We start from the raw sequence: 287,488 nt of genomic DNA on the forward strand, positions 1-287,488 counted from the left end.
GATAAATAGAACTATAATAAATAACTAAATATAATTATTTATAAATATAAATGCTTAAATAATTTTTCAAGGTAACAGTGAAAGAACTGTCACCAGGCATGATAGACAACATTAGTCTAACAGAACTTTAACACCAATCTTAAATTCTTTTTTCATTTGTCCTTTAAAAAAAATTGTGGTAAAATATACATGACAAAATTTGTCATTGTAACTACTTTTAAGTGTACAGCCCAGTGGCATTAAGTACATTCATGTTGTGCAATCATCACTTCCATCCACCTCCAGAACTTTTTCTTTTTGCAAAACAGAAACTCTGGATGGTTACTTAAACATAAGATCAAAACTATAAAATTACCAGAAGAAAACATAGGGAAAAACCTTCTTGACATTGATCTGAGGTATGATTTTTTGGACATGATAGTGAAGTGCAGGAAACAGAAGCAAAAATAAACAAGTGGGATTGTATCAAACTAAAAAGCTTCTGCATGGCAAAGGAAACAATCAACAGAGTGAAGAGGCAACCTACAGAATGGGAGAAAATATTTGCCATCATATATCTAATAAAGGATAAGTATCCAAAATATATAAGGAACTCCTACAATCCAATAGCAAATACATACATACATATGTAAAAATATACATACCTGAGTAAAAAATGGGAATGGGACCTGAATAGACGTTTCTCAAAAAAATACATGCAGATGGCCAACAGGTACACGAAAAACGGAAATTCAGTCAAAACCACGAAGAGAAATCCTCACACCTGGTAGAATGACTATTATCAATAAGACAAAAGATAACAAATGTTAGCATGGCAAGAAAAGAGAACTCTTGTACACTGTTGATGGGAATGTAAAGTGTTACAGCCACCATGGAAAGCCATAGAGAGGTACCTCAAAAAAATAAAAAATACAACTACTATAGTCCAGCAATGCCCCTATTGGGTATATATCCAAAAGAAATGAAATCAGTACCATGAAGAGATAGCTGTACTTCCATGTTTATTGCAGCATCATTCACAATAGCCAATATATGAAAACAACCTAAATGTCTGTTGATGTGTGAATAGGTAAAGAAAATGTGATACATGTATGTGTATATATATGTGTGTGTGTGTGTGTGTGTGTGTATACATGTAATGGAATTCTTTTCTTTCAGCTTTCTTTTGGTTTCCATTTGCATGGAATATCTTTTTCAATCCCTTCACTTTCAGTCTGTGTATCCTTAAAGTGAGTCTCTTGTAGGCAGCATATAGTTGGGTCTTGTTTTTTAATCCATTTAGCCACACTCTGTCTTTTGATTGGAGAACTTTGCCATTTACATTTAAAGTAATTACTGATAGGTGTGGGCTTATTGCCATTTTGTTAATTGTTTTCTGGATGTTTTGTAATTCTTCTGTTCCTTTTTCTCTTGCTCTCTCCCTTTGTGATTTGAAGATTTTCTGTAGTGGCATACTTAGACTCTTTTTATCTTTTGGGTACGTTCTATAAGTCTTTGCTTTGTGTTTACCATGAAGCTTACATAAAACATCTTATACCAGTTTATTTTAAGTCGATAACAACTTTAGTTTGAACACATTCTAAAGCTTTACGTTTTTACTCTCCTACCCCCACGTTTTATGTTTTTGATATCACAATTTACATCTTGTATCTTGTGTATCCATTAATAAATTATTGTAGTTATAGTTATTTTTATTACTTTTGTCTTTTAGCCTTCATACTAGATCTATAAGTAATTAACATACCACCATTACAGTAGATTCTTCTGAATTTAACTATATATTTACCTTTACAATTGATATTTGTACCTTCATATATTTTCCTGTTATTAATTAACACCCTTTCATATCAGCTTAAAGAAGTGTCTTTAACATTTCCTTTAAGGCCAGTCTAGTGGTGCTACCTCTTTCAGGTGTTGATTGTCTAGTAAACACTTTAACTGTTTCTGAATTCTAAAGGCCAACTTTGCTGGGTAGAATATTCTTGGTGACACTTTTTTTCTTTTAGCACTTTGAATATATTGTTCCACTTTCTTTTGGCCTTGGCTGAAAAATCTGCATATAGTCTTGTGGGGGTTCTCTTATATGTAGCAAGTTGTTTTCCTCTTGCGTTTCTCCTTGTCTTTAACTTTTGATAATTATAATGTGTCTTGGTGTGGGTCTCTTTGAATTCATCTTATGGAACTCTATAGGCTTCCTGGATCTGAATATCTGCTTCATTTCCCAGGTTAGAGAAGTTTTCAACCATTATTTCTCCAAAGAAATTTTCTACCTCTTTCTTTCTCTTTTCTCTTTCTGGAACCCCTGTAAAGTGCATATTGGTCCACTTGATGTTGTACAGTCCTTTTATCAATCTTCACTATGTGTTCATTCTTTTTACTCTTCTGATTGGATAAATTCCACTGCCCTGTCTTCAGGTTTGCTTGTCCTCTTTTAGCTTTATCTAATCTGCTATTGAACCCTTCTATTGAACTTTTCCAGCTCATTTATTGTATTATTCAGGTCTAATTTCTGTTTGGTATTTTCTTATATTCTCTATCCCTTTGTTGAAATTCTTGCTTTGTTCATGCATTGCTTTCCTGCCATTAGTGAGCATCTTTATTATGAGTATTTTAAACTCTTCATAAGGTAAATTACTTAACTCCTTTTCATTAAGGTCTTTTTCTGAGGTTTTATCTTTTTCTTTCATTTGAAACATATTCCTCTATTTTTCATTTTCCTTGACTCTCTGTGATGGTTTCTATGCCTTAGGTAAACAACTGCCTTTCTGAGTCTTGAAAAAGTGGTCTGGTGTAGGAGATGAACCTTATTATCCAACCCTGCCCTATCTCTTGGTTGTCTCTCAAACCTTTGTAATTGTCTAAGCAGGCCTATTTGTTCTTAGTGGCTCTGGTAGTTGAGGGTGTGCCAAGACCTTTCAGTGTCCCAAAGAGGGAGGGATCTCAGCACCTAGATGCAGGCTAATAAGAAGTCAGAACCTCAGCAGCTTCTAAAGTATGCAAATATACCTCTTTCAAGGGAAAACTGGGAAATGGATATTTCTGTCTTCTCTGCACTGAGTCCTAAGAATATAGCCAGTTATAAACTATTTTTTTTTTTGTTTGCTACCATTTCATTAAACCTGTGAACACTAACCTCCTAGTTACTAGAGCCAGGCTATCAAGGGATATGTCCTCCAGGTGGCACCCACAAAAGCCAGGTTACCAGATGTGTACACAAACTATTTTCTTGGAGACAACAGCAACCTGGGTCAGGGTAGAGGGAGAGCATGAAGATGGTGCCCATGGGCATTCCTGATCTCTGGAGAGGTTTGCAGCTCACCTCTAGATGTAGGCTAAATTAGAAGCCTGCCTCTCAGGCTTCAGCTTTTAAGATAAGCAAATAGGCCTCCTTCACAGAAAGACTGGGTGTTTCTGTTTGACAACTCTGTGCTATGCCTTGGGGGATAGCCAGTTAAGAATTGTTTCTCTGTTATAGTCCTGTGAGATCTGTGAATTTAAGCTCCATTGGCTACCAGAGCAGCAGCTATAAAAATCAAGACAGCAGACATGTGGTCAGGCTCTCTTTTGAGAAATACTGGTGACCTGGAGTAAGGCAGAGGGAGAACATAAAGATGGCACCCACCAGCCATTGTAGTCTCTGGAGAGTACTGCAGTTGGCCCCTAGATATATGTTAAATGTGAAACCTGGCCCCCCCAGCTGCAGCTACTAAGATAAATAGGTCTCTTTAGTGAAAAGACTAGGTATGTTTTACTCTTTTGCCTCTGTACTGGGCCCTGGGTGTTAGCCATGGTAAGGCCACATGAGTCCTTTAAGAATGGTCTTTGAGTTAGAGCACCTGGGTGGCTCAGTCAGTTAAGTGTCCAACTTTGACTCAGGTCATGATCTCACATCTCATGGGTTTGAGCCCCACATTGAGCTCTGTGCTGACAGCTCAGAGCCTGGAGCCTGCTTCAAATTCTATGTCTCCCTCTCTCTGCCCCTCCCCCACTCACACTTTCTCCCTCTCAAAAATAAACATTAAAAAAAAAAAAAGAATGGTCTTTGAGTTTGCGATAGCCTTATGGATTTGGTAGATACAAGCCCCATTGGCTTTCAAAGTTAGATGTTTTGGGGGCTAATCTTTCAGACAGAAGTCTTAAAATTCAGGCCACCAAATACAAGGTCCAAACTCTTCTCCTCAGAGAGAAGCCAGAAGTTGTGAGTTTCCTTCTGGTTGTGTGTTGCCATGCCAGGGGTGAGGTTTATGGCAAGATTGTGTCTCAGCCTCTCCTTGTTTCAATGTGGGTTTTTTCTTGTTCGCCCAGTGGGTAGGAGTAGTTCAGCTGGTTTCTGGTGTGGAATATTAATCAGCCTTAAAAAAGAGGGAAATCCTTCCATCTGCAACACCATTGATGAAACTGAAGGACATTATGCTAAATGAAATAAGGCAGACATAGACAAATATTCCATGATCTTACTTATATGTAGGATCTAAAATAGTCAAACTCCTGGAAGCAGAGAATAGAATGGTGGTTGCTAGGGTGAGGAAGAAATGAGGAGATGTTGATCAAAGGGTGTAATGTTTCAGTTATACAAGATGAATAATTTCTGGAAATCTAATGTATAGCAGTATAATTTAGTTGCCAATGTTGTATACTTGAAATTTGCAAAGAGGATAAATCTTACGTGTTCTCACCACAAAAGGAAACAAAAAAATAAAATGGTAATTATATGAGGTTAGTTTGACTGTGGTGATTATTTCACAATATATAGGTATATCAAAACATTAAGCTGTACCCCTTAAATATATACAGTTTTTATTTGTCAGTTATACCCCAATAGAGCTGAAAATAAACCCTACAAACTCTGTATGCATTAAACAATAACCCCTCGTTTCTCCCCTCCCTCCAAGTCCCTGGCAACCACCATTCTATTTTTTCTATCTGTGATTCTGTTTATTCTAAGTACTTGATATGAGTGGTTTTTGTCCACTTTGTCCTATTTGTCCTATTATGTATTTGTCCTATTATGACGGGCTTAGTTTGCTTAGCATAATGACTTCAAGGTTAATCCATTCAAGGCTCATCCATGTTTTAACATATGTCAGAATTTCCTTCCTTTTTAAGACTGAAATATATTCCATTTTATGTGTATACCATGTTTTGTTTATCAATCAATGGTTGTTCTGCTTTTAGGCTATTGTGAATAATGCTTCCCTAAACAGGGGAATATCTATTAGTGTCCCTGCTTTAATTTTTTTTGAGTACATACCCAGAAGTGAGAAATGTTGGATAACACAATAATTCTATTTTTAATTTTTGAGGAACTGCCGTATCATTTTTCACATTGGCTGCACAATTTTACGTTCCCACCACCCCTGTACAAGGGTTCTAATTTCCCCAAATTCTCACCAACTTCTTTTATTTTTTATAATCACCACCCTTGTAGGTGTAAGGTGGTATCTCATTATAGTTTTGATTTGCATTTTCCTAATAAGTAGTTATGATGGATATCTTTTCATGTGCATATTGGCAATTTGTATATATCTTCTTTGGGAAAATGTCTGTTTAAGTCCTTAGGCTTTTAAAAAATCTGGTTGTTCATTTCATTGTTGTTCAGCTTTAGGAGTTATTTGCATATTCTAGATATTAATCTCTTATCAGATATATGATTTGAAAATATTTTCTCCTGTTCTTTGGCTTGCCTTTTTTTACTCTTGATTGATCAGTGTCCTTTGATGCATAAAAGTTTTAAATTTTCATGAAGACCAATTTTGTTGTTGTTGTTGTTGTTGCCTGTATCATTGGTGTCATAGCCAACAAATCATTACCATACCCAATGCCATGAATATTTTCCCCTATTTCCTTCAAAGAGTTTTATAATTGTAGCTCATACCTTTAGATCTTTGATCCATTTTGAGATCATTTTCATATACGGTGTAAGATAAGTATCCAATTTCATTCTTTTGCATGTGATACCCACTTATCCCAATGCCATTTGTTGAAAATCTGTCCTTGTTTTTGGGAAGATGGCGGCGTAGGAGGACGCTGGGCTCACCGCGCGTCCTGCTGATCACTTAGATTCCACCTACACCTGCCTAAATAACCCAGAAAACCGCCAGAGGATTAGCAGAACGGAGTCACCGGACCCAAGTGCAGACGAGAGGCCCACAGAAGAGGGTAGGAAGGGCGGTGAGGCGGTGCGCGCTCCATGGACTGGCGGGAGGGAGCCGGGGCAGAGGGGCGGCTCGTCAGCCAAGCAGAGCCCCCGAGTCCGACTTGCAAAAGCGGAGGGGCCTGACGGACTGTGTTCCGACAGCAAGTGCGACTTAGCGTCTGGGAGGTCATAAGTTAACAGCTCGGCTCCGAAAGCGGGAAGGCTGGAGGACAAAGGGAGGGTGAGCTGCGGAGCCCCCAGACGACAGAGCTCAGTTTGGTGGGGAACAAAGGCGCTCGCCAGCGCCATCTCCCCCGCCCATCCCCCAGCCAAAATCCCAAAGGGAACCGGTTCCGGCCAGGGAAATTGCTCGCTCCGCGCAAACACCCAACTCTGTGCTTCTGCGGAGCCAAACCTCCGGCAGCGGATCTGACTCCCTCCGGCTGCCACAGGGCCCCTCCTGAAGTGGATCACCTAAGGAGAAGCGAGCTAAGCCTGCCCCCCCTGCCGCCGTGCACCTTGCCTTCCCACCCCAGCTAATACGCCAGATCCCCAGCATCACAAGCCTGGCAGTGTGCAAGTAGCCCAGACGGGCCACGCCACCCCACAGTGAATCCCGCCCCTAGGAGAGGGGAAGAGAAGGCACACACCAGTCTGACTGTGGCCCCAGCGATGGGCTGGGGGCAGACATCAGGACTGACTGCGGCCCCGCCCACCAACTCCAGTTATACACCACAGCACAGGGGAAGTGCCCTGCAGGCCCTCACCACTCCAGGGACTATCCAAAATGACCAAGCGGAAGAATTCCCCTCAGAAGAATCTCCAGGAAATAACAACAGCTAATGAGCTGATCAAAAAGGATTTAAATAATATAACAGAAAGTGAATTTAGAATAATAGTCATAAAATTAATCGCTGGGCTGGAAAACAGCATACAGGACAGCAGAGAATCTCTTGCTACAGAGATCAAGGGACTAAGGAACAGTCACGAGGAGCTGAAAAACGCTTTAAAGGAAATGCAAAACAAAATGCAAACCACCACGGCTCGGATGGAAGAGGCAGAGGAGAGAATAGGTGAACTAGAAGATAAAGTTATGGAAAAAGAGGAAGCTGAGAAAAAGAGAGATAAAAAAATCCAGGAGTATGAGGGGAAAATTAGAGAACTAAGTGATACACTAAAAAGAAATAATATACGCATAATTGGTATCCCAGAGGAGGAAGAGAGAGGGAAAGGTGCTGAAGGGGTACTTGAAGAAATAATAGCTGAGAACTTCCCTGAACTGGGGAAGGAAAAAGGCATTGAAATCCAAGAGGCACAGAGAACTCCCTTCAGACGTAACTTGAATCGATCTTCTGCACGCCATATCATAGTGAAACTGGCAAAATACAAGGATAAAGAGAAAATTCTGAAAGCAGCAAGGGGTAAACGTGCCCTCACATATAAAGGGAGACCTATAAGACTCGTGACTGATCTCTCTTTTGAAACTTGGCAGGCCAGAAAGAATTGGCACGAGATTTTCAGGGTGCTAGACAGCAAAAATATGCAGCCGAGAATCCTTTATCCAGCAAGTCTGTCATTTAGAATAGAAGGAGAGATAAAGGTCTTCCCAAACAAACAAAAACTGAAGGAATTTGTCACCACTAAACCAGCCCTACAAGAGATCCTAAGGGGGACCCTGTGAGACAAAGTACCAGAGACATCACTACAAGCATAAAACATACAGACATCACAATGACTCTAAACCCGTATCTTTCTATAATAACACTGAATGTAAACGGATTAAATGCGCCAACCAAAAGACATAGGGTATCAGAATGGATAAAAAAACAAGACCCATCTATTTGCTGTCTACAAGAGACTCATTTTAGACCTGAGGACACCTTTAGATTCAGAGTGAGGGGATGGAGAACTATTTATCATGCTACTGGAAGCCAAAAGAAAGCTGGAGTAGCCATACTTATATCAGACAAACTAGACTTTAAATTAAAAGCTGTAACAAGAGATGAAGAAGGACATTATATAATAGTTACAGGGTCTATCCATCAGGAAGAGCTAACAATTATAAATGTCTATGCACCGAATACCGGAGCCCCCAAGTATATAAAACAATTACTCATAAATAGAAGCAACCTTATTGATAAGAATGTGGTAATTGCAGGGGACTTTAACACCCCACTTACAGAAATGGATAGATCATCTAGACACACGGTCAATAAAGAAACAAAGGCCCTGAATGAGACATTGGATCAGATGGACTTGACAGATATATTTAGAACTCTGCATCCCAAAGCAACAGAATATACTTTCTTCTCGAGTGCACATGGAACATTCTCCAAGATAGATCATATACTGGGTCACAAAACAGCCCTTCATGAGTTTACAAGAATTGAAATTATACCATGCATACTTTCAGACCACAATGCTATGAAGCTTGAAATCAACCACAGGAAAAAGTCTGGAAAACCTCCAAAAGCATGGAGGTTAAAGAACACCCTACTAACGAATGAGTGGGCCAACCAGGCAACTAGAGAAGAAATTAAAAAATATATGGAAACAAACGAAAATGAAAATACAACAATCCAAACGCTCTGGGACGCAGCGAAGGCAGTCCTGAGAGGAAAATACATTGCAATCCAGGCCTATCTCAAGAAACAAGAAAAATCCCAAATACAAAATCTAACAGCACACCTAAAGGAAATAGAAGCAGAACAGCAAAGGCAGCCTAAACCCAGCAGAAGAAGAGAAATAATAAAGATCAGAGCAGAAATAAACAATATAGAATCTAAAAAAACTGTAGAGCAGATCAACGAAACCAAGAGTTGGTTTTTTGAAAAAATAAACAAAATTGACAAACCTCTAGCCAGGCTTCTCAAAAAGAAAAGGGAGATGACCCAAATAGATAAAATCATGAATGAAAATGGAATTATTACAACCAATCCCTCAGAGATACAAACAATTATCAGGGAATACTATGAAAAATTATATGCCAACAAATTGGACAACCTGGAAGAAATGGACATATTCCTGAACACCCACACTCTTCCAAAACTCAATCAGGAGGAAATAGAAAGCTTGAACAGACCCATAACCAGCGAAGAAATTGAATCGGTTATCAAAAATATCCCAACAAATAAGAGTCCAGGACCAGATGGCTTCCCAGGGGAGTTCTACCAGACGTTTAAAGCAGAGATAATACCTATCCTTCTCAAGTTATTCCAAGAAATAGAAAGGGAAGGAAAACTTCCAGACTCCTTCTATGAAGCCAGTATTACTTTGATTCCTAAACCAGACAGAGACCCAGTAAAAAAAGAGAACTACAGGCCAATATCCCTGATGAATATGGATGCAAAAATTCTCAATAAGATACTAGCAAATCGAATTCAACAGCATATAAAAAGAATTATTCACCATGATCAAGTGGGATTCATTCCTGGGATGCAGGGCTGGTTCAACATTCGCAAATCAATCAACGTGATACATCACATTAACAAAAAAAAAGAGAAGAACCATATGATCCTGTCAATCGATGCAGAAAAGGCCTTTGACAAAATCCAGCACCCTTTCTTAATAAAAACCCTTGAGAAAGTCGGCATAGAAGGAACATACTTAAAGATCATAAAAGCCATTTATGAAAAGCCCACAGCTAACATCATCCTCAACGGGGAAAAACTGAGAGCTTTTCCCCTGAGATCAGGAACACGACAGGGATGTCCACTCTCACCGCTGTTGTTTAACATAGTGCTGGAAGTTCTGGCATCAGCAATCAGACAACAAAAGGAAATCAAAGGCATCAAAATTGGCAAAGATGAAGTCAAGCTTTCGCTTTTTGCAGATGACATGATATTATACATGGAAAATCCGATAGACTCCACCAAAAGTCTGCTAGAACTGATACATGAATTCAGCAAAGTTGCAGGATACAAAATCAATGTACAGAAATCAGTTGCATTCTTATACACTGACAATGAAGCCACAGAAAGACAAATAAAGAAACTGATCCCATTCACAATTGCACCAAGAAGCATAAAATACCTAGGAATAAATCTAACCAAAGATGTAAAGGATCTGTATGCTGAAAACTATAGAAAGCTTATGAAGGTAATTGAAGAAGATTTAAAGAAATGGAAAGACATTCCCTGCTCATGGATTGGAAAAATAAATATTGTCAAAATGTCAATACTACCCAAAGCTATCTACACATTCAATGCAATCCCAATCAAAATTGCACCAGCATTCTTCTCGAAACTAGAACAAGCAATCCTAAAATTCATATGGAACCACAAAAGGCCCCGAATAGCCAAAGGAATTTTGAAGAAGAAGACCAAAGCAGGAGGCATCACAATCCCAGACTTTAGCCTCTACTACAAAGCTGTCATCATCAAGACAGCATGGTATTGGCACAAAAACAGACACACAGACCAATGGAATAGAATAGAAACCCCAGAACTAGACCCACAAACGTATGGCCAACTCATCTTTGACAAAGCAGGAAAGAACATCCAATGGAAAAAAGACAGCCTCTTTAACAAATGGTGCTGGGAGAACTGGACAGCAACATGCAGAAGGTTGAAACTAGACCACTTTCTCACACCATTTACAAAAATAAACTCAAAATGGATAAAGGACCTAAATGTGAGACAGGAAACCATCAAAACCTTAGAGGAGAAAGCAGGAAAAGACCTCTCTGACCTCAGCCGTAGCAATCTCTTACTCGACACATCCCCAAAGGCAAGGGAATTAAAAGCAAAAGTGAATTACTGGGACCTTATGAAGATAAAAAGCTTCTGCACAGCAAAGGAAACAACCAACAAAACTAAAAGGCAACCAACGGAATGGGAAAAGATATTTGCAAATGACATATCAGACAAAGGGCTAGTATCTAAAATCTATAAAGAGCTCACCAAACTCCACACCCGAAAAACAAATAACCCAGTGAAGAAATGGGCAGAAAACATGAATAGACACTTCTCTAAAGAAGACATCCAGATGGCCAATAGGCACATGAAAAGATGTTCAGCGTCGCTCCTTATCAGGGAAATACAAATCAAAACCACACTCAGGTATCACCTCACGCCAGTCAGAGTGGCCAAAATGAACAAATCAGGAGACTATAGATGCTGGAGAGGATGTGGAGAAACGGGAACCCTCTTGCACTGTTGGTGGGAATGCAAATTGGTGCAGCCGCTCTGGAAAGCAGTGTGGAGGTTCCTCAGAAAATTAAAAATAGACCTACCCTATGACCCAGTAATAGCACTGCTAGGAATTTACCCAAGGGATACAGGAGTGCTGATGCATAGGGGCACTTGTACCCCAATGTTCATAGCAGCACTCTCAACAATAGCCAAATTATGGAAAGAGCCTAAATGTCCATCAACTGATGAATGGATAAAGAAATTGTGGTTTATATACACAATGGAGTACTACGTGGCAATGAGAAAAAATGAAATATGGCCCTTTGTAGCAACGTGGATGGAACTGGAGAGTGTGATGCTAAGTGAAATAAGCCATACAGAGAAAGACAGATACCATATGGTTTCACTCTTATGTGGATCCTGAGAAACTTAACAGGAACCCATGGGGGAGGGGAAGGAAAAAAAAAAAAAAAAGGACGTTAGAGTGGGAGAGAGCCAAAGCATAAGAGACTGTTAAAAACTGAGAACAAACTGAGGGTTGATGGGGGGTGGGAGGGAGGGGAGGGTGGGTGATGGGTATTGAGGAGGGCACCTTTTGGGATGAGCACTGGGTGTTGTATGGAAACCAATTTGTCAATAAATTTCATACATATAAAAAAAAAAAAAAAGAAAGAAAATCTGTCCTTTTGCCATTGAATGGTCTTGGCCTCCTTGTATAAAATCAGTTAGCCATATATAAATCCATTTATTTCTGTGTTCTACATCCTATCCATTGGTCTATAGGTTTTATGCTAGTACCACACCGTTTTAATTACTATAGCTTTATAAGAAGTTTTGAAATCAGGAGGTGTGTGAGTCCTCAACTTTATTCTTCTTTTTCAAGATTGTTTTGCATTTCCAGGGTCTCTTGAGATTCATATAAATTTTGAGATGTTAAAAAAAATCCATTAGGATCTTGACAGAGATTTCATTGAATCTGTACTTTGGATAATGTCATTTTAACAATATTGTCTTCCAGTCAATATTTATATACATGGGATATCTTTCCATTTATTTATGTCTGCTTTAATTTCTTTCAGCGGTTTTTTAAAAAAAATTTTGTCACGTTAGCTAACATACAGTATATACAGTGTGCTCTTAGTTTTGGGGGTAGATTCCTATGATTAATCACTTATATACAACACCCAGTGCTCATCTCAACAAGTGCCCTCCTCAATGCCCATCACCCATTTCCCTCCTACCCCACCACCCCCATCAACCCTCAGTTTGTTCTCTGTATTTAAGAGTCTCTTATGGTTTGCCTCCCTCTCTGTTTGAAACTATTTTTGTCACCTTCCGTTCCCCCATGGTCTTCCATTAACTTTCTCAAGTTCCACATATGAGTGAAAACATGTGATATCTTTCTCTGACTTATTTCATTTAGTATAGTACCCTCCGGTTCCATTCACGTTGTTCCAAATGGCAGGATTTCATTATTTCTCATTGCCAAGTAGTATTCAATTGTATATATAAACCACATCTTCTTTATCCATTCATCAGTTGATGGACATCTGGGCTCTTTTCATAATTTGACTGTTGTTGAAAGTGCTGCTGTAAACATCGGGGTACATGTGCCCCTATGAATCTGCACTCCTGTATTCTTTGGATAAATTCCTAGTAGTGCTATTGCTGGGTCATAGGGTAGTTGTATTTTTAATTTTTTTTAGGAAATTCCACACTGTGTTCCAGAGCAGCTCCACCCACCAACAGTGCAAGAGGGTTCCCGTTTCTGCACATCCTCATCAACATCTGTTGTTTTCCAAGTTGTTAATTTTAGCCACTCAGACTGGCGTGAGGTGATACCTGAGTGTGGTTTTGATTTGTATTTCCCTGATGATGAGTGATGTTGAGCATCTTTTCATGTGTCTGTTGGCCACCTGGATGTCTTTGGGAAAGTGTCTGTTCATGTCTTCTGCATATGTCTTCACTGGATTATTTGTTTTTTGGGTATTGAGTTTGGTAAGTTCTTTACAGATTTTGGATACTAAACCTTTATCTGATATGTCATTTGTAAATATTGTCTCCCATTCTATCAGTTGCCTTTTAGTTTTGTTGATTGTTTCCTTTGCTGTGCAGAAGCTTTTTATCTTGATGAGGTCCCAATAGTTCATGTTTGCTTTTATTTCCCTTGCTTTTGGAGAAGTGTCAAGTAAGAAATTGCTGTGGCTGACGTCAAAGAAGTTGTTGCCTGTTTTCTCCTCTAGGGTTTTAATGGTTTCCTATCTCACACTTAGGTCTTTCATCCATTCTGAGAGTTTATTTTTTATGTATGGTATAAGAAAGTGGTCCAGTTTCATTCTTCTGCATGTTGCTGTCCAATTGTCCCAGCACCATTTGCTAAAGAGACTTTTTTCCATTGCATACTCTTTCCTGCTTTGTCAGATTAGTTGGCCATACATTTGTGGGTCCAATTCCAGGTTCTCTGTTCTATTCCATTGATCTGAGTGTCTATTTTTGTGCCAGTATCATACTGTCTTGATTCCAGCTTTGTAGTAGAGTCTAAAGTCCAGGATTGTGATGCCTCCTGCTTTGGTTTTCTTTTTCAACATAATTTTGGCTATTCAAGGTCTTTTGTGGTTCCATACAAAATTTAGGATTATTTGTTCTAGCTTTGAGAAGAATGCTGGTGGAATTTTGATAGTGATTGCATTCAGTGTGTAGATTGCTTTGGGTAGTATTGACATTTTAACAATATTTTTTCTTCCAATCCATGAGCATCGTATGTTTTTCCATTTCTTTGTGTCTTCAGTTTCCTTCATAGGTTTTGTATAGTTTTCAGCATACAGATATTTCACATCTTTAGTTAGGTTTATTCCTAGGTATTTTATTGTTCTTGTTGCAATTGTAAATGGGATTGATTTCTTGGTTTCTCTTTCTGTTGCTTCATTATTGCTGTATAGAAATGCGACTGATTTCTGTACATTGATTTTGTATCCTGCGACTTTGCTGAATTCATGTATCAGTTCTCGCAGCTTTTTGGTGGAGACTTTAAATGTAGAGTATCATGTCATCTGTGAAAAGTGAAAGTTTGACTTCTTTGCCAGTTTGGATGCCTTTTATTTCATTTTGGTGTCTGCTGAGGTTAGGACTCCCAACACTATGTTAAACAGTGGTGAGAGTGGACATCCCTGCTGTGTTCCTGATCTCTGGGGGAAAGCTCTCAGTTTTTTCCCATTGAGGATATTAGCTGTGGGCTTTTCATACATATATGGCTTTTATGATTTTGAGGTATGTTCCTTCTATGCTGACTTTCTTGAGGTTTTTTTTATTAAGAAAGGATGCTGTATTTTGTCAAATGCTTTTTCCACATCTATTGACAGTATCATATGGTTCTTATCCTTTCTTCTATTAATGTGATGTATAACATTGATTTGTGAATATTGAACCAGCCCTGTAGCCCAGGAATGAATCCCACTTGATCATGGTGAATAATTCCTTTGATATATTGTTGAATTCGATTTGCTAGTATCTTGTTGAGAATTTTTGCATCAGTGTTCATCAGGAATATTGGCCTGTAATTCTCCTTTTTAGTGGGGTCTCTGTCTGGTTTGGGAATCAAGGTAATGCTGGCTTCATAGAATGAATCTGGGAACTCTCCTTCCATTTCTATTTTTTGGAACAGCTTGAGAAGGATAAGTATTAACTCAGCTTTAATGTCTGGCAAAATTCCCCCAGGAAATCATCTGGCCTAGGACTCTTATTTGTTGCAAGATTTTTGATGACTGATTCAATTTCTTTGCTGGCTGTGGGTATGTTCAAATTTTCTATTTCTTCCTGTTTGAGTTTTGGTAGTGTGTGGGTATCTAGGAATTTGTCCATTTCCTCCAGGTTGTCCAGTTTGTTGGCATATAATGTTTCATAGTATTCTCTGATAATTGTTTGTTTTTCTGTGATGTTGGTTGTGATCTGTCCTTTTTCATTTGTGATTTTATCTATTTGGGTCCTCTTTTCTTTTTGAGAAGTCTGGCTAGGGGTTTATCAATTTTGTTAATTTTTTCAAAAAACACAGCTCTTAGATTCATTGATCTGTTCTACTGGTTTTTTGGATTCTCTATTGTTTATTTCTGCTCTAATCTTTATTATTTATCTTCTGCTGCTGGCTTCATGGTTTCTTTGCTGTTCTGCTTCTAGATCCTTTAGGTGTGCTGTTAGATTTTGTATTTGGGATTTTTCTTGTTTCTTGAGATAGGCCTGGATTGCAATGTATTTTCCTCTTAGGACTGCTTTTGCTGTATCCCAAAAAGTTTGAACTGTCATGTTTTCATTTTCATTTGCTTCCATATATTTTTTAATTTCTTCTTCAGTTGCCTGATTAACCCATTCATTCTGTTTAAAAAATTTTGTTTAATGTTTATTTTTGACGGAGAGAGAGAGAGAGACAGAACATGAGTGAGGGAGGGGCAGAGAGAGAGGGAGACACAGAATCTGAAACAGGCTCCAGGCTCTGAGCTGTCAGCACAGAACCTGATGCGGGGCTCAAACCCATGGACAGCAAGATCATGACCTGAGCCAAAGTCGGGTGCTCAACCAACTAAGCCACCCAGGCACCCCAACCCATTGATTCTTTAGTAGGATGTCCTTTAACCTCCATGCATTTGGAGGCTTTCCAAATTTTTTCTTGTGTTTGATTTCAAGTTTCATAGTGTTGTGATCTGAAAATATACATGGTATTATCTCAATTCTTTTATATTTGTTGAGGGCTGTTTTGTGACCCAGTATGTGATTTATCTTGGAGAATGTTCCATGTGCACTTGAGAAGAATGTATATTCTTCTGCTTTTGGATGAAAAGTTCTGAATATACCTGTCAAGTCCATCTGGTCCAGTGTATCATTCAAGGCCATTGTATCTTTATTGGGTTTTTTTGCCTAGATGATCTGTCCATTGCTATAAGTGGAGTATTAAATTCCCCTATAATTACAGTATTCCTATCAATAAGATTGCTCAATTGATTTATATATTTGGGAACTTTCAAGTTTGGAGCATAAACATTTACAATTGTTAGGTCTTGATGGATAGACCTCATAATTATATTATGCCTTTCTTCGTCTCTTGTTACAACCTTTAGTTTAAATCTAGTTTGATAGAAGTATGGCTACTTCAGCTTTCTTCTGACTTCCAGTAGCATGATAGATGGTTCTCCATCCCCTCACTTCCAATCTGAAGGTGTCCTCAGGTCTAAAATGGGTCCTTATGGACAGAATATAGATGGATCTTGTTTTTTTAATCTATTCTGATACCCTATGTCTTTTTATTAGAGCATTTAGTTCATTTACATTCAGAGTTATTATTGAAAGATATGGACTTAGTGTGATTGTGTTATCTATAGGTTTCATGCTTATGGTGATGTCTCTGTTCCTTTGTAGTCTTTACAGCATTCCACTCACAGAGTCCCCCTTAGGATCTCTTGCAGGGCTGGTTTAGTGGTCATGAATTCCTTCAGTTTTTGTTTGTCTGGGAAAGCCTTTATCTCTCCTTCTATTCTAAATGACAGACTTGCTGGCTAAAGGATTCTTGGCTGCATATTTTTCCTATTCAGCACATTGAATATTTCCTGCCACTCCCTTCTGGCCTGCCAAGTTTCAATGGATAGGTCTGCTACTACCCTTATGTGTCTACCCTTGTAGGTTAAGGCCCATTTGTCCCCAACTGCTTTCAGAATTCTCACTTTATCTTTGTATTTTGCCAGTTTCACTGTGATATGCCATGGATAAGATCTATTCTGATTAAATCTGAAGGGAGTTCTCTGTGCCTCCTGTATTTGGATGTCCATTTCCTTCCCCAGATTAGGGACGTTCTCAGCTATATTTTGTTCAAGTAAACCTTCTGCCCCTTTCTCTGTCTTCTTTTCTGGAACTCCTGTGATATGGATATCATTATGTTTCATTGAATCACTTAGTTCTCTAATTCTTTTCTTATCTTTTTCTTGGCTTCATCATTTTCCATAATTTTATCTTCTATTTCACTTCACCTCCCCACTGCCTCCTCCATCCTTGCTGTGACTGCATCTAGTTTATTTTGCACCTCAGTTACAACATTTCTTAATTCTTCATGACTATTTCTTAGTTCCTTGATCTCTGCAGCAATAGATTCTCTGCTATCTTCTATGCTTTTTTTCAAGCCCAGCTATTAATCTTATGACTATTATTCTAAATGCTTGCTTAGTTATATTGTTTATATCTGTTTTGAGCAATTCTCTAGCTGTCATCTCTTCTTGGAATCCCTTTTGAGGAGAATTCTTCCATTTTTCATATTGGCTAGTTTTCTGCCTCTTATGTGTTTTAATAGCTTGTTATGAGGCCTACACCTGCGAGCATTACTATATCAAAAAGGGATCCTACACTGTCCAAGGCCTGGCCCTTCAGGAGGTGTTTTTGGAGTGTGTTTCATGCTCTTGTTGTTGAGACTCTGGTTGCTTTATCTCCCTAGTAGTAGTGGTTTGGACCTTCTACCAGGTATGCTTTCATTTTTTTGTTGAAGTATCCCTGGAAACAGTTTAAGAAAAGGATGAGGATGGTGGAAGAGGCCTTATCACATACAGAGGAATGACAGGGGCAGGGAAAAGGAAAAGAAAAAAATTGACCAGGCAGAGAAACAGAAACTATATGGCTTGGTCCCAAGAAAGAAAGAGGAAAATAAAGAAGAAAGAGATACAGAAGAGGTGTAAAAAGAATGGATTGAAAACATCTGCTTAAACAAACCAACAACTGGAATAACCAGACAAGAGAAGGGAAGAAATAAGAGGAAGAAATATATATACACACACATACACACACACATAAAATAAGAATTGACCAAGAATCAAATCAGAATGCAAAACTACTGTACCAATATCTACCAGTGTCTTGGTAACTGCTGCCTGCGCTGGTCTGAAGGAGGGGCTGTCTGGTTTCATCAGTGTCCATCTTGCTCTAGTAGATACGCAGTTACCAGGCACGGAGGGGCATGGTTTGGTGTAGGTGGGTACCACCTCCACTGTGGGCCCAATGTCTGTTCCCTGAAACCCCACCTTGTTGGTGATGGGAGAAAAATGGCAACACCCCAGTCTCTCCTCCTCAGACTGGGTGTCCCAAACCACTCTATTCAGGCTATCCTCACAGTGCCTCGAGGGCATGAGTAGGCTGATTCTGTTCCGCTCAGCAGTCTCCTGTGCCTCCCAGGTGTTCAGCTGGGATTCAAACCCCAATGTCTTAAAGGATCCCACTCCATGTGCCCTGGTTCTGGGGAAGAGCTGCTCTGCCCAGCTACTAAGGGCCTCTGGCTCCTCACAGTGCCAAGAGGATGCCAGCTGGCCACTATGTCTTGCTCCACTGGCTCCCGTGCCTCCCTGGTGCTTGGCTGGGATTCGAACCCCAATGACTTAAAGGATCCCACTCCACGTGCCCTAGTTTCAGTGTGCTGTCACTCTGGGGTACTGTCACAAAGGGCCTCTGGGTGGCAGGGGGTGGGGGTGGGCTGCAGGGTCTTTTGTCCTTGGAGTGGCTATTTTCCTTCTCACAGCACTCAAGGGAGAGGTTGCTCTCTCCAACTGCACCTGGGAGCTAGATACTGAGCCTGGGGCTGACTCCCCTCCTCCCCAGGCACTGGAACAGGGTGGAGAAAGCCCCACAGTTAGAAATTGGTTCTTTCTCTGTTTTTTTCCGATCCCAGTTACCTGATTTTTTTCTTGTCCAAATACAATCCTACACTTCCACAGCCTCTCTTTCTCTTCCTTTTGTCTCCACAGAAGGGGATCCCTCCCCTCTGTTCCTACGCTGCCCATTTTATCTCTGCCAGTTTGCAATCACACACCTATGACCCAACCCGTTGTCCGTTGTTATAATGTAAACCACATCTTCTTTATCCATTCATCAGTTGATGGACATTTGGGCTCTTTACATAATTGGGCTATTGTTGATAGTGTTGCTATAAACATTGGGGTGCATATGCCCCTTTGAATCAGCATTTTTTTGCATCCTTTGGATAAATTCCTAGTAGTGCAAATGCTGGGTCATAGGGTAGTTCTATTTTTAATTTTTTGAGGAAACTCCATACTGTTCTCCAGAGTGGCTGTACCAGTTTTCATTCCCACCAACAGAGCAAAAGGGTTCCCCCTTTCTCCACATCCCTGCCAACATTGGTTGTTTTCTGAGTTGTTAATGTTAGCCATTCTGACAGGTGGTGAGGTGGTATCTAATTGTAGTTTTTATTTGTATTTCCCTGATGATGAGTGATGTTAAGCATCTTGTTATGTGTCTGTTTTCTCTCTGGTGTCTTCTCTGGGAAAGTGTCTATTCATGTCTTCTGCCCATTTTCACTTCCCATTTTGTTTTTTTGGGTGTTGAGTTTGGTAAGTTCTTTATAGATTTTGGATACTAACCCTTTATCTAATATGTTATATATCATCTCCCAGTCCATCTGTTGCCTTTTAGTTTTGTTGATTGTTTCCTTTGCTGTGTAGAAGCTTTTTATCTTGATGAGGTACAATAGTTCATTTTTGCTTTTATTTCTCTTGTCTCTAGTAACATGTTTAATACGAAGTTGCTGTGGCATACATGAAAGAGGTTGCTGCCTATTTTCTCAGGCAGGATTTTGATGGTTTCCTGTCTCACATTTAGGTCTTTCATCCATTTTGAACTTAATGTTCTGTATGGTGTGAGAAAGTGGTCCAGTTTCATTCTTTTGAATGTTGCTGTCCAGTTCTCTCAGCACCATTAGCTAAAGAGACTGTCTTTTTTCCATTGGTTACTCTTTCCTGCTCTGTCGATAATAAGTTGGCCATATATTTGTGAGTCCATTTCTGGGTTCTCTATTCCACTGATCTGTGTGTCTGTTTTTGTGCCAATACCATACAGTCTTGATGATTACAGCTTTGTAATACAGCTTAAAATACGGGTGATGCTTCCAGCTTTGGTTTTCTTTTTCAATATTACTTTGACTATTCAGGGTCTTTTGTGGTTCCATACAAATTTTAGGATTGTTTGTTCTAGCTCTGTGAAGAATGCTGGTGGTATATTAATAGGGATTACATTGAATACGTAGATTGCTTGGGGCAGTATCAACATTTTATAACAATATCTGTTTTTCCAATCCATGAGCATGGAATAGTTTTCCATTTCTTGTGTATTCTTCAATCTCTTTCATAAACGTTCTGTAGTTTTCAGCATACAGACCTTTTACATCTTTGGTTAGGTTTATTCCTAGTTATGTTATAGTTTTTGCTGTAATTGTAAATGGGATCAATTCCTTGATATTTCTTTCTGCTGCTTGATTATTAGTGTATAGAAATGTAACTGATTTCTGTACATTGATTTTATCCTGTGACTTTGCTGAATTCATGTATCAGCTCCAGCAGCTTTTTGGTGGAGTCTTTTGGGCTTTCCATGTAGAGTATCATGTCATCTGCGAAGAGTGAAAGTTTGACTTCTGTTTGCCAATTTGGATGCCTTTTATTTTGTTTTGTTATCTGATTGCTGAGGTTAGGACTTCCAACACTATATTGAACAACAGTGGTGACAGTGGACATCCTGTCATGTTCCTGATCTTAGGGGAAAAGCTCTCAGTTTTTCCCCATTGAGGATGATATCACCTGTGGGACATTCATATATGGCTTTTATGATGTTAAAGTATGTTCCTTCTATCCTGACTTTCTTGAGGGTTTTTATCAAGAAAGGATGCTGTATTTTGTCAAATGCTTTTTCTGCATCTGTTGAAAGAATCATATGGTTCCTTTCTTCTGTTAATGAGGTGTAGCACATCGATTGATTTGTGAATACTGAAGGAATCCTGCGTTCCAGGCATCAATCCCATTTGATCATGGTGAATAATTCTTTTAATATACTGTGACTTTGAAGTGCTAGTATCTTGGTGAGAATTTTTGCATCCAGCTTCCTCAGGGGTATTGGCCTGTAATTCTCCTTTTTAGTGGGGTCTTTGTCTGGTTGTGGAATCAAGGTAATGCTGGCTTCATAAAATGAGTTTGGAAACTTTCCTTCCATTTCTATTTTTTGGAACAGTTTGAGAAGAATAGGTATTAACTCTGCTTTAAATGTCTGGTAAATTTCCCCTGGGAAGGCATCTGGCCCAGGACTTTTATTTGTTGGGAGATTTTTGACAACCCATTCAATTTCTTTGCTGGTTAGGGTCTGTTCAAATTTCCTATTTTTTCCCATTTGGGTTTTGAGAGTGTGTGAGGGTATAGGAATTTGCCCGTTTCTTCCAGGTTGTCCAGTTTGGTGGCATATAAGTTTTCATAGTATTCTCTTATAATTATATTTCTGTGGTGTTGGTTGCCATCATTCCTCTTTCATTTGTGACTTTATCTATTTGGGTCCTCTCTCTTTTCTTTTTGAGAAGTCTGGCTAGGGAGTTATCAATTTTGTTTATTCTTTCAAAAACCAGTTCTTAGTTTCATTGATCAGTTCTGCGGGGGGGGGGGGTTGTTGTTGTTTGGATTCCATATCATTTATTTCTCCTCTAATCTTTCTTCTTTCCCTTCTTTGGCTGGCTTTGGGCTTTATTTGCTGCTGCTTTTCTAGCTCCTCCAAGTGTAAGGTTAGGTTGTGTATTTGGGACCTTTCTTGCTTCTTGAAACAGGCCTGAAATGCAATGTATTTTCCTCTTAGGACTGCCTTTGCTGCATCCCAAAGGGTTTGGTCTGTCATGTTTACATTTTCATTTGCTTCCATGTATCTTTTAATTTCTTCTTTAATTTCTCGGTTAACCCATTTATTCTTAAGTGGGATGTGTTCTTTAACCTCCATGTATCTGGGTGCTTTCCAAATTTTTTCTTGTGGTTGATTTCAAGTTTCATAGCATTGTGATCTGAAAATACACATGGTATGATCTCAATCTTTCTGTGCCTTTTGAGGGCTGTTTTGTGACCCAAAATATGATCTATTCTGGAGAATATTCCATGTGCACCTGAGAAGAATGTGTATTCTGCTGCTTTAGGATGGAATGTTCTGAATATATCTGTTAAGTCCCATCTGATCCAGTGTGTCATCAGAGCCATTGTTTCCTTGTTGATTTTCTGCTTAGATGATCTGTCCACTGTTGTAGGTGGAGTATTAAAGTCTCCTACACTAGTGGTATTATTATCAATAAGTTTGCTTATGTTTATGCTTAACTGATGTATGTATTTGGGTGCTTCAAGCTGGGGATATAAATGTTTGCAATTGTTAGGTCTTCTTGATGGATAGACCCCTTCAATTATAATATAATGCCTTTCTTCATCTCTTGTTCAGTCTTTGTTTTGAAACCTAGTTTGTCTAAGTACGACCTCTCTGGCTTTCTTTCCACGTCCATTAGGATGATAGATGGTTCTCCATCCCCTCACTTTTAATCTGCAGGTGTCCTTAAGTCTAAAATGAGTCTCTTGTAGGGGCGCCTGGGTGGCTCAGTCGGTTAAGCGGCCGACTTCGGCTCGGGTCATGATCTCACAGTCCGTGAGTTCAAGCCCCGCGTCAGGCTCTGTGCTGACAGCTCAGAGCCTGGAGCCTGTTTCAGATTCTGTGTCTCCCTCTCTCTGACCCTCCCCCGTTCATGCTCTGTCTCTCTCTGTCTCAAAAATAAACGTTAAAAAAAAAATGAGTCCCTTGTAGGCAGTGTGTGTATATATATATATATGTATATATATACACACACATACATACATACACACACACATATATACATATATATGCTGATATATATGCATATATAGATATATATATCTTGCTTTTTGTCCATTCTGATACCCTATGTCTTTTGATTGGAGCATCGAGTCCATTTACATTCAGAGTGATTATTGAAAGGTATGAATTTAGTGCCATTGTGTTATCTGAAGACTTTGTGTTTCTGGTGATGTTCTCTGGTCCTTTGTAGTCTTTGCTGCTTTCCACTCAGAGAGTTCCCCTTACAGTTTCTTGCAGGGCTGGTTTAGTGGTCAGACTCCTTTAGTTTTTGTTTGTCTTGGAAAGTCATTATCTCTCCTATCCTGAATGACTGTCTTGCTGAACAAAGGATTCTTGGCTCTGTATTGTTCCTATTCAGCACACTGAATATTTCTTGCCACTTCCTTCTGACCTTCCAGGTGTCAGTGGACAGGTCTGCTACTAACCTTATGTGTCTACCCTTGTAGGTTAAGGACCTGTTGTTCCTAGCTACTTTCAGAATTCCCTCTTTATCTCTGTATTTTGCAATTACAAACCTTTTTTATTTATTTATCTTTGTATGTTATGGTGTTGACCTGTTTCTGTTGATTATGAACGTAGTTCTCTGTGCCTCTTGGATTTAGATGCCTGTGTCCTTCCCCAGATTAGGGAAGTTCTCAGCTATACTTTGTTCAAATAAACCTTCTGCTCCTTTTTCTCACTCTTCTTCTTCTGGGACTCTTATGGTATGGATATTGTTTCATTTCATGGAATCACTTAGTTCTCTAATTCTCCCCTCGTGATCTAGTAATTTCCTTTCCCTCTTTTTTTAGCTTCATTATTTTCCATAATTTTATCTTCTATTTCACCTATTCTCTCCTCTGCATCTTCCACCCTAGCTGTCACTGTATCTAGTTTATTTTGTATCTCAGTTATGGCATTTTTTGATTTGTCCTGACTAGTTCTTAGGTCTCTGATCTCTTCAGCAAGGGTTTCTCTCATGTCTTCTATGCTCTTTTCAAGCTGCTATTAGTCTAATGACTGTTGTTCTAAAGTCTTGTTCAGATATGTTTATACCTGTTTTGAGCAATTCTCTGTGATTTCTTCTTGACCTTTCTTTTGAGGAGAATTCCTCTGTCTTGTTATTTTGGCTTATTTCTGTCTTTTGCGTGTTTTAAAAGCTTGTTATGTGTTCTGCACCTAAGAATACTTCTATATGAAAAAGGTGTCATACACTGTCCACTGCCTGGCACTCCAGGAAGTGTTTTTGGTGTATGTTATGTGCACTCTGCTGTTGTGGTTTGGCTGCTCTATCCCATTGGTCAGTCCTCTGCAGAGGTCCTCCTTGCTTGTAGCGGGGGAGTGTTTGCACCTTCAACCATATGTGCTTTGAATTGTTTGTCGAAATAACCTTGGGGGGAGAAAAGGAAAAGGGAGGGGTAAACTTGATCCTATAAAAAGAGAAAAATGGAAGGGGAGAAAAGAAATCCAAACAAAGAATCAAAAAAATATATAAGGCTAAATTCAGAGAAAGAAACAGGAAATTAAAGATGAAAGAGAGAAGGTGGAAAAAGAATAGAGTAAAAATGTCTGATAAAAAATTAATATATATACATATAATAACATTTGACCAAAAACACGTCAGAAACTATGAAACTGATTCCAAAAGAAAAAAAAAGGAGAAGGTAAAAAGAAATAGAAAAGCAAAGAAAAAAAAAACAGTTGTCTGCTGATGCCTGGGACTGGTGGCTGGGCTGGTCTGGAGGAGAGGCCAGCTGCATAGGATCAGTCTTGGCTCCCAGTAAGTAAGCAGTTGCCAGGTACGGAGGGGTGGGGTTTGGTGTAAGTGGGTCCCGCCTCCACTGGGGGCCACTGTGCTGCTCTCTGAAGTCCCACAGTGTTGGTGTTGGGGAGAAAAATGGTAACACTCCACTGTCTCCTCCCCAGACCAGATATCTCAACCCACGCTGTTCAGGCAGCTCTCATAGAATAGTAAGGGTGCTCAGTTTTCCCTGCTCTACAGTTCTCCCACATCTTCTACCCTGGGCTGGGATTCAAAACCTAAAATCTTAAAGGACCCAGCTTGGTGCAGCTCCTTTCCCTCCATTCTGGAGTAGAGCCACCCTGCCCTGCTGATAAAAAGGCCTTTGGCTGCACCTGCAGGCTCTTTTGTCCTTGGGGAGGCAATAAGCCCTCTTCCCAAAGTATTCTGGGAAGGGGACTATTCTCTCCCAGTGCACCTCTGAGATTGCCACACCGCAGTATATACTCCCGGGCCAGCTCCCTCCTCCCCAGGAGCGTGCTTCACAGTTCTGGAGAAAGTCACGCACTTCTGAAACCTCCGAGTTTCAGCTCCTGAGGCTGTTTGCAAAAGAGAAACTGGAACTCTCTGTATTTCTTGTTCCCCAGTCTATGGTCCAGAGAGGTTTTCCTCTTGTGCTGAGTAACAGAATTTTCACAGCTCCTCTCTCCCTCTCTCTCTCTCTCTCTCTCTCCCTTTTGTGTCTCCACAGAAGGGGATCCCTCTCCTCTGTGCCTATGCCATTTTATCTCCCCCAATTCACATCTGCACACCTCATTCCTGCCAATCTGCCTCCCTCTAACTGTGGAGATCCTTCTGGCCCTCCGCAGATTGATTTCCTGGGTGCTCCAAGTAATCTGACCTCAAAAGAGCTGTGTTTGGGGGACGAGGAAAGTCACAGTCCCCCTACTTCTCTACCATCTTCACTCCCTTCCACCAAACCTAGTTTTATGTAATAAGTAAATTGATCTTTCTACTTGGCTTAAAAATGGAGCCCTAGTGACTTAGTTTAAAATGACTCGATGTTGATCATTCTGGATCATATTTTCCTTGGCCTCAATAAACCTTTACAATCTCTAGATTCACATCCTCTTTAATATCCACTGGGTGTCTAAGAGAAATCTCAAATGTATCATTCCCCAAACAGTTGAACTCCTGACCTTCCACCCTCAAAACCTGCTTTACTGCATCTTTCCAGAGAATGGCAATTATATTTGTTTCCTTAAGCCAAATTCTTGAAGTCATCCCTAAATCCTTTCTCTTGCACACGCCACATCCAATCCATTGGCCAATTTTGTTGATTATACTTTTAAAGTATTTTCAGATTCAGTTATTTCTCACCATCTCCACTGCTACCAGCCTGGACCGAGCCTATCATCATCTTGCACTTGGGTCGTTGGAGTAGTTTTCTTTTTTTTAATTTATTTTGAGAGAGACAGAGTGAGCAGGGAAGCGGCAGAGAGAGAGGGGGGCAGAGAATCTGAAGCAGGCTCTGCACTAACAGCAGAGAGCCCTATGTGGGACTTGAACTCACAAACTGCGAGATCATGACCTGAGCCAAAGTCAGACTCTCAACCGACTGAGCCACCCAGGCACCCCAATGGAGTAATCTTAATTGGTCTCTATACTTCTACTCTTGTCCATCTTTCCCCATCTCTACCCCCTTAGTTTGTTTCCAGCACAGCAGGTAGAGTGATCCAGTTAAAACCTAAGATAACGTCACTTCTCATTCCTTGCTCTTATTTTTCAGTGGCTCCCTATTTCACTTGGAATAAAAGCCCTAAGAATGCCCGAGGATGTCCTATATCACTCTGCTGAAGGCACATTGATCGCATTTCTCCTCAAACATCTAAGGTACTCTTGCCTCAGGGCCTTTGTACATGCTATCCATTGCCTGGAATCACTTGCCTCAGGCACGCAAAAGGGCTCACTCTCTTAGCCACTTCAGGTTTGGGCTCAGATAACACTTAGAAAGGTCTACCCTGAAAAATCTTATTTAAAATTGCCAACTCACTCTTACCCTTACTCTGCTCAATCACTTTCCCATAGCATTTTTCACCTCCTGACATGCTGTTACTTAAATAGTCTCTTCCTCCTTCAGTGACAATGTAAGCTCCATGATGGAAGGGATTTTTTTAGTTGTTCATTCACTGATGCATCTTCAACACCTAAAAAAAAGCCCAGTGTATAGACAAAACTCAATAAATATTTTGAATGAAATACTAGAAAGTTTTTAAAAGCAGCTTTATTGTGGAATAGTTAACATATAATAAACTACAGATATTTAAAATGTAATATTTAATAAGCTTTTAGTAATAAATCATTACCACAACCAAGAAAATGAACAAATAAATCACCAATAAAAGTTTTCTCACTGCCTCTTGCCCTTCTCTGAATACCACAACCCCAGGGACCACTGACCTGCTTTCTGTCACTATAGTTGCATTTTAAGAATTGCATATAAACTGAATCAGTAATGCATAGTTTTTGACTAGCTTTTTTCACTCAGCATAATTATTATGAGATTCTCCCATGTTGTTATATCAGTAGTTTATTCCTTTTTATTGCTGAATGGTATTCCATTGTATGGATACACCACAATTTGTCTAGCCATCCGTTGTTAGACATCTGGGTTTCTGGTTTGGGGCTCTTATAAGTATTTACAAATGCTATCAAATATTTGTGCGCATTGTACATATCTTTGTGTGGACATAACACTTTCGTTTCTCTTGAGTAAATGCCTAGAAGTCCAATAGCTAGAGCAATGTTGAGTGTATGTTTAACTTTTTTTTAAAATTTATTTTGAGAGAGTGAGCACAAGTGGTGTAGGGGCAGAGAGAAGTGGGGGGGGGCAGAGGATCCCAAGCAGCCTTCTCCACTGACAGCAGAGAGCCTCATGCGGGGCTTGAACTCATGAACCATGAGATCATGACTTAAACTGAAGTCAGACACTTGTTTAACCAACCGAGCCAGCTAGGCACCCCTGTACGTTTAACTTCTTAAGAAATTGCAAAATTGATTTGCAGAGCAGTTGTACCATTTTATATTCCCACCAGCAGTGTATGAGAGTTCTGCTTTCAGCATCTTTACCAACGTTTGGTTTGGTCACACTTTTTCATCTTAACCATTCTAGTACATGTGGAGTGGAATCTCACTGTGATTTACAGTTGCGTTTCTGTAATGTTTAATAATGTTGAGCATCTTTTCCTGTGCTTACTTGCCATCTGCATCTCTTTGGGGAAGTGTCTGTTCAAGTCTTTTGTCCTTTTTATAGTGAGTTTATTATTAGTTTTGTAACACACTTATATATTTATACATCCTTTATCAGATATATGTGTTATACATAATTTCTTCTAGGTTATGCCTAGTCTTTTCATCCTAATGGTACCAGTCTTCAGAAGGCAGAGGTTTTTAGTTTAGAGTAAATGTACTTATTACATTTTTTCTTTTTCTTTTCTTTTAGTTTATTTATTTATTTATTTAGAGAGAGAGAGAGAGTAAACAGGGTAGGGACAGAGAGAGAGGGGAGAGAGAGAATCCCAAGTAGGCTCCATACTCTCAGTATAGAGCCCCATGTGGGGCTCGAACTCATGAACCTTGAATCATGACCTGACCCAAAACCAATAGACACTTAACTGAGCCACCCAGGTGCCCCTCAGATTTTTTCTTATATAAATCATGGGGTTTAAAAATTTTTTTTTATATTTATTTTTGAGAGAGAGAGAGAAGGAGAGTGCAAGCAGGGGAGAGGCAGAGAGTGGGGGGGGGGTGCAGAGGGAGACACAGAATCCAAAGCAGTCTCCAAGCTCTGAGCTGTCAGCACAGAGCCCAAGGCGGGGCTCGAACCCATCAACCATGAGATCATGACCTGAGCCAAAGTCATGCGCTGAACTGACTGAGCCACCCAGGAGCCCCTATAAATCATGGTTTTGATGTCATTTCTAAGATCTTTGCTTACCTAAGGTAGCAGATTTTCTCCTAAGTGTTTTTCCCCCACGAAGTTTTATAGTTTTGGGTTTTATGTTTAGGTCCATAATCCATTTGAATTAAGTTTTGTATATAGTACAAGGTATAGACTTAAGTTTTGGGGGTTTTTTGGCATAGTTATTCCAGCACCATTTGTTTAAAAGACTATTATTTCTTCACTGAATTGCCTTTGCACCTTTATAAGAAATCAATTCTCTTCGTATGTGTGGGTCTATTTCTGAACTCTTGATTCTGTTCCATGTATCTGATTGACTCTCTTTATGACAAAATCATATTTCCTTGATTACTATAGCTTCATAGTAAGTCTTGAAATCAGGTAGTGTTAATTCTTCTTTGTCCCTTGGGTTAGAAGTATGTTAGGTTTCCAAATGGTATCTTCCAGATATCTTTATGTTACTGATTTCTAACTTAATTCTATATGGTCAGAGAACATACTTTATGTGACTTAAATCCTTTAAAATTTATTGGTGCTATTTTTGTGACCCAGAATATGGTCTGTCTTGGTAAATGTCCATGTGCACTTGAAAAGAATGTGCACTTTGCTATCATTGGGTGGAATGTTCTGTAAATGTCAATGGGATCTAGTTGGTTAGTAGTGTTTTTTATTTTGTTTTGCTTTTTAAGTATATTTGACCCACAATGTTACATTAGTTTCAGGAGTACAACATAGTGATTCAACTTCTCTATACATTGTTATGCTCACCACAAATGTAGCTACCATCTGTCACCATACAAGGCTATTATAATAAAATTGACTATATTCCCATGTTGTACCTTTCATCTCTGTGACTTATCCACTCCGTATCTGGAACCTGTGCCTCCCACTTTCCTTCACCCACCTTGCCAGAGGGAAGAGGTTAGGTGTGAGGGGGGATGGGCACTCATCAGTTTGTTATAATTATGGGTGTTTTTCTGCTTTTTTTCATTTGTGTTTTAGAGTCTACATATTAAATGAAATCATATGGTATTTGTCTTTGACCTATTTCACTTAGCATGTAATACCCTTTAGTTCCATCCATTGTTGCAAATGTCAATTTCTCATTCTGTTTTATGGCTGAATATTCCCCTGTATATATATACTTATGTTGTTTCCATATCATGGCTATTGTAAATAGAGCTGCAATAAACGTAGGAGTGTATAGATCTTTTTGAATTAGTGTTTTAGTTTTGTTTGGTTAAATACCCAATAGTAGAATTAATGGATCGTGTAATATTTCTATTTTTAATTTTTTGAGTAACTTCTGTATTGTTTTCCACAAGAGCTGAACCAGTTTACAAACTGACCAACAGTGCATGAGGGTTCCTTGTTCTCTGTCTCCTCACCAAGATTTGTTACTCTCTTTTTGATTCTAGCCATTCTGATAGGTATAAAGTGATGTCTCATTGTGGTTTTTAAGTTACAGGCCTTTCACCTCCTTGGTTAAGTTTATCTCTAGGTTTTTTTTTTTTTTTTGGTGTGAAATTGTAAATGGAATTGTTTTCTTAATTTCTCTATTTCATTATTAATGTATAGAAACACAGTGAATTTCTGCATATTAATTTTGTGTCCTGCAACTTTACTGAATTCATATATCACTTCTAATAGTTTTTTGATGGAGTCTTCAGAGTTTTCTATGTGTAGTATCATGTCATTTGCAAATAGTTTTTACTTCATATCAGTTTGGATAACTTTCATTTCTTGTCTCATTGCCGTGGGTAGGACTTCCAGTACTATGTTGAATAAAGGTGACAACAATGGGCATTATTGTCTTGTTCCTGGTCTTAGAGGAAAAGCTCTCTGTTTTTCACCATTGACCATGATGTTAGCTCTGGGCTTGTCATATATAGCCTTTATTATGTTAAGCTATGATCCCTCTAAACCCACTTTGTTGAGTGTGTGTCATGAACACGTTTAGTTTTGTGAAATGCTTTTTTGTCTTGACTGAGATGAGCATATGATTTTTATTCTTCATTTTGTTATTGTGATGTATTACATTGATGTGTGGATATTGAGCCGTCTTTGCATCCCTGGAATAAATCCCATTGATTGTGGTGAATGATCCTGTTAATGTATTGTTGAGTGTAGTTTGCTAATACTTTGTAGAGGATTTTTGCATCTATGTTCATCAGGGATATTGGTCTATTGATATTGGATATTGATTTTTGTAGTGTCTTTGTCTGGTTTTGGTGTCAGGATAATGCTGGCCTCAAAGAATGAATCTGGAATCTTTCTTCCCTTTCCTATTTTTTTTTTTTTTGAATAGTTTGAGGAGAATAGTTATTAGCTCTTTAAATGTTTGGTGGAATTCACTGGTGAGTCCATCTGGTCCTAGACTTTTGTTTGTTGGGAGTTTTTTGATTACTGATTCCATTTTGTTACTAGTCAGATTTTTTCTTTTTGATTCGGTTTTGGAAGATTGTGTGTTTCTAGGAATTTATCCATTTCTTCTATGTTGACCAGTATCTTGGCATGTAATTTTTCATAGTAGTAGTTTCTTATAATCCTTTGTATTTCTGCGGTGTCATTTGTTGCTTCCCTTCTTTCATTTCTGATTTTGTTTCGGTTCTCTCTTTCTTGATGAGGCTGGCTAAAGGTTTATCAATTTTGCTTATCTTTTCAAAAAGCCAGTTCTGGTTTCGTTGATTTTTTAAAAGATTTTTAACTATTGTTTATTGACTTTATAATTCAGCTTTTTAAAATTCAAGTATAATTAACATACAGCATTATATTAGTTTCAGATATACAATATCATTGATCTTTTCTATTGGTTTTTAGTCTTTATTTCATTAATTTATACTCTAATCTTTATTATTTCCTTCCTTCTAACTTTGGGCTTTGTTCCTGTTTTTATAGTTCCTTTAAGGTTAGACTGTTTGAGAGTTTTCTTGTTTATTGAGATAAGCCTATATCATTTTAAATTTCCCTTAGAACTGCTTTTGCTGGGTCCCAAAGATTTTGGACCACTGTGTTTTTATAGTTTCATTTGTCTCCGTGTATTTTTTAAAATTTCCTCTTTGACTTCTTCACTGATCCATTCATTGTTTAGTGGCATATTGTTTAGCCTCCATGTATTTGTGTTTCTTCCATTTTTTTCTTATAGTTGATCTTAATTATCTACTGTGTACAGAAAATATGCATGATATAATTTCAGTATTTTTAAATTTATCAAGACTTATTTTGTGGCCTAACACATGATCTGTCCTGGTGAATGTTCCATGTGCACTTGAAAAGAATGTGCATTCTGGTTTGGGATGGAATGTTCTGTATTTATCTATAAAGTCCATCTGGTCTAATGTGTTGTTCAGTGCCACAATTTCCTTGTTAGTTTTCTGTCTGGATTGTCTATCCATTTATGTAAGTAGGGTGTTAAAGTTCTCTATTATTATTCCCTACTGTCAATTTCTCCTTTTATAAATGTTAAAATTTCCTCTATGTATATAGGTGCTCCAGTGTTGGGTGCACGGATATTTACAATTGTTATATCCTCTTGCTGGATTGATCCCTGTATCATTGTGCAATGACCTTTTTTGTGTCTTGTAAGTATTGCTACCCTGGCTTTTTTCCCCTGATATTTGCATGGAATATATTTTTCCATCCCTTCACTTTCAGTCTGTATGTGTCTTTAGGTCTGAAGTGAGTCTCTTATAGGCAACATATACATGGGTCTTGATTTTTTTTATCCATTCCATCACCCTACGCATTTGATTAGTACAATGTACATTTAATCATTGATAGTTGCGTACTTATTGCCATTTTGTTAACTGTTTTATGGGTGCTTTTTGTAGCTCTTCTATGTTCCTTTTTTCTCCCATACTCTTTCTTGTGGCTGATGACTTTAGTGTATCTATTACAGGTTTTGGGTTTGTGGTTACCATGAAGTTCATATATAACATTCTAAGTATATAGCAGTCTGTATTAAGTTGATAGTCACTTAAGTTTGAACACTTTCTAAAGGAATTTTAGTTCCACACTCCACATTTTATGTATCTGTTGTCTCTTTCTGTGAGTCCCCTTAACTAATATTTTAGATATAATTGCTCTACTACCATACTGTTTGCTTTTATTCATGAAATATTTTTTCCTTTCACAGGTTTCTTATAATTATGGACTTTTCTACTTAAAGAAGTACCTTTAACATTTCTTCTAAGGCCAGTGTAGTGGCAATGACTTCTTTAGCTTTTGTTTTTCTGGGAAACTCTTTCTCTATCCTTCAATTCTGAATGATAATCTTGCCAGGTAGAATATTCTCAGGTTGTATGTTTTTTTCCTTTCAGCACTTTGAGTAGATCATGCCACTTCCTTCTGGCCTGCAAAGTTTCTGAAAACGCAGATGGCCTTAGGGAGTTTCCCTTGTACATTACTAGTTGCTTCTCTCTTGCTGCTTTTTAAATTCTTCCTTTAATCTTTGACATTCAAATTACCATGTGTCATGGTGTGGATCTCATTGGGTTCATCTTGTTTTGAACTCTGTGCTTCTTAAACCAGGATGTCTGTTTCCTTCCCTGGGTTGTGGAAGTTTTTAGCTATTTCTTCAAACAAGTTTTCTGGCTCTCTGTCTCTCTTCTCCTTCTGGAACCCTTATAATGCAAATATTTGTTTGATGTTGCCCGAGAGACCTTAACCTATCCTCATTTTTTAAAATTCTTTTTTCCTTTTGCTGTTCAACTCAGGTGCCCTCCATTACCCTGTCTTCCAGATTACTGCTCTGTTTTTCTACAACCTCTAATGTATTTTTCATTTAGGTTATTGTGTTCTTAAACTCTGGTCTTTTATGTTTTCTATCTCATTGATGTTCTAAGTTCATCTATTCTCTCCAGGCTGTTGAACACCTTTATAACCATTACTTTGAACTCTTTATCAGGTAGATTGGTTATTTCATGTAGTTCTTTTTATGAGGTTTTGTCTTGTTCTTTCATTTGCAACATATTCCTCTGTCTCATTTTGCTTGACTTTCTGTGTTTATTTCTATGAATTAGGCAGAACACCTACTTCTCCTAAACTTAAAGGAATGGTCTTGTGAATGGTCATCCCTTGTGTAGACTGTATGTGCCTGGTGACTTTGGCTGGCTAGAGCTGTAGCTGGATATGGGTTGGGAGTCCCAGGGCACTCTGGATGACCAAAGCAGAAGTGGATGCGGGCTGGGGTTGTGTCAGGACTCACCATGCAGTTGGTGCCCTGACAGGACTGAAGCTGAAGTAGATGCAAGTCACTGTGTTCCAGGATGCTCAATGCAGGGGGTACCTTGGTGGGGCAGCTAGAGCTGAGGCAGGCATCAGCCGGGAGGTCCCATAGGGCTCTGTACCAGGAGTACTTCAGCAAGTTGTCTGGAGCCAAACTTGCTTGTCTTCAGAAAGTTGTGTGGAGCTAGTGTGTTCCGGGGTGCTTTCCACCTATGTCACCTTGGCAAGATGGCTGTAGCTGAGGGGACACTGACCAGGACTGTCCGGGTATGCACTACACTGGTGGGAGTGGGGGTGGGGGGTGCTACTTTACAGGCAGGGATGGCTTAGGCTGGTGTGGGGTAGGGACCTGGGGCTGACTGAGGCAGTAGGCCAGCTATGCCCAGACCCTGCTTCCATCCACACCTTGATAAAGGTGGAGGAGGAACATAAACCATGGCGTTTTCCAGGTCCTGTGACCTGGAGAGGGTTCCAGCACCACCCCCCACACACACACTGTTCGGCAGGGTTCTAGGACTGGTTCCTTTATATCTAGTTGCCCTTTGAAACCAAGGCTTTTTTCTGTGCCTCAGGGCAGACAAGTCTGCTCATAGCCCCTCCGTACTACACCACCTGCCCAGCCACTACAGTTCAGTCTCTGCGTGGTTTCTTTGTGGTGAAGAAGCTGTTCAGTCAGCCCTCAGGTCATCTTCAGGAGAAATTGCTCTATAAATAGGTGTCTGTGGAGGAGGGGAGTTCAGCATCTTCCTACATCACCATCTTGGACCAGAACCAGTAGTTTTTCAGGTGTTCTACATCTTACTGATTTTCTGCCCAGTTCTTTTATTGAGAGCGGGGCATCAAAATCTTCAAATATAATTATAGATTTAGTTCTTTTTGCAGTCTTGTCTTTGCTTCATGTGTTTTGAAACACTTAAAAGGTGCATGAACATGTCTTCTTGATGAAATGATCTCTTTAATCATTAGGAAATGAACTTCTTTATCCCTGGTAATATTCTTTGCTCTGAAGCAAAGACATTGTGTGATATTAATAGCAACTTCATCTTTCTTTTCAGTAGTGTTAACAAGGTATTCATTTTTCCAGGCTTTAATTTCAATCTATTTGTATCTAATTTCTTGTAGACAGTGTATAGTTGGGTCTGGGCTTCACTTTTTGGATCGCCACATTCTTGATTTGGTCCCCATAATTCCTCACTACGTTGTTAATATGTTTTTCTTTGTATTGTATCCACTTTAAAAAAAATTTCCTCGAGTAGGAGAGTAAGGTCTGAATTCTCTATTACCAGTTTTTCCATCAGTCAAAAAATTATATCAAGCACCTAGTATGTGACATTTTTCTGGGCACCAGGAATATAGTGACAAGCAAGTTAAAGGTTCCTGGCCTCAAGAAGCTCGCATTCCAGTAGGGAAACATGTTCCTTTCTCTCTATAACTGACTTGAAAGCAATTATTATAAAATATATAATCTTTAAGCAAGTTTTAGTTGCTACTTTTTGAGAGCTTCCTTTGGAGCTTCCATACCCTCACATAATGGACCTTATTTGCCTCAAGCAGAATTGGCAGGCCATATATGTTTGCCGAAAATCTTGGGGGAGGAAATTTAGAAGAATGAGCCTGAGGGAGTAGGGGTGGTTCTAATGTTTAAGAGAGGACTAGGAGTTCACCACATAGCAAACACAGATTGGGAAAGTGACACTAAGGGAATCTGTGTGTATGTCTTTTCTACCCCCTACAACATATTCAGGAACCAGTCCCTGACATAGAAAATGAGTCATGGAAAAGCCCTGGACAGCAGGCACCTTCAAGCCAGCCTGAATCCCCCCAATTCTCAGATATCCAAGTTCCCTCTGTGTCACAGAAGCCCCCAAACAGGAGGCCCTCAAACCACAGTACCCTCCCAAGAAGGATGTGAAGCCACCAGTGACTGCCCAAGGGGAAGGTCAAACCACCACTGTCCCCCAAGGAGATCTAACTATCAATATCCCCTGAGGGAAAAGTCATCCTACCAGTGTCCCCTAAGAACATCAAACCACCGACATTCTTCCCTGGGGGGGGGGGGTCATCAGACAGATCCCCTCCATTGAATCATATTGACCCCCTGCCCTAGAAACCTTGGGAACCACAGTGCCCACTAAAGAGGTCCCCATCCTGAAAATCCCAAGAGATCCCCATTGTTAAATCCTCCTCCCAGGAAGTCTTTCATACAGTGCATTCCTTCTCTAGCATGTTCTCCTCCTCCTATAGGATGTCCTTGGAGAAAATTTTGTCATACATTGCCTTTTCCTTCTTCTTTCTCTCTGTGCCTAAGGGTGGTGATGGTGGGAAGTAGTCAAGAAAGGAGTGCAGAAGGGCCATTGAGGCTCTCAGGGGAACCACTCTGGTCTAGTGCTTTCCATAAAGAATGCATCTCTAGGGGATGGGCAAGGGAAAAACTGTTGTTGTGGTCTTGAAACTGGAGTTACAGGGTTTCTTATCCTAACCCTTCATAGTACTCCCTGCTAAAGGAATGGCTTTGTGCACATCAGTATGAGAATAAAGGCAACCTCTCAGGAACCCAGAAGGTTAATGGCATATTCTTTGGACCCCCTCTGTGATCACTCAGGCTGACAGACTAGGGGATGAGTGCAAAAGTGATGCCATCCTGAGTCAGAGAATGAGAAGTGGTATAGGCAAGGGCGTGAATCAGGGGAAAGATCTCATCCCACACACACACTGTGATCTAGTGTGCAGTGGGATGATGGGCATAATTCTGTGCCTACCCAACGACCCTAGGCCTTGAAGGGGAACTAGGGCATAGAACAAGCATCTGGAGCCCTTGGTGTCTCAGAGCCAAATGTTGAAAGTAGTGAACTGAGTTCGGTGTGGCCGACTTCACTTATTCGCACACCTTCTCTGGGCCTCTGTATCCCCACTGATATGATTGTGTAGAGGCACACCACCACAGCACCTTCCTTCTGGCTCAGATTTATCTGAGGCTGCCTATGGAGCTCTGTAAACACTGGTGGGGCAAAGCTGTCTCAGAAAGCCACATGGTCATCCCAGAAATCAGGGCTATCTGGTTTGGGGCCTCCATTTTCACAACCAGCTCCTCCCACACAGGTAGCTGGGGAGAACAGGAATAGAACTCCCTCTGGAGTGTTTGGCATCTGGATGGAGATGACCCAAGACACTTGTGTGTGTGAGGACAATAAGGATTTGGCCCTACTGAAGTATTAGGGGGGGGCCTTCAGGGCTCATCGTAAACATACCCTCCTCTAGGGCAGTCTCCACTGTCACTTCTCTAGGCACTCTTCCCCGTCATGGCCCAGGAGGATGCCTCACACCCAAATCCTACCTCTCTGTCTAAAACCCCCATTCCCATGCCTCACCATATCACAGCTGAATTTGGTTGTTTCATCCTGGTCACAAAGTAACGTTTTATAGGCACTCTGAGGACACAAGGATTTAACCTTAGGCAGCACAATTCTTGGATTTCTTGATGAACCAAGGAGATGTTTCTGACAGGATGCGAGGGTCACTCTGGCTCCACTGGTCCTAGTTAAGGCCCAGAAGCTGGCCCCTGCACACTTAGGCCCCTACCTCCCAGGCTGATGTCCTAACATTTACCCCTAACCCACCGTGGTCCCAGCCAGCCCCTTTAAGCCCCTTTCAAGCACATCTTGGGCTCAGGCACCCCAAACCCAGACCAGCTTAGCCCTACACACACAGACTGAGGAGATAGTCCTACAGGCCACACCCCACTCTCTCCTCTTCCCCGAGCAAAGACACCAGAGGGCCAAATGATTAAACACATACTTTATACCTTGAGGTGATCAGGGGAGACTAACACAGGGCTCAGCACTCACACTGCAATATAGAAAAGTAGTCTGTCTCCCTCATCCCAGCTGAGAATTCTGGACTTATAGGAATTAAGCCAGTCCCTTGGATTTCAGAATATTCTTGGTTGGTTTGGTTTGGTTGGTCCCAGTATGGAGAACTAAGTTGTCCTCTTGATTCCCTGTCACAGTGGTTGCATGGAAAGTCAAAGGAGGTCGCATGGTAGGACTGGTCTAAGAAAGGCACCCAAGGAGCATAGGGTTTTACAACTGGGAAGGCCACCGCAAGCCAGAGCTAGAACCACCTCTCGGGAGTGGATAGAGGGGAGCTCTTCATCCCAGCAAGGCTGCCTCACTGGAAGAGGATCAGAGGCTAAGTTGGTGTAATAATTAGTGGTGGCCGGCTAGCCCAGCCTCCCTGCCCAGATGGCAGAAGTCCTCTCCCACCTGCAGAGGTAGCTGATGGGCCTGAAACAGGACCACCTCCCCCACTGTTCACTTGCCACTCCTGGAGCCCCGCTGTTTGCTCATGGCTGTGAGCATTTGGCTAATATAGGAAGTCAGGAGGTCATCCATCTTGTAGCCCTGGAAACAGCACAAGAAGATAAACAGAGCAAATAGTGGGACAGGGCCAGCCCATTCAGACCCAGAACACTCCCAGGAAACTGCAAAGGGCAGAGCCCTGAACTAAGGAGAATCCTGTACTGCTCTGGACTCCATCTCCCCAGCCTCACAGCTGAAGGGTTGGACTCATCCAGCCACATGTCTAAGGTTCAAAGTTGTTATGACCCTACATGAAGGCCCTAGCTTGTATGCCCCTTACATCCTGGTGATTCTAAAGGCTTTACCAGTTGAGCCACGCCTTAGAAATTCAGCTCAGTCCAAGAAGCCTCATTGCTAATGGCTCCACTATTGAACTCAGGGGCTAAAGACTCAGTCCCCAGACACTGAAGTCATTCAAACAATAGTTAATAAATGAGGGGTCTGTTCTCAGCCCCAGATTAAGTGCCCTTCCCAGACCTAAACTGAGCCTCAAACTGACTTGACCTTGGCCCAATCTGACCTTTGATCCCAATCTCAGGCCAAGCCATGCACTCCTCACGTTTGTTCTGGGGACAAAGAGGATGGTTGGAGCTTTAGGCAAAGTAGGGGAGCCCTACCAGGCCTAAATAAAAGAGGTCTCACCAGTGATGTCTCACAGAGCAATTTGCTCCCGCGCACCAGGTTCCCAATGGTGATGTGGAAGTAGGTGTTGCCACTGCTCCAGTTGGAGATCTTGGTGAAGGGATGAGTGGTCAAGATGTCCTGGGAAAGCAGAGAAAATTTGAACCTGCACTGTCTGGACCCTCTGGCCTCACTTTCCTCAGCACCAGCCCACACCCACCACAAAGGCCTTGGGCCCTCAGACAGGCAAAGAAGCAAGAAGAGAGAATCTAGCTCTGCTGTGGAGATGCTAGGGGAGGCAGATGCCTTCTCCCTCCGTGTCCACGAGGCTATAGGGTATGTGGGGCTGGAACTGGAAATTTGGGAGGCCTGAAGGAATGGAAACAGGGGTCCTGGATGGGATGGTCCTACTAGGAGGAAATCAAGAAGATGCCAGGAAGCCTCAGGGAGCACCATGTGTGTGGGTAGAAAATAATCACACAGAAGTATGTGAGAAGAATGACCTGAGAGAGAGGAGGAAAACCAGGAAAGTGGGGCACATGAACACAAGAGGAAAGTGGTGGCCATTGGCACCCTTCGCCAGTGGTCCAGTTGTACTCCTCCTGGGTATGTGGTAGGACTGTGCTTCCTGGTTCCCTTGGTGAGGACTACTCTGGCCCATAAATACGAGAATATTTAACCCCGGTACAGTCTGCCATCCTGACCAATGTGTGGAGAGCATTCTGGAAGGAACGAATGGTTGTAAGGTCCAATGACGCCAAAAGGCCAAGTGCTAAAAAGTTCATTGGATTTAGTAGCAAGGTGTTGGCTAGTAACTCTAGGAGAGCAATTTTGATGGAGCAGGTAGGGAAATAGACGAAGCAAACACAGACCACTTCTCAAGATCATCTGCCTTCTTGGCCACATTAAGTGAGGATGGTGGCCAGCAGGGGCTTTGGGGGGTTGGGTCTGGGGGCTCTTGTGAGAGGTGCAGACAGAGAAGCACACCCCCGCTCTTCCCTGTCACTGCTTACCTTGGTTCTGGGATCGATGAGGCTGACCCCATACTTATTGATGGCAATTAAGAGGATCTCAGGGAAGTTTGGCTCCGTAGTTTGCTGGCAAAGAAAGCCGGAAACCATCAGAGAGCTGGGGGAGCCCAGAGCAGGAAAAGCTGTGTGCTAGGAGTAAGTTGCCCTCCCCTGGTCAATGCCAGAGGTGCAGCAGAGCCAGTGGCTCTGCCACAACCTCACGGTTTCCACCTCTGCTGGGCCCTCAGTGCGACCCAGATCCCTTTACGGGTCCCCAAGTGACCCCATCTCCCACCCTCTCCGGCAGCATTTTCATCCCTTCTCTCCTGCTTCTCTAGGAGTCTGGACCATCTCTTCTCTCAGCCCAAATGTCTGCCCTCTTTAAAAACCCTCTTTGAACTCTAACTCCTGCCTCCAGCTTACCTCTCTGCCTCCCTCTCTTCCTTGTACAGCCAGACTTCTCAAAAGGCCTCCCATCCGAGGTACGTAACAAGGCCATCCCCTCCTCTCCAGCCTGACCTACCCCCAGTTCTCATGCGAGCCTGTTTACCATTCTCCTGCCTCCGGTCGTGCCCCTCAGGCCCACCCTCGCCCCCCAGTCAGAGTGGACTTCTGGCCCCATCATCCCTATGCAGAACCTTCCAGGGCTGGCCACCACCTTCAGGAGGAAACCCAACCCCCTCGCCGGCTTGCCAGCCTGCCTCACCACAATCTGCTCATTCTCATACCCTGCGCCCATCCATACTCAGCCACTTGCACTTCCTGTACACCACTGGCTCTTTGCTCATGCTAGGCCCTCTGCCAGGAACACTCTCCCCAGGGTCTTCCTGGAAGTTCAGGTGTGGCCTCCTCCAGGAAGCCGCCTCAGCCTTCTCAGTCACCTTGATAAGGGCTCCCCTTTGTCACAGCACAGATCGTTCTCCATTACTGTGGCTGGTTTACACATCTGCCTCCCCTGCCAGGCTGAGCTGCTGGTTGTCCCTCATGTCCCAGGGCTGAGATACCGAGGTGGTGCAAAGCTGAGGGTGCTTCCGTCCTTTCCTTGCCAGGGCAGGTGGCAGAGGCCATCGCTGTTTCCCACAGTCCTGGGGAGGCGTTTCTGTGCCTTCTCATCCCCACTCCTTAGTCCCTTCCTCCCTTCCTCCTGAGAAGCCACCCATAACGTACCTTCACCTCAAAGAAGGCTGAACCAAAGGTGGGCCACTTGAAGATGAGCTTTAGAAAGGCTAGCTTGGCCTCCTCCTTGGACTTCCCTGCATGCTTGTTGAAGTAGGCAACGATGGACTGTAGGGAGAGGGGGGATCAGAGGCCTTTCCCCTGCCGCTCCTACCTCACCTGCACTGTTAGCGGTCATGGGCCTTGGAGGGCCAGGCATAGGATGGGGGCCCTGGAGGCCAGGAGGGGCCTCCGTCATCCCAGTTAATGGAATCCTTATTTCCCTTCTCTCCCCTCCCCTCCCCTAAGTAAGCAGACCAAAGAGTATCAAGTGAAATCAGGTCACCATGGCAACCAGAATAGGGCAAATTACTACCAAGCAGCTAGGTGAGTCCTTTGCCTGGAGAACCGGATACTAAAGCGAAAGGAAGGGAAAATGAGAGGGTGACCTTATCACACACAAGGGACAACAAGAGATACTTCCCTGGGCTGCTGGCCAGCACCTGCCGCCTGACCTGTGGGGTGCCCAGAGACCCCTAGTCCTGCCGCCGCCTTTATACTCACCCGCTTCCAGTCATCCGGGGAAACCTGCCGGATGAGGTCCTGGGGCACCAGCTCCCGTAGCAGCTTGGGGATACTGGGGAAGTAGGACTTGTCCTCTTCGAATTTGACCCTGTAGATCAGTGCCCCCAGCTGCAGCACCTCCTCCCGTGTGCACTTGTGATAGCCTCGGAGATACTTGGGCAACTCCTGCCGGAGACAGAGCAGGTCTCAGGCGAGGTCTACTGCCTTACCCCACATTGGGCGTACCCTTTCCTCCAGCCTCAGCTGACACTGTGCCCCAAGAGGAGATAGGACGGGGAAATAGCAACCATGCCTGCACAGATCCAGCACTTTACAGTTGGAAAGCAGAGCCATGTATGAATATTATTCTTTCATTTTCCCTCATAACGGTCCAGTGGGGTGAGCAGCCACATTTCAAAGATGAAGAAACTCAGAGTGACCATCTGGTGAACCTGAGACTGTTCCACACCCCTAACCTTCTGAGCCTGTCCTTCCTTGGGAAAAGCCTCTCTGGCTGGCCTCCTCCCATTCAGTTCCTTTGAGACCTGCTAGTTTCATCAGCAGCACCAGCCTCTTCCCCACTTTGAACTTCCAGTAATTGAGGATGAGGAGTGGACCAAAAGCAAAGATGAAGCTTCCAAATGGCCAACACTGCCCACAGCCTTACAACTGTCTTACCCACTCGTTGAAACGTAGGAAAACTGAGGCTGGCCTGAGGACACACTGCAGATTAGAAACCTGAGTCAATTATTTTCCATCCACTTTTTCATCTACTTGCCCACCTATCTATCCATCCACACCCATCCATCTGTCCACCCATATGGTTCTACCTACCCATATCCATTTTTCATTTGTCCATCTGTCCACCCACAAGTTCATTCACCATCCATCCTTCTACCCATTCATTCACTGAGTCACCGCCTGTTTACCCATCCATCAAGCCAACAAATATGCATTGATCATCTGCTATGAGCCAGGCCCTTTAAGCAACAACATCTACTTCCCTACTCGCAAGGAACTTGTAGTCAAGGCAAGAACAGACATCCATCACCCCAAATTGATGTATAATTACAATCTTCGAAGGAATTGTTCTCAGTGCTATGACAGCATATAACTAGTTGACCTAATCTAGTTTTAGGAACAGGGAAGATTTGCCTTATGATGATTGAAATAACATCTAAAAGCTTAGAAGGTGAAGGAAAGAACCTAGGGAAAAGCTTCCCAAGAGAGAAAATGTTACAAAGGCCCCCAGGCATACCTGAGAATTTGAAAAAACGTAGCTGGAGTGAAGTGAACAAAGGGGTGCTGGATACAAGACAAGGCAGCAGAAGTAGCTAGTGGCACCCCCATGCAGGGCCAGAGTCAGGATTTGGCGTTCTACTTTAAGGGAAGCCACTGAGAGGATCCCGAAAGCATGATGACCCCCGTAGGAAGAATGGATTCAAAGGGGACAAAAATGGACAGGGAAGCTCAGGGCAAAGGTTACCAGCTTCATTCAGATGAGAGATGATGGGCTGACCTGAGTTGGTACCGGTGGTAATGGAGACATGTGGATGGATTTTGGAGAGTTTGGGAGTTGAAGTCATCAGGTGAATGATTTGGGATGTGAAAAATGAGGGAGAGGGAGGTGTCAAGGCTGACTTGGGTTTCTGCCTTGGGGGAAATGGTAGCTGATGTTCATGTTGCCATTCACTAAAAGGGCACCATGGGGGAGGGGCAGATCTCACGGGTGAATGAGCCCTGGCAACTCCCAGGCCAGGGTTCTCTCTACCACGGCAGCCACCATCCCTGCCTCCTGCAACCTTCCCAGCATCCTGGTCTGTCTCCCCTACAGAATGATAAACAGGACTGGCCCAGAAAAGATCGCCGAGTCTGCAGTTGTGAACACATGGATTCAAACCCAGATTCTATCCACCCTGTAGCCCTAATTATATCACTTGATCTCTCTGGGTCTCAGTTTCTCCCTCTGTAAAATGGGAACAACATGCCTACTTGTTGGGGTTTGCTGGGAGTGCAGAATGAGTGAAAAGCATCAGACAACAAATAGAGGTTCAACATGGGGGCCTCCCTCCTGGCTTCCCGCAGGCACATGCTTGTGCTAGAAAGTGTTTACACATTCACACAGATGCCCTAGATACACACAGGTGTAGCTGTAGAATCTCTGATTCAGAGGACAGCCCCTCACCAAGGGAAGGTCCTGAATGGGTGGGGATTAAAGTCTCCAAAGAAAGTACAAGGCACTGAGGAAAGAGAAGGGTCTGTCTTTGAGCTACTCCCCAGGATCCCAGCAGGAATCTCTTAGAGGCCTTACTATTTGAGGCCCCCCTCCTGGCAAGAACAGCAGGGTTCTGCTTTCCTGAAATACAGCAAGGCCAGCAGCACATGGAGGCAGCACAGCAGAGAGGGGCAGGCAGCTCACCTGGTAATAGTGGAAGATGGAATCGGCCATCGGGTCCTTCCCGGGCACCGTGGTGGTCCACAGCTTCTTCATGAAGAACACCTGGTAGGTGAGCGAGGGCACGATTCCTGTGGCAGAGGGCAATCAGTCACCCAGAGCGTCCCAGCACAGAGGATCACCCGTGCCCAGCACCAGCCCCGGAGCAGGCCCTAGCTCGGGTCCCACCCAGGTGGACCTCGCGGTGTGGCCCTGTGCCGGCACCTGCTCTGCTCTGGGCCTCAGATGATCTCAGGGCCCAGCCTCACATTACCATCCTTGACAGGCCGTGCTTTCTTTATCCAGTCTGTCAGGTGTCGAACAAAGTCGAAGAAGAAGTCATTCTCGGGGACGCTGATGACCTAGGAACATGGCCGTTCCAATCCATTCATTTTAGTTCCACCAATACTGATTTTTCTGACTTTCCCACCCAATGCCTTCCTTTTGGCCCTTTGTTGCAGCCCGAAGAGGTGTCCCACTCTGCCCTGACTATGCCTGTTGAGTCTCCAGAACAAAGCCTACTTCCCACCCAGAGTGACAGTCATTCCAGTTGTTCAGCAAAGACTAAGCCCTGGTGAGAAGGCCAAGAATGAGGCCCAGTCCCTGCCTTGGACAATCTCCGGTATCTGTGACCTGCTCTTCCCACAGGCTCCAAGCTCCTCTGGGTCGAGGACCTTACTGAGATCACCTGTGGGTCCCAGTGTCTGGCACAGGGACAGTTGTGAAATGAGGAGGCAGACGTGGATGCACAAGGAACTGAGTGAGCACCTGATCTACCTGACATGGTCAAGGAAGCCTTCCCACAGGAAGAGGCTTTAAAGCTGGGCCCTTGACCTTCAAGAACACAGAAGTGAGGAAGAGCAAGGTGGAATGGTGGCAGGGGCCTGTGCTTTGGAGTCAGACCTACTGGGATCTGAGTCCTTGCTGTGTGGCTTTGAATAAGTTACTTAAATTTTCTGAGTCCACGTTTTGTGATCTATTAGGTGGGGATAATCACACCCCCTTCAGGGGTTATTTCAGGGCTAATTGGCCTTGGCAAGGCAGCTGAGGGACCGGTCAAGTCAAATCTGAAAAGTACTTGTGTGTTGTGGCAGGGCGATGAGCCTTGTGTGGTCCAGAATATAAAGTACCACATGGCTCCCAAGAGGTTTGAGGTCATGCTCTGCAATGCCTCAGAGGAGAGACATTTAGGGGAAGCTGCTACAAGTACGGGGACCGTTGCAGGGATATAAGAAGGAGAGGGACACAATCAGATGCCACATGCAAGCACACCTCTCTCTTCCCCTCTTTCCCCTCCCCCCTGCCCCATGAGCTCCTACAGTCCCAGCAAATGTTCCAACAGACAGACCAACAGCAATCCAATAGGAAGCCAATGACCCGTCACCCACCTTGTCTGCAATTTTGACAAAGAGGCTGAATCCTTCTGAGGACTTGAGGAGCAGCCGGGCTGCGATGTTCTGGCAGAAGTCTTTAGCCTTAGTGCTGGACTCCACCTCAAAGGCCTGGGAAGTGAGGGGCAGGCGGCTGTGGCTGGGGCTTCCTGTGCCCCTCTATCTGTGCCTGCAACTAGACTCCCACCCATGCAGGGCACCCTCCATCTGAGGTGTTTCCCCATGGGTCTAGAGCTGGGCACAGCATTTAAGAAAAGGAAAAAGCAGCTCCTGTCTGGATCTTCCCAGATTGTGTCCTCCCCAATCCAAGCACACTCAGTCTCTGCTTCCAGGGTTGTGGGCCTGGCTGTACAAGCATGGGTGACACGAGGCCAAGGGAGCAAAGATAGGCGGGGTGTTTGGGAGGAGAGAGGCTGGAGGAAGAAGAAAGCAAATTCCAGAAGGGGGAGGGAAAAAGAGGGGAAGCAGCCCGGGGTAGGGGTAGGTGCGGGGTGGGGGAGGGACTGCTTCATATAACCTTCCACTGGAGGGACAGGAAAGGATTTGTTAGTTTCTTGTCCTTGTCACTGAAATCCTGTCATGACATTTCTGAGTCTCTAGTCTCTAGACAAGTTCTAAAACTGCTTTTCAAACTAAAAGTTTTGGTGCTGGATTCATTTATCTGAATGAGATGCTGAGATGGGGCAAAGAGTGGAGGTCAGGAGGCTGCCTGACCTAATGGGCATGATGGGAAGGCTAACAGGACCATTGGACCAGGAGACCCACAATCAGGACAAGTGAGGAGGAAGGAAGGGGCCTGCAGGAAAGTGGGCTCAGGGACAATAGGAGAGGCCTGGGCAGCCAGGCCTGTGACCAGCAACAGAGCTGACATCAGGGAGGTGGCACCAGCATAGAGCTCAGCTCAGAAAGAGAGCACTTTTCTCTGAGGCAGAGCCACCTCAGAGAGAGGGAAGAATGATCTTCTCAAGGAAGCTCTTGGAGACAACAGAAGGTCAGATCGGGAACCCAAGGAGTCTGTAGCCTCTCGACTGAGCCCTGACCACTGAGGAGCAAATATGGGGATGGCAGGGGAGAGGCATCAGGGCTGTTCCCTGTGTCCTCGGGGAATCTGGTCCTTCACCAAGAAGCCAGCAGCCCTCACCTCATCGGTGTCATCAGGAAAGTAGACCTTGTGGAAAATCTGGGTGGTTTTGTGCTGGATGGCCTCCACCTCCACCAGGTGTGGGGGGTACTTCCGGGACCCATTTCTGAAAGCCAGGAGAGGGGTGGAGGGGCAGTCAGGAGCCAGTGGGTTCATGGGGCCATGGGGAGCAGGGAACAGAGGGAACTTTGGAGACAGACCCCAGTTCTAATCCCTTGTCCGCCACTCCCTGCCAGGTGACAGTCACTTAATCTCCACGAGCCTCCAACCCCTCAACTGTAGAATGAGAGAACAGCGTCAGCCAAATAGGGCTGTGGAGGGGACCACGGGACGTGAAGGATGCACATGGGCTGTGCAGAGTATGGAGTATGGCCCAGACGTCCCCAACACACTGGAAGGTATGCGCCAGCCCTTCTGAGCAGCCAGACACGATTGCATCCAGAATGGGCACCACGCTGCAGGCTTTGTCCGACTGGCAGCTGTGGTACCCCAGGGACAGGTCCCACGTGTTGTGTGGCCATGCCCTCATCCGCCAGGGACACCCACAAGCCCACTGGGGCTGAGAGCCCATCCCAGCACCTGCCACAGGCTCTTTGCCCACCGCCTCTGCTCTCAGTGGGCCGCCGTACCTCAGGGCTTTCTGGAGCCGCTGCAGGCAGTCGATGGTGAGCGGACAGTGCTTACGGGACTGCAGGAAGCGCTGCACGTGGGGCAGCAGGATGTTGCTGGGTGGGAAGAGGCCCGTGCACAGCCAGAGCAGCTCCCAGCCACGCTCTTCGCTATACCTGCGGGAAGAGGTGGGGTGTCCAGCGGGGGTTCTGCAGGCCACTTGTGGGTCCGAGCATCCTTGGCGCCTCACTGTGGCGGCACGTGTCTGTCTTGACCCCCATGCCTCTCTTCTGGGGACCAACGCAGACCCGCCTCCCTGGTGGCCAGATCCAGTTAGTGCTACACAAAGCGTGGTTGGCCAACCCACACTGGGCCACGCAGTTACCGGCCACATGGAGGTAAGGTGCTCATTCATGCCAGAATGAACATCAGCGATGTCACCAAGCACTCTTGGTTCAGCTGAGATTTTTTTTCTTCTTAGCAAGACTTTCCTATGAAGGAAGCCGTGTGTGATCTGTATTCCGGCAAAAACTCTTTAACTCGTCTGTTCTTTAACTAGCACTGAGTTAGCACAACCCCTGGGCTTCATTGGGCACTCTGAGCTCCCTGGGCCTGACGGGAGAGAAGCACAGAGGGCTTCTAGGAGGAGGTGGCATTTGAGCTAGGTTTTGAAGGCTGACGCAAATTCTGATACGCAAAAAAGGCCATAAATGCTGGCTGTGAGCATGGCATGTATAAAGGTTTGGCAGTGTGAGAAGATTTGAGTATGGTTCGAGGGTGGATTTTGCAAGAGGTGCAGAAGATGACAAACCTGGGGACATAATTGGCGGTCTGGGTGTAAGGGGAGATGGTGGGGCTTCCCTCAGGCTCTGAGACTTAGCATGTCCCTGACTTCCCATTCCTGCCGTGGTCTGACCCAGCAGGAACAAGGTGGCACCCTCTGGGACTCAACACCTTCAGCCCAGAATTTTCAGCCGGAGCTTCCAACTGACAGCCAGTGCAGCCCGAGCCAGGCTGGGGACATTTGCTCATGAGCACAACCTCCAGAATGGAGTCTGGGCTGGGAGGGGTACCCGGAGGAGGTTCGGGCAGTGAGTGGAGCAAATTTAGGAGGAACCGGTTCTGTCAGACTTGGAGAAGGACAGATTCAGAGGGTGCATCCACCTCTTGGTACTTGACCAGACTTCCTTGGACCTTGCGGCAGAGGTAAGACGTGAGGGAGCCTGAATGCGGAAGGACGGCTGCCAGGCAGGGCCAGATGCTGCCTTGGGAGGGAGAGAGCTCCCTGTCACAATGGGTAGAGGACCTTTAAGATTCCCGTCAGCTGTGACTCCCCCCTCACTGGGGGGAGGCCATCCTGCACCCGCCTACCATCCTCTCACCTGATATGGTTGTCGGTCAGCTGCTTCAGGATCTGCACGTATACCTCATCCTTGAGGGCCTCGGCCTTTAGGGCACCCTCAAAGATCTGGTCGGTGAGCTCATTGACAGAGCGCGTCCTCTTAGATGGGTAGTCGCCCATGTACTTGAGCATGGGTGGGGAGCCGTCAAGGAAGGGCTTGTGGCTGATGGGGGGAGCACTGACCCAGGAGGCCACACTCTCTAATGGGGTCTGCCCCCCACCCAACTGTGTGGCCCTGGGCCTCAGGCTACCCACTCAGGAAATGGGCACCCATCCTGCTCTCCATGCCGACTGCCCACCCTTTCCTCAACTCCTCTGGCCACCTCCTCCCCTCACTACCTCAGCCCCCAACACCCCATCCAAAGTCCTCGCACCAACCCAGATGGACTTTACAAATCACAAATCTGACTGTGTCACCCCCCCTGCTTAGTGGGCTTCTCATGGCCTTGGGATACAGTCCAAGCTTCTTAACAGGGCTTGGGAATGCTTTATTAGTCTGCCCACATCTTCAGACTCCCTTCTAGACCTCTGCCCTCCACTTGTGCTAAATCATGTTGTGATTCAGGGCCTTTGGACAAGCTCATTCTGTCTGGAACACTCCCCACCCATGTCCCCTTTGGCTGACTGGGGCCTACTCAGTCTTCAGGTCTCAGCCTAGACATCTCTTCATCCAGGAAAGCCACCTGCCCTCCTCTCCAAGGCTACATCAGTTCACTGTGCTGCCTGGCCCCATCATGGCCCCTTTTAGCTATAAGCACCATGAAGGCCAGGGACTGGGTCTGGTCACAGCTGTGTCTCCATGCCTGGCCTAGCACATGACACAATACTCATCTTGAACCAAATGACAGGGTCAGAGGATACAATGGATGAGGCAGCCCCTCGTGCACTGTAAGGTGCCAGGCATAGATGAAGCCACTCCACCCGAATCCCTCCACCCTGCCCAGGACCCACCTGGGCCCCTCAGAAGGAGGTAGGTATCTGGATGAAAACCCTGGAGGCAGGGGCCTGGTGCTCCCCCCTGCCCTGGGGTCCCCCTCCTTGTGGCCCTTGCCCTGCCCTTCCATGGCACCCACCCCTGCAGGAATGGATATCAATGAAGGCCATGCAGGCCTCCTGTGAGAGCTCCTCGCTGCCCAGGATCTTCTTGAGCAGTGCTTGCTTGAGCGGCTCCCGTGTGTGGCTCCACAGCCGGTCCTTGCCACGGGCCTTGGACACCATGACCCGGCTCAGCGTGTGCTTGGGTGGGGGCCTGACACGGCACAGCCAGCATTGACCCCAGGTTGTGAGACCCACCCCTACCCAACCTGTGCATGGAGGTGGAAGGCCCTGCTCCTCCCTGCTATACTGGGCAACCTGGGATGAGTCAACCAGCCCTCCCTGGACCTTACTTTCTCAGCTAGAAAGCCAGCCCTGCCCACCCCCATGGCCTCCTCCCCATTGCTCCTCTCGGCTTTCTCTGCTCTGGCCTTGGCACGTGCTGCCTGCGGCATTCCTCCACCCAGGCCACCCCCTGCACAGCTCGGCTCAGATGCCACCTCCTCCAGGAAGCCTCTCCTCTGTCACCACCCCCATCACAATGCTGGGCATACAGAATCACAGCTGCCCAGTTTTGTGCCTATCTCCCCACCAGGACTGTGAGTCGGTGAGACAGGCACAGGCATGAGTCGTGAGTGCCCAGGACCCCACCTGGGGTGACCACAGTCATGCTGTCAAATGAAGGAAGGATAAAATGGCACAGCACAAGACGGCACATCTCGACAGACAAAAGCTGCCCTCCTGTTCCCTCCGACCCAGGCCCTGCTCACACACACAGCAGCAGCAGGAGGCAACCCCACCACGCGGACTAGAGTAGCAGAAGCCTGTGGCTCACTGTCCTGGCCCACCTACCCTTTCCCCATCACCTGAAATAGTCGTAGGAAAATTCCTCCAGCGTGTAGGGCTTGGCGCGCACCTCGGGCTCTGCTGTTCGCAGCTGCAAGAGCCGAATGACGTCCTGTCTCTGGTCGGGGGTCATGGTGACCAGGGCCTAGACACCGAGAGACAAGGGTCTGAGGTCAGCTCTTCACCTGGGACCCCTGGAGCCAACATGGTAAAGCCCAGAGCCTTCTGGACTGGGGCTGGGGAAGTCGGTCACCATGGGGTTGACCCTCACCCCATTCTGACCCTGGGACCCCTTTTGTTCTTTGCCATCTCTGAGGTTACTGCTGCCTCCGTCTGCTGCACTCGGGGTCCTTTCCGCAGTCCCCCGAGTCTGAACCAGGTTGGGTCAGTGAGAAGGCCAGATGGAGGAGGGGGATGTGGCGTGAGGACCACCCAGTCAACAGCGCCTGGCTCAGGAGCTGCCTGGAAAGCTGGGCTCTGAGTCTCCAGTGCTGTGATCCAGAACAACCAGGGCCTCCCTTCCCAGCTCGGCCCTCACTGCCTTTTCAGACAGTGCAAGGTGATGCCTCCCTCCCCCACTCTCCTTCCATCCCTCGCCCTGGGCAGTTCCTCGGCCACTCTCCACCCAGCACAGGTTTGACAGCTTCCCCGACTTTAAGTTTGTGGTCCCAGAAGACCCCCAGATCATCTCCACAGAGCCTGGAGACCACTAATCCAGTATAATCCCTCACTCCATTTTACAGATATGGGAAGAAGACAAAGAAAGGCCCAGAGGAGACTCCCCTCCATCTGCCGTCCCCAAGCCACATACCACAATCTCCCGCGGCGGCAAGGTGACAGTGGGCATGACATATACGCAGTCAGTGGGGAAGTCCCCACGCTGCTTGGTCCTCTCATTTATGCCGTTGGCCCAGCCTGAGTTCATGACCTGCTCTCCCGTATCATGGTCCAGGATGATGAGGTCTCCCTTGGCAAAGCTGAGGAAACCTGACTCCTCTCCCGCTGGGAGGCAGGGGTGAGCAGGACCACAGGGGGGCAGAGAGAGAGGCTGGATTGGAACATCTTTATTTAGGTTGATGACCTACAAACTGTTACTCCCTGCCCTGAATAACTGAGGCCCAGGCCCACTCGTGTCTGCTCACTGGTCACCCTGCCTCCAACTTGCCACAACCCTTCACACAGACGTGGCCATTGGAGTGTGCCACTCCCCTGCTCAAAAGCCTTCCATGGCTCCCCATCTCCCTTAGGAGAAAACTCACACTCGTTGACATGCTCACAAGGCTGCTGTGGGCTGGCTTTCCTGACTTTGTCTTCCTCACTTCCTGCCCTGTCTCCCTTACCTCACCCATTCCAGGCAAACCAGTCGACCTGCAGTTCCCAGACATGCCTGTTTTCTCCAGCCTCTGTGCTCGGTTTGTGCTCTCCTCTCTGCCTCAAACACTCTGCCCCACATACCTCCACCCTGAACCCCAGGCTACTTGGGGGCCTCTCCTCCAGGCTCCCATAGTTGCCACACTGTCACAGGGACCGTCACTATCTGTTTTCAGCCCCTCTCCCCACTGAGAGTAGGGCCAGGGTCTGTTTTATTTCTGTCCTTTCCAAGCTCTGCCCGGAGGCTAGGAGGCCTGGGAGTGCTCAGTCAGGGTAGCTGTCACTACTGTTATCATTTGAAGATAGTGGGTATTTGGAGACTGTGGAGAAGGAACCCATGATGTCACCTGGAGAAGGTGACAGGTGATAAGTATGGAAGGGCCAGGAGAGGGAGATTCCCCACAGGGCACAGTTGGAAGGTGCAGAGTTTGGCTTTTGGTCCGGGTGGGACTGAGGGTATCTGGGGAAGGGTTGTCACAGGTGGTCTCAAATGCCCGGCCAAGATCAAGGTGTGGGATCTGCCCGATGCCCCTAACCCCCAGTGCCTGGCAGCCTGTGCCAGGAACCACTCACCAGGGTTGGGGTTGTCCTGCAAGGCCACCACGTACTTAGACCTCTTCCGGAGCCCTTCCAGGAAGGTGACCACAAGGTCACGGATGTCCTCGGCGTTGCTGGAGGTAAAGGTGTACTCATCCCCTTTGATGGTAGCCAGTGTGAAGCTGGGGGCTACCAGTTTTGCTCCCCTGCAGGACCAACACGGAGAACAGGGCCCAGCCGGGGTCAGTCCTGCCCAGCCCGAGTGAGGCGCAGCACAGCCCAGATCAGAGCAGCCCAGCGAGAGCAAGACACGACACTCCCTGAAGGAGACCAAGGCCAGCCCAGTCAGACATGGCCCAGGCGGGGGGAGACATGGCCCAGGCCAGACACAGCCCAGTCTGAGTCAGACCTGGTCCTGCCAACGTCACACACAGTCCAGAGCGAGGCCCGCAAGGGCCCAGCCCAGTGCCCCTTTGATGTCCAATTCCTACTCACCCTTTAGATCTCAGCCTAGCTACCGCTTCTGCCAGGAAGTCCTCCCTGCCCTCCCACAGCCCTCATCACACTTGTCCCTGCTTAAAAACAGCCTGTTCAATGTCTGTCTCCCCTCTCATCTGAAGGAAGCTGCAAAAGGGCAAGGACTGTCTTATCACCTTGCATCCCTGTGCCAGCTCATGCCTGGTCAGAGCTGGACATGCCCAGCTCCAGCCCATATCAGACACAGCGCAGAGACACTCCGATTAAGCCTCGGATCTGGGGAGGGCCTGCTGGGAACACTAGTCTATTCCAGGAAGCCACCCCCAGCCCTGCTCTTGCATGCTCCACACCTTTCAGTTTACAAAGAGTTCTCCCATTGAATTTTGCATTTCCCTCTCACCACTGTTACTAGAGGGAAGTATTAAGATTTTAGGGATGAGGACATGGAGGTGAGTTCCACCCGGGCCCCTGAATCCCAGACCAGACTCTCTTTGTACACAATTGACTGCTCCTGACCGTCCTTCTAAGCCACCCACACCCATCTCAGAACAGCCATTAGTGATGCACCATAAAGACCCCTCTGTCCCTATTAGGAGGAAGGTGCCTGAGAAGCCTGCACGGTGCGGCACAAACTGCTCAGTCACATGCGACCAGGACAGGTCACTGCACATCTCTGCAGCTCCATGACATCCTCGATGAGGGCAGAAACTCCCCTTAAAAGCCTTCATGACCCCAGAAAGCTCCAGGAGCCCCCTCCTTCCCCATCTGCCTGTCCGTGTCTCCATCTGCCCCCTTCTTGCTTCAGACGGTGCTGAATCAGGACACTGGGGCTTGACACATCCCTGCCACTGGTCTCTGCAGCTTTGGACAACTCCCTGCTCTGCACTAAAGTGCAGTGTGGGAGGCGTTGGACTTACCTACTGCTGGACACAGCCATGATCTCGGGGAAGGACAGCTCCAGAAGCACCTGCTCCTGCTCATCCACAAAGTAGACGCCTGTCCAGTTGACCGCCACGATAACGTCATTCTTGGGGAGGTTGGGGCCTGGGACAGAGACCCACACAGTGAGAGGGAGGCTGCCCCACACCCAGCCCAGCCCTTCCAGTCCTCATCACTACCAGGGAGGTAGTAAGGGGGATAGGTGATAAGTATGGAAGGACCAGGAGAGGTAGATTCCCCACAGGGCACAGATGGAACGTGCAGAGTTTGGCTTCCATACTTCTCACTTATCATCCATTTTACTGATGGGGAAACTGAGCCTCAGAGAGGCACAACCTCCCTACAGGCCAAAACTCAAAGCACAGTGGGAGGAGAGTGCTGAATCAGGAAACTTGGTGTGAATCCTATCTCTGCTTCTGGTCTTTGTGCAGTTTTGGACAAGTCCCCATCCTGGAGAGAGGTTATATATGGGTAGGGAGTTAACTGAGCCCCAAGGGTCCCTCCAGCTAGATACTTCGTGATTCTGTGAAGGCCCGCACCAGCACAGGGCCTCGCACAGATGCCTAGTAATTAGGACCTCAGGATGTCTGAGCCAACAGCCTGCCTGGGTTTGGGCCCATGACCTCCGTGCTCAGCTGCAGAGTCAGCCCAGCCCATACTCTGGGCCACCTTCTTCTGTACAGAGTAGGCGTTTTAACTATCTTAATAGTCACTCAGTTGTTTAACCCAGAGTGTTGCTGAGCACTTGGACTGCGGGGAGGCAGGACCCACTCTGTGGATCGATCTGGAAGGACCAAGCAACGCTGCAGGCAGGAGCCTGGCTGGCTGGGGAGTCTGGTTTGGGCTGTTTCCCTCCTTCTGCTGTGGGCTGGAGCCACAGAGGGAGGGAGGGGAGAGGGCCTGGAGAAAGACTGGGAGGCGGGAAGGCTGAGGAGGTACCTGAGAATTTGTAGGCTTCATAAAACCTGGAGAAGAGCAAGGGCCACTTGAAACGGGCATAATTGACCACATCCTCTTTGACCTTCTGGGCATCAGTTCTCCTCTGGGCATAAATCCCCTGGGGGGTGGGGATGGACAGGAGAGAAAAGCCATCAGATAAGCTCTGTCTGGAAAAATCCCATGTTCATGCCCCCAAGCCAGGAACAGCCCTGGAGCTATTGTGTCCTTCTGTGCACCACGGCTCCACCCTAGCCCATCAGCCCACAGCCACCCCCATCACTCCACAAGTCCCACCCGCAGAGAGGTCCCAATTCAGCAGTGACAGAAAAGCCCACAATTCTGCCCAGCATGCATGCAACACCCAGAGTCAAGGGTGAGTGGGAGACATCTGGGGAACAAGGACGTGTGTGGCTAAACAGGGATGTGTGTACTGGACCAGGGAGAGGGAGTGGGGAACGGGCCTGTGAGAGCCAGGTCACATAGAAGTGTAGGCAAGGCAGCCACTGCAAGACTGGGCTGTTGGCAGAAGCTGACAGGTGAACCCGGGAGTTATGAAGACGGGAGCGCAGGGAAGGGTTGGAGAGGCCAGGGGATAATGCAATGCTGCTGGCAAGAAACCAAAGCACTGGCATTTTACTATCTAAAAATATCCCTCGGAGCCCTATTAAGAACTCGGTGGTGTTGGAGCAGAACTGGATGTATCAACTTGAACTCATGGTACGTATCAGCTATAGACACAAACATGGGCAAAGAACCCATGTGCGTGCCAGGCACTGAGAGGACCAGAAGCAGAGCCCTCCCAGGAGCAGAGAGCATTAGGGGATAAGGGGCTTCATGTCTCCAGCCTAATCTCAAAAGGTTCAGAAGAAATGCACGTCCACATGCAAAGAGAAGGGATCATAAAGCAAATGTGGCAACAATGTTACCAACCAGTGAGTCTGGGTGAAGTGGGGGGTATACAGTTCTAGGTTCTTGAACTTGCAGCTTCTCCACAAGTTTGAAATTGTCCCCAAATGTTTTTACCACTCTGACTCTAAAAGCCACGTACATATGTGCACTCTGCAAGAAGACTGGCCCGGGGATCTGGGGACCCACAGGCCAACAGGCTCTGGTCCAAGGGAGAGACACAGCTATAGCTTAGGTGTGGGCTCCAGGGGCAGAGCCCAACTCTGTCTGCTTCACAGCCGCACCCCCAGGGCTCAGTACTGTGCCTGACTGTACTCACCCAAAGCAGAACAAGTTAACGAACAATGGCACCCAACCCAGAACACGCCACATGCCACGTGCATGATGGCAGCGAACACCGAGGAGGCCCGGGGAACGGCAGAGACAGAAGCTGTTTGCAACGTGGAATGGATGGGCTTCAGCAGCTGGCAGGGTGGGAGGGATGAGGGACAGGAAGTTGCCCGGACAGATAGAGGGGTAGAGGGAAAACACGCATCTCTTCTGCAGGGGGGTTGGAGAGGGGGGCTGGCAGGGGAGCCAGGCCTGGATGTAGAGAGGGCGCAGGGCGGGTTCAGGGCGGAGTGGAGGCTTGTGGGCAGCTCGCCAGGGAAGGCAAAGAGTAGAGTGGGAGAAGTGCATGGGGCGCCTGGGGCAGGGAAGAGGCCGTGTGGTGTAGAGGGGTGAGAGACTGCTGGTCTGTGGAGCCCCCAACCCGGCAACTTGTGTGCCAAGATGACTCTGCTCTTCCACAACCACGGCCAGGAGGCAGGGGGGCCCAACCGTCCCCCTCAGCGGCCAGGCCACCCCTCCTCTACTTGGGCAGCAGGCCCCTTAGCTTGGAAGAAAGCTACTTGGGGCTGGTTATGGGCCTGGGGCCTCAAGCAAGGGGGTTGAGGGGGCTCTGTACCTAAAGTTCCCCAGGCAGGAAGTTGGGCCGGAGTTCTTTTCGGCAGAAAGGAGGATACACTTGCTAGAAGCTCTTCCAGCAGGTGCCAACACTCCTGAGCTGCAGCTCTAGCAAGCGGCTGCTGCCGGACCAGGGGACCCCAATATCCATGGACCCATAGTTTCCCTCATGAAGCTGAAGGATCAGATATGATCCATCTCTGCATCCCTGGCACCAGCCTAGAGTAGACAGCCTAAGACACGAGTGAACCGACGTCCATGGTGGAGACAGGCTGCTTGGGAGGCAGGAGGTTGAGGCTGCCATCCTGTCTCCCAGCAGCCCTGTGGGCAGACGCATGTCACCAGAGAGCCCCTCCTCCAAGACCCCGCCCTGTCCTCCTACCTTCTTGTGGGCAGCAATGGCCAGCTGGGCCCACTTCTCAAGTGTCTTCAGGGGTGTGATCTCACGGTCAGGGATGTAGGTGGGCACGAGGTTTAGGAGGCGCTCCAGGATCATCTCGGAGCCATAGTCCACAAAGTACTGCTGGGAGGCCAGCTCGGCCAGGTCATCCTCCTAGGTAGGGAGCGGGAGGAAGGTGCTGTTCACACACCCTCGGGAAGCCCTTCCAGACCACTGAAGCCCTCAGAGCCCTGCCTCCTCTAGCTGTTGACTCTGGCCTTTGGAAAATTCCATTCTCACTGATTCCCCAGAAGTTCTTATCTGCTTGCGGGGAACCATGAGCTCCCCAGGGGCAGGGTCACATCCCTGCCTTCTCCTGGGTCTCCCAGCACCAGCACAGAGGCACACAAGCTGACCCAGAGAGCCAGCCAGCCCATCGGTAATGGGTCAGCCACCACATTCCTAGCCTGGTGAGTGGCTGGAGCTGACAGTCTGCCCTGGAGAACGGGGGACCTGGGCACCGCTGGTTCTGTCAGAGTGAGGGGCAGGTATCACCATTACCATCTCCATCACCATCACGACCCCACCCTGGGATAGTCCAAGTAGTGAACGACAAGTCGGCCATGCTGCAAAGGCTTCAGAAGGCCAGATGATGGGTACTGGCCATTTGCCCCTTCTCTGCCTGGGGTGGTGAACATCAGTCCTGGTGATGTCTGCCTGGGGCTCACCAGGGCTTCAGCAGAGGGGGCAGTAGGAAAAGGCTCTTGGGTGTCTTGAAGGCAGTAGTGTTTTCCAACCAGTTCAAAGCTTCTCAGAATTTGAACAACCGATATAGCTGTACTAATAATGCATTCTGCCTGAATATCAGCTCGCCAACATCGCCATGATCGTCACCACCACCGTTACCGCCATCAACACCACCATCGTCTCCAACAACACCACTATTGTCACCATCACCAACCTAGCACTATCCTGGGCCACCAACCCACCGTCACCAACACCATCATCATCATTGCCACTACCCTCAGCACCATCAACCGCCCTCTTCATTTCTATCCTCTCCATCTTTATTCCTCCATCATAATCACCAACAGAATCACAGGTACCGTGAGAACCATCATCACCATCATCAAAGATAAAATAACGTGACACGAGTCTCTCCACGTCACTCCTGTCCCTAAAAGGAGACTAAGAGAATACGCATTTGCAAACTCTGGTCTAAATGAGCAGATCTCTTACTCCTTCAGCACAGAGTTTTCTAGACTAACTCAGAACAATACAGCAAGTTCTGAAGCACACACTCCATACCGTGCACCATCACCACAGAGTCACGCTATTCTTCAAAGCCTTTGTTCCTACAGGTAGTGTTAATCCAGAAGAAGCCTCAATCAGGCTAACCTCCACATAAGCTAATGGTGGGTACAGACAGTAACATTCGTCCCAAATTTGGAAAACAGAGGGCTGTGAGCTGAGATTCGCGGTCACTCACCTTCTCACACCTGTACTCCCCGAACTTGACCCCTCGCACCACCTGCTGGTAAATGAGGTTGGTGGCCACGTTGTCTTCTGAGGGGTTGTGCCAGGGCGTAAAGACCTCTTTGCGGAAGAAGAGCCTCCAGGGGGCATTGCGTTCCTGGGCACCCTGCTCCTTGGCATACTGCTCACACTGGGAGATGGCATCCATGACATGGTCACTGCCACTGCCCAGGGAGGACACCTGCAGGTGCAGGGACAGAAAGGTGAGCAAGCAAGAAAGGCCTTTCAAAGAGCCATCAGCCGTGCCAGCTGTTCTCATTCGAATGGAAAACCGAGGCTCAGAGAGGGGCAGGGACATGTCCGGGTCACCCAGGAAGCAGACCAGAATGGGATCTCAGGGCCCCGCCATGGGGTCTGAGTCAGCACAGCCACACAAGTGTTCCCATTTCCTAGTGTAAGCCTTGTGTGAAACTCTGATGGATGGTCACTGAAAACAAGGAGGCATCTGTAGGTGAGAAAAGTCTAGGCAAATGTCCCTGGACCTGCCGGGATGGGGCGGGTGGGTGGGGGGCACATCTGCTGCATGTGACGTGTCTGAGTGTGGAGGTGCAATCACCCACCCCCAGGCCCAGCCCAGCAGAGAAGCCTCTAGGCCCAGATGTGCCCAGGGAGGCACATACTCCAGGTGGTCACTAACAGGTGAAAGGAAACTACCATGGAAACCTGAAAAAAAAAAAAATTCTGTTCCCATTTGCAAATGAGAAAATGGAACCTAGCTAAGTGGCTTCGTGCGCACCTCCAGCCTGTCTCTGCCATGCTTCTTCCCTGGCACCAGGGGAGGGTTGAATGGGCCCAGGTATATACAACAGAAGTGAGCTCTGGGTTTCAATCTCCACTGTACCGCCTGATTTTTAGGTGCCCTCCACAGTCCTAATGAGTTGGGCAGAGGCGGAGTCACCACTAGCTGAGAGGAAACCGCACTCTGGAAGGTAAGTAACTGCACGAGATTGCCTAAGCCAGTATATGGCAGCACCGGAACGGGAGCCCAGGTGGCGCCAGGAGGGGGCCCTGCAGGGCGGCCGTACCTTATCAAACAGGGCAATGTAGAGGGAGAACCCAAAGCGGTCCTTGAGCGAGATCTTGTCAGCCAGCGCATTGCAGAGCTCCTTGGCCGTGGTCGCCGAGTCGGTCAGCAGGGTCTTGGTGGTCCCATCCATGAAGGTCACAGGCAACATGATGGGCTTCTTGGACTTAGTGGCCTGAAAATGACCAAAAAGTGTTTGTGAGAATCTTTTCACTTCAAACCAGTTCATGCCCTCTGGGTTCCTGGCTCCCTGCTCCCTAGGGTTTTAGAGCTGCCCCAGAGCCTCAGACCCCAGCATCCCACCAGGACATCGCCTGTGCCTGGTCACAGGGGCCCAGAGGACCCTGCAGTGTTCCCTGCCCTGATGGAACCTTTACAGCCCCTGAGGCTGGGCACTGGGGCTAGGAGGCTGGGCACTGCCACAAACCAGGGGCTTCTGCCCTCACTTCATACAACCATCACAAGACCCTGTGAAATGAGGATCATTATTGCTAGGTTACAGAGGAAGCTATTAAGACACAGAGGGAACCCCCATCTGACCATAAAACCAGCAGATGGGAGTCAATCATCCATTGGGTGCTTTCCTGTCCCAATAGGCCTGGGAATCCCAAACTTGATGGTGGGTGCTTGAAGAACCATAGACTCCTAAAGCGGGGGATGTTTCTGGGGCACTGGAGTGCACTGGGGATACACAAACATGCACACACACACACACACACACACACACACACACTCGCATGCCTGGGTAGGGTGGGGGGCCACACCTGCAGCTCCAACCAGCTGGGCGGCTGTGTCCGGGTCCCATTGACAAAGGTCCTCCTGAGCCGCTCCTCACAGTAGGGAGCATAGCCAGGCGGTCCCCCATGGATGAAGTTCCGCAGGTACTGTAGACAGAGGGCCAGCTGAGGGGCCTCCACTCTGGCCTCACCAGGTCTCCTACTTCCAGCCCTTCTACCCACACTCAGGACCTGCTCAAGACCCGGCCACCCACATCCTCCGGGGCTAAGCCCCACCGCCCTTGGGATCAAGTCCATGTATCTCAGGCTGGCAGCAAGGCCGCCATATTCTGACCCTGTTCAGTCTCAGCCACGCCTCCTGACTCACCCCACACGCCATACCCCCTCTCTTCACCTAGTCTAACTGCTTCTCTTTTTTCCAGGGCCCACCTCCCTGACTCCCCCGCTGGGCCAGCGCTTTCCTCCTCACAGCACTGACCAGCTAGGTCGGTCCTGCTGTCACCTGCTCTGCCTCTGTGTCCCCAGTGCCCAGGGCCTGGCACAGTCAAAAGAGCGGCCTGAGGGGCACCTGGGTGGCTAAGTCTGTTAAGCGTCTGACTTGGGCTCAGGTCATGATCTCACGGTTCGTGAGTTCAAGGCCCTCATTGGACTCGGTGCTGACAGCTCAGAGCCTGGAGCCTGCCTCGGATTCTGTGTCTCCCCCTCTCTCTGCCCCTCCCTCACTTGTGCACGCGCCGTCTCAAAAATAAACAAACAATGAAAAAAAAAAACTTAAAAAAAAGTGGCCTGAAATCAACCAAAGTGCCTTCTCCAAGACCATAAGTGGAGGGTCCAGGAGACGCTGTTGTCAAATTTAGTCTCCTCATAAATAAAACGTGGCTGAAGGGAGAACAGAGGGAAGGGCTGGGAACCCGGGAGGAGGGCCAGGAAGAAGCCAGCGGGAGCCAGAGGCCTGAGAGGACAGGCGAGGCCCAGGCGAGGCCTCATTGCCAAGCCCCGCTGAGCTTCTTCCCCTTGCTCTCACCTCTGATACCCTTCCCACCGCAGGAGGCGCATGCCTCCCTACGCCTCCCTACGCCTCCCTACCTTAACAAACTTCTCCGAGGGAGCAAAGCAGCCCACACAGAGAGACACGAGGATCCAGCCTCGGGCATAGCTGCTCTTGGAGGGGTTGTGAGTGAGTTGCTTGCTGATCTGACAGTAGATCTCATCCCTGGGCGGGGCAGCAAGGAAGGGAGACTGCGTCAGAAATGAGCCCGGCCCCTCCCGGCTACAGGTGAGACACCCGATCTTGTCCCCTCCTGCTTGCCCCAGACCACCCAGGAGGAGGCTGCGTGGGGCCGACTGGGGAAGGCTGAGCCCACGGCTCTGCGGAGCCAGTGAAGAGGGCCTTGCTTTGGAGTCAGGCTCATCAGGCACGAAGCATGTTCCTGACTCTAATCCAGATCCGCAGTCAGGGCCCCATGATCCAGAGCATGGTGCACATCCTGTTCTGGGGCACAGCAGCCACAGCCACCGGTGATCACTTTGGTGAGAAGTCCAGGCTCCCTCCCTTCCTTGTCCCTCACCAGCTGGGTGGCCTGGCCAGAAGAGTTCACCTCTCTGCACCCCTCCCATAGTCATGACAGCAGGTACAATTTCTACTGATGGCAACCAGAAGGGCAGAAACAGCCAACCCATCTGGAGTTTCTCCGGGAGATGGAATGGGCAAGGGATTTGACTTACCCTTGAGATATTTCTGTAATGTTTGAATACAGTATTTAAGCGGCCTTGTATTACTTTTGTAATCAGATCAAAGCAATGAAGGTAGTTTTTTTGTTTTCATTTTAAAGGAAAACTATAATACCTTCTTTACAAGATTTCTGTGAAGAAAAATGAACCAAGGCTTGCTTATAAAGCACCTGGCACAGTAAATAAATGCTAGCTGTTGCCTGCCTGTGCAGGCCCAAGGACAGGACCTCGATGACAAAGTGACCACCAGGGGGCACTGCTGCTCTTCCCTCTCAGAAGGGCGGGACTGGGCAGAGAAGGACGGATAATCCCATTCAGTGGTGCCTGGATCTTCAGAGGCCAGTGTCACTTCAAAATTAATTCTGAGGTTGCTAACTTTTTATCACGACAAATAAGGTCATTTAAAACACCATAACACAATCTTCCCGCTATCTGTATCACCGTTATTTCGTAAAACAAACGTAATATTAATATTCAAAAAGTAGAAAGGGTAAAAATCTCAGAACAAAGAACAGTCCTTTAAATAAATCAGATTTAGATTTAGAAACTTCCTTATTTTTCCCATCTCATCACAGACCAGTAAAAGACTTTCTCACCTACAGCTAGGAGCCAAGGCCAAGAGAAGGCAGGGATTGGCCATGGGCCCTCAGAGACACCACACCCAGGCTTCTGCCTCTTGGCTCAGGGCTCCTGGCACTATGTTCTCTAGGACTGACAACTTTAGGTCTGATGGTGAGATAACTAGGAGGCAGATTCTTACCCTTTCAACACGCCTTGGACAGCTACCCTTCCTTCCTGGAGGCAGGTGGCCCTGGGTCCCTGACTACCTCTGGTGAGGTAGTCCCTGGCCTCCAGTAGCAATGAAAAGATGCCTGACTGGAAGGCAGGAAGTCTGGGAGGCTAGTGATCCCTGGCAAGTCTCTTCCCCTGTCCGGACCTCAGTTTTCCCATTGGTCAAATGGGCTCAACGCCCCACCCAGCCTCATCCTGCCGCCCTCCCAGCCAGCATGCATGAGTTCATGGGGTCGGGTCTTCTAACCGACCATCTGGTACAGATAGAGTCCTCAGAAAGTCCTGTCTTCCCTCCACTGACCTAGCAGACTTGATTCCTTTATTGCTCCTGGTTACTCTTGGATCATCCCATCTCCTCCCCAACACCCCAGGGACCCGAACAAAGACCTTTCCCGGGCCTGGGCGGGGAAGAAGGCACTCACGGGATTCCCAGGCATGCTAACCACGGTAACCCTGCACACAGGCCTGGGTTAGGTGCACCAAAGGTGAGCTGGCAGGAATAGGTTATAAGAATATAAGGAATAGGCAGAAGATGCATCAGGTAATGAGCACAACAGGTGCCTTGCCATTTGCCAAGTGCCTGCTACGTGGGTCCTATCTTACACACTCTCCCGAGTTTGATCTGCCCATAAGCCTATTAGGTAAGTGTGATTATTATTCCCTCTTCACAGATGAAACTGAGGCTCAGGAGATGAAACAACTCTATCAAGGTCACATGACTAGCTAGCAGCGGAGCTAACCCCAGGCCTGTTCGGCTTAATCTGTTACCAAGGTGACAAAGCCACAACTCAGCCACCAAAAGCCTTTCAGGGCCTCCGCACTCCAGAGACTGTGGGATGCCTCCCACTAGCCGCTCCTCAGGCACTGACCGGAGCGCTGGCCGCAGGATGCCATTGCCGATGATGAAGTGCAGCTTCTCCAGGTTGGATGTGGGCCGGTCCTCCAGCATGCTATTGCCCTGCACAGTGGACTCCCCATCATGCAGCCTCTTGGTCACCTGGGCCAGAGGGAGGGGACGAGGCTTGACCCAGGCAGGGTGAAGTGAGGGGCCCTGCCTCATGTCTGAGTCTGCCCACTCCCCTGGAGAGCAGATCCTGAGAATGGCCACATGAGCTGGCTCCCCACCACCGTGAGAGCCCCAGCCCTGTCCTACCCCCGCCCTGTGCAGAGCTGACGGGTCCAGACAGCTGGGCAGCACTGGCCTGGTGCCACACACTGGGGACAAGGTTCCTCTGCAGTCTCCTTAATACCACCCTCCACCCCCTACCCCAGGGAAGCCCTTTCAGCCAGGACAGGGACCTGCTCTTCTGACTCGTAGCGGGACCCCAATCTCTCCACACAACGCTGACAGCCAGAATACACACCCCGGGTTCCAACCGCCCAGTTCTCTGTGAACAGCCCCAAGCCTGGGTTCTTACAGACGTGTTTCTCCTCTCTGGTTCCACACAGCCCACCGTGCCAACCTGCACCCTGCCCAGAGTCCCGGAGCAAGAGCAGGGAGTGGCAGGAAAATGCCCCTGCCGGCGGGAAGGCGCAGGAGATCCTCACGTCTATGGGGCACCCACAGGTATCATCCCATGCCATCCTCTCAGGAACCCAAGAAAAAGCAGGCATTTCCCCCTTTGGGCCTTTCAGATACCCAGCAGCGGAGCCGGGATTCCAATCTGGGGCTACGTGGCTATAGGACTGGATTTGAGCCTCAGGTGGGGAAGAGGACAGTGGCAGCGGCAAAGCAGGCTAGGGAAGCCCTGAGGAGGAGCCTGAGTCTACTGTAGAGGGGCCTGGGCAGGCTTCCTGGAGGAGGTGACTCCCAGGCAGAGAAGGAGGAACTTTAGGCAGAGGGACTGATGTGTGCAAATGTAGGGACACGTGGGAGCCAGTCCCCCTGTGCTGTAAATGCCTGTGTCTGCTGCTCTCCCAGCCTGCACATTCCTGGAGCACAGGGCCAGGGCGGTGCTGCTCAACAAAAGCGAGGTGACTGAGAGTTCAAACAAACCGTTACTGTTAATGCCCATGGGCACGCCCACTCACAGAGAAGTTTGAGGCATCTGAAAGGTCCTTGGGTCAAATGCAACAGGTCCCTGCCCCGGCAGGAAATGTCCTCCCTCTCGCCATCTGCCTCTCACCCTCCCCAGCTCTCCAGTCTCCTCTTCTGGGAAGCCCTCCCTGATCCGGCCCCAGCCTATGCTCCCTGCCCTCTACTTCGCACTCCTGCCTGCCCACTAACCCCAACACGGTCCAGCCCAAGCCCCTGAGAACAGGCCACATCTGCTCCCTTTCCCATTCCCCGTGGTCCCCCCAGCTCAGTCTTGCCCCACCCTGGGCCTCCTAAGGCAGCCCAGGGTCTGGTCTAACCTCCTCTGTCAGTTTGGACTTCTTCTTCAGGGTCAAGTGCACCAGCTTGTGCCTCATGCTGCTCTTCTTCTGCCCCTCCGGTAGCTGGGCCTGCAGGACAAACGGGTCAGGGTCAAGCACCTGGGCCCAAAGTAAGGACAAGAGCAGTTGACAATGGAGCTATGGCTAGCGGGTTGTGCGTCTCCACACTGACGTTTACATCCACACTGCCCCCCACCAGCCAGCTGATGATGGGAAAACGGAGACCCAGAAAAGTGCGGGCGCCTGCCCAGTGCCTCCCAGTGAGTCAGTACTGGTGCTGGCTCTGACTGCAAGGCCGTTGGTTCTGCCGCATGGCCTCATTCAATCACGATCCACGCCTTACAGTTTACAAAACGTTCACACATTTGTTCCCACAAGGGGACAGAGGACAGTGGGGGTCAGGGAGGTGAGGCAGAGGCAAATTTTAAGGGCTCCTTCTGCTGAGAACCCTGAGGATGGGGATGCGGGCGGCCCTCCCTACTGGCCTGGGAGGGACATGGATGAACGGGGGGTTGGGGGTGTGGTAGCTGGGCCTCACCTCCCCCTCGCCCTGCAGGGCCTGCAGCTCCCTCTTGTAGGTCTTCTTGCCCAGGGTCTCGTAAATCTTAGTCATCACAGGGATCTTCTCACTGCCGTCACTCATGGCTGTGTGGTACTTGGGCTCAGGGAGGTCCCCCATGAAGCGCAGGATGGTGATCCAGACCGCCAGGGCCGCCTGGGGCAGAACGTGTCAGGGGGCACAGGCATAGGGTACTGCTGAACCATCAAAATGGCCTGGGGGTCTGGGGAGAGGGCTGGAGAGGGCCACAGGAGGGCTACGGGGCCCGGGGTACCAGGGTGAAGTCAGCCCTAGTCCCACCCCCGGGGACCTGCCATCTGGGCGCCCGCACAGCCCCAGCCCTCACCAGCTGGTCGCCCTCGTCATCGTGGTACAGCAGCGGCTGCCTGAGCGGCCGCCGGGTATAGGTGTGTGTGGTCGTGCCCTGGAAGTAGGTGGCAGCGAACTTGGCGAATTTATACTCAGAGAGGTCCTCCTCATCCTCGTCAGGCAAGGGCAGGGCTGCGTCCAGGTCCTCCTCCACCATCTCCCTGCGCCCGCGCTCCAGGTCCTGAGGAAGCCAGAGAGGTTCCCTGCCACGGACCAGACTCGGGCTGGCCCTGCGGCCTCCCAACCTGTTCCTCCACAGGGTGGAACACTGCCATCCTGTTGCCCAAACAGAGTCTGGCACGTGGCAGGTCCTCAGTACACGGATGAATACAAGTTTGTGAATGAATAAAAGTTGGCCCTGGAGAGGGACAGTGACTGGCCCAAGGCTGCATGGCGAGCTGCTGGCTGGACAGATCAGGGGCTGCATGGGCCATACATCTTACTGCTGCCCTTTGTGCCCAAGGGTCAGGGGGACTTTAAGGCAAACAGGCACAAAAGGACGGAAGGCCTGTCCCCAGCCTGGTACCTCGAAGCCACTAGGTGCTTGGCCCTCCTGGCCTGGCAGGCCGCCTGAAGTCCCCAAGAAGCCAAACATCTTGTCCACCATGTCCGAGTGGTTGATGGGCTCATGGCGGGCTCTCTCCATCTGCTCCAGGAGCTCCTTCTTGCGCCGAGCCTCCTCCTTCTCCTTCAGCTCCCGCTCTGCATCCTCACGGGCCAATTGGGCCAGGCGCTCCTGGGAGTTTGAGAGGATACAGAGGAGACGGCCTCGGGGAGCACGCCCTCCTCAGGGAGCCCCAGAGAGCCCCCGCAGCTGCCAGGCCTCAGTCCCGGCCTCCACCCGGGCCCTCCTGACTGCTGGGAAGGACTGAGCCTCCAGCCTCTCTATCCTCGGCCCCACCCCGCCCAGCCCTCAGAATCCAGTGCAGACAGATGCCCAGCACTGGGCCACAGAGAAGCCTTGAGACAAGTCCAGAGTAATCTTGCCTGCCCGTCAGGGCTTAGCTGGGAACCACCTCTTCCAGGAAACCTGCTCATCCCTCCCCCGCCAGAGGGGACCACACCAACCCGGAAATCCCACGGCTGTTGGGTTGAGGCTCTAGACCAGTGCTGTCCAATAGAAATATAATGCAAGCCCTGAATGGAGTAGCTTTATTCAAAACAGTAAAAAGAAATAGGCGAAATCTATTTTAATAATATATTTTAGGGGTGCCTGGGTGGCTCAGTCGGTTGAGTGTCCAACTCTTGGATTTCAGCTCAGGTCATGGTTCCAGGGTCATGGGATCGAGCCCCACTTCGGGCTCCGTTCTGAGTGTGGAGCCTGCTTAAGATTCTCTTTGTCTCCCTCTGCCCCTCTCCCCCGCTCGTGAGCTCTCTCGCTCTCTTGCAAATAAAAAAACACGTATATATTTTTATTTAACCCAATAGTTCTAAAATATGTCAATACGTAATTAATATTTTAAAAATAGTACTGAAACACTTCACGTTCCTTCTATTTTACTGTCTTCAGAAGCTAGTATATATTTTACACTTAGAGCCCTTTGCCATTTCAAGCACTCAGCAGCTCCATGCGGCTGAGGCTCCCGTACTGGGAGCTCTCGCTCCGGCTCTGGCTTTTTATCCGTGTTATCTCCCAGCTAGAAAAGGTGATGGGCATGGCGCCTCTTACTCTGGAGCCACGGCCCCTTGTCCTCAGGCCTGGCACGGGACCAAGCACCCAGTGCACGGATGAAGGCAGGCTGTGTGGACAGAGGACAAATCGCCAGTGCTGTTGAACCAGCGAATGGACATCTGAGGTCTGGGCCACTCAGCTCACCTGATGCTTGCGTTCGGCCTCCTCCTTGGCCTTCTTGGCGCTCATCTCCTTCCGGAGCTTCTCCTCCTCTGCCAGCCGCATTTTCTCAGCCTCCAGACGCCGCAGGTACTGAGGGAAGGGGCAGGTACTGAGGGAAGGGGCAGCCACGTGGGCACCGTCACAGTGCTTCCCGCCAGCTCTGGCCCGCGCCACCCTGAGTTCTGGGACCGGGAGCGACTCTGCCAAATAGTTTGGCAGACGGGGAAACTGAGGTACCTGGAACTCCCCCAGGTCACACAGCAGGTTGGGGACATCGGTGGCTCCCGAAGCCAAACCAGCTTCACCACAACAGTGACTGGGCCCCGGGCCCTGCCCTTGGCTGGGAGGATGGAAATGAGGGGTCGATCCCAGCTGTGTGCATTCCCCACAGGAGGCATGGTCCCAGGGCCCCTCTGCAGGTGTCGGTGTAGGGGGGACCTGCCTGCCCGGGGTGGAGCAGCACCCCTCAGGGCACACAAGAGCTGTGGACTCACTCGAAAGCCCTCACCTCGGCCCTGAGGCGCCGGTGCAGCCTGCGGGCGATCATGCCCCGGGCGTAGGCCTGCACGGTGAGCACGGCCCAGAGGCGGTGGCGGAAGGCCTTGCGCACCAGGTAGGCGCGGCAGCGGGCCTGGAACCCGATGATGCGCCGGCGGGCCAGGCGGTACTTCTGGTGCAGCTTCTGGGAGCGGTGCAGGGCCTGCAGCCGCAGGAAGCCCAGCCGCATCTGCAAGGACACGGACCGGCTCGGAGCCTGCCGCCCCGACCCCAGGCTGACCCTGGCCACAGGACAGTCGCCGTGCTGGGCTCCGCTCTGACTGGCGTGCCCCAAAGCTCTGTCTTCTCTCGGACTAGGTCTCCCCAGAGTTAAGCTCTGTTTCCTCGCAGACAGAAGTTTTCTAGAAAGAGGACTTGGCTTCCCTTGAGGGCCCCCCCCCCCCCCCCACCACACACAACGAACCCCCGTCCTCAGACCAGGAGCTGGTCTCCTTCCTGTCCTGCCTCCCCGGCCCCAGGTCCGGACTGCAGCCCGGCTGCTCTGCAGAGACCCATGTGACACACCCGCCACCAGCCTCCTCCAAGCTAATGGCCCAGGTGCTCACAACCCATCAAAACATTCCAGAGGAAAAGTGTCAAACTTTGTCGACTAGATGAGAAAAGCTTCAAGAAGCAGACTTGGACTTCGGGCTGGAGGAAGGGTAGGGGCCGGCTAGGGCAGTGGCAGGAGGCCAACCAGGCCCCGGGCAGGGTACGTCCTGCTGCTACGGCAATGGGGCCAGGTACAAAGGCCGCGCGAGGCAAAGAGCAGCCCCCTGGGGAGGCTCACCAGCTCATAGTTCCTCCGGCAGTTGTGGCCCCGCCAGTGCCGCTGGATCAGTGTGGCAGCATTTTTCAACTTCAGGAAGTTAGATCTGGAACAGCATACAGAAGGACGTCAGAGCAGAGAAATAGTGCCCAGAGGCAGCCAGGGTACTGGTAGGGTTTGGAATCAGGAGAGTAAGGCTGAGCCCAGCTCTGTCTCTCCCAGCCACGTGACCTTGGGCAAAGGCATATACCTTCTCTACGCCTCACCTTCCTCGTCCGTAAAATGGACACAAAAACATCCGCTCTTCCTGCCTCCTAAGTTTGTCACATATGCCTATTAAGGTAGGCATTTAGGAGGTATTTACTGAATAAATGAATAATAATAAGTAAATAAGATAAAGACTAAAAGCTTGGATCACTGTGAACATTGTTTATTCCTAACTTCCCCATTTTAGCGATGACGAAAGGGAGGCTCAGTGAGGTTGGGACAAGAGCCCACGTCTTCTGACAGACTCTGAGCAAGCACACTGCTGTCCCTTGCACACGTGAGGCAGCTTCTATAGGACGATAGTCACCTTTGACCTGATGGAGGACAAAGAGACCACACATCACACAGCAGGTGTCTGCCGAAGGCAGAAGTAAGTAACGGAGGGAAGGGTGGGTACGTCAGCGTGTGAGACCGTCAGCGAGCCAGTATCTGGATGTGCATAAGCAAATGAGCAGCTGTGGGAGGGGATGGACAGATGGATGGACAGAACTGATGGAAGAGCAGATGGCGAGAGGGAGGGGGTAACCAGATGAACTGCTAAAGGGGCAGGTTGTGGGTTTTTGTGGAGCCGCAGTCACACTCCAGAGTCAGCCCTGCCCGTGTGTGAAGTGTCACAGCTGTACACATGCCCCTCACATGGAAAACGGGACACAATCTGTAATTTACGAAACCTCAAATTTCCTCTTTGGGAAACTTCATCAGGCACCCGAGACACGGGACTGTCCGCGTGTGTGCCTCGGGTGTCCATGTGTGCTTGTATGGAGGGCAGTGGACCGTGTCACTGGGCGTATGTGGCACAGGTAGGTGGGTGTGAGTCACGTGTCCGTGCATTCATCGGTGTTAGCATGATCGCGTGTGCATGGCATGCATGTGCCACGTGCACGGCGCGTGTGCATGGTGCGCTCGTTCCTGTGTGCGTGTGTTTACTCCTAGTGTTCATTCAGGGGCACAGAGGTAAGCCAAACACACACACATCTGTATGTGAGCCGAGGTGGGCGAGCTGGTCCCGGCACTTACCTGTCTTTGAACCCCCGGATGACTTTCTGCAGGAGGATGACTCTGTCGGTGATGGCCTTGTCCCGTTCCACCTCCAGCAGCATGTCGTGGTGGTCCTGGAGTGCAGAGCTCCTGAGCAGTGCCCTCCCCTTCACAGTCCGGGGCTGAGGCCCTCCCCACACAGGCCCTCCCTCCCTTCCCTCAGAGCTCCCTGCCCTGCTCTGGCCCCATGGGACAGCCTCCCACAGACGCGGCTCTTGGCTGTTTCCTGGAGGCCTGGCGGCAGGGTGGGACAAATGGAGTAGGAGGAGCTTAACCGGACTGGAGGGGTCAGAGAGCCTATCATTCACACACTGGCTTCATCCCTATGGCCATCTCTGCCCAAGCCCCCACTCTTCTACATGTTTATTTATTTTGGGGGATGGGGTGAGAGTGGAGAAGCTGAGAGAGGAGAGAGAATCCTAAGCAGGCCCCACGCTCAGCATGGAGCCCAACACAGAGCTCGATCTCATGACCCCGAGACATCAAAGCTGAAATCAAGAGTCGGACGCTTACCTGACTGAGCCACCCAGGTGCCCCCCACACCCACGTTTCTAAAGGTCTCCGTCACGTGGGCGCCTGACCTGGGCCAGACCACTGCCATTTAACTCCTGGCCTCTGTCACTCCTGCTCTGGCCCTCCCTCAGGGAGGAGCCCTCTTAAAACACAAATCTAATGGTGACCTTAAAATGACACCTCGGTTCCCAGGGTCAAGCCTGGTCTTCCGCCCGGTACTCAGGCCCTCCATAACGCAGGCCCTGCTGACTTCTCTAGGCCTCTCTTCTCCTCACACCCAGGCCCCCAACCCTCCCTCCAGTTAGACAAAACCTCGGACATTCAATACAGATGAATCGTTGTGTCACTCCATGTGTCACCACAGTGCTAAGTGCTGGGATGGGGCTGCAGTGAACAGGCAGACTGGGGCCCTGCCCTGGGGATGCTGAGCCTCATGGGGGAGCCACACCCATCAGATAATCCCAGACCACCTCACTGTGCACAGGGCCTAGCAGGCTGTCTGGAGGAACGAATGAGAAGTAGGTGTCTAGGCTCTCGAAACGGTGGCACATTTCTGAAGAGCCCAGGGAGGTGAGGATGGGACAAGGACGGTCCTCAGAGCTCTCTGGACACCATCGTGTTGCCCGCTTTCCCTCACTTCCCCACACAGGCTAGAAGCCCTGCTCTCCGCTCCAGGTCAGTGCACCACCTGGGCAGCTCACTTCTCCTCTCCCTGAAATGGGTGTAGCAGTCCTACCTCCTAGGGCTGCTGCGAGGACTACACAAGGTCATGGATAAAAATGGATAAACGGCCCCGCCTGGCACAAAGGACGAGCTTTCCGGATGGCAGTAGTGATTCGCACAGGCCGGGAACAGTCGGCAAGGTTTTCTGACGAGGGGAAAAAGGCTCTGGGAGATGAAGGGACTGGCCCACAGCCCCTCAGCCAGGGCGGAAGTAGACCGTCAGACCCCAGATTCTCTCCTGCTGGGGCTGCCTCCTCCCTTCCGTCCTGTAGCTCTCCCGCAACTGCCCGGGCCCCACCCTCCCAGCAGAGGAAGCAGCCCTGCCCATCACCCAGGACAGCCAGAACTCTAGTACAGCGGAAATGGAAATGGGGAAGGCAGCGGGCCGGGAGCTCACACTGTCCCTGCTGCAGCTGTGGAGACACGGCCAATTCCCAGCAAGCTCTACCCCAAGGCCAAGACACCCGCAGCCCAGCTTCCGGCTCCCAGCCCTGCCCCCTCCCAACTGCCCCATCCCGAAGTCCAGCCCCACTGAGCTCCAGGCACTGCTTAGGAAAGGTGGGAACAGGCCCCTAAGAGAGGACAGAGGGGGTGGCATGTGGTCTGTCATGGCCCGGGTGAACCCTGCCTGGCAGGAAATCACAGGAGGGGGCCTAAAGGTACACCCAAGAACCCCACACCCTAAACACATCCCATTTTACAGCTGGGAAAACGAGGCTCAGAAAGGGCCAGTGACTTGCCCAAAGTCCCAGGGCGGGCAGGCAGCCAGCCACAGGGTCCTGACTGAATCCAGGCCTCCCTGGTGAGCCGCCTCTGACCTCACCCCCCAGATCACAGACGGTCTTAAAGTCCGTTTCCCGTCCCCCACAGAGGAGGCCGAATCCCACGTCCCCATCACAGACTGCAGAAGACCACCGAGGCCCAGCACAGACCCACCTGACAGAACTCTACAGAGGCCCCCAGGACCCTGTCCCCGCCGTGATGGGGAATTCACGAGACAGCCAGAGACAGAGGCTATGCTCACCTTCAGGAAGATCTTGGTTTTGCCAATCTGCCAGTCGTCATGGGTGCCCAGCACAGCCTCGGCCATGCGTTGGCATGTCCCCCGAAGGTCGTCCTGGGGGGTGCACAGGGAATGGGCAGCCCCACCAGTGAGTGACAAGGCCACCCGAGTGTCCCTTCCAAGACCAGGAGGCAGGACTCTGCTCCAGGTTTGCACCAGACTTGTTGTGTGACCCTGGCCAGGTCCTGCCTTCTCTGACCCTCAGTTTTCTCCCTAGCTGGGCAGAATGACCACAAAACCCTCTCCCGTGTCTAACGTCCGGGACGCACGTGGCAGTCCTGGTCTCGTCCACTACATCACGTGTGTGAAGTCCATGCCAGTTGAGCCCCCGGAAGCCCTCTACTGGCTGATCCCCAATCTTCCCCACCGTACCTGAGGCGGCCGGGCTGATGTCACGACCAGCACTCTGTGCCAATGAGAAAACCAGTGCCCCTGCCCAGCCCAGAGCTGGGACCCTCCCTCCCGCCTCCTCTGCCCCCCAGCCCTGTACCTGCTTGTAGGCCGGCTTCACTCCGGGCAGCAGCACCCGGTACCGCTCTACAAACTCCACGAAGCTGTAGCGGATGGGGTAGCCGGCCCGGCGGATTCGGATGGTCTCCATCATCCCTGAGTACCGCAGCTGGCGCACACACAGGTGCCGGTCGAACAGCTGCCGGGCACGGAGCCAAGGGCGTCAGCACCGGAGGCTCCTACTCGGAGCTCGGCCCCACTCGGCCTTTTCCCAGCCACACAACAGATGAGGAGCAGCGGTGGGCCGACCCTAGATCTGCAGTTTGAACTCACTTAACAGCACAAAATGAGACCCTCGCGTGGGACGAGTCTCATGCTCTGGGGGCACAGAGGAGAGACAGCTTAACTCCCCTTGGGATATCTCGAGGGGACTTCCCAGAGGAGGCGGTCTTTGCTCTAATCCTGTCAGGAAAAAAGGCACTGGAGGAGGCAGGGTGAACGCATGCAAAGGTGTGGAAGCCTAAAAGTGCAGGACATGCTAGGGAACTTCATGGAAATGGAGGAAACTAATCCATGCCAAGGTTATGGTTGTGCAGGTGCCGGGTGCCTTGCTCAGCCCCAGGGGGTACCCTTCATATAACAGCCATGGTAGGTTTGCAGCTATTCAGACGACTTTCTGGCTGCTGGCAGTAAGGCGCCCTAAGGAAGAGACACTCTTTTCTCATTGTCACAAAATCATGTTTGTGACGGCAGCAGGTTGTAGAGGGACTGAGAGAGCCTCGGAGGCCAGGCTAGGGAGGCAGCAGGGAGTGACCAGGTCAGAGTTGCATTTGAGACCCACTGGCTCTCACTGCAGTCAGGTTGGGGACTGGAACAAGGAGGCAGGAGACCAATGAGAAGGTCCTGCTGCTAAGGTCTGGGTCCAGAGAAGGTTCTGGAAGTATCTGAAAACAGGAGAGTGGGACCCAACTGCCTTGGCAATGCCCTGGCCTCATTCCCCCCAGACCTCCTGCCCTAAAGTGGGAGCTCTCTGTGACCCTCCTGCCCCTTCAGACCCAGTCCTGGGACCCATGGGGGATGGGCCAGCCCACCATGGGAAATGTTTTCAGGCAGGAGGCAGGGCCAGCACATAGCTGGCTGGCTTCCGCCACCTGTTTCCTCTCCCTTTCCTCTCCCTCCAGGCACTTTCCCTGGCCCAGCCCTGGCCTCCCTCCTTCCGTCCCTCCCCAGACCCCTCAGGCCCCAGCTTCCCCCTGGGCCTCTAAGAGCTTTGTGGTAAACAACACCTCCCAGAGCTGTGGAAGGAGAGGGCCTGAGTGAGGGGTGGCCAGGCTCCCAGCTCTGCAGCGTCAAGTCCCTTAGCCTCCCTAAGCCCGCAGTCACACATCCCAGATGTGGAGCCATAACGGTCCCTCCTTCAGGTCCCTCTTTCACAGGCTATTGGGAAGGTTGAATGGGGCCATGGAGAGAATCTGGCCCACACCGGGCACACGGAAGGAGCCCGATGTTATTCAGCAGAGTCAAAAATGAGAACCTTCCCAACCAGTCAGAGGAACCTGGGAAGGCTTCGAGGAGGAAGTGGTGGTTGCCAGGACCAAAGGAGAAGGGGCTTTCAAAGTCAGGGCCACAACAAGAACCGAGGCTGACTCCTAAGGGTCTCCATGCCTATTGCACGAAATCCCCCAGGAGATGAGCCCAGCTTAAAGGCGGTACAGGATTTGAACCTGTGTCAAGCCCGCTGCAGAGTCCAGGCTCTTTCCGGGGGACGTGCTACCTCCAGTAAATTGGAACCTGTTCTGTAAACCCCTCAGGTGCCCTGCCATTCCCCAAAGAAGACAAAGTCTCAGCCCAACCCCTCCAGCTGCCCCAGGATGGTCCCTGGCTGCCCCAACCCGGGGACCAGGGTCACTTACCATGGGCTTCTTGAACTCATTGGGCTTGATGCAGCGCACGAAGAAGGGCTGGCAGGCACCCAGCGTGCGCATCAGCAGCTCCAGCGACCGCTTGAATTGGCTGCTGAGTGTGGGCGAGCGCTTCCTGGTCTCGGCGCCCTGGGGGGGACGGACCACGGTGATGGGAGGGGCTGACCTGTGCCCCCTAGGCCCTCCAGGAAGGGAAGCAGGACGGGAGGTCAGCAGGCTTAGGGCCTGAGGGAGAGCCGCCCTGGCAAACGGTAGCCTGCTTTGGGGTTTTCCTCCTCTGGCTGGTGCTGGATCTTAGACGCACCCCTTGGGACGCCCCTCTGGGACCTGAGCCTGAAAGAACCCTGCCCCGGGAGTGGGGAGCCCTGGGTTCCCACAGGAGTTGCTGGGTGACTCTGGGCAAGGCCCAGCCCCTCTCAGACTCCACTCTGCCTTGCCGGGAATGAATGAGTAGCCTAACTTGGTCACCTCAAGACACTGAGGTCCTCCCTCGAAATGGGTCAGACAGACCACCTCCTAGCTGTGTGATCTTGTGCAGGTCAGTAAACAGCACTGAGCCTGTTTCCTACCCGGGAACAGCGCCATCTAACTAGCGGACGGGGCTGTGACAGGGGTGGGCACGGAGCTTGTCTCGGTCAACAGCAGCCTGGGAACCCATGGGTGTGTCGGGCGCTGCCCTCTCCCCTATGGGATTAGCTGGTCAGCAGCAGGCCCAGATAAGCCTCCTAAGAGGGCACACGGCTGGCCTCCCCCCAGGCGGCCCTGGGGCCCAAAGGCTCTGAGCTCCAGCAGCTGCTATCCGGGTGAGCTACCAGCCCCTGCCCTGTCGGGGTCCCCCTCTCAAAATACTGTGAAATGAAGCGAGGGTGCTGGGGGGGAGGGCCTGGTCAGCAAACAGGAAGCAGAACATCTCAGGCCAACACTGAGAAACCAGACCTAGAAATCAGACTCAGTTCCAAAGTATTTTGATGTTACTATCTTCCTGCCCTTTCATTTGCACGATAATTTATTCGCGAGCTTGATGATTAATGTAAGATCATATATATTCAATGAGACGTAATTTTATCCGATATCCTATAGTACCAACAACCAGGGTAAGACGTGTGAGGTGTGGGGAGGGAGGCAGAGGCGTGTGACACATACGAAACTCAGACCATATGCCCCAGATGGAAATGGAGCTTGCCGAGAAACCACAAACACTGGCTTTTCTGAAATTTGCCACGGTTCCGTTTCATTTCATTTGGAACACATTCTAGGAGTTTTCCAAGGGACGCCGGGGAGTCTGTGTTGAGGTAGGGTGAATGTCAGGTCTGTGACACCCATGACCGTCCCGGGACCTGATCCAGCCGCAGCACCGGATGACCCAGGACTCAGAGGGGGAGATGTCTGGGGTGGGCTTTCCCCAGCCAGCATTAGAGCCCCTGCCCTGAGCGCACACACAGCACACGCACAGACCCGTGCCCACGCCACACCCTCTCTTTGGTTTCTGTCACCACTCTGGAACTATTTCTTTCTTCCCCGTTGGGCTGTGGGCCTGGTGAGCACAGTCAGGTCTGCCTTGTTTTCTGCGGGGGCCGGGGGCCTGCCACAAGCAACAATCAGCAACGCTTCGCTGAACTGGCTCCTGGTGTCCGTGCGCTCCCAGAAATGTCCGCTTTCCCACTGCTCAAGCCAGAAATCTAGGCGCGGTCCCCAACTCCTCTTCTCTCATATCCACTGCGCCAAAAATCTTATTGGCTCTACCTCCAAAATAGGTCCAGAATCTGACCCCTTCTTTCCACTTCCTCTGTCATCAGCGGTCCGGCCACCAGCATGCTTCTCTCAGGTCACCACAACGAGCTCCAAAACCGGTCTCCCTGCCTCTGTCCCCCACACTCCACACCTCCCTCCAACTCCAGTATCAACACAGCAGACGGCTGAAGCTGTTAAAACACAAATCCACTCCTATCCGCCCAACACAAAGTCCTGCAATGGCTCCCGAGCCCCTCACGAGGGCTGACAGTGTCCTTCAGGATCTGGCCCCAGTTACCTCTGGTCTCTCTACCACCCCGCCCCCTCCCTTCTAGCCACCGCAGCCTCCTTGCTCTCCCACGATGCACCAGGCAGGCTGGGGCTTTGCACCTGCCGTTCCTTCTCCCTGCAGTGCTTCTCCTCCAGATGCACAGGGCTGGCTCCTCCACCTCCTTACCAGCTTCCCAGGAGGCCTTTCCTGATCCCCTTATTCAAAATTGCAAAGCCCTACCACTGGCATGTTTCCTTCCTCCATTTGTCTCCATTTTACATATCCCCATCTGACAACCACGTATTATGCTTATTCATCTGCTTATTAGCTATTTGCCCCTTCTGCCAGAATGTAAGTTCTAGGAGGACAGAGGTTTTATTTCTGTTTTATCCGCTAGTCTGCCCCCAGGACGCAGGGCATTGTCTGGATAGAACAGGCACCCCGTTCATGTTTGTGTCTGAATGAAGGCGCATAAATGGGAGCCGAGTGTAGAGTCTACTCCCGCTTCCTGGCTGCCGGGGTTTCTGATTCAGTTCTATCACACTGAGGGGAACGGCGGTCCCTTAGGATATTCATGGTTTCCGAGCTAATCCGCAGACCTTTGGAAATGGGGTCAAGGTGGGAGTGGAGAGTCCACAGCTCAGTGTTAAATGACTCCACAGAGGGGATCCGAGGGGCAGACGCCGGAGCACGACGTGAGCAGGACTGGGGAGACGCAGGCGGGAGAAGCCACCTGCGTAAAGAGTGAATAAGCGTCCTGTGGACTCAGGGCCCGGGGACGTGTGACTGGGGTTAGACATTAATCAGGGTGCACGATGCCCTAGAAGAATCATGGTCCTCAAGGCTCAGCTGGTCCCTCCAGCAGCAAAGGCGGGGATGGGGCTGCCCAAGGCCACTTGGGGAGGCAGACACAGGAGTCAAAGGATGGAAATTGGGGGGTTGGAGACAGGCACAGGACGCATGTTCGGATCACCGGAAGGAGGTGGCGTGGGCTTCTACCCTGAGAAAAGCATAGTCATCGATAAACTGTGACTGGATACTTCACACCCCACCAGACTGATTTCCGGGTCCCTTTTGCAGATCTATCATGTCTCCAGCAATGACAAAACGTATTTTCTTTCTGAGGGGCAATGCTCACAGAGACAGCATTGTGCAGTGACAAAGAGCAAAGGGCTTGAAAAGCTCCCCGTTAAAAATTTTAAAAATAACAATAATAAAGAAATAAAAAAAAAAAAAGCTTCCCGTTAGCTCTTGTGTGTGACTTTGGACAAGTTCCCACACCTCCCCGAGACAGACCTGGGTCATATTCCTGGGTGTCACAAACTGTGTGACCTTGAGCAAACACCTTGGCCTCTCTGGGCCCCGGCTTCTCTACCTGCAATGGGGAGACCATAGCAACTACTGCCAGGGCTGCTGTGGGGAGTGAATGAGTTGGGATGTGTAAGTGGGTAGCTCCCAGCCTGGCCCAGAAAAGACTATACAATCAAGATCAAATTTGTCACTGCTGTGTTCTAACTCTGTGCTCCAAAACTCCCTCAAGAGTGTGCCATTTCCAGAGGCCCCAGGGTCTTTCTCTTGGGCCTCCCCACAGTTCCTCAACAAGTGGGTTCTAGTGCCCAGGTCCAGGGGGAGAAGTCCCAGAACAGGAAAGTTTGTGGAGAGGCTCCCAGATAGATGCTTCCAGGTGCTTTGGAAAGAGAGGAGCGGAGGTAGGAGACGAAGTTCAGTGGTCTTGCAGGACTGCCTACGACCAGGAGGAAAGGCTGGGCCTGGGAGGGGTAGGCTGGGGACCAGCGGAGAGGAGGAGAGAGTGGGAAGAGCCCAGTGCCACAGCTATCCCATCAATCCTGCCACCCTGTGACATGTAGGCCTCGGGGTGGGGATGGCCAAGTGCAGAAAAGCTTCCGGTGCCTAGGGTCCCCGCTCTGGCGGGGGCCCCACACTCGCCCTGTCAGCAGCTGGGCCACAGTGTTGGCTGGGAGGGGAGGGTCCCGGGGCCAACCCACGGGCAGAGGACAGAGGTCACTGTCCAGTCACACCCCCTGCTCCTGATATGCCAGACGCCCTTCTCCACTGCTGTGGCTTTTGGGAACTATTTTGGAACTCTACGAGGCACTCGGCAGTAGGGGGATTCCAGACACGCAGGAAGGAAGAGAGACTCAGCATTAAGACCAAGTGTGGGAGGACATCGGTACTAGGCAGAGAGGAAATTGAGGGTTGAGAAGAGGGGAAAGAGAGGCAAGGGGACTGCAAAGCCATGCTGTCGCTAACAGGTACCCTGCACCCCTGGGACCTCTAAAGCACCTTAGGAGCCACAATCCGAAGCCGGTGGTCAGGACACCCCAGGGATGCTGTTCCAGGGCCTGAGGAGGTCCGGGGTGATGACGTTAGTCCCAGCTCCACAGGATACTGTGACTTGGGGTGCGTCACCCCTCATCTCTGAGCTTCAGTCCCCCGTCTGCATAATGCAGAAAATACCACCTGCCCCTCCTGTCCTGCAGGGCTACTGAGGGATCTGGCCAAGTCGTGGACACAGAAGCACTTGGCAGGGCCCGGGGGAAGAAGCAGACCTGGATACCCCGAAGAGACTCAGGGGGGGACAGAAGACGTGGGAGACCTGGATTCGAGTCCTGGCTCTGCCCCTGGTTCACGGGGCATGCTGGGCAAGCCCTGTCTCTTTTTCTAGGAGTCAGTTTCCTCCTTTAAGAAACTGAGATGGCCACAGTTCACACAACTCAAACAACAAAAAAGCAAAACCACTCCACAAACCACTCCACAAAAAATAAAAACACACTCAAAAAAAAAAAAAAAAAAAGAAAGAAAGAAAGAAAATAAGAAAAAGCCGGCCCTTTCCCCAAAACCTCAGTGCCACGGGGGCCAAGGACACAGCCCAGCCCCAGGGGCTGCTGAGGCCTTGCCCGCCATCCACTGGCCCCAGACAGGGGTCTTTTACCTTCACAGAAGCTGCTGACTGGCGAAGAGTGCCCGATGAATAACCACAGAGAAACTATAACAGGAACCACAGTGCAGGGCGAGAGGGGGCAGGGAGCAAGGAGAACGTGGTGGGTCAGCAAACAGAGCAACATCCACCAAGGAGAAAGGAGGCCCCTCGAGGCAGAGGTCTGGGCCCCTGGGGCCAGGGCAGGGCAGGCGCCTGGACAGGCACCGAGGGGGGCAGCGGCTCTGCCCTCCCTGTGAGTCCCTCTGTGTGCCCTTCAGGAAGCCATGGGACAGGAAGAAAATGTGAAATAAAAAGGCATACCATCCTGCAGGAAACAGCACTCTAGGGACAAAGGAAATGCCGAGGGTGGGAAATTCTGCACCCCTGCATGGGGCCCAGGGCTGGGGCACACAGACCCTTTGTGTTTGTTTCTCTGAATACCCGCATCCATCCTTGTCCTTGAGGCTAGATGTGCTCCCTCCTCCCAGGCTCCCTGTGAGCTGCTGGGCATCCAGTTTGGGGCACCTGCCCAGTAAACCGTGTCCTGATCAGGCTCTGCTCTGTGACCTCTCATGTCATCCTTCTCTGGGCCTTGTGCCCTCCCCTGAGTTGGTATAGCAGGAGGACCAGATAGGAGGATAGTGGAGGCCCCGGGTTTCTCCTGGAACCACAGCAAAGCCCCGTCCCCTCTCTGTGGCCAAAGGTGCACAGGGGAAAAACTTGCACAAGGGTGGGCAGAGGTACAGGCCTAGCTTCCCGGGGAAGGGGTAGGAGGGGCCCTTCCTGCCCAACAGAGACCCCGCCCCTACGTTACCATGGCGACATCGGCCTGGAAGATCTGCTTGATGAACTTGTTTCTGGAGGAGTGGACCAGCTGGATGATGTCTCCATGCAGGGTGTCCCGGTTCTTCTCCAGGAAGCCTGGACAGGGGCAAGAAGCAGTCACACCTTGAGCACTCCAGCAGCCTCTTCCTGACAAGCCTCAGCGCCTCCCCAAATCCTCGCTGTCTGAGCCAGGAAGACCCTCAAACTTCACTGAGTTCAACCACGTCCATTTTCCGGTGGGCCACACCAGAGCCTGGAGAGGGCAGTGGCCTGGCTGACATCACAGAGAAAGTGAGGGGCAGAGCCAGACCTCCCTCTCCCTCACCACACAGCCCCCTCTTCCAGATGTGTTCAAAGAGAAGGGCAGGAGACCTCGGCCCCCAGGTCGGGCAGGGATGCCTTCCCCAGTGAACCACCCACAACGCCAGCCTTAGTCTTTTGAATGAAAGTATCAAAGGCCCTTGTTAATTACAGCGTGTCACCTGGAAGAGAACACGTGCTGATCTAGTTCCAGCTAATAGTACAGGAATTTAAAATACCTGTACTATTTTGCCCAGTGCACTCTGTTTTACCAAGGGTCCTCACAGCACTGATGCTCACAACCCCCCCTGTATTTGTGGGGTGGGCAGGGATTGTCTTCCCCATCCCACAAGGGTGGAAACCAATGCTCAGAGAAGCTGAGCTAGTTATCTAACACCACACAGCAAGCCATGAACAGAGTTAAGACTTGAACGTGGGACTCCTGGCACCAGCCCGGGGAGGCTCCTCTCCACCATACAGATCCCCAAGAGGGCTGCTAGTCCCAGGGACTGAGTTAGGAACTGGTTAATGGCAGGGGTTGGGAGAGGGGGCTTGATAGGGCGGGGTGGAAGATGGAGTGCCCAAGGGCTGGGGATGCCTGCCTGGCGAGGAAGAACACTGCAGAGAAGCAGGACCCTTACCCTGTGGGACTCAGGCCGCCCTGGCTTGCAGACAGCACAGAGACCCAGTGCAGGGAGGCCCGCCTAGTGTCTGGGGAGGGGGGTGTCCCAGGAGGCACTCAGCAGAGGAAGGGTGGGTTTTGGAGTTGGGATGGAATTGCAGGTTCTAATGGAAAGTCTCAGACTCACTCTGGGGCCCCAGGATGGTCCCCTTCCGGACCTCAGCCTCCTCATTTGTCAGAAGGGAATGAGGATACCCATAAGCTCTTGCTTGGCTTCAGATCACCTAATACCACCTGCTTCATAAATGAAATGCCGAATTAAAACAGTACTTTGCGAACCAGGAAACGCTGGCAGAATTGTTTAAAGCAGCTCAAAACTGGTTAGTGACTTTAGGCAAGTCATCTCCCTCTCTGTGCCTCAGTTTTTAAATCCATGAAGTAGATAATTTTAATTTTATATTTAATGTAATTTAATTTATATTTTTATATTTAATTTAATTAAATTAATTTTATATTTAGTTTTATATTTAATTTAGTTTATAATTTATATTTATAAATATAATTATAAATATAATGTATATTTAGTTTAATTAGTTTATAATTTAATTATAGTTATAATTTTATAACTTTGTGCAGAGTCCACTCAATATTCTCATCTGTATTCTCAGCAAAAGCATGAAGTCTGACACATAATAGATCTCAGTGAATATAGGTTGAACTGAACTGAAAAATACAATCCTCAGGGTGCCTGGGTGGCTCAGTCGGTTAAGCATCTGACTCCAGCTCAGGTCACGATCTCATGCTTCATGAGTTCGAACCCCGCATCCGGTTCTGTGCTGACAGCTCAGAGCCTGGAACCTACTTCGGATTCTGTGTCTCCCTCTCTCTCTCTTCCCCTCCCCAGCTTGCTCTCAGTTTGTTTGTGTGTCTGTCTCACTCTCTCAAAAATAAACATTAAAACACACACACACACACACACACACAATCCTCTACTACTCCTAACAACAGACACATTTGTTTTCCCAAATGTCCTTCAGACGTAGCGTTGACCTCCTTTTTAACAGCAGGGTTGGATCTCACAGTCCAATAGTTGAAGGAGGGCTGGGAGCCTTCAGATTCCATCCCTTCAGGCTGGCTCACTGATATACTTATCAGTATACATCAGTATATATGAGGGGTGCCCGGGGGCTGAGTCGGTTGAGCGTCTGACTCTTGCTTGATTTCAGCTCAGGTCATGATCCCAGGATCATGCTATTGAGCCCCACGTCAGGCTCTGTGCTGAGTGTAGAGCCTGCTTGGGATTCTCTCCCTCTCCCTCTGCCCCTCCCCGACTCTCTCATGCTCACTCTCTAAAATAAAAAAATTAAAAAAAAATTTTTAAATAAAAAAACAAGGAAGTATGAAACCAATAGCTCTTTGCTTGCTTGTTTCGATTTTCACTGGCCTGAGACTGCACATGGGACCCTTCGAGACACACACCACAGCCGATGTCCATCCAAGGACGCGGTCCTCTAGACCAGGACGGTAGGGGTGGAGCTGCAAGGGCAATCTGCGATTCCAAGTGGGGTGAACCTGACGTGTTCTGACTCTCTTCTTCACCTCTAGCTTTAAAATGAACCCAACTGCACGTCCCAGCAGCAAGGAGGATGTATCCCCTTCAAAGCTTACACTTAGTCGTGTTGCTGAGAGTTTGGGTGAATAACAGGGCTGGTTCCAGGCCCAGATTTGCACCTAATGGGCCATGTCAGGAAAGACCGTTAACTTTCCCTTCTGAGCCTCAGCTTTCCCATCTGTACAAAGGAGCACTAAGCCCACCCGAAAGAATTGAAAGCAGGGACTCAGAAACTTGTACACCCATGTTGGTGGCAGCACTATTCACGATAGCCAAAAGGTGGCAACAACCCAAATGTGCATCAGGAGATGGATGAATACACACACACACACACACACACACACACACACACACACAGAAATATTATTCAGCCATTAAAAAGGAAGGAAATTCTGACACATGATACAACATGGATGAAACTTAAGAACATGCTGAGAGAAATAAGCCAGACACAAAAGGGTAAATACTGTACGATTTCACTTATAGGAAGTCAGAGTCAGACACATAGATATGATATAGATATGATATAGAAACAGAATAGAGGTAACCGGGGCTGGGGAGAATGGGGAGTTATTGCTTAATCAGCACTTATTTGGGGTGATGAACAGGCTCTGGAAATGGATATGGGTGATGGCTGCACGATATCGTGAATGCACTTAATGCCACTGAATTTTAGCCTTAAAAATTGTTAACATGGTACATTTCATATACTTCACCACAATTGATTAAAATCTCTGTAAGAAAGGAAGAGCACTGGGCCCAGTGTTTCCTAAGGCCCCTTCCCTCTCTGTATTCCCAACCCCGTTCTGGGCAGGAGAAGGGGAGGGTCAGAGAGGGCACAGGAGAGGAGACCCCAGGCCCAGACAGCTCGCTTGTACCTTGGCTCTCATAGTAGACGATGCCTGCAAAGTGGTTGATTCCAAACTGAGTCTCATGGTTGTTCTTGGGGGGGATGTAGTTCGAGTTCAGCTTGTGCTGGGAGTTCAACTTATGCAACATGGTGGTGTCCGTGCCCTGTGGGAACCGAGCGCCGTGGTCAGCCCCCTCCCCCCCACCCCTCCCTCTCCCAGGTCCTTCTGCCTTTGCCGACCCAGGCCTTTGCACCCCCCCTCTCCTGTCTTTCTCAGGAGCTCCCTGTACCCCACACAGGAACTCTCTGGGCCTCCATTTCCCTATCTGTTAAGTGGGTGGATTGGAACTACAGTCCAGTGTAGAAGATCTATTTCCCACAATGAAAGTCATGGGAGCAGTACCTGCCCCCGCCCCGAGACACATTCCATGTGTGGGGCACCTATTCTGTACCAGCTATTAGCTTAAATCATCATTGTTTGGTCCAGGACCCTGTGGACCGTAGGTGATCCCCAGATGTCAGACAAATGCACCTGAATCGGCCTCAGAGGCACCCTGAGAGGCATGTGTCATCAGTCCCATTTCGCAGAGGAGGAAAGTGGAGGCTCAGAGTGTGAGGGGATGTTTTGCACGGGCTCCAACAAGGGCAGGCCCACCTTGGGGAACTTGCTCTCCTCGTCGATGAGGGAGATGATGTTCATGGGCTTGTTGGCGATCATGTCCAGAGCGTCCTGGTTGTCAGTGAACTCGATGTGCAGCCAGTCGATGCTCTCCAGGTCGTACTCCTCCTGCTCCAGCTTGAACACGTGCCGCACAAAGAACTGCTGCAGGTGCTCGTTGGCGAAGTTGATGCAGAGCTGCTCGAAGCTGCAGGGTGCACAGGGCATGGGTGAGGTGCTGGCCTGGCCGGGGCCCCATGTACAGCACACCCTTGGCCACGCGGTGCTCCCATCACGGGCTCTCCAGCCTCTGAGGTGGGCGCCATTGTCAAGACCCGCCCCCCCCCCCATCCCGGAGGTGGAGAAGGGGACACTGAGTCAGAAGAGAGGGCTACCAGGTGGGCACCAAATCCCTGGAAGAGCACCTGGGAGAGGAAGAGCCAAGGCACTGGGTAGGGGCGGGCAGAGAGGGGCGTGAAGAGGGATCCAAAGCCATCAGGGGAGGTGGGAAGTCGGCTGATGAGATTCAGGTTTAAAGGCAGAGATTTGACACCTGTTATGTCCATGTTGTGAAAGAAAACTCCCACAGAGCAGAGCCCCTTGCGGTACCTGTTCACAGCAAAGTTCTCGAACCCAAAGATGTCCAGGAGGCCGATGGACCGGCGAGAGCTCTTCACTTCCTGGGAGGGGGGCTTGTAAATTGCTGCATTGATCTTGTCCACTATCCACACAAAGAGCCGCCCGTAGATGCCCTGTGAGGGGGCTGTGTCAGCCGCTGTGCCCAGCATGCCCTCCCAAGAAGATCCCGGGCCGTCATGGCCTCACTCAGCCCCTTCTGTGCTGTTTGAAACCCCCTAGCCTTTCCTCAAGCTTTTCCCTTTCCTTGCATCACCCTTTCCTGCTAGAACAATTCCTTCTCCTTGTCAAAGCTCTGTCAAGCCTTCCTAACCTCGAAGTTTGGGAAGAAGCCCTCATTTGGGCTCCCATATCTCCACCCATCTCTGTCTCCCTAACAGCACCAAACCTGGTGTGAGGCGGGGGGGGGGGTGGCAATCTGGACTGTGGAAATGGAAAGGACTGGGGGCCCTCTCCACCTGACCCGGTCCATCTTCAGTGTCTTCCTTAGAGAGACCAGAGAGGGTATTCTCTGGGCTGGGAATAGCACAGCAGACCAAGCACCCAAAGAATGTGACCCAGTATGAGGCCCCATGGGGCTGGAGAGCAGAGCAGGCCAGGGGTGGAGGACCTGAGGAGACCAGGGCTGGCAGGGCTCCTGAGGAGCATAACAGCCCCTTGTAGGATGAACAGAGCTCAGGAGAAGGCAGACTCTTGCTTAGGCCCCCCCAGAGAGCCAGTGGGCAGGACGCAAACCCAAGAGCAGGTAGGGGTCCAGGCCCAGATGTCCTTCTAGCTCCTTGGACTAATCCCCTCCTGCCCATATCAACAACCTAACACCCCAAGGGGTGGAGCGAGCCAGTGCCACTCCACAAACGGCCCACCTTGACGAAGGCATCTCGTACATCCAGCGCCTGCTCCCTGCTGAGCGGGGTGGACACCGTCTCCCCGCGGGTGATGAGGGTGCGGCTGGTCAGACAGTTCATCAGGTCTGGGGGGTTCACCTGGCAGGGCAGCATCCAGGCGCTCAGCCAGCCACCCGCAGCCCATCCCTCCCTCCCCCCACACCGGAGAACTCCCCTCCCCCTGTCCAACCAGGCCTTGCTCAAACCATTTCCTCCACTGAGAACACCTTCCCCACAGCCAGATGCCCCCCAAATGTCAAACTCCACCCAAACGCTACCCAGAAGGACTGCTCTCTCCTTGACAGCCTTAGCATGTTACCTGGCCCTCTTAGGACTGGGACAGACCCTGGCTTTATTCATCCCAGTTTTCAAACCCAGGGCAGAGCCTAGTAACCCTTGGCTAAAACACCAACGGGCCGGCTCACCCCAGATCCCCTGCGCCCTACCTCATCCCCAGGAGCAGTGGGGCTAGGGCGGCAAGGCTCCTGGGTGCTGGGCTCCACTCCCCCTCTGAGACCCGTGCCCAGCACAGATCCTACCTACCCACAGTTGGTTCTCCACATTGAACTTCCAGAATTCTCCAAAGCAGACGGCCCCAGCTTCCAGGTTCCCACATCCCCAGCCCCCTGAACCTGAGTCAAAACTGTCCCTCTGAGAGAAACAGAAGCAGCCCTGGGGACAGAAGGCTGGACACTGACCTCAAGCAGGGACGCAGCTGTAGCCAGGGATGGGGAGAAGAGGACCTCACAGGCATCCAGGTTTTCAAACGTGCGGGCTGTCAGCAGCAAGGGGGCGCAGGGTCAGGAGAGGGAGGGCAGGCATGGGGGAAAAGGGCAGGCTAGGAGGGCCAGGCTGTCAGGGGTCCTGCTTTGTCCACAGAGGCCATCAGCACTGCGATCAAGTGCTTCTCTGGGTCAATGTATGTTCTCATCATGAGCTATAGGCACCCTGAGGGCAGGAACTGTGTATGCCCAGCACCTGGCATCATGCCTGGCATCCAAGTAGAGACACTGACAGTCATGCCCATCTCCCCTCGTATTCCTCCACCCTAGATGCCCAGAGTGCTCAGTGGCAGCCCTGGCTCCTATGAAGCAGGGTTTGTACCTGCTGGGACGGAAACTGAGCCACAATCCCCCACAGGTGGGGCTAAGAGCCACAGGTGGCTAGGTGCTGAGCTGCCTTTGGACTCCATGCAGGGGTGGGGTGGAGTGGGGTGGAGTGGGGTGGAGTGGGGTGGGGATGCACCATCCGGGCCCCTCACCCTCATACTGCAGATTGCCCAGGTGCAGGATGGAAGCCAGGAGCTTCGAGATCTCCCAGTTCTCAGTGTCTGTGAACATGAGCACCTTCATTGCTGAGCGGATGTTGGCGTACTCCTGGCTGTCCTCCCGGCCCTCGCAGGTTATGCAGTTACCCTGGTGGGAGGGGTGGGAGAGTGGGGTGCAGGAGGGCATCAGCAAGGCCGTAGGGACCCCCAGAGAGGCAGTACCTGGGATGCAGGGCCCCCTCTGCCAGGCCGAGCCAATCTGGGATGCTGGGCACTGACAGGACTCTGCCTCATGACGTGTGCCCACGAGACACATGTGTGCGCACGTAGCTTCTTATCCAGCTCCAGGAAGTGTCTGGGAAGGCCTGTCACACCTATAGCACACACGCTCCTTTGTTGTCCCACGTTCCTCATTTGCATCCATGCGGCCTGGCCCAGCCCAGCCATGGGTTCTCCCCAGGGCTAAGGAAGCTGGTACCCCCCGAGCCTGTTTGTACACACACAGACCCCCTCCAACCAATGCTGGGTGGCAGCCACGGTCCTGGGGCCCACTTCTCACTGGTGGCCAGCCAGCAGCAAGAGGCTGGCACCAGGCTCTGTGACCAGCGAGGCTGAAGCTGCAACAGCCTGTGCCCTATAGTCTTGGGGGTCCTGGCAGAGATCTCGGTCTTCACATCCTCGAAGGCTGAACTAATAGCACGTGTGTGCAGGCAGGTCTGTGCACGTGTACACGTGGACGTGTGTGTCTATGGGTCCCCGGGTCTAGGAGGTCTATGCATATTTAGGAACATGTAGATCTGTGATGACGATTCATCTAGATGCACGTGCAGCTGGGAAAACGCCCAAGGTCGGGACAGGCCTTATGGCACATACAAGCCCAGAGTTGCCTGGGGCAGTCAGGGGACGAGGGGAAGCCCACAGGGAGGATCCCGCCCGCCAGGCCTGGAGCTGGGGAGCGGCCGAGTGGACTGCCCCCGACCTTGCTGGGACAGGTGTCTCCCTCCCTGGTGCCCTGCCCAAGCCTCACCATAGCCAAGTAGTTATAGTCTGTGGCCTGGCCCAGGCCCAGCTTCTTCTTCTGATCCGCACTCATGCCCTCCAGCATGCAGTAGAACACGTGGTAATTTCTTTCATCAGGAGCCTGAAAATGGGGTACAAGGTGTTGGGGGGCAGGGGCAGGAAGAGGCATCAGAAACCAGACAGTCAAGACTGAGACATGGTTTACTGTTTCAACAAACGACTTCCACAAAAAAAGCCCCTACGGGTAGGTTTCGTGGCAGGAATTCAGCCCCTAAGACAAGCCAGCAGCAGCATAGGGACGGTCCAGACTACACGTACCCCCCACCCCCCGGCCCCTGAGGCCGGGGGTCCTGTGCGGGTCAGCTCTGCCCCGGGCTCGGGCCCACCTGACGACAGACACGTGACTTTTCCAGCAGGTACTGCTCGATCTTGGCACCCTCGATGGCACCTCGCTTGTTGAAGTGGATATCGATGTACTTCCCAAAGCGGCTTGAGTTGTCGTTGCGGATGGTCTTGGCGTTCCCAAATGCTTTGGGGTGGGGAGAGGGTCATGGGCAAGGTCAGCACCCACCCAGCCACCCAGCCCCACTCTGAGAGCCCTGGCCCTACCTTCCAGGATGGGGGTGGCTTCCAGCACCTGCTGCTCGATCCACGAGTGCTGCCCACTGATGGCCGCCAGGAACTGCAGGATCAGCTTTGTGCTCTCTGTCTTCCCTGCCCCAGACTCCCCACTGCAGGGGAGACCCAGAGAGGGGTAGGACCCGTCACAGCCCGCACTGGCCCTCTCCCTACGGGGCTTTGGCCCAAGCCGCTTCCCCCACCCGCGCCTCCCCCTACCCAATCTGTAAAATAGGCTGACAATATGGACCTTTCAGGGATGGGGACAGGCTACAGCAGCTCAGTGCTCTGCCACAGCCAAAGGTACTTTCCTTCCCCTTTATTTAGACACAGACACCCCTCCATCTATACTTGCCATAGAGCATGGCATATGTTGATGCTAGACCAATGCTCTGTCCTATTACCCTTTGCCCAGCAGAGAATAGGAACCTAAAATTTCACCTGACTATAACTTAACAGAACCCAGTAATGAACAAGGTAGGCCTCAAATGCTAACAAGAACTTTGGCAGCATTAATAGAGATATAAAGCCTGAGAAAGGGGAGGTGATTCTCCATGAGGCACTAGCAGGAGCACAAAGTTGGAGCTCCAGTCTGGTGCCGGGCTACCCACCTGATGATACAGCACTGGTCACGGCTGTTGCGTTTCATGTTGAAGTAGCAATTATCGGCAATGGCAAAGATGTGGGGGGGCATCTCCCCAATCTTCTTGTTGGTGTACTGGCGGATGTGCTCTGGTGAGTAGATGGAGAGCAGCTGGTAGGGGTTCACAGCCACTAGAATGGAGCCTGTGTACGTCTGCGGGCAAAAAGGGACGAAGAACTCACCACTTCCCGTGAGGGAGGCTCTGACTCTAGAAAGTTCTCAGGCTCTGCCCTGCTCCATTCCTCTGGAAGGGACAGCCCTGACTTTGGAGTCACAGGACCTGGGGTCAGAATCCAGCGTCTCTAGGAGCTGAGAGTGGGGCTCTCAAACTAACATTGGGTCTAGGTTGGAGTAGGTGCTCAGTGAGATCTGATGAAGGGAGGAACAAGTGGGGAGAAAGGGAGCGTCTCTAAGTCCCCATTTTCCATATCGTTATCTGTAAAATGGGCATAATGTAACTGTTTATAAGGATTAGGAGGTAGTGTACTTTAGAAGTCATAGCACACTGCAGGTATTACTCAAATTACTCAAAAGTATGGTCCCCACTTTTGCCTCCAAGCCCTGTATCCCAAAGGTTTGGAGTAATATTCATAAACCAGACCAGTCTGGAGCAGAGGCTAGGTTGGTCCAGGGGGAGTGGAACCAAATCATAACAGGCTGAAGGGGCTGGGGGATGTGGTTTGGGGGCTGGGTAGGCCCCAGTCTCCATAGCACTGCCCCAGGGCAGAGGGGCCCCTGTGTTCTGGGGGACAGGACACCTCCAGCCATCCTGGCCAGCACAGGTGCAGGGACCCGGTGCACCTCAAACTACTAGGGGACTTTCTCTCCTTGGGCTCCTCTGTCGGTGCACTAACTGGCCACCTGTGTACAAGATTTCCTGCTGTGAGGCTGGGTGCCTGCCACACAGGGGACAACATGGCCCGGGCCTTTAGCCACCAGGCAGAATAAGGTGCCCAGGGATCACTGCTCCCTCCACTTGCCCCTCCCCACCCCAGCTTGAAAAGGTCAGGCTCAGCCTATAATGGGTGATGGATATATTGACATCCGGGCCTAGAGAGACTGAAGAAAGGTGTGACCACCAACGGGAAGTGACAGTCGGGCCCCTGTCGCCTCCCACCAAGGGCTTAGTGCATCACCCCAGAAGCCTCAGCCCAAGGTAGCCATGCAGGGAAAGTGCTGCTGCCAGCACCCCATTTCAGGGGAAATGCCCCAACGAGGGCCAGGATGGCTGTGCAAAGCAGCCCTGGGCTGCGCAGCCCAGACCTGGGTTCCAGTTCTGGCTCTACCTGCCCTGGGTCAGGAGAACTGGTCATTTAGTGCCCTTCTCTGGGCCCTGGAGGATGCTCCCCTGCCATCCAGGCTGTCCCTCCAAGCAGCCCCATGCCAGAAGCAGCAGAGCCTGACCGTGCTGACCACCCCACTGCATGCAAGAGCCCAAGCAGGCAGAGGTAGGGTGGAGTGGGGACGCAGGCTGAGGGACCGGCCAGGCCAAGCACGTACAGACAGCCAGAGCCAGCTCTGTGCCACACTCACCCGCCCTCCACAGTTGGTCTGAGGTTGGAAAGTGGGGAACAGGAGACAAGGGAGCTGGTCAGTGGGGAATGGGGACATAAGGGCATTCTCCACTAAGAACACCCCACACAGCCCAGGGCTGGGCTAACTTCTCAGATCAGAGCCCACGAACCTCCAGCTCCAGGGCGCTCAGACCCATCATCTACAGCTCAGCCCTGCCTGGCTATGGGAGCCAGCTGACCGTCTGTCCCCAGGCGGGGGAGTCAGCCGCAAAGAACATATCTTTGGCAGATCGCTTTGCTTCTCCACACCTCAGTCTGCTCATCTGTAAAGGGGGGATGGTTAACACCTACCTCCCAGGGCTATGGAATGACTGAAGGGCTTACATAACCTTTGACGTGTGCCTGCTTATGGAGTAGCCGTCCTTAAGTGCCTCCTTCCTTTCTTCTTGGTGGTTCCTTAATAACATGGCACCGAGGGGCGCCTGGGTGGCTCAGTTGGTTAAGCGTCCATCTTCGGCTCAGATCGTGATCTCACAGTTCGTGAGTTCAAGCCCCACGTCAGGCTCTGTGCTGACAGCTTGGAGCCTGCTCCAGATTCTGTGTCTCCCTCTCTCTCTGCCCCTGCCTGCTCATGCGTTCTCTCTCGCTCTCTTGCTCTTAAAAACAAACATGTAAAAAATAAAAAAAAATTTTAAATAACCTGACACCAAACCGCCTGCTCTGTGATCGCCATGTGGCAAGAGGCTGGCTCCAAGCAGTCCTTTAAGGACCCTCCACTGAGACACATGGGGAGGCTGACAGAACATCCTGGGAGCTGGGGAGGGAAAGCTAGGGCCTGTAGGAAGCAGCCGATTCCTCTGGCGGGGAAGGGGGTGCGGTGTGGGGAGAGGGGGAGTGAGGGCTGGTCGTGGGAACCAAGCACAGAGGCGTGAAAGGGCATGGCATTTGGAAGGTCTGTCGGAGAAAGGTCATCTTGGCAGCTGTGGGGAGATGAATGGTTGTCCCCGAAGCTGGAGGTAGAGACACCAATGCAGACCTAATGAGCTGGTCAACAGGCGCAGCCAGAGCCAGACAGAGGTGGCCCTGGGAGCATGCTCGGTGACCAAGTGCCGGGCCGGCCAGTGCCAAGAGGATGCACAGATGCACTCCGAGAAGCCTTCCTGCAGCGGGCCTTGGGCCCTCCTCTCCCCTGCATGGCTTCCAGGGCCCTTCCCGCTCCACCCACAGCCCAGAGAGCCCTCTGGAACAGCAGCCCCCAAGCCCCTGCCTCTTGGACATCCCCCCTTCCGTCCACACGCCTGCCCAGACTGGACCCCACCCTCCCCTCCAACCCTGCTCCCTCTCAGCCAGCCCAACTTGGCCAGCAGAGCCCCACCATCCTTCGCCCATGGCGGGACCTGGGAGGCCCCCATTGCCTCCCTCTCCTTCATACAAGCCCAACTCTCTCCATTGGCACAGCCACACCCCTGACGCTGGCCACCACGGGCTCTCAACAGACCACTGCAGGCGTCTCCCATCTGGTTCCCAGCTTCTGTGCTACCCTCACCCCCTACAATCTACCCTCCACTCTGAGCCAGGGCCAGCTTTTTAAAACGTGGCTGTGTCACGCCCCTGCTGACAACCGTCAGGCAATTTCCCACGGCTACAGGACACAAGACGCCAGAGTCCTGGCCCTCACCAACAGCATCCCACAGCCAGGAGGCTCCCTCCATGTTAAACCTTCAGTTAGAAGCACCAACTCCATCCCCCCCGCCCCCCCGCCAGCCCAGCTAAGATGAGATGATCCCCCCCTTCAGGAAGCCAAGCAACCTCCTATGTGCCCGCATGATCTCCATCACTTGGCCCACCTGACTCCTCTGCAATTCTGGTTCAAGGGCTCTGCCCCCTAGCCTCACTGTCCCTTCTACCCAGGCCTGGCACCGCGCATTAACTGGGGCCCAGAGGAAAGAGCAGAGAAGGGATCTGAGGGGACAGCCTGTCAGCAACTCTTAGGCAGCCTTGGTGGTTCATGGGGAAAAAGCACAGAACAGGGTAGAGAAAAATGCTACTATTTGTGCAGAAAAAAAATTTTTTACATGTAATTTTATATCATATTCAATATAGATCATAGATACAGTCTTTGTCTTGGAGGACAGGTAAGAAGTCGGCCGTGGTTTTCTCTGTGGCAAGAGGACAACTTTCCAGTTTACAGCACGTGTGCCCATTTCAGAACAGCTAATAGAAGCAAGGCCACTTCCGTCAGTGAGGACGTCCCCCACCCCCCACACCGCAGAAGGGCAAGAACACCAATCTGCCAGCTGGACCCCTGTTGGGTGCAGGACGTTGCCACTGCACTTGGTTGCTGCCTGTGCGCCTCAGGAGGCCAGCGGGAGGGGTTATACAGCCCTTTCCAGATGGGAAAGCAGCCTCTGGGAAGCAGAGGGACTTCGAGATCAATTCACGAGAAGCAGGGGGCAAGGAGACTCAGGCCCGTTCTGCCCCCGCCGGTCCCCCAAGGCTCTCAGCTCTGCTCCCTGAGCCCCTCTGGCCTCCTCTCTCCCTCCAAGGGTCCGTGGTCAGCAGGGGGTTAATGCCCAGCTGCCCAGCACAGGCTTCCTGCTCGAGCCTCCAGGAAGAAAAACCTGCCTTTGGGGCCATAGGTTGGGAGGGGGAGAGATAACGACTCTTTCCAAGCCAAGGACACAACACACGTGGTCTCTAGGGGCCCCAAGTCCCCAAGCAGAGTTCCGGGAACCTCTCTGGAGCCAGAGACACACTCCAGGAGATGTGACAGGAATGGCTCCGCCTCTGCCAGGAAGCTGTCCGGCCTGGAGCCTCTTAGCCAGCCATGGAGACCAAAACACATCCTGGGCACACGCACCTTCCCAGAGTCACAGAGGCACTCACCCAGAAAGTCTCCCCACCGTGTCAGAGGGAAGTCTGGGACCAGAGAGGAGCAGGGACTCCCCAAAGGCCACCTGCCAAGACTCGGACCCGGGCCGGCCTATTCAGCATCAGGGAGCCCAGAATTCCCACCAGCCATGCCCCTTGCTCCCTGTGGGACCCAGGGGTTGCCAGGTGTCTTCTGGGGGTCCTCTCCCCATTGGGGGTGTCCAGAGCTGATTTTTGGCCCTAGGGTGCTTTCCCTCAGGCTTCTAGGGGTGGGCTAGCTGGAGTGGGCATGCCCAAGGCAGACAGTCAGGGAGAGGGCATCACCCAGCCCAGGGCTGGGAGCAGCTGTGGTAATCTGAGGAAATCCTGGGTACATGGGGCTGTGCCCAGGGTAACCCAAGCCATGAAGTGACCAGGGGTTGCCATGGTTAGGGACAGGTATGGTTTCTGAGTGGGACAATGGCCCGGTTGCTTCTTCAAAGCTCTAGTCCTACCCCATCTACCCAGTCACAGCATCAGAGAGTTGGCAAGTTGAAACCCTGTACTGGGCAATCGTTGAACATGGCTCCCCAGACCCACACACACCCAGAATCTTAGGCCCATGGACCAACTGAGCTGGGGACCCCCCAGGTGCCATATTTTGATTTCCTGAACAAGAAGGCAACTTAGGCACCGTACCTCGAGTCGGTATCCTACCCCCTCTCCCTCACCCAGAGAAGAGACCACCAGAAAGGTACCTGGTGAGAAAAAGTGGTATAGATCTTGGAGCTTTCTGGAGAATCCATAAGCCTTTCGGATTCTTTTCTTTGGTCCCCTTATCAGGCTATTCCAGGACCCAAAGCTGACTTCTCTGCTGGCTCCCAGCTAGTCTATCCCCCCCAAATTTCACAAAGAAGATTTGTTCTTCTCAAACTGGAGTTTTTTTCTTCCCCTCTCCTTTATGAATGTTGTGTTTGCCTTTGTTCTTTGATTCAGCCCACCAACTATCCCTCACATGTGAGGAACCAGTTGGCCTGTAAGAATCACTAAACTGTGTGCAAAATAACCAATGACATGCCTCTGGTTATTCTTAGACATGGTCTGTGGGGTCTCTGGTGGGGACAACTCCCATCTGACCCAGCTTCTCCGTGTGAAGGGGTCCTCGGCCTCCTCCTGACAGGATACTGGGTCAGGACATCAGCTCTGCCAGTGGCCTCCCTGTCCCCACTTAGCTCTGGACCCAAGTGTTAGACTCCACCCAGCCCCAGGAGAGCAGCCAGAGAGAGCCTTAGGACCCTCCTGTGTCCACCTGCCATCGAGGGGGAGGAGCAATGAGGGAACCACCAAGAAGTGGGGCGCAGACACCAGTGGATCCCCATAGGGGATCTCTGGCCTGGGCTCGAGTTCTAGCACCATCCTCCTGTCTGGATGCTGCTGCTCATGTCTGGAGGTGCCTTCTGTGCCCTGCCCCCGCTCTGGGTGAGGGAAAGGGTGAGAGGGGCTTTATCAGTGCTAAAGGGCTCCCTGTAAAAGCCACTTGTGTTTACTCAGGGGACGAATGTCAAGGGCCTCAGCACAGAGGCATAGGGGGGCCTGAAGTGGCAGAGGGTCCAGGGTGGGGAGGGTAGCAGAGGGCCTCCCTGGAGGGTGAGTGGTCACAATTCCAGGGCTTCTGAGAGGATGGATCCCTGACCTTGACACAGCTCCTTGCTGGGATTGCTCAGGGACAACTCCAGGGCTTCCAGCCCTGTCTCCCTGGCTGCTCTTCACATCCTGACAACCTGAGTGACCCTGTGTCACTCACTTACCAGGCGCAGTCCTGCCTCCAGCCTCCTATCCAAGCAGCGCCCCTTCCTGAATGCTGCATCACCTACCTCTGGGAACCCCGCCTTTCTCCCTAAGCTGGGAGCAAAGGCCGCACTCCTACAGGCCTGCTCTGTCTGCACTTTTCAGACGCTTATCACCACGTGTGTCCCCCAAGCATGCCCCCTATAGCAGCCTGCCCGGGGATCTGCCTGAGGGTGAGGGTGAGGGTGAGGGTGGGGGTGGGTGTGGGGGTTGCTCTGTCCCGCTCTCTCCTTTTTGTGACACAGCCCTGGTTTCCCTCACCGGGAGCTGCTGGAGGGAGGCGCTGGGTCAGAGACATGCAGTGACCCCAGCACACAGCTCTGGGCCTGGCTAAACGTCCCGCAGACTTAGTTTCCCAGTCTTAAAGTGGGACTATGGGACTAGCCCAGCAGTTTTCAGAGTGTGGCCCAGAGATCTCTGAACGCTCAGAGAACTTTCAGGAAATCTGTAATCTTTTCCACCTCCGTATCTTTGCAGCCAGCTTTTCCTCATACCCTTCAACCCAGCATCATCGCATCAGGCTGGATGTGAAGCAGATATGAGAATTAGTTGTCTCCTATTAAGCCAGACATTAAAGGCATTTGAAAAAATATATAAAATAATACCACTCTCCTCACTACTTTTGGGGGGTATATATGCAGTTATTTTCCATAAAATGTTTCCTATAATAGATCTTTATGGTTATTTTTTTAATGTATAGATACATTTGTGAAGTTTCTCAGTTTCAAGTTCTAATATGGTAATATCAATAGATAAAGCCTACGTTAATAAATGCTCTGGGAGGGGTGCCTGGGTGGCTCAGTCGGTTAAGCGTCTGACTTCAGCTCAGGTCATGATCTCACACTTCGTAGGTCAAGCCCCGCGCTGGGCTCTGTGCTGACAGCTCAGAGCCTGGAGCCTGCTTCAGATTCTGTGTCTCCCTCTCTCTCTGTCCCTCCCCTGCTTACACTGTCTCTCTCTCTCAAAATAAATAAACATTAAATATAAATAATAAAAATAATGTTCTTGGGAATCCTCAATTTTAAGAGCATAAAAGGTTCCCAGGCCAAAAAGTGTGAGAGCCTATAGAGACAATAGCCTCCGTGGGCCCTTCGTGTTCTGACAGTCTCTGAACCCACCTCTTGGAATCAGCTCAGTCCTGGCCGAGTGAGACTATTTGTCCCTTGGCAAGTTTCAAGGTGAAAGAACATGGAGGATGTGTATGACTGGTTCTTATATCAAGGTTTTTGTGGGGTCAGGATCATGTTCCTTCCTCCATCCCCTTCTGAGGATAGAGACTCTGGGCCCATCCTAATGTTGACCTTGAGGACCAATGGCAGGCCCCGCTCCCACAGCAAACCCAGCGGGACAGCCGTTCCCCATCTCTGGGCAAAGCACAGAAGCGGCTCACCCACCGGCCCAGGCCTCCCAATGGTTCCAAGGCCTAGGGAGACGCATGAACCTGGGGTGTATACCGCTCCCTCCCCCAACCACAGACCACAGAAGCCTAGGCCCCAAAGAAAGGATGGTCAGAACAAATGGCTGGGAACAGAGGAGCCCCTGACTACCTCGGGAGAATGGCCCCTGGCGGGTGGGTGGGGCAGCACTCACGTAGATGAGATGGTCCCGATAGCGGAGGAGCAGGTTGCGCAGGATGCCAGCCTCATTGAGGTCTCCCAGGCGGATCATGTCCTCCACGCCATGGACCGACGTGGGATGCATGGGCTTGATGTGTGTGGCGTTCTGCGGGGAGATCCAGTGTTCCTGTGGGGAGGCACGGTGGCTACCGTCAGGTGGCTCTTCTGGGACCAGGCTGCGCTCTGCTGGGCAAGGGGCCAGGAGGGGCAGGAATCCTGGGTTCCGCGCGACCCTGGTAAAGGCCCTTGTCCTTTCCCGTGGCCAAACACGATCATTATCAGGTTTGTGCTCACGCCCACACTCTATGGACCACTCCTCCCTCCTCCTCTTAGGGAATTCTCTCTACAGACCTAAAAGATGGGCAGTGCAGGGACTTTGGCCCCACTTGGATTCTCACAAAGGGAATTAGAGTCCCCCAGTCTCTTCGCAGGATGGAGTGGAAAGTGTTAGTAGACTGGACTTCAAATTACACCAGAAGAGATTTCAGACAGTGCCAAGAATAAACCAACGGGCATACAGGATAGAGATAAGGGACGGAACCACCTTAGGGTGGTCAGGAACTACCTCTCCGAGGAGGTGACATTTGAGCTGAGATCTGAATGACAAGAAAGGGCCCCCTGAAGATATAGAGAGGGCATTCCAGGCCCAGGGAACAGCAAAAGCAAAGCCTCTGAGGTCGACAAAGGCAGGGCCATAGCAGTGGAGATGGAGAGAAGTAGATCTGTTTGGAATACAGCTCACAGGGCTTATGGATGAAGGTGGAGCAGGGGTGAACTTTCAGTGCGTGGGAGCTGATGGGGAAACTAGGAGAGAGGTTGCCCGTGGCTCTTCCTATGCTCCCCTGTAATATCTTCTCTCGGGCAGGGGGTGACTTCTGGTGGTAAGTCTGGTCAATAGGCACTGGCATTGTCAACAAACCCGCAGATGGCTCCTTCCTTCCCCAAGGTGGTCTCCAGCACCTTCTCCTCACAATCCTAGCATCTCAGGGAGGGGAGGGTCTGACTGTGGCTCTGGAGTGTGGCTGCAGCCTGAATGAGCCCCCACAGCCTCTGGGGGCCCCTCCATGTTCCCAAATGCCAGAACCCTGGGAGCTCCAGGGGTCTGACTTTCGGGAACAGGGGAGAAGGGGAGCCCTCTGCCCACACCCAGCTCAGGCCCTCAAACTTGGTGAGTTAGTGTGGTGCACCCACATGTTCTCTCCTGCCTCCTTCTCTTCTGGGTCCCCCTCTGGGATAACCAACCCCAACAGCTAGTCACTAGCAGGAATCTGGGGCATGGGCCCCTCATCCTGTCCCATCCCCAATCCAACTGGTCACCCTGTCCTACTCATTCAACCCTCTGAAGGGCTGCTGCTGAGTGAGCAGTGCCTTCCTCGCCACCTCGAGCCCCTACTTGATCCAGACGGCCATCTCTTCCCTCGCCCTTGCTGCCCTCCACCTCACACCCAGCTCTCCCCTGCAGTCCTACATCCCCTGGGGGCTTCCTCAAGTACCTGTCTGATCCCATCATTCTGGGGCTCGGAGCCCTTCCCTGCTTCGCCACCCCCTTCAGCATGGCATTCAAGGGCCAGCCTGAGGTGGACACAGGGACATGTGGCCTTTGCTCCAGCACATGCCCCTGCCCGTAGTTCTAAGCAGAGAAGGTTGGTCTCCACTTCCCCAAATGCCTCTGTACGCCTTGCTCATGCGGTTCCCCTTACTTCCCTTCCACCCAGCCTTTGAAGGCCCCACTCACGGTTTTCCCAGTTTCTAAAGCCTCTACTGACGATGCTGCCCAGCCTCACATGCTCCACTGGTTCCATCCCCCTCACCTCCCACCACAGGCCACGTCAGGGCCTCCTCTGGGCTCGCACATTGCCTGGGTCTCCCACTGCGAGGCAGGGGTCACCCTGGGCTGCTGTTGTCTGAATGCAGTTCTGACCTCCCAACGTGCCCAAAGGCTGGGGGCTCATGGAGGCCAGATTCCAGGTCTTCTATATCCTGGGTCCACAGTGCCTCATACGCGGGCCAGACACAAATGATTGTAGCAGGAAATCTGCTAGGACATGACTAAACTCGTGGACTACTGGACCAGTTCTGAATTAGAAGCAGGAATCCTAGTCATGGAGAGACCCTAATAGTCCCTCGTACCCGCCCTCTCACTTCGCCTGGACCAGAGTAGGATGGGGGCCTGCACCATACCCTCAGAGGGATCAGGGACAGGGCCAGCCATATAGCCTACAACTCCAACTGCCCCTGGCATTTCAGGGCACCTCCTGGGCCAGAAGCATTTCCATCCAGGTCAGGCCCTCACACGGCCCTCCCCGAGGCATGAATGGGCCGGATGGTGAGATCGAAGAACCCGCCTGGCTTTCCAGTCCTGAGTGGAACATTCCTCTCTCCCATTTTATCCTATTTCTTGATAAAAGCTGATCCAGTTGGAAAATTCCCTCTGCCTGGTTCCCTGCTCACGGACTTGGTGCTAGGCTCTGATGCAGGCCAGAGGGAAGAGGGTGCCTGGGCAGGCTGTCTGCCTCTCCCATTGACCCCAGCCTCTGGTCCCCATAATCCTTACCCTAACAGTTCAGCCCAGAGGTAAGAGGCGGCTCAGCCACGCATGGACCCTGTAAAACCCTGTGCACGCCACCTGGCTTTCCTGAGCTTCCATGACCTCATCTATGAAACGGAGTTAGAAGAACAGTCCCTTCTTCTTGGGGACACTGGGGGAATTAACTGATACATGAAAGGTCAACCTTTGTTTTACTACCCACCATGTCTAAAAGCGCTGCTGCCTGGTAATGCCCAACCAGGGCTGGGTATTATTACTCTAATACTTTCGGTTTGACAGAGGAGATCTATGTTCTCATTTGTTTCCTCATAAAATCCCACAGCAGAATCACCAGCCCCATTTAATAGTGAGGAGTCACAATCAAGTGACAAAGTGGCTTACCCAGTTAAATGGCAGAACTGAGCCTCTCCCTCCCCCTTTCCTGCACAAAGGGACTCCCAATGAGGTCAGCACCCCTCAGGTCAATGTCCACAGGCACTTATAGCACAGATCAAGTGTAACCAGGGCACAAACTGAGACCTGGCCCTGAAGGAATGCGGAGGGGGGGAAGTGGGGGGAGGAGGGGAAGGAGGGGGGAGGGAGGGGGAGGAGGGAGGGAGGGGGAGGGGGGAGGGAGGGGAGGACGAGGGAGGACGGGGGGAGGACGGGGGGAGGACGAGGGGGGGGACATGGCCAATCACAAGGACTGGGAAACACATCTGGAAAAGAACTGGCTTGGTACTGAGTTTAGAAGGAAGGGGAACCACGTGATCTGTAGAATAAGGAAAGGAGAGGTGTATCTAGCAATGGGAACAGCTTGGGCAAAGGCAGAATGTTAGGATCTCAATGAAGACTGGAACCATAACCATTCATTCATTCATTCATTCATTCATTCAGCAAAGCTTCACAGAGAACTCTCTCTGGACAGATATCTGTGGGGTCTCGGGGGAACCAGATGGATTCGCCTGGTCTCGGCTGTCAAGTAAGGGAGTCTTAGAAGTCAGAGGGGTCAGGTTGGGGGGTAGGAATGAGAGTGGGGAAGCCCTGAAAGAGGGGGCCAGAAGCCCTGGGCCCAGTGCCACTGAGGCAAACCAGACTCTCTGACCTTCTCCCGGCCAGCCATCCCCATCCCTCCACGCCTGCAGCCCCCACTCTCAAGTCTTTAGTGGGAACAGGTGGGAGGGGAGCTCTGGGATCCAGTGACACAGTTACGGGACACCATCTGACATGCAACATGACCCAGGTGAAATGTAAGCCTGCAGGCACGGTCCCTGGGCCCCACCCTCGGGGCTGCAGGAGAGTGCGTGCCCCTGTCTGTGCTGCCAGCTGAACCTGTGCCGCCTTCTCTGGCTGCAACCTCACAGTGGCTTCCTCTAAGGTCCTAGAACCACAGCCACCAGAATGACGGGGCAGGGACTCTGGTTCTAAAGCCCAGGGACAAAAGCATGGTTTCACGGAATCTGAGCCCTAGAGTCGCCATCAAGATATTGGGAGAGGAAACACATACACAAAGGCCAGAGGTCCTGGGTGCTAATCCCAGCACCATCACTTACCAGCTGCTTGACCAGGCCTGGTGGTCCCTCTCTGTCCGGTTTCCCCTTGGGGTAACATGGCTGCCCTCCCTGCCTCTCACAGGTGCTGCGAGGACCCAAAGACGGAGCTTAGGCCAAAGGGCTTTGTGCATCTCACGGCGGGGGGGAGGGTCCCTGAAGACTGCAGGAACAGCAGGGATGCCCCTGCCCCCCCGTGTCCAGGACCTGGCTCCTGGTCCCTGCCCTTGCTCGAGGAGAGCCTTCTGCTCCCTGTCACTGTACCCTCTTTTGCCCTCCGCATTCTAGGAACCCAAGACAGAAACCCGGTTCTGTCTCTATATTCCCAGCACTGGGCACAGCACCAGGCACAACCCAAATTACAGTGGGACTGAACCTCCCTGGATCCCTCATGTCCCTAAGCTGGGACCCTGTTCTCAGTACCATATCCCCACGTCCCCAAGCCACATACACATGTGCTTCCCCCATGGGTCCTCCTCCAGGCTACCGGCCTTCTCCAGGGCAGGGCCCTGACTTCATACTTTCCATCCCTTCCCCCTCCCACTAACTTACCAACTTGCACCTCCTGTGTCCCTTTCTTCAGGGCCACGAGAAGTAAAGGGTTAATGTGTTAGACTGATTCCCAGGGCAGTGCCAAGGCAGACAATGAATTCCTAGGACACCATAATCCAATAGAGCAAGACTATGGGCATTTTAGACTGACTGACTTATTGAGGTGTTCTCTATGTGGGACCCAACTTTTTGAGTCAATAACCCGGCGAGACAGCTATTATTATCCCCATTTTATAGAAGAGGAAGCTGAGGCTCGGAAGGGAAAGAGATTTGATGAAGGTTGCACAACTAATAAGGAAGTGGGCAAGGGGGATTTGAATCCAGGCTGTCTGACTCAAAGCACCCCTGTGGAACTTCAGCCTGGCACCACGTCCGGCCCGCCACCGTGCAGCACCGTGCCCTCCACCACCCATCTCTCATACTGCACAGAACAGACCGAGTGCTTACGGAAAATGAACTGGTAGCCTGGGCAGGGGAGGCAGCCTCTCGCGGAGGCAGTGGGAAAGTTCCATGGAAGAGGGGGTGTCCAAGAGGCAGGAGGAGGGGCATGGTACCGCCTCCGCCCCCTTGAGGTTGCTGCCCGGCCCCTGTCAGCCTGTGTCTTCCCGCAGGGGCAGGGGAGGTAGGGGGCTACTCACATTGCCTTCATCGTCCACCACCTGGATCTGCCCAGAGTCACAGAGCTTCACCACCGCTCCGATGGGCACATCGAACTCCTGCCCAGATCTCAGGTCCATCCAGACATAATCCCCCTGTGGGTGAGAGAGAATCCCAGGCCAGGTGAGCAGGGAGGGGGATCCTGTGCCTCGGCGCTCTACTGCCAGGGGATCCTGTGCCAACCACGGGAGAGGGAAGGAAGGGGAGCTTGCATTGCTGGGAGCCATCCGGTGCCAGGCCCCGGGCTGGGCACTTATGCAATGTCTCAATCTCCTCTGTAACAGCCAAGTCCCATTTCACAGATAGGTAAGCAGAGGCTCAGAGAAGGGAGGAGCCAAGAGCATACAGCTGGGCAGCTTCAAACCCAGGGCTGTCCAGCACCCGGCTCTCCCCAAGGCTCTACAACCCCACACACGTACAGAAAATCTGTCGAGGCTCAGGCAGAAACACCAATTCACCCAAACCACTTCCCTTCTGTCCTAAAGGAGGCATCCCCACAGGACACCCAAACAGTCTCCATCACCTCCAGAGTCAAGTGTCATAGTCACAGGTGTGGGTTTTCTTGCAGTGACACTGCTCTGTGCTGGGCCCTGTGATACGAGTTCTATCACCCTGCCTCCTAGCTTGTGGAGGGAGAACCCTGACCTTGAGCGGGAGGGTGTCACGTTGTGTCCCCCGCTCTCACCACACACCCAGTGAAGGCACACGGAAGCCAAATTTAAAACCCAGAGTCGGACTCAGAGCCATGGCGCTGTTTCTGATTCTGTGTCTCCCTCTCTCTCTGCCCTCGCCCGTTCATGCTCTGTCTCTCTCTGTCCCAAAAATAAATAAACGTTGAAAAAAAAAAAATTTAAAACCCAGAGTCGGAGAAACAACCACTTCAGCGCTGGTGCATTCCACAAACGCGGTATTGAGCACCTACTGAATACAAGGCACTGATTGATCTAAAGACTGGGGATCCAGCAGTGACCACGGAGTCTACCTTCCCGTTGGGAGGAGACAGAGACGACAACTGAGCAAACGCGTTCACACAATCGATCGCTGCAGATGGCGGGAGGGAGGACGCGCGAAGGGGCCAGGCACACGAGGGTGGAGAACGACTGGGGACAATGGCAGTCACAGAGGTGGTCAAGCTCCAGCACCATCAACTCTCACTGGCCTGCAGGTAAAAGTAGATTTATTCTAATCCGAATAAGAGGATTCCAGGAGGGTGAGAGAACACAGACCCTCTGTAACTTACCAAACAGCAGTTAGGAATAGAACGCTGATGAAACAGGACAGTGAACCTCACCTGAGGGGATGGCCCCGTGGAAACCACGTGGGCTGGGAGTTGGGAAGCTAGGCTTGCTCAGCTGGGCCACGGATAAGGCGCTGCCTGACTTGAGCCTCAGTTCCACATGCCTCAGGGGGTGGGCTCAGCGAGTCCCAAGTCCAAACTCACTGACTCCAGACTCCTCCTGTTCGTCCCATTGGAATCAACTATTTCTTGGCCACGGCTGCCGCTTTGGGAGGTTACGCGCGTCCGAGACAGGTTAGCTCCAAACCCCAGCTTCCTCCCAGAAAAGGAGGAAAATTAGACGGGCTCTGGAGAGGAGAATGCACATGTTTCCTGAGCATCTACGGTGTGGGAGTGCGGTGTGTCTGCGGGGCTGCCTGGCTGCTTCCGTGGGCACCCCGTGTACCCCTCCGTCCCACACCCCAAACTGAGCTCCTGACACACCCCTCAGAAGCTCTGAGTTCCAGGCCGAGGACCACCTGCCACACTGGCTCCACACCATCTTCTCCCTGCCCGCTACCCCACCTTTCCACTGAGAGGACATCACCTGTCTGTCCAGACCCAGAGCAAATAACAGCCCTTCCAACCCTCCCTGCCTCCCTCTTCTCCCCTGCCCCCAACCCCGGAAGAGCGCATTCATTGATTCAGCTCTTATTTACAGAGAGCCCAATGTGGGTCGGTCCCTTTCCAGCTGGGGACAGAGCCATAAACAGATGGGAAGCAGCGTGCCTCTAGACAGAGAGGGGAGGATGTGAAGGGAACATGGGCAGGTACAGACTGTACAGGGCATAACCACAGACCGGAATTGGACTTTCTTTTAGGTATGACAAAGAGCCACTGAGGGTTTAAGCCGGAGAATGGCATGATTAATTTACATTTTCAAAACCTCGCTCTGGCTGTTGTGTGGAGAACGGAGGCATCCCTCCAGGCCCCGGGGCCAGCACCACTTGGGGTGACCGCCATCTGTGTGACCCTTTGCCCACTAGCATGCAGCCCCCGAGGGACCGGGCTGGGTCTGTCTCCTCTGTGACTCCCTAGGAGTCAGAGTCTAACACAGAAAAACAGAATTTGTCCTCTCGATGGGAGAGTGTGTGTGTATGTAAGAGAGAGAGCATGTTGACAGAGGGTGTGTGAGAAAGAATGAAGAATGTATAGCATGAGAAAGAAAGAGACCAAGACAGACAGACAGACAGACAGACAGACAGACACTAACCGGCTGGCGGCCAGGCTAGCCAGGACATTGCCCCATGCTAACTCACAATACACCCACTACGGGCCAGGTAGGAAGTGAGATGCTTCCCTATGATTATCCTCACTGACAGCCCTCAGGCAGAAGATTCCATTTCCACTTCATCTCCTCATAGAGGGTCAAGAAGCTTGTCCAAACTCACCCAGCTGTTTTGTAGTAAAACCCGAATGAAGCCCAAGTCTGACAAATTCCGAATCCAGGACTCTTTCTGGACAGCTCTCTGAACCCAGTTTTGTGAGCAAAACAGGAAACACTGACAGGATCCCTGGTCTTGGATGGCTTGTGGGCCAAGGGGCAAGCTAGAGTTTCAGCCGAGGGCAGCTGGGGGTCAGAGTTGCCCCCAAACCCAGCACAGAGCCTGGCACACAGGAGATATGCCCCACTCCGGGAACAGAGGAGAACCGGAAATAAAAGACTTCATGTTGAGTGGGAAATGGGGGCTCAGAGAGGCTGAGCAGAGAGCTCAGGCCTACAGGAAACAGGCAACTAGAACTCTCCCTAACCAAGGACTGTCACAAGGAGGGCAGTGGCTAACTTTTCCTCTGCTCTAGGTCTCAACTGGAGGAAAAGGGAAGAAAATGGCAGCCAACTGGCCTCAGGGAGAATTGTGAGGCCTTGAGAACCTGTCTGAGAGGAGAAGTTCCTGGTCCCAGGAAAAGTTCTTGGGGCATCAGAATGCAGGTGGGTTCAAAGTCTTCATTTTACAGATGAGGAAACTGAGGCCCAAAGCGACAAAGGAACTTGGCCACCAGTCCACTCATCAAATCAGTGGACTGATAAAGACTCTGAGCATCTGCAGAGCAGGCTGAACCAAAAACAAGGTGAGGGAAGGAAGATGGAAAAAAAAGGAGATGGGGGGGGGGGGTACAGGAAGGGGAAGGAGAGGAAAGGGGCACTGGGCCCCAGTCTTACATTCACAAGCCCTTCTTGTCCCCAGATTCCAGGCACTCACGCCTGAACCTTGGTCCCCACTCATACCACTCACTGTGACAGGTGCCCCACTAGAGACTTCACCTTGAACCCACATTCCATTTGGGATGTGCAAAAGCTCCCCGACGCAAGGAGGGGCTGGCTGGGGCCAAGTTCACTCTGGGAGTCAGGGAAGGCATGAGGCGCCGGGGTGGGGGTGGGGTGGGGGGCGTCTGCACACACCCTGGTGCTCTGCCACCCATTGCCCTCACCCGTTTCTGCCAGGCGGGGGGAAACAGAGGCACGGGGCGGGATTCCCAGGGTGCAACCTCCCCCTCCCCGCGCAGGCCTCACCGGCAGGACCGCGTAGGTCTTCAACGCATGGTTAGGCTGCGAACCAGCGCCCACTTGCCCTGCGGCTTGGCGCGCGCCTCGGCGCGGTCGGAGGGGTCGGAGGGGTCGGCGGGTTCGGAGGGCTCCGCGGGGTCGGCAGGGGGCTCCATGGCGCGGTCGGTCTGGCGGCGGCTCCGGCTCCCTAATTCACCTAATCCCGTGCGCACCGCCGCCGGGAACCCTAAACCCGGCCATCTGCTGCGTGCCCATGGCAACGGCGGCTTAGGTGACGCCCGCGGGAACGGGGAGGGGGCGCCCGCACCGCCCTGGCCCTGGCCCGTCTCCTCGGGACCCCCACACCTCATCACTGTGGGGGGATTCGCAGCCGGCTTCACCGAGACCGCAGCGTGTAGCGCCGCAGAACCGAGCTGCGGACCTTAACATCCACCGGGCACCTGGAAACTCAATCTGTAGGGTTTTCTTTGGAAAGGATCGGAAAGGAACGTGGGGACGTTATGGAGTGGAACGCAATAAACTTCATAATTTTTAAGACGGACGGGAAGATGCCTGAGAGATCCTACTAGCTCACTGGCTACCTCTGGAAAGGGAGGGCAGGTAAAACTCTCCTAAGGGTAGGGATGTGGGGCTTAGGGGAGAAAAGCTTCCGAACAGTCTGTCCCTGGTCTTCCTCACCAGCTTGGAGGCCAGCCAGCTGGTAATCTGCAGAAGGCAGAAGAGGCACCTGGGAAGGGTGTCCCCTGGTTCTCCAGGACAGTGGGCGCCAAGCTGGGCTCCTATGTCCTGGCAGCCACATGGGACTGGGCACCTGGCTTGGGTCCATGCTGGGCGGGTGAGCCACCATCCTGTCCGCAGGCACAGGCCCTGGGACTCTGCTCCCACTCCTTCTCCCCTCTTCTTAACTTCTGTTTTCTTCCTCCCCTTTCTCCTCTCTCTTCAAGCCCTACTGTTCCCATATTTGGCCCTTGGCATTATCTAGAATCCTGGAAGCCTAACTGTCCCACAAAAACACGGCAGGGAGAAGGGGGAATGGCAAGGAAGGAGACAGTGATGCCTCACACAGTACTCAGAGCTGCCCCACTGGATCTGGGCTTCCTTCTACCCCAACCCCCTATCCGGGCCTCAGGGACCCACCCCTCTGCCACCCCACACAAAGCTGATGGGCTGCAGCGATTCCCATCTACTTCCTATGCCCTCCCAGGGACCATGCCCTTAGGAGGGATCCTTCCCCCAGTCAAGCACAGAATAAGCACACGTACCCCCGCCCACCACCCACAGGAGTCCATGGGAGAAGGGCCCTTCAGACACAGGACGGTGCCGGGGATAGGTTTCCAGGCATCCTTCCATTTGTCCATTTACCCAGGCTTCACAGGCTCAGACTAAAGCTTAGGGGACACCATCCTCGCAAGTCCAGGCCTGGGAATGGACCAGATCCCGACCCAGATAAGGATAGTGCCACCAGATGAGGGACGGATTAGTCCTGGAGAGACAGGATAGCCTGGCCACTAAGCTGTTGGACTACGGTACCCAGATGGCTTAGGTTCAACCCTGGCTGGGCCCCTCAAGCCGTGTAACCTGGGGCAAGTTCCTCAACCTGTATGTGCCGTTGTTTCCACATCTGTGGATGACAAGATAACAGTACCTCGTGAGTTGCTTGTGAGGATTGAAAAGGTTTATGTGTGTAACTCACTCAGAGTGGTTCCTGTTTAAAAAAAAAAAAAAAAATGGCCACATGAGTGTTGGTTCTTATAACTGAGCAAGTCACGTTAGGGGTGGTACCTGGGCATTATGATTATCTCAGGCAGACATGAGAGGGAAGAGCACATCACAGAGAAGCAGAGGGAAGAAGGAAGAGATGGCAAATCAGTTCTGGTGGATGGAGAGAGGCCCCCCTCAGGGAGACCCAGCAAGTACTCAGAGCCTGGCCCTGCCTGGCCAGAGCCACTGCTCAACCCCATGCACCCAGGCCACCCCTAGCTGAAGCCTGGGATTGGGCCCCTTCCCCGCAGGCAGCCTGCACACAGGTCTGGGAAATAAGTCTGATACCCCTGTGACCCACTCTGGCATCAGCAGATCCTCTCCCAGAACCAGGGCTCACTGCTGTTCCAGCCTCATCTCCTGCTTCCCTGAACCACAGGATAGGGTCTCCCTATCCTCACTTTTTTTAAGTTCCAACATGGGGCTTGAACTCACAACCCTGAGATCGAGACCTGAGATCAAGAGTCGCTTAACTGATGGAGCCATCCAGGCATCCCTCCTCACCTTTGCTTGTGCCGAGCCCTCTGCCAGAAATGCTTCACCTCACGATCCTCTTCCCTTCTGCCACCCAGCCACCCAGGCTCCACAGAGACTCGGGCCACCTGTCCTTAATATCCCCTCTCCACTACCCTCTTTACTGTACTTCCTTAGTGCCTCACACAAACGCATGGTGCTGCCCTCACCCCGCCATACCCCCCATCCAGTCCAGCTCTGGCCAGATGGGGAGACTGATGTTCAGCGGGGGTGGAGGGACTACCCAACAATTGGACAGCAAGGTGGGGACAAAAGCTTCCATTTAGTAACTGTGCCAACTGTCACGAGCAAGTGACGTCAGGGAAATGGCAAAGAAGAAACTCAAGAACTCATCCCTTTACAAAAATACGAAAAAAATGTGGTAAAAATGGTCAGAATCAACAATACTAGAACCCTGGAAAATCATCAGATGTTTATAGTAACCAACCGAACATTTACTAAAGAGAAAGGTGGCTGAAACCCAGCAGGAGAACTTTGTGGGGTTTTAACCTCCCCTCCCCCGCACCTCTCTGTGGCAATCTTGAAGATGGAAGCCTGTATCCCTGGTGCGGGATTCTTAGGGCATGACGGGGCAGAACAGACCCCTTATCTAAGAATTATGGTTCTTCTAACAAGTCTGGGAGCTCCCTAAAGGAATAATGCCAAGGGCTTGCCTTATTTCTCTAGCTTGGAACTCCCCACAGGGTGGAGGAGTAGGTAGGGAGGGTTTTGGTCAAAAACATTCAGAGACCAATCACGAGACCACTGCTATGTGGGGGTGGGGTGGGGTGGGGTGGGGGGAGGGAGAAGCATGGAATAGTCAGTTGGAACAAACAATAGACACTCCAAAAAAGCCTGCAGGAAAGCCAGGGGAATAAGGGTTTTGAAAAGCTCTTGCATACAGTAGGGAATCTAGAACACCTCATGTGGAGGGTTGGAAGAACGTTCAGAAAAGCCAAGAACACCCTAAGCTCTCACTTCAAAACTGACCCTCAAGCTCCATTTAGACAGGAAGTGATCTGCCTAAGGCCTAAGAGTTGAAGGCATGCCCAGCAGCACACGCGCCGCAGCCGCGCGCACACACACACACACACACACACACACACACACACAACACACACAGCCCAGCTGCAGGACTGAAAGTAATTTGTTTTGTTTTGGCTCTAGGAGTTTTCAAACTTCAGTGACCACACACAACAAAGAATACACTCTTCATAAAGATAGTTTTGAAAGGTCATTAAAAACTATAACTCACAAGAAGCAACAAGATACTGAAGACAGAGGGAGAGAGAAGAATCAGACTTCCAGAGTTATCACGTTATGTTTAAAATTTTTTTGGGTGTTTTACTTATTCTTGAGAGAGAGTGACAGACAGAGCACGAGTGGGAGGGGCAGGGCGAGAGAAGGACACAGAATCTGAAGCAGGCTCCAGGCTGAGCTGTCAGCACAGAGCCTGACGTGGGGCTCGAACCCACAAGTCATGAGATCATCACCTGAGCCAAAGTTGGACAACCCAAGCCACCCAGGCGCCCCATCACATTATTTTTTAAATGTCCAGTTTTCAAACAAAGATTTGAGGCATGCAAAGAAACAAGTATGGCCCATTCACAGGTAAAAGCAAACAATAGAAACTTTCCCTGAGAAGCTCAGACATTGGACTTCATAGACAAGGTTTTTATCAACTATCTGAAGTATACTCAGAACAGAGGGAAACCAACATCTCACCAAATACAGCGTATCCATAAAGAGGTCAAAATGATTAAAAGTGACCAAATACACATTAGCAGTTGGAAAAAGGCAATAGCTATAGCAAAATTCCACTAGAGACATTCACAGCAGATTTTGAACAGGCAGAAGGAAGAATCAGTAAACTGAAGATAGGTTCATTAGATTATCCAGTCTGGGGGACAGGAAAAAAAAAAAAGGACTAGGAAAATGAGCAGAACCCGAGAACCTGTGCGACATCAGGTGGCCCAACATGTGCATGATGGGAATCATCATCATACATTTCATGTATGCTAGGAGAGGACAAGAGAAAGAGGCAAAAACAATATGTGAAGAAATAATGGTCAAAAACTTCCCAAACTTGATGAAAGATACAAATTACAGCCAATAGCTCATAAATTCCAAGTAGGATGAACTCAAAAAGAACCACATTGAGTCCCGGCCATAACCATCAGACAACAACAACCACAAATAAAAGGCACCCCGAATTGCCAAGGAAGAGGTAAAATTGTCACAATTTGCAGAACGGCGTGATACCGTATACAGAAACCCCAAGGACTCTACCAAAAAAACTACTAGAACTGAAAAATGAATCCAGTAAGGTCGCAGGGTACAAAATCAATACAGAAATCTGTTGCCTTTCTATACAACAACAATAATGAAGCAGCAACAAGAGAAATAAAGAAAACAATCCCTTTTACAATTGCACCCAGAATATAAAATACCTAAGAATAAACTTAACCAAGGAGGTGAAAGACCTGTACTCTGAAAACTATAAAACGCTGATGAGGGAAGTTAAATACAGTGCAAAGAAATGGAAAAACATTCCATACTCATAGATTTGAAGAACAGATATTGTCATAAAATGTCAGTACTGCCCAAAGCAATCTACACGTTAATGCAATCCCTATTAAAATACCAACAGCATTTTTCACAGAACTAGAACATCCTAAAATTTGTATGGAACCACAAAAGACCCCAATAGCCAAAGCACTTGGGAAAAAGAGAAACAAAAACTGGAGGGATCCCAATTCTACACTTGATCTTAGCCAAAAGGCCGAGAAGCGATGAAGGTATCCCAATTCTAGACTTCAGATTATATTACAAAGCTGTCGTGCCAAAACAGTATGCTACTGGCACAGAAATAGACACATCAATAGAACAGGATAGAAAGCCCAGAAATAAACCCATAATTATATGGTCAATTAATCTTTGACAAGGAAAGAATATGTAATGGGGAAAAGGTGGTCTCTTCAACAAATGGTGTTGGGAAATGGACAGCCACAGGAAAAAGAATGGAATTGGACCACTTTCTTACACCACACACAAAAATCAACTCAAAATGCATTCAGGACCTAAATGTGAGACTAAAACCACAAAAATCCTAGAAGAGATCCCAGGCCATAATTTATTTGACATTGGTCATAGCAACATCTTTCTAGATAGGTCTCCTGAGGCAAGGGAAACAAAAGCAAAAAATCAACTATGGCACATCAAAATAAAAATTTTCTGCACCGCAAAGAAAAAAAAGACCCACATTGAGATGCATTAAAAATCAAATGGTCAAACAGACAAAATAAGAAGACTCGTTGCATACAAAGGATCTTCAATATGGAATAATAGCTGATTTCTCAACAGAAATCATGGAAGCCAGAAGGCAGTGAGATGATATATTTAAAGTACGGAAAGGAAAAACAAATGTAAGAATTCAATATCTGGTAATAACCAACAGAACTAAAAGGCAAGCCTATAGAATGGGAGAAGATATTTGCTAAGGACATATCCAACAAAGAGTTAGGTATCCGAAATATTTAAAGAACTATACAACCTCAACACCCAAAACCCAAATCAAAACCCGATAAAAAAAATGGGCAGAAAAGATGAAGAGACGTTTCTCCAAAGGAGATATCCAGATGGCCAACAGACATGAAAAGATGCTCAACGTCACTCGTCATCAGGGAAATGGCAAATCAAAACCATAATGAGCTATCACCTCACGCCTGTCAGAATGGCTAATATCAAAAACACAAGAAACAAGCGTTGGCGAGGATGTGGAGAAAAAGGAACCCGCATGCACTGTTGGAGGGAATGCAAACTGGTGCAGCCACTGTGGAAGACAGTTTGGAGGTTCCTCAAGTGAAAATAGTACTTCCTATGATCCAGTAGTCACACTACCAGGGATTTCCTCAAAGAATACGAAATACCAATCCTCAGAGAATACAAAAATACCAATTTGAAGGGATACATGCATTCCCTATGTTTACTACAGTATTATTTAAGATAGCCAAACTATGGGAGCATCCCAAGGGTCTATCAATAGAGGAATAAAGATGGGGTGTGTGTATATATACATATATGTGTGTATATATAAATGTACACACAACATAATGGAATATTAGCCACAAAGAAAAGAATGAAATCTTGCCATTCACAGCAAGATGGATGGATCTAAGAGTATACTGCTAAGCAAAATGAAGTCCATCAGAAAAGACAAACACCATATGCTTTCATATGTGGGATTTAAGAAACAAATGAATAAGGGGGGGGAGGGGGGGGGGGCTGGGAAGAAACAAACAAAGAACAGACACTAATTATAGAGAGCAAAGTGATTGTTACCAGAGGGCAGGGAGGGGGGGTAGGGGTAGGGGTGAAAGAGGTGACGGGGATTAAAAGTACACGTATCCTGATGCACACCAAGAAACATATGCAATTGTTGGATCATACGTCATACACCTGAAACTAATATAGCACTGCATGTTAACTACACTGGAATTAAAATTTAAAAAAATTCATTATCTGGCAAAACCATCCTTCGAAACGACAGAGAAACTAAGACATTCTCAAGTATATAAAAGCTGAGGAGCTTGTTGCTAGTAGACCTGCCTACAAGAAATGCTAAAAGGAGTCTTTTCAGGCTAAAACTAATGGGCACTCGACAGTAACTCAAAGCAAAGAAATAGAGAACTCCAATAAAGGTAATTTTACAAAGTATATTTACATAGGCAAATATAAAACCCAGCATGGGGCGCCTGGGTGGATTAGTCAGTTAAGCTCCCAACTTCAGCTCGGTCATGATCTTGCGGTTCCTGGGTTTAAGCCCCTCGTCGGGCTCTGTGCTGACAGCTCAGCATCTGGAGCCTGCCTCAGATTCTGTGTTTCTCTCTCTCTCTGTCCCTCCCCCATTTGCACCTTGTCTCTCTTGCTCTCAAAAATAAATACAGGGGCGCCTGGGTGGCGCAGTCGGTTAAGCGTCCGACTTCAGCCAGGTCACGATCTCGCGGTCCGTGAGTTCGAGCCCCGCGTCAGGCTCTGGGCTGATGGCTCGGAGCCTGGAGCCTGTTTCCGATTCTGTGTCTCCCTCTCTCTCTGCCCCTCCCCCGTTCATGCTCTGTCTCTCTCTATCCCAAAAATAAATAAACGTTGAAAAAAAAAATAAATAAATAAATACAAAAAAAAATTTTTTTTTTAAACGTTTATTTATTTTTGGGACAGAGAGAGACAGAGCATGAATGGGGGAGGGGCAGAGAGAGAGGGAGACACAGAATCGGAAGCAGGCTCCAGGCTCCGAGCCATCAGCCCAGAGCCTGACGCGGGGCTCGAACTCACGGACCGCGAGATCGTGACCTGGCTGAAGTCGGACGCTTAACCGACTGCGGCCACCCAGGCGCCCCCCAAAAAAAATTTTTTTTAAGCAAGCATTATTGTTATTTTGGTTTGTAACTCCTTTTTTCCCTATATGATTTAAAAGACAAATGCATAAAACAATAATTATAAATCTATGTGAATGGGCACACCATGTATAAAGATGTAATTTCTGACAGTAACAGTACAACAGAAAAAAGAAGGGTGACAGAGCTGTACAAAAGCAGCATTTTTATGTACCATTGAAGCTAAGTTGTTATTAACTACCACTAGATTGTTAGAAATTTAACATATTAATCGTATACCCCCAGGGTAACCACTAGAATATATATGTATGGAAATGATAAGGGAATCAAAAGAGTACACTGGGGAAAAAAAATCAAACACAAAAGAAGGCAGTAATAGAGGAATTCGAGGGGTGGGGGAGAGGGGGAGAAAGGGCCTATAGGAAAACATAACAAAATGGCAAAAGTCTTTATATGGAAACAAATTAAACCCTTCAATTAAAAGGCAGAGGTTGGGAGCACCTGGGTGGCTCAGTCAGTTGGGCATCTGAGTTTGGATCAGGTTATGATCTCACGGTTTGTGAGTTCAAGTCCCATGTTGGGCTCTGTGCTGATAGCTCAGAGCCTGGAGCCTACTTCAGAGTCTGTGTCTCCCTCTCTCTCTGCCCCTTCCCTGCTCACACTCAGTCTCTCCCTGTCTCAAAAATAAATAATTTAAAAAAATTAAAAAAAAAAAGGTAGAGGTTGGCAGCATAGGCTAAAAAAAAAAAACAAACCCATGATCCAACTATATGCTATCTACAGAAGACTCACTTTAGATCCAAAAACACAAAGGATTAAAGGTGAAAAGATAGAAAAATATATTCCATGCAAACAGAAACCAAAAAGAGCTGGGGTGGCTAGAGCATCAGACAAAATAGACTTGAAATCATTAGAACACTGTTTGTAAGAGACAAAGCAGGACATTATATTCTAATAAAAGGGTCAATCCAACTGTTATCAATAGCCCACAAATTTATCTTCAAACCTCCCTGTGCTTATGAATCCGGGCAAAGTACATTCAGTCCCTACTCGGGATCCACCAGGGAGCCGGAAATTGTATCATATTGGAAGCATGGCAGCCCTCCCTGAGGTCCTTAAAAGAGTGTCATGTGCACCACACTCTCTGGGTCCTTGCAAGCACCAGATAGATGGCTTTTGCAACCTGGGCCTATCCCCCCACCACCCTCCAGAGACTTCAGTCCCCCATCTGTATGCGAGGGGCTACTGCAACAGCCTCAGCACCTTCCCTGGTGCTGCCCCCCACCCCATCCACCATCAGAGGCAGGGCAAAAGCCTCCCCCTCCCCAGGTTCCCCACCACCCCCACTCCACCCCAGGACTCCTGCTGTTACAGTTCCCCTCAAAGGTGGCCCTTGCCATGTTTCAAGCCACCTCCCACTGCCGTCTGGTAACTGCTCCAGGACAGGGAGCAATTTATCTCTGCATCCTTTGTGCCCAGCCTGGTACAGAGAATGGGCTCAGTGCCACGTGCTGGGTGGGTGTGTGAGAACGCGGCTGGAGGGAGGCAGCTTCTGATATGCAGGAATCTCCAGGCACCCCCACCCCAATCCACACGACGGGTCTGCCCAGACCTCCTCAGGGTCCCTAGGAAAGAGCCTGTGTTCTGCAAATGCCACCCCACAGGGCAGTCTGAACTCTCCTTCCCAAGTCCTGTGCCTGTTCCTTGTATCACACCCATACACCCTGCACAGCAGCCCCCTCTCAGGGTCCTCTCTCCTGCCTGCCACCCTCTCACTTTGGTGGCTCCCTTCCCTGTCCTGACGTGTCCCAGCTTATATCTAAATGGCCCTCTCTGGGCTTCAGTTTCTTCACCTGTGACATGGACAGGACAATCCCTACCCTCATCGCCTTATGCAATAAAAGGAGATCACATATAGAGACTGCCCGGCACGTACTGGGACCAGTGTGGATGCTACTTTTGAAGAATTTTAACCCTCAATAAATAAATGTTTCATGAGTAAAGAAATTTGGATTCTTCTCCCATGTTTATACAGAGGTTTCCTCTACCTGGACCCTATGGGGTCTCAGAACGGCTGGGATGATGGAGGAAAGAGAGGGAGGAACAAATCTCGGTCACCGATCTTTCCCACATGGGGAAAGATCCATCATGTCCTTCAGGTCTCCTCGAGATTTTTGTACCAAATAAAGTGAGAGAGAGAGAGAGAGAGAGAGGAGAGAGAGAGAGAGAGAGAGAGAGAGAGAGAGAAACAGGGAATTCTCATGCACAGGAACACTACCAACATGATCTCATTGGTGTCATCATGGCGGCTAACCATCCCTGAGCGCGCTTCCGTCAGACTAAGCATTGTATATGCACCGGGACATTTCATTCTCAAGCTTTCCTCTGAGGTGGGCACCACTGTCTGCCTAGCTCCTCAGACCAAGTGGAGGGTGTCCTAACAGTCATTCCTTCTTTAGCGTACAGCCTCATCTGAGTGGGCTGGTGCCAGGGCTGAGGGGCTGAGGAGACCGTGGGGAGCAGGACGAGGGCTGCCCCCCACTTCCAGGCTCACCTGGAGGCCTCAGGTAAAGCCGAGGAAAAAGATGGAGTATTGATCAGACTCTACCGTGGGCAGAGCAGGGAAGCCTCCAGAAGGGAGCAGCGGCCACCTGAAGGCCTGAGGAGAAGGCAGCCAGGAAAACGGGAAGCGAGGTGCTCAGGCAGGCAGGACCTGATGGGGGAGAGAGAACCGGGGTCTCTCAGGATGGGAGGGAGAGGCAGGAGGAAGGGAGGAGAGAGGCGGGCTTGAGAGGCAGGTGAAGGAAGCAGCAACGTTGCATTTTATCTTCGCAATAGCCATCCGAGGAAAGAGGGTTTCCCCCACCCCTCGTTTTACAGGTAGAGGAAACGGAGGCTCAGGAAGGCCGAAAACACGCCCCAGGTCTGTCCGCTCATCAAAAGTGAAGCCCAAACGGGAGCCCAGGTGGGTCGGGCTGTGCCCGTGGGCCTGCATAGCTGGCTGGATGCCAGAGCTGGGACCCTTCTCGGAGCAAAAGCAGTAACAGAAATGTACTCTCTGTGTGAGGGGTGGGCAGAGCCGGCATTTACCTGCCGACACCTTCTCCCACAGGGAACGATCAGCCCGCATTCAGAGAGAGCAATGGGGGAGGGGGTGCCGTCAGCCCAAGGCCTGCCTCACAAGCTTCCTAAGGGAGAATCCCCCTGGGAGCTGTGGGTGGCCCAGGCCGCCCCTCTGGGGACTGTAAATGCCCCCGCCCACCCAGCCCTGCCTGCAGTCAAGGCCCTGGCACCAGCAAATGCTCAGAGACAATGACTTTCCTTCTCTTGTTGGCTCTGGCCATGGTGGGCAGGCCTTTGAACAGGCTGTTAAGCCAAGGGGCTCTAGAGGGGGTCTCCTCCAGCCCTGGGATGGAAGACCATCTATTCTTTTTTTTTTTTTTATATATGAAATTTATGGTCAAAGTGGTTTCCATACAACACCCAGTGCTCATCCCAAAAGAATGCCCTCATTCAATACCCATCTCCCACCCTCCCCTCCCTCCCAGCCCCCATCAGCCCTCAGTTTGTTCTCAGTTTTTAAGAGTCTCTTATGCTTTGGCTCTCTCCCGCTCTAACCTTTTTTTTTTTTCCTTCCCCTCCCTCATGGGTTTCTGTTAAGTTTCTCAGGATCCACATAAGAGTGAAAACATATGGTATCTGTCTTTCTCTGTATGGCTTATTTCACTTAGCATAACACTCTCCAGTTCCGTCCACGTTGCTACAAAGGGCCATATTCATTCTTTCTCATTGCCACGTAGTACTCCACTGTGTATATAAACCCACATCTTCTTTATCCATTCATCAGTTGATGGACATTTAGGCGCTTTCCACAATTTGGCTATTGTTGAGAGTGCTGCTATAAACATTGGGGTACAAGTGCCCCTATGCCTCAGCACTCCTGTATCCTTTGGGTAAATTCCTAGCAGTGCTACTGCTGGAAGACCATCTATTCGGATTCTCCCTGCTGGAAACCAGAAACCTGACTCCTCTTACACACGCACACACACACACACACGGCAGCAGGACAAAGCTGCCCGCTGGCCTCTGACGGGCCTGGAGGATGTGGAGCTGCTGGCCAAGCCCCCGAGGCACACACTCCCACCGGCCCTAGGGCTTGGTGCCAGACCGACCTGGCTCAGGGCCCACATTCCTGGCTCTGGAGACCAGGAGCTCATTAGAGCCTCAGGCTGATCACGGGGAAGGGCTGAGGGTCAGGGACCATTGTGGCCCTGGGAAGGAAAGGGGCCTGGAGGACTCAGCCGGGCACAGCACCTCTGTTTCTCTCCATATTACCCCCTGGAGCTCCAGCTCCCACCAGGTCATCCCCCACTCACTGCTCCCCAGTCAGGCTCAAGACCCTTCCTGGTCTGGCTTCACAGACTGACCAACTTCCTATTCCCTGTCCCCAAAGGCTTTCCCACATTTGGGCCTTTGCACATGCCTGGGAACTCGGAGATGTACGTAATAAGTAATCTCTATCCAGTAGGGTGAGTGTAGTGAGAAAGGGAAACCCCAGCAGGACACATCAGAGGGAGCAGTTCTAGACTGGGCCTGCGAGAGTCAGGGAGTTTCACAGGCTGGGTTTTGAAGCATAGATAGGAGTTTCTAAGAGAAAGTATTGGGGAGGGTGCCCTACCATTAACCATATGGATGGGGAGAATATGGGATGGGGGAGGATGAGTCACCCAACAGCGTTCTTCCTGGTGTAGAAAGACGAAGGTTCAATGGGGGTGCCGGGAACACTCACCTGCTGAAGAATCACCATGTCCTTTGTCAGATGCTCTTGCTTCCTGCCTGGCCAGATACAGTTCTGCAGAGGGAGAGACCATGTGAAGTGTCTGAGAAAACCAGCCCTGGCAGCCTTGAGCCTGGCTGGGGTCACCTGGGCTCTTCCCAAAGCCTCAGCTACTCCTCCTCCTGGGGAACACTCCCTCCCTGGCTTCTCTCCCTCTGGCCACAGCCCAGCCTGCGTGACCTGAGCCTCAGCCACCGTCACCAGCTCCACTGCCCAGAGCAGCTGAGCTCTTCTCTTGGTTACAGTCATTCAGAGATTTCTAAAGGGCTCCTAGGAGCCCCCTCCCCTGGACATATGGGCAAAGGGACTCAGAGAGGGACCAAGACTTGCCAAAGTCACACAGCAGGGCAGGGGAAGTTCAGGAATAGGACTTGATTTCCAGCCTCCCAGCTGAGGACTGCCCCAGCAGTTTGGGTGATGGGAGCAGCCTGGCCCGAGGGGAGGGTCACCGGCTAAGTGTCACGTGCTCATGCATGCCCTGCTTTTAGGATGGGGGCTCTAAGCCCCCCAGGCTGGCTTTTAAGACCCAGCACCATGTGGCTCCTGATGTCTTAGTCTTGCCTCTCACTGCTTTCTTCATTCCCTGTCCCTGCACCTAGGCCATCCTCAGCACCCACAACTCCTGAAATACACCAACCCTTTTCATACCTCCTGGCCTTTGCATTCACTGACCCCTCTGCCTGGAATTCCGACTAGTAAATTCCCACCTACACTTCATGGCTCAGTTCAGACAGTACCTCCTCCAGGAAGCCTTCGCTGACCACCCCCAGGCTGCCAAGAGCCCTGATGTTCCTGTCTATCCAGCCCTGACTATATGCATTATGTTATCAGGTCTGGGTCTGTCCCCACCTCTCTCCCCCCAAAGTTGGGGGTTGATCCAGGGCTGGGGGTGGGCTCAGCCACTGCCTCACACAGCACAAGGCCAAGGCCAGGGCCAGGCCCAGGAAGGAACTGTGGGACCAAGCGTGGTGATCCGCGGCAGCCCCAGCCACAGGCCCCGTGTGAGGCCACTCTGGCCCCCAACCTGCCCCCCAGGGCGAGCATCAATTTTTCACAAGGCCCATTCAGACGCGCTGGGGCATTTGATCCTCTGCCCAGGACACTGCCTGACACCTGAGCCCTGACCCCTGCCCCAGAGCTCTGGAACACAGCAGGTGCATGGTCCTTCTGGAGACCTGTACCCAGCCCGGCTGGCAGGGAAGGCAATTCAACAAGGGCCGGCAGGCAGCTGCCATGGGGAGCCGCATCTGTAGAGGCTGCCTAGCCTCGCCCTGGCCTCCTGCACCAGTGTGAGCCTCGGGAGTTGGGAGGGCCAGGGCCTTCAGGGCTCTGGAAGGTGGACGGGTGGCAAGAACATGGAATTTAATGGCCACACCTAAGAAAAAAAAGCTACAGGATCAACTTTTCCTAAAAAGAAGAACTAATCCATGTTTAAGTTGACTGCTTTTTGACTTGACAAGAGGGAAAGCAAAACTGTAGTTATAGTTTATGCCCGTGCCCGACTTTACCTTGTTCCCACAACAACCCTGGGTGGTAGGGCTTCCTATTCCCCTTTCACAGATGGGAAGCTTGAGGCACAGAGGAAGGAAGTCACTTACTCAAAGAGAGAAAAAGAGGGGCACCTGAGTAGCTCAGTTGGTTAAGGGTCCGACTCGTGATTTTGGCTCAGGTCCCGATCTCACGGTTGTGAGATTGAACCCGGCATTGGGCTCACAATGAGCATGGAGCCTGCTTGGGATTCTCTCTCTCCCTCTCTCTGCCCTTCCCCTGCTTGCATACTTGCTTTCACTCTCTCAAATTAAAAAACAAACAAAAAAAAAAGTGAAAGAGAGAAAGAGAGAGAGAAAGAGAGAAAGAGAGAGAGAGAGAGAGAAAGAGAGAGAGAAAGAGAGAAAGAGAGAGAGAGAGAGAAAGAGAGAAAGAGAGAGAGAGAAAGAGAGAGAGAAAGAGAGAGAGAGAAAGAGAGAGAGAAAGAGAGAGAGAAAGAGAGAGAGAAAGAGAGAGAGAAAGAAAGAGAGAAAGGAAGTATTAGAGGCCAAAAGAGACTCTCTCTCTCTTTGCCACTCTGGTAGTTTGCCCTGGTGCCCCGGCCCTGGTCACAGACAATTCACTGGATGCCATGCCCCTTGATTCTTCCTTTCTCCAGGCTACGAGCCTCCATCTGTCCAGGCTCAGGACAGTGTCATTCAGTGGCTACTGTGGCTGGAATCCCAAAGGTGGCAGGAGGCCAGACCAGGAGTGAATGGCTACGGGGGCAGGTGTTCCAGGCTGGCCCAAGCCCGGGATCCCCCTTCTCCCAGTGCCCAGGACAGTGGGTATAGCCCATGCTTACCGGGGTCCCAGCTCCCCACTCTCAGCTGCTCACCGGACCGCACACAGCTGCCACCTGCACGAAGAGCTCAAGAGCTGGGGTCACGAGTCTGGGACAATATGCAGACACACGTCCCCTCTTCCTCTGTCTTGCTCCGAGGCCAGTCACTCCGTGGGTGGGTGGCCGGGGTGGGGGTGTCTCTCTGGATGTGTCAGGTTTTCACCTTGTGACTGTCTTGTCTGCCTCTCAGCCTCTCCCTTCCTTTCCCGGCCAGGACGGCTGTCCAGCGGCACTGCTGCCCTCCCCACGCCCTGCTCCGGAACCTTCCCTCAGGAGGCGGAGTCGGAGAGGCCTCCGAGACCTGGGTGCCGTGACATCAGCGCAGGAGGCAGGCTGTACTGCCCAGTGGGGAGCCGGGGGCCCTGGACTCCCTCTGCTGTGCTGCTGAACCGTGCGAGACTCAGACGAAAGCCACCCAGCCCAGCTTCAGCTGCCTGCTCTTATATGCGGTAACACCACCTGCTCCCAGCACGTGGGCAGAAAACCTCTTAATCCTGACCTGGTCACTGATTTGCTGAGTCTTGGCACCTGCCTGCCCTCCACCAAGCTGTTTTCTTCTCTGTAAATGGCTGTTTGACAGTCTTGAGAGGAAGGGACCTGGCAGGGCAGGGCAGGGCCCCCGGCAGGAGGTCGCAAGCCCCATGTTCTGGCCCTTTCTCCCCAGTCCCCATACACACACAACCCCAGATCCACTTCCCAAGGGCTCCCCTCAGATGCAACCCCTGAAGCTCTTCACTTCAACACTGTCCTCACAGCCTGTTCTGGGGGCGGGCAGGTCTTGTCCATAATCACCCAGGAAACTTTCTTTCAAATGAACTGACTTGGAGAAGTCCTGTCTATTCCAGGAACGCATTGAAGTAAAATAATGTGACTTACAAGTGTGGTCTGGACATGAACAGGAGGAGCACACTAAATGTTAGGAGCAGTGGCAAAGGGTAACATCGACGACTCCTTGCTGAGACCTGGCAGGTGCTTGTCACCATCCTTTGCCTCCTGCCACGTGGCAGCTGCCCCATCAGTGCACGCCTCTCTAGGGGGAACTTCGGCTTCGGCTTCGGCAGAGGGAGGCACTCCTTGAGATCCCCATCCTCTAACTGAGGTGTGTCGGAGGTGTGTCCGCAACTGGGGCGGGAGGCCCGAGTGCGCCACCTGCTGGGCACGGGCACCGCTGCCCTCCAGAGCGCCCCCGTCTGGAGCAGTGAGGGAAGGCAGCACCAGGATTCTGACTCGGTCTTCCTGACCCTTACAAGGTAGCCGGCTGCTAGAGGCTTGGCCAGGGGGCCCCAGCAGGAGCTGCTGCAGGTCGCCGCCCCCACTTCTGGGGGAGCACCTGCCATTGACACTTGCTACCCACCACTCCCCCAGTCAGCTCTCTTGCGGAGCCTCCCAGGCTGTCAGCCTGCAGATGGGAAAACTGAGACCCCCAGAGGAACACTGAGGCAGAATGCAGGCCTGATCTGCGAGGACGGGCCCAGCGTGGTACGGAGTGGAGAGGTCCGCAGTGATCTCCAGTTGACGTAACAGCAACAGTGTATTCAGCACCCACTATCATCTAGTCTGCTAAGCGGGGCTCAGAATTCACAATGTCCTTTGCTCGCAGTCCTGTCGAGAAGCCTACAAATTGGCCTTAATTCATCTCCCCTCACTCCCCACTCCACCCCAGTCATCACTGAGCTCTGTCCACTATTTCTCCCCAGCCCCTAACCCCGACTGGAGCTGCCAGCACCTTCCTCTCAACAGCCTCCCACATCTGCCTGTGCCCCACAAACCCAGGTCCTCTTCCTGTGGCTGTCTCCCTCCCTCCATTTCCCACTTGCATCGGGGCCTCGACCTGCCCTCCGGGGTAGGCTGGAAGCTCCCAGAACTCCCACTGCCTTACCAGTCACTCGCTGGGTGGCATTTGTTAGGACTGGAGTGTTCCCATTGGCCTTCCCCACTAGTTTGTAGACTGCCCAATGGATGGGATTGTGGCTGCTTCCCTGCATCCCCAGTGCCCGGGACAGGGCTTGGGATGAGGCCAGCTGAAGCAATGATGGAATGATCCCAATGACCTCTGCCCACAGATGCACCGGGCAGGCAGTGGGGCCCAGCCTCAGCTGTTAACTCTCAAGTCCTCCCTCACGAGCCTCTTGACCAGAGGGCAGTCACCTACCTAAGCCTGGGAATATTCCCTCCATTGTCCCTCACCCCCAGAGGGACAGACAGATACAAGAAAGTCTTTCTGGGACTGTAGTAATGTTTATTCTGAGAACAGAACAGGTATCCACTCCTGACCCCACGGTAGGCCCTGAGGGGAGTAAAGCCCACATCCGGGTGGTATGGACCAGAGGCCCTGCCCAGATGCAAATGGGGACTCCGTGGGCCCCACGGGCTGAAGGGTGCATCAGGTGAGCAGAGCAATTGCTCTCCCCACCCACCCTCCAGTCCCAGCCCGGAAGAAATCTATCCTCACTCGCCCAGGGATCAGGGAGGGACATTTGCACAGCCAGGAGCCAGCCTGGCCCACTCAGAGGGGCAGGAAGCAAGGACAGGGCTGCCAAACCCGTTTTAGGGGGGAAGAGGCAGTGCCCAATCCTCAGACTGAAGCCCACATAGCCCTGCCAATTGATCCTGGTTTGCCCCCTAGCCCAAGGGGGCATGGCTGAGCAAAGACCCATGTTTCCACCCCAGAAGCCCCAGGCTGGCCCTCACGTCTCCACCCCAACTTGGGAGCCTTCACTTGAAAAAGACACTGGGAAGTGATTACATGAGTGGATATAGTGTGCACGCATACAGAGATACATAAAGGGTACGGTTTTGCCCTTATTCAGCACTTGTTAGCGAGAGTGCTGACGAACAAGAACCATTAGCCCCACTTTGCAGAAGGGAAATCGAGGCACAGGAGGTTTCAGTGACTTGCTCCTGGTCATATGGTCATGTCCCAGCCCCAGGCCCAGGTTCTCGAGGGCAAGTCCCAGCTTTTCGAGAAGGAATCCTCTTGTCCTCCTTGTTCAGTTCCTGGCCCCTCGTGCGGCCCGGGGACCAGGGCACAGGAGGAGAGCTGGCCACAGAGTGAGGAGGCAAAGTCAAGAAGCCAGCACCTCCAGCCAGGACACTGCAGCAAACAGCCAGATCTGGAGCCAAACATTCGGGTGCCCAAAAGGAATTCCCAGCAAGGCCACAGGAATTCTTGTTCTTGAACCACCTGGGCTTTTTCATTTACGGTGCCCAGTCTGGAGCCAGGGAAGGGCACAGAAGGGACCCGAAACAGGTCATGGGGCCAACGCTCACCAAGAACACGGGTGGTGCCGGCTTGCGATACGTCCAAGTAAAAAAATACCCTCTTATTCACCCACCTGCAGGCCTCCTCTGAGAAGATGTGACTTCCCCTCACCCCCTCCCCCAGAAGAATGAAAATAAAATCAGGGGAACCACAGGAATTGGAGTTTAAGATGAAAAAAGGGGTTCAGGCTTTCAGTTTTCCTTTAAAAACCCCTGGTTAAGATTGATTAACACTAAAGAATATAAAACATTGAGGACTAAAGGAACGTTTTGGTCCAGGCAGCAAGAGGAGGGCTGCATTTTGCAGGGAATGTTGGAAGAGGGGCCTCTGGTCAGGTGACGGATTTACCGGTCTCCTGCCAAGCCCAAGAAGTGATCTGAGCCCAGTGGGCCTGAGACTGCCACCCCAGGCCTCCTCCCAGGAAAAGCCCAGGTCTTGCAGCAGAGGGGGGCCTGAAAGCATGTGCCTCCCCTCAGGTCCCCATGCCTGCCACACCCTCCTGGCCGACCAAAGGGGGGTGTCCTCCTGACATGAAGGCAGTGGAGGCAGGAAGATGCCACCATCCCACTAGGGCCCTTCACCCAGAGGCTAGGCGTGAAATCGGAACCTGGGGTGAGGCCGCAGCCGTGTCTGGGTGTCGACCTCTGAGAGGACCCGGGCAGGGGTGAGGCCCCGGGTGGATGCCAGGTCTCCCAGAGCTGCAGGGAGGCCCCAGCTCCAGCGGGCGTCTCATGGGCATCATTTATTCATTTGGCAAATCTCTGTTGAATAAATAAATGAATGGGCAAGTGGGCAGGAGTAGAGAATGAATGACTGTCACTTGCACATTTTCCTAATTCCAGCCTAAGCAGAAACCCGGCAACAGCCAAGAGTCCTTTCAAGGTGGCTAGAAAACCAGGTGTAGGTGACAGAGAAAGCAAAGTCTGGGACACGGGGGCGGGTCCGGGACACAAAGGGCAAGAGTGGGGCCTGGGGATGTGAAAGGTCCTGTGTAAACAAGTGACAGGTTGGCACTCCGTCGGCAGACAGCAGGGCCTTGAGAAAACGTTTTCAACGGATAGAGTCCCTTAGCAGTGGTGACAGCTGGGGTCGGAAGAGCTACTGTAAATCTCAGGCAGGAAGACTCCTCCGTGAGAAGGGAATGCTTCGGGGTCCTTGGGACACTGAGGCCCCGAGAGGGGCAGAGGCCTCCCAAGGTCACACAGCAAGTCAGCGGAAAAGCTGGGAAAAGGCCCCCAGTGTCCTGGCTCCCAGGCTAGTCCCTGGCCTGGCTGGGGACATGCAGATGGCGGTAAAACTGTGGAGGCCAGGCAGAGGGACAGGGGTCAGACGGCCGTAAGGGACGTGCTACTGAAGACACATACAGCAACCGTGCCTGGCAGGTCGCTGGGCTGCCGGCTGCTGCGGTCCTGGAGGTGGAGGGTGTGCAGGGCCTGGAGGTCATCCGGGTCGGCCTTCAGGTGCACCTGGCCCAGGAATTCGTCCTTCAGGACTCGGTGGTTCCAGATCTGGGAGGAGACAAGGTTTGGGCGGGGGGGGGGGGGGGGGGGCATGTTTAAGAGCAGGAGTATAGGTCTGTGGGGGTGCTGGTGGCAGGGCCCTGAACCCCTTTCTTGCAGTGCAAGCCTTGGCTAAGAGGAGCCCTGCATTGCCTCTGCCTGACCGTGAACCCTGGGCAAGGCCGTCCCCTTCCAGAGCCTCAGGCTTCCTCCCATCTGTCAAACTCCCTTCCATATACAGTCTAGTCTGTTACTATTAGTTCTGCCACTGACCTTAGGTGACCTTGGACAAGTGATTTCCCCATGTTTAATACGAGGGTTGGATCAACGGCCCCTAAGGGTCCTTTCAGCCCCAACAGCTATGGGTCTGTGATTTGATCCAGTGGGGCCCAGTGTTAGGAAAACTTGGAAATCCTACAGTGGCTTCCCCAGGGTACCTGGGCATTTGTTTACTGATGGTTTCCACACCCCCCCCCCCAGAGAGGCCCCGGCCTGTGCCGGGAGGACAGAGGACTTCCCACTAATGAGCCCAAAATCAACATCCACGGGCCACCTTGGCCTGAGAAGGGAAGGAAGCCCAAGTCCAGGACCCTGGCTTTCTGGCCCCTTGCTCTGGGGAAACAGCCACCCCCACTATATGCCACCTTGGTGCAACCTCTCCAGGTGGACCCACTTCCAGTGGGATTTAAGGAACAACTCCCAAGCCACGGGGGCAAAGCTGGCAGAGATGACCACTGCCCCCAGCCAGGAGACTAACCCTATTGTGTCTCAAAATCACACCATCTAATACAACTCACCCCACAGGGGGCACTCTGGGGCATGAGGAAGGGCCGGCAAGAGAATTCCCAAGGCTATGCATACCATGTCAGGGACAGAGTGGGAACCAGAATTTAGTGTTCCTGGGTCCCCAAGAAAAGCTCTGCCACCCTGGGCCCAGCCCCCATGAGTGGGAAAACATCAGGCAGGGGGTCCAGGGGAGACCCTCAGGACGGTGGGGCTCACCTGGACTGTGATGGGCTGGCCTGGCTTCTTGCGGTAGAAGATGCCTTTCACGTTGTACTCGGGTGTGGAGGTACCTTTCTGCACCGCCGAGCGGACTTTGTCCCCTTCACACTTAATGATCACATAAGAGTTGGCCCCTAGAGAAATTGAGTGGGCCACGGGGTGATGATGGGGCCTGGGGCAGAACCCAGTGGGACAGAAGTCTGGGAGGTGATTCCCCTTCCCAAAGCAGAGGACGGAGTTCATATATTCAGAAGGGACAGCACAGCCTGACTCCCTTCCTAACTTCTAGAGACAGGAGGGGGCAGACTGGTCATCTCTGGCCTCCATGCTGTTCCCCCTGCCCAGAGCACTTTTCTTCCCTATCCCGCCTTATCGGGCTTCATATCTTAATGCCGCCTCAGCCTGGAGAAAGGCCACCTCCTCCAGGGAGCCTTCTGTAAGCCCTGCCTCCCAGCTGTCTGTCCCTGTGTCGGACTGCCCCACCCCACGGGAAGCTGCCCAAAAGCAGGCAGCAGAGCCCGGTCCTCTCTACGCACCCAGTTTCATTCCAAGGCTGGGTCCCGAGTGGATGTTAGGAAAGGTCTGCTCATTCAGTGAGAGCAAGAGAGCTCGGGAGGCTGGGTGTCTGTTGCTGAGCAGTGGGGAGGGGGCATGGGCCATCTCCTTGGGGAGGTGGGTCCCAGAGCTTTCCCCAGGCGAGCTCACCCGTCGAGGAGTCCTTGAGACCGGTAGCCCCTAGGATGTGCACCTGGGTCACCTGCTGTGGGTAGCCGCACAAGGAGCTCCAGCAGGAGCGGGGAGGCTCATCTAGGCGCAGCTCCCTGGTACAGGGCAGAGGAGGAGAGGGGTGAGGTGGTGGAGGGGGCCAGGGAGATGGAAGGTGAGGGGGTTCGAGAAGAGGGCAGGGGAGGGGAGCAGTATGTAGTCCAGACGTTGCTCATCCTGGGCAAACCACCACGGGCTTCCTGCTGCTCTCTCTCTACTGCAGGGAGCCCCGTCCTCCCGGAGAGAAAAAGCAACTTACTGAGCACCCACTGTGTGCCAAGCCCCCTGCTGGGATGTTACAGGTATTATTTGTGATCTTCCCAAAGCCCTGGGTGATCACGCCCATTTTACAGATTACGAAGCGCGCTGGGCTCAACGGGAGAAGGGATTTGCCCCACAGCTAGACAGAGGTGGAGCCTGGGCCGGCAGGACCCAGGTCCCCAGAGCCCACCACACGTGCTGCCTCCCAGGTCTGCACTGTGTGCAAGGAGCACTGAATCGGGGCTGACTACCAGGGTAGGAGGACAGTGTGGGGGCTCACGGGGCCTGCACCCCAGCAGGGAGGGGATGGCTCTAGCAGTCCGCCTAGGCCAACTCGACCACTGGGGTCGTGACCTTGGAAACCACCCCCACCCCAAACCTCGATCCCCAATTCTGATCTGTAAAATGGAAAGGTCAGGCCCCCGCTTGGGGTCCAGGAAAAGTAAATGAAGAGAGCAAAAGCTTTGTAAACTGTGAAGTGCTATGCACATATGAAATACTGCCCCTTTATGTAGCCGAGAGAGGCTGGGACAGAGGAGCAGGGGAAGGAGGGGAAGGACGTGGGTGCTCACGTCAGCCCAGGGAGGCTGGAGGTCTGGGCTCCACGCCTCGGGCAGACCCTCAACGTCTCTGCAGATTCTGGGTCAGCCTGCTATGGAATCCGGCCCTTCCAGCCCCGGCCCTGAGCCAGCCCCCCACGCACCGGCAGTTGGAGGGCACGTCAGTGAAGACCCGGAGGAGGAACTCGCCAGTGTGGCCTGGTTCGAAGGTGGTGGGGATGATGACATAGCGGCCCTCGGGCTGGTCCGTCCGCAGGAAGACGCTGCGCGAGTTGATGTAGATGGAGCTGGCGGCCCTGTGCTGCAGACCGTGCATGCGGTACTCACGGTTCTCCTCCACCTGTGGGGAGCGGGGAGGCTGGTCCGCACGGAGCCCCTGGTCCCCCCACCTCCGTCGCACATCGCGCCCTCGCTGCCGTGAGAAGAGCGACCTGATCCATTTACACGAAATGCCCAGAAAAGGCAAGTAAAGAGACAGCAGTAGACGAGTGCTTGCCTAAGGCTCGGGGGTGGATGGTGGCAGGGAGCCGGACGGCACTGAGTGGTGCCGGCTAAAGGGTGTGAGCTTCCCTTCTGGGGTGATGAAAACGTTCTAGAATCGACTGGTGACAGCCGCACAACCCTACAAACGTGCTAAAGGTCACTGCACACTTTAAATGAGTGAACTGCATAGTATGTGAGTTACATCTCAGTAAAGCCGTTAGGAGGAGGGGGGCAACGGGCAGCCCCCTGGTAACAGCGGCCGTGTCACTATCTGCCCACAACACAGCACGTGGCCAGGAGATGACATCACCAGCTGCCAGGACATGCCAGACAACTCCTGGAACGAGTGGCATGATAAGCTACAGCCATGTCACTTTAGGTCACGACATGTCAAAGTCACAACACCTCAGCACGCAATGGATGTACCAACCCAAGGACACGAACAAAGTGTCATGATGGGACTGAGCGCCTCAAATGCAGGGGCTCAACTCCGACCACGTGCCCAGCACGTCCACGTGATTTCCCGAGGTTCTCGGTGTCTGGCAGGCCCGTGGCATCCCGCTATGCCAAGTGCCATCACATACCAGGTGTCGCAACACGAGGAGGGCCTCGGGTCCCAGGCCAGGGGGAGCGGCCAGCGGCAAGCCCACCTGGCTCTGCCCAAGATGCTTCCTCCCAGGGCCCAGCAAGGCGTCCACCTCAGGGGGACCCAGAGGCCTGAGGGAGGGAGCAGCGGGGGCCTCCCAGGGCCTGGCCCTGACCACCTTCCCATCCACCAAATAGCCAGTGGGTCTGTGGCAGGAGGAAATCAGGCTGAGGGCTTCCATGGCCACTGACCCCAGGCAGGCTGGGCCTCTGTGGGTGTTCCAAATAGGGCTCACGCCACAGCATGCCCATGGCATCGGCCATGGTGGCCAGAATGGCAGGGATGATGTCAGTGGCCAGAGTATTCTAGAGTGTTCTCCCCCACGCCAAGGTGGCCTAAAATCCAGCTCCCTCGCTCTCCTCACCCAGAGCAGGGGTCCCAGCTGGCCTCACCTTGTAGATGTCAAAGCCAATGGCCAGATTTTCACCCTTGCCATCCCGGCGGGTAGACTGTTTGGGCCGCTGCTGGATGCAGATCAGCACTTCATCTTCTGGCTTCTTGACATCAAAGATGTACTGCAGAGAAGGTCAGGGAAGAGAGACACGGCAGTGAGACCGGGCCGGAGACAGGCTTGCTGGCTCCTGGAAGCTGGCCCAGAGCCGGGCCTCAGTTCCACGTGTGAGTCCAGGTGAGTCACAGCACCTCTCTGGGCCTCAGTCCCTCATCTGTGAGATGGGCCTACGCTGCCTACGCTGCCTGAGGGGCGGGGGGACTCTGTCAGATCACGGATGCTCAGCTCTGAGTCCACACGCAGTCGGTGCCAAATGAAGGTAAACATTTGCCAGGGTCCTAACAAACGAGGCGCAGGGGAGAGGTCCTCCCTGAGGAAGAGCCAATCCGGCCAAGTTCCCCTGGAAGGAGAGCACCGTGTGTGTGGAAACAAGGGGTTCGAGCCTTCAGCTCAGCCTCCCTCTATATGTCCTTGTAATTCTGGACGAGCTTCCTCACCTTTACCATCTGCAGGTTGCCCAGGACCATCCGAACACACCCACCCAACCCCCACTATGCAGACAGGTGCACAGACGCCCACGGGGATCAGGGATATACCCAAGGTCATGCAGGAGCCCATGCAGGGCAGTGGCGACGGCCCCCGTGGCTGCCCAAGGGGCGGAGTAGGGGCCCCGAAAACACTCACTTGCGGGTTCTGAAAGAAGGTGTCCTTGTGATTGATGCAGCCCCCGCTGCGGTTCTTCCGGGGGTCCTCATGCCGCGTCCAGGCGCCACGCAGCCGGGCCTCCTCCCATGTCTTGTGGATGCTCAGGTAAGACGTATTGATCACACGGCACTTGATAATGTCGGTGAAGTATCGGCACACGTCCTCGAAGGTCATCCTGGGTGTGGCAGGGGGCGAGGCTGGGCAGGTCCCCCTGGCTGGCCACCCGCCTACTCACCCTGTGTGCTCTGAAGCACGACCCACACGGGAGTGAGTGTGGAGGTGGCGTCACTTGGCCCCTTCACATCTCTTCTGGCCTCAGTTTCCTGATTTGTAAAATGGGAATGAACCTAACAACAGCTGCCCACCTCACAGAGGTAGCGTGGGAATTAAGTAATGCAGTAAAAGCACGCAGTACAACTCCCGGCAGACGGGAGCCAACAAAGACTAGCTGTGACAATCGGCAACAGTATTAAGCTAGGCTGCTCCCATCTTCCCAGCCCAACCCCAACCCACGTGCCCCCCTAGCTCCCCTCACCTCCCTGGCCTCCCTGAACTCCCTCTTCTCAAACCTAAGCGTACTCTCTTGACTGGGCTGGGTCTCTCTCCTTGCCCACCAAGGGCTCCCCTGACCCTGGGGCCCAGCTTAGGAGGCAGCCACTCCAAGAGGCCTCTCTTCCCCAGCTGCTCTCGGCAGCTCTCGGCAATCAGGCTGCCAGGGTTACCCCTGCCTCGCGTATCCCCATCTGCCGGCATCCTGGCCTACTTGTTGAGGGCCCAGCCTGCGTGCTGGAGCAGCGCAGGGTCCCTGGAGGTTGGTACTGGGGACTACGGGGATGAACGGGCCCATTACTGCCCAACTCATTTCACAGAGAAGCAAACAGGCATGATTTGTCCTAGGCCACAGAGCAAGTTGGTGGTGAGGCATCTGCCTCCCTCCATCTGGTGCTCCCTGCTACAGGAGGCGCCCCCCCCAGCCCTGGACGCCCGCGTGGGGCACGGACACACTCACCAGAACTCCCCGTCATCCTGCACGGTCACCCCCATCTTTTCCCGCTCACTCTTGCTCACTTTCTGCCACTCCTCTGAGCTGGGAGGGAAGAGGGAGGAGTGTAAGAGGAGGGACCCCACCAGGGCCACCCTGGCAAGGGAGAGGAGGCCCGAGGGACAGCCCAGAACCAGGCCTCCATCAGTGTGGGTATAGCTGGGGGCACCCAGGGCCAGGCCCAGCCCGTCTCCAAAAAGCCTGTCTGGTAAGCGTGGGTTGCCACCATGCCAGGGGCTGGAGGTCTGAGAACAAGGCTGCAGGCTGGCGGGGGAAGGACAGGATGACCTTCAAGGAAGGGGGCTCCTTCACCAGGGGCCTGGCTCCGGTCCTCACCTCACCAGGGCCATGAGCCAAACACAGAGCAGTCACCCCCATTCTCACCCCTGGTGGCCTCCCTCCCTGCTTTCTTTCCCAGTCATCGCCAGACTGGGTTCTCTGTCCTCTACAGGAATCAGCTTATCCCTACTTCCAGGTCTCTTCCCTGCAGAATCCACCCCCCACCCACCCCCACACACGTGCCCACTGCAAAGTAAGTCTCCCAAGGTCATCCTCCTCCCATATCCTTCAAGGCCCAGCCTGGGTGTCACCTCGTCTAGGAAACCCACCTTTGTCCTTGCCCAAGCTCTCATACTGGGGCCCACCCACCTGGGGTCTGCCCTGTGCCCGCACCCCCATCCCCGGGCCTCACGTGTCACTCCAGGGCCCGTTCCATTCCCGCTCGCCCCAAGGATTACGCAGGCGGATCATGTCCAGCTTCTCCGACTTGAAGAAGGCCAGCAGGCCGTGGCCCAGGCGCACCTTGCGCACATCAGTGATGGCATATGCATGTCCCTTCACCAGGCCACATGCCAGGCGGGCCTCCATGTCTGCTGCTGTCACTGCCTGCAGGAGGACACAGTTGCCCAGAGAGGCAGGGTCTGGTCAGGCTCCAGCTGGAGGGGCAGGGATGGTGTGTGCCTACACCACCCTCTATAGGACAGGGAAGGAATGGCAGCCCCACACAAAGGGAGGCGGGTGGGCTCCGTGTGCACAAAGCCCCCATGGGGCAGCTAAAGTGGGGTGGCCCAGGAGTGCATTGGCATTAACTGGCACAGGCTCAGTTGTGCAACTGTTAAAACATTAGCTTGAAATCAACATGGTGGGAGCATTTACGCCAAAGAAATCAGCAAACGCTACAAAGCAGGGCTTTTTCTTTTTCCAGAGAGCCAGACTACGGACCCACCACTGGTGCCTGCACTGAGCCCCAGCTCCCCCACCTGAAATAAAAGCAGTCGATGAAATAAGACAATCCTCCTGAGGCACCTGGGCCTGTGCCAGGAGCAGAGTCTCCCTCCCCTCTTCCAGTCGCCTTGTAGCGACCCTGACTAAGGGACCCTCAGATGCACAGACACCTACTGCCCCAATACAAGATGCCCGTAAAAGGGGGATGCTGGTCAAATAGCAAGGTATTTCATAGTGTAGGGGGTCAGGGCAAGGGACCTACAGCTCGTGCTGCCCAGCACCGGGGAGGGGGCTGCACGCTCCAGCTGCTCCCCTCCACCCATGAGGCTGAACGTCCAGATTATGAGCTAGTCTGTGCAGGGGCTCTGCCTGGGACACCCCAGTAAGGGCTGATGATGGGGAGGGCTGCCTCTGTGTTCTCACCTTGATGGAGGCACTGATGAGGCCTCCTCGGCTGTGCACCTTCAACACACGCTCAAAGAGCTGGTTCCTCTTGGCCTCATCGTTGGCAAAGCCACCCTCAGTCAGGTCGATGGGCTCGGAAACGCCACCTGTGAAGTCCACCAGCGCATCCGCCGTGTTGCCTCCATCCAGGGCCTGGTAACAGCCCGCCAGCCTGGGGAGCAATGTGGAAAGAATTCCCCGCTCATGCTCCCCAACCTGTCTAAAACCCTCGCCTTACAGGGGAGATCTGGGGGACTCAGAGAGGTCAAGCAAACTAAGGTCACACAGCAGGTCACGGCAGAGCCAACACTGAAATCCCGGTCTCTGGCTCCCAGGCCAGCGTTTGTCTCCCTGAACCACCCCGTTTTATCACGTAAATTCTCCTTAGCCCTAGCGGTCTGTCTCCAACACTTAACTGTCCAGAAACTGAGCAATTCTTCTCAAAAGTATTAAAAACTCACGTATCTTTTGAAACATCAATTATAAATAATTAACGTTATTTATAACAACGTAAAACTAGAAATCACCTAAATGTCTAACAACAGGGAATTGACTTTAAAAACTAATGCTGCTGTTAGGGACACCTGAGTGGCTCAGGTCATTGGGTGTCCAAAGTCAGCTTGGGTCATGATCTTACGATTCGTGAGTTCAAGCCCTCTCGTGAAGCTCTGTGCTGACAGCTCAGAGCCTGGAGCCTGCTTCGGATTCTGTGTCTCCCTCTCTCTCTGCCCCTCCCCAACTTGTGCGCGCACGCTCTCTCTCTCTCTCTCTCAAAAATAAATAAACATTAAATTTTTAAAAAAAGGTAAAAAAGGGGCGCCTGGGTGGCGCAGTCGGTTAAGCGTCCGACTTCAGCCAGGTCACGATCTCGCGGTCCGTGAGTTCGAGCCCCGCGTCAGGCTCTGGGCTGATGGCTCGGAGCCTAGAGCCTGTTTCCGATTCTGTGTCTCTCTCTCTCTCTCTGCCCCTCCCCTGTTCATGCTGTGTCTCTCTCTGTCCCAAAAATAAATAAAAAACGTTGAAAAAAAATTTAAAAAAAAAAAAAAAAGGTAAAAAAGGGGCGCCTGGGTGGCGCAGTCGATTAAGCGTCTGACTTCGGCTCAGGTCATGATCTCGCGGTCCGTGAGTTCAAGCCCCGCGTCAGGCTCTGTGCTGACAGCTCAGAGCCTGGAGCCTGCTTCGGATTCTGTGTCTCCTTCTCTCTCTGCTCCCCCGCTGCTCACACTCTCACTCTCTCTCTCTCTCTCAAAAATAAATAAACATTAAAAAAAAAAAAACTAATGCTGCTGTGGGTGCCTGGGTGGCTCAGTCAGTTAAGCATCCGACTTCAGCTCAGGTCATGATCTCATGAGTTTGAGCCCAGCATCAGGCTCTCTGCTGTCAGTGCAGAGCCAGTTTCTGTCCCCCCTTTCTCTATGCCTCTCCCCCACTTGTGCAAGCTCTCTCTCTCAAAAATAAAGAAAACATTAAAAAAAAATAAAAACTAATTTTGCCTCTGTGCTCTGGGATATGAGGTAGCCATTGAATGAAGCCTTGTAAAGGAATTCCTACAGCAGGCAAAATACTATTGTTAGCTTGTTACTTTTGAAAAAACAATACAGCTGGATTTCAATGATGTTTCAAATGTATGCAATAATTTATTTAAAAAACATTAAGCATCGGGGTGTGCCTGGCTGGCTCAGGTGGAAGAGCATGTAACTCTTGATCTCGGGGTTGTGAGTTCAAGCCCCGTGTTGGGTGTAGAGATTACTAAAAAAAAAAAAAAAAAAAAAAAATCACAAATAAAAATAAAAAATAAAAAACATTAAGCATCTACTATGTGCAACATCTCAGGTGCTAGGGCCACAACTGTGGCTTCTTCTTTAAATGTTAGGGAAAGGGTTGGGGTCTTAAAGGCAGTGCTGAATGTGGATGTGAGCAGCTGAATGGGACATATAACAAAACAGATTACATAAGTTGAAAATCCAGGCCCACAAAGCAGCAACACAGGCTTTGGACGGTAACCTATAAACAAAAAGAGGCATCAAAGATATTAAAAGTTGCTGGTGGGGGCACCTGCATGGCTCAGTCGATTGAGCATCCAACTCTTGATTTCAGCTCAGGTCATGATCCCAGGGTCGTGGGATTGAGCCCTGTGTCGGGCTCCACGCTGAGCATGGATCCTGCTTAAGATTCTCTCTTTCCCTCTCCCTCTACCCACCTCCCACTGGTTCTCGTTCTCTCTGTCTCATTCATGAATAAATAAATAAATAAATAAATAAATAAATAAATAAATACGAGTTGCTATTGGGAGGGAGCGGGGAGGTGTGGAGAGGATGCAGGGAGCGCAGGGAGGGAGACAGGAGTGGGGGCAGGGGCTTGAGGGGAGGGCAGCCAAGTTTCCTGAAGGGGGAGGAGGCCTGGTTAACTCAGGTGGCCTCAAACAGGGAAAGGGAGCAGAGGGGCCCAAAAGAATATGCAGGAGTATACAGGTGACTTTTATTACCTTCTGCCTGGATTTCCATACCTTCTATATTTTACCACAATAAAAAAAAATTAATAAAACTGCTACCTAAATACGAGCAAGCCTACTAAGTGGCTCTCACGGATTGGGAGAGGGGTCTGCACCTAGGACCATGGAGACTCAGTGACCACCAGGGGGCGGGTTTTCCTTTCTTAGGACTGAAAATGGAATGTGTCAATGTGTTTCCTTGAGGTTTTTTGTTTTTTTTTTAACTTTATTTATTTTGAGAGAGAGAAAGAGACAGAGAAAGTGCATGAGTGGGGAGGAGCAGAGAGAGAGAAGGAAACAGAGAACCCCAAGCAGGCTCCACTCGGTCAGTGCAGAGCCCAACATGGGACTCAATCTCACGAACTGTGAGATCAAGACCTGAGCCGAGATCAAGAATCAACACTCAACTGACTGAGCCACCCAGGCACCCCTTAAGTTTGTTTTTGATGTTGGGAGCTGTTGTTTTCCTTTTTCCTTTACACACACACACACACACACACACACACACACACACAGTCCAAGGAGACCAACCAATGGGCCTGGGAGGAGGAACCAGGGAAGGATTCTCAACAGGGCTGGTAGGCTGGTCTCTGACCCCATTGGCCCTCCTGCTCCAGGCCTGCAGGGGCCTGAGCAGGTCTCTCTGCCCCAAAGCCCTCCAAAGCTCAGCAAACCTCTGCTTGTGCCCTTGCTGGGGACCCAGGGCCTGGCACAGAACAGGAGGAGGGGTCAGTGGAGACAGAATGGATGGACAATCAGTCAGGAAGACGGATGAGTGGACGAAGGGGAGCCCAGCCGGCGGGGAGGGCCCACCCACTACGACCAGCCCTGGCTCTGAGATATCACATCCTCCGCAAGGCTGCCAGGGAGGGCTGGGTGGCTTGCATCTTTGGGGAAAAACCACCGACCTGAATGTGAGCCCTGGCTCTGCCCTCTCAGCTAGAACAAGGAGGAACCATTCCTCCCTTTGTGGGTTGGTTTTTGGGGACTGGACACCAGGTCCCAGACCTTCACCTGCCACAGAGTATGCTCCGCTGGCCGTGCCCTGGGCTCCCCGGCTAGAGCAGCACCCAGGTGGAGCCCACAAGGTGAGCCGCCCCAGCCTGGCCACCTGCCCACCGACCCTACCAGCACCTACTTGGCATAGGCCTTCTCCACCAGGGCGCACCAGAACTCGCTGCGGGAGTTGGAGTGGCAGTAGATGAGCTGGTTGTTGACCGTGGGCAGTCGATCATCAATGACCACGTCCACCCACTCCCCAAAGCGCCAGAAGTGAAAGTGGAAGATGCCCGCGTAGGCACTGGGTTTCTCAGGGTCCCACTCCTGCTCCTTCCAGTCTGGGATGACCTGGATGGGGAGGAGGACAGGACAGGAACGCAATGACGGTCATATCTGGCTTCCTGAGGAATGGGGGTCCATGCCTCGAGGGAGTCAAAATAGAAAGGAATACTGGGTTCAGGTCTCATCTCTGCCACGAACCAGTGTGGGACTTGGGCGAACCCTTCTCCTCTCTGGGCCTCAGCTTCCCTTTTCTACAGTGGTTGGAGGCTGTCACTCTGGGCTTCCCCTTCCCTTCCTCGGGGCTCCCTGTGCACCCTCCAGCACTCAGAAATCTATTACACCAATTCCGGTTCCTATCTGGTGAAGGGTGCCGCCACCGCCCCGTCCAGCACCGGCCAGAAGCAGGCGGCCACATCGGCCTCCTCCCGTTCCCTCTTTCCAGCCAGTGAGGCCACTCGGAGCTCCTACATTCTGCTAAACTCCTTCTCCTCTCTGTCCCCAGCACCACGCTGGCCCAGACCCCATCTCCTCGTCCCAGAACACTATAACCTGTGGCATCAACAACCACCTGTGCCCTCACCCTACACAGCAGCACAGTAATCTTTCTGATCACGTCGCCTTTCTAGGAGGTGACCTCCAAACCCTTAATGTACGCTGCCCCACCCCCAGCTCCAAGGCTGGCTTTTCTAACCCCTTACCCACCCCCACCCCCGTTTTCTCCTGCTCCAGGCTCTTCCTCTGCTCGGAAACTTCGCACCTGCTCTTCCTTCTCTTCTTCACCCAGCTGATCTCACTTGCCCTTTAGGGTCCACCTCCTCTTCCAGGAAGCTCTCCTTGACTCTTCAGACTATAGGCCAGGACCCCTGTCGGTCCATTTCTGGCACTTCTTCTCAGAGACCATTACCACAATTATAATTAAACAACTGTGTGACACTGCGTTCAATTCTGTTACTCTCACTGAAATGTTAGCTCTCTAAAAGCATGGGATGCATCAGGTTTTGTCACTGGTATATGCCCAGCACATACATGGTCCAGGACCTGGCCCAGACATAATACTTAATACACACGTGTTAACCGAGTGAAAAAGTTCATAGGCATTGAGTGGGTCTCTGACAATAGTATTTATGGAACATCTCGGACATGCCAGGTGCCATACCCAGGACTGCCATGGCTTATCCCAGTTTAATCTGCAGGATAACCCTGCAGGATAACCCTGCAGGATAATCATCCATCCCTCCTCTACAGCTAAGAAAACTAAAGCTCAGAGAGGGCAAGTAACTTGGCCAGGGTCACACAGCTAGAAAACACACATTCTCTGGAGTCAGGCAGACTGTTGGAAGCCAGGGTTCAGACCTGTGACCTGTGGACCGCTCTGCACTGGGTCTGTGCTGACACCGAGGACCCGGACACATCAGACATGGTCCCTGCCCTCAGGAGGCTCTTAGTCTGGTGGGAGAGGCAAATGCTGAGGCTGACAGGGGGAGCATGGGGGAGCATGGACAGAAGGAAAAGGTGGGCCCGACCCTGCAGGGCCAGAAGCCGCTTCCCAGCAGGTGTCTTGACAGCTGGCTGTGGGCGTCCCCCAAGCAGACCCGGCACATCTGGGCAGCGGGAGGTGGGCACAGGAGGGAAAGCCTGTCACCCTCAAGCCAGGCTGACTTGCCGGCCCTGCCCAGCCTGGGACCAAGTGGGGCTGAACCCACTGCGACCAGAGGCAGCCCCTTCTGGAAGAAAACCACCCTCAGGCATGGGGGTGGGCACCCAGGCATCCAGGCTGAGGAGCCAGAGATGCCGCAGACGGCCGTAAATCCCAAGGCCCAGACCAGATTCTTCTGCCAAAAACCACTCCCCAACCCCCACGCTCATTAAGAAGGCTTTTGTTTACAAACCTCTTACCATCAACAAGGATGTTGGCGAAGACAAATGGTCCCTTGCGAGACACTGGAGACCAAGAAAATGAAAATGCCAACCACAGTGAGAGGCGCACTGCCATCCACGGAGCCCGGCCCGGTGCCAGGCACACCTTTCTCTCTGTTGCCCCTGACCTTTATCGCTACCTTTTGAGGCAATACTATGGGAAGTTGCTGGCACAATGTTGCCCGTGGGCACTGGTGAGGGAGGCAGGACTCACACTCAGGGTTTCAGGGCCCTCTACAGTGTCTGCAACCCAGAAAAGGCTCTATCCTGGCTGGTCCATTTTCAGTCAATTCTGTGTCCTTTCTGAAACCTCCCAGGCCAGCCTCTGCCCCAGCCCCCCGGCGCCCTCTCCCACTTTGCGCTCAGGACAGAAAGCTGTATCAAAAATGGGGCACCTGCAGGATGGGTTATCATCCCCACTGCACAGACGGAAAGGCTGAGGAACGAGGAGCTGCCCGAGGGCACAGAGGGATAGGGAATCCGAAGCTGAGCTCACTGGCCTGGCCAGTGCACCCTCCTCCACTCCTCCCTGCTCTGAAAGCTCTGGACTGTGTGGGGCCGGGGGAGGGAGGAAGAGGAGCCCTCACAGGGCGCTGGGAGGTACTTCTGGGGATGCAGAGGGATCATTAGCCAAACCCAGGGCTTGGCTCTGGGCCCTCTGGGGCTCGGGAAGCAGCTAATGAGGCTCTAGGGCCTGCAGATCCTGAGTTAGGGATCCCTGTGGGCCTCAATTTCCCCTCCTACGTCATGGCCAGTGGGCCCAGCATGGCCAGCTTCTTACCCCCACAACCCCTCTGCTGCCAGCAGGGTACTGAGTGAGAGGGAGGAGACTGTCCAGGAAGGTGTGCTCTCACGGGCACACAAACCCTTGCACACCACATCCAGTCATCCCAGGAATCGAGGAAGCAAGCAAAACCCTGGGGCCACATCAAAGGATTCAGGAACCAACCTAAAGAGGCTCCCACTGGCCAAAGAGGGGCCAATCTCAGCTTCGGTAAGGATGATTACTGCAATGGATGAAAACACATCAAATATGTTCCAATCTATGAGACCACAGTGATACTTACAAATAATTAGTCACTATTGGAGAACAGCTGGGAAATAGACTCATTTTTTTTTAACAACTGGAAAATTAAGGGCAAGAATCAGGATTTATCCCACTTTTTCTATACAGACTGTACCACAGGGTAACCAACAGAGGAAGGGAGGTGTATATCTGGAGGTGAGTTGCAGCTACGAAATGAGGACGAAATTAGAATATTAGACTCCTACTATTTTACCACCGACAAATAATGGATTTAGCAATGGTCGTTGGTGGCTTCTCCTATCACAAAAAACAGAGACAACTAGATATCTCGGGCCCTGTGAGAGAAGCACACAATGTCTCCTATGAAGCAGTCATGCCAAAAAACTTGGACCTGACCCTTATCGAGCCTCTAGGGGTCAGTCCTTTGCGGGAAATGTATGGCACAGAGAACATGTTAAACACTGCCACAAAAACAAAGGCAGCAAAATCTAGATAGTTGGAAACTCGACAGGCCAGGTGGCTTCAGCAAAGAAATCTCAAGGAAAACAATAAAAGATGAAGGGAAACAAACCATTGGAGTCGCGGACCTTCGTTTGGATCTGATTCCAGCAAAGCATAAAACATATACACGTTTATGGCAGAAATTGGAAACCAAAACACTTACTGGGTATTTGACGCTATGAAGGAAGTATCGTAGAATTATTTGAGTTGTGTTATAGGATTATGGTTACAGAGCTTTGTTTTTTTTTTGTTTGTTTTTGTTTTTGAGGACTCCTGATCATTCAGAGATGCATCCAGAAATATTTACAGATGAAATGGGAAGCTGCCTGGAGGGCGTGGGAGGGAATAAGAGGAAACAAGACCGGCTGCCAGCTGACAATTGTTGAGGCCGAGGGATGGGTACGAGGGAGCACATGAAGACATCTCTCTCCTCCCAAGTGAAATGCCCCATCTCCACGGCCACCAGCTCCTCAGCCTGGCATTCACAGCCCTGGGGCTCCGCTGACTCTCAGGCTCGCCCTGAACACTTGCCTCCCTCGGGCCCCATGGAAATCTACACACACGCTGCTTCAGGCCACCTCGGCTCTGCTCATGTGGCTCCCTCTGCCAGTACTGTCCCAATCCTTGTCCCTCAGGGGCTAGCTCAGCAGCAGCCTGCAGGGGTCTCCAGGCCTGGTGCTCCCGCAGGCTCTTTCCCTGATCCTGGGAAGGGAGCTTCTGGAGGGCAAAGCTGAGCTCCATTCACACCCAGATCTCCCCCACCCACCCAGCACCCCACCCAGCATAGGGCCTGGCCCAGCTCCACAGCCGGCCAAGTCTTTCTGGAAGGAAAGTCTCCAAGTGCCAGCCACAGCAGAGCCCTGACCGGCTGGTGACCTTGTACCCACTACGGACACACTGCCAATCACGGTGCACGGCAAAGACTTAGGTTCCGACTAGGCCACCGCTCTGAGCCTCAGTGTAGGCATCTGCCTACCCTACTCCAGGGCTGATGTGAAAAACAAAATGGGGGCGCCTGGGTGGCTCAGTCAGTTGAGGGTCCGACTTCAGCTCGGGTCATGATCTCACGGTTCATGAGTTCGAGCCCTGCATCGGGCTCTGTGCTGACAGCTCGGAGCCTGGAGCCTGCTTCCGATTCTGTGTCTCCCTCTTCTCTCTGCCCCTCCCCCGCTCACGCTCTGTCTCTCTCAAAAATAAACAAACATTAAAAAAATTAAAAACAAAAAGAAAGAAAAGCAAATCAAAATGGACAGTGGCCTCAGAGGTGCTGCCTTAACCGTGGAGGGCTGTGCACATGTGAGGGGTCATCCCCACTGGGGTATGCGGGACAATCACGTGCACTCACACAACAATCTGCAAACTTTGGGACTGGCACGGACCTCAGGTACCTGGTCAAGCCTCCCAAGAGGAGAAACATCAGCAGCAGCCCCCTGCGCAGATGGGAAAAGAGAGGCTTGAGGGGTCACGGCACTTACTTGGGCTGACCCAGCAGCAAGGAAAGGACTGTGTGGGATTCGTAGGCCCCCTGGCACCACTACAGAATCAGCCCAGAAACCTCAGGCGACGGGTGTGCCACAGCACCCCCTGATGCCCTGGTGCCTGGAGCACTCCAGGCTCAAATCCTCCTGGGACTGAGCCATGAGACACGCAGGTGTGAATGTGCAAGTGCATGACGGTCAGTGTATTTGGGTGCACACAGCATGCATGTGTGTGAGCACCAGTGTGTGTGTGTGTGTGTGTGTGTGTGTGTGTGTGAGAGAGAAAGAGAGAGAGAATGTCAATGTCAGTGTGTGTTTGTGTGTGTGTGTTTGTGTGTGTGTGAGAGAGAGAGAGAGAGAGAGAGAATGTCAATGTCAGTGTGTTTGTGTGTGTGTTTGTGTGTGTGTGTGTGAGAGAGAGAGAAAGAGAGAGAATGTCAATGTCAGTGTGTGTGTGTGTGTGTGTGTGAGAGAGAGAGAGAGAGAGAGAGAGAGAGAGAGAGAATGTCAATGTCAGTGTGTGTTTGTGTGTGTGGGGGGGGGGCGCACAGGGAAGGAGCTTTTCACAGATTTCTGCCTGCGACCCCAGAGGGCTAACTGGGAGCATTTCTGTAAAAGGCCAGCAGGGCTGCAGGCTGTCAGGCTACAGTGGGGCTTCCTGTGTTACCCGAGTCAGGTGAGGGGAGTCCCCAAACCAGAAGGTTCCTGGTTCCTCAGTTCGCAGCTTCTGATTCCAAGAGTCTCAAATTCCCGAGTTTCAGATGCCATGACCGGACGAGGCCAGGAAGTTTGCCCCCCTCCCCCCCACACCCTTGGGAGAGCAGAGCCACATCGTTCGCCAGCCGGAAAGCAGGAGGTGATGCACCTGCAGGGGCCCAGGGTTTCCTGTTCACAGGGCACAGCCAGACGCTCAGCTGCCCTCAGAGACCTTCATGGGACCCCAGCCTTGAGGCAGCACCCCCCCCCCTCGCCCCTGCTGGGCTCCCTGCTACATTGTAAGGGCTAAAGATCCCCTCAGCTGTGCCCATCCTGAGCCTGGTGACAGTGTCGGAGAAGAATCCACACCCTCCTGTCCACTCTCCAACCAGAGCCAGGCCTGGCCCCTGCCCATCCCTCCCCACACTGTCTGCTCCCAGAAGCACTGGGCTGCTGTGTTACATCAGGCAACTCCCTTCACCTCTCTGAACTCTGTGCTCCTCCTCTGTACACAGGTTGTCCTGACACTCCTCTCAGAATAACTGAAAAGTGAGACCATGTGTCTACAGTGACTGGGAGAGTAACAATGAGCAAACGGAGAGAGGGCGTCGTGTACCAGCTCATGAGGGGCTCTGAGTGCTTTACTAACTCATTTAAGCTTCATACGGGCCCTACAAGGAGGCACTGTCATTAACTCCTGCCAACAGACGAGGAAACAGGCTCAGAGAGGCTGCCCAGGGTCACAGGTGGTCAGTGGCAGGCCCCTCACCACTGCACACACTGCCTGGCGGGGGCGGGGGGGTGGCGATGGTCAGGAAACGGCAAGTGTCTTCATTCTGTGTTCTTGTGGGTTCCATGGAAAATGGGTCCTCATTTCCCGTCCACTGCACTCCTCCTGACCCAGTCTTGTCTCTGCCGGGGAGGAGAATAGGGGTGGAAGGACTGGGTTCCGTTGCCCCCACCCCTTCCAGAGGCATCTTTGGGAGTGGATGGAGGCTGTGGCTGGAAGGGCAGGGCTTGGGGAAGAGAAACAAGGTGGCCACAGATGACCCGGGGAGGGCTCCAGGGTGCAGGGTGGGGATGTGAGACCTGGCTGCGGGGAGCATTTCAAAGTGAAGGTCATTCCCCAGCAAAACCCCAAGTGTGGCCCCTGAAGCAGGACCTGACCGTGGTCACTGGGAAGAAGCTGGCCTTGCCAGGGCCTGGGCCCTCAGGAGGGGTGGGGGCACCGTCCCCGCCCCTTCCAGGGGGCCAGAAAGTCTGGTGCACACATGTACCCCTCCTTTGGCCCCTCCATACCTTCTGTGACTTTGGGCAAGTGACCTCATCCTCTGGGCCTCTTTGTCTCTGCCCCAAAACGAGTGAGCTCCAGACAGATGACAAGGGGACAGAGTCCTAATGAAGGGTCAAGTGGGGCACTAAGGTGGTGTCTTATCTGGTCATCAGGGCAGGGGCTGCCCGATGGACTTGTATTAAATGGATGACAGAGGCTCAGTGAAACCCAAGCCTAGGTCTCACCACCCCCCCCACCCCTGCCACTCCCTGTCCCATCCGCCCCCACCCAGCCACCCTACAAGGGAGGGAGATTGTGCGTGGCTTGGTGCATCCCCACCCATCCCCTTTGGGCCCCACCTGCTGAGGACCAGATGCCGCCTCCCTGGGGCCCCAGCATGGCTCTCTCCACGTCCCGTACAGAAGCTGGTCTGGGGCCTCTGGAGAAAAAACTCTCAGGGGTGTTGGTACCTGGTTGGGTGTCGGGAGACATGTCTCCAAACTCCATCCTGATGTCTGACCTTGGCCCAGTCACTTGACTGCTCTAGGCCTCATCTCTGAAAGCCGCAGGGCGGGTATGGGAATGTGGGAGAAGGCCCCAGAGGGGCGCTCAGGGCTATGAAGGGACTGAAGAGGGCTGTCAGAGCTCCTGAAGCGGTGGGGGTGGCTCGCGGTGAGAGACTGCACACCGCGAGGCAGGGGAATAGAGGCTTTATTGGGGACACGCAGCGCATGGGGTGGATACGGTAGGGCAGAGTGGGGGTACAGGTAGTCTGCACCATGAGGGTCCCCAGAGCGGCAAAAAGGCAAAGGGCAGCGCCATCTCCAGGGGTCTGGACTCCCCTGGTTGTCAGCAGAGAAGGCAGGCAGGCATTGCTGGGACTTCAGGCCCCAGAGCTGAAAGTCAGAAACGACCACAGCCAATTCCCACCTAAAGAATCCCAAGGGACGCGTGGGTGGCTCAGTCATGAAGCATCCGATTTCGGCTCAGGTCACGATCTCACGGTTCACGGGCTCTAGCCCTGCGTCGGGCTCTGTGCTGACAGTGCAGAGCCTGCTTGGGATTCTCTCTCTCCCTCTCTCTCTGCCCCTCCCACACTTGTGTACTCTTTCCCTCTCCAAATAAATAAAACTTAAGAAAAAAAAAGAAAAGAATCCCAACTCCAATACCTGCTCCTCTTTGCACATTTCCAGAGTGGGGGCTCGCCCTCCCAGCAGCCCCAGCCACTGGGATGGCTCTCAGCCTCTATCTCTCGGGGTGTCTGTTCACAGGGTCCTGCAGCCCTCGATGGCTCTGCTTCGTGAGGAAAATGGGCCTGTTTCTGACAAGAACAAACCAGGGCTGGCCTGGAGACAGGGTGTTGGGGTCACTTCCTGAGGTGCCAGCCAGGCCTGCCCCTCCCTCAAAGAAGGCTCACTGGGCCTGTGCCTTCCCTGCCCGGGAACCTGGAAGAAACCTGACATCCCAGCAAAGAATCTACTGTCTCCTGCTCCAGAGCTCCCAGCTATCCAGCTTCCCCAGGCAGAGGGAGACCCCTTCACTATACTGTTCCCCACTTCATTGTATGAACCTCACAGGCTCTCAGCTCAGGGGGCCCCCCTCCCCAAGGCCATCTTGGCCAAGCCCCTGCTAAGGGCCACCCGCAAACCAGCTGGGCAACTACATAATAGACCATCTAAAATCAGACTTGCACACAGGGCAGGTACAGACTCGAGAATGTAGCCTTATGAATATAGCGTGCTCTCTCTCAATACATACGCACAAGTACAGATAGAGACATCCCTCTGTAATATGTTATATGTCCTCTCCCTGTCACTTCTCCCTCCTGAAGTCATTCTCCAAAGAGCAAGAGTTGGCAAGCATAGCTGCTAGCCTGCCAGTCACTCCCCACTGCCCAAATCAAGCCCCGCAGCAACCCTGCCTGAAGTCCCGAGGCCCCTGGGGCATCATGGGACCACACCAGGCCCGGGCCAGGAGTAAGTGCCTTCCTGGGTCCTCAGGCTGAGTGTTCACCTCTGGACTTCTGTCGCCAGGAGGGTACCAAATGCCCATGTGTGGATTCCCCAAGGAGGCCGCTCTGTCGTCAGTCTCCCCATCTCCCATCTCCAGAGGAAGCCCGATGGCGGGGAACTTGGATCTCTCTTTCTGTGTGTCTATGTCTGTCTCTCTCGGTCTCTTTGAGTCTCTGTCCGGACAGCGAAGCAGAGAGAAAATAAATGCACTCGGCCCCCTCCATCTGCCCACACAAGGTCAACCAGGCTTCATGGTCTACAGCAGAAGCAGCAGCCACCGGTCCAGCTTCTAGACTACAAGTCCTTTGCGTCTTCCTCCCGTGAGCAGGAGCGCCAGCACCATGGAGAGGAGAGGAGGAAGGACACAGGCTCAGGGGGTCCCGGGCGAGCTGAGTACAGGCCAGCAGCTAGAAGAACGTCCTCAAACACACGCCTCGGGGCAGGGGGCACGGGCAGGGCTGGCACGGGGAGGGGGCAGCAGCGAGCAGCTGCCGTCAGAGCTGGTTAAAGACCACGGAGGCCTTGAGGTTGGCGGGTTCCAGGCCCTCGCTGAAGGCGATGAGGAAGTACATGACCTTGCGGATCTTGGCCAGGTCCGACAGGCGCTCCCCGAACTCCAGGGCATCGGCCTCATTCCAATCCATGGTGTCCGAGTCCTCCTTGTGCCAGAAGATGGCAGCAGGGTCCAGCAGCTGGCGCGTCATGAGGTTGGTGAGGTCGGGCGTCCAGTTCTGGGAGGTACCCGTGATGGTGACCTTGCCCGGCTTGTCCAGCACGACGTCCCAGCGCTCAAACTGCAGCTTCTGCTGCTGGATGAAGTCAAGGCGGTACACGGACTCGGCCGGCCGCAGCAGCTTCTCGCCGTCCTGGCGCTTCTCCCCGCGCTGCTTCAGGCTCTCCACACGCAGCCGCATCTGCCTGGTCAGGTTGTGGTCCAGGACCAGGGGCATGTTGAGCTGCGGTGGCTTGGGCCCGTCCTCCGCCATGCCCAGGTGCTGCTGTTCCTCCGCCGTCTGGGAGCCCGGTGTGCCGGGGCCTCGCTGCCAGGGCGAGAGGCCACCAAAGACGCCCCACCTACCCCTCCGCCCTCCCCCGTCCCCTCCCCTCTTGGCCACTGGCCCTTCCCGGCCCTGCCCAACCCTCAAAATGGGGGTGGGAGTCCCCAAACGCCTCCTCTCTACGCCTCAAAGAGGCCGTAACACAGGCACTGCAGGCAGGCGGGAGGCGGCCGGGCTCCTCGGGGACCAGACTGCTGATGTCACTTGCTGTGGTAACCGCCCCGACTACCTGACTCCCAGGGAAGGGCTGGGAGCGCTCGTTTGTGAAGGAGGGAGGCTGCGTGGGGCAGAAAGAAGGGGCGGGAGGTGGGGAGCAGCCGCTCAGTGTAAGGAGAGAGGCTTTACTGGGGACACCCTGGCAGGAGGGTAGGGGGGAGCAAGGAAGGAGAGGCCTACTGATTTGAGATGTAAAGTCACCCTAGACAAACCCTGTAGCCACTCTGACCCAGAGTCACCCTCACCACTCCACACTCAACCCCCAAGGCCTTCGATCCCATTCCCAGGGTCCCTGAGAACCCTCCCCCCAGCCCCACTACCAGGACTGGCCTGGCCACCACCATCTCTGACCTAAACCCCTGTTCCCAAACTTCAGAGGTCATCAGAATCAGCTGCAGGACTGAAACACGATTGCTGGGCTCCAGACCCAGCGCTTCTGACTTAACTGGGCGGACAAGGCCTAGGAATCTGCACTTCGACCAGCCTCCCGGGTGATGCTGATGCGGCCGGTCCAGGGACGGTGCTTGGAGAATCACTGACCCACGTGATTCCTGCCTGCCGGCCCTGCCTCCACGCTGCACCCCACGGCAGCCCCACGCCCAGGTCTCCTCCCACTAGAATCCCACCACTTATTCCACCTATATCAAGCCTCAGTCTCCCCCGGGAGACTTGAGGCTGAGGAACAATCTGACAAACGTCCCTATCTCCAGTGCCTGAGGTGGAATCGGTTCAGCTATTACGTTCCGGTCAATGGAAGATGTGGAATACGTGAGTGCATCTGGGAGCGGGGTAGGGGAGAGGGGAAGGTGCCATGACATGCCACACGCAGAAAAGAGGACAGAGGCACAGGCCAAAGTGTTAAGAGCTGAAAACAATCTGAAGGGTCTAGTGGACCACAAGCACAGACCACTGCTAGATGGAGGCTAAATCAGCCAGTGGGATCTTGGGCTACATGAACAAGAGTGTCACCAAGGTCACCAAGGGAGACAGAGCATCTGGTCCTGTTAAGATAACACCTCGAGCCCTGAGGTCAGCTCTGGGGGTCGCTGGTGGCAATTCCCCGAGGGTATTCGAGAGAATGCAAGAAGTCAAACTGCCTGACCCTCACAGAACCTTTCTAGCTGCAGGGAGCAACACGGCTGAGGAATTACTGTTAAAGTAAGCCAGCACCCAGAACAGAGCATGCCACACAGGAGGTCCTGGGAAAATGCTTGTTGAATGAATAATGAATAAATAACACTGATAAGAGAACTGATATGTTAGGGGCCAAGGTCGACCAGAGGAAGACATCTGCGTAGATGGGAGAGAACAGAGACATGACTGAAGCCAAAAATGAGGTTTGGGGGCAGGTGTGTGTCAAAGTGCAGGATGAGGGAGATGCCTGGAAGGTGAGGGCGGCTGAGGGTGAAGGCTGATGGGGATACAGACAGGATCTGAGGCTGGGATGGTGAGGGCGGGGTGCCAGCCGCACGGGCAGAGGAATCCCTGGGACACAGCAGTATTCGGGGTGGAAAAGGCTGGGGAATTGGTGGTGCCGAGCCCTCGGTGCCTGGGTGGCAGCTGGGTCGCTGTGGAGCGTAGGGAGCAAATGGCATAAGCCTGGAGAGGTTTACAAGTGGAGGGTGCGGTCTGGAAGCAGCACTGAGGAAAGAGAGGATGCCAGCCCCATCTCTGGACCTGTGGGATGCTGGGGGAGGCGTTCAGTATCTACTGGTGGGGACCCTGGGGAGAGCCTGGTCTCAGCCTGGCCGGGTTACCGACCCACCAGAGGAGGCTGAAGGTGGAAGTCGTCTGGGCCTCAGACACACAGGGCAGGAGGGAGGGGCGGCGAGAGGTGAGGAAGGCCCGAGTGGGAAGGGAGGAGAGGAAGGGGGCAGGAGGCTGCAGGTGGGGCTGGGCCCACTGCCATCCACAGATCTCTGCTCCGCCCCCGGACACCTTGGGAAGACCCACTAAAGCCTCGCATAGGGATGAACGCAGGAGAAAAGCAAGTGACCAAGTTGCATATGTGATTGCAAAACTACATACTGAAAAACAAAACAAACACCCCTTTAACCCCAACTGGAAAAACTGACGAGAAGGAACTACAGTAACCCCTTTAACGCTGGCTGTTTCTGGCTAAAGAAAACCTTAAGCAACGTTGTATTTATTCAAACCTTCTGTCCCCGGTACCTAGAATGGTGCTCGGGGCATAGCTGGTGCTCAGTTAAACTGGGATGAGTGACCTGCCATGAAGCTAAAGGGCATGAAATGCACATGTAACAGGGGCAGGGGTGGGATGGGAACCATTTTAAATAGAACTAAAAAAGAGCCCAAGCCCTGCCACCAGGTGCCTCTCCCAGGCCGAGCCCCAGGACCGGCCACCCCCCAACACTCCCCTCTCAGACATCCAGGCCCTCACTTTCTCTCTGCTCTCTTCCTCTCCTCCGGCCAGAGAGGCTAGGGGCAGGGATCAGGCCTTGGACTGCACCAGACTCTGGGGGAGGTGAGCTCACAAAGGACCTTGGGTCTGGCTTGGGCCAGGTCACGCTTGATAGCAGATGCCCTGTCCCACTGTCACATCCTGATTTCTGGTCCACAAAACCTGGTCACCCGAAAGCCCACTGTCCCACCCTCAGAGAATGTATAGTCAAGGTGAGGAGACCATTATGCCCCTACCAGGGATCCCATAGGAGGCGGAGGCCCACTGCCAAGGGGTGCATCACAGAACAGAGAAACAGGCGGGGCACACAGAGGTGGGGCAGGGAGGAGGATTTAACACGTGTAAATTGCCGTGAAATGCCACAGGTTTCCCCCCCCCCACCAACAGGCTCTTTCTTCCTCCTACAACCCTGGGGACTAGAAAGGTCAGGCTGACACCAAGGCAAGGGGTAGGAACCTGACCTGCCCGATGGCATGTAACGACATGGACCCAAGCCAGAATCACACCCAGGCCTGGCTGGTTTCAAATCCTGTGCCCGCCAGCCCCAGGCTGCACCAAGAACTAGAGGTAAGGGGGTGGCTTCCTGGAGGAGGGGGTACGGGTGTTGAGGGCACGATGCAGCAGCATGTGAGGTTAGGCATCCCCAGAGTGAGGAGGCTGGGGGGAGCAGGGGTGCAGCTCAGGCCGAGCACCCCTGTTCCATGGAGGAAACAGGGTGGGGCAGGGGAGGCCCTGCAGGGTAACGTGCCCTAAAGTGAGGGGTGACAACAAACAGGGCCCTGTCAGCAGGGACAGGAGGGGAGGCAAGGCACAGTAATAAGCTCTCCAGGGCCTCCTGCCTCCTTCTAGGACCCGGGAGCTGTCACCACAACAGCACCCGGAGGCAGAGTGCAATTAGCCAGGAGCACTTTGCTCTGCTCCAGCCCCCTGGGGACTCAAGCTCCTGCAGATCTGCCTCCTGGCCCTTGAAGGCTCGAGACCAGCCAGGCCCGGTGCCCTGACATCCTGCAGGAGGAACCTTCAGCCCAGAGATGAACACAGACCTGCCACAGCATGGATGACAGACCTCCCGCCTGTGGGTCTGGGGCCCCTTCCTCCACTCACTAGATGGGGAGCTGCCCCAGGGCACTGCCTAAGGCCAGGCCCAGGACAGAGCACACAGCAAGCTGAGGCTCCTGCCTACAATGGCTAGAGAGCCCATTCCCCAGGAGGGGACACAGCGGGTCAGGCTCTGGCCCCACGAGACACAGGGTAGGAAAGCGGGCTGTGGGGCTGCTGGCCAGTAGCTGGGTCCAACAAATTGAAGAAGGGCTCTGCTCTCAAAACTTTCTTGAGCATTCTCTGTGCCAGGCTCCTGCTGGGCTCACCGACAAGATGTATTTGGGCCAGCTTTGCCCAGGGGGAGCTCATCTCAAGAAGGGAGACCACAGGTAAACAGGTGATTATAGGGCAGGTGGGAAGTATAGGGCCAGCCCTGAAGGATTCCTGTGTGCCACCTCCAGCCCCAGACGGAGCCCTGACCAAACTAGGGGTGGGCTCAGAGGCAGGAGGACCTTGCTCTGGGCTCAGAGAAGGGGGTTGGAGCCTGGAATCAGGGGGGCAAGGATAGCTCTATACCCAGCGAACAGCACTGAGCCCCAACCCCAGTGAAACGATCCCACATGTGGCTCTCTGAGGCCCTCCCAACGTGGACATCTTACAACTACCCATGTCTACAGGCTTCAGCAGTGGCCTTTGCTGAGGGCCCTACAGCACCTGTGTCCCTACAGACCATCAGGAGCCAGGCTCCAGGAATACCCACCCCAGGGTGGCTTTGAAAGGTCACACTCCCGTCCAGAAGACACGAAAATAGAGCACCTGCGACAGTCCCAGCCTCGGCTAAGGGCACAGCTCCCTCTGATGGCTGAGGGACGCCACAGACAATAAAAACAAACGCACTGCTCCTTGGTCCCTGCTTGCCTGGGAATACCCATTATGTTCTACGAATATTAATTACCATAACACTGGCGATGCAGACACCATTCCCTGAGCACTGCACCCTGAGAACAGTATCTCGTTTTGCCCTAACAAACTCCCTGAGAGGGAGCTACCCTCATATCCTGGTTTTCCGGATGAGTAACCGGAGCTAATAGCGACCACATGGCGAGGTAGGGGCTCCAACCCAAGCCATAAGGCCGTGGTGCCCGGAGCTGGTCAGCCCTGCCGCCATTTCCTCGTAGGAAGAGCAGGAAGGGCAGGGGTGAGCAAGGGGCAACGACCTGTATCTGCTGACACGGGAACCCAGGATGCAGTCCCAGCTGATTACTCTTCAGAGACCAGCACTCCAGCGTCTACTCCAGCAGCCCTGCCTCCCCAAGAAGGGACCGTGCAGTGTGGGGGTAAGGGGCTGCACTGCCGAGTGCTGTCACAAGCGGGCGGAGCGTCACGAGAGAGCCAGTTCTTCCCAGCCTAAACTCTTGGTGCCGCTCGAGAACATCGGTGCTTGGAACCAAGAATCACGAAACAAAATCATCTGAACCACTCCTGCTGACCAAGTGAGGAAACTGAGGCCAAGGTAAGGGCAAGGACTGGCCAAGTCTCGACAGCAGGTACTGGCAGGGGGTCTCCTGAACCCCAATGACTGGTGTCTCCACACCGCACATGATTCAGGTCGCTTCCACATTTCACACGTGAATATTCCACCAAGTGGCTACGGGGACACTGTGGGCCCCCACATGTCAGGTGGGGACACATCCGAAGGCCCCTGGGAGCCACACAGCTTGCCAGCACCTAGGCCTGGGGATCCTCAGCTGGCAGGTGAGGGAAAGGTGATTCTGCTGCTCAGCCAATGCCGGGAGCCCTGGTGTCACCCCGCGCCCCACCCCTGCACAAGTGTTCATAAAGTCACCTCTGCAAGTTCAGGCTGCACCTCCCCTGTCCAAGCGGTGAGGGCCCCACCCCACACCTCACCTTTTGCCACAGTGACTCCCGGGAGGCGAGTGACGAGCAGGCCGCCACAAACCAACAGTTGCCCACTTGGCCCTGGTGCAGGTCGTGGGAGCTGATGCCGTCCACAAAAAGGCGGGGGTCCTCACATATGTCCTGCGGAGAAGCCAAGAGGAGAACTCACTGTCAGCGTGGAGATTCGCCACCTCCCCTGACAGACTGGGGGGCCCCCTGAGCAGCCAGTTGGTTTTCTCCGAATCCAGCTCCCCCCTCACACCAGGTGCGGCCTGGAATGCCCTTCTCCCATCGCCCGACTGAAGAACTCTGCCCTTCTCCCAGAGGTTCAAACTGATCAGATGCTAGGGAAGGTCTTTGGGGGACTGGACCCTGGGCACCCCCTTTCTCCTGCCCTCCATGGTCTTCCCCAACCAGCCAGGGGTCAGTTCCCATCATGCTCCTCATCCTCCAGCATCAGCAGCCTTGCAGCACCCACACCAGTTCACCCTCAGGGCCCCCCCTCACAAAGCGCGTGGGGCCCCAGGGGGGAGACAAACACCCCACAGGTGATGAACGAGTGGCAAAGGCAGGGAAGAGCAGGGAGCTGACCATGCCAGGCCTCACGCGGGCACATCCTCAGGCTACCTCGCTGGATCCTCAACCCACCCCAAGAGTGTGGGGTTGTTACTCTATTCTATGGATAAGCAATGAAGGTTCAGAGAAGGGCAGTGATTTGTCAAGGGCACACAGCAAGCAATACTGAGCAGAGCCGTTGAGCAGACATCCACAGAGCTTCTGGAATGCCTTTCGTGTGTCCAGTGTGAGCCCAACGGGTCAGCGGGGGCAGGGGCTGGGCATGACGGCAGTTTCCTTCCCCTTCCCAGTCCGGGTCTCTGCTTGGGGCATGCGTGTGCCCACCTGTGTCCCGAAGCATCTATACCCCACGGAGCTGGGAGGGAGTGGGAGGTGGTAAACACTGAGACATACCTACCATGTGCCAGGCATCCTGCTGGCACCACGATCAATCCTCACCATGGTCCTGAGAGGTGGGTACTGTGCCCATTGTACAGATGAGGAAACTGAGGCCCAGAGAGGTTGAACAACACGCCCCAGACACACAGCTGGGTCTGCCTCCCTATCAGCTGGTTCAATCACAACCCAGCTACTGAGGTCCTACCGCAAGCAGCCAGTAGAAGTCAGCAGAGTCAGGAAGATGGAAGTCAAATTCCTGTTTCCCATTTACTGGCTGTGCAACTTTGGGCCGGTGGCTCAACCTCTCTCAGCCTCCATTTCCTCACCTGTGCAAAGGAAGCAGATGATTATCCCTGCAGGGCTGTGTAAGGACTCCATGGATTATGGAAGCCGGGCACTCGGCAGGGAAAACGGGGCAAAGGGCTATCGGTCCTCACTAAGGCATCTGGGACTCTGGTTGTCACCTCTGCCTGGGAAAACCTGGGTTTTGGAGGGCCAGATTAAAGGCCAAAACTCCCCCGAGGGTGTGAACAGCTCCAGATAGGACTCCAGGGTGACCCAGAGCCAAGCCACAATTATGGCTTCCCCGTAGTACAGACTGTGGGATGCCACAGGTCTGAGTAATATTGCCCCAGGTCACGGAAACACGGCAAGGCTGTGCTATCAGGAAGCAAGGGCAGCAAGAAGCCTTGCCTCCCTCCCCGCTGCCCTCCTTATCTTATTTCCTAGGCTCTGGCCCACACCCAGCTAGACTGGAGCCAGACGGAGCCATGACTTAGCATCTGCCTCCCTAGAACGGCAGGCAGGGTGGGAGTGGAGGGGCGCCTCATATCCCCAGATCCCAGCCACATCCCCAGCACGGGAGAAGAGACAGCCACCACTTGGCGTCACCAGGGTCTGCAGAGATGACCTCCTAGTACCCCTCCCCTTCAGATCTTCCCGCCAAGGCCCTGGACAGAGACAGGACGGCCCATCCGTTCTCAGAGGAGGATGCTGAGGCCCAGCAGGCAGTGACACCCAAGGTCACCAGGGCCAGGATCTCAAGACCTATGTCTAGCCTTCCACCTTTCTTGGGCTATCGAGTAGGCACAGAGCACAGAACTAGTCAGGGAAATTCCGGGCCAGGGGGAGGGCCCTTGAGGAGGAAGAGCTTGACCCCGTCATGTGCCCACAGCTATGACAGCAGGAACCCAGGCTGCCGGGAGGCGGTTACGCCAACACAGCAGGCATGGAGAGGGTTGGTGGCTAGGGAGGCTCGACTCCAAATTCACCCCAAGATGGGATCCAGCCACAGCGCTGAGATGCACACCTTCTGACACCATGCTCGTCTGGGCTCCCCACCACCTCTCTCCCGTCCACTCGGTCCACACTGAGGTTTGCCTTTGGGCCACCCCACCGGCCTGCGAGCTCCAGGGCAGGGCCCAGGCCTGACTCCGCCCACCCCACGACCAGGGCCGGGGAGCAGGGCTCGGCAGGTTCTGCTGGGGCTGTAGGCAGGATCCCGGCGAGAGAGTGGCACACAGGACTGGACCGGTCAGGCAACTGCTGTGAGCCCCAGGCCAAGCCATCCCCCAGGGCTAGGAGGTGACAGCTCCTCTCCTCCACATATTTCTCTCTGGGGCATGGCCTTCTACGCTTTCTACGGCTTCTACGCCTGCAGTCACCTCTCTTGCCTCTCAGCCTTCAGCCAGTCAGACCGGCTCCACCGGACACAGTTCAGAGCCCAGAACCATCTCCCTCTGGGGCACAATAAGAACCTCAGGTTTACAGGCCCGGTGCACAAACAGGAATGCAGCAAGACAGCGGACCCAGGGCACATTCTGCCTCCCCTTCCATCCTGCTCATCTGTCACCTCCCTCTGGGGATCTGAGATCGCGATAGGAATCGACCACACGGCCGGGGAAAGGCCCGGGAAGGAAGCAGTCCCTCTGTCTGCCTGGGACACAGGAGAAGAGGGCAGGTTCTCAGGAGCACTAGCCTGTGCCCCACCCCCTCTGCAACAGACCTGCCTCTCCATCCCCCATCCCCTGCTTCGCCTCTCTTCCCACAGCAGTCCCCTCCTGCAAGGCCACCCAAGCACACGCACAGAAGGGAATCTTTCCGGAGGGGTGGCGCAGAGGCCCGGACGGCTGGCCCTGGTGAATCTACCTGTTCCATGGCACAGGGGCCTACCATCCAGCACAGCCAAGGAGTGGGGTCTTCACCAAGTGCTTGTGTGATGAACATGAGCCCAGGGCTCGGGGCTGGGGACCACCAGGCCACCTTGGGAGAATTCAGGGAGGTTCTAAAACACACCTGTTTGTGGAACCCTTACTTGTTCTCTTTGGTTCCCTTTGGTCCCTTTGGTTCCACCAAAGGACCTACATGCAAACTTATCTCCAGAGATGGGGAGAGGCTGGATGGGGCAGCAGGTACTCTGTCCCCACAGAGATGAAAAGGGGCCCCTACTAAGCCCTGCGCCTGAGAGAGGAGGCAGCCCTTCATACCTCCACACTCTCGGGATTCCCCCTGAGTCACAGGCCTCGCTGACAGTGTTCCTCTCTTATCTCCCTGGCCAGGACTGTGGGAGGCCAGCAGGCCTTGCCAAACTGGAAGGAACAAAGAAACAACGAACCCAGAGGAGTGAGCCATAAGACAGGTGCCCTGGGTGGGTAATGAGGCGGACAAGGCCTGGCCCCACCCACAAGACAGGGGTCTTTCCAGGCAGGGCGAGCTCTGGGTCCTCAACCCGGGGTTGGCAAGGAGCAGGTGGGTGAGAGAGGGAGCCGGTTTGTCATGTGTCCCCCTTGTGTTGACACCACAGATACCTCAAGTCCTTTCAACCTCCAGCAACCATGATCAGCAAGTTATTCTCCCCATTTACAGATGAGGCAACTAAGGCCAAGGTCATACCTCCCACCACCCTGCCGGGAGGGAGGGCCAAGTCCATCTGAATGAAAAACCAGCCTCCTCATTCCATTTTGGGAGAAAGCAAGAGGGCGGCCAGCAGGGAGGGAGGCTGACTGAGGAGATCCTCAAGAACAGAGAGGCCATGATACTGACCAACCTAAACGAGAGGGGCTGAAGGTGACATGGGAGAAAGAAGGCCTTCCCAGGGGCTGCCCAGAAAGGGCTCTTTGCTCTATTTGTAAACAGTCAGGTCACAGGCCCCAGGAAGTAGGACTCCATGGAAACACGGCCGCCTCAGGACAAAGTTCCATCTCACTGGCCAAGAACCAAGCAGCTGGGAGTTCATGGTCACCCCACTGGGCTAGTCTCGCCCCACCCGCCTGAGGCAAGCCGGGCCTGACTTTCTGCTCCACCGACCGCCCATCCTGACGGTGCGGTGAGGGCCTGCCCGATATTCGAGCCTGCACCACCCAGCAGGCAACGCTCACACACCCACCATCCTGCACACCCCGATCCACACAGTCTGGCCTCCTCATCCAACACCACTCAGCCGTGCCTGGCCTTGAACCGCCTCCCAAACCCAGAACTGATCCCCCACAGCCACCTCCGAGCTGCACTCGGGCATCTCTCAGCCGACACCAACCACCACGGCAGGGGCAGCTCTGCTCCTCCTCTTTCAGTGTCTAGAAAGGACCGGACACCAAGCCCAGTGGGGAAGGCAGTGAAGGAGGGGGCAGCATGGCAGGACTCCCAAACTGGCGGGGAAAGGGGCCCAGAGAGGGCAGGTGACTCCACCAGGATCACACAGCAGGGGGAGGCCGAGCCCAGCCATGTTGGCATTTCCTCCTCTAGCACAGCAAGCCCAGCTTTCCCCAGCCATGCCTCGCCAGCCTCCTTCAGAGGCGCAGATCTAAAATGTCTGGGTGCTGGCCAGAGGGCAGGACAAGGGCAGCAAAGGGGTGGAGTGAGGAAGGCAGAGAGCTCAAGTGTCTCCCCCTCCAACACACACACATACACACACACACCCCCAAGGCCTCACAAAGGCCCTTTGAGGCTGGCCTCCTTCCCCACCCACCAGACAAAGGAGGGAGAGGAAGGCGTGGGGGTAGGGGTTCTGAGAGGCAAGAATCTTGTGGCCAGGAGGCTTCTGGGAGTTCTGAAGAATCAAAGCAGCTCACAGGGCCGAAGTGAAAGGTCTGGTGTCAGGGTGGAGGGCCAGGCGAGGCAGGACTCCTGGGTCCCAGCCTGGCTCTGTTACCGACTCCCTGGGCAATCAGGGCATTGCCTCCCCCTTCTGGCCTCAGTTTCTCCACCTCTCAGGTACCCCAGTCCAAGAAAATACACAGGATTTTTTGAAGTGGAAGGGACTTGAGATCATAGCCTAGGAAAGGGACATGAAAACTAAATTCCATTTTCCCAAGATGTCTAGGAGGCTGGAGGGGAATTTGTAAAATGCAAATCTGACCCTGTCACACCCCACAGAAAGCCTCGCCTTCCAGGGCTCCCACGGCCCCAGAGCGCACCAGCCCCACCGACCCTAGGACCCAGGCTTCCTCGTCCCCTACGTTCCTGCCACGTCCCAAATAAGCCTGAGGGTTTCAAGTCTCCCACCCTTTCCGCACTGTGCTGCCTCACCCTTCAACTGTGAGATGCCTCTTCGGATTCGCGGGCAGCAGGGCACAGCACAGTCCCCTGCACAAACGTCCCTCCCGTGTGACCAACTCAACACCAGCAGCCTCCCAGTCACCCAGGTCCCAGGGGTGCCCACTCTCACACGTAGGAATCGGGGTGAAAGAGGACGAAATCATGTCATGAGGCCAAACACTTCTGCTCAACACGGTCTAGCCTCGGCGGCCAAGGCTGGGGCGGGGGTGGACAGCCAGACAGATGCTGCGGAATTCACCGCTCTCAACAGTGATGGTGCCAGCTGCCTGGACTGGGTGCCAGGTGCGGGGCCAGACTTGTTCATGTGCTATCTCTTCTAATGCTCCCAACAGCCCTGTAAGGTGCTATTGTTTTCCACTACTATTAACTACTTACCATAATAAATACTTTCATTTGCAGCAAATGACTGTTCCAAAACCCTCATGAAAATAATCAGCAAACTGCTTACACTTCACCGTCACTCTACATTTTACTAAAAATAGGTCACATCCACATTCACCTCATTTTTGGCCCAAAACCACCCTGGGAGAAGGGTGGCAGGGCGGAGGGCCCCATTTGCCCTGTGAGGAAGTTGAGGCCCAGAGAGGGGGCGAAATCCCGGCCAGGCAGTGATGGCCACAGGGTCAGGGCCCATGCTCGTGCTCCCTATCCAGGTGAAACCCCGCAGCAGGAGGGTCCTCCACTATCCTCAGCCACCCGGGGCCTCAGGATGACCAGCCACCGCCCTGTCCCCCGCAGGCTGCTCGCCTCAGTTCCGGTTGCGACCAGACACTGACCTTGGGCCGCTTCCACCTGACAGTGGGCCCCGGGGTGCCCTTGTAGTACAGGGAGTCGTCGGTGGCCGGGAAGTTGGGGTCCTCGAAGAGCACCTTCCTGCGCAGACAGGCCCGCTTCAGGGCGGAGTAGTTCTGGTCCTCGTAGGGCTTCACACACGAGAACATGGTGGCGGCTACCCCAGCAGGGGAGGCCGAGACAAGGCAGCAGAGAGCTGAGGTGGGGACGTGGGTGGCTCCGGGGGTACCTGGGAGGACAGGAAGGTGAGGAGATCATCACTTACCGAGGACTGGAGGACCCAAGGCACGCGGAGTCAGGTGACCCTTGTGTGCCCTCCCTGTGGCCCTGTGAAGCGGCCCCCTCATCCCCAGATGACAGGCCAGGAGCCGAGAGGCTCAGAAGCGGGGACAGACACAGCTGCTACTTGCACAACAGGGACAGGAACCAACTGACTCCACATCCTGAATCCTCTCATTTCTGATGCTTAGAGGGGGCGCCAGCCCACAGGCAGGCCAAGGGCGCAAGCACAGTGATGCTGGGGCTGCCTGGCCACACCCACCTGCTCCTTCCTTTGTCACCAGCCTTTCCTAGACCTGCCAGGGCCGAGTCAGGCTCATGGCCGACTCAGCAGCTCCCTGGCTGGTGCCGCACACGCAGGAAAGCAGCAGCACTGCCTCCAAGCTTCTCTCCCCTGGACCCTCCCCGCGTGGTAAAGGCACATTTCTGTCCCCCGTGGAGGGCGCCCCCCTCCAGCCATCCATCCATCGTTTACATTCTCTGTCAGCCCCACCCTCTAGCAAGCACTGCCTTCTGGAATAAACATCTCCTCCTCCTCAATCCTACTGACCTAACCTCCCCTGAGGCCCCCCATCCCTCACTCCTAACCTCCCATCCTCCCAAGCCAGACTCTTGCTGATGACCTCCCAGACCTCACAAAGGCTCACTCCTGAACAGTCTCATCTGGGTCCCCAGGGGCGACGGCACTGCTTCTGGCCCCTCCCCCACCTCTGGCCTCCCTCTTCCCCTGGGGGCTCTGGGGGGCTGCACCAAGCCGTGTTCTGCTCACCATCTCTGCCTGATGACCCCCATCTCCCTGTGTTCAGCCTGGGCCCCTCTTTTAGGCCCCCAACCGGGCCACCCCTATGAGGTCCCGGGGTGCCCACAGCCCTCAATCCCAGACTAAACCCTTCGCCTCCCTCCACACCTCCCCAGGATTCCGGTCCCAGGAAGCAGGACCGTAAGCACCCATTAGACCGGAAGCCCCCAGAGAGCAGGGTCCACTTGGTTTGCTCCTCCTGTGCATGTGGCCCCTACACCGAGCTCGACACAGAAGGAGGCTGTACACATCAGCATCCTCCCTGCAACCCCCCTCAAGCTTGTAGCCACAGGTAACCAAACTGGAAGGCCACTGACCGGAGGGACAGGGCCAGGGAAGCCCTTCAGGAGGGGGCGGGGTGGGGAGGGGCCTGACGCATGCTCAGAGGACCAGGATCTGACAGCCCCTGTATCTCAGACTCCATCTGGGCTGCTGGCAGAGCTCCACCCCCGCCGTCCGGGTCTACGCATCCTGGGGCCTGCCCAGGCAACACTGCAATCCCACTGGGGCACAGGCCCTGACTTCCCAGCCCAGCTGAGGGAAACCGAGGCAAGGTATGCTGGCTTCTGGGGTGAACACAAGTTTGAAAACAAGACTGACGTGGGTGCCAGTCCCAACTGCGCCTCTCACCTGCTGTGTGGCCTTGAACAAGTCTCCCTCTCTGAGTGCCCATTTTCTCAGCTCCACAACGGGAGCGATATTGCTTTAAGAACTGGAAGATGCCATTGTTGAGAAGACGGCTTAGCAGGCCAGAGAGAGGGGGATGAGAAGAGGAGGACACAAGTCACCTCTCGTTGCCAAGAGAGCAGCTCCGTCTCTCCGGCACCTGCCATGTGCAACCCAGCAGGCAAGAGGCAGTATAGGAAAACAGTGCTGGGAAGTCGTTCACCGCGTCCATTTTTCAGGAAAGAAAACTGAGACTCAGGGGAGGGGCCTTGCCCACATTCCATGGCAGAGCCTGGACTTGAACTCACATCTTTTGGTGCCTCCACCTTGGCCTGGTGACCCTGTGGCACAGGAGACAGGGCTGATTCCACACATTCTGGCTACGCCAGGTTCACGGGAAGGGAAAGACGAGGGATGTGACGGGGAAGGGAATAGCAGGAAGGGCAGGAGGTGAGATGGGCGGTGAGTGTGGAACTCGGAGGGGCAGCAGGGAGAGCAAGGAGGGCTCACGGTCCCTGGCCGCCAAGGACACACGGCCACTTCACCTTCTGCCCCACATCCATACGGGGCCTGCTTGCTCTGCTGCTGTGTGACCTCAGGCCAACCACTTAACCTCTCTGGCCCCGCCTCTTCCAGGAAGGCCCAAAACACTTTCAGCCTGGGAGGCCTTAGGGAAAGAGGAGGGGAGCCTGGAGAGCCAGCCCCTGGACTTCTGACACACAGCCACTCAGGGGAGTCATTAGCATCACAGCTTCCAGCAGGGCCTGGTCAGGAAGCAATTAAAGCTGCAAGAATTAGATCAAAGAAGCTGAAAGCAGGATCCCAGAAATCAGCTCTAGCGATTCCAAATTCAGAGCCCAGAGGGCCCAGGGAGAGGGAGCAAGCTGGCTGAGGCGGCACAGCCAGGTTGGCCGGAGAATGAAGATTCTGGTGGCCCTCCAGGCCACATGGTGGTCAACGCTCCCAGGAGGCTCTGCTCCCAGGGAGGCCGGAAACAGGAAAGCCTGGCTGGGCCCAGGCCAGGAGAATGGGGGCCAGGCCTGGCTGAAGGTCCAGCCCTGGCTCATCTCTCCAGCCTCACCCCTGCCAGCAAGGCTGCCCCAGCCTACTTAGGCCAGGCCCTTCAGCCCCATCCTTTCTTTGCACAGCTTGTACCTCATGGCGACTGTCCTCTCACACCTTCGGCATGCCCCAAGAATACCTCCCACTCCACCCATTGAGTCAACACTCCCACGGGGTCATGAAGTCAACATGAACTCTGCCCCCCCTCCCGATAGCTGCAGGCATCACTGCTGAAGGCCGTGGGGAAACCAAGAGTCAGGAAAGCCGGCTTCCAGATCTGGGGGCTCTTCTCGGGGCTCTTCTCTCTGGGCCTGAGTTTGGGGCATGGCACACCCCGCTTCTGAACGTCTTCACACTGTGTGTGAACCCGCACTGACAGGAGAGTCTGAGTTTCCCAGCTGCTTTCAGCAGCCCTCTTCCCTCTGCCCCTGCCAAGCTCACCCCACCCCTACCATTCTCCACGCCACGTTCAGTGCTCCGAACCCCCTGCAGTTCCTGTAGCTGTTTACTCGGAGCCTGTGCACGCACCGTTCCTTCCACATGTGCATACCCGGAGAACCGGTCATCTTTCAAGGCTCAGCCCAAGTGCCTCCCTCCCACCCCCAGCCCATCTCCTCTCCCCCTCCACAGGACGGGAAAGCCTGTGACGGCACCCATTACATCATGCCCCATCTGCGTAGGACTTATCCATCTCCCCGGCCCAGCCTACACCCCTGCAGGGCAGGGCCCGTGTCTGGCTCCTCTCTGTAACCTCAGGGTCCAGCACTGGGGGCAGGTTCAATACATCTGTATTGAGAGAGAGCCAACACGGGGGATGTAGGAATCCCTTCGTGGATGGGAAAAACAGGCTCAAAGCATGGCAGGGACTACCAGAGAGGGTCAGCTTGCCGCATCTGAGCCGCACCAGCTCTCAGGTCCTGAAGGCAGGGCCTGCCCCTTCCCATAGCCCCCCTCCCTCCGACTCCCACTGCAGCACCCTCACCCCTGCTGTCGTGGGCGCTTCACAGCTGCACCCGGACACTCCAGGCAGCCAGCGCTTCTCCAGCTCCCGGCGGAGAGCTGGCTCTAGTTCCCCGATACCCTACGCTGTGCGACCCTGGACAGGCCACAACACGTCTCTGGTCTGCATGGTCCTCATCTGGAAGGAAGTGCTCATGCGCCAGGGTCTCTGGGAGGATCAAAGGAGACACTGCCGCACAGAACTGCATTTTGTATGCTTCGATGCATGTGCTCCTGAGGGATGTCGATGCTGACGTCTGGGATGCACCCACAATGTGTCCACAGCCCTGCCAGGAGGGCGAGAACAATTCAGGCTTCCGCCCCCAAAGCACTTCATGGTCGAGTGTGGCCAGAAGACACAAGGCACGTGGAATATGTCACCTCAGAGATTCCGGCAAGAGCGACGCAAGGAAGCGTTCACAGAGGCCTGGTCCCGGAAGTCGGCTGTTCTTTAGGAAAGGCCATTCCAGGCAGAGGGAACAGCTCAAGCAAAGTCTCAGCGGCAGGCAGTGCGAGGTGATTCAGACCCAGCCGGGCACAGTGGGGGCTGCCGACTGAGCACAGGGTGCTAACCTGGGTCAGAACGAGGGCCTGAGAGCACTCACCAGGGAGCTCAGAGAAACCACTTTTCTGGCAGGTCGGTAGGACTTGAGCTCGAGTCCTGACCGCACCACTTAGCACATCCTTGGACAAGCTGTTAACGCCTCTGAGCTGCTATGTATCAGCCCCACCTCGTCCCAGCTTCTCAGGTGACAGGGAAAGACAGGGAAAGGTGCCCTGGGCACCTCACCCTGGAAATGGTATGTCCCCACTTCCAGGCGGCTGTGGCCCCGGCTGCTGTTGTTCCCTGGGCCTCGAGAGGTGGTGGGCATGGCCCCGCTGTGCACAGGGAGTGAGGGCTCATCTGAGGTCACACTGAGCCAGCTGCGGGAGGAAGCTGACGCCAGTGAGCCTTCCCTCGATGCTACGGCCACCACAGCCAGGGAGGAACCGGAGAGAGAGTCTGGTCCCATTTTATAGATGAGAACATCGAGGAATGTGTCCCAAATCTTCCACCCATTAGCTGAATCCCAAGCTTCCAGACTCCTTATCACACCAGGGCTTTTCAAAGCAGGGCCCCGATTAACATTGTGATCACTTTAGGGGGTACTTTTTTTTTTTTTTTTTTACTTTTTTTTTTTTCAACGTTTATTTATTTTTGGGACAGAGAGAGACAGAGCATGAACGGGGGAGGGGCAGAGAGAGAGGGAGACACAGAATCAGAAACAGGCTCCAGGCTCTGAGCCATCAGCCCAGAGCCCGACGCGGGGCTCGAACTCCCGGACCGCGAGATCGTGACCTGGCTGAAGTCGGACGCTTAACCGACTGCACCACCCAGGCGCCAGGGGGTACTTTGACGTGGCAGTAAAGACGTCAGTAAGATAGCTGTTCCCCATCCCGTTCTCTCTCAAGGACTCTCTCTGAAGGAGAATTCAGTTTGGTCCAGCGTGTCAATCCCTTGTGGCCCCTGCGCACCTATACTTGCCGAAGGAGGATCAGGCCAGGCTCAGAACACCAGCATCTGGCCAAAAGTGAATGGATTTTTCTGCTGTTTTTCCTTTATTTTTAAGTACCAGTTACCTTGTACCTATGGAGAGTAATACTGACTTTCTTTTTTTTTAAGTTTATTTATTTTGAGAGAGTGAGAGAGCATGCACGCGCGCGCGTGCGCGCGCGCACACACACACACACACACACACACACGAGCAAGGAAGGGGCAGAGAGAGAAAGAATCCCAAGCAGGCTCTGCACCCAGCACAGAGCCCAATGTAGGGCTCAATCTCACGACTCTGAGATCATGACCTGGGCTGAAACCAAGAGTCAGACACTTACCTGACTGAGCCACCCAGGTGCCCCATTACTGTCTTTCCATTTACAGCAGACAGTTTCCTTTAAGAAATACTAAGGACAAAGGAAGTTGACTTAAAGAAAACCATGAAGTTCACAGTGGTGTCGGGGAAGCCTCAGCAGTACACGGAGCCCTGGAGGGCAGGGTGCAGCTGAGGAAGGAGCAGGACAGTGGTCCAGAGCCCTGCGGCAGGGGGCAGGTCACCTGACCTCTCTGGGCCTCGGGCCTCTCCTCTAAGAGGTAGGATAATGAAGCCAGCACACAGAGGGCCAAGAACAGCCACGGCCATTTGAAGAAGAGCATGCTAAAGGATTCACACTAGCAGTTAATAAACCCTACCACAGGGGCACAGGGTGGCTCAATCAGTTAAGCGTCCGGCTCTTGGTTTTGGCTCAGGTCATGATCTCACAGTTTGTGGGCTCGAGCCCCACGTTGGTCTCTGTGCTGACAGCTCAGAGCCTGGAGCCTGCTTCGGATTCTGTGTCTCATTCTCTCTCTGCCCCTCCCCTTGTGCTCTGTCTCTCTCAAAAATAAATTAAAATGTAAAACAAATTTTTAAAAAAAAAAAAAAAAAAAGACCCAAAGACCTATCATAAAGCTCTAATAATTTAGACAACGTAGTATTGGCACAGGAGAGACAAACAGACCAATGGAACATAGAAAGCCCAGAAAAAGGCCACAAGTAGGACACCAGGTTTATGACAAAGGTGACATCATGGTGCATTGGGAAAAGGATGGTCTTTTCGATGAGTGGTGCTGGGTCGACTAGTTAGCCATATGGAAAAAGATTCAACTTGACTCGTACTCCCCCATTATACACAAAAAAAAGTTCCACGTAGATTGCAAATCTAACCAAAAGGGAAAACAATAAAGCTTTTGAAGAAAACAGAAGAAAAAGAGCATACGGGAGGAAGCAATCAACAAAATTAAAAGGCAGACTATGGAACGGAGAAGGTATTTCCAAAAGACATATCTGGTAAAAAGTTAGTAACCAAAATCTATAAAGAACCTATCAAATTCAACACCCAAAAAACAAACAACCCAGTTAAGAAATGGGCAGAACACATGAATATTTTTCCAAAGAAGACATCCAGATGGCTAACAGACACATGAAAAGATGTTCAACATCACTCATCATCAGGAAGATACGAATCTAAACTACAATGAGAAATCACCTCACACCTGTCAGAATGGCTAAAATTAACAACTCAGGAAACAACAGATGTTGGTGAGGATGTGGAGAAGGGGAAAGCCTCTTCTACTATTGGTGGGAATGCAAACTGGTGCAGCCACTCTGGAAAACAGCATGGAGGTTCCTCAAAAAGTTAAAAATAGAACAAGCCTATGATTCGGTAATTCCACTAGGTATTTACTCAAAGGATACAAAAACACAGATTCGAAAGGGTACATACACCTCAATGTGTATAGCCGCATTATCAACAATAGCCAAATTATGGAAAGAGCCCAAGTGTCCACCGACTAACGAATGAATAAAAAAGATGTGGTATGTGTATACAATGGAATATTACTCAGCCACCAAAAGGAGTGAAACCTTGCCATTTGCAACGATGTGGATGGAGGTAGAGTGTATTATAGTGTATTACGCTAAGAGTAATAAAGTCAGTTAAAGACAAATACCACATGATTTCACTCAGATGTGGAATTTAAGAAACCAAACAAATGAGCAGATGGGAAGAGGGGGTTAAGAGAGAGGGAGACAAACCATGAGACTCTTTACAACAGAGAACAAACGGAGGCTTGCTGGAAGGGTGTTGGGTGGGGGACAGGCTACATGTATGATGGGTACTAAGGAGGGCACTTGTTGGCATGAGCACTGGGTGTTACACGTAAATGATGAATCACTAAATCCTACTCCTGAAAACAATACTACACTGCACATTAACTAACCAAAATTCAAATTACAATTTGAAGAGAAAAAGAAGAAAGAGATTATGTCCAAATGGCCGATAAAATGAGAAGAAAAAGCCCTCAACTGATAAAATGAGAAGAAAAAGCCCTCAACTTCGCTAGTCATCAAGGAATGCAAATTAAAACCGCGATGAGATACCGCTAACACCCCCACCAGAATGACTACAGGGAAAACCACCACACAGACACACACACACACAACACACACACACACTTCCTAAGCACACAGCTCTTCCACATTGACGGTGGATGAATGGTACAACCACTTTGCAAAACCATCTGACCCTATCTATTAAGCTGAACAAAGGCATCACTCGGCAATTCTACTCGTAAGTATACAATGAAGAGAAACACAAGCACCTATTCACAAAAAGGGCCTGTACAAGAATGTTTATCACAGCAGTGTTTGTTACAGCTGAAATCGGGAAAAAAACCCCAATGTCCATCAACAGAAGAGAGGATAAATACAGCGTTGCAATATAATAGCATCCAGCAGTGAAAATGAACAAATGATTGCTGCGCGCAATTCCAGGGATGGATCTCACAAGCAAAACATTAGGCAAGAGAAGCAACACTGCGATCCCATTTATGTAAAATTGGAAAGCAGGCATAACCCATCTCTGGTGACTACAAGGCAGGATAGTGGCTATCTCTGGGGGAAGTGACTGCAAGGGGCCTGCAGGGACTTCTGCATCTCTGATAATACTGCTTCTCGATCTGGGTGGTGCTGCATGGGTGTGGTCACTGGGCTGTGCACCTGAACTTCATGCGGTTCCACAGGGCAGTAATGCTTTAATAAAAAGCCACTGCAATGGCCCTAGGAAGAAGGGCTGGCTGAATCTAGTGACCCTGATTCTGCCAGGTCTGGACCCCTGGAGGGGTCTGGCACCCAGAGTGGGTGGGACAACCTGGGGTGGAGAGCAGGGAAGGAGCCCCGTGCTGCGTCCTGGCCTGGCCTTGTTACACACAGGCTGTGACCTTCCGCGGGCCTCTGCCTCCATCTTTCAGAACACTGTGGCTTTGACACTGGGAGGGCTCGAACCCAAGAGAGGGTCCCACAAGGTGAGGTTGGTACCCTTGTACCCCAACCAGGCACACACCTCCAAGGTCTCCTCTCTGAGAAGGGGGTGCCAGTCCAGGACCCTAGGAGACACTCCGGGGCAGGTGCTCAGGGAAAGGAGCTGGGTCGACCCAGAGTGGCAGTGTGGGTGGAAGAGGTCACAGGTGAGGCTCACCGGTCCTGGAACATCAGCAAACACTGGGCTCCCTCTGAGGTGACAGAGAAGTGAGGAAGGTGCTGAGCAGGTGAGGGACCTGAGACCCGTCTGGCTGTCACATGGAGAAGGCACTAGCAAAGTTCAGGCCTAGGGGTGCCTGGGTGGCTCAGTCGGTTGAGTGTCTGACTGCAGCTCAGGTTGTGATCTCACAGTCCATGGGTTCGAGTCCCGTGTTGGGCTCTGTGCTGACAGCTCAGAGCCTGGAGCCTGCTTCGGATTCTGTGTCTCCCTCTCTCTGTGTCCCCGCCCCCACTCGCACTCTGTCTCTCTCTCAAAAGTAAATAAACATTAAAAAAAAAAAAAAAGTGCAAGGCTAGAGCAGTAAAATGAGAAGGCAGGCCACAGGACTTGAAACGACAGACTCGTGTGTAAGTGGAGGGAAGGCAATTTCTAGAGCTGCCTGAGAGGGAGACTCAACTTTCCTTGGTGAGCAGCTGGTTGTGGGGGTGAAAGGGAGAACACAGGAAGGCCTGCTGGGGGTTCCCCCTCTGAGCCGTGATTGCCCATACACCACAGTGGGGAGCCCAATCCTGCAGCCTGAGCCCGGCACAGTGGGCTTCACCCAGCGCCAGCCAAAAGAACCAACGATGCCCCACACCCACAGCCCGGCAACCAAAACCTCTCATCCATCCCCCCACCTCCCTTCCTCGACCTCCCACTACATCCCACTCTAGGCAACAGGTGCCGCCCCCCCCCCCGTCACATGGTCAAAGATGGACAGAACAGCTGCGTCTAATTCAAGGACACAGACAATGCCAACGTTCAGATCTTTGCTGACACCCATTCAGCTGGGCCTGAGCTAACAAAGAGGGTCAGATCCTCAAAGATGTCCCAGGGGAGGAGGAGCACAGACAGACAGACAGACAGACACGACATATACCATGAACCAAGCCGGATATTCAGCGGTCAGTGCTCCCAGGAGTAAGGCGTGCTGCAGGTTGGTTACAGGGACAGGAAAAACGGTGGTGTCCCTTCCAGAGGGAACCAGAGCAGGGCTTGAAGGCTGGGCCACACCAGGCATGGGGAGAGCAGGCAGGATGCACTCGAGATGGAGGGAGGCCAGGGTGTGGAGTGGTGAATGGGGAAAGCTGGCAGGACCAGCTCTGCGCGGCTGGGATGCCAGGCTGCTGGGCTCGGGCTCATCCTGAGGGCACAGGGGAGCCAAGGAGGGGCGGAGGGGGTAGACGCTGAGGAAAGAGGCTGAGGCAGTGACCCGGTCGGGGACAGCTGTGGCCTGAGCCGGCACAGAGCAGGCCAGGTGCAAGGGAGAGGCCTGGAAAGGGAGAGCCTCAGCGTTTGGTGACCTCCAGGTCGTCTGTATGGTTTTAGCTTTGTGAGTGTATGCACCCCCTTTTATCCCACAGCGCACCCCCGTTCTCCTCTTGCCCCCCGAGCTACCATTTCACTAACAAGCTGAAGGCATCTGTGTGTATTCTGGCCTCTGGCAGGTACTGGGGACCGAGGAAAGGATGGCAGGGGAGGGGGAGGGAAAGTGCGTAAGGAAGGCGAACTGGGCCACAGGTTCATACTCCAGTTCACGCTCGTTAGGGCTCTGGGCTCCAGCAGCAGGGCCAGGGAGGGGGCTGGGCCCAGTGAGTCACTCCAGCCAACGCCAGGCAGCCTGGCACCGGGGCTGGGAAATCCTGTCTTTCTTCTCCACTCCCTTCCCCTTATCGTTCCTGTGTCCGAACCAGTCTCCACCCAGCCGCGGTGATCTTTTCAAACACAGAAACCCAATGCTTGAAGTACACGGAGGGCCTAAAGGGCAGGGCCAGGCAAGTCTGGGGCACAGGGTCTCTCTCTGGTCCTGGGGCGCTGATGAACCCCCGGCAGTGCACTTGAGGGAAAAGCCAGCTTTGGGGCTGGCTCGCCGTGTGGTCCTGGCTGAGTCCCGAGGCCTCCGGCGCATAGCTGTTCCTCACTGGGCTGCGGGTCCCTCGACAGGGTGCTGAGGAGCCCGGGGACCCCAGCAAGCAGGCACACCTGGGAGAGGAACCTCCAAAAGGGGGGTTCCAGCCTGGGCTCTGCTGGGGTGAGGGCGGGGACAGGAGGAAGCTGGGACAGAGGAAGGAGCCACACTCCTGGAGGCGGGGGCTTCCCTGGGCAGGGGCTGGGCTCCAGGCAGGGCGAGCAGCTGGCTCACTGGTTTGGGCACTGAGAACCCCAGGGCCACTGGTCACCCTAGCTTGGAGCTCCCAGCCCCGCACCACACCCTGCCTGCTGAGAAGGTGCTGAGGGAGGCATAGATGCAGCTGGGAGCCACCCACCAGGGGCTGTTCTCTCTCCTACCTGGGTGGGGGTGATATTTGGAGCCGCAGCTCCCTCCCCACAAGGGAAACAACCTGACAGAACGAGAGTTCATCAGGTCACTGAAGCCACCTCGGCTCCACTGTGCTGCTGTGTGACCCCAGGCAAGCCTCTGCCCTCCCCGGCCTGCAGGTTCTCACTGTTGCATGGGGGGAAAAGGGGACACTTCTCGCTTTTTTTTCAATCTGTGGAGTTTGTCACGAGGACAGCCTCTTTTCCTGCTTCCTGAACCGGCCGTCTGTGCTTCTGGCACCACGTACCTCCAAGGCTCCAGCTGGAAACGTGCTGAGATGGTACCCATTTCTCAGACAGGGAAACTGACACTCGATTCCTAGGTCAAGCTCCTGCACGACCTCAGAAATGAGAGCTGTACTATCTTCATTGCAGATGAGGTCTAGGGCTCACAGAGGGAAAGGATGCATTCCGGACTGAGTCGGGGGCCTGTCTCATGTCAGGGCTACGCTCTGCCTGGCCCTCCATCCCTCCCTCAAACAGAGACAGCGACCCACTCATCAGCCCCTGGGAGCTCCACTCAGTGAGTGCACCCTCCCCAACCTTCCTCCACACCTGCCCGATGCCTGGCCAAGGAAGCGGGCAGGAATCAGGCAGGGCTCCACCTGGGAGGTCCACCTGATTGAGGAGAGACTGTGCCCCCAGTACCAGGCTGAGAGATCTGCTCAAAAAAGGGGCACGGATTCATTCAGACAGGGCATGAAAGGCTCGCGGAGGAGGTGGCATCTAAGCAGGATCTCAGAGTGGGGCGGCTGTGACTTCGAGAGGTGGAAATGGAAGGTTAAGAGGAGGATGGAACATTCTGGGAGGAAGAAACCATTTAGGCAAGGCTGGAATACCAGGAGCGAGGGAGAGGGAGAAGGAAGAAGGCGCTAGCACAGAAACATTGCCACAGCCGGGTAATGATAGTCCTGAAAGCCAGGCTAAGTCCTCGGGAGGGTGCCAGCATCTGAGCTGAGCACCTGGATGGCTCACAGGAAGCTGGGATGGAAAGAAAGCCAGGACGCAGGCAGACAGACCAGACTATAGGAACAGACCCTGAGAAGCAGGGCCTCTTGTGGCACGGCCTTGGCTGTGGGGTTGGTTAAAAGGGAGACCCTGGCCAAAGCAGGGTGTGCAGCATGCAGGGCAGGGGCTCTCTGGCTGGGGCTCTCGCTGGAGGCAGAGGTGGATGACAACCTCACCTCGGAGCAGAGGTGTGCCGGCAACACCCACGGGGTCTGTGCACGGGCTCCGCACCACATCGTGTGCCTGCTAGAAAGCCCAGACCGAGGAGGAATGAGCCTCAGAATGTCCCATCCACACCCTCATCATCCTCAGATGGGGAGATAGTCACTTCTTCGTGCCTCAGAGTTCTTTCGCATCTGTAAAATGAAGGTCTGCTCTACTGGCCCAGCTCCCCCCACACACCTCTGCCCCAGGAGGGACTTAGTCCCACTGGCCTTACTCTACTCATCTGCAAAATGGGGCTCCTACCAGGCCCAGGGTGATGGTGAGGATCGAGTGACCCTCCACAGCCCTGGGTTTGTTGAATAAATGACCACGATGAGATGTGCACCACTCTGAAAGGCCTGACGTACTGTCAGGCGCAGGACAGGGTCTGGTCACTGGGGCAACCCACGGGGACATGCCAGCACACTCCCCTCCTCCAAAAATCCCTGAGCTCTGGCTACCATGGTCTCGGGCTGGGCTCTAGGGCCAGAGGTGCAGCAGCCCGAGGCTCTGCTCACGAAAGTTCCTAGGCTGGGGAAGGAGGAGGAGGGGAGACGGAACATCGAGGATGAGCACAGGGGGGAAGCCAGTGTATGTGGGTACCCGGGAGGGGGATCTCTTCGGAATGGCCTGCCACGACGGTGAAATCGGTCCCAGTGGCAGGCTGAAGAATGCCGCCCCACCCAAATATCAATGTCCTAATCCTTGGAACCTGACGATGTTACTTTATATGGCAAAAGAGATTTTTTTGCAGATGTGATTAAGGATCTCGGACTTGTGGAGATTATCCTGGATTATCCAGCTGGGCCCTAAATGTAATAACAGGTGTCCTTATCCAAGGGAGACAGAAGGAGATGTGACTCCAGAAGAGGACAAAACCACAGGACAAGGAAAGCAGACAGGCTGGGGTCATGAGGTCTGAGGAAGGCCAGCAGCCACTAGAAGCTGGAAGAGACAAGAAACAGATTCTCCCCTGGAGCCTCGAAAAGGAACTGGCCTGACAATACAAGTTTGGTCCCCTACAACTCATTTCAGACTTCTGACCTCCAAAAGCAAGCGTAAGAGAACAAACTGGTGCTGTTTTAAGCCGTTAAGTTTGATTCATTTGTTACCACAGCAAGAGAAAACAAATACCATTCCTGAAGAAGATCGTGGGCAGGCATGGATGTGGCCTCACACCTCTCTGCTCAAGGGAGTGAGTGAATCAGCTAGCGATACTCATCCTGAATTGCTTCAATGTAAAACAAAGTCACTCCAAACTTCTGTGTCTTAGTTACTGGTAACAAGCCGCTCGGGGCCCATCGCACCTGACCAGCATAAATGATACAGCAGCAGGCAGCACGCTGGCGGGTGCAGGCCACCAGGCTCTCTGCCTTTTGTCCCCCAGGATACAAGATCCTGTGGCCACCCCCTGAGCACACCCCATCACTGACGGTTAGCTGAGTACCGATGGATGGGCTTTGCTCCGGCCACTAGCCCCTTCTCCCACAAGACCACGTGTGCCCCACTGTGGCAGAAAACCACAGCACTCACCCCCACCCAGGCCACCACAGCCTCAGCCACTGGCACCCTCAGACCTCTATAGCCCTGCCCCGGGAGAGCTGGGGCCCCCAGAAACACATCTCTGAACAAGTAGAATGGGAAGCAGTAACTCAGGCCAGGACAGCAAGCAAATGCTCACATTCCATTAGCCTCCTGTGTCCAAACCTGAGGGCAGGCTTCCTACAACATTCTGGATTAAAATCCCAAAGGGCCTTAGCCCATTTTGCCTTTAGTGAGCAGGGAAAAGCAGGCCCTGAGGCCAAGGGAAGTGGGCAGCCTGGCCTAACTGAATGCAGTCCCAGGGCGTCACCATCAACCGGGGGAGAAGCCACCAACCGGGGCGGGTCTTGAAGGAGAGGCCTGGGGGACCACTGCCAGCCAAGAACTGTCCTGAGTAGCAAGGCATGAAGGGGCAGAAGAGGTCTCCGGGGGGGACTTGAGGGGTGGAGGGAAGGGGCTCTAACGGCACTCAAAACTTGAGGATGGGGGCAGGGTGGGGAGGTGAAGAGAAGACCAGCTGTGGACTCCCCATGTGTCTGCACAGGCCCCAAAGCAGCTGGCGGGTCTCCCCAGGTCCCCGACTCTGAGGGACGCAGACCTGCCTGCTGCAGCTGGGGGAGCCTAAGGCCTGCTGCTGAGCTTTATGTATGACCGTTAGGGGGACAGGAGACTTTGAGAGGCCCAGGGACTTGGATGGGCAGATAGGCAGCAAGACCACTGACTGGAAGCTTCTGAGCCTAGCTCTCCACACCCAGTGAAGACTGAGAGGAGGGGCTTCCACATCAATGGGAGGAACTCTTTCTCCTTTTCCCTTCTCCCAGAGTTTCCCCCCTCCTTGCTGTGGGCTGTCTCCCCCAGGAAGGGACTAGGCGATACCAACTATCAATTACTGTTGACCTTGAACAACGATGGGGGTTGAAGCAGGGGTTAGGGGTGCCGATTCCCACACAGTCAAAACTCCACGTGTAACTTTGGACTCCGCCAAACTTTACTGCTAATAGCCTATCAATAACATAAACAGTTAACACATACTTTGTACGTTGTATGTGTAATACGTTGTATGTACAATACACAAAGCTAGAGAAAAGAAATGTGATTAAGAAAATCCTAAGGAAGAGAAAATACATTTACAGTACTGTAAAAACCCATGCAGGAGTAGACGCGTGCAGTTCAAACCCGGGTTGCTCAAGGATCCACTGTACTATTAATTATAATGGCTATCAAACACCAGGTCCTTAGTGAAGCACTTTCAGCGACACGATCTCCCTTAATCATCGTCATTCGATGTCATCGACTCCCTGTCATCAAGCAGTATTCATCCCTGGGCACAGGTAAGGGCAGAACCAGCCTCAGAGAAGAAGCCTGGACACAAGGACAGGCCTGCAGGGAGGAGATGGTAGAGAGAGGCTTTTCTGTGCCCTCTGTGGGCTCCACGCCAGCCTCCTGTTCAGGGACCAGGGCTTCAGGGCTGTCCTGAGAGCCTGTGGAGAAGGCAGAAGCAGCCAGAAGGCCTGGGGGCAGTCCTGGACATTGCCGCCCAAAACCCACAGGCCTCCCACAGCCAACTTCCATCTTTGACGTCCCCCGGTGGTGGCCCCATCTCCAAAAGGGCTCCCCGACCCACCCTCCCTCTGCACGAGGGCCGTGTGCACCCCCTGAGCATCTCACATTCACACTACCCAGCTCTGGGAATCTGTTATCAGATCTCCTCCCTAGCCCTGGGCGGGGCTGGGCAGAAGAGAGGCAGAGGAGTGGGGAGAGGGCCTCTCGCGGCCGTGGCCTCCTCCTCACTGGGCTCTATAGTAACCCGCTCAGCACAGAGCCAAAGAAGGATGACCGTTCTTGTTCTCAGAGGCACATCTGACCATTAAGGCCCTTCCCCACAGGGCTACCACTCAGTTTCACACCTCCAGGCCTTTTCCCGGGCCTGCAATGCCTGCCCTTTCTCTTCTGCTTGCTGAGTTGTTTCATCCTAAGACCCAGCACCGAAGTGCCTGCAGTGAAATCTCCCCAGCTCCCAGGCAGGTCCCTGCCCTGGGCCCCAGTACTGGGTGTATGCTCACAGGGGCTTATCTGTTGACCCATCTGCTCACCAGTCAGAAGGGAGGCTCATCAGGCAATGACCCCACCTCAATGTCCTGGCACCCAGCTCTGGACTGGCCTGATGCAGCTGCAACTGTGTCCACCCTACCCTGCCCAGTCCCTCAGCCAGGCAAAGCAGCCAGGCCTCCCCACCCCTACCCCAGGACTCTGGGGACTGGAGCAGGGACCAGGCCCAAAGTCCCTGGGAAGTCTCAATCCTTGCAGTAGAACATGGTGGGTTCCCCTAGGAGGCCTCACACTCAGGGTTGGCTGAGCCCTACTCTCAAACCTCTCTCTTCCAGGAAGTCTACCCAGATTTTTCCCTGGAATGGTTGGCCTCAGCACTATATTCTCCAACGCTAGTACAGGAAGATTCTGACCTCTGAACCAAGCTGACCTAGGTTCAAATCTTGGCTCAGCAGCCCTGAGAGACAATTTTAGCTCACTTCATCCTCTGCCCTACCCTCCTCATCCCTGTGAGGGCTGGGGCTGATTCACTCCACATGAAACATGGACAGACGGCACCTGTTACTGATCTCCTGTCCTACCTCACCTCTGGACGCCAGGCGGGTTTCCCCAGGTCCCCAACTCTGAGGGGCGTAGGCAGGATCAGAGAAGCCCAAGATCCATTCTCTCCCAGATCTCCCCACCTCCCCCAGCCCAGACTGACACGCCGAAGCCTAGCAGCCCAGGAAAAGGCCCTTATCGAACCAGGGAGGGTCAGGGCGGGAATCGGCCTGGGCCCTGCCCCTTTCCCAAGCCTCCAGGGCCAGGGTTGAAGCCTCCAGGGCCAGGTTGAGGGGGGCATCCAGGGGGGCTTGTGGAACTGAACGGATGGAGGACTGGGAAAGAACAGGAAAGAGGAATGGTGAGGAAGATGAGAAGAGACAGTCAAGCCCAGGGCGGGGGGGGTTAAACCTCACCGCGTCAGTACTAAGAAACTGGCTCCGGAACACCCACCCAGAGGGAGGTGGAAGAGGCCCCAGGCCGCCGGGTGGGGATGGGGGTGGGCAGTAGCCCCGGGGGGGGGGCGGATTCTCGAAGCCCCACCCCCACCCCATCCCGCCCTGGGCCTCAAGGACCGCGCTCACCTCCTCCCCCGGAAGGCGCTCCGGCACACCTATTCGTGCTCACAGGGCACGCACCGGCCCGCGCCGCACCCGCACACACACCTCCGAAACACACACGAACACGCGCGCTCGCACACGCCTCCCTCTGCGCAGCGCCTCCTACCTGCCGCGCCGCCGCGGCTCCGGCGAGACACGGATGCAGGGCACCGCGCGGCCGCGGGAACCCAGGCTGCACCGGCCTCCGGCTCGGGCCGGGGATCCGGCTGGGGCTGGTCTGGGGCGGGGGCTCGAGCTCCGACTCCCAGGCTGCGGCCCGCCCCGCCCGCGGCCTCCGCCCATTTGGGGACAGAGGCGTGGTCTCCAGCGGGGCGGGCGTGCCAGGCTTGCTGCGCAGGCGAACTGGTGCGGTGCCTTGGGGCGAACCCGCTAGGGGTGGCCGCCGGGTTCCCTCTCCGGGTAGGAGGGGACCTGGGGGCCGCATGGCTCGGCCCGACCTCTCTCGGCTAGGTCGGGCCCCCGGTCTCCCTCCTTCCCTCCCAGCCGCCCTAGTTCCGCTCTGGAGTAGCTCCGGGAGCGCCCGAGGGCCGAACTCAGGTCTACTCTGCTCGAAGGTTCTGCGCCAGCCCGCACAAGGCTTGCAGGCCGCCCGCACTTCGGGCATGCATCTTGTGTGGAGAGTCGCGCAAGGCCAAAACAGGGGCCTGGGAAAAGAGGGGCTTGAAGAGGCGAGCTCCCGTCTCTTCCCCATCTCCAAGGTTCGGATGAGGAGGTGACTCTAGAGCCCCGGGAGCACACACAAAGGCCCTTAGATTGCGGAAAGCTGGCCCCAGGCCCGTATTGAGCATTGATGCGTGTGCAATAGGACTGCTTCAGGAGCTGCATGTTTCCGGAGTAAGGTTGAGAAGGTTTGTGAGTGACCAACCCTGGCACACAGGGGCTCAGAGCTCCTGGCAGACATGCCTCTCTGATCTGTTCGTCCGAGGCCTACGCTGGCCCACTTTGCAGATACAAGAAACTCCTGCCCACTCACGGGATTCTCAGGCCCACTCACCCGGATTCTCAGTCTCGTTTAATGATCTCATTAAATTCTCAGGCACTCAGACTACCCGGCCACCGCCTCACACTCTTCGGTCCCAGACCTCCCAGAAGTTTCTTTTCCCCAGGAGGTAGCTCCAGCCCCACCTCCCCCCTTTCCCCTTCTCTAGTCCCTATCCAGACAAGGAAGACTTTCAAATATGCAACCATGACCCGCCACCCACAGAACAATGTTTCAAAATTGCCCCAGTGCCGACTCCCCCAACCATAGCCCATTGCCGGGCCTGTGCCCTGGGCTGCAGCCTCCTCAGGCTCTCAGTGCTCCTCTCGAGGCGGTTGGCTCCCCACCCTCAGACTGTGGTTTTGCTGCTCTGCCGCTATCTGGAAAGCTCCTCCTTCCTCCAGGAAGCAAGTGCTGATAATCAAGCCTCTAGAGCCATGGCCTCCATCACCAAGCCCCTCTCCACTCGGAAGCCCTACCCCCCCTTCTTCAGCGTTCGCACCCTTTGTTTGTGCTTCTTGCCTGGCCCTAAATTCAGTAAATTCACGCTGCCTCTCTTGGAGTTAGTGGTGGAGTCTCGGCCCCCTTCCCGGCCTCCCTGTGAGGCTGAGGCTCATTCTGGGGAAGACAGTAATACTTGGTGAAGCCAGGCAGGTCTGGCTCCAGTCCTCGCTCTGCCAGTTACTGGCCGTGTGATCCAGGCAACTCCTCTGTCCCTTTTCCTGTCTGTAAACTGGGCTTCTAGCAGAAAGGTGTGATGATCCGGTACAGGCAAGTGGTGGGGCCCAGTAAGGCCCCATCATGTAGGGTATTGGGTAGTATTGCCTCTGGGCTGGGGAACTCCCACCTGGTCAAAGGTGGGCCCGGGGGTCATGTGTGAGAAGACATTTGCCTCAGCCTGACAAACAGTGGAGCTCAGAAGATGCCTGGGCCCCTTTTTGTTTTCAGAGCGATGCAAGGACGAGAAGGGTATCATGTAATGATTGCAAGCATGAACTTTGGACTCACTGCCTCAATTTGTGTTAGGGGTGTGACCTTGGGCAAGGCACCTGACCTCTGTGTGTTCAGTTATGGTAGGAAAAGAGGATAAAATAGGCAGAGAGGGAAAGGATAGGACCTGAGGTACCCAGACGTAGAAAAACACATATTTTGGAACAATGGCCGATGTGTCATACCACAGCAGCCCCCTCAGGCTTAAGGTTCCTCTTAAGAATGTAACGGACCCCACCTATTCCCCCTCAGGTTTCCCTCAGCACCTGAGGAAAGACCTAGGTATGGCCCTGGACCACCCCTCATTCAATGGAAACGAGCCAATCAGGAATGGACCACCCAGCACCTAGAGCTATCCAGCCAATAAGGGTGGGACCTGAGAGGGAACAGGGGAGAAGGGGGGGGGGGCTAACCAAAACCTTATAGAACAAAGACACTTGCCTATTGTCGCGGGCATTCCCTTTCTCCGGAAAGAGGTCTTCCCTACTATTCTCCCTTTCTAATCTTATACTCTAGTAAACTTTTGCCTGCTGCTCATTTTGTGTCCACCTCTTCGTTCTTCGAAGCGGCGGGACAATGAATCCCGGGTATTGTGGTAAAAAAAAAATCCTGCAACACAGTCCCGTCCCTATAAAATCAGTATAGTAGCCTTCACATCATGGAGTTGAAGGAGCTAAATGGGCCATGCCTGTAAAGCCCCTGGAGTGGCCCCCGGGCTCAGAGTCAAGGCTCAGCACAGTTTAGCCAAGGTTACCTTCATCCAGTCCACCCCTCTCATTCTGTGCAGGCACCGGGTCCTGAGAAGCAGAGACATGTACACGTGGCTAGTTAGAAGGCCAGGCCTTCCAGAAGGTCAGTCCTGCAAGAGCCCACTGAGAGCCCATCCCTGGCAGTTCCCACCTTCTCGGACAGATGAGGAAAGGGGCCGAGAGAGAGAGAGAGAGAGAGAGAGAGAGAGTGACCTGTCCAGGGCACCCATCCTGGCTGGGGGTGCAGGGGGAGGCACTGGCCCTGCTCTTGTTGAGAGGAGAGTTGTATATGGTCTGCAGACAAGTCAGGAAAAACCTGGTCTCCCAGCAAGCTTGAGGAAGGGGTGGGGTTCTAGTGATGCTCTGGCGACACTCAGTTTTCACGAACTGAGTCACGGAACGGTGCCATCATGGGGCCTGCTGTGTAGGTGCTTTTCCCACTTAATTCTCACGGTCACCCTCTGCAGAAGCCCCCGTTAGGCCCATCGTGCAGATGACAGAACTGAGCCTCAGTGACATGCCCCAGCGATGCAATTAGGAAATGGTAGAACTGGGGTCCACACCTACCCTGTCTGATGCCACTCTTGTGCCCTCCCCCTTCTTCCCCTTCCCATCCTCCTCCTCCTCCTCCTCCTCTCTCCCTCCAGGGAAAATTCACCTCTGTGGGCTCCTTGATTGGCTATGCAATCTCTGCTTGCATCCCCCTGCAACTGGGAGCTCGTTCCCTCCCAGGACAGCCCTTTCAACTCCTCTGGGGAGAATCTTTTGTCACCCAAAGCTGACCCTTCTCCCTCTCCATGGTTCTGCAGGTCTCCATACCACGCCCCCCCCTCCCCAACTTCACCAGAGCCTGGCCACAGAATCTCTGCTCCAGACCAGACATCCCTTACCTTGACTGCTCCTGTGTGTAATCAGGTTTCCCAGGTGAAATTCGTACAATAATAATTTCTTTCAAAAATCTGAGCACATCTAATTGGTTAGCTATTGTTTGAGAACCCTAAGGGAAGCCCCTCGGCATGGTGAGTGGCTGGTGTCTTGGGGGGAAATATTCAAATAACTGCATCAACCACTTCCCCTACTGCCATCTAGCCATGGGGTCAGGATTATAGGGAGGGGAGTTGAGTCAGACACACAGAACTTTCAGGCTGGGAATGGTTGCTAACGGTATTCTCCAAAGAGGACAAGAGATGGGAGGGTCACATTGGACTGCCAGCAGACACATGGAAAATGGCGATGCAGAGGGCAAGATTACCTTTGATTTGCCCTTGATTCCATGCTTCTCTGACACATTTTTTTCAGAGAAAAATGCCTATATTTTACTGGTATCCTGTATATTACTAAGAACCAGCCAGGACCAAGTGGAATTTATTCCAGGAATGCAAGTTTGGTTTAATATTAGAGAATCCATTGTGTTAATTTGCTAGGGCTTCCATAGCAAAATTCCCCAAACTAGGACACTTAAACAGCAGAAATGTATTGTCTCACAGTTCTAGAGCCTAGAAGTCCAAGATCACGTGTTATCAGGGTTGGGACCTTCTGAGGGCTGTGAAGGAGAATCCATTCCATGCCTTCCTCCTAGCTTCTGGTGGCTTGCTGGCATTTCTCGTGTAGCCACAACACCCTGATCTATATGTTCACGTTCACATGTGTTCTCCCTTTGTGTGTATCTATCTCTGCGTCCAAATTTCCCCTTTTTATAGAGACACCAGTCATATTGGAGGAGGGCCCACTTTAATGACCTCCTTTCTTGATCACTTCTTTAAAGAACCCATTTCCAAGTAAGATTACATTCTGAGGTACTGGGGTTAGACTTCAATGTCTTCTGGGGGACGCAAGTGAACCCATAATAAGCACGTGCCATATTAATGAATCTAAGAGGAAAACCATATGATATTCTCTATAGACGCCAAGAAAGCCTTTAACACGATTCAACACCCATTCATGATAAAAATACTCAGCGACATAGGAAGTGAGGGATACTTTTTCAAATGATAAAATGTGGTTCTAATGCCAGTATCTTATTTCATCAAAGAAACACTAAAAGCATTTCCATGAAGATGAGGAAGCAGGCAAGAACGGCCACTCACTCCACCACTATTCCACATTGTACTAGAGGTATTGGCCGATGCAATTAGACAAGATAAATCAATTGGAGGCCTGACAATAAGTAAAGAAGAAACAAAACTACCTGAAAAATCACAAGGAAGCAATGACAAAACTAATTAAAACAGTAAAAGAGTTCAGGAAAGTAGCAGGATGTAAAGTTAAAATATAAAATTCAATAGCTTTTATATATACAAACAATAAACAGAGGTCCTAAGGGGAGAGAAACCCTATTTGTGATAACAACAACAAAAAAGATTAAATGCTTAAGAGCAAATTTAATTAGAAATGTATAAGACCCATAGGAGGAAAAATTGAAACATTCTTGAAAGACGCTAAAGAAAAACAATTGAAAAGACATCCTCTGAGGGATGAGTCAACATCATAAAGATGTTAGTTCTCGCTATGTTAATTTGCAATTTCAATACAATCCCATTAAAAATAACGGCAAGCTATTTTATGAAGAGAGACGAGTTGATGCCAAAGGGCATATGAAAAATAAACACGCAACAATAGGCAAGAAAACACTGGGAAAGAAACACGGTAAGGGTTTACCAGACATTAAAAATGGAATTTCCAGGGCACCTGACTGGCTCAGTCAGTAGAGCGTGCGACTCGTGATCTCAGAGTCGTGAGTTCAAGCCCCACACTGGGTGTAGAGGCTATACTTAAGAAAAATGTGTACCAGACATTAAAACAACAAAAGCTTCTGTGATTAAAAATGGGTGGCACCGACACATGAATAGATAAATTGCAATAGACTAAAAAATTTAGAAATAGACCCAAGTATATCATTATCCCAGTGATTTGAGATGCACCTTTGTTACATACTAAAGATAGACTTTCTCATAAATGATACTGGGTAGCCACGTGGAAAAAGGAAAAAAAAAATAGACCCATATGTTCCATCCAATAAAAAGAAACTACACGGTTTAGGGCTCGAGTGTTAAACTGAAAACCATACAAAGACTAGAAGGAAACATGGGTGACTTCCTCTTTAGGTGTCATGTTGGGAAAGACTTTCTGATGATGTTTCAAATCCCAGAGGCCACAAAAGAAAATACTGACAAATTTGACTGCATGGAAGTTAAAAAAAAAAACTTTGCCTGACACAAATCACCATAAGCTAAATCCACAGACAAATGACTTCCTAGAAGAAAATATTCACAACATCATACCACAAACAAAAGGCAGACCTCCCTAATACATAAGTAACTCTTCAAAATTGAGGTACAAAACCTAAAACCCAATAGTAAAATGAGGGGAAAGGCATGGCACACCATTGACCAAAAACGGTATAAAAATTGGCCCTCAAACAATTGGCCCCTTGGAAAAAAACATTCAAGGACACTGAAAATTAGAGAAAGGCAAATTAAAACAACTCTGAGAAGATACCATTTCTCACCTATCAGACTGACAAAAAATGAAAAACATCACAACACATTCTGTTGGCGAGGCATTTGAATACATTTGAGTACATAGCTGGTCGGAATGCAAATTGGTGCAACCTTCTGGAAAGAAATTTAGCACTACCTAACAAAATTAAACATGTGCTTACGCTTTCCCCTGGCAATTCCACTTTTTTTTTTTTAACGTGTATTTATTTTTTGAGAGAGAAAGAGACAGAGAGACAGAGACAGAGCATGAGCAGGGGAGGGGCACAGAGAGAGGGAGACACAGAATCTGAAACAGGCTCCTGGCTCTGAGATGTCAGCACAGAGCCCGATGCGGGGTTCAAACTCATGAACTGTGAGACGGTGACCTGAGCTGAAGTGAAGTTGGACGCTTCACCGACTGAGCCACCCAGGCGCCCCTGGAAATTCCACCTCTATGGATCTGCTTTGCCAGATAAGCTTCCAGCAATGTGAAAAACACATGTGCAAAAGGCTTTTTTATTGAAGCATAATTTTTTATTGCAAATCTTGGAAACAATCTATCATACATGGGAGACTAGTGAATAAATTACAGCCGAGCCATATGGAGACCTTGCAGCTTTAAAAAATATAAAATAAAATAAAATAAAATAAAATAAAATAAAATAAAATAAAATAAAAATAACATAACATAACTGAGGAATATTTCTGAATTGATGTGGCATCAATTCCAGACACATTATTAAGTGTGGGGGGGGAGGGGAAGGCAAAGGCCCAAAGCGCGTCAATATAGTATGCTGCTGTTCATGTCAGAAAGAAGAGACTATAAGAACACACAGAGGTATCTGCTCATCTGGGCAAAGGAAATATAGGAAGCACAGGTGAATCTTTGGAAGAGGCTGGTTCCTCCGGGGCAGGTGGAAAGAGGTGGAGAGAGTGAGGACTGGAAATGGAGAGCAGGGGCATGGAGAGACTGCTACATCTCCAAGTGTATCTTTTAAAATGTGTATTATTCTGGGACGCCTGGGTGGTTCAGTCGGCTGAGCGTCGGACTTCAGCTCAGGTCATGATCTCACCGTCTGTGAGTTCGAGCCCCGCGTCGGGCTCTGTGCTGACAGCTCGGAGCCTGGAGCCTGCTTCGGATTCTGTGTCTCCCTCCCTCTCTGTCCCTTCCCCACTCTCACTCTGTCTCTCTCTCTCTCTCTCAAAAATAAACATTAAAATATTTAAAAATAAAGAAATAAAATGTGTATATTGAGATATAATTTACATACCATAAAATGCACCCTTTTGAGGGGTAAGTCAGTGGATTTTAGACTGCAAATCGTGCAGCCCTCGCCATGATCTCGTTCCAGAACATTTTCATCATCCCGTTCGTCGTCCCTCCCCTCAATGCCTGGCGACCCCTGATCTACTTTCCTGTCTCTGCAGATTTGCAGATCCATATGATTTGCAGATTTCATATAAATAGAGTCATACAATATGTGGCTCTTGGTGCCTGGTTGCTTTCACCCAGCAGAACGCTTGCACGGTTCATCCGTGTTGTAGCGTGGATCAACACAACCCATTCCTTTTTATGGCTGGATAATATTCTGCTGTGATAATATTCTACCACGTTTTGCTCATCCATTCAGCTGTTGCTGGGCCTTTGGTATCTTTCCACTTTGGGGCTACTAAGGAGAATGCTGCTAAGGACATTCACGTATGAGGGCTTGTATGGACCCGTGTTTTCAATTCTTCCGGGTATATACCTGGGAATGGAATTATTGGGTCATAGAGTAACACCGTGTGACATTTTTTTGAGGAACTGCAGACTGTTTCCCAGAAAGCCCAGAGCCCCCTTATGAGGACTGTGACCGTCCCCAAGCCCTGTGGAGTCACTGGGTTGGACCTGAACCAGGCTTCCTCTCTGTCCTGACAAGCACGCCCCTCCCGTGCCCTCTCCTAGCACTCCAAGGCTCCGAGCCCTGTCCCTTCCACCTGCCGTGACCTCTGGGCTCCCTCCACTCCTTTGCTCCTCCCAGGTCAGGCACTTCCTTGCTCCCCTGCTCCCCATCTCCTCACTCTCCCCAGCCCCCCTCCTGCCCCTCAGAGCCCTTTCCCTGCAGCCAAATGAACTTTCTGAAATACAAATCCAATCTCCTATCCTATTACTTCAAACTCTTGAGAGCAGGAGTAAAGAATAGAGGATGACATTTTACAGACTAATGTCATTTCTGGGTTCTTGGGAGCATCAGAATGAACCTTCCGGAAAGACTGCTCTCCTACCAGGAAAATTATGTTAATGAGCCTGTTCGTTAACTCAAAGGCCAGGCTGAGTCTAGACAGGAGGGAGGAAGAGGGTCACCAACACTACAGAATACTTCTGTAAATGACAGTCCCAGGGTGGAGAGGGGCCATCTCTGAAAACCGTTATAATTTGATTGAACGCCGAGAGATTGGCAGTCGCCCCTGGCAGCCTCGGGGTGGGCGTCCAGGTGGGGTTCTGGAACCGGATGGGTGGCGAGCCGGGAAGGGGACAGGGAAGGGGCAGCTCGAGGAAGCTGAGGTGGGCCTGACCTGCGAGCTCCCCCCTCACCTCCCGCCTCCCACTCCAGGGCCACAGAGATGGGGGCGGCTGAGGAGGTTTCCTCCCGCTGAAGGCATGAAAGATGTCATGGCTGTGTGTGTTTGCGTGCACACAAAGTGCCGTCTGCACCCTCCTCTCTGGAGCCCGAGCGCTAGCCCTGGCTGGTGCAGCGGCAGCTCTGGAGTCTGGGTGTGGTTGGCATGGGGCACGGCGGTTAGGGCAGCGGTCAGGGCCCTGGAGTGGCGGGCAGGAGGTCTGAGCGGGTCATTCTCCTACCTGGGCCTCAGTCTCCACATCTGGCCAAGGGCGGTGGTAATAATCCCCGTTCCCTGGCTGGCGTGAGGATTCGAGGCAGTCAGGGACTCAGAGGTGCTTTACAACATGCTGTCTCTCCACGTTAATTTACATACTAAAAAACATCGAAAAAAACAGAGAGAGAGAGAGATAGAGAGAGAGAGAGAAAGAATCTCAGGCAGGCTTGGCTTGGCGACATTAGCTCAGAGCCCGACATGGGGCTCGATCCCACTAACAACCTGATAACAACCTGAGCAGAAATCAAAAGTTGGGCGCCCAACTGATTGAGCCACCCAGGGGCGTCTAAAACACAAACCTCTTCAAATAATTTTTTTTTATTTTCTCGCACATCTTTTAGAGTCATTCTTAGGTACCTTTTTATCTCTTCTTTTAAAAGATGCCTTTTCCTGAGGGGCCTGGGTGGCTCAATCGGTTAACCTCTGACTTGAGCTCAGGTCACGGTCTTGGGGTTTCTGAGTTCCGGCCCCCGCCTTGGGTTCTCTGCTGTCAGCACAGACCCCTCTTCAGATCCTCTGTTCCCCTCTCTCTTGGCACCTCCCCTGCTGGTTCTCTCCCCTCTCTCTCCTCTCCTCAAACTAAATTAAAAAAAAAAAAGAAAACTTTTCCTGACTGCTTACTACTACTGTATAGAATTAAATTGATTTTTGTATGTCAATTTTGTACCTGGAAAACTTGGTGCCTTATCAAATTAATGTAATCAATTATATGTCGGATTTGTGTGTGTGTGTGTGTGTGTGTGTGTGTGTGTTTCGGTGAGTTTTCTCTGCATAGACTAATGGTTCTCAGTGTGGTATACTGCCCCCTGGTTGGGAGATTAGAAATTTGTGAGGGTTTTGTTGTGCCCAAGAAATTACACATCATAATTCATATTATTTTATTTTAAAGTATTTTCTTTTATTAATCGTATATTAAAATTAAAGCATTATGTTGGTTTTTTTGAAAACACACGTGTGACAGATATATTATCCAGAATGTTCACTTCGGAGTACGGAGGATGGCAATTAATTTGTTACAGAATGGGGAATTTGGATCCAATAGGATTGCAAACCTCTGAGGTTTAATACTTTTCTTTCTTTTTTCAAGTCATATTTTTGAATCCTTATCTTCCCTTGCTGTGCTCTCGAGATGTCTTAGACAATGTTGAACATTGTGGATAGTGGGCACATCTAGCCTTAGTCCAAATCGTAAAGGAAATGCTTTCACCTTTTACAAAGATTTTTTTTCTAATCACGAATAGATGTTGAATTGTATCATTTTTTTCTCCTGCATTGGAGATACATTTCTCTTGATATGATATACCACACTGACACATATTTCTTTCTATCCATACATTCTGATTGCTTTTTTCACTTTATTTCTTTATTTTTTATTTTAGAAAGAGAAAGAGAGCCTGAGCAGGGGAGAGAGGCAAAGGGGGAGAGAGAGAGAGAGAGAGAGAGAGGAGAGAGAGAGAGAGAATCTTAAGCAGGCTCCACGCTCAGCACGGAGCCCAATGGGTGGACCCATCCCATGACCCTGGGATCACGACCTGAGCCAATGTCAAGAGTCCTTGGCTCAACTATTGAGCCACCCAGGCACCCCTTGATTGCTTTTCTAATACTAAATAAACCACTTGGAATTTCTGGGATAAACCCATCTAGATGCTGATATATTATGCTTTTTTCATATGGTCACGCTCCGTCTGATGGCATTTTATGTAGGATTTCGCATGTATGTTGTGAGACAGCCCATCATCTTCTCTGCTTATGTGGTCCTTGTCAATTAGCACTGGCCATAACGGTCGGGTCGGGTCGGGTCGGTGGTTGGGAGCACAGGTCCCAGGACCCAGGTTTACACGTACGCAAGGACCTGCAGCCAGCCTGCGCGCAGAAAACGTGTGCGGGGCGCGCCCCCTGGTGGCTGTGGGTCGCAAGAGCCTGAGGAAACCAGCGGGGTGAGTGGCGCCCAGGTGGCTCTGAGGGCCAGGTGACACAGGTGTGCCAGGGCTCTGCGGGCTGCTGCTTTTCCGCTGCGCCTGATGACGAGAGCAGCTCAGCTTCAGAGACGGGGTGACCGGGACCCAGAGGGACACCCAGGACCCAGACAGGGTGACCAGGACCCTGGAGGGGCACACAGCAGGCCCATAACTACAGAGTTCTAAACCTTCTGAGCTGTAAGGTTCCTGAATTGCAATGTCTTTACCTGTAAAGTGGGGATAATCCATCTGCTTGTCAGGGAAATGGGAGGAAGTCGTCAGGGCACAGAATTCAGACTTTCTAGAGAATAAGGAGGGTGTCTTCTCCTGGCCTCAGCATCTCATTTTCTTGTCTGTTACAAAGCTCTTGGTAAATGGGAGAAAGGAGAAGGGAATTCAGGATTAATGATAATTGTCTAGCACGAGAGTCTGCCCCGGGGAGGTCTGTGTGAAGGAAGCACATTTGCTCATCTATTAATTTTAGCTTATTATTTAATTATTGTTCATTTATTCGACAAATATTTATTGGACACCGTGGTGGGAAGAATAATGGCCCTAGTCCACGCTTTAATCCCGGGAGCTCATAAATAGGTTAGGTTAAGTAGGGACAGGGAAATAAGGCTGAGGGGGAATGAAGGTTGCTGATCAATTTATCTTAAGGCAGGAAGATAACCCTGGATTATCCAACTGGGTCCAATGTCCTTAAAAGTGGAAGGAGGAGCAGGAGAGTTAGAGATGCAAGAATGCTGGTTTTGAGGATGGAGGAAGGGGCCTCTAGAAGTTGGAAAAGGCCAAGAAGCAGATTCTCCCCTAGAGCTCCAGTAAGGAATACAATCTTGATAACACCTTGATTTTTAACCCCATGAAGCTTGTGTTGGACTCTGACCTACAGAGCTGTAAGACAATACATTTGCGTGGGTTTAAGTGCCCAGGTTTGTGGTAATTTGTCCCAGCGGCAGTGGGAAACTAATACAGCACTGTTCCAGGCACAGCAGCAGATGCTGGGGGTTCTGGGAATTCACAGAGCTATAACCAGGTAGGGCGAGGAGCTCTGTGCCCTGGGACTAGGAGGGGGTTGGGAAAGGCTTTTCCAAGGAAGGTGACACTTTATCTATATCTGAAGCTTATAACAATGAAGCGAGAGTGGAAAAAGTGTTTCAGGCAGGGGAACAGCTTGTTGGAAGGCCCAGGGCCAGAGAGAGTACACAGAACCTCAAGAGGCCCCCAGCAGAGTGGGGAGAAATCAAGTCGGAGAAGTCAAAGGAAAGCAGGTCAAAACCGCCCGTCTCAGAAAGCATTTGCTTTGTATCTGAGGACAATAGGGCTGGATTTTGAGAGGGGGCCCATTTATGACCAGATCTGCCTTTTGGCTGCTGTAGGGTGGAGAGTGCATCCCTAGGTGGCCCTGGCTGAGGCCCACATAAGAGCTGGTGGGAACCCAGGCCATCTGGTGCCATGGAGAAGATGGACCGACAGAAACTGACTGAGAGATATTTTGGAGGTAAGACCAACCTGGTGATTGACCGGATGGGTAGGAGAGAGAAGGAGAGTTTGATATGCAGCGCCCCCTTCCTGGCATGGACAAGTCGAGAGGATGACAGTGCCATTTACTGAGATGGGAAACACCGGGGTAGAGGCAGGCCTGAGGTGTGCCTGCCGCACATCCAAGCTGAGGTGACCACTGAGGCAGGTGGATAAGCATCGGGAGCTGAGTGAAGGTCTGTTGGAGATTCAGTGTGGACTCCGGGTTATTGCAGAGGGAAAAAGAAGTTTCTTAACCGCGGCACTAGGACATTTTGGGTAGAGCAGTCCTTCATTTTGAGGTAGGCCTGGAGGGTTGTCCTCACCTGCAAGGTCAGAGCGGGGTCACGTGCCGATCCCACGTTCCAATCCAGGGGAAAGGGAAGGGGAGCACAGGTGCGGCAGGGTTCAAGTGCGGTCCTCATGGCGTCCACACCACATTCGTCAAAGAGCCTGGTCACATGGCCATGCCCAAATGCCAGGGAGGCTGGGGAGTGTAGTCCTAGGTGTGTGCCCAGGAGGGAGGGAGTAGCAGACTTTGGCAGACAGCTGGCAGCCTCCCCTGCAGGCATCCTGCATGACGCAAGAGACAGGGACGGTGGTGGTTCAAAGACACTTCCCGTGAAGGGATCGGTGCTTGTGCAGAAGCGCAGAGGGAGGAGGGAGGCCAAGAAGGGACGGCGTGAGTGGTTCCACCCGGATGAGTCTGCCGGCGGGGAGGAACCGGACCTTGTCCTAGGGCAGGGAAGGCGTTTGGTCAGCCTCCTGACTCCTGTCTGGGCTCCTTCCTTCCTGAAGTCATTCCCTCTTGTCCGTCTCCCCCAGCTGGGACCTTGATACACATTTCTGCCTCACCCTTAGGCCGTTTCTGATCCTCCTACTTTGCCAGGATGACTGAAAGCTCCTGGAGATCACAGGGTCCCGATCACTGACCCCTCGGCCTCCTAACTGATATCCACGACTCCAGTCACCTCCGCACACTCCCTAACATTGTCCCTCAAGGCTACTAATCTGATCTCCCACCCCCAACACAGTTCTGTACGTCGCCCCCCACGGCTTCCCAATAGTGTCCAGATTCCCCTATCACTGTCTTGCATGGTTTCACCATTGCTGACCCCCACGCTGACGCCACCCTGAACCCCCCCAGCCTGGTTCCCCAAGGCTGACCAACCCTCAGGCCCAGACACCGGCAGGGAGCTGTCTCTGCCCTCTGGGCGGGAGGGCTGGTGGCGCTGGTGTGCATAGTCGAGACCACTAGAGGCGGCCATCAGCTGTGGTCGGTGGGCGTGGAGGGGACCACAATGGTGTGTTGACTGGGAATGACCACGTGGCCCTGGATCAGTCACTGTCCTCACTGAGCCGCGTGTCTACTCACTTGTGGCGAACCGATGGACGTGACAACTCGTGTATCGTACCCAAGAGGAGACATCGGACCCCGGCTCCTCACCCCTCCTTGTTCCACTGCCCACATGGACTCAGGGCAGGAGCTGGCCCCGGCAGGCTCCTAGAAGGGGCAGTGGAGCCGCGTTTGGAGGGGCAACTGACATCCCCTTGCCCAGCGGGCTTCATTCCTAGCTGCACACTCGAATCACTGGAGGAAGTTAAAAAATACCTAGGTATCCGGGGACACCCGGCACCAACACAATCAGAGATTCTGGAGGTGGGGCCAGGAGCCAGGCTTTTGCAACCCCCGCCCCCCCCACCTCCCACCCAGGTGATTCCAGTGTGCAGCTGGGGTTCGGGTGCACCGAGCTGGGTGGGATAGAAGGTATCCAGAGCAGGAAAGATGCGCTCTCAGCACGGGACGCATCACGAGCGGGGGCTGCTCACCCCCCCCCCCCCCAGTACGCCCCCACCCGTCCTCAGGAGACCCTGTGATCCGGGCCACAGCTCAGCCCGGGGTTGTGCAGCGCCTTCCACATGAGCAGCATCTCGTAGGGCGCGAAGCGGTGCACGAGCAGCAGCTGGCGGAACAGGCAGGGATCGAAGGAGGGCTGCCGGGCGCCGGGCAGCTGCACGCCGAAGGGCCGGATGCCCTCGTGGCCGCTGGGCGCCAGGCCCGCGCGCTTCAGACACATGCCCATGTAGGCGTCATCGATGGGGAAGAGCGGGGTGTCGAGGGCGGCCGCGCGCAGGGCCCCGACCGTGCGGCTTGGACAGGAGGGAAGCCGCCGCCGCTGCAGTACACCGGGTAGGCCGGCCCGGGGAAGAGCTGCGGCGGCACGAAGTACTTGCTCCGGCTGTCGCGTATGGGCACCGAGCCGTCCATGAGCTGCCCGGCGAAGAGGTGGCGGTCGGGCCGCTGCGCCTCCAGGAAGCCGAGCACGTTGGCCGTGTGCACGAAGACGTCGTCGTCGCCGCTGAGCAGGAAGCGCGCGTGCGGGCAGCGCACCGCCAGCCAGTCGAGCAGGTGCACGTGCTTGAGCGTGAGGTTGAGGAAGGTGTCCGCGAAGGCCCACTGCAGCACGTCGCCGTGCTCGCGCGCCTCCAGCCCCACCAGCGCCTGCAGCCGCTCGGCGCGCTCGGCGTCCTCGGGCGGGCTCGTGCCCAGCAGGAAGAGGCGCCGCACCTGCCGCCCGCCGTACAGGCGCTCCTGCCCCCAGGTGCGGCGGATGAGCTCGCGCCGCTCGTAGTTGGCGGGCGACGACTTGACCGCCAGCAGCAGGTAGACCCCGCGCCGGCCCGCGCACTTGGCGGGGCGCGTCCCAGAGCAGGGGAAAGTGGCGGCAGTGGCGGTACCGCAGGAAGTCTTGGATGCGCTGCGGCAGCTGCTCGAAGTCGTCCGTGGCGTTGGCCGAGTCGTTGGCCACACACGGCTGAACGGCCACGGCTGCGCGGCCACAGGAGAAGCAGGGGTGGCCTCGACGGATCCGTCCCACATGGTCTCCTGCGGGGACCTGGGGGCTTGGAGGAACCATAGGTGCAGGGCCAAGAAACTCACACCCACCAGAAAGAAGGTCAGAGTCTTAGGATTCATGGACCTGCGGCAGGGGAAAAGCCATCTGTGGGGGAAACCGAGTCAGAGGTGAGCCAGGAGCCATCTTCGGCGTCAGCAGAAGGGCACCCTTGCCCCATCACGTCTCTCCCGGAACCAGCCCCTTCTCAACTTTGCTGCTACAAGGTTAAGGGGAAACCACAGTTCAAGATTACCCCAAAGCATCTCACGTCTCCCACAGTCTGGAGTGTTCTGACCTTCAGAATCTCATTGTCTCCTGACATCCCCCCGGCGAATCCACCCAGGCTCGGCGAACTCACGTCAAGCCAAAATCTTCATCGTCCTGTGAATTCCTATCCTGCTTCCCTACCTCAGTAAATGGCATCACCGTCCGCCTCAGTTACTCCAGCCAGAAGCCCGGACTCTCCCCACCCTCAACTCATATCCAGACTCCATACCCTGGAGTTTCTGCATCCAAATCTCTCCACCCCTATTCCCTCCTCTCTGTCCCTGTCAGCCCTGCCCCTCTCTGATTTATTTCCTCCTTTGCCACCTCAGTCAAGGAAGCCTGAGGTGACAGCAATGGGCTCAGACACACGTCAAATTCTGGCGTCACCACTTAATGTGTCCTCTTGAACACGTCACTTCAGATCTCTAGGACTGAGTGTTCTCTGTAAGAAAGGGTTAGTAGATTCCTACTGTGCAGGGTTGTTGGGAGCATTAAATGAGCAAAAAGTGGCCAGTCAGCGATATTATAACCTCGTTGGCATCCTCTGACCCCACTCCTTTTTTTTCTTCACGCTGGTATTATTTTCTGTTCCCTGAATATGCCAGGTCAGGCCCTCTTTTCTGTGTATCTAACTCCCCCCGCCTGTCCAGGGGCACCTGAAGCCCTGCTTTCATGAAGAACCCCTCAAGACAAATCCCAGATCACAGTAGCCTTTTTGTATTTACTCCCTGCTAAATCCTGTCACACCGGCTCCTGTCCTTGAAACACACTTGTCTCTGTTTAAGAGATGCCACTCCCTTCTGGCTTTCTGTCTCCTTCTTTCGCCACGTCTTTCGATTCCCTTTGGTCATTTCCTCCTCTTTCCACCTTTAAGAGTGGGAGGTCCCCAGGGTCCTGTCCTAGACGTCTCCTTTGCTTTAGGACCTCCAAGCTCCTGTGCCATATGTCCAACCAGCCACCTGTCACCAAGCACCTCTGTGTGGTGCTCCACGGCCACCCTGGGTGCAACCTCAGCTCTCATCTTCGTCCCCAGGATTGTGCCACAGAGTGCCACAACCCACTGTGGTTTTTGTTCAGGCCCCAAACCGTGACCGACTCCTTCCTTTTCTTCATCCCTCCACCCAAGCCTGTTTGATTTTAACGCCTAAGTGTTTCATCAGCCTGTCCACTTCCATTCCCATTATCAACAGGCTAACCTGAAGTTCTGTCCACACGCTTTCTCGCTCTCAGCAGATCCTTCCTCCACAGTAGCTGGGGGTACCTGTGAACGTGCAGATTTCATGCCACTCCTCGTGCTCTTTTCTTCACCTTTCTGTCAGCCACCTGCCCTGGCCATCAGCCAAGTCACAGCCTTAGCCTGGCAAAGCTCTTTCTATCTCTTTCTACCTTGGAGCTCCCCTGCCTGGATGGACCCCCCCCCCTCCCTCCTTTGCCTGCTTAACATCTGCTCAGCCTCCTCAGCCTCTGGGTCCATTGAATAGGAATGTCCTTGGCTAGGCTTTCACGTCGCTCAAAGGAAACCAGAACATTATTTGTTTTAAAGTGTATCTTCTTGTGGGGTGCCCGGGGGTTGGTCTAGTTGGTTGAGCGTCCGACTCTTGATGTCAGCTCAGGTCATCGTCTCACGGTCGTGAGATAGAGCCCCTCTCCCCCACTTGCTCTCTCTGCCTCTCTTTCAAATAAAATTGAAAAAAAAAAAAGGTGTATCTTCCTCCCTAGTCTGTAAGCATCTTGAGGGCAGGTATGACATTTGTGTTGTTCACCATGGTGATTAAATGGCAATGTGTATAAAGAATTTGGCATGCTACTCGGCACATGGTAGGTGCTCAGCAGAGGTTACCTATTATGATTATCAGGGGTGCCAGTCAATCTTTGTCGAACAGATACTTTGCCAAAGCCTGTGCTCGACAAATATCTTCAGACCGAGTCATTTGCACGTCGTAGGTGTTACTGGATTGAATTGTGCTCTAGCGTTTGTGTCTTATATAGCCCCTGCACCACGTCTAGCGCGAGATGGGCACAAAGCAGGTGTTTGGTGAAATAATGGAGGTACCAATAACTACCCAAAAAAGTGAGAGAACCCTGCAAAAGTGTGGGTGTCATCACTGAGTCCCATTGGAAATACTAGACGTAGGATCCTGTAGCTCCTACTGAATTCCTGCTTCAGTGTTTGATGCCCTGAGACGGGAGAGACAGTGAGATGGCCCAAGTCCATTTTGTTATCGCGATACGCTCAGTGGCTTATCCTGTTCCTGGCACATCTGTGTCAGGCGACACATTTTTCTTTTCAGTGAACGAAAGAATAAAAGAACGAATGAGAATAGACTTTGGAGCCTGAGGAGCTGGGCTTGAGCCGGCTGCTTCCACTAGCTGTGTGCCTTTGTGAGAAGTCGTTTCCTCAACTGAAAAATTGAGAAAGTTAACACCCGTCTCTCGGCGGCACAGCGAGCGAGAAAATAATATTACGCCGAAGGGCCATACAAACGCTAGTTAAAAACAAATTGGAAAAGCACTCCCCGTCTTTTTTCTCTCCGCCCAGAACCATTTCTCGAAAGAAAAAGTAATTCTCGTGTCAAGGAAACTTGCATTTACTTTGATAATGCTCATCCCGGAAGCTGAATCCTGGCCACTTTTCCATATGAGTAACGAGCAGGGTGGGCCGTGGTCTAATCCTGAGGGTGGCGCTGGTTTGCCACACCCTGTTCTTGGATGCGGCCGCTGTGAAACTTTGGGTGTCCCCTGTCGTTCTTTTTGCTGGACTTCCCCCCTTTTCTCAATGCGCTCTTCCAGGTCTCCTGGGGTGCTCCCACCTCAGGCTCTCAGGGGCTCTGCTGGCCCCGATCCCCTGTCTCACAGGACTCAGCTCAAGTACTACCTCGTGCAGGAAACCTGGTATGACCAGCTCAGTGGAACATGTGTCCATGTTACCATGGCTGCTGAGTGGCAAAGGTGGGAAAAGAGGACACACCTGCCACTTAGGTATCCCTTTAGAACCCCAGGTTCCTCATTTGTGGGAACATGGGCAAGTTAATTTATCTCGGTGCCTCAGGGGATGAAATGAGTTGATCCGTATAAGGCACTTTGACTTATACACGGTGTGCAGTAAATGGGGACTATGGTAATATTAGCAATTAACTAACACAAGAAAGTTTACTGAGCAGCGTAGGATCATCTGAAGTTCCTCTGTGACCCTCTCACCGCCCTTCTTTCTCTGTTTATTGCTCTACACGTACGTTTGCTTTCCTTTGCAATGCCATTCACTCTGCCTGGGGTTCTCTTTATTTTCCCAGGAACAGGCAAAGTTCCTGTTGGTTATTCCCTCCTCTGGTTTGGTGCCGAGACGGCTGAATGGAACACGGATTCCTGGGTCATCCACCAGCCCCCTACCACCTTAAGGTATTCCTGGGGAATATATGCACAGCGGATATGGTAGGCAATCAGGCATGGAGCCCTAACTCGGAAGCTTTGTCCTGGTTCCTTCCCTGCCCCTTCCTCCCTCTGGTTCTTGCTTCACCCTCTAGGGGGAGGGGTGTGAGGAGGGGAGAAAATGCACCTCCTTGCCGATGGGAAGCAGCCCAAGCCCCCCTCTTACCTTGAGTATCTGAGAGAGAAGAAATACACAGGAGCCGTCCCCAGACTTTAACCTCCTTCTTTCACATGCGGAGGCCCGACCCCCAGGACTGTGGCTCAGTTCAGTGTTCTTGAATCTGACCAATCCATGACCTCCTTCCTCCTGCTTGGAGGGAGGGTGAAGTAGGGGACAGCTATAAGCTTCCTTCCTACAGTGACTGCTTAACCTTTTGCCATGAAGCTAAATGCCATCTCTTCTGGTTTTCTTGACTCCACCCACGGCTGCCCTGCACACTCCAGCAAATACCTGACTGAAATAATGCTGTATTGTGATGATCAGTGTTCCCTGCTGGACGGAGGGCAACTCCAGGGCCTGGGATCTGTTCTGTTAACATAGGATACGCTCTAAAGTCTTTGTTGAGTGAACTGTATGTAAAATGTCCATACGGGCATATTTTCTAAACACATTAATGACATCCGAGCGTGCTGAATTGGGCAGATGGTCAAGGGCTTCATCCCATTATCACTGTGAGTGGTCAGGAGAGAGGTGAATCGGCCTCGGACTTGGTCCTCAAGAGCTCACCGTCTCTTGGGAGAGCCAGATATTGAATAGTTATAAAGGGATGTGGTGCATACAAAACACAGAGAGGAGACTTGGAGAAGGGAACCTGAGTGAGCCAAGAAGAGTTCACAGCAGAACTGGATTCTATCAGTTATCTATTGCCGCGTAGCAAACCATCCCCAAACGTAATGGCTTGAAACAACCAGCATGTATGTTTTTCAGGATTCTGTGGGTTTCCTGGGAGGCTCTTGCGCAGGACCCGCCTGGGCTCTCTCATGTGGCTCTATTCAGTTAACTGGTAAGCTAGGGGCAGTGCTCAACTGGGACAGCTGGGCCTCGCTCTCCTTGTGCCTTTTCATCCTGGGCTGCCTCACGGCACGGTGGTCTCGGGGTTCCAAGATGGCGGAGGCAGAGGCGACCAGGCCTTGGAGGCCTGGGCTTCAGAATGTGCATCATGTCACTTCGTCCACATTCTGTTGGTCAAATCAAGTCACAGGGCCAGCCCAGACACAAGGGATGAGGAGGAGCTCCAAAAATTTATGGCCGCCTTTAAGCTACCACGTGGGTTTTGAGATGGAAAGTTTTCCCAGCAGGCACCCTGAGGTGACGTGCAGAGGTGGGAACAAACGGGACTTGTCTGGGGAACATTCCAGGTTTAATGTGTGTGGAGGGGTAAATATTGAGAGTTGAAGATACAGAGATAGAAGTAGCCTGAGAAAGGCTTTGAACACCATACCTGGCGTTTTATCTTGATCCTTTGAAAGTTTTGGCAAGTCTCTGCTTTCCGGAGTCCATTACAGCAGCCCATATGGTGGCACAGTTGTTGGAGAGGGCAAGGCTGGAGGCAGGGACCCCGGAGGCAGATGGTGATCCACAGGACAGCGAGGCGTGGCCCCGCCTCGATTGGGCAGGGGATGTCTTCGTAGATCGGTGCTTTATTGGATATTCTGTGAGAGTTCACCTCTCAGGCTCCTTGTCCTTCCTGCTAATTTAGAGGGCCCTGGGTCGGCGGGGAGGGGGGGGGTGGCTGGATGATAGAAGGGTGAGGGAACAAGGATGAGGGGGAAGTGAGTGGTCGGAGGAAGCTGGGGGCTCGGGTGTAGGTTTCAGTGGGGATGGTGAGAGTAGACTGAAGGAGGAGGGGAGTCCAGACTCCCTGGAAAGTTGCTGGCAGGTGAAGTCTGAAAGAGGATGGGAGCACCGATTAAATCTGGGGCACACGAGGCCAAGGGCACAACCCTAGAGAGGGGCCGACTGTATTTCTCCACACACTGAGCAACTCCTGTCCCACTCATGGCCAAGGGTCCAGGGCCTGGCATGGAGCAGCCGGCCATCCAGGTGAGCAGAATGACATAATTTTGTTAACTCATTTTCTTCAAGCCCCCTAAAAATGCATCTTTCCCCCCCAGCAGAAATGCCTTTGGGGGAAGTTTAGGAATGCATTAAAATGAGGAGAAAAGTTAAATGGGGGCAGGTTTATTGGAGTAAAATGAACAGACTTTAGGGCAGGCAACTATGAGCTCTCTAGGAAGGTTCTGGAGTGGCCAGCGAGGAGCCTAGTGAGATGTATCTGGTGGATGTGGGTGGCAGGGTGGCTTCAGAAAGGTGTGAACTGTTCAGAGAAAGAAGTAAAAGAGCCTAGGGGTGCCTGGGTGGCTCTGTCGCTTAAGCGTCCGACTTCGACTCAGGTCACGATCTCGCGGTCCATGAGTTCGAGCCCCGGGTCGGGCTCTGTGCTGACAGCTCGGAGCCTGGAGCCTGCTTCGGATTCTGTGTCTCCCTCTCTCTCTGCCCCTCCCCCACTCATGTTCTGTCTTTCTCTCTCAAAAATAAAGATTAAAAAAAAAATTAAAACAGCCTTAACTCCTTTCCAGCCCTCTTCTTTACAACGAAAGGTGGGTGTTTTAATCCAGTACAAGAAGTCCCAGTCTGGTACTTGCTGGGCCACACCCTAGCCTGAAAAAACAGGTGGGATAAGGCAGAGGAAACTGTCCCCACCTCCAAGACAAACAGGTTGTGTGAGCACAGCCTGGTACCTGACAACCAGGAAGGGGAGGAAAGCTGGATGGCCCCTTGTTCCAGGTTGAGCTGGTCGTGGGGGCGGGATCCAGAAGAGAGGTTGACTCCTCAAGGTCGTCCACGAGTTTTGAGGTACCCCTGGCAGGCCCAGGCCAGGCACTCTTACAAGGAAGGATCCTATTCAGAAAGCCCATTATAATTAGATTCATACTACACCATGGTGCTTAACCCTTCAGACAAAACCCTACGTTTTACAGCTATAGACTCCAGTGTTGAAAGTTAAGTGACTTGCCTACGGGCAGGCAGACACCTTCTCGGTGGGGGCCCGGGAGCCCACGCCAGGACTTTAGACACCACCAAGGACATGAAGAATGTAACTGCACCCTGTCAGGACTAATGCCAGTGGGCTCCCCTGGGAGCCTGCTGCCTCAGTGCAGGGTTGGGTCGGGACTGCCCCTGCCCTCTACCCCGCATGCCACACGGAGCACGCAGCTAGCCCTGCCAGCAGCCACAGCCGCACCGGCCCGGCCTCTGGCATCCTGAGGAACTAGAACTTGGGCCCTCACCCCCGGATTCCCTCCCAAGTGAGTAGTGATTCTCTTTGGTTGGAGAGGTGCCCCTGTCCTTCCTAATCCCTCTACCTAATCCCTAAACAGTTTGGTTTCTAGGACTCAGTCTGAGATCCTCTTTTTCTCCTTCCGTGATCTCCCTCTCATGCCTTCAAATATCACGTGTGCCTTTGATTCCCAAAGTTGTCTTCAGCTCAGATCACTCAGCTGAGCTCCAGGTCCACAGCATTTTACTGCCTCTCAGTCCCAGACTTACTCGATAACTCACCCAATCCTGCCGCTTCCCATAGAACTCAGTTATATCTGCTCTTCCATACCTGTGCCCAGTGCCGCTCTTCACCACTACCTACCATTGGGACCACCGTGTTTTCTATCTGGTATCCCTGTGCTCACACTGGCTTTAAGTCCATTCTCCAACCTTTCAGGTGCTCTCCAAATTCAGGTTCTCAACGCAGCTTTGAAAGCCGTGTGACTTAATTCCTGCTCACCTCTCCAGACACTCACCTCCTGCTCCCCACTGTGATCAGCCTGTCTTTCCTTTCCTCACTCCTCTTACCCTTCAGTCTTAACGTAATGTTCCTCCTCAGGGCCGTGTTCCTTACCCCAGTTCCCTAGTGCATACTCCCAAAGCTCTCTGTTCCCTCCCTCCGGGACACTCCTGGGCACGAGAGTATAGCTGCCTAGGGCAGGATTTATTCTCCACGTGCTCCTAGCACCTAACATGGACACAGCATTCCAAAGTTTGTGGAGCGGATGGCACAGTGCCCTTTGGTTCCCTCAAAGCAAGGCTCCAGAAATGAAACCTCTTTCTCTTTTTATGCTTCCTCCACATTTGAGAATCAGCCCTATTTTGGGACTAGGCTGCCCTGCCAGGTGAGATAGGTCCTGCTCTCTCTAGCACTTAGGCAGACCTATTCCGTGTTCTAGTCCAGGGCTGAAGCACGAGAGAAAGCTGGGAAAAAACAAAGCAAGGGAAACAAACCCACCCCAGTCAGCTCAATAAAAAGTCACTCAAATGGTGAATGCCTGTGTAGAGGTTACGTATGGCAGGGTGGCTTTAGAAAGTTGTGCACTGGGCTACCTGGGTTGCTCCATTGGTTAAGTGATTTTTGATTTCAGCTCAGGTCATGATGGAGGGGTCATGGGATCAAGCCCTGCTTAAGATTCTCTCTTCCTCTCCCTCTGCCCCTCTTCCCCCGCTCACTCTCTCTCTCAAAAAAAAAAAAGAAAAAAAAAAAGGCTTGTACTGTTCTGAGGTGGAATAAAAGCAATCTCAACCCCTTTTCAGGCATCCCTTTTACAAAGCAGAGTCCAAATCACTTTGTAAATTCTCTTGTGTACCTGTTCCATCCTTGTTGATTCAGGTAAGGCTGTCCTTTCTGACACACAAGGGAGGAACTAGTTGGAGAATCTACCAGATGGTCAGCAGTGATTCAAACTACCCATTCTAGCCAGTCTGGCTAGGAAAGCTAATATTTGAAAAGTTATTGTTTGTAATACTAAGCGAGATGTGGGAAATTCTAGTTACGTTTTACATCTTGCAGATGGCACTTTAGCCATTGGCAAAGACAGAAGCCATAGGCATACGTTTTTTTCTGTTTCTGACCTGTTCCTCCTTGTTGTGTGAAGCTGGAAGGTTCACGTGTTTACTCTAGAGCTCCTAAAGTTGAGAATGCTGTGCATTTATGGATCATAAATGCTCTATTGAAAAGTTACTAGCTTTTGCTTTGCAAATCACCCAGGCTTGGAGTAGAAAGGTACTTCAATATAGTTCAAAACTAATGACAAAGATCCTTCCCACGAACAGGACTGCTGCTAGCCTATACAGATCATTTCATCTACAAATCGGAAAAAGGTGTCCCAAGATACAATCCTACCAAGGCACATACCATGACAAGCTGAGCACAGGTTAGATTTCAGCTTCCACTAACCCCCCTCCTTCAAGTGCGTGCCTTGTGCAGTGCACAAACTGTACAACATGGTGGCCCTACCTTTATATAAATGGTGTATATTAATATAAACCAGGGATAAAACATCACCAGAAGTCTTATTCAAAACAGTATTATTTTTAATACTTTCACCTATAGAGAGGTAATTAATGAAATATAGCCTAGATTATAGCAGATTAGATAAAAATACATAGTTCTACTATCGTCTAGAAAAATGATTGCGGCACAGGCAAATCAAATGGAGAAAGTGAATAAGCAGATCTGAGATCACCTGAAAATGGTTAGTTCCTTGTATAGACTCAGTACAACCTATGTTTATTAAATAATTGCTAGTAGAACAGACATTTGCACCAAAATGAAACCAGGAACCTTTACATTAGCTTGAACAGTTTATCTGTTGGTCACATTAATGTCTCAGAAATATTACAAGTATGGAAATGCTGGACAGTAAACAATGCCTGATCAGTACATTCAACAGAAATTGGCAATACCTATTAAAATAGACTCACTTGTTAATTGCTATTAAATAATTTAGCTCTAAAAAGAAAAGGTAAAAAGAGACAAGGACTAATTGTGGAAAGGACTTTGAACTTTTTCTTTTAGAAAGAAAAAAAAAAAGAAGTACCCATGACTATGCACCTAGCATCGTTGGATTTTACAGTATGGAATGGAATTTCCTTCATAAAGAAAACAAAATCACGTAATTTTTTCCCCAAAGGTTTAGGCACTTTGCAGCAGGCTGTTGACAATCTAGTAAAACTGATATGAAGAAATGGTGTTAGAGTGTCAATATTTAAACACAAATGCTATTACTACATTCAACAAAGAAGTGAGAGAGGTCTTAAGTGCAGAACATATTTTCCTGCTGACAAATACACCAGTCATCTTGCAGAGAAGTGTGGAGGGAAGTACTGTACTTCCGTTATGGAGTTCGTTTGTTGAAGGCCTAGAGAAGAGGGCAAAATCCCAGAACCAGATCGTGAATATTCGAGGCATTGCAGGCCACACACCTCTCTGTTGCTTATTCTTTTTCTTTTTGTATGTTTAAATAACACCGTCAAAATGTAAAAATCATTCTTACCTTGCAGGCCATACAACCGCAGACTGGATGGGTCTGTGGGCTATAGTTTGCCATATCCCTGGTCTAGAGCAAAATGGTCTCATAAAACATTTTGTTTTAGGTGCAGATGATCTCAGGATGACTATCTGCAGTGAACCATATTTATGTGCTTAAAGATTTGTCTAATAAATGTGCTCTGCTGCAACCTTAGTTACTTGGGCCAACTCAATGCAAAAGCGATGTTCTGCAGATCTGGCTTTGCCAGAAGTCTCAAATAAAGCTTCTTCTATGATAATTTTGTGAATATTCAAATTACCAGTGACGAAATCTAGTTCAAGTATCAACGTTGCACTCTAAAGCAATGAAGCAGGTCTTGTTGAGAAGGGGTGAAAAGGAACCGTGAGCAAAGTGTGACCTGTGGTTGGTGCTAGAATACCAACAGCTGCTGGCTGGGCTAAATAGAGGGGGGCGATTTTAGGCCACCTGCAGACCGGTGGTTGAATTTTCTGAGTTTTTAGGGTTTTGTAGTAGGAAATATTCTCGTGATCATTTTCTGCCAATCAAAACAAGCAGTCATTTGCTGGATTTAATGATAAATGAAGGCCTTGTGAAATAACATTCACATTTAATGTGAATGAATTCATTAATGTGAAATAATTCAATTCACTATTTAAAGTGAATTAAAAATAGGGTCGGTATTGCAAATGGCCAAGTGGTGCGTCTGCAATGGCAGAAATCCTGTAGCTAACAATACTGCTTCATTTCCTCAGTGATCGGTCTTCTTAGCAGCTCTGATCGCCTGTCAGGGAAAGAACTGTTGCTTGATGAGACTGGCTATCCCTCACAGTTTCCACTTTCCCCTCAAGGGTGTCAAGGGTTTAGTATCTAACGTCAAAGTTTGTGCTCCCAAGCCAGAGTTGTGTCTTCAGTTTGAATTCAAGTGAAGCAGTTGTCTGCTTCTGAGTGTAGGTCAGTTCCAAATAAAATACTAAAACGTTAATTGCAAAACATAAGTTTATCTACCTTTGACTTATTTTTACGGAAAGACCAAAGATGTTTTGGACCTGTTAATAAACATGTTCTTTCACCACATTAAGAAACTGTACCATAGAGTGTCCCCTGGGTGGCTCAGTTGGTTGAGCATCCGACTCTTGATTTCGGCTCAGGTCACGATCTCACAGTTCATGGGCTCGAGCCCCATGTCAGGCTCCGTGCTGACAGTGCAGAGCCTGCTTGGGATTCTCTCTCTCCCTCTCTCTGCCCCTTTCCTGCTCTCACTCTCAAAATAAATAAAATAAAAACTTAAAAAAAATAAATTGTATTATAAAGAAGCAGCTACCTCTGGAAGTTGAAGTGGTACATTCATAAATGTGCTAATTTACAGAATGCTGATATGTGGTAGTTCACAACTGTCAACTTCCTCATTTTCACTGGAAATTAAGGTTATTAGGGGCTAAGAATGCTAATCAATATATGTAAGTGAGAGTACTAGAAACAATAAAGAAGGGACGCATCTCGAAAGGCCTGAAAGGTATGAAAGATGTGTTTTGTTAAAAAAAAGGAAAGCAGGGGCGCCTGGGTGGCGCAGTCGGTTAAGCGTCCGACTTCAGCCAGGTCACGATCTCGCGGTCCGTGAGTTCGAGCCCCGCGTCGGGCTCCGGGCTGATGGCTCGGAGCCTGGAGCCTGTTTCCGATTCTGTGTCTCCCTCTCACTCTGCCCCTCCCCCGTTCATGCTCTGTCTCTCTCTGTCCCAAAAATAAATAAACATTGAAAAAAAAAAAAAAAAGGAAAGCAATTTTATCCTACAGTAGTTGCACAGAGGTTGTAAAAAGGCTGTTCTCGAATGAGGAAGGAAGAGGAAAGGACAAAATCCCGCATGGGCATAGAAAGCTGTAAAGGGTCTACAGAAGGGGGCAGGAGTGGAGGAGAGGAAAAAAAAAAAAAAAAGAGGGGAATATCTTATTCATGTGGGTAAACTGGCTGATTGAATGCATTTATTTTTAAATTTTTTTTTTTTTTTTAAGAAATGAGCCCAATAGTATATGGATGCAAAACTAGATGTTGAAATTCCCTCCTGAAAGGAAAAAGTTTCTTGGATTGTTGGAAATTTGTCAACGTCCTAGCTGTCCATGTCCTGGTAGAAAGCGATTAGTCACACCTCCAGTTATCTAAAGTGAATGTTACAGGGACGACTACATTTCCTTGTCAACTACATTATAAAGAACTCTTTATCAAATCTTTAACCATGGCCATTTAAAGCCTTTTGTCACTCACAGATATTGTTTTACAAAAAAAGACTGTCTCACGGACCCACGGTAAAGACTACAATAGGTACTTGGGGGTACAGGCTTCTGATGTCATTGTTTAGGTAATTTTAAGATCATATCCCTGGACAAATGGTTTCTAGAACAAACAGAAAAGCTTGTGGATTCATAAAACTGCTAATCCCAAATCAAGAAACACCTGAAGTTATCACGTGAGACTGAGTACACTTTTGATAAAGAATGATTATGATTTCTTCTGTGACCTTTGCTTAGAATATTGCTGGTTCTTTAATGTTTTTCTTTTTTTTTTTTGGTTTCAGAAACCCTTTCTGTTAAATGATCTATATACCACACAGCAGTTCAGTAGATTACGTCTTTGTAAACAAAAACAAACATTTATCTTTTCTCCCTGCCTCATCCGTCCAGAGTTTGGAAACTCTTACCGAATGTTATTTTCATGGCAGTATTTGAATGTTCAGTAAGAATTTGTTCTCTTTATAACAAGAAACAATTTGAAACACTGGTTATATTAGGCTTTGACTGGAAGCCTCTCATATTTGAGAATGGTGTGCATAGAATCAGAGATGACCAGTTTTAAGAAACTAAGGTGGACTTTAAGGAGCCAGAGCTTATAAAGCCTTCCTGGACAACCTGCCTGGCTTACAGGATTCCCAGCCTTCCAGGTGAGTAAGGAAGGATACTTCCTGGCAGGCCCAGAAATTTAGGATATTTTGGGGATCCTGAGAAGGAATTCACCCAAATCTGTAGTGAAGTCTGATGGTGAGTTCTCCCAGCCTTGAGGCTTTTATTTTTTTAACGTTGATTTTATTTTTGGGAGACAGAGCATGAGCAGGGGAGGGGCAGAGAGAGAGGGGGACACAACCCGAAGCAGGCTCCAGGCTCTGAGCTGTTAGCACCAAGCCTGACGTAGGGCTCGAAACCACGAACTGTGAGACAACCTGAACTGAAGACTGTGAGATAACCTGAGCCACCCAGGCACCCCTAGCTTTGAGGCTTTTAAAAGTCCAATCTGAGATCCCTAATAAAAGTTCCAGCCAAACAAACTTAAAAAGGACTATGATGTTAATTACTATTCTTGCTACACTTACAACCAGGTCAAATTTGATAAGACTAGACTTGCTACAAACAAAAACAGTCTTACCTTGATAATCTTTGATGCAAATGGGGGTAATTTTAGGTTTCAATGGAAAACTATAACCCACCATTGTGGATTATCAGATTCTAGTCCTGTTCATTCTCTTTGAGCTATTTTCACCTCTTTGTAAGCTGGATCATGCCACCTTGTGTATTTTGTCAGTAAATAATTTTTCCAATTTTCTTCCACCCTCCTGATTCGGCACCGATAGGTGCCCATTTCCTTAAGCCCTGCAAGCTGAAGGGAACTTCAAAGGATTTATCACAACGGTTTGGGCCACTCAGGAAGTTCAGCAGAACACGGTCGTCTGAGCTCCAGGAAATACCCATGACTGTGAGACTGCCATTACCATTCTGACTCTGCCTTTTAAAGACACTTCAAGACCAGTGTTTAGAAATCATTTTGACTGCCTGTCCTCTGCACTCAAACTGAGTTTATAATCTGCTCCAACTACTAATTTTTGTTTTTCCTTTTCTTTCTCCATGAATCTATGCCTTCTTTCCCTTTGCAGATCTCCTACCTCCCAACTTCTAACCTGAATCTTTTCTCCACAGCCACCATCTCAGCTTCTGGTCCTTGAAACATCTTGGGAAGTCTTAGGGGAAATAAAGGAAGTCTTAGATGTGGGGAGGGGGGACACACCACTGTGGCATAACAATTATTTTGTGCTAACGGCATTTGAGAATCAACAGATATAGGAAGAGGCTTTTTTCCCTGAACTCCCTTTTTATCTGCCTAAAAGCAGAACCTCCCCCAAAGAACTCAACTGTTGTAGTTTTGACTCTGGCATCACAAATGAGCAGACATCGTCACAAAACTATCCAATCTCCCATCTATTCTCCTAAGGGCCCGTTTATCCATTCTGAACGTCATTTGTTTTCCCCTCAGTGCCCTCTCTTTCCCTCCCCTCCCCTTATTAAGATGGTATATAAGCCCCAGATCCTGCCTCCGGCCCCACCTTCCTCTGAATGCTCTGTGTCATGTGAATAAAAATCTACATTTTCTCTTGCTCGTCTCTCATTTGTCAGTTTAATTCACAGGCCCTCAACTACTGAATCTAAGAGGGTAAAGGAGAGATTTTTCCTCCCCAACAGGAGACATTGTTAAGTCCAGCAGCATGCTCACAGGAACCCCAGCAAAACTGGCAATTTCTCATCTAGCAACTACAATTAGACATTTAAAAGTTTCCTTATTCTTGAAGTGCAACAGTTTAAAAAACAGCATTGAAGTTTTCCATTCAGATGGGCCATGACTATTTTTTTTTCATTTTACAGCCCTCGCTACAAAGGCGTTTAACTACTTTTAGCCAAATTTTAGTCATTATTTTCAAATGTTTACAGCACAGTGAGTAAGCTGTAATTTTAGACACTGAAAAACAAGACAAACTAATGCAATCAAACTAATTACATTATGGCACCGATAAGAGGCAAAATGTAAAACAGAGGTAGATCTGCAAATTGCCATACAGTTTGCAAGTTCCAATTATAACGGACTCTCTTTGAAACATCAGTTTTATATAAATATTTATCCAGTAGCACATCATGAACCACAGGGTTATAATACTTTCTTTTGCCATGTAAACGTGCAACTGAGAGTTAAAACTATTAAAACTTTGCAACACATGATTCTTTTTTTTTTCAAGAGCAAAGTAACATGGAACCCATACGACTCATAAGAAAACCTTAAAACTAAATTATTACACTTTAAGGGGCACTGGCTAAATTCTGAAGGAGTAGGCATTAAAACAGAACTTAGTTTTGGGGCGCCTGGTTGGTTCAGTCAGTAGAGCATGTGACTCTTGATCTTGGGGTTGTATGTTTGAGCCTCATGTTGGGTGTAGAGATTATTAAAAATCAAATCTTAAATAGAATATAGTTTTTTGGGTTTTTTTTTTTTTTTTGGGCATTTAAAGATTTTCATGCAAGTTTTTGGTCTCTTAATTTTGACTCTGACCTCTTTATCTTTAGTATTGATGGGGGAGCATGAGGCAAGCTGAGGGCAAAATATAGGCTGGCACACCACCCCCCTCCCCCCACCAGGTGGAAGGTGTGATAGTCCTCGGATACTCCTGGCTACCCAAGAACAAAGGAAAGGGGTTTAAATGCTTGCCATGGTAACGTGGGAAACTAAGGCAAATGAAAAATTAAATTCCCTTACTGCCTACAGCCCACTGACAAGTCCTTGAGACCAGCAGAGTGACCTCCCTCTAGCTCAGCTGCCTCAAGGATGACACTTTGCTGGGGGCAAAAGAGAACCTTGGCTTAACATTATCCCAACCTCGAGGATCCTATAAGTCAACTTCCTTTATCTCAACTCTCCCAAGATATACGCTGGAGATCATACTCCAAGTTTATGGGCCTTCGATATACATCTAAAGGGTCTCATGACTGAAGGTTTATTAAGTGGTAATAAGTGGCATTTCCCTAGCAACAGCTAGCCCCTCAAGATCCTGGAAACCTTGCTTCCAAAATTCCTTAGAGGCTTACTCTATCCCTGACCCCCTCCCAACCTGAGGTTATGTAATGAGTTACCTATTATGACCCCATGAAGCTCTTCCTGCCCATGGGTCCTGTCCCCTTGTTTTAATAAAATCACTTTTGCACCAAAGGCGTCTTCAAGAATTCTTTCTTGTCGGCTCTAGACTACCCCACCATCACCCCAAAACTTCATCAGTATAAGTAAAACATTCTTAGTGTAAGGAAAGGCTAGTTTAATGGTCCTGGAAACTGTGCATTTAGGGTAAACCATAATATTTTATCTGATTCTACTAAACCAAATACACTACTTGAGGTTCTCATTTGTAAATGAATCAAAAACAAATGTTTGTCATCAATTTATCCCCAATCATCAATTTATACAATATCGCAAAGATAAAAGAGATCACTTCAGGTGTTGGCAATGTTTTCATGAAAGCACCACGGTGGGGAGGGGTGGGTGGAGTGACCAACCAGATTAGGACAACCACCTTTCATTTAGTTTTTCCTTGAAAAAAAGTCAAATTGCTTTCAATTTTCTGGAGTGAAAATGGCAGGATATTAAGATACACAGGCCAACTGCTGCTTTCATATCCTCATAAGATACTAGTATTTTCTAAAATGTAATTTGCTACAGGGCTCACAGAGGAGCACCTTTCACATCAGATATGTCTGCTCAGCAGGAAATCGGTTTTTGTATACTCTAGTTTAGGAAGTCTGCCAAGGAAGTAAAGGGAACCCAACCCTCCAATGCCTACCTGGAATCCTAGAAGGGAAAAATAAAGCCGTTCAAATAAAGTTGATTTAGCAATACCCTGAAGGTCAGCAGTATTTCCATAATACTCGCTATGGCACAGAAAAGAAGTCTTGAGTGTGCTAATACTTAGGCTGCTAGAAAGAGAGCCGTATGTGAGGCACAGGCTAACTTGGGAGAGTTAGAGCCTGGATTCAGTCTCTGCTTTCTGCTCAACACTTCTAAAATGCTTTCTGCTTCCATGCCAGCTGTTTTCACAGCAGAGACAAGGGTCTCTGAACAAGTGGCCACAGCGTTACAAGTCACCCAGTGGTGCCCGTGCTTCTCCACGGAGGTGCTGGACAACTTCATTCAGCAAGTGACTACAGGGGGTGGTGGCTGAAGTGTTCGTTCAGCAAACTGCTGGAAAGGGCTTGGGTATCAGTGGGGGCTCTCCACACCTTGTCTGTGATATGCACAGCCTCAGTCTCCCTGCGCCTGGCTGCGCTATCAAGAAGGCTGTGCCTTTGTTGCCATACATAGATTCTTTACACAGAAGTGTAGCTTGAGTGAAAAGTACAAAAGACAATGGTGTGAAACAAATGAACCTATCTGAAAAATGTAAGATGGCTGACAGCCTAGGTAGCTGCACATGAAATGTAGCCAGAAGTCAGAATCTTATGGCGAAAGAACAGTCTTACGGGCTGTGTATTAGAACTGCTTAGTTTTAGGTTTTCTTAAGGCACAACCAAAGTTCTTTAGATTTATTTTGGCAAGTGCTTTTCTTGCTGGAGGATCATAAAAGTAGGCAGAAGTTTATGCCTAATGGCGTGTTGGCATGCTTTGGTAAGGAAAATAGTTCTTGGACTAAAACTAAGGCCAGAAGGTGAAGAAGAACAACAAAATCTGTACTGGTTTTAAATTTGTACAAAGGCGACTTACTGGATACTCGGAAAATGACAGGAGTGTTTTTATACCTTTGCAGAAGAAAAAAAAATGATTTTCCTTTTGAAGCTGTAGCTTCAGGATTTAATCTGGGTCAATGTCACCACGCGGTAAAAACAATCTGGGTTTTATAATAAAGTCGCAAAAATGCCAAGTGGTACAGAGCTACCAATACGGTGATACCTCAGGCAAAGGGGTCAAATAAGGTTTTACTCCAGATCGGTGTTATGTTTGTGAAATGTAATTCAATTTGTTATGCATCTGAACCCAAATCAGAACTAGCTGCTTTGTGATGATATTTCACTGCCATTTTTTAGTATTTTAATTTTGGGGAGTTCGTTCAAGTAAGTGAGAGCCATTCTCAACTCTTGTATCTATTTCCTTCAACAAATGAAGGGGCAGGCATTCTAATAAGCTTTATGTAAATAGGATCCTGATCATTTTAGCTCTAGTTAACCTGATACATTTCCCTGGGCATAACCAAGGCCCCTCTGAAAACTGGAAAATATGGCATAGTTTATAAAGAGTGTAACAAACAACATTCACTGGTAACTTCAAATAAGTTCCGTCAAGAGGGTGGAATATTGGCAGGCCAGACCACCAATCATGTTTGCCTAGCCATAAAACCAGTGACAACTTAAAGATCTGCAAAGATCAAAGAAAACAGAGAAACCACCTTTAACTAACAGCCTGGAGGCACAACATCCCACTGGTGTCCTTGTGGTCTTCGCAAACTCTACAAGGTGACCCACTCAACTCCGATTGGCGGTGGCCACACACAGACACCCCAGAACCCACTGCAAATCTGGGGTATGGCAAGTAGGGAACCGAGTGGCCAGTTGGAGCTTGCTTATGACATGCTGACTAGCACAAGGGCAGACCGTGAGGAACTACCAGAATCCCACAGATAGCTCTTTTTCACCTTGGAAAACCATTCATGAGGTTACTACGACAAGAACACAAATCAAGGCTGACACGGCCAGCTCCACAGCTGGCCATCTGGGTATGGGGTTTTGCCAATACTTAGCTGACTGTTTGGATCATTTAATCAAATATTAAGCAAAGTATAATTTACATGCAACCCTTGTCAAAAAAGGGAAAAAGGTTAAATTTCCTATGATCAGCACAAACTGTTAACCTGTTAAGAAAAGCCTCATTTTTCCAGCATTCAACTATATATACACACATCATGTCTGTTTCTTTTTAAACATCTTAGGGTGAGGGTGAGGAGGAGAAGGGACAAATGAGATAAAGACGCGAGCTCAACATCCAACAAGACTATTCCTTATTCTCTGTGTGACTGGCAGCATTAGTTAGAAAGTCACTCCTTTGCTGTGATGGTCATGATATATTTGAATGTGTAGATCTTCAAGGATTTCCTTATTCATTTGGCCAGGCCTATGGTAGATGCTTTTTTTGTTTTCCTGGAATAATTCATCAGTGCTTCCTGAGAGGCTCAAACAGGATCACTGGCCAGATTCCGAAGAGAAACTGTTTGGAAACAAGTTAGGACAAAATGAAAGAAAGTAAGTGTTCCATGTTACCCCTGAAAAAAGAACCTATGTGCTATTACTACAGTGCTTCAGTGTTTCATAGGTTTGCTACCAACTGTCCTGAGTAGCCTGAGTCCAGCATATTCTTTTCCGAGTTGCACCAGATCTCAGAAATGATTTTTATTTAACTTATTTAAATGGCTGAAGTTTCTACTTTGTCAGGCATGGAGCAGGGCACTGAAATCATCTCAGATCTTTAAAACACTCTGTAATGTAGCTATTAACAGCTCCATTTTATTGTTGAAAAAAACTAAGGCTTAGAGAGAACAGACGTGCCCAAGGTCATAGAGCAGTACGTGGAAGACCTAAGATTCAAGGGCATCTGGTTCCAAAGCCTGTACTCTCTCTACTACCTTTCCACCCACTCGCTTCTCCCATCTCTGTCCCATCCTCCCAATACCCTCCCCTGCCCCAACATGCATGCACGCATGCACACACACCCCTAGGAAGGGAGCATACCTTCACTTTTGGCCTGTATTTCAGGTAAAGAGTTCTTGTATACAAACTGAAAGAAAAGGGGAGGGGGAAAAGCTCTTCAGATTAATTTTTAATTCATGCAAACTGGCTTACTGACAAATTTAACCATAGTGCCTCTGTACATACAAAGAAAAAGCAACATTGGTAGATTCTTTGTTCATTTAGCAACCATTTTTTCGAGCACCTACTCTATGCAGAACACTTGGCAAGATACTAAGGAAGACAGAGAAATGATCACTCTCAGACTGTGACCTCAAGATGTTTGTAGTTTAGCAGGGAGCATTCAGCTCATGCTTGATGATTCATATCATAATTGCCAGCTTCATCTCTGAAGATATAGGGTAGCCATGATTAAAGGAGAGTATTCTTAGAATATTTTGGAAGTGGTTATATCAGCTCTGAGAGGATTACAATACAGGTATGAAATAATCAGGAAGGTAACAGAAAGTCTTCCTCATAGTAGCCTTTAAAATAAGTAACATCTGGGGGTGCCTGGGTGGCTCAGTCAGTTAAGCATTGGACATCAGCTCAAGTCATGATCTTGCAGTCCATGAGTTCGAGCCCCATGTTGGACTCTGTGCTGTCATTTCAGAGCCTGGAGTCTGCTTCGGATTCTGTGTCTCTCTCTCTGTCCCTCCCCAGCTCATGCTCTGTCTCTCTCAAAAATAAATAAACATTAAAAAATGTTTTGAAATATCTAAAATAAGTAACAGCTGAAAATGAGATTGGATTTTTTTTTTTAATTTTAAATTTTTGTAGAGAGAGCATGAGTGGGGAGAGGGTCAAAGGGGGAGAGAGAGAATCTTAAGCAGGTTCCATGCTCAGTGTGGAGCCCAATGCAGAACTTAATCCCACAACCCTGGGATCATGACCTGAGCCGAAATCAAGAGTGGTTGTGCTCAACGGACTGAGCCACCCCAGTGCCCCAAGAGGTTTGGATATTTAAGCCTCAGTTAGGGAAATTTTGATTCTATGGCTACGTCATTGAATGAAGCATGCAAATAGTATTTCAGAGGGATGATTTGAGAATGTAATAATATAACACATGTGCCCTTTAAGACTACTGTACACGTGTTTATTTCAAAGAGTTGACACAGTGAAGTAAAAATATCTGAGCTCAAGGGGCGCCTGGGTGGCTCAGTCGGTTAAGCGGCCGACTTCGGCTCAGGTCATGATCTTGCAGTCCGTGAGTTCGAGCCCCGCGTCGGGCTCTGTGCTGACAGCTCAGAGCCTGGAGCCTGCTTCCGATTCTGTGTCTCCCTCTCACTGACCCTCCCCCATTCATGCTCTGTCTCTCTCTGTCTCAAAAATAAAGAAACGTTAAAAAAAAATTTTTTTTTTTAAATATCTGAGCTCAAATCGTTGCTCCATCACTTTATAACTGTGTAACAATGTTGAGCTACGTTATTTACTTGCTGTATACAGTCTTGGGGCACCTGGGTGGCTCAGTTGGTCAAGTGTCTGACTTTGGCTCAGGTGATGATCTCATGGCTGCGTGAGTTCGAGCCCCGCGTCGGGCTCTGTGCTGACAGCTCAGAGCCTGGAGCCTGCTTCAGATTCTGTGTCTCCCTCTCTCTCTCTCTCCCCTTCCTCTGCCTGTGCGCTCTCTCTCTCTCTCTCTCTCTCTCAAAAATAAATAAATATCCAAACATTTTATTTTAGTTATTTAGGATGAAATATGTCTAAAACATATTCTATCTTTCCTGCCTCCTTAAAAAAAAAAAAAAATCAAAGTAGGGATGCCTGGGTGGCTCAGCTGGTTAAACATCCAACTCTTGATTTCGGCTCAGGTCATGATCTCATGGTTTGTGAGTTCGAGCTCCGCATTGGGCTCTACACTGACAGCATGGAGCCTGCTTGAAATTCTTTCTCTCTCCCTCTCTCAAAATAAATAAATAAACTTAAAAAAAAAAGTCAAAGTAAAACATTTTAACATTAATGTAAAATAAACCAAAAAAAAGTCAAAACCTGCCACCAAATACAGTCAAAATGCTTCCTTTTTTTCTGTATTTACTTTAACCTTTGTCCCCACACAAATTAACTTTTACACAGGGTTAATAATTACCTATATATGATTTTAGTTTGTTTCACTTAAAAATCCAAGTAATCCAAATATCTTTCTATGTTGCTATAGAATTTTCATATTTATAATTTAAAAAAATTTTTTTAATGTTTATTTATTTTTGAGACAGAGAGAGACAGAGCATGAACGGGGGAGGGTCAGAGAGAGGGAGACACAGAATCTGAAACAGGCTCCAGGCTCTGAGCTGTCAGCACAGAGCCTGATGCAGGGCTCGAACTCACGGGCTGTGAGATCATGACCTGAGCCGAAGTCGGTGCTTAACCGACTGAGCCACCCAGGCGCCCCTCATATTTATAATTTTAAATAGCTGAATAAAAAATATACTATAATTTACTTTAAAATTCTACCTTACTGGATAGTGTGTTTTATTTTTCTTCTACTATTATTGTTGCTTTGCTAATTAAGTAACACTGTGATAAACGTATTTGGGTTTACACACACATTTTCATTATTCTGAGTTATTTCTTTAGGATAAGTTCTAAGGAATAGAATACCTGGGATAAAAAATATAATATAAATATTTTATTTTCACAAACACATACAGTGTTGAATCTCTTTCCAAATGGGTTACATCAATTTACACTGACAAGTAATACATGATCATGCCATTTCACTGCAACTAAAGAATACAGAAGGGAATTTCAAAATACTATAGAGCTCACTTAATAGATATAAAAAATATCTTCATTGTTGGGGTGCCCGGGTGGCTCAGTCAGTTAAGCGTCCAACTTCAGCTCAGGTCATGATCTCACGGGTCATGAGTTTGAGCCCTGCGCTGGGGTCTGTGCTGACAGCTCAGAGTCTGGAGCCTATTTTGGATTCTGTGTCTCCCTCTCTCTCTGCCCCTCCCCTGCTCATGTTCTGTCTGTCTCTTTCTCTCTCAAATATACAATAAACATTAAAAAAAATATATATATATATATACATACACATATATATATATACATATATACGTATATATATCATTGCTTTATTTTTAAATTATTATTTTTTCTTTTAAAAAACTTTTTAATGTTTATTTATTTTTGAGAGAGAGTGTGCACAAGGGGGGGGGAGCGGGGAGGAGCAGAGAGAGAGGGAGACACAGAATCCTAAGCAGGCTCCGGGCTCTGAGCTGTCAGCACAGAGCCTGATGTGGGGCTCGAACTCACGATCTGTGAGATCATGACCTGAGCCGAAGTCAGATGCTTAACTGACAGAGCCACCTGGGCACCACTAAATGATTGTTTTAAAAAGGTAATACAATCATTTGGTGAAAAATCTGAACAGTACTAAAGAGTAAACAGGAAAAAGAAGGTTTGTCTCCTAGCTGTGACCTGCAGCCCAGAGATAACTGCTGGTACCTACTGGTTAACATACCCTTACAAAGACAGTAAGCATTTATAAGCATATATGTATATTTAGTCCATATTTAGTCCATATATGTATTTTTATTCACAAAAATGGATAAACTACTGTTTTAGAAGGCATTTTTTGATTACCAGTTAGATGATCAGTTTTCTCTTGGCTTATTTATACTACAAATATCTCAAAACAAAACAAAACCACGATCTGGAGGCCTTCCTCTTTTTTAATTTTTTAAATTTAAAAATAGCTTCAAACTTCTAGGAAAGTTGCAAGATTGGTCTGAAGAATTCCTGTATCCCCTTCTCCCAGATGACCCAATTGCTATCATTTAACCACATTTGTTTTACACACACACACACACACACACACACACACACACACACACACAAATGCACCTATGATCAAGTGTATAAACATATCCTATAGAGTCACTGTATGACATGATGCCCATCACCTAAATATTCTAATGTGTACACCATAAAACAAGGACGGTCTCCTAAATTACAATACAACCCTTCCAGTCAGGAAATTAACATTAATACAAGGCTAACATCCAACTCAAGAATTCATTCCAATTTTGCTGATTGTCCCAATAATTTCTTTCTTCCTTTCTGATCCAGGTTGCTGTACACAAACATGAATTGCATTTAGTTTTCATGTCTTAAAAATCTTTTTATAGCTAGAACAGTTCTTCAGTCTTTCTTTGTCTCACAAACTTGACAGTCTTATAAAGTATAAGACTTTCATTCTGTAGAAGGACCTGCATCATAGGCCCAGCAATATTTCCTCATACCCAGACCCAAGCCAGGCTTTTTTGGCAGGAACACTACAGAAATGACCTGAGCTCATTTCAGTGCCTTGTATCAGGAGACATACTCTAATGACTTGCTCCATCATGGGTGATGTTAACTTAAATGCATGGTCAAGGTGGCTGCTACCAATTTTCTTCACTGTAAAGTAACCATTTTCCCCTTTGTATTAGTATTTCATGGGGAGATATTCTAAATTACACAAATATGTGTTCCTCATCCTACTCCCACTTGTCAGCCAGAGCATCCATTGATAACTTATACCTATCAACTATCCCTAAGATAGATGCCAAATGGTGATCGTTCGTGTCCATTGCTCCTTCTACATTTGTTAGTTAGCATTTTTGTGTAAAGAAGAGCTTTCCCTTCTCGTTCATTCATATTCGTATGTACTCACAGATTCTCATTTTATTCGGTGGGTGTAACTTGAAACTCTCGCTATTTAATTTTAACATTCAAACTATCACAGGTTTAACAGGCCAAAGCTTGCTTGCCTTTCAGCCTTCACAGGGTTCACAGAGCTAGGCAATGCATGTATGTGTAAACATATGTATACATATATATTTATAATCTATACAACACATACACATCCAACTTGTTCCATATCTGTGTGAACATGTGTGTGTCACATACTCCTGAGTTCATACTAATACTTTTAATTCCAATCTAACCCCCTCAAGGTTCTTTCTAGCTTTCCCTCTTTCAGTATTTATAAATCCCTTCTGAGAGAGTGGAGAAATCAGGCTTTTGTTATCCTCAATATATTTACTTAATGTTTAATTAATTGATTTACTTGTTCAGTGTAACCCATTTCCTAACTCCAGCCGCCTCCTCCACCCACCACACCACATCACTTCCCCTCATCACTCTGCTTCCTTGCCCCACACAGCTGCCACTTCCCCGTCACCACCATGTTTTCTTGGAAGCTCAGCAGGCTGCTACCACCGACCCCTTTTTCCTCATTCCTAGGACACTGAATGCTGCCATCTCTGCACAGCACTTCTTCCCTCTCATTACCCTGGTTTTCCATACCAGGAGTAGAGAAGGAGAAAGTGAAAGGGAGGTGGAAAGGGGAAGGTGTAAAAGGAAAAAACAATATGATAAGTATGCTTTCACCTCCTCTTCAGTATTTATTATAGAAATTTACTACTGTACTATATTACACTGCAGTAACGTCCTTGGGTAGTCCCAAGGGCAGTGTTAAGGTGCTAAGTTTTAATTCTCAGGCTCATTCTACAGTTATTCTTGTTTCTCTTTTTCTAGCACCTATCGATTTACCATACATTTCCTATTCCTTCCATTTTAAATTGGATATTTTTAATGTGCTACGAGCTGAGAATCCAAATAATCAATGTAGTAACAAGTGGCAAAATGTAAAATAAATATACTTACAGCCAAAGTTTAAGAGCTCTTCCATGATTAATAACCTTGAGCTCTTCACAGCATTAATTCAATGATTCTTATTTAGCTGTCCAGAAGTTCCTTTTCTATAATTCACAGGTAGTTACGTTAAAAAAACATTTTTTTAATGTTTGTTTTTGAGAGAGAGAGAGAGAGAGAGAGAGAGAGCAAGCATGTGCATGTGTGTGTGAGCGGGGGAGGGGCAGAGAGAGGGAGACAGAATTGAAAGCAGGCTCCAGGCTCTGAGCTGTCAGCACAGAGCCCGACATGGGGGTTGAACTCATGGACCATGAGACCATGACCTGAGCAGAAGTCAGATGCTTAACTGACTAAGCCACCTAGGTGGCTACTACTAGTAGATATATTTTAGATAATTCAGGATACCTAAATAAGTTGATCTCTAGAGAGGTGAGATGCAAATGTTATTTTGCAGGTTTTCTACAAATTTTCACATTGATTCAAAGGAAGATTTTCTTCCCCTTTCTAGAATTATTTCAGCAATCTCAACTCTTAATAAGAATTTGAAATTAAACATAGTCTGACCCCCAGTAAAGAGACCAATAGATACACACTCATTCATTCAATTATTTAACAATATATACTGAGTGCTTGCTATCTGAAAGGTATTGTTCTAAGCATTTGAGAGGGTAGCAGTGAGTAAGATAAAGTCTCCGCTCTCAAGGAACTTAACGTCTAGCTGGGGGAGGCAAACAAGTAAATATATAGAACTGCTTATAAATGCTTTGAAGAACAATGAGGCCTGGTAAGGGGAGACAGAGTGATATGGAGGTATTATTTGAATAGGGTGATCAGAGAGAATTCTAACTTCATTTTTGTTATAAATGATTGACCTCCAACAATCATTTGATAGGGGAGCAGGGGAAGAGAAATGGCAACCAACTTATTTCAGGGAAGGAGACAAATTAAGCTGGGGACTTCTGATACTCATACTTTCCCAGGCTCCTACTCAGGGGATCTGGCTGCTTTTTCCCCTCTAAGTTTGTTCTCTATAAACAAAGATATGTTGATCGACATGAAATGGAAATGTTTATATCCTACTTGCTCTAAAATGTAGATCATATGTCAAGGTGATAGTACAACTATCTCACTTTTAAGGATAAGAAAACTTGGAGCGCCTGGGTGGCTCAGTTGGTTAAGCGTCTGACTCTTCATTTTGGCTCAGGTCATGACCTCACGGTTCATGAGATCCGGTCCTGCGTCAGGCTCTGTGTTGACAGTGTGGAGCCTGAGTGGGAGTCTCTTGACCCCACTCTCTGCTCCTTTCCTGCTTGCCCATGCGCTATGCTCTATCTCCCTCAAAATATGTAAATAAACATGAAAAAAAATTTTTAATTTAAGGATGAGAAAACTAAGCTTGAGAGAGAGGAAGGGACTTGCCTCAGGTCATCCAGTGGCAGAGGCAAAGCTGGAACATAAGTTCCTGATTTTGTCTTTTTATATCTACACCATTCTTTTTGAAGAGTAAGAGAATAAATACTTCGACACTATGCTAAAACAGTCTCTATTTCCTACCTGAAAAGGATGTGAAGATAAGAACCAAGGCCAGTTAAAATATGCCACCATGCATGAAACTGTGTGGCAACACCTATGATAGGTGGCATCTTCTTTCGAAAGTTCCTGTGAAAAGAGGAGGGAAGAAATCATCATGTTATTATCTTTTTTTTTTTTAGTAGTTAGCAACTAATGCTGACAGCCTATGAACATTTTGAAATGTGACTCTCAAACATGGCAATTATTTAATTTCCTTAAGTCTGCTGTAGTCTGCCATATTGTTTTCCAAAGTGTGTTTTGAGGAACAGCATTCCTAGCAGAAGTTCCATGAAGAAATGATGCTATGTTCAAAAAAAATGCGGGAAATGGTACATAGTTTATTGCCCTCTTGGAAACTGCAGTATATATTAACAGAATAAAGGCTTTGAGAAGTCCTATCATAACTGTAAGAGTTTATTTTCATTTTTTTTCAGGTAATGAACTAATGCACAGAACCCTTTCATAATGTAGTATCTTACTAACATTTTATGGAACTAGTGTTTCCTGGAACACAATTTGGGAAACATTAGTCTACTTAGCTATTCAGTCAAGAAACCAGACACATGCTTTTCCTTGGCCTACATACAACCGTCATCTTAGATGAGCACTGTACAGTCTATGAAGTGCTTTTGTAAATATTATTTCACTACTTAGGTGAGACATTGAGGTAGCTATTATTAGCTTTGCTTTACAGATGAGGAACTAAAATTCAGAGACCAAGTTGCCTAAATCACTCAGCCAAGTGGCACAGCTGAGTCTCAGACTCTAGATCTTTTGATTAAGTGTGTACCATATTAACATTCTCATTATTAGAAGGGAGAAAATCAATGTTAAACACCAAACTATTTTTCTAGATAGCCCATAAATTTTTGAGACAATTACCATCTCTAAGAACTTACTTTATTTCTTGGTGGCTTTCACCCAGAAGATGATGACTTATCTCAGCAGTGTAAATGCTCTAATAGGGCTTCTGAAGTATATTATTGATTCAGAACTACTCACTCAGACCTTAGTTTTCTAAGCTAGGTATATTACTTGTTTATTTGTATACATTTAAAATCTAAATTTACTTATTTAACTTTTTATTATTTTTATTATTTTATGGAAAATTTCAAACATGTGCAACAATAGGCAAAATAATAATGTACCCATTATCCAGCTTCAATAATTGTAACTAACAGCCAATCATCTAAACTCTCATCTGCTTCTCCCCTTCTATATTTTGAAGCAAATCCCAGATATTGTATTTTAACTCTAAATATTTTAGTATGTGTCTCTAAAAGATTAAAAGCTCTTTAAAACTTCACCATACTACTATTTTCACATATAAAATATTAACAATAATCTCTTAATATCACCAAATATTCAATTACTGATCAAACTTCCAATTGTCTTGTAAGTTTAGAATTTTTTTCTTTTTTTTTTTTACAGTTTGTCTGCTTAAATCAAGATTCAAAACAAGTCAATCATTGTATTTGGTTGATACCGTAAATCTCTTAGGTCTCTTTTAATCTATATGTCTCTCCTCCCTTTTTTACCCCCTCTGCAACTGATGCTGCAGAAACCAGGTATTCATCCTATAGGTTTCTCACAGTCTGAATTTTGCTAATTGCCTCTCCCTGGTGCTATTCAATATATGTGTTTATGCAAAACTTTAGGGCACAGAATTTTGAATTGGAAGGACCCGCTAGTTTAAACCTATTTAACATGTTCACTTTATGGAAACTGAGGCCCAGAAATATAGTATCTTAGTGACAGACTAGGATCCAGAGACCCAAAATTCAAACTTTAGTCAATACAAATAGCTGACAAGATGGTAAAAGGAATGCTTGCCTTAGAAAAGAACATTAAGTATATTAAGATACAAAATTATACACATATATATCCCATGCTTCTTACAAATCATTCTTATTTCTTCAACACTTTCAACACAGATTAGGCAGATTTCAAAGGCCTAATTAACATCTGATTAGCTCTATAGCTCTGTGATGTGCACACGAAAAAATCCCTACAGATGTTATGAAATAGTCTTGGGTCCAAATTTTTAGGTTAATTAAAAAAGTGTTCTCAGAATTTAACTTTATTGTGCTGTACATACTTTTTAAATTCAACAATGGCAAAAATCCACTTAGTGGCACTAATAATTCTATATGCCTATGAAATTCTCTGCTTATAGACTGTTTCTAAAAATATTTCTCAAAGATTGAAAAAGATGCACATCTTACCTCAGTGAATCACAAAATATGTTATCTATGTTCCATAACAGAAATCCCAATAAAAATATGCCCAAGGATGTATAACCTAGTCCTCTGAGCCATGGATAAACCCTGTGGGGAAAAAAAGGGAAAGCAAAATGAAATTGTGTCAACTCCTGTCATCATCAGAGCTTGAAGCCATCACTTTCACGAGAAGGAAAGGTTTTTTGGTTTTGGGGGGTTTTTCTAATGTTTATTTTTGATAGTGAGAGAGCACAAGCGGGGGAGGGGCAGAGAGAGAGGGAGACGGAAGATCGGAAGCAGGCTCTGCGCTGACAGCAGCGAGCCCTATGCGGGGCTTGAACCCACGAACCATGAGATCATGACCTGAACCGAAGTTGGACACTCAACCAACTGAGCCACCTAGGTGCCCCGAGAAGGAAAGGTTTTTGTTAGTATTAAAAGCAAACCTATCTATTAAATTCTCTAATACATTTGCAGACTAGATTTAGCTATTAAAAAAATGAGAAAGAATGTGCCATTTGATTGCTATGTGCTTCAAGAAAATAATCTGACGGACTGTATCAGTCCTCTGGAAGAGGCAGGGGGATGCTGGAACAGAATTAACATTGACTGAGTTACTTGCTATGTGTCAGGTAGGCACCATAGTAAATTAGATACACAAGCATATGAGTAAAATCTTCAAATAAACCCTGTGAAGCAGGTATTATTCTTTGCACATCACTGATGAGAAAACTGAAGCTTGGTGAGTTACCCAAAACAAGAACAATAGCTTATATATTTTTTACAGCTTCAATGAGGTATCACTGGTTTACGTTAAACTGAATATATTTCAAGTGTACGTTTGATCAGTACATCTGTATATACCCATGAAAGTTACACTACAATCAAGATAACAAACATATCCACCATCTCCAAAAGCATAGTTTGCATATTTTAGAATGTTATGTAAAGGGAGTAATACAGTAGATCTTCACTGTATGGCTTCTTTCACTTGGCATAATTATTTTGAAATTCATCCATGTTGTTATGTGTATCACTACTTCATTTCCTTTTATTGCTGAGTAGTATTCCATTGTATGGATAAGCCACAATTTGTTTGTCCGTCCGAATGTTGGTGGACATTTATGTTGTTTCCAGTTTTTTTCTATAATAAAATAGCTACGAACATTGACAAGTAAGTTTTTGTATGAACATATGTTTTCATTTCTCTTCAGTAAAAAGCTAGGAGAGGAACACCTGTACTGAATGGCAGGTGAATGTTACACTTTTTAAGGCACTGTTAAACTGTTTTCCTAAGTGTGTATCATTTTACATTCCCACCAGCAGTGTATGTTTTTAGTTCTACATCCTCACCAACACTTGGTATAACATCGGTTTTTGTTTGTTTCCTTTTAGTTGTTCTTTGTAGGTGTTAGTGGTATCTCATCGTGGTTTTGATTTGCATTTCCCTAATGACTGTTATTGAACATCTTATATGCTATTTGCCATCCATATTATCTTCTTCAATACAGTGTTTGTTGAATCTTTGCCTTTTTAAAAAAAATATTTGCTTTCTTGAGTTCTAAGAGTTCTTTTTTTAATTGCAACACTTTATATATTCTAGACGTTAAGTCCTTTGTTGGATATATGTATGTTGTATTTTCTCCAAGTTTGTGATTTGCCTTTCATTTTATTTTATTATTATTATTTTAAGTTTATTTATCTTGAGAGAGAGGGAGAGCGAGCGAGCAAATGTGCACGCATAGGCAAGGGGCAGAGAAAGAGAGAGAGGGAGAGAGAGAATCCCAAGCAGGCTCCACCCTGTCAGCTCAGAGTCTGAAATGGGGCTCAAACTCACAAACCATGAGATCATGACCTGAGCAAAAATCAAGATTAAGATGTTTAACCGACTGAGCCATCCAGGCACCCCTGCCTCTCATTTTCTTAACAATGTCTTTTGAAGAATAAAAATTTGTTATTTTGATAAAGTTCAACTTACAAATTTTTTCATTATAGCTTTTTGTGTCCTATATAATAACTTCACCTAACCAAAGGCTGCAAAAACTTCTACACTTTCTTCTGGAAGTTTTATAATTTTAGCTTTAATATTTAGGGATATGATTCAATTCTAGAAATTTTTATAATGGCATGAGTTTAAATTCATTTATTTATTAAATGTCTATTTTTCAAAGAGAGGGAACACAAGCGGGGGGGGGGGGGGGGGCGCAGAGAGTGAGAGAGAGGGAGACAGAATCTGAAGCAGGCTCCAGACTCTGAGCTGTCAGCACAGAGCCTGAGGTGGGGCTCAAACCCCTGTACTGTGAGACCATGACCTGAGCCGAAGTAGGATGCTTACCCAACTGAGCCACCCAGGTGCCCTTAAGTTCACTTTTTAAAATGAGAATATACAGTTGTTTCAACACAATTTATTGAAAAGAGTATCCTTTCTCCAAAAGAATTACCTTTGGATGTTTACTTAACATCAGGTCAGTATTGATGAGTGGTCTATATTTGGATGTTTTATTGATCTGTATTTTATTCTTACCACCAATACCACATTGTCTTGATTAGTGTAACACAGAGCAAATCACGAAGCGTAAGTCCTCTAACTTTGTTCTTTTTTTTTTTTTAATTTTTTTTCAACGTTTATTTATTTTTGGGACAGAGAGAGACAGAGCATGAATGGGGGAGGGGGCAGAGAGAGAGGGGGAGACACAGAATCGGAAGCAGTCTCCAGGCTCTGAGCCATCAGCCCAGAGCCTGACGCGGGGCTCGAACTCACGGATCGCGAGATCGTGACCTGGCTGAAGTCGGACGCTTAACCGACTGCGCCACCCAGGTGCCCCACTTTGTTTTTTAAAACTGTTTTGGTTCTTCTAGATTCTTTGCATTCCCATGCAAATTTCAGAATCAGATTCTCAATTTTTACCAAAAATCCTGTAGAGATTTTGATTATGATTGATTAAACCTATAGATCAGCTGGGGAGAAGAGACATCTTAATATTGAGTTTTCTAATCCATGAAAATGGTACATCTCTCCATTTATTTAGATCTTATTTAATTTCTCTCAGCAAAAAACTGTTCACTGTAGTTTCCCATACGCAGGTCTTGCATACTGTTGCTAAATTTAGTTCCTAAACATCTGATGCTTTTTGATGCTATTGGAAATTGTACTTTTGAAATTTCACTTCTCAATTGTTCCACTGCTAGTACATAGAAATATGATTTTTGAATATTCATCTGAATTTCATGACCTTGTTGAATTCCAACTTACTGCTTCCAGTTTTTTGGTATGTGTCCTATGACATTTTCTGTACACGATCATGTCATTTGCAAATACTATGTTGGACAGGGCTTCAACCAGTAAAATGTTGAATAGAAGTGGTGATAATATATACTCCTGTTTTAGTCTTCATTTTGAAGAGAAATTTCTTTTAACATTTCATGCCTAAACGTGTTAGATGCTGTAGAGTTTACGGGTTAAGAAGTTCCCTTCTATTAGTCATTTATAAAGGGATTTATTTTGTTTTTAGATTGTAAATAGGTGTTGAATTTTATAGAATGCTTTTTCTAAATCTATTGCTATCTTCACATATTTTTCTCCTTTATTTTTTAATATGGTGAATGACAAGAATAGATTTTCTCAAATATTTTCTTATTTTAACTATAAGTATTTGTATATAAATCAATGAAAAAATAATTTAAAAACCATCAGGAAAGCATAAACCTGGCTGTGGCATGGAAAAAAATATTATTGTCATTGTTTGATGAACATCTCTGGGAAGATGATGTCTTCAGCTTTACAAGAGTTTATCATAACCCCATTTAGGGGAGGCAAGAATGAGTCCGAGTTAACAGGGCTCAACACAGTGGAAGGCATCTGACAGTGGTATCAGTGTGGGTCAGGAGCTGAGATGTGACAGAATATGACCAGTGGGAGTAGAGTACTCTCCATTTTCTCCTTCTAAGCTTACTTACCAGGGCCAATCTTCAGCTCTCAGCAGTAGTTCAAAGCAAAATTCTTCTGTGGGGTGAAATGAACGTCTTTGGTTATCCAGGTAGCAGGGTACACAGGAGAGAGCAAGAATTTCATCAGCACATAGTCCCTATAAACTAAGTACAGATAAGATTCTGGGGACAAACTACCCATTATCATCAGGCACAAGAATGTATAATACAGAAGGCTTGCAACACATCTGTATCTGGAGTTACAGCGCTTCATTCTGGACTGCCTTCCTGACTAGCATATGGCTATCATCTAAGAAATCCCTTCCCTTCCTCTTCACCTTGGGAATTGCCTTTACCTCTCTCGATGCTGGATTTCCCATCTTGAATTTCATGTCTTCCTCCTTTCTGGTTTACTCTCTCACTTTGGTCAAATACATCCTTCAGTAGGTTTCTGAGTAATAGTTTATAGGCTATTTCTTTTGAGAATTCAAATATAAGAAGATGTATTTTGTCATCACATTTCATTGGTAGTTTGGCTGACTACAAGATCCTAGGTTAGAATTCTGTAATTCCAGCTGCCACTTTTGTTTTGATGAGTCCTAAACCATTCTGCTTCATGATCCTTTGTAAGTATTATATGCCTTCTAACTCTATAAATTTGTGGAATCTTCTTTGTCTTAGAATTCTGAAACTGGCATGGATTTATTTCCACCCATTGTGAACAGCCACTGGGTTTTTCCAATGCAATCATTCATGTCTTTCATGTATAGGATCTTTTCTTGAATAATTTTGGTGATGATTCCCTCCCTTCCATTTTATCTGCACTGTCCTCTCCCCTTTTTCTATGTTGGCCCTTCTATCCAGCCCAGTAATATTTCTACCGAATCTCTTCTCCATTTCTTTCTCATCAGCCTAATGGCACCCAGGTGTGTGTGTGTGTGTGTGTGTGTGTGTGTGTGTCTGTGTGTCCATCTGTCTCTGCTTCTGCCCTTTCTGCCAGGAAGCCCACGGACTTGAGGAAACACCTCACTGTTTCTCCACAGCAGTGGTGGTGATTGGGCCCAAGGGCCCTGAGATCTCATGCTGTCCTGTTTACTCTGGACCATACCATGGGTTTAGTAAGCCTTTCCTGTGGTAGATTCTTGCTGGTGGATGAGGGATGATGGACCATAATGCAGTCACAATGGAGAAGGAATTCCAGTAGCTTCTTTGACTGTATCTTTCAAACCATTCACTTCAGTTTATCATTGTACTATATTTTTAATATCTTCTTTTGGGGGGGGGGCAGATTCTTTGAATGTTCCTTTTTTATTGCATCCTACTCTTGAGTCATAGACGTAGTATATTTCTAGGAATATGAATAATGGTATTTGTTGTTTTGTTATTTTTGAAGTTTTCTTCTTCACGCATAAGTTGTTTTCTTCTAAGTTGCTTTTCTTTCCTTATTATTCGTTTTGACCTCTACGTTTCATATTGGTTGCATTTATCATATGTCTGGCACCGTCTCATTTTGAAGAATGGGAAACTAAAAAGGTGACCACAAGCTCTAAACATATGTTTGAGGCCCTTAGTCTAGTAACCTTCATTGTAGGGTTATTTTGCTGGACTAATTATAGCGAACCCCCCAATATCAGAATGTTTAGGCTTTTAGGCTCCTCATATTCCCTAAAGAAATTCTTCTTCCAATTTTCTGCTTAGATGTTTTACATACAACATTCAGATTGCATAAGGTCACCCGATTTCCCTGATTTTACCATGGTATTCACATGCTCGATTGTGTCTGCAAAAAGCCAATCTAGAGATATTGTTCACCCTTCCCAGAGAATAAACCTATAGCTTCTGCAATGTTCAGCGGTATGAAGTAGTGAGGGGATGTAAGCGTTTCACAGCTTCTTAAAGCTTAACCAGTCTCTTTATTTTAGATGTCTCTTCTAGCTCCTTTTTCCAAACTGTCTGTTGCTGCTAATGTTTGATATTTTAGAAAATTCTGGTGTAAACTGGAGGTTCTTTAAAAAATTCAGCTTTCGTGGGGTTACTTAAGGCAGTTAGCAGTAATCCATCTACTTTCCAGCTTCTAAAATTTTATTCAGTCTTCTTGTGATTTATGCTTTATAAATAAATTCCTTCGTTGGAGTCTTAGCAGGGTTTCAGAAGGGAGCAAAATTAGATTGAAGACGTTAATCTTTAATATTATATCTGTTTTCATTATTTAAAAATTTTTTAGGTTTTTTATTTTTGAGAGAGAAAGAGACAGACAGAGAGAATGAGCACGCCAGGGAGGGGTCAGAGAGGGAGACACAGAATCCGAAGCAGGCTCCAGACTCTGAGCTGTCAGCACAGAGCCCAACGTGGTGCTCGGACACATGAACTGCAGATCATGACCTGAGCTGAAGTCGGATGCTTAACTGATTAAGCCACCCAGGCACTCCTCTTTTCATTAGTTTCTGCTCTTCATTAGTCCCATTTTTCATTTCTATGTGGATTGATTCTATTGATCCACTTTCTAATTATTGAAGTTGTATGCTTAGTTCATTATTCTTCAGCCTATTTCATCTAAGGCTATGCATTTCCCTCTAAGAACCACTTTAGCTATATCTTACTTTGATTTGTAGTACTTTCACTGTGATTACTTTATATGAACTACGATATTTCTACTACAATTCTATTTTTTACTTGTATTTACAAATGTGGTTTTAATTTACAATATATGGGCTATTTGGCTAATCCTGTCTGTACTATAGTTGGAGAACATGTTATGTATGATAATAATTCTTTAAGTTGTTGAACCTTGCTTTAAAACTAGTGTCTGGTAGATTAATAACTACTCCGTGCATGCTTGAGAAGACCAAGCACTCTCTAACTGCTAAACATATTAAACCAACTTGTTATTGTATTACTCAAATTTTGTCTATATCCTTTTCATAGAGCTACTGTGTTAAAATAACTCAGCATGATGGAACACTGATACATTTTTCTTAGTAATTCTGTCAATTTTTGCTTAAAATTTTCCATAGAAGACTTAGACCTGCCTTTTTTTTTTTTTCTGGTAAGGTGAATCTTTTAATAACAATGTAGCAAATACATTCGTTTTAAATAATGCCTTAATTTTTTTTGTTATTAAAATGGCTAGTCCAACTTTCTTTTAGTCAGTATTGTGTGGCACATATTGTTTTTATATCCCTTTCTTTTAAAATTAGTATTTATGTGGTTTTTTTTTTTAAGATGAAAAACAGGTAGGTTTTACTATCAAATGTAAATTCTACAAAAACTCAGTAGTATTGTAGTAAGTATGACTGCTTTCATCTTAAAGTCTTTCAGAGCTTTGGGCAGACAGCATCTTAAAGCATCAGGTATAAGCAACTCTTTTTCTGATCTTAAGTGCCAGTTGTCACCCATTTTCACACAAAACGGTTTTAGTTTTTTCTTTTTTCCTACTGCAGTTGAGGGGCCATTGCTGGTCAGGTGAAGAGGGAATGTGTGGCTGTCCATTCACGGTATTAGTCAAAGTAATTAAAGACACAAATCTGCATGTCACTGTATCCAAGCCAAGGACAACAGGAGTAACTTAAAGACGACATGTGCACTTAGTTAATCAAATCCTGTCTTCCTCTTTGGAGTTACATGAGGGTGGCAGTACTAGCTGGCTAGTGTCTAATGTTGCACTTTTGTAGCATAAACACAGCTAAGCGGATAGTGCTAAAGACTGACAGCATCAGTACCAGCTCTAACCGCTTCAGCGTTTACCTGTCAGTCCAGCATGCTGACTCTAATACTATGCTTTTAAGAGTTTTAATCACTTGACAGTGAAGGCATGAGAGAAAGGTTTAAGGCTACTTCTTAATGGATACAAACAGGGACGCCTGGGTGGCTCAGTTTGGTTAAGCGTCCGACTTCGGCTCAGGTCACGATCTCGCAGTCTGTGAGTTCGAGCCCCGCGTCGGGCTCTGTGGCTGACAGCTCAGAGCCTGGAGCCTGCTTCCGATTCTGTGTCTCCCTCTCTCTCTGCTCCTTCCCCCGCCATGCTCTGTCTCTCTCTGTCTCAAAATAAATAAACGTTAAAAAAAATTAAAAAAAAAAAGATTACACTTCAAGAGTCTTTAAAAAAAAAAAAAAAGATACAAACATTCACTCCAGTTAGTATATTACTTTCTAGAACATACTGTTGAAAAATTCTCATTTTGTGACACTAAAAACTATGGGATGTCTTTTATTAAAGTCAAAACTATCAGTAATGGGAAAAGTATAATATAAAATAAGACATATGAAGCTACAGTGTTCAGTTACAGTTTAAACTAGAAATTACTAACCACACATAGCTGCTTCTTTTTTGGTTTTACATTTTGGCCCCTAGTTCATTCTTATTTAGAACTGGTACCTGCTGAGAAAGAGCTGCAATTTTTTTTTTTAAGTTTACTTATTTATTTTGAGAGAGAGAGAGAGAGGGAGAGAGAGAGAGAGGGAGAGAGAGAGAGTGAGAACATGTGGAGGAGGAACAGAGAGAGGGAGAGAGAATCTCAAGCAGGCTCCATGCTGTCAGTGTGGAGCCTGACTAAGGGCTTGAACTCCTGAACCGTGAGGTCATGACCTGAGCCGAAACCAAGAGTCAGATGCTTAACCAAGTGAGCCACCCAGGCGCCCCAAGAGATGCAACTTTTAAGCTATGTATTTTTGGTGGTGGCTGTGCCACGTACTGTGTATTTATGTTTTAATCATGCTTCTCATGAGTAGCACATAGCTGGATTTCTTTCCCCTGCTTGAGTCTTTTTCGTTGCTTAGCTTTGTCCATTTATATTGACTGATAAGTGACTGATAAATCACTGATAAGTGACTACTGATATATTTTGAATTTTTTCTACCCTTTATTTTCTGCTTTGTATTTGTTCTGACTCCTCCCTGCTTCCATTTTTACCCTTCTTTTCCTGATTTTTTTTGGATTCAGTTTATATCATTCCATTTACTCCCTCATGTTTTCAAAAGTCACTATAAAATCACTATTTTTAGTGACTAAATTTTTTAGATTAAATTTAGATTAAATATTTTTAGATTAAAATCACTGTTTCTAATGGTTACCAAAAATGCACATGTAAAATCTAAAATTAATCACTGTATGTACCTTCTTCCCAAGTAAAAAAGACCTTAGCAACTATGTAACTAAGATTATCCTCATATCTCATGTTATTTGGTCCACCACTTTAGTTTCATTTAAAAATCTCTCAAATTAGATATTAAAGAGTCACAATATTTTGTTCAGATAATCCCACAGGTTTATCACTTTTTCTCCACCAGCTAAAGAGATTCTTACAGGGGAACATCTTTCAGTGAGATATATTGGTAAACTTTCTCCATTTTTGTTTGTTTCAAAATGTCTTTACGTTACCTCTGTTTTTGAAAGATATCTGCATATATAATTCGAAGCTGATAGTTAATTTCTCTTAGCACTTTGAAGATAATAGTCTGTGTTTGGCTTCCATTATTTTGGCTGTTGGTAAGTCTGCTGACTATTCCTTTGTTAGCAATATGCCTTTTATCTCTGGATATTTTAAGATCTTTGTCTTTGGATTTCAGCAATTTTAGTATGGTTTTTCTATAGGCAACAATCAGGATTCAACTGCAGATACTATCTCTATTTAAAGCAAAAAAGAATTTAATATTCAATTCCAACCGAAATGCTGAATGAGTAAGGTTTAGACTCTAAACTTTGAACACTACCACAGAATTATCTTGCCAAAGGAACTTTTTTTCTTTTTCACATTTAGGAAGCTAGAGAACTGGGAGGACTTTGCACCCAGCATCATACTGTAACCTTAGCTATAATTCATAGATCAGGAAGCTGTCATCATACCTGTTTCTAGGGCCATGATGCATACCCTTGATCCACAACAGTAAATGGATGCCTTACATACTACCACTTCTCTCCCGCACAAGTTAACTTGGTTTTGATTTCAATCTCATGTGAATACATGTGATTGGCAGAACCTGAATGTATCTGGAAACTTACCTGCAAAACAAATATGGGAAATATAACTTACAGCTTTTCATTTATATTATAGGAATGAATTCTTTTTTTTTTTTTTAATTTTTTTTTTCAACGTTTTTTATTTATTTTTGGGACAGAGAGAGACAGAGCATGAACGGGCGAGGGGCAGAGAGAGAGGGAGACACAGAATCGGAAACAGGCTCCAGGCTCCGAGCCATCAGCCCAGAGCCTGACGCGGGGCTCGAACTCACGGACCGCGAGATCGTGACCTGGCTGAAGTCGGACGCTTAACCGACTGCGCCACCCAGGCGCCCCAGGAATGAATTCTTGACGAAGGCTGGAATGATAGTGAATGAGCTAATCTACCACATCTGCCATACCTGAGAAACCTGAGAAAGATTTAATTTGTCCTGCTAGGGAATTATTGTCCTTGAAGCTAAGGAATCATGTCTTCTATCATTTCAAGAAAATATGCACCTACTATCCCTTTGAATATCTCTTCTGTTTCCATTTTTGCCATTTTTTCCCTTGGAACTACAAAAAGAAGTATTATTTCTTTGTAATGCTTTATTTCTTTAGACTTGTCTTCCAATTTAATTAATTCTCTCTTCATCTGTGTCTAATCTACTTTTACTTACCTGTTGAGTTTATTTCAGTATTTTTTTCAATGTTAGAAGTTCTTTGATTCTAGGGGTTCCTGGATGGCTTAGTTGGTTGAGCATCCAACTCTTGATTTCAGCTTAGGTCATGATCCCAGGGTCATGGGATGGAGCCCCACATTGGCCTCTGCACAGAGCATGGAGCCTACTTGGTATTCTCTTGCTCCCTCTCTCTGTGCCCCTCCCCTATGCATACACACACATGCTCTCTTTCTCAAAAACAACAAACAAACATTAAGAAAAAAGAAATTCTTTGATTCTTTTTCAAATCTGGAATTTCACTTTTGATAATCTCCTATTCCTTGGTCACATTTTCATTTTCTCCTTCATTTCATTAAATATTTTCTAAATAGTTACTTTATATTTCAGCATCTGATTTGGGAGGCTTATTTATACTGATTTCGGTTTCTCCTGACTTTTGCTTATGCTAGCTTATTTCCTCTTCTGGTTTTGGAATTGATTGTGCACACTAGTTTGATCTCCATCCAATCTACAGAAATCTTCAAGGGCCTATATATGAAAGTACATTTTTTTAAAAGATGATTTACTTTTGCTTCTCTCATACATACTGGGGCTCTAGGAATGTTGGACCAATTTAAGGTAATTTTACACCTTGAGGTTTCCCGACAATAAAGAAACCTTGGGATTTAAATCCCAAACCTGTGTGAAGGAAGAAGAGTGACTACAAATTCTCAGGGTAGTCATTTTTCCTATGTAAAACTGAGGCTGAAGGACAAGGTGCCTTGTCACTGCTCATGATCTTAGAACTCATTTGTCAATTTAGTTTTCAGGTCCTTCTTTGGATTTGATGCTTTGGAATTTTCTTTCTTTCTTTATTTTTTTGAGCTCAGTTATGCATTTAAAAGGATGTTTGTGTGCTATATCCAGAATTTCTAGATGTTTTGTTACAGAATTTTCAGATATATCTTTTCAGACATAGTAAAACAAAACAAGACAAGTTCTAGAGTTTCAACCTAGTTAAAATTTTTTTTAATGTTTATTTTAATGTTGAGAGAGACAGAGCATGAGCAGGGGAGGGGCAAAGAGAGAGGGAGACACAGAATATGAAGCAGGCTTCAGGCTCCCAGCTGTCAGCACAGAGTCTGATGCGGGGCTTGAACCCACGAACTGTGATGTCATGACCTGAGCCAAAGTTGGATGCTTAACCAACTGAACCACCCCGGTGCCCCTCAACCTGGTTTAAAAAAATCTTTACTGATAAGCACTATCCTGAGTTTCACTAAGAGCTGAAGAAACTTATAATCTAGATAGGCAAGACACATATGTAAACAATGAACAGTATTAAATGGAATAATTACCAAATAGAATATAAGAAAGAAGCTGTGGCAAGGCAGATAGAAGAAAAATTTTATCTCCTAGGACTTCCACTGTTACACACTTTTTACAGGTCTGTCATTTGTGTTTCTAAAAGTATTGGTATCCTATCTATTAGACTTGATTTAAGGCAAGGACTGTATTTTATGCTTCTTTACAGTTCCCTAAGGTGCCTAGATTAAACAGAATAAATTAGGGATTTCTGCTTCTGGAAGATGAAACAGGTACACTTTTCCCTGTTCTTCCCAGTAAGTATAATTAAAAATCCTGAACATTATATAAAACAAGCACAAGAAGACTCTGAAAGGTGGAAAGAAGGCCAACTGGTTAGAGACTGGGACCTGAGTTACATTACAATAAATTCCATGTGTTTTCTTTTTGCCTCATATATCCCAAAGTGGGAACTAAAGATGCTAGCAACCCAGAAATGCCACTAGATACAGACAAAACAGCTCCAACAAAAACCTGCTCTGTCTAGCCAAATGACTAGGAAAGAGACACCCTAGCAAGACAGAAACTTACACAAAAACTAATATTCTATACTCAAACACCACAAAAAAACTGTAGCCTCAACCCCATCCATGCTGCAAAGACTGAATGGGGAGTCTAGACTTCCTTTCTCATCAGGCCATAAGAAGTTGGGACTAAAACAGCAGATTTGACATTCATGTTATTGGTGTCCTGGAAGGGGAGAAGAAAGAAGGCAGGGCTGAAAAAGTACTTAATGAAATAATGGCTGAAAACTTTCAAATTTAGACAAAAGACTACTTCCCCCAACAACAAAAACAGCATTATGAAGCCACAGACTCGAAGCTGAGCTATCCTCAAACATGTTAAACCCAAAAAAATTCATATCAAAACATACTATAGACAAACTTCTAAAAACTAAAGACAAGAAAAAATCTTGAAAAGAGTGACAGAGAAGAATACCTTACCTATACTATAGGAGAAAATGAATTTGAATGACAGGATTTCTCCTCAGGAAACCTGAGGGCCAGAATGAAGTGACACAACATTTTTCAAGTTCTGAAAGAGAACTGTCAACCTAGAATTCTATATCCAGCAAAAATATCCTTTAGGAATGAAACAGAAATCAAGACACATTCTCAGATGAAGGTTAGAGACTTTGGGACCTTAAAGAAGTTTTCTAAACAGAAAGGAAATGATGAGGTGTGGCTGGGTGGATGGGCTGGTTAAATGTCTGGCTCTTGATTTTGGCTCAGCTCATGATCTCACAGTTCATGAGACAGAGCCCCATGCTGGGCTCTGTGCTGACAGCATAGACCCTCCTTGGGATTCTCTCTCCTTCTCTCTCTCTGCCCCACCTCAGCTTGTGCTCTATCTCTCAAAATAATAAATAAACATGAAAAAAATTTAAATAAAAAAAAGAAAGGAAATGATGACAGAGGGAATCTTAGCATGTTAGAAAAGAAGAAAGAGAAATGTAAAGAGTAAAAATATGAGTAAATACATTTTTCTTCTCCTTTTTGTTTCTCCTCCTATTATGTTTTATGGTGGGGCAAAAATTGTAATACTGTCTGATGTGGTTATAAGTGCATGCAAAATGCATATTTTAAGTTGAGCAGGGAAAAGTACAGTTGTGGGTTAAATTTGTCCCCCTTGGGGTGCCTGGGTGGCTCAGCTGGTTAAGCATCCAACTTTGGCTCAGGTCATGATCTCAATGTTTCTGCGTTCGAACCCCACGTTGGGTTCTGTTCTGACAGCTTGGAGCCTGCTTCGGATTCTGTGTTTTCCTCTCTCTCTGCCCCTCCCTCTCTCTCTCTCTCTCTCTCTCTCTCTCCCTCTCTCTCTCTCTCAAAAATAAAGAAACATTTAAAAAATTGCTTTTTAATTTTTCCCCCTCAAAAAAGATATGTTGAAGTCCTAAGCCCCAGTACCTCAGAATGTGACCTTATTTGGAAATAGGGTCATTGCAGATATAATTAGTTAAGATGAGATATACTGGAGTAGAGTGGGCTCCTAATCCACTATGAATGATGTTCTTGTATGAAAATGGCCACGTAAAGACACAGAAATACAAGGAGAACCTCATGTCATGACAAATGCAAAGACTGAAATTATGTGAATAAATGTGTAGGAATGCTAAAGATTGCCAACAAACCACCTGAAGCTAAGAAGAATTAGAGATGGATTCCCCTACAGGTTTCAGAGGAATCATGGTCATACTGACACCTCGATTTCTGACTTCTGGCTTCCATAACTGTGAAAAAAAAAACTATAAACTAATATCCTTCATAATTATAAATGTAAGAATCCTTAAGAAAATATTAACAAGTATCATTTGACAACATATGAAAACAATTTTACACCATGACTAAGTGTGGTTCATTCAGATTACAAAGCTTGTTCAATATTTGAAAAGTAATCAATGTATTAACACCACACTAACAGACTACAGGAAAAAAATCATATGATCAAATCAATTGGTAATCTCAAGGAATCTACAAAAGTCTTCTAGAACTATTAAGTTCAGCAAGGTGGCAGAATACAAGATAAACATAAAGAATATTTTATTTCGGGGTGCCTGAGTGGCACAGTCGGTTAAGCGTCCGACTTCAGCCAGGTCACGATCTCGCGGTCCATGAGTTCGAGCCCCGCGTCGGGCTCTGGGCTGATGGCTCAGAGCCTGGAGCCTGTTTCGGATTCTGTGTCTCCCTCTCTCTCTGCCCCTCCCCCGTTCATGCTCTGTCTCTCTCTGTCCCAAAAATAAATAAACGTTGAAAAAAAAAAAGAATATTTTATTTCTATATAACAGCAATTAACAGGTAAATACAAAAATTTAAAAATAAAATACCATTTACAATTGCTCAAAAAATGGAAACTCCAAAATGCTGGCCAAAAAAAAAAAAAAAAAAAATCAAAGACGATCCAAATAAATGGAGAGGCGTGCTATGTTTATAGATTGGAAGACTCAACATAATTAAAAGATGTGAATTCTTTGTAAATTGATGTACAGGTTTAACGCAATTCCTATCAAAATCCCAACAAAATTTTAAATATAGACAATATTATGGTAAAGTTTTTATGGAAAGACAAAGGAACCTAAACAGCTAAAACAATTTTAAAAAGCAGTGAGAGGAATCAGTCTACATGACTGGAAGAGTTGTTTTATAGTTACACTAATCGAGAGTGTCACACTGGTGGAAGACACACAGATCAATGTAACAGAATAAAAACACAGAAATAGATCCATACAAATACATACAAATCATCTTTGAGAAAAGAGTAAAAGCAGTTCAGTGGAGAAATTTCAGATAGCCTTTTCAATCAGTGTTCCTGGGGGCAGTTAGACATCCATAGGTAAAAAAATGGACCTCAGCCTAAGCCTCATATCTTACATAAAAATTAACTAAAAATAAATTATGAACTCAAATGTAAAATATAAAACTATACAAAAATTTTAGGAAAAAAACCAGAATAAGTCTAGGGTTAGGGAATGAGTTCCTATATTTGACATCAAAAGTATGATCCATAAAATAAAAATTGATAAATTGGACTTTATCAAAATTAAAAACTTTTTTTGCTCTGTGAAAGACTCTATCTATAAAGAGTATGGAAAGACAAGGAAATAGATAGGGAGAAAATATTTGTGAGCTAAGTATTTGATGAAGGATTACTATCTAAAATATATAAAGAACTCTTAAAACTCAACTGAAAAAAAAGAGAAGACCAACAAAAAAATGGGCAAAGACGAACAAACATTTCAACAAAGAGGATATACAGATGGCAAATAAACACATGAAAATATGCTCATCTGTAGATATTAGAAAATGGGAATTCAAACTACAATGAGAGATTACCTATAAGAATAGCTAAAATTAAAAAGTGACAACACGAAATGTTGGCAAGAATGCAGAGAAACTGGGTTACTCATACACTACTGGTGGGAATATAAAATGATAGACCCACCCTGGAAAACAGAATGGCAATTTTGAGAAAAACTAAACATATAACCATGACACAACCTAGCAATTCCCCTCTGGGCATTTATTCCAGAGAAGTGAAAATTTATATTCATATAAAAACCTATATACAAATGTTTGCAGCAGCTTTATTCCTTATAGTCAAAAACTAGAAACAATCCAGATGTCATTTAACAGGTCAATGGTTAAACCGTGGTACATCCATAGCGTGGAATACTACAGGAATGAACTACTGATACACTCAACAATTTATACTGATCTCCAGTGAATTATGCTGAGTGCAAAAGACTGATCCCAAAGGTTACACATACTGTATGGTTCCATTTGTGTAATATTCTTGAAATTAAAAAAAAAATCTGGAAATGAAGGACAGATTAGGGGTTGCCAGGGGTTAAGGACAAGTGATGGGAGGGTGGGGTGAGACAGAAGTGGGTATGACTAAACAAGGGCAACACAGGGATCCTTGTGATGATGGAACTGTTCTGTATCTTGACTTTGTCAATGTCAAATCCTGGTTGTAATACTGTACTATACAGTTTTGCAAGACATTATCATTGGAGAAAATTGGTAAAGGGTATAGGAGGTCTCTATTATTTCTTATAATGCATGTTAATTCTACAATTACCTCAAAACAAAAAGCTTAATTAAGAAAGAAAAAACTAGAATAAACCCATAAATCATATTATTTATTGAGCACCTGCTGCTGTATGGCCATGCCCCATGGGAGGTACTCACATGAATATTATTTAATCTTCATAAACTCTATAAAGATTATGCTATTTCCTAAACCATCTTTCTGGAATACTGATTCTTTGTACATTAACAGCATTCCTTGAATAGTGTTTTGTAAAAAGGGTTCTGAGTCAACTAGTCTGAGAAGCACAGAAACAGTTTTTGTTTTTACTGTAGGACTTCTCAAGGCAATATACTAAGGTACGTTATAAATATTCAAAAGGAAGCCATCATACACAGCTTTCCTCAAATTAATTTTGGAACATTTGTTTTTACATAATGCCTGTTAACAACTTGCGTAAAGAACTAGTATTCCTTACCTTATGCCACAATAAATGTTGGTTTATAGTTTTCTATTAATATCCCTGCTGGTGTTGCATTTTATGTCTTATTTCAATTTAGCCTATAGATTTATTGCCTGAATGTAATCTAATCATGGTGTTGATGGTCCAAATTACTTACCATGTAACAATATAAATAGATCGAAGTACTAATGTGAAGACCAACATTCCATACATAACCTGAGTAAGAAAAGAAAAATGAAGTCAGTGAAATCACTATTCTTTGGCAAAGGAAGTATATTTTGCCTACAAAAATAGCCCTCAATAAAATAAAACATTTACTATCATTTGTTACATTTAAAGAACAGAATTTTAGCAGGTATCTTCTCCCATTCCAAAGGTTGCCTTTCAGTGTTGCTGACAGTTTCCTTTGCTGTGCAGAAGCTTTTTATTTTGATGAAATCCCAATAGTCTATTTTTGCATTTGCTTCTCTTGCCTCCAAAAACGTATCTAGAAAGAAGGTGCTACCACGGATATCAAAAAGGTTACTGCCTGTGCTCTCCTCTAGGATTTTTATGGTTTCAAGTCTCACATTTAGGTCTTTAATCCATTTTGAGTTTATTTTTGTGTAGGGTGTGAGAAAATGGTCCAGTTTCCTTCTTCTGCATGTGGCTGTCCAGTTTCCCTAACACCATTTGTTGAAGAGACTGTCTTTTTCCCACTGGATATTCTTTCCTGCTTTATCAAAGATTAATTGACCATATAGTTGTGGGTTTATTTCTTAGTTTTCTATTCTGTTCCACCGATCTATGTGTCTTTTTTGTGCCAGTAGCATATTGTTTTGATTGCTACAGCTTTGTAAGGTAACTTGAAGTCCAGAATTGTAATGCCTCTAGCTTTGCTTTTCTTCTTCAAGGTTGCTTTTAGCTATTCAGGGTCTTTTGCGGTTCCACACAAATTGTAGGATTATCTGATAAAGGGTTAGTATCCAACATATATAAAAATACTTTTAAAACTCCACACCCCGAAACCCAATAATCAAATTTAAAAATGGGCAGAGGGTATGAATAGACATTTCTCCAAAGAAGCATATAGATGGCCAACAGACACATAAAAAGATGCTCAACATCATTTGTCATCAGGGAAATACAAATCAAAACTATAATGAGATATCACCTCACACCTGTCAGAATGGCTAAACTCAACAAGAAACAACAGGTGGTGGTGAGAAAGAAACAACAAGTGTGGAGAAAAGGGAACTTTCGTGCACTGTTGGTGGGAATGCAACTGGTGCAGCCCCTTTGGAAAACAGCATGGAGGTTCCTCAAAAAGCTAAAAATAGAACTATTCTATGATCCAGCAATTGCACCACTAGGTATTTACCCAAAGAATACAAAAATACTAATTCAAAGGGATACATGGACCCTAATGTTAATAACAGCATTATCTCCCACAGCAAAATTATGGAAACAGCCCAAGTACCCACTGACTGATGAATGGATAAAGATGTGGTATACAGAGTGGCAGCTAGAATGGCAGTGTAGTAGGAGGACCCTAGTCTTGCCTCGTCCCTCCAGCATAGCTAGATAACTATCAAACATTCTCAATACCCAAGAAATAGACCTGTGGACAGATAAACTGTACAACTCGAGAGAGAGGAAAGGCCACAGGAAGGTAGGGCATGCAGAGATGTAGTTTGGGGGAGAAATGGATCATGGGTGCTGCAGAGGGGAGGGAGCCCTGGTTGCAGAGAAAGATGAGATAGAGAGGAGAGCACAGGAATGCACACAAGAATACTTTCCCAAAGCTACTTGATTATGAGGCTAGAGGGGCTGATTTTTGTGAGTTTTTTTTAATAAGCAGGGCTCAAAGACTAGAGTTTTGGAGATCTGTGGGCTTGTCTAGGATAGGGACCCGAGGGTACTGTCTTGCTCCTGTAGTGAAGGCAGGCAAGTGCTCCTGGGCAGAAAGCGTGATCTGAGGATCACCTGGGGCACATGGGGAGGTTAGTTGCTTTGCTCCTGGCTCTGGCGCAGCTGCCCTTCCAGGTCAAACCTGCATTGGTCCCAGTGTAATGCGACCCTCACTCAGAAGACCAGCATGAGTCCCTGCCACACCAGATTCCTAAAGTTTGGAGTTTTGAAAGGCAGCAGGCTTGGCTATGACGGAGCACAACGGACACTGTGCTGTTCCAGGCAGGCAAGCAACCTGGAGACAGACAGTGTGAAAATGGCGATCTAAAAACACATAGGACAGACAAAGGTTAATTATTCATTCTTCTGGGAGGGTTTCTCTGAAAGCAGCAAGGGTGGCCTTCCCTCCCTGGGGACTAAGGAGGTGGCTCATACCATTTCTTTCCCCCGGTCCTTAGCATAAACCAACTTTAGTAAACAGCACAGCACCAACACTAGCTGCCTAATGCTTATACCAGGTCCCACCCCTCTGTGATCCACTGGTAATGCTCTTCTTGGCAGGTGTGCTTAAGGAACAGTGCAGCAAGCCGCTTCCTGGAAGACCAGCACAAACTCCCACACACACATCTACTGACTACAGCATTCTGCAAAGCTTCTGTTCTGGTGGAAATAGCATCAGGTCTCATTTAACAAGCAGAACAGAAGACACCTAGTTAAAACTCACCACACTCTGGTCAAGGACCAAACACTGTCCATTGCAGGCAAGGAAAGCCTCTACAGACAACTGACCTGAGGGATAAAGCAGCCAAAACACAGTAGCAGAGTGGACGCAACACACACCAGAGACACTTCCTGAAGTGCCAGGCCCTGCACATTACATGATCTCTTCTTCATAAAGCCATTACTCAAAGATGCAGGAAACATAACAGGATTTATACCATACAGAAGACAGAGACCTAGAGAACATGCCAAGATGGAGGAATTCATTCCAAAAGAAAGAACAAGAAAAGGTCACAGCCAGAGCTCTAATCGAAACAGACAAAATTAACATTCTGCAGAATTTAAAGCAATAATCATAGAATACTCACTGGGCTTGAGAAAAGTATGGAAGACATTAGCGAGACCCTTACTGCAGAGATAAAAGAGCTTAAAAACAATCAGGCAGAAATGAAAAATGCAGTATCTAAGATTCAAAACCAACTGGATGTAATGACCACAAGGATGGAAGAAGCAGAGGAATGAACAAGTGAGACAGGATAGAATTATGTTAAATATTGAAGCTGAACAAAAAAGAGAAAGCAGAATGATCATGAGAGTAGACCTAGAAAACTCAGTAACTCCAAACATGGTAACATTCCTACTATAGGAGTCTCAGAAGGAGAGAGAGAAAAGGGGGAAGAAGGTTTGTTTGCAAAAAGCAAAAAACTTCCCTATCTGGGGAAGGAAACAGACATCCAAATCCAGGAGGCACAGAGAACTCCCACCAAAATCAACAAAAGCAGGCCAACACCAAGACATACTGTAGTTAAATTTGTAAAATATAGTGATAAAGTAAACGTGGTATGTATGTGTATACACACACACACACATATACATAAAATGGAATATTACTCAGCCACAAAAAAGAATGAAATCTTGCCATTTGCAATGACACGGATGGTGTTAGAGAGTATTATGCCAGATGAAATAAGTCAGAGAAAGACAAATACCATATGATTTCACTCATATGTGAAAGGCTGTTTTATATATATATAAACAACCATTTTTTGTATACTGTTTTGTATCATGTGACTTTGCTTTTTCAAATCTCTTCAAATTCTAATAATTTATCTGTAGATTCTTTAGATTTTCTATGTATACATTTGTGTATCACTTGTGAATATTTTTTTCATCCTACCAAACCCTACAGTACAATATGTATAGAACTACTGATAACAAGCATTGCCATCTCACACTTGATCTCAAAGGGAAAAATTTCAATAGTTCATCACTAAGTGTAATATTGGTGATAGGCTTAAATTTTTTTTAAATACTCTTTATCAGATTAAAAAGATCTTTTATATTTCTGATTTGCTCTAAGGGTTTTTAAAATAAATTAATATTTTATCAAATACTTTTCTGCATCTCTTGAAATATTATATAATTTTCTCATTTAATCTTTGATATGATTTTCTGATACTGGTTAATAGTCTACCCAACTTTATCTTCCTGGGATACATACAACTTAGGATGTTTTATCTTTTTTTTTTTGGATTTGGTTTGCAAATATTTTGCTTAGGACCTCTACCTAATTAATTTTAACTCTTTATACTGTTCTTGGTATTAAAGTTTTGCTAGCCTCATACATGAGTCGGACAGTAGCTCTCCTGTTCTCTACGAGAATCTGTTTAACATTGGAATTATTTCTTCTTGTGTGGTAGAACAGTCTAGTGAAGTTATATTTGTGGGTAGATTTCTGACTACTGATTCAATTACTTTTAATGGTTATAGGACAATTCAGATTTTCTATTCTTTTTTCTTTAAAGGTTGGAAAGATTCTTTTTTTTTAAAGCTTACTTATTTTGAGAGAGAGAGTGAGTGAGCATGGGAGGGGCAGAGAGACAGAGGGAGGGAGAGAATCCCAAGCAGGCTCCACATTGTCAGTGCAGAGGCCAACATGTGCCTTGAATCCATGAACCATGAGATTATGACCTGCTGCAATCAAGAGCTGGATGCTTAACTGACTGAACTACACAGGTGCCCCCAGATTTTCTATTCTTTATTAAGTTTCTGCAGGTTACACTTCTTCTAGGAATCTGTCTACCTAAAAAAAAAATACAATTTGAAATTTATTGGCATAAAGCTCCTCATAATATTCTTAACTTTTTAATGTCTGTGGATTTTTATGTGATATCCCCCTTTCATTTCTGATATTATTTGTGCTTGTCTTTTCCCTCATTAGTCAAATTCACCAAGGATATGTTCATTTATTTATTTTTGAAGAAGCAACTTACGGCTTTGCTGATTTTATCTATGGTATATTTGTTTTCTGTTGTATTCATTTTTGCTTTTTATCTTCCCAGTTTCTTGAAATATATGCCCAAACTCCCCTTGTTGGCTTTTTTTTCCTTTTCTTTTTTTGGTGTATACGTTTAAGGCTAGATATTTCTCTACAAGTATTAATTTTGCCAAGTCCTACAAGCTTTAATATGTATTTTCTTTCATTATGATTCAGTTCAAAATATTTTCCAGTGTCTATGATTTTCTCTGATCCATGTGTTATTTAAAACTGTATTACTTGGGGCGCCTGGGTGGTGCAGTCGGTTAAGCGTCCGACTTCAGCCAGGTCACGATCTCGCGGTCCGTGAGTTCGAGCCCTGCGTCGGGCTCTGGGCTGATGGCTCAGAGCCTGGAGCCTGTTTCCGATTCTGTGTCTCCCTCTCTCTCTGCCCCTCCCCTGTTCATGCTCTGTCTCTCTCTGTCCCAAAACTAAATAAAAAGCATTGAAAAAAAAATTAAAAAAAAAAACAAAAAACTATATTACTTATATTTGACATGGTTGCATTATAGTCAAAAAGTTTTTTTTAAATTTACATCCAAGTTAGTTAGCATATAGTGCAACAGTGATTTCAGGAGTAGATTCTTTAATGCTCCTTACCTATTTAGCCCACCCCCCCCCCACAACCCCTGTAGTAACCCTCCGTTTGTTCTCCATATATTCTGATTCTAATCCTTTGAAATTTAAGATGCTATGTGGGCAAGTATATGGTCAATTTTTGTAAATGTTCTCTAAAGACTTGAAAAATGTGTTTTTCCAACTGTTGGATGCAGTAGTTTACATTTGGGTTATGGGTCAAGTTTCTTAATCACGTTTTTAAATCTTTTATATCCTCTATCACTTACTGAAAGGTATGCATTAAAATCACCTAAGATTATAGATTTGTCTATTTTTCTTTTAGTTCTGTCAATTTTTGCATTATATACTTGAGAATTATATGTATTAGAGATACAAATTTTAAATTATCATAATTTTCTGATGAATATTTTTAATACTTATTAGTAATCTCTTCTTAATAATAGAAGTGCTTTTCCTTAAGTCTGTTTTGTCTTATAACAAAACTATACCACATATATATAACACATTATGCTTAGTGTTTGTATGGTACATACTTTTCCATACTTTCACTTTTAACCCTTCCACATCTTGATATTTCAGGTGGACTCTTTTATAAGGCCTTGCTATGACTTCTGCCTATTACTTATGGTCTCTCTACAATAGTAGAAAGCAACAAATATTTATTGAGCATTGTACTAGACCATGGGGATATAGTGGTGTGGAGTAAAGGGTTAATATCAAGCATTGACTGATATAGGCCTGGTTGAGAATGACCTCAGTCTCCCATCCTTGAATACAACAGTTAAGATAAATGAAAATGTTATGTTTGCTTCAGTTGTGAAGGATTGCACCTAGGTTGGAGGCTTGGGGTCTGCATGAGAACAGTATGAAAGGTGCTCATCATAAAGAATGGTAGGAAGGGTGCCAGGTCCAACTCTTGATTTTGGCTCAGGTCATGATCTCCGGGTGGTGGGATTGAGCCCTGTGTGGGGCTCTGCACTGAGCGTGGAGCCTGCTTAAGATTCTCTTTCTTTCTCTCTCTCTCTCTCTCCCTCCCTCCCTCCCTCCTCCCCTCTACCCTGCTTGAGCTCTAAAAAGAAAAAGAAAGAAAGAAAGAAAGAAAGAAAAAAAGAAAGAAAGAAAGAAAGAAAGGATGGTAAACAAAAGGGGCTGTAGCTTCCATGTGTTACAATGCCCTCCACTACACTTAGCTCTCATCCCTGGCAGCTCTGCATAACTTAGGTGGATGAAAGGGCAAAAAGAATCTGTATATAAGTAGCTCTGGATCTCTTGATGAGATGAAAATGTTATATTTGCTATATTTTCCACCTTGTATCCCTCTATAGAGCTAAATAAACACAGCATTAAATTAAAGCCGATTAGAGGCTGTCTGCCAGCTTGAATCTGTAACTGCAGCCATGGTGCTCTAATGGTGAACCACAAAGGCATCAATCCCTGCCCTCACAGCAAATGCTCTCACACAATCTAGTGTGAAAAGAGATAAGTAATCAGGCAATTAAAAATATAGTATTTAACTCCGTGACAAGAGCTATACAGAGTATTTTGTAAGCACTTATAAAAGCCACCTAATCTAGACTTAGGCAGATCAAAAAGACTTTTATGGAGGATATGATTTTTCATTTTATAATTGAAGCATTAGTAGAAACATCATTAATAATAACCAAAATATTATTTAATAGTTTATTTATTTTTGAGACAGAGACAGACCATGAGTGGGGGAGGGGGGAAAGAGAGAGGGAGACACAGAATCTGAAGCAGGCTCCAGGCTCTGAGCTGTTAGCACGGAGCCCAACACGGGGTTCGAACTCCCGGGCCGTGAGATTATGACCTGAGCTGAAGTCAGACGCTCAACCGACTGAGCCACCCAGGTGCCCCAATAACAACCAAAATATTATTAAGAGAAGCTGGAGGAAAGTAACTGGCATAGCTTATATTTTGGGGACGAAAGTAAGGATGTCTAGAATATGCTGTTGGAATGAAGAGTGGGAAAAATGAAGTCAGAAAGGTAAGCAGAGGTTTAAACTGGCTTTTCAGGTCATGTTAAAGAGTTGAACTTTATCTTAAAAGTAAAGGGAAGTCAATGGAAGTTTCAGCAATAGTGCAACATGATCACTTGTGTATTAGAAAGATATCCCTCTTGCTGGGTGGAGAATGAATTAGAGGGAGACAAGACTGATAGAAAACAAACCAATGACAAGGTACTACAGTAACCTAGGTGAGTAATGGGACCTGAACCAAGGTACTATCAATGGGAATGGGAGAGAAATGGACAGATTAAAGAGATGTTTAGGGCTTAGACTGATAATCAATTTGATATGGAAGTTAGGAAGAGTTGGGAAAGTCAATGATGGCCTGGTTTATGACTTTAGCAGTTAGGGTCCATGGTGAAACTGCTCCTTGGGTTAGGGACTACAAGAAGAGGAGAAATACTGGAGAGAAAAATGGTGATTTCATTTCTAGATAGGTTCAGAGTCTGATGTATCAGTGATATATTCATGTAGAGATCTCTAACAGAAGTTAGATATCTGGGTCTAAATCTTAGAAGAAAGTATCTGAGCTGAAGAAACAGATTTATGAATCATCACCATACAGAAGTCAAGGGGAATGGATTGTTCAGAGTATGTTAAAGACATCAAATAATGAATAAGGAAGAGACTATACTCTTGCACTGCAAGAGGGCTTTTCCAGATTAATTTTCTTCTTTCCACAAGCACGTCTATCCCATACATTCTGACTTTCTCCTAGGATCTGTGGCAGACCTTGCTAGTACCTACTCAGTATCCATTCTTTTTTTTTTTTTTTTTTTTTTTTTTTGGTCTTTACAGAAGACATTTTATCCAGTCGACAATATGTCCAGCTATATAAGCTTGATATCTCAGTCTCTCTTGCAGCTAGAGATAGACACAGGACCTTCACAACTTTTTTCTATGCATATTCTAATATTAGTTATTTTTGAGTAAAAAAAAAAAACAAATAGAATACATACTTGTTTGCTCCTTGTAATTTTCACCTAAAATTATTTTCATTCTTTTAAAAAATGAATCTTTATGATAATAAATTGAATTCCAAAGTAATCTGCTACAGGGTCATCATCATACAACGGAAGGAATATGGGCTTTGGAATAAAAAAAGACCTGGGTTCAATTTCCAGCTCTGCTAGTAACTAGGTGAGAAACACTGGACAAATCATTTAACCTTTCTGACTCTTGGTTACCTCACCTATAAAATGAAGATGGTAATTTCTATACAGGTTTGTTGACATTTACTAAGATAATAGTAGTTAAGTCTATGTATGAAAGAATATATAATACTCAGCACAAAGCAGATGTTCAAAAATGTCAGCTTCTTTTGCTTCTTTTCCAAGTGTGCTTACATTGGAATTTCCTTACATTCCTAATTTGTAATAAAATGGCACAAACATAACAGAATAAAATGTAAATAATAGTTATTTGCTTGAGTTATCTGCTTAAGTCCCTGTTTTTCAAACTGTTTATATAGTGTGTTGTTTCTTAAAAACCTTGAGGGTCAAATCAGAAGGGAGGGTAGTAAAATACTGACATGTCAAATCTAGAAATAATCTCTAGGAGACATCTACTTTGGCAGGAAGATTTTAAGCAATAGTACTCTTTGAGATAACAGAGGAGATCTCATCTGAGATATTCAATTACTGATTTATCAATTAGCTTAAAGAACGTTTACTAACTTAAAAGTTCTTTTAATCTACTTTCATGCATACTTTTTTAATGTTTTCTTAAGATATATTAATATTTCTACTGAATGTGGCAGGCATATGATTTTATTATTACCCTTTGCAAGGCCATCAAATTAAATAAATAGCATTTGGCTCTCTTTTGGAGATGTCTGGATCACTTTGGATTTAAATCAGTAAGTAGAATTGTTATCAGTATTCTCTCCCTCAAGGAAGCTGATCTGGTTAGCAAGATAACCATCCTGGCTTTGACAGATACTTTTACAGTGTTTATTAACTCTTTCCTTCTAATTGTATATCCCACATATCTCTCTAGTCCCTACTCAAATACCTCCTTTTAGAAGCTTTCTGTGATTATCATAGACAGAAACTTTCCTGTGTCATCTTACTTCTTCATATGTATTTTTAGTGTCATATTATATTGCCTTATGCTTTTCCTTGTATATTATTTTTATATTATCCTTGTGAAATAATCCCTCTCCTTGTCTTAAACATTTTATACATGAGACACTGAAGAATAGGCACAACAAGAAATTTGTCCATGGATAACAAAAGTGTTAAGAAATCTGAGATTCCTGGGTGAGTCAGATTCCTGACTCAGTCGGTTAAGTGTCTGACTTAGGCTAAGGTCATGATTTCATGGTTCGTGGGTTTGAACCCCACGTCGGGCTCTGTGCTGACATCTGGAGCCTGGATCCTGCTTCAGATTCTGTGTCTTCCTCTCTCTGTCTCTGACCCTCCCCTGCTTGCACTTTGTCTCTCTCTCTCTCTCTCTCTCTCTCTCTCTCAAAAATAAATAAACATTAAAAAAAAAATACAAGATTCCAAACTTCAAGCCATCAAAGTGGTAAGAAATTGAGATTCCACTCAAGCCAGAGCTCCTTTAGATTAGATAATATTATTCTCTTCCCTCTTTTTCCATTTATTTTTAAGATCCTGAGACTTACTGTAAACTTTGCCACAAATTCCAAAACAATTTTTCCAATTACAGATTTCAAAAACATTTTTCTAAGTCTCTGTACATATTAACAGTGATATGAAAGAATGAGTGATACTCTACAAATTTTGACAGTTTCTCAGAAAAAGCAGTTCTCTTTTCTTAAGAAAGTTTCCAAGAAACTAATCAGGGATAGATTTTTTTAAGCCATTAAGTATAAATAAAAAATATCAATTCTGGGGTGCCTGGCTGGGTGATTTGGTAGAGCATGTGACTCTTGATCTCAGGGTTGTGAGTTCAAGTCCCACGTTGAGTGCAGAGCTTACGTAAATAGAAGAAAATCAATTCTAATTACTTAACAGGTCAGCATAGGATATTCTAGGTTAGACTTTGGGACAAAGGCCTGTTCAAATAAAGCTTTACAAATAGCAGGAAATATAGTGGGCCATCTTCCCTATCTTGCTTTTTAATATAAGAGGAAGAAATAATTCAGCTATATGTAACAGATGTATTTTATAGCCCTATTCTGAGTCACCCAAGCAGACAGATTGCACCCTGGTTAGCACTGCTTTTACACATTATGAGATGTATATACTATAAATGTTTAAAAAAATTTTTTTAGCATATGTTTAGTTTTGAGAGACAGAGAAAGACAGAGTGCAAGCAGGGGAGGGGCAGAGAGAGAGAGGGGGTACTGAATCTAAAGCAGGTTCCAGGTTCTGAGCTGTCAGCCTAGAGCCCAACACGAGTCTCAAACCCATAAACCGTGAGATCATGACCTGACGCTTAACCAACTGAGCCACCCAGGCCCCTATAAATATTTTTTTACAAGTCTATCTTCCTGACCAGCGAGTTCCTTGAGACCAGCGACCCTGTCTCATTTGCTTTGGTTTATTAATATTAATTAACATTTACTGAGTACTTCCCATGGTAGGAGATATACATTATCTCATTTTTTTATTGATTTATTTTTAAAAAGATTTTATTTTTAAGTAATCTCTACACCCCTCATAGCGCTCAGTTACAACCCAGAGATCAAGAGTCGCATGTTCTACCAACTGAGCACCCTTGTATTAGCTCATTTAATCCTCAGACAACCTTAGGAAATTATTATACCAATTTTAGAGACACAGTATAATGAGCTCCTAAGAGCAGGGACCTTATTATTTTATTCAATAGTGTATCTCTTATACCTAGTACCATACCTGGCATATTGAAGGCACTTAAAAAGTATTTGTGGAATAATGAGGAAACCAAAGCTCAAAGAAGTTAAGTAACTTGTCCAGTGTATACAGCTAGTAATTGGAGAGACCAGATTTAAATCCAGGTCCGCCTGACTTTATCTTCAAATTTTTGTTCTATTGCCTCTCTATTTCCAACTTCCAGCTCAGTATTTGGCACTGAGAAGGTACACAGTGGACATCTGTTGAATGAATGTCTTCTGCCTTCAGACTACTTCTCCATTTCACCCTAGCATTCCTCTACTTCTTTACTTCTCTCCTGAGAAGGCCTGAGATAAAACACAGAACTATAAGCTTTCATCCTGCCTCCCTATCAGCATACATCCATACATACCACTATCCACAGAGAAAAAAAATTTATTACTGGGAAAAGAACACATGAAAGTTGCAGCATGGGAAGTTAGACAAATAGTTTGATACTTTTATTACATAACCATAGTATAAAATAGATCTAAAACACAAAATGGAAAATGGATGGTCATAAACTTACAAAAATTAACCTGAAATTTCTGAATTTTATTTTTTTGTGGCTATGTTTTTTCTTTCTTATAAAGACCAATAAGAAATTTACAAAAGCCGAAGTCTTCTTATAAATAAACTTCATTCTTTACGCTGTGCCAATAAATCTTTCTAAATAAAGAGGTAATTCCATAATGACCTACTTTAAGCTCAAACAAACAGGAAAGGGAAGATGTCCTGTCTTATAACACCTACTTTCAGCTTGTCTGTAGAAAAATAATGTGGTTTTGGAATTTGTTTCAAAAAACAGATTTCAGTTGGATGATTATTATCTAGTTCAAGTTTAAAAAGTTACAGGAACACTTACTTTTTATATAAGCACAAAATATTCTAAAATTACAAGGCTTCTGATAATGTGTCCTTATTTATGTATTGTTTGTTTGCTGGCTTTTTAAAAGAATGGTGACAAGAGTCAAACAAATCTAGGTCACAATCCTGGCTCTGTCCCTTAGTAACTGTGTAACTGTTGGGCAAATTCTTAATATCTCTGAGCTCACTTCTCTTAAAATGTGAGTAATAATCCCTAATTCGTAGAACTGCTGGAAAGATTAGAGTCTGTGCAGTAATGGGCATAGTGCCAGGCACATGGTAGCACTCAATTAACAAGAGTTCTCTTTATTTAGGGTCTACTACCTGATTTTACTCTGGTTCCACTACGGGATGCACTTAAATCATTATTTCCTATAGCAAAGTTTCCTGTGTTTGCTTTTCTCAATGTAAATTAACCTCCCACACCTCAAAAAACTCATTAAAATAGGCATTAGGGGAAAATATTCAAGGAATTTTCAGTCTATCTTTTCTAGAAAATAGTGTCATAAAAAGGACTTTGTATGTGTATGTGTATGTGTATAAATCCTCTCTGGTTTTTTTCTGCTTATAAGGAACACTGCACCTGCATTACTGACTACAGCCAGCTGGGTCTAGGCATTGGTATCCTATAGGCACTTGAGTTTGTTTTAAATACTTTCATAGGACATCTACCACTTTATTTTCAGAAATTATATCTGCATATAATTTACCAGAAAAGGAAACGAAATGCAGGCAAGTACTGTTAAACAATTAAGTGTTAATAGTTTTTTAATTTACCTGATGGAACACAGGCTCCTTTACCTTAAGGTAAACCTACAAAATATTAAAAGAAACACGTGTGAATGAAGTGTGTTACTGAGGGGGAAGAAAACCTATTCCAGTAATTCTGCAAATCCCAAACCTCTCTGCCTCCTAGTCCTGTTACTTAGATTGGACTCCAGCCATGTAAAACCAGTCAGATTAGGTGGCATGCCACAGAAGGGATAGTAGCTACTGGCGGGTCTCCCCCAGTGCTAGTTTGACCACGGTAAACTAAATGTTTCAAGGCTGTTTTGGATTACTCTGGCTTCTTGGCCTCTGCATCAGCATCAAGGAAGGGCAAAGATGCACACAGTTTACTCATAAGGGCTGAAGAGGGTCTACTGATAATGCCTATAATACAGTTTTTTCTACAACAGAAAGAACACTGGAGTTAAAGACAGGAGTTCAATTTCAGACTCTGCCACTGACTTGCTACATACCTCGAGCAAGGACTCACTTAACCAAAAGACTCATTTTTTCCTTATCTGGGTAATAGGAATAACAGTGGTGGGAAACAATAAGCTAAAAGACGTGAAAGTGTTCAGCATATAATGCACGCTCAATAACTGAATACATTTACAACAAATTTCTTGTACTTTCTTTTACTTCCAAAGCCTCTAACCCGTCCACCTAGATGCATTCCCAGTTACACAAACCCTAGTTTTAGGTTCCAGTGTCATGTGGGTGATTAAGTGCAATGCCTGTTTAAGATTCAGCATGCATTTACTGCCCTGTAGGAGTATGCCTTTAAAATGACATGGTAAAGAGTAATCAAAATTCAAATCATAATCCTGGAATGATTCCCATCACTTACGAGACAAGTCCAAATTTCAAAGCCTTCCATGATCTCACTCCTGACTTTCTGTTCTGCTTCATTGCTCTCCTCTTGTCCCTATTTCATCCTAGGCTCCAAAAAGTACAGTGCTTCCCCAAATGTGCTACTTCAATACCTCCAGATCTTTAAACATGCTGCTCTTTACTTCGTTCAGAAACCCTCCCCTGCTCGCAAACTTTCATCTTCCAAGATTCAGCTCAAACCATCCCTCTTTCTTGAAGTCTTTTCTGGGTCCTTCTCCACTCAGCAGAAGCTGTCACTACCCTCCTTCAGGCCCTCACTGACCATGTATAAACATCATGTAATTTGTTGGGTTTGTTTCTCTCCCCTACAAGGCAATAATCTCTTTGACAGATATCTCTTTGGCAGATATCTCTATATCCTCATTTAATACAGTGCTGATCTCACAAAATTTTATGTAATTTTACAATTTGGCTACAAAATTTCTTATTCCTGTAGGAAGTTCCTACCCTCACTACAATAACAGCAGATTATTTCTTTTAAGCACCCATACAGCTTTAGTAGGAAGATGTGTATGAGACACTATCTGTAACTCTAAACTCAGTAAGGAAGAATGCTTTTCATCTCTGAAATGTGTTGTCAAAATATTAATTTTCCTTTGTATAGCTTCATATTCTCATTGTTATTAATAAATGAAATGCAAAAGGGCATGCCCTTTAAGACTTTTTTTTTAAGGCAAAAGAATTATGGAGTCCTTACTATGTGCCAAGTATTAATTTTCCTACATGAAATGTACGCTATTATTATCTTCATCGAACAGACAAGGAAAACTAATGCCCAAGTTTGGCTTGTGACTTGCCAAGTGACTTGCCCAAGGTTCCCAGTTAAATGTTGGTTCAAATTTAGATCTAACCGACTCCCAAGCCTGTATTTCCAACCACTGAACTTAGAAAGTGGTCCAGTCTTGGGGCACCTGGGTGGCTCAGTCGGTTGAGCGTCCGGCTTCGGCTCAGGCCATGATCTCACGGTTTGTGACTTCGAGCCCCATATCGGGCTCTGTGCTGACAGCTCAGAGCCTGGAGCCTGTTTCAGATTCTGTGTCTCCCTTTCTCTCTGCTCCTCCCCTGCTCGTGCTCTGTCTCTCTCTCTCTCTCTCTCTCAAAAATAAATAAACATTAAAAAAAAAAATTAAAAAAAAAAAAAAAAAAAAGAAAGTGGTCCAGTCTTAACTCTGCCAGCAATTTTCCATATGAACTTGGCTGGCCAGACAAGTAAGTCATTAACACTCTCTGGACTTTGTTCTCTTCTTTTTTACAACAACAAGATTTCCTTTCATCTCTGAAACACTAGGATTTTCTCACAATCAAGGAGTATGTAGTTTATGCAAGGACAGTGCAGGGCAGTGTAGAAGCATAAGAAAATAGTGTATCTGTTCTTTCAACCTTCTATTCACCTTCTCAGCTCACTGATAATCTAACTTCTGCCTCCATCAATCTATTGCTGACAGTATGCTTATTATGCTTACTTGGTCTTTTAATTGAAATTTTTATGGGTCAAACTTCAATCTTATTTTACTCAACCTCTCAGTGGCAACTAATACTGTTACTCCTTCTGGAAATCTCTTCATACTTTGTGATATTAGGCTCTCTAGTTTGCCTATGTTTCTGACTACTTGTTCTCAGTTTCCTTTGCTGGCTCCATTTCTCCTACCTGACCCTCAAATGTCAGTGTTCCCATGTACAGCATGGTGATTATACCTAATACTGGGCTGAATACTGGCACTTTGCTAAGAAAACAGATTTCAGGTGGTCTTCTCTCTCTCTCTCTCTCTCTCTCTCTCTCTCTCTCTCACACACACACACACACACACACACACACACACACACGGCAACTATATGAGAAGCTATGTTAATTAGTTTGCCTATAGTAATCATTTCACTATGCATATCAAATCATCATGATGTACACCTTGAATGTATATAACTTTTATTTTTAAAGTGTTGACTCATTGAAATCCTTAGGCATTATGAAAGTTTGCATAGTGACAGGATGTGAATGTCAAATAGACAAATCAACTGTAACTTTTAGAACTTTTAGGGTAAAGTATCATAAATGTATACTCTTGTTTATCTCTGTCAAAAAAAAAAAAAGTGTTCCATAGGGTTGCATCTTTGGTAATTTTAATGGTTCATGCTATCTGTGCCAGTTCATCTGTTCTCGCATTTCTAGTACCTCCCATACCCTGACAATTCTCAAACCCACATCTTTAGCTCAGCCTACCTGTTAATAAGCCTCAGGTGTCATTAACATCAGCCATCTCAATCTCAACACATTCCAAATTGAATTTATCTACCTCTACTCTGTGACACAAACCTACTCATTATCTTTCCTGCAAAATCTGCTCTTCCTTGAAGTTTTCCATCTTGGTTAAGAACCTATTATGTACCACGATGGCCAGGCTGTAAACAGAGGCATCATTCTAGACAATTCCTTCTTTTTACCCCATACCCACACCCTCTACTTAGTGGGTCACAAGTCTTATGGATTGTTATTTATGACAGCGTCTTTTTTTTTTTAAGATTTTATTTTTTTAAGTAATCTCTACACCCAATGTAGGGCTCAAACCGACAATCCAGAGATCAAGAGTCACACAGCTTTACTGACTGAGCCAGCCAGGTGCCCCTATGACAGCTTCTTTTCATCCCCACACCTATTTTACTTCAGTCGGAGTCTCATATTTTGCCTAAGCAAATGCAAAAGTCCTTGAGTCTAGCCTCATATTCCTCTAATCCATCCCCTAAAATCAGTCATCTTTCTAACTAACCATGTTCTTCCTCAGCTATGGATCAGTTAATGGCTTCAAATTACCTTGAAGATAAAAATCCCAGTGTATACAAGGGTCTTTATAATCTGACATTTATCTCATTAACTAGACTCATTCACTCATCACCACTTAACATATACTCTAGCCATATTAAATCTCTCCTGTTTCTGCTGGTAGTAATGATTTAATCAGAAAATGAAGTACTCAGTGTAGTATCTGGCACATAGTAAGCACTTAAAAATGATAGTTTATTATGTTCCAAGGTTCTATGCCTAGGGACAATGTAACAGTCTATTTAGAAATACTTCATCACATTCTTGCCCCAGGGGCCTGGCAAACTCTTAACCATCAGTTAAAAGCCAGTTAAAAGGAGCTTTCCTTGACAAACCCAAGTAATTTTCATTCATGTGTCTTCTCATCATTTAACTAGTTCTTACCATTATTATTGTAATCATCACCTTTTGATGCAATTCTGTGCTTACATCTTTGATCTCTCTACTTGAATGTATTCCTTAAGCATAGCAACTGCTTCTTCGCAGTCTTTGTATTTTCTACTGCTTGATATGATAGGTTTGCAATTCGCATTTGTTGAAATGAATTATCTCTTAATACAAAATGCACTTTACTTGAGGGAAAAAAGCACTAGGATAGGATGAGAAGTGACCATGAACTCATTATCAGGAAAAGGTTAACCATTAAAGTAGTCACAGTAGGCCCAACAGAGCAAAATCAATCACTTTCTTTTAACAAATGGGAAGTACTATGTCCATCCATGAAAAAAAGTTAATTCTTTCCCCACTGCTACTAAATATTTGCCCTTTGACTTTTTCTCCCTTCAAATAAATAAATAAACAAACAGATTTTTTAAAAGTTGTCTCAACTTTTTGTTGAGAAATAACACCTAAACAGGATATAAAGAAACAGTATCTGTGAGTTTTGTGTAGAAACATTTCAGTTTGAACAGCATGAAGCAAACACTAGAAGTAAAATGTGCCAAACTCCGCACACGGCTGGTTCACATGCTTAATCTCTTAGAAACAAAATATGACTTACTGTGGTTACTATTAAACTGAAAAGAACTAAGATAAAAAGCAGATGGTAGTTTACAGAGTTCTTCATCTTGAAACATTCAAACCTTTAAAAAAATAGAGAAAGAAACTTGTTTTAGAATATGTAACTAGGAAAACAAATAGAATGCTGTTTTAACGCTTGTGTACACATCTCTGGATCCAGCGATGCCCCCATTTCCTCCCAAACTCTCATCTTAGAGAATCTGCACTGCCTACTTGCACTTCCGCCAAGACGCTGGGTGAATCGGGAGTAGGCACCTGGCTTCAATTGGAACAATGAGAGGCTCTCTCCTGAAAACTTGGGAGCTTGGGAGCCAGAGACTGAATCAATTAAGTGTACAGAATCCAAGTATAAAGGCTTATGGATTGAAAATCTGATGCTGGTATTTGGGCAGCTAAATTGAATGAACAAGAAGATGAATGAACAGAGAAGTGATCTGCATGGAGAGAAAAATAAAGCAGATTCAAAGACTTGAGACCATGCGAAGAAGGAATGGGGAGAAGAGAGGGAGACAGAATCTGCCCTTGAGTTGTAGCCAGGCTATACTTCCTGCTATTATGTTTCATCTATTTCCTCATGTCCCTAAAATAAATAAATCTCTCTGAACTCAAGCCGGCTTGGGTAGGTTTCTAAATCTTGTGAGCCATTCTGACTAAGGCACGCTATTACAGAAAATATCACTGTATTATAATGGTTTCTTTTACCAGTCTCCTCAACCAGATTGTGAACAACTTGTGTGCAGGGATAAAATCTTTTTCTCATGTATCTAATCACTAGGCTCACTTAATCAACTGAGCCACCAAGGCAGCCCTGGCCCACGTTATTTCTAAGATCTCTTTTACCTTTAAGTTCTGTTACTTGATGACTTATTTAAAAAAGCTCACCTGAAGGTGTTTTTCTAGATCAGGAGCAGCAAACTACTGCCCAAAGGCTCAAGGTCTTTTTGGGTAAATAACACAGTCACAAGCATTTGTCTACCTATTATCAGGGTGCCTGTAGCTTCAACACTACACAAGCAGAGATGAAGATCAACAGAGACCACAGGCCCACAAAACCTAAAATAATTACTATCTGTCCCTCTACAGAAAAAAATTCAGATGAGCTCTTTTTAATAATATATTTTCTCAAACGATTCTGATTTTTAGATATCTTTAGAAGAAAATATTCTCGAGCTAGCAATGATGATCACATCGAAAAGAAGCAGGTAACACATCACATAAGGCTTTAGAGAAGTTTTAAGTACTAGTGCTAGGGAACTGAAGGCATACTTAGAAGGCAAGGTTATTAAACTTGTAGTTCAATTTCCAACTCTGACACTTACAACTACACAGCTTAGGCAAGTCACCTAAGCAGAAGCTCGGCTTATGTCCTTAGAAAAGTTACTAAATCTGGGCTTTACTTCATCATCTATAAAATGAGGATAATACCAAGTTACCTTGCACAACTGAGAGAATTAGAGATGGCTTTTACACTGCCTAGCACAATTACAGGTACAAAGGACATAAATATTATTTTTATGGCACACTATATAAAATTTTTACCTAATTTGTATACATTCAGGGTGCCTGGGTGGCTCAGTTGGTTATGCGTCTGACTCTTGATTTTGGCTCAGGTCATGATCTCACGGGTCCATGAGATGGAGTTCCATACTCTCAGCATGAAGCCTGCTTAGGATTCTCTCTCTCTCTGCCCCTCCCCCGTGCTGTCTAATAAACTTAAAAATTTTTTAAATAAAAATGAATTTGTACGGGCGCCTGAGTGGCTCAGCCGGTTAAATGTCCAACTTTGGCTCAGGTCATGATCTTGCGGTTTGTGAGTTAAGGCCCTGCTTTGGGCTCTGTGCTGACAGCTCAGAGCCTGGAGCTTGCTTCGGATTGATTCTCTGTCTCCCTCTCTCTCTCTCTTCCTTCCCTGCCCACACTCTGTTTATCTCTCTCTCTCTCAAAAATAAACACTAAAAAAATTAAAAAAAAAAAAATTTGCATAATTCATAACTCAAGGAAAGGCAGACTATGCAAGTCAAATTTAAGTAAGAGTCTATCTAAACTTTTATGAGATCATAAAAGTTAATAAACAACATTATTATAACTTCCCAGATATTATACTTTACATGAAGATCACAGAAGTTAGAACCTTTTACACTATTACAACCTCCCAGTAATATAACAGGGTTAACTATATTACTTAATTCAGTATGAAGTGAATATGAATTTTAAAATGTATCAAACAACTGAATTTTAAACATTAAGTACTTACATGCAGTACACAAATACACAACAGCTGTAAATCATTGGGAGTTCATCCAATAGCTATAAGAAACAAAGAAAGAGCACTTGAATATTGTAGAGGTGCAATTATTATGCAAATAAAAATAAAACGTCAGAATGATTATGATAGTCACCTCTTATTATCTAATATCTTTTACTAATTCTTTCATATATTTAACATCTTATTTACTCTGAGTGTTGGGGAAGGTCATTGAAAGGAAGTGACCGTTGGTTGACCTGTGAACTGGACCTGGGCAATTGGGGGCTCCTCACCTCCACCCATCCTTGGAATAGGACTTCTGCTTTTCTTGCTCCCAGAGGCAGTTCCAAGGACATAGACTTAGACATAGTCTTAGACAATGATGTGGTACCCTTGAGATAGTGATGTTGCTGTTGAAAACACCTGCAAGGTATATACCTTACTGAACCTAACTAAGACCTCTTTATGAATGTTTAAGATTCGGTGGGCAGGTGGGGAGACCCATTGCTGCCACCCAAGACAAGCCTTGTATGTAAGTACTCTCTGCCTATTAAAACTGCCAACTACCAACCTGGAGTGGCCTGCCTCTTTCTTCCGCCTTTCTCTGCCCTCTGCTTATGGGGGTTGGTTTGTTGTTGTTGAACAAACAAGCTTATCCATCCATCTATCCTAATGTACACACCTAAATAGGACGCCTGACTCACTAGGCAGCTCAGATCAGTTCAGTACCACAAACTATGTTATCATACTTCCAGGAAAGACATATGTCTATCATCTATAGGGGTGTGGGTCCTATCAATGTTCTTTTGCATTTTCCCTTTTCCTAGAACACCTAAGATGGATAAAATGTCCACTAATATACATTAAGAAGGGATATTAATGGCTGGGAAAGTCATTTGGTTAATCTAAGTAACCTATGTTTCTGAAAAATATTATTATTAGCAATAATAATTATAACTATTACGTATTAAACTACATGCTACACACTAAGCTAAATGTTGCAGATAGGTTGTTTCTAATCCTTAAACCAATCCTATAGAAGTTAGTTGTTGAGCATATAATGAAAACAAGACATAGTCATTGCCTTTGAGGGATTCACATTCTAGTGAGGTGGAGGGAATGAAAAACGTGATTAAATATAAAGATTCCATTTTGACAACCATAAGAGTCATAAAGATTTTCCTTACAGGAGTGATACATAACCTGAGACCTAGAAAATACGCAGATATGAGTAAGATGAAGAGGGACTGAGGGGAAGAGGAGAACCCGTAAGCAGTGGAAATATAATGTGCAAAGGTCCTGTTGCAGGAAGGGGATTTCAAGAAATGAAAAATGTTCATTGCGATTGAAGCTTAATTAATGATGAAGAGAAAGGATATAAAATGAGGCTGGAGAGATAAGCAGCAAATAGATCAGGCAAGCGTTTTAGGCTGAAAGGGATTTTTTTTTTTATGTTTATTTTTTGAGAGAGAGAGAGATAAACAGAGCATGAGTAGAGAGGGAGACACAGAATCCAAAGCAGGCTCCAGGCTCTGAGCTGCCAGCACAGAGCCCGACACAGGGCTTGAACTCATACGCAGTGAGATCATGACCTGAGCTGAAGTCGGACACTTAACTGACTGAGCTACCCAGATGCCCCAGCCGCTGAAAAGATTTAAACTAAGTGGCTGTCTTCATGAGCTTGGGCTGTTATAGCAATACCTTAGACTGGGTAGCTAAAACAACAGAATTTATTCCTCACAGCTCTGGAGGTTGGGAGGTCCAAGATGATGATACTGGCAGATTTGGTACTTGGTGAAAGTTCTCTTCTTGACTTGCAGATGGCTGCCTTCTCTGTAACCTCACATGGGAAAGGGTAACAGAGAGCAAGTTCTCTGGTCTCTTCTTAGAAGGACACTAATCCCATCATGAAAACCCCATCCTCATAACCTCATCTAAACCTAATGACCATCTTAAGGTCCCATCTCCAAATATTGTCACACACGGTTCTAGAGATTCAACATATGAGGGGACACAATTCACTCTATAGTGGTGGTGGTAGTGTGTTTATTTTTTTTAAAAAAAAAATTTTTTTTTCAACGTTTATTTATTTTTGGGACAGAGAGAGACAGAGCATGAACGGGCGAGGGGCAGAGAGAGAGGGAGACACAGAATCGGAAACAGGCTCCAGGCTCTGAGCCATCAGCCCAGAGCCTGACGCGGGGCTCGAACTCCCGGACCGCGAGATCATGACCTGGCCGAAGTCGGACGCTTAACCGACTGCGCCACCCAGGCGCCCCGGTAGTGTGTTTAAAATATAGGTTTTATTATTTTTCAGGTATGGTGAGGCCAACAGATCAGGAGATGACTGCCACGGAAAAGACAGTTTGTTATTCACAGTTCCTAAGAGGAGGCATGCCATGCCAAGCAGGGCCACAAGGGAAAGCACCACCATCAGTCAGGAGGCACAATGAGCAAGGGGAAAGCATAGATGACAACCCTTATTGTGGTTTCCCAGAGAAAGGCAAAGTAAGGGAGGGTAAGCAGGCTTAGCATTGGCTAATTTGAATAATTTCAGCAGGCTCTAGGGGCTAGGAGCTATCTGGTATGTGGCGGTGGTGATTAGGGCATGGATTTTAAAATCTGGGTAACACAAATATGAAAGTCCTATTTCAAAACCATAAGTAGCAAAATTATGACTGGTAAAGAACACAGAGTTCCAGGATAGCGTGGGGTGTGTGTCTGAAGACGAGTCTGAAGGGGTAGGCAGAGGCCAGATCACAGCCTGTGAGCCTGACTTATGGCAAGTATTAAAGATGTTTAAAAAGTGACACGCCTTCTGGAGACCAGGGACTGTATTTTACACATCTCATTTCTAACACTTGTACAAAGCCTAGCAAACACTGCTCAAAGAATGGAAACAATTAGTTTTGTTTGTAGGAACAGTATTTGTCTTCTGGTATGACAAATGGATGGGGGAGGCAGGGACACCAATTAGGAAACAGTTACAGAAATGAGGACTGGGGATGATGGATTAAGGTCGTGGCTGTGCAGACAGCTAGAGGTAGATGTATTTTTTTTTTTAATTTTTTTAATGTTTATTTATTTTTGAGACAGAGAGAGACAGAGCATGAACGGGGGAGGGTCAGAGAGAGGGAGACACAGAATCTGAAACAGGCTCCAGGCTCTGAGCTGTCAGCACAGAGCCTGACGTGGGGCTCGAACTCATGGACCGCGAGATCATGACCTGAGCCGAAGTCGGCCGCTTAACCGACTGAGCCACCCAGGTGCCCCGAGGTAGATGTATTTGAGAGCTACTCTGGAAGTTGAATCAAGAGCTTTCAGTTTCCAGTAGTGAGAAAGCAGAAGAAATTAAAGATGAATCACAGGTTTTTAGCTTGGGCTTTCAGTGTAAGGTGTTTCCATTCATTGAGATAGGGAGCAAAGGAGAAAGAAGGGTAATATTTATTTTTTTTTTAATTTTTTTTTTCAACGTTTATTTATTTTTGGGACAGAGAGAGACAGAGCATGAACGGGGGAGGGGCAGAGAGAGAGAGGGAGACACAGAATCGGAAACAGGCTCCAGGCTCCGAGCCATCCGCCCAGAGCCTGACGCGGGGCTCGAACTCACGGACCGCGAGATCGTGACCTGGCTGAAGTCGGACTCTTAACCGACTGCGCCACCCAGGCGCCCCGAGAAGGGTAATATTTATAACCAGAACATGTATTATTTACAATAGCATGTAAGCTATTTTTGTTTTTGTATTATAAGGAAAATTATAGATGAACAAACATTTTTCTTTGGTTTTGTTTTCTAGGATAAGTATGAGAAATTTATTTTTTTTTACTTATGAGAAGAAGATGAGTACTTTTTTTATACTAGCATCTATTTTTTCCACTATCAATCATATATGCTCAGTAGAGAATACCTAAAAATCTCTTCTAATATTAAAATTCTATGATTCTAAATTATTCTTTGGTACTTTCCACTTTTCATTTGAAGTCCTCTACTAGTGTCTCTACTCCTCCTCTAATGTTTTCCTCAAACCCAGTCCCAAATGCATTGCTTTTGGCTAGTCGCCAAAAGTATGTGACACATTAGTCCTGAGAAAGGAGTTAGTCATAGCTTACAATATTACCCTTCACTGAGGCACACATAATAGTACTCAAAGGAATGAATCACTAACAATGAATCCATAATGGTGGTTTCAGGCACTCTGACTAGCTAAAGAAAAAGGAAGGAAACTATTACTTATGAAACACTTATTTACCAGATCCTATGATGACACTTTCACAAATGCCAATCAATTGATCCTCACAATACTCCTATAGGTATTATTAAATCCATTAGATAGATGAAGAAACAAAAGCTCAGCAAAATTAAGTGGCATATCTACGCTCAAACAGCCAGCAAAGTGGTAGCAGAATTGGAACTGGAGCCCAAGAGCCACCTGGCAATAATAAATCTAAAGAAAATACCATCCAAGCTCCAAATTGTTCTTAAGACAGTAAGACAGAACTGTCAATATCTGCTTGTGCCCAGTGTAGGCAGAAGTAGAGACTAGGCCTCCAATTTCTCTTACAGCTATAACAAGCTGGTGAAATTGTTCATTGACCACCAGGGTCAGCTCAGTGGCAACACTATCATTTCTTTTTTTTAATTTTAATTTTTTAATTTACATCCAAGTTAGTTAGCCTATAGTACAATAACGATTTCAGGAATAAATTCCACTGATTCATCCCCTATGTATAACACCCAGTGTTCATCCCAACAAGTGTCTTCCTTAATGTCCCTTACCCATTTAGCCCATCCCCTTGCCCACAACCCCTTCAGCAACTGTTTGTTCTTTATATTTAACAGTCTCTTATGTTTTGTCCCCCTCCCTGTTTTTATATTACTTTTGCTTCCCTTCCCTTATGTTCATCTGTTTTGTATCTTAAATTCCACATATGAGTGAAGTACAACACTATCATTTCTTATGTTGCTTCAGTGACTGTGCATAAAAAATGATGGCCTACCATAGTTGAGCCAAATTTATCCTGAAAGGAGACAAGACAGGGAATCTTCAAGGAATATTCACAATCATTTTGTATTTAAATTAGAGAGATAGGGACGCTGTTTAAAAAAGCCCTTTAGGGGCGCCTGGGTGGCGCAGTCGGTTAAGCGTCCGACTTCAGCCAGGTCACGATCTCGCGGTCTGTGAGTTCGAGCCCCGCGTCGGGCTCTGGGCTGATGGCTCAGAGCCTGGAGCCTGTTTCTGATTCTGTGTCTCCCTCTCTCTCTGCCCCTCCCCCGTTCATGCTCTGAATCTCTCTGTCCCAAAAATAAATAAACGTTGAAAAAAAAAATTAAAAAAAAAAAAAAAAAAGAATTATCTCCCAAAGTGCTTCTGCCTGGGAAAATTAAAAAATAAATAAATAAATAAATAAATAAATAAATAAATAAATAAAAAAGCCCTTTAATACTGATGATTCTTCCTTCCTAAATCATTGGGGAATTGGGTCATGTATCATTTCTGCACAGATAGGCAAGCACATAAAACCACACCTTTGTAGAACAAAAGGGGCAAGATATAAGGCATCTGTCCAATCTGTCCCCAAAGTTGATAAAGTAGTATCATAGTAATGATAAAGCACAGAATCTACAATCTCAGGTTCAAAGGCTATCTGGTCCATTCCAATGCTGTTATCTTGGTAACAATCTTACCAACAATTAAGTTGATACGCAAATCAAAGTGTGTCCCACCTCTGCTCCAAATCTATTAATGGCTTATAGGAGATAAAGTTCAAGAGGCTTAGATTTGGCCTCTGGTTAGTTTCCCAAAACACATCTCTTACCATTTAGTTCAAGGCTGCCCAGAGCAGGTGCTCAACAATGTAACAAATGTTAGCTATTGTTACTGGTAGCACTATGGCTGTCATTACCACATATTCCCACTCCATCCATGGCTACAGTGTATTAATTGCAGTGCCCTGAGATGCCAGACAAACTCAACTCTGTGGGTTCTAGATGGCCTGGCAAATTCCTACCCATCCTTGAACATGCAACTCAAACATGTGTCTGAGTCATTTGCGTGAAACCCCTTTGCTGACCTACTTCCCCTAAAAAATTTCTCTTTCCATTTCCATAGCATCCTGTATGCCCCTTTACCACTGCACTCACTAGCATATTACCTTCACTACTAGACCACAGATTCCTTGAGGAAAGGACTATATCATTTTTACCTATGCATATCTGTTGCCCAGGTACCAATTTTTGAACTAATGAAAATGTTTGTCCAGCTTATGCTTGGGCATAAGGACAGAGAAGTCAAGATCTCCGAAGGCAGCTCTTATCATCTACTGGCTCAGAAATTTTTCTCTATGTTGACCAAGGTGTCTCTTTATCTTTAACCCCACTAGAACCACAAAGAATAAATCTAATCCTTTCAACATGTCAACCCTTCAAACACTGATTCATAAAACATTTATGTAGGGGATATACCAAGGTCAACAGAGACAGTTCCTGCTCTTGGGTAACTCACATTATGATAGAGAAGAAAAACACATAAATATATTTATGAGACAACAGATAAGGGAAGTAACAGAGAAGCACAGAGTACTGTGAAAGAACATATGAAGGGTACATATCCTACCCTGGGGCCGTGGAAGGCCGCCTAGAGGAGCTGCTGCTTTGGCTGAGACTTTAAAGGACGAATAGGAATTGTCCATGGGAGAGAAGGAAGTGCAACAGGGCCAGACGTGAAAAATGCAGAGAACTGAGAGAATCTGCTATGTACAGCTGAGTTGGGGGAACTAGGCATGTCTTCTCTTCTTCAGGCTAAATATTCTCAGTTCCTTCTCCTCAAGCATCAGGACTAGATTTTTAGTTCTATTTTTTTAAATTCTATTTATTTATTAAGAGAGAGGGAGAGAGAGAAGGTGGGGGGGGGCACAAATAGGGGAGGAGCAGAGAGAGAGAATCCCAAGCAGGCTCTACGCTGTCAGCATAATCTCACAACCATGAGATCATGACCTGAGCCAATATCAAGAGTTACACATTAACCAACTGAGCCACCCAGGCGGCCCTATATTTTTAGTTCTTTTACCATTCTGGTATTTTGCATTTGAACACAAGCCAGGTCAGTCCTCAGAATTGAATATTGTCATGATCTATTCAGCACACAGTAGGAGAGCCTACTTCTTCCTTCGCTCAGATTCTTAGTCTCACCTTGTCTCAGCGCATTCATGCAGCTGTTTGTTTCTTTGTTTTTATTACATTTTTTAAAGGTTTGTTTATTTTTGACAGAGAGAGAGAGATAAAATGTGAGCGGGGGAGGGGCAGAGAGAGAGAGGGAGACACAGAATCTGAAGCAGGATCCAGGCTCTGAGCTGTCAGCACAGAGCCCAACGTGGGGCTCAAACCCACTAACTGTGAGATCATGACCTCAGCCAAAGTCAGATGCTCAACCAACTGAGCCACCCAGGCGCCCCAGTTGTCTCTTTATATATGTGATAAACACACGCTACCTTCCAGGGTTACTGTTTTAGGAATAGCATGAATGGACAGCAGGAATGATCCTAGAGATTTTAAAACTTATCTAGTTCTTAGAAAACATGTGCTTAAGGGAATGTCAGAGGTTGCTGTATGCACGGAATTAGACTAGGTATGTTTTGTAAATTGTTCTGGCTACCTGTTACTGTCTAGAAAACCACCTTAAAACTCAGTGGCTTAAAATACTAATATTTACTTTGCTGATTAGTATGCATTTTAAGCCGACCTGGGAGGGAGAAGTTCATCTCTCCTTCACTCAGTGTCAGCTGGGACAGCTCAAAGGCTGAGGGCTGGAATCATCTAAAGATTCACACACTCAAATTTTGGGCAGTTGATGCTGGCTGCAGTCTGGGGACTTCAGGTGAGGCTGTGGCAGCAACATCTATACATGGCCTTTCCACATGGCTGACTGGCTTCTTTACCACAAGGTGCTGGGTTCCTAGGGTAAGCATCCCAGGAGGATGAGGAAGAAGTTCTTCGCCTTTTGTGACTCACCCTTGGAAGTCATATAGCTTCCTGTCCACCATAGTAACAGTCCTGCCCAGATTCAAGGTCAAGGATCAGAGATCCTACCTCTTGAAGAGAGTCGATGTCACATTGTAATAACAGCGGGTGAGATGAGATATACTGGTGTTAACATCTTTGGAAAATACAATAATCCGCCACATAAATAAAACTCAAAACTGAATTAAATACCTCCACCCCCCCTTCCAAGAACAGGAGGTAGTCTGCTTTAGGATGAAGGGTATTCAGATTGGCTTATTATCATTACTATTCCTCCAAAGCACCTTTGGAATCTTTTAAAGTCTCTTTTCTTTTAAAACAAGCATAAACATGTATTTTCTTTATTGCAAAAGTATTTTATGCTCATTATAGGAAATCTGGAAAACACACAAATGAAATATAATTCTCTATAATCCCATACATAATCCAGGGATAACTACTATTTAATACTTCAATGCATCTCTTTAGTTATTCACTCATGTGGTTAAATGTCTGTCCTTCCTTCTTTCCTTCCTTCCTTCCTTCCTTCCTTCCTTCCTTCCTTCCTTCCTTCCTTCCTCATTCCCTTCCTCCCTTCCATTTACATATTTATTGGGCACATGCCATGTGCCAGCACTAGTCTATATGCTAAAGTCCAGTGGTATTTAAGATAAGTGAAATCTCTGCTGTCAAGAAGTTTACATTCTAGTTGAAGACTACAAATAAGGTAAATTCAAATGGTGATAAGTGCTATGAAAAGAATAAAGTAAATGTCACTTGTGGAAAGGACCGCTCTACATAAAGTGGTTATAAAAGGCATATCTGAGTAGGTAACATTTGCACTGAGGAGGCAGAAGGAAGCAGACATGCAAAGATATGAGAGAAAAGTTTTGCAGCAGAGGAAACAGCAATCACAAAGGCCATGAGGCAGTGTCTGAAGAACAGTAAGGCCAGTATGGCTGGAGTGCAGTAAACAATGCAGAGGAACAGTAAAAACTGAAGTTAGAGAACTAGACCAGGGCCAGATCATGCAGGCCATAGTAGAGAACTGAAATTTCACCTGAAGTGCAAAGGGATGCCTTGGAGAGCTTTAAGCAGAAGAACGGTATGATCTAAAATGTTAAAGACTACCTTGGATGGTTGTAGGGGCAACTGTTGACTACTGCAGTAGCCAAGAAATAACATGGTGATGGCTTACACGATGGCCAGTGAGGTAAGGAAAAAGAATAAGGGAGTTTCCTTTTACATAAAAGAAAACTGGAAAGTCAAGACAAGTATTTCACAAAGAAAAAAGCAAATATCGTGTAGAATGCTATGGAGAGGTCAAATAATAAGATAGAAATGAATCTACTGGATTTGGCAAGATGAAGGTGACTGGTGACCTTGACAACAGCAGTTTCTGGGAAATGAAGGGAAGAAAATACCTAACTGTAATGAGAGGAAAACAGAGGGAGGTAAGTGTAGAGAGAGCAAAGACACTCGAGTGGTTTTGATGTGAAAGGGAGCCAAAACATGATTCAACAGCTGGGACTGGACACAGGGTCAAGGGAGGAGTAATTTTTAAAAGATGGGAGTTATTTGAGTATGTTTGTATGCAGATGGCAGTGAACAAGTGTAGTGACTTTCTAAAGACCATGGTGGAGCCAGAGACTGGGATGGAGTTTATAACTGCAGGCATGAGTCTTTGAGGAGGTGGGAGGGGGAGACTGGCCTTTGATAGGAGTTGGAACATTTCTCCCACAAAAACAGGAGGAAGATGATAGTGGTAGAAACATGAGGATGTTTCTTACTGATTTCTTCTATATTTTTGGTGAAATATCGAAGATATTAGTGAGGAGAAAGGGAAACGAGGCAAAAAAGATATAAAAAGAAATCCAAAAAAGAAAGAGGGACAAGTATGAAATAACAGTTCTGAAGAACAGAAATGGAGATTGTCAGGGAAATGTAATGGTACTGTCTTATGGCACTGAGCGGCTATTTGAGTTTTCATTCAATAATTTAAAAGTGAGGGGGTGGCTGGGTGGCTCACTCGCTTAAGCACTGACTTTGGCTCAGGTCGTAATCTGACGGTCTGTGAGTTCGAGCCCCGTGTCAGGCTCTGTGCTGACAGCTCAGAGCCTGGAGCCTGCTTTGGATTCTGTGTCTCCCTCTCTCTCTGCCCCTCCCCTGCTCACGCTCTGTCTCTCTCTCAAAAATGAATAAACATTAAAAAAAAATAATTTAAAAGTGAGATAATTGAACAAAGGGATATAATTTCTATGAGCAATGTTTAGTTACTCAGTTCAGGCACAGGATATGCAGATAACTTAGCTTGATCTGGGTTGAATACTGCTCAGGAAGCAAGGGGCAATATTGAGAATATTTATATGGGTAGGTGAGAGTTACTGTAATTTTGGGCCACAGATTACAAACTTTGTAAAAAGGGAAAAGAAATGAAGCAAAATATACTTCCTTCCAGTCTTTTTTCTATTGTTTATAAGATTGATTTTACATTACACAAAGTTTTGTCTTTATGACAGTTTCCCATTTTACTGGTCTTCAAAATATTATTTATTTATTTAATTTTTAAAGATATTCAATCAGAGGGGCACCTGTGTGGCTCGGTTGGTTAAGCATCTGACTCTTGATTTCAGCTCAGGTCATGATCTCACAGTTTGTGAGATTTAGCCCCACATGGGCTCGCTGACAGCGTGGAGACTACATAGGATTCTCTCTCCCTCTTTCTCTCTGCCCCAAACCCTGCGTGCCCACGCTCTCTCTCCCTCAAAATAAATGAAGAAACATTAAAAAAAAAAAAAGACACTCAAACAGAGATCATTTTTTCTTTATTTTATTTTTTTTAAGTAACCTTTATGCCCAATGTACAGCTTGAACTCACACCCTGAGATGAAGAGTCACATGCTCTACGGACTGAGCCAGCCAGGCGCCCATCAAAATATTATTTTAAATGGCTATAGTACACTTCAACACATAGTTATATCATAGTATATGTAACAGTCTCCTTTTTGTCAAACATTTAGATCATTTAAAAACTGTATCACGTGTAACACTGTCACATGTGTAACACGCTTGTAAAACATCTTTTCCCTATCTTTGATTACTTTTTTAGGATGTATACGTATATGTAGGAGTACAATTACTGGGTCAAAGAACATGTACAATGTTTTTCTTTAAAAAAAAATTAAAACAACTTCAAGGTACAGCAAAGTTTGAAGGGAAGTACAAAGAACTTTACTCTCTCTGAACCATTTGAATAAGTTGCTGACATGAGGTTCCATTACTCCCAAGTACTTTAGTGTATGTATATTTCTTACAAAGATATTCGCTTGGATTATATGCCTTGACCAAATGAAATTTATCACCGGAATGCAAGATTGGTTCAACATAGGAGAATCAATCAATGTAATAGACTATACTAATATAATAAAGGAGAAAAACCACATGGTCATCTCAAGAGATTCAGAAAAAAATATTTGAAAATGCCAACATCTTTTCATGATAAAAACACTCAGCAAACTAGGAATAGAATGGGAACTCCCTCAGCCTAATAAAGAGCATTCACACAAAACCCCAGCCAACATTATAACTAATGATGAAAAACTAAAAGCTTTCTTCCTAAGATCAGGAGCAAAACAAGGATGTCTGCTCTTTCCACTTCTATTCAACAGTGTACTAGAAGTTCTATTCAGGGCAATTAGGCAAGAAAAATAAGTAAAAGGCATCCAACTGATAAGTAAGATATAAAACTGTATTTCCATATGACACGATCTTGTATTCAGGAAACCCTAACAAATCCACATATGCATACACAAAAAACTACTAGAGGTAAAAAAAAAAAAAAAAAAAAAAAAAAAAAAAAAAGTTCAGCAGTGCTGCGGAATACAAGAATATGCAAAAATCATTGTTTTTTCTATAAATTAGCATGAGAAATAAAAATGAAATTAAGAAAATTCTATTTACAATAGCATCAAAAAATACATTATTTATGAATGAATACATTTAACAAAAGAAGTCAAGACTTACACACTAACTATAAACTATCACTGAAAGAAATTAAAGACTTAAATAAATGGGAAGACATCCTATGTTCAAGGATTAGAAGACACTATTAAAGAAAGCAATACTCTCCAAAGTGATCTGTGGATTCAATGGAATCCCTTTCAAAGTCCCAGCTAATTTTTGCAGAAATTGATAATCTGGTCCTAAAATTCACATGGAAATGCAAGGGACCCAGAATAGTTTAAACAGTTTTTAAAAACAAGAACAGGGGCACCTGGGTGGCTCAGTTAGTTGAGCATCCAACTCTTGAGTTTGGCTTGGGTTGTGATCCCAGGGTTATGGGATCAAGCCCTGTGTCAGGCTACATGCTGAGCATGGAGCCTGCTTAAGATTCTCTCTCTCCCCCTCTGCCCTTCACCCCCTGCCCATACACTTGTGCACTTGTGCACGTGCATGGTCTCTCTCTCTCCCCAAAGAGGAAGAAGAACAACAAATTTGGAGGACTCACAGCTCTTGATTTCAAAATTTACAAATCTATAGTAATCAAGGCTGTTTGATACTAGTACAAGTACAGACATAGACCAATTGAACACAACTGAAGGTTAAACTGAGAGTCAAGAAATAAATTCATACATTTATGATTGTTTGATTTTAGGCAGGGGTGCCAAGAAAATTCAATGTCAAAAGAATAGTCTTTTCAACAAATGATTCTGGGGCAACTGGATATCCACGTGCAAAAGAATGAAGCTAGACCTTGACCTCACACCATATAAAAAAAATGAACTTAAAATGGATTAAAGAATCAGGAGAACAAATGCTATTAAAATGTCCATACTACCCATACTACCCAAAGATCACCCAAAGTGATCTATAGATTTAATGCAATCTCTATCAAAATAGCAATAGCAGTTTTCACAGAACTAGAAAAAATAATCCTAAAATTTGTATGGAACCACAAAAGACCCTGAATGGCCAAAGCAATCTTGGGGAAAAAAAAAAAAAAAAAAAAAAAGAACAAAACTGGAGGCATCACAATTCCAGATTTCAAGATATGCTATGAAGCTGTAGTAATCAAAACAGTATGGTACTGCCCCCTCCCCCAAAAAAGACACATAGATCAATGGTACAGAATAGAGAGCCCAGAAATAAACCCAGGATCATACAGTCGATTAATCTATGACAAAGGAGACAAGAATCTACAATGGGAAAAAAGACAATCTCTTCCAACTGGTGCTGGGAAAACTGGACAACTACATGCAAAAAAAAAAAAAAAAAAAAAAAAAAAAAATCAAACTGGACCACTTCCTATACCATACAGAAAAATAAACTCAAAATGGATTAAACAACTGAATGTGGAACCTGAAACCATAAAAATCCTAGAAGAGAACACAGGCAGTATCGGCCATAGCAACATTTTTCTAGATATGTCCCCTAAGGCAAGGGAAACAAAAGCAAAAATAAACTATTGGGACTTCATCAAAACAAAAAGCTTCTGCACAGCTAAGGAAACAACCAACAAAACTAAAAGATAACCTACTGGATGGGAGAAGATATTTGCAAATGATATATCTGGTAAAGGGTTAGTATCAAAAGTATATTAACTCAACACCAAAACAACAATCCAATTAGAAAATGGGCAGTGGACATGAACAGACATTTCTCCAAAGAAGATATACAGATGGCCAACAGACACATGAAGAGATGCTCAACATTACTCATCATCAGGTAAATGCAAATCAAAACCACAATGAGATATCATCTCATATCTGTCAGAATGGCTAAAGTCAAAAACACAAGAAACAAGTGTTGGTGAGGATGTGGAGAAAAAGGAACCCTTGTGCACTGTTGGTGGAATACAAACTAGTACTGCCGCTGTGGAAAACAGTATGGAGGCTTCTCAAAAAAATTAAAAACAGAATTACCATATGATCCAGTAGTTCCACTGCTGGGTATTGACCCAAAGGAAAAAAGAAACATTAATTTGAAAAGATATATGCACCCCTATGTTTATTGTGGCATTATTTACAATAATCAAAATACGGAAGCAATCCAAGTATCCATCCATAGATGAATGGTAATAAGATGTGGTAAATATGTACAGTGGAATGTTACTCAGTCATAAAAGAGAATGAAATCTTGCCATTTGCAACAACATGGATGGATCTAGAGGGTATAATGCTAAGTGAAATAAATCAAAGAAAAATACCATATGATTTTATTCACGTGTATATTTAAGAAACAAAACAAAGAAAAAATGAGACAAACAAAAAGAGATTCTTAAATATAGAAAACAAACTGGTGGTTGCCAGAGGGAGGTGAGTGAGTATTGGGTGAAATAGGTGAAGGGGATTAAGAGTACATTTGTCATGATGAGCAATGAATACCATACAGAATTGTTCAATCACTATACTGTACACCTGCAACTAATATAATATTTTATGTTAATTATACTGGAATTTTAAAAAATGGACAAAAGACCTAAATGTAAGAGCTAAAACTATTAAGCTCTTAGAAGAAAACACAGGTATAAATCTTCATGACCTTGGATTAAGCAATGGTTTCTTAGATATGATATTAAAAGCACAGGCAACCTAAGAAAAAAATCAAAACCTGTTTGCTTCAAAGGATGCTATTAAGAAAATGAAAAAACAACACATAGAATGGAAGAAGATATTCACAAACTATGTATTCAATAAGGGTCTAATACCCAAGATATGTACTCTTTTTTAAACTCTTTTTTTCTTTTTTCAACGTTTATTTATTTTTGGGACAGAGAGAGACAGAGCATGAACGGGGGAGGGGCAGAGAGAGAGGGAGACACAGAATCGAAACAGGCTCCAGGCTCTGAGTCATCAGCCCAGAGCCCGACACGGGGCTCGAACCCACGGACCGCGAGATCGTGACCTGGCTGAAGTCGGACGCCTAACCGACTGAGCCACCCAGACGCCCCCCAAGATATGTACTCTTAAAACTCAATGATAAAAAGGCAAATAACACAATTTAAGAATGGGTAAAGGATCTGAATAGATATTTTTCCTGTGAAGATATACAAATGGGTAATAAGCACATGAAAAAACGTTCAACATCACTGGAAAATGCAAATAAAAACCACAATGAGATATCATTTCATAACCAGCAGGATGGCTATACTCAAAAGGAAGGACGAATATGGAGAAATTGCTGAAATTGCTGGTGGGAATGTAAAAGGGCACAGCCACTTTGAAAAATAGTCTAGTAGCTCTTCAAAAGGTTAAAAACAGAATTACCATGTGACCTAGCAATTCCATTTCTTTTTTTTTTTTTTTAATTTTTTTTTTTCAACGTTTTTTTTTTATTTATTTTTGGGACAGAGAGAAACAGAGCATGAACGGGGGAGGGGCAGAGAGAGAGGGAGACACAGAATGGGAAACAGGCTCCAGGCTCTGAGCCATCAGCCCAGAGCCTGACGCGGGGCTCGAACTCACGGACCGCGAGATCGTGACCTGGCTGAAGTCGGACGCTTAACCGACTGCGCCACCCAGGCGCCCCTCTTTTTTTTTTTTTTTATGTTTATTTATTTCTGAGACAGAGAAAGAGCATGAGTGGGGGAGGGGCAGAGAGAGAGGGAGACACAGAATCAGAAGCAGGCTCCAGGCTCTGAGCTGCCAGCACAGAGCCCGACGCGGGGCTCGAACTCACAAACCGTGAGATCATGACCTGAGCCGAAGCCGGATGCTCAACAGACCGAGCCACCCAGACGCCCCATAGCAATTCCATTTCTAATAAACAAATATCTAAGAGAATTGAAAACATATATCCACACAAAATCTTGCACACAAATGTTCACAGCAGCATTATGTATAAAACCCAAAAAGTGGAAACAGCCCAAAGTCCATTCATTGACAAATGAGAAACAAAATGTGGTATACCCATATAGTATAGTATTATTCACCCTGAGTCAAAGAAGCCAGACATGAAAGGTCACACACTGTATGATCCATTGCAATGACATGTCCGGAATAGGCCAATCTACAGAGACAGAGAGTAATGAGAAGAGATGGCTAATGGGCATGGGGTTTCTCTTTGGGATGATGAAACTGTTTGGAATTAGTGGTGATGGCATCACAATTTTGTGAGTATACTTAAAGCAATTAACTTATATACTTTAAAATGGTGAACTTTATGGAATGTGCATTAAATCTTTAAAAAAAAAGATTCATCTACATATTCACAATACTATCAACAAAATCAGGAAATTAACATTAATTTATTACTACCACGTAATCCTCAGACTTCATCCAAGTTTTTCTAAGTGTCCCAATATCATAAATGTAAACACACACACACACACACACACACACACACACACACACACACACCATCCAGTCCAGAATCACACACTATATGTAGTGGTCATGTCTTTTTGGTGTTCTTCAATTTCAAACAGTTCTTCAGTCTTTTAATTTTATGACCATGGATACTTTTGAAGATTACATGTCAGTTATTTTATAGAATGTCACTCAATTTGATTTTGCCTGATGTTTCCATATGACTAGATTCAGATCATGCATCTTTGGCAAGAATATCAGAGAAGCGATGCTATGTTCTTGCCACTGTATCTTGTCAGGTGGCACACAACTTTGATTTGTCCCATCACTGAAGATACTCACTCTATTTGACTAAGGTTGTTCACTGCTCCTTCACTGTAAAGCTACTTTTTCCCTTTATAATTATTTTATGGTAAAGTACTTCAAAACTATGTAAATTCAGCATCAAATTTTTAACTTATTCATTTACTTATGATCACTTATTGTTTCAATTATATATAGCTTATTATTTTAGTATGACTTCATAATTTCCCATTTTGTTCAATGGGTTATATGCTCAATGGGTTTGGTAACTATTATAAACTGTTACTATCAATATTTATTTTGATGCTCAAATTGTCCCAAATTTGGCCCATGGGAACCCCTTTAAGTTGGTTTCCAGTGTTCTTCTGACATGTGCCCATCATTCTTTTAGCTTTTCCATTCTTTCTAGCATAAAAAGATGTTCTAGGTTCATAATGTCCTTTTTTTCTGCCTCGGCCCTCTGAACAGCCCCCAGTTCCTTTTATTATTTTTTTAAAGATTTTATTTTTTATTATTATTTTTTAAAGTAAACCCTATTCCCAACATGGGGCTCGAATCCACGACCCTGACATCAAGAGTCACATGTTCCACCAACTAAGCCAGCCAGCCACCCCAGCACCGTTCCTTTTAAATGGAGAATGGTTTTTAGAAACCAGATCTGAATGTTAGGTATGCTCTTCTGCTCCCATGCCGGCAGACCTAGAGAATGGATGTATATATGTGTATATAGAAATATATGTGTGTGGGGGCGCCTGGGTGGCGCAGTCGGTTAAGCGTCCGACTTCAGCCAGGTCACGATCTCGCGGTCCGTGAGTTCGAGCCCCGCGTCGGGCTCTGGGCTGATGGCTCAGAGCCTGGAGCCTGTTTCTGATTCTGTGTCTCCCTCTCTCTCTGCCCCTCCCCCGTTCATGCTCTGTCTCTCTCTGTCCCAAAAATAAATAAACGTTGAAAAAAAAAAAAATTTAAAAAAAAAAAAGAAATATATGTGTGTGTATATATAAATATATAGGAGATACATCATTTATAAACTGTGGGTGATTTTGGTCAAATCAATTAGCCTCTTTCAGTTCTAGTACTGGAATTTATAAAACATGGTAATAACTATTTAAGATACTCTATATGAAAGCACTTCATGATAGCTAGAGCTGGAAAAATTCCAATTATTTTTTAGTACGATCAAACACGAAGCCTTATTTTCAGGGTCTATATTTCAGCTGTTGCTCACTGGTATCACCATTCTCACTGTTGGAACTCTTACCCTATAGCTGTTAAATATTTTGAACAACATTCCTGCCATTTTTCACCATTCTCGAAACACATTTTAAGTGCTCGTTTTATCACTGTTGTCACATATACCAAACAATGAAATGACTCCCCGCCTCTCCATGGCACAATGGAAGTCTGGTATGTCATTTCATCCTTTCAGTACCTAGAAAGTTTTAACTAAATCTTTCAAATTTTGGTTAAATGTCTTTGACTTTTATACATTCTTCCAAACTCTACTGTGATGCCACAGATTTGTACTTCTTTTTAAAAATAATTTTCATATTATGCCATTGTTTGTAAGTCTGTTTTTCTGCTAGAAAGTGTGAGAAGTTCTATGTTCTATGCTCAATTAAGTCAGATCAGTGTCTCATTCAATTGTGTATTCTCCAGAGCAAGCACAACCTGCACACAGAACACCTTACTATAAATATGTGTTGAATATCAGAATCAATCCTAAAAAATTAATTCTTATACATTTAATATAGATGTAATTAATAATTCATAGACTGTTGTATTCACAAATCCTTCTGGAATAGCACTGTCCAATCCAGCAGCCACCAGCCTTATCTGGCTACTGAGTGCTTGAATGAACCTAATCCAAACTGAGATATACACCTTATTTCAAGATAAGAAACATTTCATTAATACATTTTTATACTGATTATATGTTGAAATAATATTTGCATATATTGGGTTAAATGAATATATTATTAAAATTAATTTCAACTATTTCTTTTTAACATGGCTTTTCTTAATGTGGCTCCCAGAAAATTTTAAATTACATATATCCTCATGTTGTATTTCTACCGGACAGTGCTGTTCCAGAAGTTTCCAGGTTATTAATGAGGAATAAAGAGCTCAAAAGATTGGGGCACCTGGGTGGCTCAGTCAGTTAGGCGTCTGACTTCGGCTCGGGTCATGATCTCGGGGTTCCTGAGTTCAAGCCCCACATCAGGCTCTGTGCTGACAGCTCGGAGCCTGAAGCCTGCTTTGGATTCTGTGTCTCCCTATCTCTCTTCCCCTCCCCCTCTTGCACTCTATCTCCTTCTCAAAAATAAACAAACATTAAAAAAAAAAAAAAGAGGTCAAAAGATTTATGACTAGATATATAGCCTCCTTAGAGCAAGGACAGTAAAATCCCTGCATAGCCCTAACACTTTGCTAGCTAGAGGAACCATCCATTCAAATGGATGCTGTAAGACAGACATGGGAAATGCAGGCATCTAAGAATATACTACCTTGGTGAACTGACTGTCTTTTTAAAATGCACCCAGGGGTCTGTACTCTGCAATCCTTCTCTAACACTTCATGCCTGCACAGAGGTAGTCAACGCTATACTGCTCTCACTTGTTTTCTCTATGAATAATTTATTTGCTCGCCTCTTTATTCCACTTAGTCAATTTGGATCCTCTGGCCTGAAGTAAAAAGAGATATTTAATCTCTTTTTTTTCTTTTAGTCGCTTGTCTCAACAGCATCCTCTAGTAATGTATTCTTCCCTCAAATTTGAAGTGTCTGGGTGAAGAGAAATAAGCATTTAGTTAATTTTGTCATTACTGACCTGCATTTCATATTTCAGAGTCATGTGGAAGCACCAGGATCCCATTCCTACCACTGAAATTAAAACAAACAAATAAAAAAAAAAGATTAGCGTGAAATTCTTTGGGGGTAGCCAGAGTGACTTGAGAAGGTAATATGACATTGCAAAGCACTGAGTTTTAAGAACAAAGTTTATGAAATCTTATGGCAGGATATAGTAGACTCTGCATAAGCTCTATAATTGATGAAATTTTGATATAGAAAAAAAAAACCCAAGTACAGGACAAGTTCTCATAAATTCCCTCTACTAAGTGGACTTATTGGATTAATCAATATTCTCCATTCTTTCTATAAAATATACTACCCAATGCTCAGGATAAGTTTTTTTTTTTTTTTTGAATATATATAGAAGTTTACTGAATACACCACAAGGGAGGGGCGGGCAGGCAGGACAGCAAAGGAGAGACTGTCTACCTCCTAAGATAAGCTTTAGTGTTTATAGCTAGTTAGCTACTCTTTAGTACTTCCTAGCACTTCCAGCCCAGCCAAATAGCTGAATTGCATACTGAGTCAGACAGTTATGTCTGTTACCAAACCTGTTAATGCCACTGTATGTAGTTATCAGAAATATGATTCCAAAGAAAGCCGTTGTTTCTCCAGAAACTATTTAAAATGCTTAAAATGGACTCAATAAAAGAGAGTTGCTAATAAAAACTGCTGTTGAATTAAGCGTGGGTAAGATATGTTAGATTGAGAAAAACAGTAAAAATTTAAAGATTGTATTTACATCTCAAAGTTCTTTCCAAGTGCCTCTATTTTAAATAAACTGTTCATTTTAGGGTTTTTAAAAATTTTTGTTTTTAATCCAAGAAAGTCTAAGGAGATCTATTAATTAGGATCCCATATTTAAAGGCCACACTGTATATCAAATAATTGTCAAAGATTATACAATTATATGTTCGAATTAAAATAAAATTTTAAGGTAGGTGTTTATATTATCTTTTCAATAATTCTATGCTTTGAAGTTTTAAAAATTAGCTGACCAAATACAAGCCCCTATCAAACCTGATAAAAAAGTTTCTACTGTGATATATTAAACAATTCCACAAGCACTTACTGAGCACCTCCTATTTGCCAAATTCAGTTATAGTTACAAAGATAAGATTCAGTCATTGACCTGAATGAAGCATATAGTCTAATGGAAGAGACAGGCAGCTAAAATGCCAGTAGATGGAGATATAATAAAGAGATATGCAGAATACCACGAGAGCACAGAAGAAGGGCACTTACAAAGGAAGACAGAGAAAAGAAACCAGTGGAATTAGCCTTAAGGATGGTTAAGAGCCTTAAGGGTGGTTAAGATGGTCAACAAACATGGTAAATGGGGGTGTCACAAAATTGTACAAAGCCACTTGAGAAAAATTTCAACTTCTGTTACCATTGCTTTTTTAAAAAAAGTCACTAAATATGTTATCACATATTTTTTAATATTCAAAATGAAATGACAGAAGTAAACAATTACTGTACTCATTCTAAAGAAATGAGGAAGTAAAATAGTTGAGGTCTTTTTACCAAGGGAGAAATTAGAAGGTGCAAAGGTGGATAAATTAATGGAAGGGGGGTGGGGAACCCACAAACTGTGAGATAAAGGCATACAATATACTAAGAATAAAAATGAAATGCAGAGGGATGAGGCACCTGGGTGGTTCAGTCGGTTAAGTGTCTGACTTCAGCTCAGGTCATGATCTCGTGATTCGTGAGTTTGAGTCCCGAGTCGGGTTCTGTGCTGACAGCTCAGAGCCTGGAGCCTGCTTAGGATTCTGTGTCTCCCTCTCTCTCCCTCTGCCCCTGCCCCATTCGTGCTCCGTCTCTCTCTCCCAAAAATAAACAAACATTAAAAACATTTTTTTTTTTAATGTAGAGGGATGACTATTCATTTTGAAAGGTAGACTGGCTACTTAATCATGATTTGGTCAAGAATTTTTTTTGTCCAAACCTTCTCAAATGTTCTCTTGTACTGTTTATCATATAGCATTAAAAGTCTGATTTTCAGAGATCTCTACAATTTACTCCCTTTCAACAATCTACTGAGAAAGCAAAGAAATGTAATAGAACAGCATCACCTTTCTCGACACAATATTTTCTATTTTGCCACCTTAAAGCAAACTAATTTTTGCTAAAGCTTGTCAGCTTTATCAAGATATAACTCATATACTATAAAATTAATTTAAAATGCACAATTCAACTGTTTTTAAATGTTCAGACTGTGCAACCATCATCACCTAATTTTAGAATAGTTTTATCATCCCAAAGAGAAATCTCCTATCTATCAGTAGTCACTCCCTATTTCTCCTCACCTCTCCCCACTCCTCAGTCCTAGATAATCACTAATGTATTTTCTGTCCCTATAGATTTGCCTCTTCTGGACTTTTCATATAAATAGAATCATACAGTATGTAGCCTTTTACATCTGGTTTCTTTCAGTGAGCATATTTTCAAGGTTCATTCACATTATAGCATATATCAATAATTTATTTCTTTCATGGATGAATAATATTCTATTCTGTGAACACACTACATTTTATTCATCCATTCACCAGTTGATGGAACTTGTTACAAATTGCATGTCTGTGTCCCCACCTCCCAAATTTATATGTTGAAGCTTTAACCCCAAATGTGGAGCCTTTGGGTGTGGAGACTTTAGAAGGTAATTAAGTTGAGAAGAGGTCAGGAGGGTAAGGTCCCCTTGATGGTACTAGTGTCTTCCTAAGAAGAGGAAAAGCCAGGACCTCACTCTCTTATCTGCCTGCATGTCAACAGTTGAGGGAGAAGCCCCATGTCGGCTCTGTGCTGACAGTTCAGAGCCTGGAGACTGCTTGAAATTCTGTGTCTCCCTCTCTCTGTCCCTCCCTCATTCACACTCTGTGTCTGTCTCTCTCTCTCTCTCAAAAATAAATAAACATTAAAAAATTTAAAAAAAAACTATGAGATTTTAACAGATTAAATTCCAAAGTGCATGATTTAGTCTAAATAAATCTATATAAATCTAAGTCTATATTTAGTCTACATCTTCAGCCTAAGGTAATTCTCTGGTTCTGTGTGAACCCTGAAGATTCTCATTTTATCTAACAGTATTCCATACTGTTACCCCCTCAGGACCAATGCTCTCCTTCCTTCCCTGAAGCAGCATGTCTCCTTCTAGTAAAGGCCAACCAGGCTCTTGTGCTCTAAGATATCATCTGTTCTCTTAAATCTTCAACTTATTATCACCTTTCTCTTCTGTCTCTTTAACATCTACTTCTCTAAGGGACTGTTACATATTCTCTCATAGTATCTCCAAAGCCACCTTTCCACCCCATTACCTATGCTTCTTCACTTCCCTGAGTTTTCAAAAGAACTGTCTCCATTTCCTTACCTCTATTCCCCATCGATTCCTCAAACCTCTTCACACCACTAAAACAGCGCTTTTCTGTCTTCATCTCACTCACTCTCTTACTGGCAGTTAGTAACTGAAATACTTTCCTCTCTAGTTTTCTGTAATGCCCTATTCTCCTGGATTTTATCTCATGACTGCTTCTTCCTAGGTTCCTTTGTTGGCTCCTTCTATCCTTCAGGTCTAAATCAGGGGCTGTAAACTCAAATGCCCAGAGAGGCATTTAAGTAAAATAGCTAAGTGAAGAACAATAAGGAACAGTAGAGATTGTGGTCAAATGTATAGACCAGTCTGAAGAGAACAGCCTGCGCTGACAGCTCCCATGCAGAAATACAGGCTCAGTGATGCTGTATCTTCTAATTATTCAAGAGAAGGCAAAGATCTGGATTTCTATGGGAACTCTCTCAATTTTCAAATATGGACAACTAATTTTATTTAAAATAATTTTTTTAACGTTTATTTATTTTTGAGAGAGAGACAGAACACGAGCAGGGGAGGGGCAGAGAGAGAGGGAGACACAGAATCCGAAAGAGACTCCAGGCTCTGAGCTGTCAGCACAGAGCCCAATGCAGGACTTGAACTCACAAGCAGTGAGATCATGACCTGAGGTGAAGTCAGGTGCTTAACCGACTAAGCCACCCAGATGCCCCTGGGCAACTAATTTTAAAATGGTTAAATTTTAAATTTAACCCAATCAAAACACGTCTACATGCCAGATTCTGCCTTTGGGTGATGAACTTGTGGTATTTATATTCATCTTCAGCCATCTCCTCTTTCTACGTTCATTCCCTCAGGTGATCCCATCAGTTCCCACAGCTTTAAATACCAACTTTTGACAATGATGCCTAACCCCCTCCCCTGAACTCCAATCTCACATATTTTAACATCTACCTGACTCTGCATTTAATGTCTCACAGGCATTTAAAAACTCAACATAATCAAAACGGAATGCAAGATATTCTCTCCACACAGTTGCATAAACTAGAAACCTAGAAGTCAACTGAAAATCTTTTTTTTAACCCCCACATTTAACACATTAATAACCCCTATTGGCACTCTCTCCAAAATACATCCCACGTCATCCACTTCTCTCCAGTGTCCACTGGTGCTGTCCCAGTGTAAACCACTATCATCTCTCACTTGGACCACTGCAACAGTCTGTTAACTGGTTTCCCAGCTTGCACTTTTACTGTCTACAAAACCATTCTCAGGGCGCCTGGAGGACTTAGTTGGTTAAGCATCCGACTTCGGCTCAGGTCAGGATCTCGCAGTTTGTGAGTTCAAGCCCCACGTCGGGCTCTGTGCTGACAGCTCAGAGCCTGGAGCCTGCTTAAGATTCTGTGTCTTCCCTCTCTCTGCCCCTCCCATGCTCATGTTCTGTCTCTGTCTCTCAATAATAAATAAATGTTAAAAAAAAAAAAAAGCCATTCTCCACAAAGCATCCGGAATGATCTTTTAAAAGCATAAACAGCATCATGTCACATTCCTACTAAAAACCCTCCACTGGCTTTTAGAATAAAACCCAGATGCTTTACTCTGGCCCTGCATGATCTGGCTCTTGCCTAAATGCCTCCAAATTCGTGTTTTGCCACTTTCCCCCCTTAACTACTACAGAACATTAAGGGAGAGAAAGCAAACAGGTAATTAACTATATTACCTGTGTATTAAGTGCCGTGGTAAAGATACGCATTGTATTCAGTGGGAGCACAGAAAAGGGTCCTCCAATTCTATCAGGGACGGAGGAAAGTTTAAAAGGCGGGCTTTCTAGAGGAAATGATAATATGCCAAGTCCAGAAGGACAGACATGCTGAATTTGCCAGACAAAGAGGGTTAAAGGCAGACATGTAAAAATATAGGTGGTTCTGAAAATAGCAAGTCGTTTGATATAAAGTATCAAGTACACCTGGGACAGTTATAGAAGATGAGGGCAGTAAAGGCAGAGAATCCAGATTAGCACCAACCTGCCAAGGCATGCAGACTTTCAAACAGTTATCTCTTTTAAAGAGAAAATGGTTGAATTAAAAGTGGCATGCCCGGCTGGAGAACCCTGGCAAAGTTTTAGCACAGTTAACCAGTTCTCACCACTAACATGCTACAATTTGTCAACAGGTGTATATTTTCTGAATAGTATCCCAACTAGCACAAATAAGAAGTTCAAGAATAGAGAGGTTGAGTTGCCCAAGCCAAAGGAACAAATGTGAAATGTGCGAAAACAAAACAACGTTCATTGATCCTTAAATTATACAAATTAGAAATTCTGGAGATTCTTTAAAAGGAATCTAAACTTTTTTTTTTTTTTTTTTTTTTTTTTTTTTTTGCTCTTGACATGTAAATTGACTCAATCCCATGGAGAATGAGACAATTAATGTAAGGGTGATTGTTAGCCAACATTTCATCACAATGTTTCCCTTAAAAGTCTGAGGCATCAAAGTTAAAATAAAATTCACATTTATAGGAATTATCTAGAATGTTCCAAAAAACAAGCAACAGGGACAAGTTTCCCCACATGGCCATGGCTAAAGTGAAAACCGAGGCAGTCAAATAGTAATGGAATTGGAATAAAAAGGTCAATGTACCATCTTCTAATTAGATGTTCATATTCACAGCACTTCAGTACAGTTTCAAGTCTCTCAAGCATGTAATAGAATTTCACTGAGTTAGAACCTCTTGATTTAAATATTCTGGCAGGCTACCAGTCAAAGTTTTTCAAGGTTACAACAGAATACAGATATGTTCCAATACCCATTTATTTTGATCCATTTGACTGACCATACCATGGAAAGAGTGTATAAAGGCTTTGGAATCAGATCTAAACTACAATCCCAAGTCTATCACTTATTACTTATCTATTTTGGCAAGTTGCTTAAGTCTCTTTGAGACCCCGATATCTCAACTGTAAAATAAAGATAACAATGTTTATCATTGAAAGGTTGCTATGAGGATTACCTCGCATATACCCGACATATAGTAGGCATCAATAAATTTTATTTTCTAATCCCTAACTCAAGCTATTAAAAAAATTCATGTAAGGGCACCTGAGTGGCTCAGTTGGTTAAGAGTCTTGGTTTTGGCTCAGGTCATGATCTCACGGTTTGTGGGTTCGAGTCCTGCATTGGGCTCTGAGCTGACAGTGTGGAGCCTGCTTGGGATTCTCTCTCTTTCCTTTTTTCTCTCTGTCCTTCCCCCCTCTCACTCTCTGTCTTTCTCAAAATAAATTTAAAAACTTAAAAATTTTTTTAAAAAATTCATGTACATAGAGAATGCAGTCATTAGATTTCTGAAGTAGGTTAGCTTATTTACCATGACAGAAAGTTAAAGGTCCATGAACAACTGAGCTCCTTTTAAAGCCTATCATGATTTACCAAAATGTATAAGAAGGGACCCCGAATAAATGAAAAAGGAGAAGGGCATATTATTATAAAGTATCAAAGGCATTAATGGTGTAAGGTGTGATTATTTTAAAATTATGAACTCAGGTTAGAGATTTTGGTGTTACTGGTGGTGTCAAAACAATGCCAGCTACAATTATAGGGTATGCATGTTTGTACTTTCCTGGTGAAGTTAGCATTCACATTAGAAACAAAATGCACTACTGTATTAGAGAGGTAGTAGAACATAGTGATTAAAAGAATGAGCTTTGGAGAGGTGTCCTAAGAAGTTTGTACTTTATGCCTAAACTGATAAGAAGTCATTTAAGGTATTTAATAAGAGCTTTTCCAATTGTTTCCCACCTACCCTAAGGGGAACTGATCACATTCCCTTTTCTAATTTAATACTTACCAAGTATATAGCCTTATTATAGTACCACATATACATACAGGAGCCAGAATATCCTATTTATTTAGCCTTATTAGTGTCTTGTTTTGGACTCCTTTCTCCTGTCCCACTCAGCATCAATGAGGATGCTGATGGGTTACTACATTAGTTTAGCAATTCATGGGCGACAGTACTAACTACATTAGAATGGTAGGCAGAATAATGGCTCCCAAAGATGTCTGCATCTCAATCCCAAAACCTATGAATGAATATGTCACTTTACTTTAAATGCCAAAGATGATCTTGCAAATGTGATTAAATTAAGGACCTTGCATTGAGGAGATTATCCTAGATTATTATAGTATGCCCAACCTGATCACCTGAGTCCTCAAAAGCAGGAAACTTTGGGAGATGGGACTACGGAAAAATGCTCAGAGATGTAAAGTTTCTAGCTTTGAAGATATAGGAAAGTGGCCATGTGCCCAGGAAGGCTACAGAACGCTAGAAAGGGACGATGAGCCATGTAAATTGGAAAAGACGAGAAAACTGACTCTCTCTTAGTGCCCCCAGAAAAAAAAAACACAGACCTGCCAACCTTGATTTTAGCTCAGTGAGACTTGTGTCAGAATTCTAATCTATAGAACTATAAGATAATAAATTTATTTTATTGTTTTAAGCTACTTAATTTGTGGTGCTTTGTTATAGTAGCAATAGAAAACCAGTATGATTGGGGTGCCTAGGTAGCTCAGTCAGCTAGGTGTCTGACTCAATTTTGGCTCAGGTCATGATCTCACAGTTCGTGAGTTCGAGCCCCGCCATGTAGGGCTCTGCACTGACAACACAGAGCCTGCCTGGGATTCTCTCTCCCTCTCTCTCTGCCTGTCCCCTGCTCACATGCTCTGTTCTGTCTCTCAAAATAAATAAACATTAAAAAAATAAAACAACACGATTACTAACAATGGCTAGTATATTAGTTAATAAACTGGTATCTGAAGTGCCTTTAAAAACTCTTGCCTAAGTGGGGCACCTGGGTGGCTCAGTTGGTTAAGCATCTGACTTTGGCTCAGGTCATGATCCCCCGGTTTGTGGGTTCAAGCCCCGCATCGGGCTCTGTGCTGACAGCTCAGAGCCTGGAGCCTGTTTCGGATTCTGTGTCTCCTCCTCTCTCTCTGCCCCTGCCCCCATGCTCATGCTCTGTCTCTCAATAATAAATAAATGTTAAAAAAAAATTTTTTTTTTAAACTCTTGCCTAAGAACTTTGGCTCCTCTAAAGACTATTAGAAAAAGTAAAAAGGCTTAAGTTACAAACTGGGAGTACATATTCACAATACATTATCTGACAAAGGATTCATAACCAGAAAATGCAATACAAAAATCAGTAAGAAAAAGACAACCCAATTTTAAAATGGGCAAAAGACTTGTAGAGTCTTGTAGAGCCATCACAAAAGATGCTATCCAACAGGCCAAAAAGTTTTTGACAAGTGCTCATTATCATTATTCAATGAAGAAATCTAATTAAAACCTCAATGAGATACCACTACACACCAAACCAGAATGACTAAAATTAAAAAGACTAATAAGCATGGGCAACAATGTGGAAGAACTGGAACTCTCACATATGGCTGGTGTGAGTATAAAATGGTCTAACCATTTAAAAAATTGTTTTGACAGGGTGCCTGGGTGGCTTGGTCAGGTTCAGGTCACGATCTCACGGTTCATGGTTTTAAGCCCTGCTTTGGGCTCTGAGCTGACAGTTCAGAACCGGGAGCCTGCTTTGGATTCTGTATCTCCCTCTCTTTCTCTCTGCTCCTCTCCCACTTGTGCTCTCTCACTCTCTCTCAAGAATAAATATTTAAAAATAAAAATAAAAAATTGGCAGTTGCTAATTAAGTTTAAATGCAGACTACCCTATGACCTAGCAATTCTACACCTAGGCATATCTAAAAGAAATGAGTGCACGTGTCTATCAAAAGACATATTCAATATCCACAGAATCTTTATTCACAAAAATCCCAAACCAAAAATAACCCAAATGCCCTTAACAGAAAAATGGGCAAATGAATTATATTCACACAACAGGCTATTACATATCAATACAAAGTGAATGAACTACTGACATTAAACACAGATGAATCTCAAAAACATTACATCAAGTGAAAGAATACAGATGCCAGAGGACATATTCTGTGACTCCATTTCCATAAAGTTCAAGAACACACAAATTAAAATATGGAACTAGAAGTCAGAATAGTAGTTACCTTTGGGAGAGTGTTAACTGAAAAAGGGCACAAGGAAACTTTCTGGCCTAACTAAAATGTTCTGTATCTTGATGTGAGTGGTGGTCACATGGGTAAAATCTCATTGAGCTATATGTACACTTACGATCTGCACATTTTACTACATATGAAATATACCTCAATTTTTTTTTTCAACGTTTATTTGTTTTTGGGACAGAGAGAGACAGAGCATGAACGGGGGAGGGGCAGAGAGACAGGGAGACACAGAATCGGAAACAGGTTCCAGGCTCTGAGCCATCAGCCCAGAGCCCGACGCGGGGCTCGAACTCACGGACCGCGAGATCGTGACCTGGCTGAAGTCGGACGCTTAACCGACTGCGCCACCCAGGCGCCCCTACCTCA

General features: G+C 47.9%; 5 protein-coding genes and 1 non-coding gene across 11 annotated transcripts in view; 1 reads left to right on the forward strand and 5 right to left on the reverse strand.

Moving 5' to 3' along the window:
* Positions 1-37,646: 37,646 nt before the first annotated feature.
* Positions 37,647-122,094, reverse strand: MYO7A (myosin VIIA). Of its 2 annotated transcripts, XM_030332306.1 has the most exons (49): positions 121,776-122,094; positions 119,396-119,458; positions 103,139-103,252; positions 97,846-97,998; positions 90,012-90,196; positions 89,392-89,513; positions 89,169-89,311; positions 88,790-88,903; positions 87,757-87,910; positions 87,194-87,270; positions 86,475-86,594; positions 85,585-85,727; positions 84,973-85,183; positions 84,346-84,481; positions 80,923-81,029; positions 75,157-75,294; positions 73,284-73,442; positions 72,755-72,847; positions 70,474-70,568; positions 69,211-69,295; positions 68,392-68,610; positions 67,866-67,973; positions 66,576-66,785; positions 66,027-66,230; positions 65,660-65,836; positions 65,101-65,190; positions 63,615-63,742; positions 61,309-61,435; positions 60,250-60,369; positions 59,487-59,660; positions 58,415-58,642; positions 56,929-57,099; positions 54,696-54,813; positions 53,735-53,861; positions 52,377-52,546; positions 51,244-51,434; positions 50,453-50,577; positions 49,643-49,800; positions 48,532-48,685; positions 47,170-47,325; positions 46,541-46,646; positions 45,397-45,510; positions 44,283-44,370; positions 43,994-44,100; positions 41,575-41,760; positions 41,023-41,139; positions 39,859-39,942; positions 38,867-38,986; positions 37,647-38,266 (listed from the first exon to the last, which is right to left on the reverse strand). In XM_030332306.1, the coding sequence occupies exons 2-49, from the start codon at positions 119,411-119,413 to the stop codon at positions 38,177-38,179; spliced, it is 6,534 nt and encodes a 2,177-aa protein (XP_030188166.1). In that variant the 5' UTR covers positions 119,414-119,458; positions 121,776-122,094; the 3' UTR covers positions 37,647-38,176. The 2 variants fall into 2 exon arrangements, with proteins under 2 accessions (XP_030188166.1, XP_030188168.1); XM_030332308.1 differs by lacking the exons at positions 48,532-48,685; positions 49,643-49,800.
* Positions 122,095-124,032: 1,938 nt separating this feature from the next.
* Positions 124,033-177,170, reverse strand: CAPN5 (calpain 5). 3 transcript variants are annotated; one of them, XM_030331693.1, is made up of 13 exons: positions 177,061-177,170; positions 159,758-160,002; positions 153,483-153,614; positions 137,791-137,999; positions 134,141-134,333; positions 133,185-133,378; positions 132,461-132,538; positions 131,431-131,626; positions 130,688-130,810; positions 129,310-129,506; positions 128,286-128,401; positions 127,578-127,714; positions 124,033-126,584 (listed from the first exon to the last, which is right to left on the reverse strand). In XM_030331693.1, the coding sequence occupies exons 2-13, from the start codon at positions 159,920-159,922 to the stop codon at positions 126,402-126,404; spliced, it is 1,923 nt and encodes a 640-aa protein (XP_030187553.1). In that variant the 5' UTR covers positions 159,923-160,002; positions 177,061-177,170; the 3' UTR covers positions 124,033-126,401. The 3 variants fall into 3 exon arrangements, with proteins under 3 accessions (XP_030187553.1, XP_030187554.1, XP_030187555.1); XM_030331694.1 differs by lacking the exon at positions 177,061-177,170 and adding an exon at positions 176,381-176,473; XM_030331695.1 differs by lacking the exon at positions 177,061-177,170 and adding an exon at positions 176,376-176,442.
* Positions 146,183-147,898, reverse strand: LOC115524916 (olfactory marker protein). The gene has a single exon (XM_030331696.1). The coding sequence runs from the start codon at positions 147,821-147,823 to the stop codon at positions 147,332-147,334; it is 492 nt and encodes a 163-aa protein (XP_030187556.1). The 5' UTR covers positions 147,824-147,898; the 3' UTR covers positions 146,183-147,331.
* Positions 168,768-168,852, forward strand: TRNAC-GCA. Its single transcript has one exon. It is a non-coding gene; the product is annotated as a tRNA-Cys (tRNA).
* Positions 177,171-186,018: 8,848 nt separating the features above from the next.
* B3GNT6 (UDP-GlcNAc:betaGal beta-1,3-N-acetylglucosaminyltransferase 6) lies at positions 186,019-192,548 on the reverse strand. The gene is given in 6 exon segments (XM_032595106.1): positions 186,019-186,126; positions 188,214-191,669; positions 191,672-192,205; positions 192,207-192,325; positions 192,328-192,502; positions 192,504-192,548. Coding segments are annotated over 5 exon segments (1,173 nt in total). The 3' UTR covers positions 186,019-186,126; positions 188,214-191,369.
* Positions 192,549-208,641: 16,093 nt separating this feature from the next.
* Positions 208,642-287,488, reverse strand: part of ACER3 (alkaline ceramidase 3) — a 168,287-nt gene continuing 89,440 nt past the window's right edge. For 2 of the 3 annotated variants that reach the window (XM_030331630.1, XM_030331631.1), the window contains exons 3-11: positions 277,683-277,735; positions 258,262-258,314; positions 255,988-256,069; positions 251,291-251,326; positions 238,450-238,508; positions 221,420-221,521; positions 219,177-219,281; positions 211,986-212,031; positions 208,642-211,464 (exon numbers count right to left, since the gene is read on the reverse strand). In XM_030331630.1, the coding sequence (XP_030187490.1) occupies positions 211,411-211,464; positions 211,986-212,031; positions 219,177-219,281; positions 221,420-221,521; positions 238,450-238,508; positions 251,291-251,326; positions 255,988-256,069; positions 258,262-258,314; positions 277,683-277,735 (590 nt within the window). In that variant the 3' untranslated portion in view covers positions 208,642-211,410. Of the gene's footprint in view, positions 211,465-211,985; positions 212,032-217,634; positions 217,730-219,176; positions 219,282-221,419; positions 221,522-238,449; positions 238,509-251,290; positions 251,327-255,987; positions 256,070-258,261; positions 258,315-277,682; positions 277,736-287,488 lie in introns of all 3 variants that reach the window. The other variant, XR_003972242.1, reaches the window with a different exon arrangement.

The sequence above is a fragment of the Lynx canadensis genome, chromosome D1 (genome assembly GCF_007474595.2).
Source record: "Lynx canadensis isolate LIC74 chromosome D1, mLynCan4.pri.v2, whole genome shotgun sequence".
Classification (NCBI taxonomy): Eukaryota; Metazoa; Chordata; class Mammalia; order Carnivora; family Felidae; genus Lynx; species Lynx canadensis.

Bases quoted from the DNA above. Each gene is read 5' to 3' on its own strand.
- LOC115524916 (XM_030331696.1), bottom strand. From the start codon at position 147,823: ATGGCGGAGGACGGGCCCAAGCCACCGCAGCTCAACATGCCCCTGGTC.
- CAPN5 (XM_030331693.1), bottom strand. From the start codon at position 159,922: ATGTTCTCGTGTGTGAAGCCCTACGAGGACCAGAACTACTCCGCCCTG. The intron at 131,627-132,460 runs GTGAGTGTGTCC...TGCCACACCCAG, and splicing joins CAGGATGACGGGGAGTTCTG to GATGACCTTCGAGGACGTGT. The intron at 126,585-127,577 runs GTGAGCCCCACC...GTCTCCTCCCAG, and splicing joins GCCAGCCCATCACAGTCCAG to ATCTGGAACCACCGAGTCCT.
- MYO7A (XM_030332306.1), bottom strand. The intron at 66,786-67,865 runs GTGAGCTGAGTG...TCAAACTCCCAG, and splicing joins AGGCCGAACGCAAGCATCAG to GAGCGCCTGGCCCAATTGGC. The intron at 50,578-51,243 runs GTATGTGGCTTG...CTCGGTGTCTAG, and splicing joins TGCCGCCGCGGGAGATTGTG to GCCCTGGTCACCATGACCCC.